The sequence below is a fragment of the Argopecten irradians genome, chromosome 3, assembly GCF_041381155.1.
Source record: "Argopecten irradians isolate NY chromosome 3, Ai_NY, whole genome shotgun sequence".
Taxonomy (NCBI): Eukaryota; Metazoa; Mollusca; class Bivalvia; order Pectinida; family Pectinidae; genus Argopecten; species Argopecten irradians.
In genome coordinates, this window is record NC_091136.1 from 35,659,446 (window position 1) to 35,898,092 (window position 238,647).

General features: G+C 35.6%; 7 protein-coding genes across 12 annotated transcripts; 5 read left to right on the forward strand and 2 right to left on the reverse strand.

The window, feature by feature from the left end:
- Positions 1-2,671: 2,671 nt before the first annotated feature.
- Positions 2,672-4,502, forward strand: LOC138320028 (keratin-associated protein 19-2-like). The gene is made up of 3 exons (XM_069263121.1): positions 2,672-2,828; positions 3,499-3,885; positions 4,369-4,502. Exons 2-3 carry the CDS (start codon positions 3,510-3,512, stop codon positions 4,383-4,385), a joined length of 393 nt encoding a protein of 130 aa, XP_069119222.1. The 5' UTR covers positions 2,672-2,828; positions 3,499-3,509; the 3' UTR covers positions 4,386-4,502.
- Positions 4,503-13,502: 9,000 nt separating this feature from the next.
- On the forward strand, positions 13,503-18,683 carry LOC138318396 (uncharacterized). Its single transcript, XM_069260711.1, has 4 exons — positions 13,503-13,670; positions 15,958-16,090; positions 16,997-17,338; positions 18,155-18,683. The coding sequence occupies exons 1-4, from the start codon at positions 13,617-13,619 to the stop codon at positions 18,163-18,165; spliced, it is 540 nt and encodes a 179-aa protein (XP_069116812.1). The 5' UTR covers positions 13,503-13,616; the 3' UTR covers positions 18,166-18,683.
- Positions 18,684-27,855: 9,172 nt separating this feature from the next.
- Positions 27,856-30,472, forward strand: LOC138318397 (uncharacterized). Its single transcript, XM_069260713.1, has 2 exons — positions 27,856-27,927; positions 28,898-30,472. The coding sequence occupies exons 1-2, from the start codon at positions 27,925-27,927 to the stop codon at positions 29,996-29,998; spliced, it is 1,104 nt and encodes a 367-aa protein (XP_069116814.1). The 5' UTR covers positions 27,856-27,924; the 3' UTR covers positions 29,999-30,472.
- A 17,962-nt stretch (positions 30,473-48,434) lies between these two features.
- Positions 48,435-86,161, forward strand: LOC138318398 (uncharacterized). Of its 5 annotated transcripts, none has more exons than XM_069260716.1 (4): positions 48,435-48,508; positions 63,030-63,524; positions 79,857-79,968; positions 82,472-86,161. In XM_069260716.1, coding segments are annotated over exons 1-4 (621 nt in total). In that variant the 5' UTR covers positions 48,435-48,506; the 3' UTR covers positions 82,484-86,161. The 5 variants fall into 5 exon arrangements, with proteins under 5 accessions (XP_069116817.1, XP_069116819.1, XP_069116815.1 ...); XM_069260718.1 differs by lacking the exon at positions 48,435-48,508 and adding an exon at positions 62,102-62,340; XM_069260714.1 differs by lacking the exon at positions 48,435-48,508 and adding an exon at positions 62,352-62,570.
- A 16,394-nt stretch (positions 86,162-102,555) lies between these two features.
- Positions 102,556-196,554, reverse strand: LOC138318399 (gephyrin-like). 2 transcript variants are annotated; one of them, XM_069260720.1, is made up of 18 exons: positions 196,432-196,551; positions 193,814-193,892; positions 193,349-193,406; positions 192,894-192,986; positions 192,441-192,535; positions 191,789-191,855; positions 191,392-191,514; positions 182,380-182,719; positions 175,343-175,471; positions 158,553-158,645; positions 156,487-156,542; positions 145,751-145,929; positions 145,018-145,171; positions 144,216-144,337; positions 141,667-141,754; positions 139,063-139,136; positions 111,437-111,605; positions 102,556-103,892 (listed from the first exon to the last, which is right to left on the reverse strand). In XM_069260720.1, exons 1-18 carry the CDS (start codon positions 196,493-196,495, stop codon positions 103,662-103,664), a joined length of 2,214 nt encoding a protein of 737 aa, XP_069116821.1. In that variant the 5' UTR covers positions 196,496-196,551; the 3' UTR covers positions 102,556-103,661. The 2 variants fall into 2 exon arrangements, with proteins under 2 accessions (XP_069116821.1, XP_069116820.1); XM_069260719.1 differs by lacking the exons at positions 102,556-103,892; positions 111,437-111,605; positions 139,063-139,136; ... (6 more) ...; positions 175,343-175,471; positions 182,380-182,719 and adding exons at positions 185,932-187,949; positions 188,456-190,034 and having other exon boundaries at positions 196,432-196,554.
- Positions 196,555-196,698: 144 nt separating this feature from the next.
- On the forward strand, positions 196,699-206,374 carry LOC138318400 (TATA-box-binding protein-like). The gene is made up of 7 exons (XM_069260721.1): positions 196,699-197,021; positions 198,560-198,747; positions 199,015-199,194; positions 200,064-200,127; positions 200,431-200,534; positions 202,097-202,191; positions 203,193-206,374. The coding sequence occupies exons 1-7, from the start codon at positions 196,965-196,967 to the stop codon at positions 203,267-203,269; spliced, it is 765 nt and encodes a 254-aa protein (XP_069116822.1). The 5' UTR covers positions 196,699-196,964; the 3' UTR covers positions 203,270-206,374.
- Positions 206,375-208,447: 2,073 nt separating this feature from the next.
- LOC138318402 (UPF0669 protein C6orf120 homolog) lies at positions 208,448-213,065 on the reverse strand. Its single transcript, XM_069260722.1, has 2 exons — positions 212,915-213,065; positions 208,448-211,799 (listed from the first exon to the last, which is right to left on the reverse strand). Exon 2 carries the CDS (start codon positions 211,777-211,779, stop codon positions 211,174-211,176), a length of 606 nt encoding a protein of 201 aa, XP_069116823.1. The 5' UTR covers positions 211,780-211,799; positions 212,915-213,065; the 3' UTR covers positions 208,448-211,173.
- Between the last annotated feature and the right edge of the window lie 25,582 nt (positions 213,066-238,647).

Below are 238,647 nucleotides of genomic sequence, written 5' to 3' on the forward strand. Positions count from 1 at the left end.
ATGCCAGGATGGGGTCTCCGAATCATTTTTTTATTTTATTTTGGGAACATTTCGCTATTGCAAAATAGATTTTGAGTTTTGGTCATTTATCTTTTATAAATGTGTTTTATCATTGAAAAGTATATCAGATAACTATAACAATTACATTTAAATTGAATAAAAATCATTTCAATTTTTGGAGGATATCCATAAATTTACGACTTTAGTTTATCACGTTACATTCCGGAATGTAAAGCTGATGTAACAAATATTTTAATGAACATATTGTTTCATGGAAGAGGCAACGCATGAATAAATCGTCATACACCACCAACCTAAATGCAATCAATCTATAATGTTTAACTATTACAAAAATGTACAAAACCTTTTTATTTTATTATTTTAAGCGTTGATTTTAATTCGCGTGATATTTGCAACCTGCCTCTTATGCGTTAATTATAGACAAAATTCAGATAGCATATGTTCTATATTTGATATTGCTAAATTGTTAAAAAATGTTCGTGTGATTGTTTTATGGATACTTTTGTCTTAACATTCAATAATCAATTTGTATTTGTTTTCATACTAAATTCAATTTTCTGATTGACAAATACTTTTTCTTCCTATACTATGAAGAAAAAAATTCGAGAATGCCGCGAAAACCCGACGTTATCATGGCGTCACAATAGAGACGTCGGTGTTGCGTATTGATTTGGAAAAAAATAATCCATTGGAAAGTCAATGGAATAATATGTTTCAACATGTTTTATGTTATCAAGTAGTCTGAAAAATTAATTATTAGCATTGATGTTACTATTTTTTTAACTTCATCGGGTTAATTGCTACGCGGATTCACACAGTTTGCAAACACAATCTCTTTCATAACCCGATGAAATTGAAAATTAGTGACATAAATGCTTAATACATTAAGCATTTTCTTAATGGATTTCGAGTTGAATGCGCCTCAGTTCACCGAATCAGTATAGAATAATCGAAGATGAAACAGCTTTATACGTGCGGACTTAATACAAATAAAGGATTTAACAATTTTAATTTGTTTGACCCGGTTCATCTCTTATGTAACTGTCATCATGTTTGGACTTTGTCATATTGCTAATCATTTTCGATAAACCTTATAACGTTAGTACTGTTTCTTTCTATTGATAGGGTAATGTTACGTTTGTCAGTGTAGTATGTTGGTACTCTGATCTGACATGTAATTGTGTACTGCCTTAGGCTAGTGTTAACGTACTGTCGTGCACATTGTTACATGAAAAGAGTTATTGTAATAATTATCGAAAGCATCAAATGTAATGACTTGTAAAATGTTTTTTATAAAAGTGCATTTTATTTTCGGATACTACTCTTATGAATGAAATAAAACCGTTCAATTGTCAATCATAATTAACTTGGAGTATTAAGAATAGATTATGATTCCTATTGCATGTTAACGTCGACGGTCTCTTACGTCGGATTTATACTAATCATTGGTATTACAAACTAAATATATTAAGCTTGTATTACATTTTCGCATTGCTTAATAATCATAGATATGTACATGTTTTAAAGATGCATCAACGACCGACGAATGGTATTTTAATCTATCAAAAACAAGAGCAGACGAATTAGTATTTTTCTTCAGTTACAAAAGTTACCTACTTAACACCATTACCACCATTGAACAATTTGAGCTTCTTATATTAATTAAAGAGGAAATATTGAAAATAAATAATTGCGTCCCGAAAAATTGCACGGCACCATACCCTATATTGAATTGTACAAAGCACTGATTATATATACACCAAAAGCAAAATAATTTATATGCATTTTTTGTAATAGTTAGACACATAAACACGATTACAGATCAATTGTTGTTCAAATGATGGGTATTGTTAATACTCTGTCGGCGATGGAGCATCTTTAATAAAACAAGTTCATAAAATAGCAAAAAGTGTGATGGCTTTGGTAATAGAATATTATTTTATTATTCATTGCTATAGAGACTATAACAGATATGTGGTGGCCATGTTGTAATTTACGTTTGCATCATGGACTTTTATCGAACACTGTAACGCTCTTGAAAAACTTACAAATAATATTTGGCCAATCATTTCACTTAGAATTTTAGATATTCTAATACTTGGCAATATTTATAGACACTGAATTATATAATAAATAGGATAAGCTTATTGTACATATCTTTACAGAATTTTACACGAAGAATACCAATGCGTTCAAAACCGGATTTGGAGAACTGGTACACTTTTTGTATAATAAAAAGTGTTGAAAATGGGAGTTAAAGACAATATAAAAACATAATTTTTCGTGTCAAATTTCATTGTTGATTTTGAAAAAAATACCAATAACAAAATAATGAAACATATACATATAATACAGTACGGAGCTAGTTCTAAAGATAATTCTGCATCCCTGTAAAACGATTTACGGATATGTGTTTGGATGTTTCGCCCTTGACCTTTCAAAATTGTTATGCTCCCATGCATTACGCAAACAATACCGAGCCACAATGACATAAGACACAATGAAATGATTGCTTGTTATCAACTTAATGACAAGAAGCGTACGCTCGCCCATCTTTGTCTTACGGTATCTTGACTGTCTATGCAAGGCCATCCCGTTCCATCTGCGTACATCGGTAACATCCCCTCGGGCCTCTTATGTAATACTTGGTACACATACATTATTGCAGAAAGATGTCAGTTTTATTGAAAAATGATTTGCCGTAGTAACAGCGGACCTCTATATAAGGGCAGGTGTGTTCAGCTTTGTCATTCATTTCCGTCTGCGAATCAAGAAAGAGATACCTACCTTTTGCTGCCTTAACCTAGGTAAGTCAAGTGTACTTTTTGATAACTTCTTGGATGCGATACAATGCTTTAAAATTCTATCTATTGGAGACTTTCGTAATTATTTACATTATGGTAATGTTTTTTACTGATACTAGATACGTAATATCATCTTTTTGAAAAGGTATTTTGTTCTGATAAAATGCAGTTGTATTTTTAAAATATATATCATTTCCTTCGCTCATTTAAGGTTATCACCAAATGTTAAGCTTTACCTAAGGGAATATAATGCAATGTGAACTATGTATCAGTTCTTTTACAAGTATGTGTTATATAATCATTCATAGTAAAGTATAACATAATTCATATTAACATTGGGATAATGTTCTCATTTCAATGTGAAATATATGCATTAACCACATACAATATTTTAACGGAGAGCTTACAATTCTGATTAATGAAAAAATACTTTATTCATGTATATCTATACAATATGTGTACTTTTAAATCTCCTTATCTAAGCTGACCTCTTAGTACATTCTTTTATAATACTATTTGTTATTATATAATATCTGAACACTACATATCATCTCTTTTTCTAATTTTGAATTTCGACAAAATAAGCCCAATCGTATTATTAATTTGCACTTTAAATACTATATAGATAAACTCAACAGTGATTATGACGATGTGTTGTTATGTTTTCATCCAGACACCATAATCATGCTGAGATTTGCCGTCCTTGCCGTATGTCTGGCTGTGGCCATGGCCCAGTATTGGGATGACGATTACAATGGTTTCGGAATCGGAATCGGAGGACCCAGTATCGGTATCGGACATGACATTGGATACGGAAGCGGATACGGTGGATCATCATACTACATGGGAAGCCGAGGAGGATACGGAGGTATGATCGGCGGTGGATACGGAGGTATGATTGGCGGTGGATACGGAAAGGGATACGGAAGAAGAGTCATTGTATCCAAGGGATATGGAGGGTATAACGGCGGATACGGAAACGGAGGATACATCATGGGAGGTGGATACGGAAAGGGATACGGTGGACATGGTGGATTCATCATCGGAGGGAAAGGAAAAGGTAGGTCATTTATTTCAACGTGTGGAAAAAGGGTATTTATTTGGCATTGATCATTTTCTTCTAAATTAAAAAAAGTCATTTTTGGCTTTGTACACCAATACATCGAAACATTAAAAGTACAAAGATTTAGATATGTTTTTGTCTACTGCTTTCTAAGTGTTCTCAAGTTCCATGAAATTCTGCTCATATGTTATAAATAATCGAAAAAGAAAATCATTGAGTTGGTTCAAATCGTTGCAAGAAAAAACATTGTTATGGTAAATGAAAGGCAATTGAATAATATTGAACATAAATATCAAGTTGGTTTACTTAATAATTGTAGCTGTAAGAGATTCATTTCAATGTGGCTTATGCCATTGTAGCTCGGTAAAGTGAAATGTAAGGTAGTTTGACATTATATCTAAAAAAAAAAAATACAGAAACTGTTGGCAATTGGTATATTGTTACTAGTTTTAATTTTCACCAATTATTGTCTTTTTACAGGTTTCGGAGGTTACTAAGCCAAAGAAGATCCTTTAATGAACCCGGTACCCACGTCCCTGCACGTCTTTGATTTCCTTTTTATGTTTTATGTTGTTGTCAGTGAGAAATAAATTGTTATGTCTCAATTAAAAAAAGCCGTTGTGATTATTGCAGTTCTTTGATATTGGTTTAATTATTCCAGAAAATGCCCTATCGCAAATTAAATGTCTTCAGGTAAATTCGGGTCCTTTTCTCTGGAAAACAGCAAAAACAATTAAGAGAAATTTGACAGAATGCTGATCTGAGATTGACATGAAAATACTTTTCTGAGTAAATGAGGGTGAAATCCACCTAAAATAATCTAACATTGATCTGAATATCAGATAAAAATCAATCAGCCGAATTCTCCCGGAGATTTAATCATGTCAATGTGACCTTCGCTTGATGAGTTTTCTTTATGTAAACTTTACCTCATGGTTCAGGTTTTCAAGTGAATTTCAGATCAGTCTCTTTTTGATAAAAATTGACCAAAAATCATTTTGTCAATGTATTTTGAGGACGTCGGTTCTTTTGACATAAACCCTGGGGATTTTTGGTCGATGCCTCAAAATTCAAGGGTTATTTTTTTGGTATTTAAATATTTTAGAAATTGTTTAAGTGAATTCAAAATAAATTGAATTTCCGTATAACCATGATTCAGTTATATAAGGATAAAACGACGTCAGTCCGATACAGACACATGCAAAATATGACATGATTACAGAAACGTAAACAGAAAGATTGAACGAGGTATAGCATTTCTTAATACAAATATCTAGGGCATTTCCTTTGGTAAGCGATTTGTTTTCTATGGTTTCCATGGTTTCGAACAATTAAACAACTGAGAAATAAATGAATGCCATGAAAATATTTTGTTAACAGGAAATTGGAAACAAATTCCTTACATGTTTTGCTTGTCCAGTTGGTCTACATTTTGGAGAGATTTTGAGGGCACTACAAGATGATGCGGTTTTTTTATTACGTATGTGACTTTATATCAAATGCATACATGCTTGACCAGATTATATTATATGAAAGTTTTTTATCTATTTATGTATTTTGGTTGATTACACAACAATTCCAATAAAAGTCGAAAAATCCATACAAGAAAACGATGTGGAAAATATAATCAAGGAACTCTATAGTGTCACTACAATTTTTCTATCCCATAACTATGTATGTTTCACATTTGATAAATTCCATAGCATTTGGTTATCAACGGTTATCATTAATGTTTACACATTTCTGTGTGTAAACACCTATAACACCTCTGGTTGGTCAACTTCAAGATATCTTGATTCCGATTCACTCTAAACTTCGGGCTACTTTTCAAAGCGCATTTCCTTTAAAATATCATTGTATTTACTCTGTTTAACAGGTAGTTGCTTATTCAAAGTATTAGACAATAAAATATTGGTTCTGTATTTAGGCACTATATTTCAAGGCGGAAAGATATCACTACATTACTCTCGTTAATTAATTTTCATTTTTTTAAAGACATTCGATAAAACATCGTGCCTTTTCAAAATTTTGAAATAGACTGACTCGAGATTGATAAACATTATAAACAAAAGTCACTTGTTAGGGGACCTCTATATCTTATGTCAATCGGGAAGGAATGACCTTGAAAAGATTAAAACATACGAGTGTATGTACAATATGTATATATATATATGTGCGTGTGTTGATTCTTGAATGTTTAAGTTACAAATCATGTTTTACATCGCAACCATTTAACAATTTATATGCATTAATCATCAATACAAGCGATGCATTTTATATATGATTTGTCTCTTTTAAAAAGTGATGTTTTACGAAAATAGCTATCAAACAAAACAATAAAATCCTAACCAACAAAAGGTATTAGTTATCAGGAGGCTTCACAAAGGACATGAAGAATGTATCGAGATGCCATTAGGGTCATATCCAGTCAAGTCGCAATATTACGTGAAAGTCGGGCAATAACAGTGAAACATAAAAGGATATAGATATATACATATGTAAAGAAAGAAAAAAGAAAAACGACCTCATATTATAAGGAACAAAATAGTTAGGTCAATGTTTGTTCTTGTTTGTTGATCTAATATCATAGAAAGACAAAACGAGTGTATTGAAGCCTTCAAAGATACTAAAATGATAATTAATATCAGAAAGCATATGACGCCAAGAGGGATCCGTCCTGAAATGGCCATAAATATTGATAAGAAAAAACGATACATTAGCCTTCTCCCAAATATCACAAAGAATCACACTCACAGATATGAAAAATAAATGTTAATAAAAATAGATAAATGAACAAACAACGTGAGGCACCATAGTGGCCCCGACATAGAACCTTGATATCATGACAATGCATGTATTTGGTGCCACTTAAATATTGACATTCAACGAGGAAAGAATGAATTAACAGAAAATGTATTAACATATTTTGCAGATTTTGTTATTAAATGTACATAAACGTGTCTACATTGAGATATACCTGATATTACCTACGTGTGTATTTTCTTTGATCTTGCCGATGAAATGTTGTATATTTATGACAACATATCAAAACAGAGACATGTTTATAGTACACGTGTTACTTACAAAACATAAAACATGGCTGTATTAACATCGGCCCCTACTTATCACACAGAATTCTATACCACCTGAACTTGCACAGCAACTGTTCTTGATTGATATCAATTGTATAAGAACTATATGGAATGCATAACAGTTCTAATCACGTCCATATAAAGATATCGACCTACATGTAGTGTAGATTTTACGTACTTTCAAAATATGTTATTATCTCAAAATGTAAAATAAAATGACGCCGTTTATTAAGCCACTATTGATTGGCCAATGAGACATGAGAGAATCGCAGATTATGCTTGTCCATAAACAACATATTTAGGCGGACAGGAAAACGGGCAGACGGAAAGACGAACGGACGAATGCATAGACGGACGAATGCAAAAACGGTGATGGAAGTTGTACAGTCCCCTGCCGATTTCGTCGAATAATACAAATAATGGGGTGCTGTTCTGTGCTTTAGTTTAAAGTCAGGTTGTCTGGATTATGATGTTTTCTGAAATGGCAAAGTATAATACAAATGTAGTATGGGACGTGAAAGCCAGAGAAAAAAATTATATCGAGTTTTGCATTTATTTTCTGTACTGTTCATTACAGATCCTATGATTTTTTAGTTCATCAAAAAATTTGAACGGAAATGGCATTAATTACAATGGCAAATTAGCTATTAACCTTTTTTTATCTAAAACCGGGTAGATGGTCTCAGATTTACTATTAACTCACTATCTAATGCGCACACCCAGGAACATTTGGAAACAACTCGAGGAATTTTTTGTCATTCAAGAAAACTATCACGTCCTTTCCTTTGCTACAGATAGGTTTAATCAAGTATTTTTCTCGTAGTGACTGTCCAAAAAGAGTATCGATACGGTCTATACAACCAATATACCCAAGCCTATTGTGCCTGTGACCAGACCCTATTTCAAGTATTGGTGGTACGCTAAATACAGGGTACTTAATTGGACCTGGGATGTATCGGATCGATCGCCGTCCTCCAAGTAGTTCAACCTGTAGAGCACTCCGGCTAGTGTTCGGAGGGTCCGGATTCGAATCCAAGTCTGGTCGTGCATTTTGTGGTTCCTATGGCGTCAAGATAAATCTTAACAAGTTGTCACAAGCCCTACACCTCTTGGTTGCGAGTACGAATCCTCTGAGGGGCAGTTGTACGGTACTGAACGCTGATTTATTATTTTCTTCAGTTTCTCCGGTTTTCCTTTACCAACATAAGATAGTGCTACTTGCAATTCCGTTCGACATCCTTGTCAACATGGGGTAAATATAGTTTTGCGAAATTGCTTATTGTGAAATACCATTCGCTATATTTTATATTTTGCAAAATGATAAAACCCGATACGAAAAGCCGGGCATTACTTGGCAAATCCATCACGGTTTTATTAAGTCTCGCATGAAAATAAATCTTGAATTTACTAACCAAACCATTTATCCAACGTCGTCGATTTCAGAACCATTCGAAGATAAAGAACAAACCTTACAATATAACTGCAATAGTAACATTTAATTTTAATTACATCATATCATCCCTTCTACAAAATTATAGGATTAAGTTCTCATCACACTTAAGAAAAACATTATCTGGAAATACATGATTCTAAAATTAAGAACATTTACATGTTATTTTGATGCTCCACGGTTAATTACATTTGTTTTGTCAGATAGGTCAAATTACTTAATGAAACCAATATATCAAGATTAGCAGTTATCGGTTTTGCTCCCTGTTGAACCGAACTGTTTTCATTTGACCAAAAATCCACTGAAGGAAGTGACGGTGTGTAAAAATGTTAATGCATGAGTTTCCACAATATACACTTCGACGATGTCACCTTCGGCAAGGGAGAGCACAGCAGTAGTTGTTGACGATATCCAGAATTGTGCGTTGTCACCTGTATACCCCTCTGCAACAGCTCTCCCATTTTTCAAAAGTTGTGATCGTACCCAATGTATGTCAGCTTTGATTGTCCAAGAAAACATATACAGGCCAGGGGTTCCGCAAGTAAATGCACCGGTATAGCTGTTGTAGTCATTGTGCGTATTTGTAACAATATCATTGTATTTGAGCGAGTGTCCACCACCTTCATTCAGATTATTACTTATTCTGGCATAGAATCCACGTCCGCCTGCTGAATGAATAAATAGGATTAAATAGCATGAACATGTTTATGGTTATTTGAGATGCATGCATATCAAATGTATGGTATCTAACGTTGACTTACGAACAATCAATCATTTCATTCGAAACAAGCAAAAAAGGTTGTTTTGATATCGGAAATAAAGTATATTGAATACAAAAAGATAGAGTTGTTGCTGTCACTGTGGCCTGTCCGTGAGTTTATCCAATAGCTGAAATATCGCTCTTTGCAGTTCACAAATGGTGATTCAGTGTAGCTAGGTTTTACAGCTGAACCAAAACTCGTACCAATTTAGAAAAATAATATTTATTTACAACTTCAATGTACTTACACCGTTTTTGTGTGCTCGCTTAGATACATGATGGATAACGTATGCTTTCCTGCGACGTGAAATATTACAAAATTTACAAATAAATAATTAATTTTCATTTTCATACTAAATTCAACTTTCTGATTGGCACATACTTTTTCTCCATATACTATGAAGAAAAAATCCGAAAACACCGACGTTATCATTACGTCACAATAGAGACGTCGATGTTGCGTATTATATTAGAAATTCAATGGAATCATATGTTTAAATGAGTTTAATGTTATCAGGTAGTCTGAAAAATTGATCATAAGCATTGATGTAAAAAAAAAAAAATAACAGTTCGAAGTTATATTGCAAGCTTCAATGGAAACGTTATAATCCACGATTCGAGATGTTACATTGCATGGTTTTATGAACACTTATCCGTTGTTCTAAGATTTGTAGGGAAAAAAATCCGTGAAATTGCGCCTAACAGTGAGTTACGTAATTAAGACCTCACAAACGTTACCGCTCAATTCGCGTAAGCTCAATCGCGGATCAAACACATCATAGACGTTGCTCTCTGCTCTCGAGAGTCTGTTTTATGAAGTAGAGGACGAATATTGGATTAAAAGGCTTCATGTAGGTCTAATAATGTGAAAGAAGGCAATAGGACGTGCAAAGTGGAGATAAATCCTGACGTACGTGAGCTAAACGTAAATCTTCAACCTTTTTCCGTACTGCAACGGTACGTTGTTGAAGATTTTGTTTAGTGATTTTCGTATTCATTAAACAATCAGTATTAGTATAATATTTAACACATTTTAACATTATATCCATTAGATTGCAATATCAATATCGAAAATTTACTTTTTCGTTCAAAAGATAAAATGTTTATACATTTTTGTAGTTTTTGAAGTTCTAAGGTCTATCATTTTCGCTCTTTTTGTCATAGTGAAAACAACTGTTTGTGTTATACACATTTATCTCCGAGGTTTCAACTTTCTTATTTTACCACTTTTTATAAAGTTGCAGCACTGAAAGTATTTAATTATAAAAGTAACAAATCAATTTAACGTGTACACGTAAAAAATAGGCTCGAAAGATGCCGAATCATTCCGAACTCTTCCGACCATCGTAGCGATAATCTCAAAGTAACACGAGAGGTGTGAAACCAAGAGGTAATGTCAACAATTTTTCGTAAACAAAACATGTGGTCGACCTCAGCAGACTTGATCTACAAAGAAAATAATGCTCGTACATTACAATATTTGATGCACAATTACGGCAATGTGTAAATTAGTTGTTTCAAATACTCGCTTTGTGAACATAAACCGGAATTCCTACAAAACCCGAAGGTACTGAATCCCTAAATGTTTAAGCGACATATGGTTACTGTGAAATTAGCATGAAATATAACTTTAAATATGTAGTAAGATAAAATACATATATATTGTAAAAATTAAAAGCAAAAATCGATATTTAAAACAAATATATTTTGACGCCAATGTGGGCTTGACCAAGTCTCAGACCAGTATACATGTAATGTTGTAGGATATGGTTGTCACAGCATTTTAATGAATATCCATTTTCGAAGTCATCTTGTAGCCCTATGGTATTCGTTTCTCCATTGGCGGGAAGCCGGCGTGACAACACAACAAAGGTTGTCGCCCTTTTTTTCGCATTATCACCCTAAATTTGTCGCGCTGGCGGGCGCCAAAATGACATCGAGACAACACGTGTGGAATATGGTTAAAATGTTGCATTGTGGAACAGAATGAATGACCTTCAATGACATTCGTTACGGCGTATATGGTTGGAAAACATATGCGGTGATTTGAAAATGGAGATGTCACATGTTAGAAGCTTAAAATGGTATTTGTTTGCATGCGTTTGTTACGGTAAAGTGGTTCATATGATCCACATACGTAACACAGAGCGTGAACCGCACATTTTATATTTATCACCACAAAAAAAGTGTGCGTAGTCAGAGTTACATTACAGGCTCGTTTGAAAAAGCGTCAGCTAATATTTACTTTGCATAATGTATAGAATGCATGTGACAACAGTCAAACATAAAGACTACTTTCCCAATCATTGACAAATCTTATGCGCCTTACAAAAAAATGCAAATAGAACGCGGAGCCAAAGAGAGTGAACATGTGTTAGTTTTGTCGACAGATAAGGGGGGTTCGTACAAAAAAAAGAAATATTATGAGGATAAACAACAGGCATTTTCTCATGACCTGTTAGGCTTCGAGAACACATATCCTGTTTACGAAACTAGATCCATTATCTCTCGTTTGTACCAAGAATATGGTGAAAAAATAATAATCATAAATACACAAATACTAATATTCAGAAATGACCTTTACCTGTTTATTGTCATGACCATCTTTGTACTATTCAATAATTTTATGAAATGTTTGTAAAAACTGAGGGTCAGTTACGCCAAATCTGATAATAGAATTGTGAATTTCTGTGCTGTCGACTACAAATTGTCACCTTCATCAAAGATACATTGTATTTTTATGTAAAATAATTAGCATTTAAACAATGGTTTAAGCGTATGGCAGGCCATATAACATCCTTGTGGTATCGATGCTAACGTAAATCAGCTGCCAGTTCCGGCTGTAGATCCCCTGCTGACCTATTTCCCTTTTCCATCAACACCTTGCACGACCTTAAATGGTCATTACTATACATAAATAGTAACAAGAACACCGATAACCAAATTTTTCGAGTGGTTTATATTCATGTAATTATATAAAACATCTGACTTAAAGCTGAATGCAGTAGTAAACAAATGCAATAGTCACACAATGTCACATTATACACGTCAATGATAGATATTGTTTATCATAAACAGGTGATGTATATATAGGGGCGCCTGATTTATAGTGATCCACCAGTAGCTATGGTCATATAAGGTCAAACAGCGAATAGACAAGCAGTTGAATGACTATTAGGATGAAACTTTGATATCATATCGTCGTATTTGAACAAGAAATGATAATATATGTTTGCCACTTATAACCCGGTAATTTGGGTTTTTTTTTCTAAAATGAATTTGGGATTGGGCTACATTTATATGCCGAATGTAATCAGAAGACTACATTTGGTCTAGAGGAGCACCAGATCCTATATTTGTTCTGGAAGTCAGACAAAAATCATATTTACATATTTTTTTAAATATGTTTATTTCAGTTAATATATTCTAAGCAACGTTTCTTTATTTCTTGCGTGATCCTATTATAATCAAGATAACATTCCAAAACCGATGTTGCTATGTTTTCAGTTCTTGGGTTGAGCGTTCGCCCCTGTGAGGAAGGCTCTGGGTTCTGTCCCCTGGCCGAGACACACCAGAGTCTATAAAAATGGTAGTTTCTGCTCCTGCTTAGCGCTCAGCATTCAGGGAGTGGGACGACTGGTTCGCCCGTTGTCATAATGTGACCGGGTGGGGTGTGTTGCTTGGTGTCTTCGGCGGCATGCTTCAGTGCTACACCCCTTGACTATCTCATAGTAAAATTGGAGGCAACAGAACAGAACAGGTAATTTAGTCATTTGATGTACATCAAAAGAGCCGTATAACGGTACACTGTGGTTGACTGTGTGGCTCTGATGTTAGACGTCGCTCTCTCTCTGTAGTCTTCAAAGGAAATATTTCGTGGCCTGTGATTGGTCAAACATTTTCCGCTGAGCTGCCTTCAATTTCACTATGATATAGTCCAGGGGTGTAGAGATCGTAAGTTATCGGAACCCCTGGAATATCGAGGATGTAAGGAACTCGGACTAGAAACATCGGAATGTAATGAATTATATTAAACGTTAAATTTGCTATTCATGATATTCATTTTCCCGGTGGCTAAATCTAAAAATAGTATGTTGCGTATGCATGAGATGCAAAACCATACAAGCGTCAATGTACTTCTAAGATAACAATACACAATAAAGAACATATACAGTAATTTGACAGATCCGCTTTTGATGCTATAATACTGATATGAGTGCACAACATTGCTGAGCCACATGATTTATAGCTTCAGTCAATTAGTTAGTACCTTCCATGGGGAAACCGGAGGCTTTGGCAACAAACAGTGTATAAACATGACACTAACGAAAGAATACAAGGCCGCCTACAAGGTCTGAAGGGTGCGAAGGCGGCCAATAAACAGAGACATTAAAATCCGTGGGACGGATGTGAGTGTATATATATAATGTTTGGTTCATACCACGTCCAGTACCGATCCGGATCACTTACTCAGTACCAGGTAAGCTCATTGACTTACTTAGATATTATTCATGCTTATGTTTTCTGTTATCATAATTCTGCAATTTTTTTTGTTTACAGATGATTCTTACTCATAGCAGTGCGAGTCTGATTTGGATTATATAACAGCGGGATTGTGCAAGTTAATATACATGTACCAATTGTGACATTTGGAAAGTGCGCAACCTAAATGCAAAAAAATCCGTGACTGATATTTTGATATTTGCGAAAATACATACATGTATTGGAAAAAGAAAATATTCCCATTTTCAGTGTTTAATTTGAATGTTAGTTTAACCAAGTGTTGGATAAAGTAACTGACACGACTTATAAGTTTTAAAGACATAAAATTTATTTTTGTAAGTACTTTTTTCCGGAAATACATAAATTGTCATTGCACTCTTCATTGAACGCGCGTCTATTGTCTATATTCAACCGCATTTTTTAGTCGAAGTAGATAACAAAATATGATATGGCTCCACTACACGCTTCTTATAGATTAATGTGTGAAAAAATGTAAAGAAACATAGTCATGATGTACCATTTCTTTCAATGAAGGATGATTTGCTTCTTATTGAATGAAATGGAGACATGAACTGCAAAATAAGATAGTACAGGTGCATAATTGGTTGCGGCATACAGAGACAGCAACAAAAGGCTAAACCTAATACGATATTATTTTAGGAGAGTGAAATACTTGCTATTTATTTCCAATGATTGTGCGTGAAAAAACTGAAATTTTGATTTTGTAAAAAATTAAGAAAGTTTTAACCCGTGAGCATTACACAAGTGTTTTGTATCACTTTATTTCCACTTACCGGAAACTTATGTTGTCAATGTATTGTATAATATAATGACAATGTCACTATTGAAGTTACCTTATTGATGAAGCGATGTCAGCAATGTATATCAATCAATTAGATTGACAAAAGATGTATGAAATAATAAGCATCTTTTTTAAAACTTATAGAATACAAAATATGATATTATTTAAAAAATATATACATAAGAAATAAGTAACTATGCGGCAATACACAAAACAAGAAACAGTTTTAAGGTAAATAACTTGTGTAAATAGCGTGATGAGGTCGAAATAGTTTGCATTATGTAAGGTAATCGCAGAAAAAAGACAAATACATCATAGTATCAATGCGTGTGATTAATAAAGGATCACTTATGTGTTGCGTTACATGTATGTCGCGTAATATTTAAGCATTATATCTTAATATTGTTTGTGTTTATAAAATCATAGACAAAAAACGAATGTCCTTTCGCTTTTGACTTTGACGTGATAAACGCAAACGATATTGATAATAATGGTTATAATTTATTTTAAAAAATCGGTGAGGTACTAATTAGGCTGATATTTCCGTGAATTTACGTCCCTGTAGGTAGGTCCCCTGTATAGCATGATCGTAAAAGGTAACTAAATTTATGATCATTTCGCTTCTTCCTAACTGACTTTGTTCTTTCTAACGTCCCCCTTGACATCGCCTCACTTTTGACCTGTTGTTTAGCGCTCGCCCATTTGAGGTAGGCTATGAGTTCTGTCTTTGTTTGATACGCCAAATCTATAAAAACGTTAGTTTTTGCTCTTGCTTAACGTTCAGAATACAGGGAGTAGGATGATTGGTTCGCCCGTTGCCAGTATAATGTGACCGTGTAGGATGCATGTCTTTGGCTGCATGCTTCAGTGATATAGCACTATAAAAAGGGACACAGCTCCACTATACAAGAAGACACAACACAAATATATCGCAGTCTCCAAAAATACGCACGTCGCACTTCAGACATGGTACACGCTGCATAAGGCCGTCCTTACATGACCATGGCTGTTCATAGGACGTTAAATTGTGCGATTACCTTATTTTAATTGTTAAAATAACCTCAAACTTGTAGAAATAACTGTAACAAATCAAATTATATCATATAGTAATATTACTCATGAAATTTAAAACATTTAAATTTAAATTTAATTCATGAGACATAGAGTTCTCTTTCTGCGACAAATTTGGTATTTCCCAACTAAAGGCGACTCTTTGACCTCCACCGTGATAAAGCCAATGCTTATTGTCATAAACCACCAAGGACGGAGATATATATAGATATAAAATCAATTGTAAACAGTGTAATAAAACGGCAGTAAATATATCCGGTGTGTTTTCGTAATATGTCAGAAGCCAGTATGATAAATACGTATAGGCCTGTACACTTGTGATCACTCGGCTGCGTTGTCACTACGGCTAAATCTGACCACTTGATGTATGCTTTATGTCATTATATTGCAGGACAGACGTAACCTAGACGCCATGGCGGTAAGGAGTATATTGGTGTGTATTGTCGTCCTTGTATCGACGTCATCAGCTCTTAGCCAACTGCTCCGTGGTCGCTCATCAGGTTTAGATCTGCAAAGGTTATTATGTGAGTACCATAAACATCAGTTATATCACAGGAAATACTAGGATGGTTTTAATGAGCATAGTTCCCATATTTATGTATGGCGAAAATTTACATTTATTTTTGTTGATTTTAAAATGCATACTTACAACATACACACTGCATATGTACAAATTCCAAATGCGCTGTGTAACAAAGATAGGCTTTGTTGATTTCAAAGAAAATATCTTTATGGTTCTACAAGTATTTTGATAAAATCTAACTCTATTATTACATTTAAAAGATGACAATGACTTAAGTATTACAATATTTGGCTAGAAACATATCCTTTTATCCAGTAATTAAATTATTTCCTACTTTTCAGTACTAAAAATATATCGACGATGAAGTACTTTTAGATACTTTTCAAATATTTCTGTTTCTAAAAAGAAGCTTTACAATGACAGTGATTTACATAAGTTGTATGAGTTGTCTAAATCGATATAAAAATAAATAAAGTTTATATTTTCATAGAAGATCCTTCACAAAATACACGCTCTTGCTGCTCTCTGTTTCTCTGTTTGTATACCATTGTTATACAATGAATGATGTACACGTATTACATTATACACTATTTCATTTTCACGAGATTTGTTTTTGCGCGCTTTCGCGAACGGGAATGCAAATGTTACGCGATTAACTTTATTACGTCTTTTGTATAACATAAAGTGATTTGCAGTATTTTCCATACAACATAACATAACATTGAATGGTAAGAAATTATAAAAAAAATAATGCAGAAAATAGTTCCCCCAACAACAATACTGTAAAAGAATAAATCACACAATTACATATCTCCGTAGCAAACTGTTCATTTAATCATTTGATAATTGGAAGTTATGGAATATATATTAAATACAACTAACAACTTTCTTTTTCTTTACTTTTCAGTGTCAAGTTTAATCGACAGACCGGACAGACCTGATACACCAGACAGAAAAGATTTGAGTGAAGTAAAAGACTCTCCCGAGGTTAAATTTTATACCATCCGTGCCAACAACCCTATAATAATTAACAGGGGATCCTCCGGTCGAATCCTCCCACGTGGTCTGGTACCAAGCAGCATATCTTCCCTAGGTCTGTCGTCACGTGGTCTCCTGTCCAGTGGTCTGTTGTCCAGTGGTCTGATGTCCAGTGGTCTGGTATCCAGTGGTCTTGCATCAAGCGGTCTATCATCACGTAACATTCTGTCCAGTGATATAGGATCGCAATACAGGACACTTAAGTTACTAGGTAGGTAGCATGTGCTTATTTTAAACCTTTTCGTTGGCATAAGTTACCCGTTTATAAATACACGTCTCGTCCCTACAATAAAAGGTTAAGTAATGTTTTACAGTTATCGACGTTATGCTATTATCTATTACCATTCATACACGACAACAGTTCGATATAACGATTAGAATGAAAAAGTCATCCAAAAATATAGTCATTCCGCATTTCATTCATATGATTAACTTTTCTAAGACTATTCCATTGCCAAATGTATAGAAGTAATACATCAATCAGTTTTCCCTTTTGTCGCTGTCCGCGTATTTTTTCTTCGCTTATATAATCTGTCTTTTGAACTTCAAGAAAGTTTAGATTTAATATTCTCAGTTCAGTATCTGTAAATGTTGTTTACATCTGTCATATGATCATTTGATTCGATCCAACATCCAACAACACCAATTGAATCTAATTTATAGATACAAATTTGAAGTTATAATCTAAAATAATACAAAATACATTTTAGATGAGGGATACATCTTCATAGTATATCGAAAGTGTTTATTATTCTTTTTGTTCCAAAAACGAAATAGCGTGAATATCATACAATATTTTATATGGGCACTGTAAACGACTGAAATAAATTTCATAATCTACATGTATATTAGTTATGAGCATACTATTTCAAACATACTAATTTAAAATTAACAAGGCCCCATTAGCGTTCAGTTGATACATTAAAGAACAAGTTGGCGTGCACACATTGTATTACCTTTGCAATAAAGTATTCACCCTCTTGTTTGTAGTAAATTGGTAACTAAATTGTGTGTTGTTCTTTTACAGGATTATTATAGACAGCTGTTATGTATTGGCTGAAAACCTGTGACCAGTTCATCCCGGTTTATCTTCCAGTATCCCCAGGACCACCATCTGCTGCATTGACTTCGAATCGAGTTATTAAATAAAGACGGACATTAAACTTTTAATGTATTATCCAAGATCAAATATCTTTTTGTATGTTTTAAATTCGTTAGTGCAATGCAGTTCACATAATTACAGAACTTCAAGGTATTTAAGTTAAACTTGAAGAACAAATACTCTTTCCCACCTTCACCGTAAGTCTCTGTCTCAAAAAGTCTAAAGAAATGATGAAGAAAAAAGAAATATGTTACCTATTTATCTGATTAATGTATTGAACTTTTTCTGAATGTACTTTTAAGCGACAGGCATTTTCGGTGAACCCATCACTCATATATTTGTGACATGTAGTATATACATGCTTATTTAATATCCCATTGATATATTATTTTATTGTAATTTTATTATTTTTATATAATGTATTTATTTGTATTAATAAAAATGTTGTAATGTTCTTATGTATAGTTTTATCTGGTTATTATAATATATTATGTATTTCGTTTCATAAATAGACTCTCTGCACAGTTGTCACTTTTTTATTACATCTAAAACAACGCAAACATTTGCTTAATACTGACCACCGTCTTAAAATCAGCTTAAAGGTTGGGAACAACTTACATAATATAGTACGTACTTGCAACTCATTGTTTTAGGCCAACATTTAAAAATTCTAAAGATTTTGTTCATCATAAATTTTATTGCTTATAGTTTTTGTGTTATCGATTGATTTCAGAGAGTAATTGTCAGTTTCAAATTGTGTCGATAACAAATGGATTAAAGCTTAATAATTCAATTTTGCTTGTAATAAACATTCTCATTGGCTTAAAAATTTACTTTATCTGCCTTTAAAGCTTCTGATTGACAATTGCGTAATGATTTCATAGAAAAAGAGTCCCACAATGAACCTGTAATTCTATAAATATTATCTTCAGTAAATTAATTCATATGCATTTATGGCCGTGGTGGCAGTGTGATATGAAGGTTAATTTACCCGAAGGTGTAAAATGTCCCGAGAGCTTGCCCGAGAGAAATATTACATCTGAGGGTAAATAAATTGTGTATTATACCGCAAATTCACGATTCGCTACTCTGGGTTAAATATTACTTAAATTTGCCATGAGTAAAACATTTTTTGTATGCTTTGTCTGTCATTGTTGTGCATTCGAAAGGGAAGATGACTCCGTGTGAAAGACGGATGGTCATAATAGGGGCACGCGTCCTAGGGAAACACGATGGTTTTTTTCCTCTGAGGATTATTTTGAATATATTTTATGTTATGGAGATGTAACACAAAAGTCTGAGTGTACTCTCTTCATAAATCGCACAAATCACTTACAGTAGACTCAGATTTTTGTGTAATATCTCCATAACATGAAAATTTACAAATTAATCCTGAAATAAATGAAGCTTATACGTGTGTTTTATTGCTAACCAAATACATATATGTAGGCTTTCTCATATTTTGGAGAGAGAGTATAGACACTGTCTGTTAACAAAGAGATATGAATTTCATAGCAATATTTGTAAGTAGATAACGACACGTGGAACCTGTTTTATTATAACCATTTCACATGGATGATAAGATTGACAAAATCAGTGTTTCCGTCCTTAGATAGGTTCGTGATGATAGAGAAAATTTGTAGTAATGATGCTAAGAGTGAAACGAATCAAGAAACTTTTTTTTCCAATTAAGTTAACCTATTGAATGATTCACTTAGATTTGTATGTTATGGGGATCTGAGTGTATTCTAAATATGAGAGTACAGTCAGATTTTTGTTTTATATATCCATTACATAAATGACCTATTCAAATTAATCCTTATAATTCAATTTACTAAAGATAATATCTTCAATATTCAAAATTCATTTTAGGACTCTTTTGTCATTGAAATCATCACGCCGTCATCTCAGACAATCAGAAGCGACGTTACAAACGGTGATGCCATTTTTCCCGTATGGAATGATAAAGTAATTTTTAAGTCAACGAAAATGCTCAAACAAGCAAAATTAAATTATTAACTCATAATATGCGATTCTAATAAGTGTAAACTAATGGCATATTTCACATGAATTCATCAGTGTTACAATTTAAATACCTTCAGGGGACATAACAAAAGACTACATTTAAGCCAGCGGAATAAAGCAAATTTCGTTTTTATGTCGTTTGTTCTGTGCCAAAACCAAACCCGCGACCTTGAAGTAAAGTAATTAACTACCAATCAGTTTGCATTTTTATCGATTTGAAATAATTAGTTGAAAGAAGGAAATCTTTTAAAATCTTAGATTTGAGTTACATGATCAGTTTATAATAGACATGTTGGCAATACAACGGAAATTTAAAAAAAAAATCATATGCAGAATCCCATCTTTACCTTCTGGAAAGGTTATATATTATCACACTGCTGTCTGGAATTTGGAGCAATGAAAAAGAACAAATTTGAGTTATCTTTCAACTATCACTTACCTTACCGTTCACACTCGCATCTCCCACTGTTACGCTTCAATTACTTCAAATAGTGGAAAACTTCGATATTGAAGAATGCTTTCAACAATTTCAATTTCCTTATTTCTTCCGTCTTTGAATTAAGTGCCTAAAGCTGTATAATATATCATAACACATTATTTTTTAATGTTGCGTTTAAAAGATACAGGTGTCATTTATCAACTATCAATTATCGTTCTTTGATATGAAAATAAGAATGAACGAACATACATAAAACCAGTAGTATGTTGATGTAACTAGAATAAATATATATATATATATATATATATATCATATAATACAATAGACAATTACTTACGTTTAAGTCACCCAAAGGTAGATAGGTGTTGATTTAGCGAATACGAAAGGTCCGAAAATTCAAAATAGAAAGACATCTTCGTCGCAACGGTTTATCGTATTGTGTTGTACAGTGTACAATATTCTCGAAGTTCCTTGGATCACACTGAGGACTGTGAAAGTATCATTAAGAAACGAACTAGGTGCAAACACAGTTACTAAGTAAAGAGATACATACCGTTGATAAGTGGTACAAAATATTCAATGATTAATTTTCCATATATGAGTGACGTATGAATTGACTCCCTCAAATATATGTAAATGGAAAATGATATCTGTCATTTTTCGAAAACCAAACAGAATGATATATAACACACTGTCATTTATGAGCTTAAAATTAAGATAAACCAAATCTATTTTCAGAATAAAACAAATAGCTTTCCAAATATAATCTTAATGATAGCCGACACTTCGCATAACGATTAACATAGCTAAACAACATTATGGGGCAAAACATCTTACCTAAATAATAGCATACAGACAGTGACCATGAATACAAGATGCAATGACACAGCCACATAATCCGACGCGGTTATGTGACATTACGAATAACGTAGTTCTCACGAAAACCGTACTAACACTAAAGTACATAGCGTTCTGCAGAATATTACTGGCATGGATAAAAACATTCAGAGCTAAAAGAGGGGATATAGTATAATTAATAAAGTTCATCATAAAAGTCAATATTTGTACAAAGAAAATTGTCGGTCAATAAACGCATTATTTACGATTTCCCACATGTCGAAAGCGCAATCAATGTGTCAGATGGAAATAACAAAACGGCGACCGTATCGGTTATGGTTACCAATGATCACTACCGTGTCATTTCGTAAATGTTAATTTGGTAAATCAGTCACAAACGGTCTCAACAATAACCGAGATACTTGGATATTTTAAGTTTTTACATTTTACGATACACTAGAAGTCAATGTTGATTATTACGGTGAATTATTGGTTTATCTATAGGGATAAAACAATAAAATAACTAAAATCTATTGTTTGAATGTGTCAATCGGAATTCCTTGTCAGGACGTGTGATGCTCATACTATCTGATAATGTTTAGAACAGTAAAAACTATATGATTGCCCACCTCTGTGTAATAACTACCTACTTATAGTGACCACTATCTTGGGGTCCAAGATAGTCAATTTCGACAAACGTTGACTTGTTAATAAACTACCTAGCTATAAAGATCGTTTTCCTTTGATTGTTTAAATGTTTAATTGTATTCATACATAAACTAATGTAATGATTCATAACATTGATAAACAATTTACATTTCACTTATATCAACATTTAACATACATTTCCCCTTTTCTCAAATCATATATATTGATATTATACTTATCTATTTGACCATCTCACATCACATTTTGGTTATTAAAATAAATGTTTCACTTAATGAGCATTGAATTTCAAAAGGTATTTTTCTCTTTTTAATACTAGTAATACCAAATACTAGTAATAGTAAATCATTGAAATAAGAAGGCTCATTATTTAAGCTGGCATCCTCTACAAGCAAAATAATGTACACGTAAGTTTATTTCTGGACATTTTTCAACACTTAATTCATAATTAACGTCCATATAAACTAATCGATGAGATAGTTTCGATAATTTACCGACCAATTAAACATTTGATTCGCATATTAATCGGGGAAAATAGTTGAAATTTATTGAACATTAGTTGAGGGGAGCTAACTCTAAACAAAATATCACATAACAACAAAAATACGTTTTTATTGCGTTTGTTTATATTGAATGGATGTGGATGTATGGTTTGTAATAAAGAGAGAGATGTAAGCTTGTTTAAATAATAAAACTATGAAAATGGAATTTGTGTGAGAGTCCTTCTACGAAAGGAATATATACATGTATTATTATTTTTGATATTTAAATGCAGTTTTGATTTTTTTTGTGAAAAAATACTGCATATTTATCAAACAAGCTTCACTTTATCTATGACGATTATCGATCTATGTTTTTTAAGCATTTAATTATGTCTTACTTTATTTACAATGCTCAGAAAAAGATGGTTCTTCAAAAGAACATATCTGAATAAATGAGTACAGTGATTAAAATTCAATGCTCATCATTAATTCAACTCTTTATATACGATTAATAACAAACGCTTAATTACATATTAACAAAGGAAGCCGAACGAAGATAAATTGATTTTAAGATTAGAATTCAAGTTAAACCATTTCAGTATATTGAATGGTTTCTTATGCTTACACAAGAATCGTATGGTTACACTTAGAATAGAGTCGCACTATGAATTACTAGAAAAACACCTGTACCTTAGATATTAATGTATTCTGTCATTAGCGAAATATATTGCTCAAAACTGGTGAACCTTATATTACACGTATCATAAAACACTTGTTTTGTCAGATTTATTCGATTGTGAACTATTCTATAATTTGTTCCCGGGACTTAAGACTTAAGTTTTTGCTTAGCCAATCAAAAATGACGTAACGTTTTATAACGTCATTTGTGATTGGCTAAGTCTAAACTTAAGACTGTTTTACTTAAGATTGTTTCATGATCTTGAGGCCTGGTGATATTGTATCAATACTACCACTACCATCGTAAGATTCAATACCATTTGGCAAATAATTGTTTTTATTTCATTTTCAACAAATATTTATTGCTAGACGACTGCATTGAAAATATAACTGATACAGCAGCTCCATAAATTGATATATCCAAATTTCCCGATTTTTTCAGTTATGTGATCTTGGCGTCTCCTTTCAATTACATCTTCTCGCTAATCATTGAAATTATATACCTTGCCCTGTGGCAATCATTTAAGTATTGATGTCACTTTTTTACATCTTGGGGATATGAAACAAATTGTTTACAATCTGTGTGAATTCGTGTAAATAAAACACGTTTAAATTAACGTTTTCATTCATTTTATCGAGGGATAATTTTTTTTGCTATCGTGACATCACGATAATGACAACAATTTTTAAAAAGGTATCAAAAACTTAATCAGATTAAGTATGGAAACAAATAGTAATTGATGATATACTGTGTAACCGGTTATTTTCGCTGGACAACAATTTCGCACTTTTGTCCATAGCAATGCCATATAATCATAAAACGTTTCTCTGGTCATAAATAAATTAATGGCTACATGTACATTGTAGGCTCTAAACATTAGTTTAGATATTAGCAATAAATCAAAACTATCAAATCGATAATCGTAAAGAAATAAATCTGAGGCGCAGAAAAAGATTTCAACATGAACACAATGAAAATATACAAACACCGTGTAGAGTGCGATAAAAGTTTTTTAAGAGATACAAAACAACCTTTTAACATTATAAACCAAGCACAAAAAATCTAATTACCATATACATGCAGTACACAGTCTCAAAGCATATAACGAATTACGATGTATATGTCTATGATATTTATGTTTTCTGTCATTATCGAAATATATTGCGCAAAAAATTACGATTGTTTGATAAGCCGTGCCAAAATACAGATGTCTTGTCAGATTTATTCGATTATGAACTAGGTATGGACCTCTGATTACACGATCTTGGGATTTTTTATTACGATCCTTGGAATCCATGTTACTGGGCCAAACGGTCTATTTTCTATTTCACATTCGTTACGAAATGTGAATAGGTTACATACTGAAATTATCATAGGAAAATAATTTTTATGCGCTAGAGTATTCATCTTGGCATCATAGGGTGTCTATCAGTTGATGTGAATATTATATGTATTACACCTCTCTGATTGTCACACAGGACTCGATTATTAAATTTCCTTTAATATCGGGAGTAAACTCAAGACAAAATGCAATAAACCATCGCTACCGGGTCAGTTGTGTGGTATATTATATTGACGGGCCGTATATTCAGGTATAATATATAAACATAAAAACCTGTAGTCAGTTCAGAAAGGTCAATGTTAACTGTTGTCAAATAGCCACATTTCGTGTGCAACGTCACCGATATGGAGATAATCTGGTGCGTTGTCCACACCGGCAGGAGTCTACAGACTCAATCAACATCCTGACAGCCTTTTGAAATATAAAACTAGTTTGCATTAACGGCGAGAATTCGATGTTGAAACACACTCTATAATAGAAAAATAATTTTCGCCCCCCCCCCCTCCTCAAACTTAAGCTTAGTGTAGACATTTTGTTTATCAATTTGGCCTACTCCCATTATACTGTAGTTACAATTAAGCGTCACTGACGAATAATTGAACGAAGAAATACCTAAATAGAGTGGCTACTAGTTACCGATGATATAAAACATATAGTGAGCAGCTGGTCTGAAGTTTGTTTTTGTACAAGTAAATATGTACATTTTTTGTATTCTGATTTTAAAAATTGATAATGATGGCGAATCCATCAGAAATGGATGGATACATCAATATTTCTTATCCGTAAGATCTAATCGTATCCGATACAACCAATATGTTATGGGAAGTAAGAACCACCGCGGTATCACCCTCCTACAGACTTATTACAATTGTAGTATGCTTATCCCTGTGTTATAATGACATAAAATGTTGATTTCTTCTTTAACGTCCTTGTCAGATATTTTTGTGATTTTTTGATAAAAAAAATAATTAATATGACAAAATCATGAATGCAGAATCCATGAATTAATAAAATTAAAGTTGCATCTTAATAATTGTGTATAGAAGAATTTGAAAAAAAAGTTAAATCTTAAGATTTTATGAAAACACAATCCAATTTCAACTGCATAAAACTCTCACAAACAATATAATATAATTTCAACCTCAAATACGTGATGGTTCTACACACTTACTACACATATGATAATTACTGTGAAGCGATATGTGTCAAAAGTATTTATGTTTTCTATCATTTTCGTGATATACTGCGTGATATCTGATAAACTCAATATAAATGAAAATACTGGAGTGTTAAAGCACCGATGTCTGGTTGGCGCCATTGTTTTAAAATGTATACTAGATTGTTGGCTGTAGTCAATTCTAATGTAAAAACTGATATGTTTTAATTGTACGTGTGCATCATTTTAATATTTAAAAAAAATGCTAGCATTAAAGTTTAAAATAATACATGACTATAATTTATGCTTGTGTTTGATTTAATATTGTGTTAAAGAATAGTTTAAAATTGTAATAAAGGGAATTAGAAATATGTTACGTTATCTTTCAAAACGATATCTTTATGAATCCAAGGTTTACTCTGACCGGAACTTCATTAGGTCAGAAGAACAATACATTAGTGCTATTGTCAATAAATTACTACGCCGGGTCATACATTCCATAGGTAAACCACAGAATGATAGATAGAACAGAACACCAGGTGAGGTCACAGATTTACCGGATTCATGCGGCCCAATAAAAAATCGCTCATAATGCAAAACCTTTGTCGTTTTATAAAGTCGTATTGTCTTGGTTTTATTTCCTGTACAAAAAACTTAACAAGAAATCCAAGGATAGGGACTTTACAGTAGTTTTTATTTGATCTAACACTGATAGTATTCTCATATCTAAAACAGTATGAAACAGTTGTTAATTCATTCTTTTGCATCTTACACCTAAACACCAACATACCAAATGAATGATATAAATTTACCACCGAAACTAAAACTAATATAAAACTAAACACTGATATACATATATTCTCCCTTTGTTCCTTTTAAATGGAAATGATAAACTAAAGATAATTAATTAGAGGACGTCTTCGATGTCTTCATATAGCCATGGCAACGTGGATTGAACAAATATTATAATAATACTTCGATATTTATTTCAGCAACATTTCCTCTCAGAACCCCTTTGGACACAACTTCTTTAAATAATACAGAAAGGAAAACTGTGAAGAGACCTTATTTTATTGTGAGCGGAGGGTACATTGAAACACCTGTCATACAGGTTTCCTGTTCCTTCTAAATGAAGATTCACAGTTTCAAATGTCGTCAGGTTAATGACGCGTTTTAACTTCAAATGAAACTTAATGTATAATTGCTGCGGTTTCACAACCTACTCAAACAAATCAAATGGGAGGAATTATGGACTGAATATGAACAAAATGTTTGGCAAGTATTATCAAATGGTGATAGTGTACGACAGAACATACATTAGCCTACAAAGCACTGTCCAGATTTGTTTTGATATATAATGACTTTATTAAATAGACACCAACATACAATTCTAGTCATAAATCATATTAACACGCAGCTACAAATTCACATCATTTTTGTGTACCCATTTACATTCTTTATTAGAACAACAAAACTAACAATTAATGTTAAACATCTACAGAACTTTGACCACATTATAAATGACAATATGACTATTTTAGCTAAAGAAAGACGAGATGGTAAGAATGTATAAACATACAGTAATGTCAAAAAACAGTATACGGTCGGTCAAGTATCCCAGCATGCTGCCCTATTACCAGACTGGACATTGGCCCACTGTCGTATCGGACATTTTGAGATTTTTCCCATAAGCTCAAAGCTATAATGCGACCTAAACAATACAAATAAGGTAAACATAAATACACAGGTGTGTATTGTACCTATACGGTACACCTGGTACTTACTTCTAGATGCACCGGTAATTAAACTGAGACATTTAACGACAGCTGATCATCGCTTGTATTCTTTATATACAATGCTTTACCGTCTTTACTGATTATTTTATCGCCGAGTCATGTTCGCTCGTGCTTCCGGTAGGGGACATTCTGAGAAGGTGACTAAACATTGATGCACCACTGACCACAGCACAAACTGACCATTACGCATACGTCCATATATAAGGCGGTTTTGCACTTGCTTACAACAGAGATCTATATACCTCCGGATAGGACCTCTCACAAACTATCACTATGGTAAGTGTTAATCGTATATAATTATTGGACAATAAATCTGAACACGAAAACATATTCTAAATAGTATTCTAACTCTAAACAGTAGTTTTAGATTAGCTAAACAAATTACATTTAAATGGAATAATGATTACTATATTTTTTTTAAAAATCTAAAATATTATGCGACAATTGTTTACCGTTAATCACGAAAAAAATAGTATTGGTTAATTTAGTGAGAGTCTTGTGTGTATGAATATAAACAATTTTGTTGATGTTTTGGTTTTCGGATAAAAACTCTGAGTTTACCTAATCACAAAGTCACATATGTAGCTACATAGAATAAAAAGAAGACATTACATGTACATTAATAAGAGTGATATTTAGATGTTAGATTCTATATATTTTGCAAAAATTACAACATTTCTCTTACAACATGTACATAGTAGCTGGTATTTAGTTATTTAGTATTTTTAATTAAATTGTGAAATTACGTAATCATTTATTTATTACCACGACAGAGCCGTGGAAAATTATTGTTATTTCTATGCTTCTTTCTTATAAATTCTTCTTAGTCGAAAGAATAGGTAGACTTTGTCAAACAAGTTACTAAATTATGGTTTACATTACTGACTTATGAGACAATCTATGTATTGAGTGTTAGCATAAGATAATAAATATTTCTTTTTTTAAATCAAAGGCTTACTTCAAACACTAGATATAATTATTACCAACAGTGATGACGATTAAAGAAATAAGTCCAAGCAGTGATACTTTTACTAGCATACAAAAAGAACATACACTGACTCCAAACTAATGTTATGCAATCAGCAGTGCACGGTACAAAAACAGTTAAAACAAAAACATGATTATCTAAAAATGAACTATAAAAACTTTGATGTAGGGACATCATTTTTACTGCACAAACTTACCAGCTCTGATTCCTTTATTTACATGTGTTTCTGTACCTTTATTTTCGTGTTTCTGTTTTTAGGCCCTTCTTTCCCTCTTCGTCACGGCTTGCTCGTTGTCAATGGTGTTCGGTCTTCACATTCTTCCTTGTGAACCAGGCATGTCAGGTCCGTTAGGCTGTGACAGCTTCTTCTCCGGGCAGCAGTCAGAGCCAACTGTGGCTATTGAACCCGAATTCCGAGACAGAGGTTTAGGTGATCTTGGGTTTGGTGAGCGTTTTGGCGGTCTGAACTCTGAACAGTTCTTCGATGGCGGAAGTCAAGATCAGTTCTTCGATGGAGGAGTGCCTGATCAATTTTTCGTCGGTGGACAAGACCAGTTTATTGGCGCTCAAGAACCTTTCATTGGTGGTGGCGGTGTTGGTGGTGTATCTGGTGGGTTTGACAATAGCCTCGGAGTTATTGACAATTCATTCAGTAAGGACCAAGGGTTCATGGTGGACACGACTCTTGGATTAGGAAACTCTAAAGGAGACACAGGGTCCTTTGGAATGAAAAATATGGGAATGTCAAGCAAGTTTGGCAAGGGAAAATCACGCGGTGTTATGTCCTCAAGTATAGGTTATCCTAAAGGAATCAGTATGTCGAAGAAAAGCCGAGGATCATCGTTTCCATCTATCGGGAAGTCAGGAATCAACTCGGGAATGCTGGGCTTTGCAAGACAAAGAGGATATCCTAAATTCCAAGACGGTTTTATTGGAATGAGTAGGGGGATGTCTCGTTCGTCTCTCAGCTACCCTAAAGGAGGATGGAGCAAGGGAGGGATGATAAAAGGAGGGTGGAATAAACGAGGAATGATGAAAGGTGGATATAGTAAAGGAGGTATGATGAAAGGAGGATGGAATAAAGGAGGAATGATGAAAGGAGGATGGAATAAAGGAGGCATGATGAATGGTGGATGGAACAAGGGTGGCTGGAGAAGTAGTGGATCACAAGGATGGAGAGGAAAGGGATACTATAGCCCAATGAGCATGAATAGAGGCTACTTCAAGGGAGGATTTAAGGGATTCGGAAGGGACCGCATGTCGTCTATGGGATCCTGGGGACAAGGCATGTCATATCCGAAGGGAATATCCAGACCATCGTTTACACCAACAAAAAGGCGAAGTTCTGGTGGTTATTAAAATGTTATCAAAATTACTGATTATTTATTAACTTATTTATGTTTTTGTGTTTGATTTGTAAAAATTTGAATATGGTTATGCCGCAACATATCATGTAAATCCTCTTAGATCATACACACTGATACATATCGTTAAGATGTCGTAAGTGTTAAATGTATATTATCTACACATCTATATATTCTTCAAATCCTAAAATAAGAAGAATGGAATTAATCCGATCTTCCTATTGCAAAACAAACACATCCTAAAAAATCAATATGATAATATATTATATGTTGTTAAAACAGAGTATTTATAAAACAAAACAAAAGTAATTTTAAAAATTTAAATATTAAAAAATTTAATTTAAGACAATAGTGAATGTATGCAAAGCATATCGAATGTCATATTTTAGCGTGGAGGGTTTGTAATAATTTTCTTTGTGAATTTATGTAATTTACGTGAAATAAATAGAAATGCACATGATCCCACTTATTCGTCATATTTCCTTGTTATTTGTTGCTTAGGTGGTGCATCCAGGATTCGAAAATAAGAAGTTTTTTTTCAGTACGAAAACTCTTACTGGTTCAGATAAATGCACATTTCAAATACATGCGAAAAAAACAACTTCATTTAACAAATAGAGTCAGTTGCTGCGTCTAGAGATTCTGATTGATCGTTTTACTTTGATGTGTGGCTGAATGACTACAGGTGTTATACCAAAGGAAACCATTTATAAGATATGAACGCTTTATGATGTCGTGTGCAGTATATCTTTGATGATCCTTATAATATCACGCCTATTTGTCTTAGAGGTGATTAACCGCATATTCCATGCTCATAAAACTTACAAATGAATTATGAATTGCAAGATGTGTCGAAAATTTTATTTTCAAATTACACGTAATTTTCCATTGCGTTCCCTTAGAACGTCCCGAACGTCTTTACTTTGACTCCCCCCCCCTCCCCCTCTCTCTCTCTCTCTCTCTCATTTTGGTATGTTTTTAAACATGACGCGATAGAGATATGTTGTTTTATTACAATTATCGCAGTGCAATGTAAGGTTTTACGGTGAACATAAAAGCGATACGTCATTAGTTTGTGCATGTGCGCGAAAATAATGTCATATTTTTTGTGTAGAAATATGACGTTATGCAAGTCAAAATAACTATGAAATACAATGGCGGAATAGCAGTGATATTCTTCTGTGAATGGAAGCGAAAAATTGAAATACAATGTAAATAGAATATACCCTGTTTGTTGAAAAATACCATTTGTAGTTCATCGCGTGAGGTGGAAACTTTGATATTTAATATATACAGTCTATACATTATTAAACAACAAAAGATGTAAAGGATATTCATTGTTTTTTATGAACACCAGTTATATTTCATCTCATGAGGCTTCACACTCGTGAAAAATATCTGAGTTTCCATCTCACGAGATGAAATACTACTGGTATTTATGGAGAAATAAGGTATATTCTATTTATGCATTTTCTTGCATCCACATCACTACTAGGCCTCGTTCCGTCAAAGGCTACTCCGCTATTGTAGTTTACAGAGTTATTTGCCCTTGTGATTATTGCGTCGTATTTTTGTGACCATAACAACATATTTTACACACAAATATTACGTCATTTTTGACAATTTCGAAATTCCTCGTTTGTATCCTTTATTGTAAACCGTAGGTGCCAGTATCGCCTTATTCGTTCATGATTATTTCGACAATGACGCAGTTTAGTACACATCACAATAACTTTTTTGCGATATCTCAATTTTGTTTAAGGTTCCAGATATGACACTTAGCCCCATCCATAAGGAAGAGCACGATGATTAGCTAACATAATTATTAAGATAAATGCTTAAGAGTAACGGACCGGCCTTTTTTTATAAATGATATTAATCACTTGAACAATAATTGGTGTTTAATCGTGTATATATATGTCTAATTAACACAAAAAAATTATATAAAATAATTTATTTTGCCTTTGGTGCATGCGCAATCGGTACTTAATTCCATATAGGATATAGTGGCAGGGAATTTTTTCGGGATGCAATTAATTATTTTTTGTAACTTTAACTTGAAGGGAAATTAGAAGCTCAAACTTTTCAATGGTGGTAATGGTGTAAAGTAAGTAACTTTTGTAACTGAAGAAAAATACTAAATCGTCTGCTCATGTTTTTGATAGTGAAAAAATATCATTAAGATAAATGCTTAAGAGTAACGGACCGGCCTTTTTTTATATGTTCAAAATTACTTATTTAAGTTCATGATGATGATACTTTCTTAAGACACTTGACTGTAAGTCGTCTCATTTGACTATTATTGTATCTTATATATATGCGAGTTATCGTTCTTGGCATAGCTTAAATGAACCTAAGTTACACCTTGAAGGCAACTTCCATGACCGACAAGCGGCGTTTGTCATCAATATTTTGGGTGAGATACCTAGCGATACGATATATTGTTATTTATTCGTCTAATGATTGCGTAGTAAACTAAATAAAAGTGTATGCAATGTTGAGTAAGTACCAAATGCATATTAATCCATGTAACAATCAATATATTCCCTTCATGAGTAAGTAATGCGGGATAGGTTGGTATCACTATACCCAATACCCATCTGTTGTTAACACGATACCACACTTGATGCTTTTGATTTCGGTACTTTTATATTAATTTTAATTAACCATGTGTCTAGTAAATTCATAAATTGTTTTTTTGCTAAAGCAAATATAATTAAATCAATGTTTGATGAATAGAATGCTGAAATCGTCTTAATCGTTATTTTTAGTTATTCCACGACACCTATCTTTACCTGTGGACAAAGTGTATGACTGAATAGAAGTATGTGTCATTACTTAGTTTGGGTGATGGACAGACACGTGTAGGTGACACACCGCTAGTTTTACCTACTCCGAGCGGAATAATTATCTGTCAATCATATGTTACCAATAGGCAGACACATAAACCGAAACTCACGCTAGCGCATCACGGATTGTTATTGTCTGACACTTTACTACTGAAGCATTAGTCATTGGGCGATTTTAATTGTTTTTCACCAAGTGTTTCTTCTGCTAAATACAGTAACATATGTAGTACGTGTCAAGTGTTTGGGTATCAATAACATCCTCAAATACCCACACCGAAGGCTCCGTAAATAATTGTTAGTTTTTTTTTTGTTTTTTGTTGTTGTTTTTTTGGGGTGGTTTTTTTTCATTTATTTATTTACTTTTTTTACTCTGTATATTTCTAAAATATTTAGTTGTGTATAGAGTTAGTTATGCTTCTGATATAAATATCTTGTCTGGAATAAGAATTAAATATAACATCATACATGTACATGTACGCTCGCAAAATTAAAATCCCTTATCACTTATTTTTGTGACAAATATAAATGGTAAGTCCTATTGTAGTTCCTCAATACTGAAATATTATAAATCTTAATGTGAAGAATAATTGTTTTTTCATAAAGCAATCTAACAGGTCATTTGTGTGCATTTCTTAATTTTTAGGTAGAATTAGCTAAGCTGACCAATCGTTCTTTATTATGAATACTTTTAGGTAAAGTATTCTATATATAGAGTTTTAATTAACCAAAACAAAGTACTAATAAGATCGTGTAGTATTTCTCTATACAGACATAGCTCTATACGTGCATAAAAGATGGACCGGAGCGGTCGGCAATGTGAGGAAACTCGGCATCAGTTTTCAATATGGCGACAACCGCTAATTAGCAAAGTGGCTGGATTTTGTAAAACGCTGTCACCATTTACACATCATACACTGAAACACAGGATGTAGAAGCTGACAAATAGCGACAAAACACGCCCACAAATGTTATATTTCACGAAAAGATTTTCTTTATTATGTGATAAACACCTTAACCATTCGACACCAGATATTCACAGTAACGTTCCAAAAATACCAATTCCATCGCCCAATGTCCGCCCAGTATTCCATCCTCTTCAGACGTATAGTATGAGTCAGTTGTTTTTGTTAAGACAGCCATACTAATTAGTAATTACACGATACTTTTTAGGGTTCGATGAATTTAATTCTATTTATATAGATACATCTTTTTATATTTCATTTAAAGATGCTCCAACGCCGATGGACCATAAACGATACTCATTATTTGAACTATAATTGGCGTTTAATCGTGTATATGTATGTCTAATTAACATAAAAAATAATATGAAATATTTTATTTTGATTTTGGTGCATGCGCAATCAGTATTTCATTCCATATAGGATATAGTGCCACAGAATTTTTTCGGGATGAAAAAAAATATTTTTGATATTTTTGTCTTGAAGTGAAATGAGAAGCTCAAACTTTTCAATGGTGGTAATGGTGTAAAGTAGAAGTAACTTTTGTAATCGAAGAAAATTACTTATCGCCTGCTCCTGTATTTAATAGAGAAAAAATGTCGTTTGTCAGCGGTGGAGCATCTTTAAAGAGACAATTCACTCAGGCTAATTCTTTTACATAACCAAGAAGCCAAATATAGCATAAATGTATTGTTCTACATTTCTTATGAAATATATAACGTAAAACATTGACAAATTCCTCGACATTGTTAAGTATTTTAATTAATATCGTTCAAATATCAAATCGTTGATCAATACGATTAAGCAGGTACAATATGGACGCTGTACCCATACCCGAGTCAAAGGCACGCACGTTAAACAAATGAACTACATAACCACTGAGAAGGTGATAAAAGGATTTTTAGGCAAGACAATTCACCTAACAAGGTAAACACACTACCGTCAGAGCGATTTGAGCAGTTCTAGACAAATATTGCATTACTCTACGAGCAAGGGACAGGGTTCGGCATACAAGAAGTTTGACCACAGTGTGTAATGGCGGACAGCGAGCGAGTTTGAACATTTCACACACATGTCACCCCATGGGCATTTCATGCATATCACAGGAAAACCGACTGATCTTATTTCCATTAGAACTAGTTTTTTCCGATATATTTACAAATTTTAATGTTCTCTTAGACTGAATTGTCCCTTTAACATATTTATTGAACAATTATCAATCGATCGACAAATCATGAACACAAAATAATGGAGAGAAATGTTATTGACGCCAAGGCTTTTTGTCATAAGAAAGAAAAAAAATATAATGGATTATATGAGGAAATGTGTGCATGGTTGTGATGCTTGATAGTTCTGTCATTGTATTTTCTCTTGTTTATAAACGACTATGCAATGTTAATATAGTCATTAAATAGAAAAACGTGAAATAAGCAATTCAATAGCTTGATTTCATTGCGGTTATTTATCCTAGCCTATCTTTAGGGATGTTACTATTCTACAGAATTGAGCATTTGTTATCAGATAACTCAACAGAGTTGAGCGGCCTTGGCTTAGGACTGAACATCTTCGTAGCGGCCGCTGTTACCATTTTCCTGCTGCTGACGTTAGGAGTTATATATTGAAGTAGCCCATCTAGCGGCATTGTATTGCCGTCTGGGTTCGACTCACGAGCAGCTTCACTACCGTCATCCTGTGGTCTTCCTGTATCGGGCGCCTGAACGTACTGTTGTCCTGCCTTACTGTTGCACTCCTTCGCGGCTTGTTTCCGTGATCGACAACATGGACGACTGGTTTTAGTAGATGAGTCCATGTTGAGACTTTTAGCGTGTTGAGTGCCACTGTTACAAGTAGACATCGCCCTTTGGTTATTCTTCAAACCCGAATGAACTGGGAAATCCCGGTGATGATTGACAGTTTGTTCATCTTCTTTGAACAAGTCTTGAAGAACAACGACAGCTTTACTCTTAGAAACCGATGTGGATGCACACTTTATATACAATTTCTGTCCTGAAGGAGAATTTTCTAAAGAGAACGGTTTTGGAACAGAAATATATGTGTCTTCGTAGACTTTGCACGTTTTTGTTCTACTGTTTTGACGTGCTTGCTTACTTGCATATGGCATGTAGTCCTCCTGAAGACTGCCATTTTGAACATTTGATAACTGCTGGAGTTCATGAAATTTTGGAGAGCAGTCTTCGCGTGATACATTTTCCTTATTTTTCCACCGCCGAAGACCATTTGAACGTGTTGAGTTGTGCGAACCAGTCGATTTTCTCCTGTCAGTGGTCCTGTCTTCCATGGAGAAAGACGGTGTGAAGCAATTTCCGTTTCTATGCTGTCTCTTGCATATTGAACGAGTCAGACGCAACCTATCAGACGAACTAGATGAACTTTTCACATCCCTTGAAGATTTCGGCGTGCACATCGAAGAACTAGTAGGCCGATAATTGACGGACTTATCAGCTGATCCGGGCATCGATTTACAAGATCGAGTCAACTTCCGGTTTCTTGTTGAAGGAGCCATTTTTCTGTTTTTTTTTGGATTTGGATCAACAGAAGTTTCGATAAAAAATAAAACCTTTCAGAATAAAGAAATCATTCATAACATACCTTACTGTCTTAATATGGATGAAGCCGATTTTACTCACCAACACTTGTATGAATCATGCGGTCGTCGAGCTGTAAGATTACACCGTTCAAAAGGTGATCAGCATATGACGTTATAAATATCATGACGTCACAATATATGTCACATGATTGTTGAAAGTATTACAATGCGTTCCATTTGCAGATTCATACCAGTTGTATCGATACGAATCTGTTGTATCTCAAATGGAACGCGCCGTACTGGCAGAACTGTCCGGTACAAGTGGTTCGTTTTCAGAAGCGTACCACTTGGATCCAAGATGGCGGACCCGAGATTTTTCATTTGTGACCGGAATATTTTCTTTGTTGAAAACAAGACAGAGATTATGTATATCGGACAAAACTACATGGAATATTTATTTCAATGTGTTCCGAAATTATTTATGTTTTAGTTTTATATCAATTTTATTGTTAACACCGAAAATACTTGGCTATGTTCGAAGCGTATCTTTCATATGGGTGCCGCCATTAATAACGCCAAAAGTTTCGTGTAATAACGCGTAATAAGGCATAATTACGAGATTTTTTCTTCTACCAAAATGAGCCCAATCGGCTTTCCGAATAGATCTTCATGAAAAATATGATGGTCAACTTTCTGGGAGATTTGCTGCAATGCTCCAATTTAAAAAATATGGCACAGAACATATAGAAAAAAGGGATCGAATATAAAGTTTCTGTACCTCTTTAAAAAAAATTACGTAAAAGATGCTTGTTTCTCTGCTTTAGGAAGTGGAGGTTGGGTTTATCACGCTGTGCGTCTGATCAGTGAATATTTCATCGGATACCTAAGCTTGATTTCTGTCTTGGCACTCACAGAACAGAAAGATAGCATCCTGTATTTGTGTCTTACACCAGCAACACAGAAAGAAAAAGATACATTACGCTCTGTTGTAACATCCTATTTCCGTGTTATATAGTTCGACACACTGTTTATCTTGATTGTTTCTTTGTTCCGTTTGCCCTGGACACTGAAGGTCGAACGACTTAGAAATGCACCCCTGGGCATGGAATGCCAGGATATGTCACTGCGTCATGCTATTGTGATTGGAAATCTAGGAGGCGAACTTCCGGATCAGACAGGAACATTCTCGTCAGCATTTTATCGTTTATTATTCTAAAACGGAAATATGTGCTGGACCGGGAGTACAGACAATGGCGTCTGATAGTCATGACAAGTAAAGGATTGCAACGATGATTTAGTTTACATAATTTGGGGTGCTTTGTACTAGTATTATTTGCATTTTGAAACTTTAGTATTCATATATATCGTCCTTAGACGCGTTAAAACCTCGTTGTGCCGCATGGTTGTATATACACAACACCTACATGTCGAGGAATAACTTACATCAGTATAGATCCAAATATATACAAACAGCATCTAATTTTCGGGTCCCTGTGTATATCCATCCCAATGTCAACTTCTACAAATATTTACCCAACACCTTCCTTCTGTTGCGTATACTTTTGCTTGAGTGTTTTTGTATCTCTTCTTTTGTAACCCTGTGTCTCAGAAGCATAATATCATAGACACTATGTACTTATACCCAAGATATATTCTAATGAATCATTTTTGATAGTCCCATAATAGTTCATAACTTTACTTTAACAGACCTGTTCGTTAATGAATTCATTAGGTTTAGGTGTTGGGAGAAAAACCTCAATTCCCGGGGAAAAACAGAAACTTTTTGACTCTAAATCACTATATATTTCCATACGCAATATTCAAGGTTCGCAAAACCTATATCAGTATATATACTGCCCTCCAAAAGTTCTGTTACTACTCTCTTAATTCTGTATAAAAGTTATTTTTGACAAAATTATTGGGGATAGAATATTTTTGTCATTTGTTTTAAATGAAGTAAAGGGGGGTAATACTACTTTGGTATTTTAACACAAATAATTGTCCTAATTAAGTCCTAAAACGTGTTTTTATTAATAATTCAATTATTTCATATTTAATACAGACCTATCAAATGCCTAAAAATAGTAAAGCAAACTCACTTATGGACTGTATTTCCATGGAAATTTAATTTAAATGACAAAATTAATCACTGCTCACCATGTGTCATCATTTTTGTTATTCTTAAAGTATGATTTAATTATGAAAAATTTCATGTAACAAAATGCAGCGATTATCTAGAGAAGACCGTTTTCAGTGTGTTTTTTACCATTGTAATGGTGTTCCGGCGGCACAAACTGCAAGGATACTTGGAACTAGCAGGTAAGTGATCATTGTTTTCCTTGGAACTTTTGAGGATTTTGCAATTCATAATTTGGTATGCAGTTTTAAAGTTTGACCATTTCTCTTTTGTTACAGACAGAACGTGTACAGGGCTATTAAAAGATTCCAAGATACGGGTAACTACGAGGATCGGGAACGTTCTGGTCGGCCACGTATTTCTACGGATCGGGATGACAGATTGCTAGTCCGGGCCAGTCTAAGAAATCGTAAGGAGACCGTTCCTGAACTTCGAACCGAATGGATCCAAACTGGTGTTGTGGCATCAAATACAACAGTGAGGAGAAGATTACACAATGCAGGGTTGAAGGGTTGTGTTGCTGCCAAAAAACCACTTTTAACTGTTACCCATCGTCAGAAGAGGTTGGCATTTGCACAGAATCACGCAAATTGGACCTGGGTGGACTGGTCAACAGTTCTATGGACTGATGAGTCAAGACTCACTCTCTTCCAAACAGATGGCAGAACGTACGTGAGAAGAACAGTGAATGAACAATTACATCACGAGTGTGTAGTGCCTACAGTTAAGTTTGGTGGGGGTGGTGTGACGGTTTGGGGTGCTATGTCTTTCCGAGGGACTGGATATCTTACTCCTTTGAAAGGAAATCTCAACGGAATAATGTACATTGACATTTTAGAGAACAGTGCAATACCATCAGCACGTCTGCTAGGCTACGGTAATAACTTTTTCTTCCAGGATGATGGTGCCCCATGCCACAGGGCCCGTATAGTAACTGAATGGAAGGATGAAAATAATATTCAGTCTTTGGAATGGCCCCCACAATCCCCTGACCTGAACCCAATTGAAAACCTGTGGAGAGATCTTGGTATGGAAGTCCGCAAGCACAAGTGCGGTAACCTTGGGGAACTGGAATTAAGCTGCATTGCAGCTAGCATGGGATGAGATACCTGCTAGAAGATGTAGAACATTGATATATCAGAAGTATGCCTGACCGTATACATATACCAAATATTAACAGAATAACAATATTTTTGATTTTTAACAAATATTCCAATTTCATTACAATACATAAACTCGGGGCCATTGCATTATTATGAAAAATTGTAAAAGTATTTGGACAATAAAATATTCACGTGATAACTAAAAGAATCTTGAAATTATTTTGTTAAATCTATTGATAAAAAATGCATATGTAACAGAACTTTTGGAGGGCAGTTTATTTATTAGAATGATACATCCAAATGCAATTATAAGAACCAATATACATAGTACGATGATGAAACTTCCGTTCTGAATTAGCAGTGGCGTGGGAAGATGAAACGTAATTGGGGGGGGGGGGAGGGGGGGCAAAGGTCTTTAATATTTCATAACACTCTCCCCCGTCCTGCGCCCCGCAAACACAGGAAATACTTGATATATTCTTTTTTTTCATATATCGTTACATAAAATCCTTGTAAACATCTATAAACAGTGGCGTCGCTAACAGGATATTAATGAATACGCAAATTGGGGGTCCGGAGTATCCCCTGGAAAAATATTACGATTTAAAATGACTGAGATGAGTTTTACGATGCATTTTGTTTAATTTACGAGCACCAAAGGCGTGAGATTTTGGTGTTTGGGGGGTCCGGGGGTCTTCCCCCGAGAAAAAAATATTACGATTTTGTATCTTGATAATTCTTAAGCGTTCTTAACACGGTAATATTACCTGCATTTAGAAATGATGATTGTGAGTGTCGTCTTATCATTAATATTTATGCAACCCAGCGCGATCTGAACATACCGGATTCACACCATCGGCACATTGTTGTGTAACTCAAAATAATAATGAATTGATTGTCTTACAAAGACATATAAACAAATTAATCTCTTAAGATGCATTTTTTGAAATAGTATAATGCCTTGATAGACATTTTTTCATTATCAAAGCTTTGAACATTACGTGCTTGATCGTTTAAGGAAACGCGCCGCGCAGCGGAAAATTTTCTAAAATAAGGTACAAAACTGTGCAGTAAGACCTTTCCTTTCAAATGTGCATTTTTAGAACATTTCACTCGGCGAAAATGGGGGGAAAAGACATGTTTGCCCCCCCCCCCCGCCCTGGGGAACGGGTGGGCAATTGCCCCACCCCCCTGCCCCCCACCTCCCCCCACTTCGTACGCCCCTGATTAGACTTACATAATTTGTTATAACACATGATTGTATGCCTTACATAGACAGCAGGACGGCCTATGTACTTACAGGCTTGATTAAAAACATAATACGAATGACTTTCGATTTAAATTTGCTTTAATGATGATATTGTACCATATATATTCTGCGCCATGACCGGAAGTTTCCCTCTAGCTTTTCATTTGTTTCATTTTCTGAAGCACGCGACAAGCTTACAATGTCTAATCCATGAAAATTCTCCGCAGTTTCGTATTCATAACACTGATAGGGCCCCTATGGTATCATCACTTTATAAACGAGGCGTACAAAAGACAAGATTAGTTGGTAACAAATCCGGAATAAATAGGCCATATACCTCTCCTAGTCATCATTACTATACCCTTCTATTGGCGGGGGTGGAGGAAGAAATGAAATGTATGTTATACATCAAGAAAGTGAATACATCTTATTGATTAATGTCAAGGACACGATTTATATCACTCCTGTCGATAGCACCAAAACAGAAATGGAAAATGTGTAATGAGATTGGTATATCCGTTATGTTTTAGGAGACAATAATGATTAAATAGTTAAATAATCTGCTGCTCGACATTTACTCACAGTGTGCATCGTGGCGGATTTCACGGCAGTAAAAAATGCAAGAACATAAATAGACAACATCAAAAACACCTGAACAATTATAGAACGACACAAGAAAACAGAAATATCTAAAAACAATAACAGTGAACACAATAAAACAACAATAACAAAAACTCAGCAACATCAACAGTGACAAAAACAACAACATAAAAGCACGTTTCGTAAACGTTATTTTTATAATTGATCTCCTTTGCCACCTCTTCATTCATTACGCAATTCTATAAGCCTAGAGGTTGTTCCCCTTGGCAGTTCTCCTCTGATAGCTGTGTTTTTGTTCTATATTCAATTCGGACAAATACCCAGCATATGTTCCAAGTACAACCCACATTCACAGATACATCTAGGTGCGAAATTAAAACGCTATGGTAATTAGGAAATGAGGTATATATGCGAGGAGGTGGAGTCCACAAAGGCAGCTGCCAGTTCACTGCGATGTGTATTTTTAGTGTAATATATTAACAGTTTAAACCTGTTTTAATTGACAAATTCTCATCAAAGGTATATCACCACATGATATAATAAGTTGGTTAGAAGTACATATGATGAGAATCATCCGGAATTATAAAAGCTAACAGCCATCTAGCCGCTACAATAATAGTCCGTCTAAGATGTGCATTTACAATTTTATCACTTCCGGTAATCAATTGTTTCACACATAAACGTTCATTATGGACTACTTTACTTAACAATAAACCGACATTTGAAATAGGAAAATAGCGAGAAGATAAAGAAGGGGTACATTAGATATAGCATTCCGAGCCCGGGGGGTGGGTCCCAGTTATACTGTTATGTTCTACAGCTGTATCTAGGCTTCGTTTGGCGAATTAGATTAAATGGTTCCCAACGATGTTTTGGATAGTCCATCGGTTTGGCGATGTTTTTTGATTCATGTTTATATGTTGACTATTCAGTTTCACTACAGTTACGAGCGTTTAATTTTTACTTAGATGTTGTAAAGTAAAACATTGAATTTTGCTTTAAATATTTTTGTTTTTAAATCGTTTGGGAAGAATACTATTTTTTATTCTTTAAATAACAGGAAGCTTTAAAGCACGTAAGGTATTACATTGCTTTCAATTATCTAGAATAATTCAGAAACGGATACTAGTTGGAAGGTTATTACAATGTTTGAGTGGTGAACAATACTATTGCAGTTAGGAGAAGCTGGAGAGCTATAATGTTGTAAAAGGGGTTCTCAATAAACATCCGCTAATTTAATATCTAAACAATGTTTTAAGAAGTCTTTGTATTTGCTTGAACAATTGCTTAATCGTAACAGATTTAGACACGTAATGGTATCTTTAACAGTCATAAAGCATGCGTTCATTTGAGATTTAACACGGATTGTAAACGAAATGATTACACTTCACGGATTTACAGATTAATCAAATAAGAGAAGAACACCAAAATCCATAGTTTGACATAGAATGCTTCGTTCAGCAGATCATAATGCAACTTTGCATGTAACGAGCATTTTCATTGGCTTAAGATAGTCTTTATCAGCCCATAAAGGAAAACAATTATTGTTGCCGTTTGCGACACATCTCTTTTAATTGGCTGAAAACAACGGTGATTTTATAGAAGAACAAAACTTCCTCGATAAATTTTGATTGTTTTACATACAAAGGATTGAATTCTTCCATTTGTATATCCTAATCAATAATTTCTATAGATACAAGGATGCAGACGTCGCCTTGGTTACCAGAAATGTCAGCATAAAATCGCCTGCTGTAACAATGATATAAACTTCGCGCTTTCCCCTTAAAATAGGTTTTTCAAAAACACAATGAAATGCGTGCATTTCCAATCAATTTCAAACACTACTAAGAGTTTCTTCATCTCGATTTCCCTTGTAACTGATTTGAAATGTTATTGGTTAGCACTAGTTCATGATGACATATGTCAGTTATAAAATAGCGTCAATGTGGTGTGTGACAGGTTGATTAGGACAGTGTCCAAATCCGTTGATATTATTCGGAAAGTTATACAGAAGACGTTCATGACATTAACAATGCACCATGCAGTTTTTGTCTTCAGCAAATAGGATATGTCAGTGATTCTCATTTTATTCAATATCTTTTGTAAATAAGATATTCCTTTCAGTCGGAAAGGCTACGAAAATTGATTTCAATATCCAAATCCACAGTATGTAATTGTGATCTAAAAGTAATAATTACGACAAGTAGACAAAAACAAACCCACGGAGGCAACCCTCCTATGGGACATATACTTTGGATAAAAAGTAGTTAATTATTCAAGGTAGGTTTTTATGTAGGATTTCTGCCATTGTTATTTAAAAATCGATCAGCAATAGTAATTTTTTATTTTTCCCATTCTGAATGTAATGAAAAACATGACAGACTTTGTGGTTATCTTTAAAGATACAGAATGTTGTAAGAATTTCTGAAAGCTTTACTTTCATGATTATGAATGGTATTAGTTACAATTATAGGACATAAACCTTACAGCAATAGAAATTATAAGGCTTGGTTAATTAAGCAGCAAGGTAAAATCTCTTAAACCATACTATCATCATTCCATTTTGAAAAAGATTTACAAAAAAAACACACAAAAAACACACACAAAAAAAAAAAAAAAAAAAAAAAACACACAAAAAACACACACACAAAAAACCCAAGAAAAACAGCATGTCGCTAACACGTTGTAGCAAAATACTTTAACAGAGATATGCCCAAGAGAGAGAGAGAAAAAAAACATAATCAAATAGCTAAATCCATTATCTCCAGACAATGTGTTTACAAATGCACCGAAAGGTTAGCAGAGCTAGGGTACCGATAATTCAGTATTCAAGATAACGTGAGAATGGCAAAGCTTTTACAGTTTCCAATATAATGAGTGAAGGGTGTCTTGGGGACAAAACCGTTTCCAGATAGCGGCCGCCCCCGCCACACAAGGCGACAGCGACATGGTGCCGAGTACCAGCTTGTCCACAATCACACGACTTGTACGACCTTAATTTAGGCTAGGAGCTCTATGCTGATAGCAGCAAAAGTACAACACTGGGAACATCTTGTTTTAAAAATACTGAAGTATCAGCTAAAATTCTTGATCGCGCTTTAAAACATGTTCATTTAACGGTGATGGTGTTTTTAAAAACTAAAAGCTAGAGTTTTCAGAAGGAAACGTCTTGTAATCATACGTCAGATAATGGCAAACACGACCGACGTACCTTAACGGTCCAACAAAGTAGTGCGCTAGAATAACGCATTATTGTTTATGATTAAGCTTAATTAATCAATTCTGTAATTTCGATATACTAACAAGTACTTTTTGAATAGAGTGTGTTCAATTTGGACTACATGTACACGGTATACAATTAACAAAACGGGGAGGGATTCATTAGAAAAATGCCTGCTGATGTACATGTACCATTGGTTCTACAAAACGTATTGGTATAGGTCATGTGAATTTCTTATCTGGGAACACAACATTTGTTCTGTGATATTCGACAAATTTCGCTAGCAACGTCGAAAGTAATATCACTAGTGCTGTTTTAACTACCAGTATACTTTATCAATGTTTCCTGGTCAATTAATGTGGCGTATAATAGAGATCTCAACATTGTGCTGATTAAAAGAGGTGCATGTTGTCATGTAGATAGTAAAAGTCGTTTACCTGCGACCTAACATAGACATGTGTCTATCTAGGACCAGAGTGATCTCGGTCCAGTATTGGCTTGAATGCATATGCAATGTTTCAAAAGAGAGACAGAATAGGAGAAATCAGGCAATGGCACGCTAGGTCAAATTCAGGTGAAGTGTGTTTGTAAATATAGTAGTCACCGATTGGTGGGCTTAATTGATCTGTGACGCACTTAGGGTAATATACAGACCAAACTATTTTTGTTTTTAACTCAAATATGACCGATTTCTTTGCATTTTCTCGTCTATGAGTGTGAGGCTGGCAATAAAAAAAGCGACACACAAAGTTAGTTTAAAGCAATATATTCTCACTTACATCTCATATAGTCTAGCCAAAGATGATTTATAATTATTGACATTATGTTCATAGTGGGCACTTTTATGAAATGGTACATTAAATGCATGGTTATGCTGTAGTGGTATCACATATTGACTCAACTATCACGTGACATGTCATACGTTAGTTCTGGTCTGACTGGGATATGTTTTTATTTTGGTAATTTACTTTCAAGGATAACCTTTGACCTAGTTGTGACCATGTATAGTCTATTTCATGATAACGTAAACAAACACTTTTACAAACATGCTTACGACGGTAGCAAAACATTCCCATAGGCATCAAAGATATGGTAATGCTCCGAAAAATAAACATACTCCGCATAGACTAGCGTCAGCTCGATCCTTCCAAGAGTTTCTCGTATGTTTGAAATATCAGCGAGAAAATTGACTTCTGTTGTTGTTCCCGCATCCTTTAGCTGAAGAAATAAACTATATGTTTTCCTCTGAGAAAATAAAGATTACAAAAAAACAGTTGCTTCTTTCGGTTATATTTTTCAATATTTTTGCTCATTTTAATTCGCGTGTTCCGTAAATTCTATTGTTTTCTGTTAACGGATAGTGCCGAAGGTTCTTGACTATAGTGCAATGCACGTCGTCTAGTGATGGTTAAGATATACAACATCATTGACAAGGAAATGGTTTAAAATTTTCTATAAAATTATGATGCACGGTCTACGGAAAGACTGAAAATACTGATGAAATTATTACTAGAAATGGGATCTGATTACTGAGTACTAAAACATTCAGTAAAAGCGGAAATATTTCCCTTGCGTTTTCAATAACCAATTTATTTATAATTTAACTGGAATTAATATGGAATTATCAATATTATATGATAAGCATATTATTTATTTAAGTAAATATTATCAGCTTTACTGTATGACATGGATTTATTGGAGAGATCGCCTTCACTTCAATTATGGATTTGTTGAGGCCCTGGATGAATTGTACGGTTCAAATATCACTATGTCCTCGTTGGCATCCCACTGTCAGTTGAATGTTTAGACTGAATAAACGTCACGATCCACCCTGGATTGCTTTTCATGACGAGAGAATGTTGCTATATTCCAATCCTTTATTATCATACTGTGTCCTGAGGCACCTGATGAAAGGGCCGCGGGGAGTTGATGACATTTCGTGTTGATTCTGATGTGTCCCTTGACACCGATCGGTTTTTACGTTCGTTTGTCAATCTTCGCTGCTCCTATTTTATGATATGACACCAGTCCTTTTCTCAATGGAGGCCCTCCTACATCTTTGATTTAAGGTTTCAGGAAGTGATTACTTAAACCAAAACTGGTTTCTTAAACACGAAAATATTGACTAGTTGACAAAATACGCATGTACATTGTAAAAATTTGAGCGGAAATGTATGAGGTGTTGTTGCCAATTCACAATGCGTCAATGATTGACGTAAGTGAAATATAATCTATTCCTTCAGATAATCGGTTTAATTGTAATCTTGACAAAGACTATTCAATCTTGCCATCGACATCGTCTTTATGCTAAGGAACTATTAAAACATGGTTTAACCCATTAATATGACTTCCCCGTCAAAATGGGTAAAAAATATGTTTAGTCAGCAAGAAATATTTAAAATTGTAACGATACATGAATTTGTAAATGAACGAACAGTGAACAGGATACAAATGGGCGTAAACAAATGTTTAGACGAAAACCATTCTGATATATTATAGTTAAGGAATGAAGGGCAGTAACTGATAGAATCAAACCATCACAGTGGACATCTGAGGAAATCAACCCTTTTTTATGGCGCGGAGTCGTTTAAATACTACTTCCAAATAACCGTAAATCATATAGCCATATGGATTAATAATGTGTCAAATGTTCGGAGGGGATCTACCGCCTTATCGAGATGAACTATCACAGAATGTTTACATTAAATTAGATGTAGATAAGCAACGGACAATATCGTAACGATTTTTTTTATCCCTTTGATCTTCCTTACTTAATTTGTTGAAAACCACCTGAATTTTTTCAGTCCCAAAGCCTATTATGTTCTCAGTCTCGTTGTTGTACATACTGGATCTACCACAGTCGTTTACGAAATTATGCATTTGTGTACCTAATAATACGCCCTCATAATAAAGTATTTACGAAATCAAAGTAATTTACAGTATGCGAGTTCCTAGCTTTACCAAAATCATTTTTAATTTTACTGACTAAGCAGTTTTTCAATCAATGAAACAACATTTTTGAGGTAATTTAATGTACATGTTATCATTGCAACGCAAGCCAGAATCTTTGAAATACGGTTATGTATTCATTTAAATAACAATTTCCAACGGAATGCAGATAATTTTACAATTAATGAAAAGATGAACGAAGTTTGCGTTATCATTAATTGATGTTTCTGAAACTATTCAGCCGTATATTAACGCATTCTTATCAAAGCTAACTATACATGTTAGTTACTGATCACAGACGACCAAAAACCTTGTATTGACGATATCAAACGGTGTTGTATTCTTAAAGAGGTGATATCAAACTTCAAAGTCTGTATGTTTTAGGAACACAAGTCTTTTATCCAGTTTTCGCATTTGAAAAATTATGATGTTACTATTTCGTATTCTGTGCGATGTGGCACTACAATCAGTTAAAAAATATTTATGCACCATATTAATGATACCAATGTTCTTATGAATGTTGTTTCTTCTTTTAAATTTCATTAGCAGTATAAAGGTGTTTATTATTAGTAAGAGTGATTTATAACTGAAACAACAATTTGTAATCAAGTTAATTCCAATATAAATCAACGAACCTAATGGTTATTTGTGAGATCAATGCAGCCAGAAGTTTGAGGGCAATGTCTGACATTAACCCGACTGGTGCCGTTTACAGTCAGACCTGTGTTAGAATATATCAAGCCTTATCTAAACTTAATCGTGAGACCTTTTCGCTGATGTTTATCAGACCAATGGCAGACATGTAAGGTCAATTTTTCTTAGACTACCTGGTTAGTACTTAGTATTACATCATTGCATCTAGAGATTGCTGTTAGCTACAGATCGCACAATGTGAGTGAACCATTTTTAGGCTGTCCTTTTGAATAACATACAATGCACCTATACATTTTATTTTGTTCACAAATCCGTAAACGTTATAATTGAATATTATACGGATTTCATGATTAACATATACATTGAGGGGGATGTTGTTTGATGATGAATTGTTCTGCTAAGTTGACCACTTCAAATATCAACAGTAGGAAGATAACAAAAACATGAAGAATGTCCAAAGTGTTGAATGTGTATTATTGATAATGTTCAATTTCTTTAATTTCTTTTTGTTTTCTAGAAAATAATTTTCACATTCTTCGCTGTTAAACCAAGTCGTAATCATTAACGCTCACGTTCCGATGACGTCACACATAAACTATGTAAGGAAATGTTATTGACAAAATGACTTGTCAATGATTACAACAGATGATTATGACATTCATCAATACACGTTAGACTTCTGGTGGTTGTGTCCCTCGTACGAGTCACGTAACCACATGATTTAACGTAAACAATTAAAGTGACCAAGACTGACCATGAATTGGAAAAAAACATTGTAACCAAGGATCCTTTATTATTTATGCTGTCAATTGTCTATTAGTTTATGTATTATTTTGGAATATGTTATTAATCTCAAATAAACCGAGTGTCGATATAATCAAGATAATGACATGACGCCATTAAGTAAAGACAGCGGAACAAAATGGTTTCGTTCTATGCCTTGGCAAATTTAGAATATTTGGAATCGTATGTTACGAAATGATAGTCATAAAATTGAAATAATATCCATTTCTAAAGATGGATCAAATGAAGCTGTATCTAATTAAGACCTGTTTGTTACCAGTGACCCTAATTTCATGTAACGCGAATATTTATTGTCCCCACTCAAACATCTAACATTGAAAAGGCGATCAATCTTTGACGCTGATAATCAACGATGGCTCCAGGGCTGACTAGAGAAAGGTCAACGAGCGTTATCGTCTCAGCGACCAGATAACTATGTTACAAGGCATTTCCTTGTGGCTTTTGCGTCCAAACAATTTAACGAATAGGTTTTGTTTTCTATATTTCATCTATACTGTAATACCGTTGCTTTTTCCGCCATGAAATAGTTCATTGGGAATCGCGAAATTGGAACCAGTTCTTGTGAGATTATCCCCAAAGATAACGTCATTTAGATGTAACGATTGTTTTGCTTTTTGCTCCTTATTCTTTGTTGCCTTATTTTATCTATTTATTTCCATACAATTAGACGTTGACGGTTTCATTAAGCACATATCAAACAAAATAAAACAAGGATTCACACAGTTTGCAAACAAAATATTTTTCATATCCTGATGAAAAAAAATATTGACATCATTGCTTAAAGTTTCATGTTTCGTGTTTTTCATGCTCACGAATCAAGAAGGTCATTTGATATCTTATTTACCATCAAAAGTTACCAACAGTTTGGTAAATACAATACTTGCAACGCATAGGATTCTACCAGTATAAATAAGAGCTAAAAATGATTTTTGGCATTACTGCCAAAAATCATCATTATATTTACATCTACAGCCCCATGAAATGAGTCTAGAATTTCATTATACATTTTTACAGTGCTTTTAGTAATCAGGTACTGACCATAGATCGAAGTGTTTTTCTGGTTCTGTTATACATATATGCAAAGACGGAATGTGTTGTTAGTGATTTTAAGTCATAAATGGATGTTTAAATACTTTCTAACAGTCGCCATTTAATGTTGTGAATGAATCACATGATTACTGTGAGTGGATACATTCTCTAGTGGTCTAGAGCTTTCTGATCAGCCAATGAACCAACGGTAATAGTGATGTATAAAGCATAATTCGTTGTTTAGCATTCGTGCTTCCATAGCAACCCCAAAATCAAAGAAACTTCGACACAACGAAATTTTCATGTTACACAGTATTCACTAAGATAATAGAACACACTTCAAAATAAGGTAACAATAGTACTTCTCTCATAAAAGTGAACGCTTAACATCAATACCACTCCTAAACTGCCAAAACAGATAAACAATGTACGCTAATTTAAAGTACAAGACATTTTGTAATATCTTAAATAAATGTCAATGTCCTCTTTTTTCTTTCACCATATGTTTATAACATATAAAGTATTGAGATTGAAAAATAGCAAAAGCACAGAAAAATGCAAATCAACTATGATTAGCTTTGACATAAAGCATATAGCTATGGATATCTTTTATGATATATTATCAGGTACAAACTACTTTCCATTTCTATATATGTAATATTAAACACGGCGTCATCCTTATCTATTTCCGTAGTCTACTTGTGTGCGAGGCACATGAAGTAGTTCTTTATCGGTTGGTCTTCTCCTAGCAATTCCCTTGGGCGACGTTTGTCCACCACAGTCTGTTGTCAATTCGATTAATGGGTGGCGTGGGTGATTCTAGTTGCGTGTAATGCTTTATTGCTAAATTATAGTACTGTGATACCTCCATCTTTCCCGATCACTACAACATCTCGGGCTAATTTTGACAAGCGAGAGGAGACAGTAATAGGTGCTAAGACATGTCAAATCTGTCAATACGGATAGTGGAATACTTGTGGGAGGTGGAGAAATGAATGGCATGGATTTAAGTATAATGTATGTGGATGGATAATTAAATTTATTGCATTTTTCGTAGTGAAATATAAGTTTTATAGTGAAAATATAAGTGATATTTTCACTGGAGTGAAGATATCACTGAAAATATCACTTTTGAATTTTCACTCGGTTTTGACCAATCGGAAGGCAATATTGATAGTGAAAATATCATTTTGATTCATATGTCATCAGTTTGTGCACAAAAATGACGTCACATTTTTGTGTAAAAAATATGACGTCATATTTTTAAATAGAAATTTGACGTAATAATCGCAATTAACTCTGATAAATACAATAGCGGGATAACCTTTGGTGGAACTAGTAGTGAGGGTCTTCTGTAAATGGAAGCGAGAAAACAAATGTAATAAACAGAATATTCCTTGTTTCTTTATGATACCAGTAATATTTCATCTCGTGAGGTGGTAACATTGATATTTTTCATTAGTGCGAAGCACCTCACTCGATGAAATATAACTGGTATTCATCAAGAAACAAGTTATATCCTTAATTTATCACATATTCCGCCTGATATCCAATGACTTTGCACATATGATATGTTTGCACATATTCTAATGTAATATAACCTGAACCGAATTTCATTAGTTAAAAAATCACTGTGACGTCATGCTTTTCGGAGAAAGCGGGGGATAAAAATCTCTTATGATATGACCACTCCTATAAGATCGCATGCGGTGTTGTCGTGACAACGCCGGAGATGTTCCACAAGTCATAACAAACATGATACGACGTGGTGATTTAAGGCTAACTTCCACCAATAAGTTGTGACACTGACCTTTAAAGGGCTCACGCTCTTTTCTTTCTTAAGTTTGCTTCACATTAGAAGTTAGAGCTTCTGACCAATACATTAATGTTGCATTATCTTTTTGCCTATTCCCAAACCAAGTTTGTCAACTTTTACTAATGGTGTCTATAGTCAGTAGGTAGATACGTAGATGTCGTGTGGGTACCTGCAGCAAGCCAGTTGAAATATAGTACCAGTAAGACTTCTCGATGGAAAATATTAACATAAACTGTAATAGCTTTATCACAACTTTGAATAAACAATAACAAAAAACAAGGATGAATAAATGTTAACAATACATTCATAACGGACATCCAAAATATGAATCTAACTCAAAACTGTCTTAAGATACATTCTAAAATTTAAAATGTAATATAGAAGTAAATGAACAACTGTATGCGTTACTGTTCAATAAACATCATTCTTGTAATGAAATTCGTTAGATTGATTTAATTCGCTCATAATTATATAAAAAACGTTTATCATCGGTAGTCTACGGTGCGTGAGACAAATAATAAACAAATTATTAAAAATATTCTTGTTTCATCATCATTAAATACTAATAAATGACATTTTGATGACTGTATATAATATGCATTCTGGCACCTCCATAAGAAAGATATTAAAGGTGAAAAATGTGTTACCATACGATTCGTCTTGAAATTCGAAGCTAGATATCGATTTCATTCTTCCTGTCATATTTTTACATTATCTGAAATGTATCAATCTGATATTATCTACACGTACTCTTAGTTTTTAAGAATAAGTGATGTATCTATGGGTATTTCGATGTACAGAGCCTTTTGGTTTATATGTTCCTCTTCGATAATATAATTAAATGTCATTATCATGTCATTGAACCTTTAATGGTTTACCTTCTGCGCTTCGAGAAAATTAATATTAACATGTATAATTAAGTTGCAATACACATTTGTTGTTTAGATGCGTTTTAAACATCCATTTCCATATTTGTATTTTGCAATATAAGAATTCTCATAATATAAATTACTTCCATTCTTTCATTCATGCAAACGGTCGTTGTTCATTTTAATAACGAGGTCGAGAATATACCGAATACCTTAAAAGTTTTACATCACTGTTAAAACAGATTTCATTTTTAAAATATCAACAATTTACAATATTGATATAAAAATGTCACCTACGGGATTATGGCATTTTATGAGTAATTAGAAGGTATATGGGAGACATAAACTTCCTTTAACGTGATACTAAACAATCAAAACAAGACGATAGGTAGGTTTATTTGTCTTGAAATTAAATGTCACGTTCACGCTCTTCTAAGGCGATAGGTGTTTTAAAGGGAAGACTAACATATAAAAAATTATGATCATGAGGGATCGGCTCCACCCACCCTTTTAGGTTTGAACGTGGATATAAAAGTTACAAAATGCCAGGTAGGAAATGACTATCAGGAAGTAAGAAGTTGTAGGCGAAGTAGGTAAAAGCATTCAGGTGTTCCTACAGGGTAGGCGTATCCTTTACGATCTGTGGCACCTTTTACCTCAGTATTCATCACACGTCCACCTTTATGTATATAAGATACACCAATCATATAGGACAACCACCACTTGTACGTCACTTCCAATTTTACTTACATGAGACACGTCAAATAATTTGGTCAACTGGTTCAGAATTTCTCCATGCTGGCATGGAACATTCTGGTGCTGGTTATGTTATGGAATCTGGTTTTTCCTTTTCTCAGTCACACGTAAAATATGCTAAGAGTGATTAAAATAACTGATTTCTAAAACGCTTTGCAGTCAAATGATGTTACAAAAAACCCAATGGCAACTGTTAAAATATTGAAATGAACAACAATCGCACAATATGTTAATATGCCCAACAGTTATTGCTTGTTTAAGGTAACTACAAAGTCATCTTTATCTTGATAGCACCATGATAGGAAAGTTCGAGGTTGGTCAATCTGTTTCAGGAAGGTAAATGGTTGTTTTTCTCATACCTTACATGAATTTACTATTATGGCAATACACAAACAAAAGATTAATTATTTACTTATTACCTGTAAACGGTTACTAAAATATAATATAATTTTTCACAACATCATGTAATTGTTGCCATGATGTCATTGTCTCTGGATCACGACTGCCACCAATACGTTTTGTTGACACCGCCTCTGATTAGCGGTTGGTGAGTGCTGTCTCTTTAAAGATCTTTTGTCATGATTTTAATGATATTTTGATGAGATTTAGTAATTTGTAAGTTTAGAAATTCGGGCTAAACTGACACTAACTGCACATGTACAAAATCTTGTAATTGTCATAATCCAGACAGGGATTGTCGTAATCTTACCAAAGTGGTCGACCGGTGTGATCGATATGTTTGCACTTTCTGAACTATTTCATTATGTCGAGTCAGTAATATACAATTATATTTCAACATTGATGCAACTCAATCATCTCATAACAACTTAACATTAAAAGAAATAATAATAGGGACAATTATTATTCTTTCTCAGAATAGTATCGGCGGGTCTCAACTAGCGGGTTGAGATCGTAACGCTGTCAAACAGTTGATCATTTACCCACTGGGTTGTGATTTCACTGTCTCATACTACTGGCACTGATTAGCCCAGCCTCATATGGAACATTCCCACGATATCATTTCATATTGATATGAATTGACGCCAGCAACATCACAGAAAGAATAAAACAATTAGCTTAGAATTGTAACCCAATCACATGTCACTCATATCTTCGCATTAATTATATTAACTAGGATTTCTAAGTAATTCAATGTTATACATGTAAATCGCGACACCTTGGCCTCGTTTTCATGTAACATCAGATTTTATCATTTTTCTTGATTTTTTGTCTCTTCTCATTGATCAAAACCAATCCATGTGATCACCGATAAAAAAGGCTATATCACCCGATTTTCCGGAAATAATTTATAGAGAAAGTATATTGCACATCTATTTTTAGATAACGCTGTCGTCTACGTTACCAAAACGCTGCGTGTTCCTGGCGCTTTGAAACAAACGCTTTGATGGCCTGAGTTTTAAGCATAACCACAAAATGTGACAGACGACGTCGACCGTTTCGATTCATATTAAAGATGATGATGACTTTCAGTTGATGACTACAGCTTAAACTTTATCAATTTTCAACATAAACACGATAGGGCACCAGGAAAAATGGAATAACATTCATTAATTATTTGGAGCAATTGAATAGTGATGGCGTTTGATGTCTATTTCGAAATTCCGCCTAGCCTAGTTACAACATTAGGTTTAGGCTGAGCCTACTGTATATTTATGATTTTTTCACTGAATGAAGTACTAAGCATAATAGAATTATCTTAGTATCAATGTGTTAATATGTTATTGACATAGAAGCGGATTATTTCAACGGAGAAGGAATTACATTTTAACTGTTTCCTGAGCATGGAGCTTTAAGTTTGATGGTGTACATGCTTTTACAAACACACATACACCGAGTGCATATAATAAAAGCGCTAACTGCAGAAATTGATGCTCTTTTCAAATGTTGTTTTTCATGTTAAAAATCCATACGATAATAACTATCATCATGAAGCAGAATGTAAAATGGGATGCTCATTTAGATTCACACTCATTTCAAGATGTGAAAAATCCAGAAAAATAATAAAACAATTATAACATTTATCGCGTCAGCTTTATATCACAGTTTCATTTCGAAATATATTATTCTCGTCAACATTGGCTGCACATTAACCTACATGTAACATCAAAATAAGAGTGCAAAGTGAGTAGGAGGAAAAACTTATCGTCTCCCATAGGGGCAAGATTAGGTACCCTTGGCTGATCCTCTCTTTATGTTTGCCAATATACCTAACATGAGTAGTATAAGAAGTCTTTATAACTTGCTTATGTTCAAGATTGGTATACATATACAGATAGTTTTCTCTATTTATCGCATGCACATGACTTCGCACTTGTGTGTTTAAAAGCATAACATGCCTCAGTGGGTTTACTTAGTTTTTATAATGTATTGGTTAAAATATTTACGGTGTACCTAAACCATAATAGGTTTCACAAGGTCATTTTCTCTAGATACCTGATATCTTAGTAAAACACTGACGTACACATTCTTGACCACCTCTCAGGAAATCAAAACTTGAATTTTCTACGAAAAATACGTCAACTCTCGAAATTATACGTTAACCACACTTATAGATGTTATTATAGGAAGTTTCTTTAATTTGATTACCGTAATCTATTTGACTAAACAAAAATATTTATATTTATCAAATTAATAAATCGTTACTTAATTACTCCGTAAAGATTGCAATCTAGTACTACATTACAAAATACATCTACTTTGTATTTCAAATACTAGGAGCGTATGTAGGTAAGGAGTTTCTTCCTGTGTATTGTCTTTACTAAGTAAACCTACGTATGTAACGACTTCTTCACATAAACGATGAAATATAAATGTACATTATATACATATATATGTCTCATTTTCCTTTCAAAATGAAAACAAAGTTAATAAAATCATATTTGTATTTTACTAACATAATCATTCGATGTTCGCTAATCTCATGACATATTTCTATGTGTGACAATTGACAGACAGATCACACAAATATAGCATATGGCTTACGTCATAAATTTCCTGTTTTCAAGACATTATGGAAAGTTCAGTAATATAAGTCGTGATGTTACCGATGGAACACAAAAAACACAGCCGTTCCTCTATAAGCCATGTCTGGAATAATTTATTTCTACTTTATGACGTTTTAAAGATACTGGCAATATAATTTTATGGCATTTCACTTTAAAGATTCACACAACAACAAATAAGATGAATGAAGTATAAATCATTTGCTATAAACTACCTCATTTTCGCTTTAACAATAATTAGTTTAACCATATTCGCGTAGACAAATAATTTTACTGATGATGACGATTTCCTAAAATGTTTTTATTGATGATGACGATTTCCTACAATGTTTTTACTGATGATGACGATTTCCTAAAATGTTTTTATTGATGATGACGATTTCCTACAATGTTTTTACTGATGATGACGATTTCCTACAAAGTTTTTACCGATGATGACGATTTCCTACAATGTTTTTACTGATGATGACGATTTCCTACAATGTTTTTACTGATGATGACGATTTCCTACAACATTCTCTCACGAAATAACGCGAAAATGTGTATCACCTATATGATAGGTACAGATTTTCTTGGTCAGACGCTTATGATATTGTATATGATAGATGATTTATTCATTGACATTATTTTGATATAATTTGTTGTTATCTTTCAGTATCTTTATAGTGCGCCAGTATTGAATGATATCATAACAAGATTTAATTATTTACTTTTCGAAAAGTGCTGTATGCGTCTCACCCCTATACAATATCAAAATAGGGATGTTCACAGCCCAATTTATTTAAATATCCTATATTCTTACGAAAATGCTATTGATGTCCTCGATTTGTACCTTTTACTACCACTTATGTAGGTCAAACGGCTGTCAATAACATATGATGTTCCATTTAATCGCACCATATCAAAATTTAAGTGGTTCTGATGTTTTCTTGGTATTCATTATTGACACATCAATAAAGCCCGAGAACAGTTTGGTGACATCACGAATGGCTAATTATATCAATGGTATGTCAGTCCGAAGGTGACATTGCGTCTGCCAGTGCGTGGAGACGACTTCTGATTGGCTTGGAAATCAATTGAATATTGAAGAACTCTATTAAATACCATCTAAAGCAGTTAAAATTATATCAGAGTTGAATTTTTAATAGATATTCACGCTTAGTGCAAAACTCTGTAAGTTAGAATAATGAATACTCGCATTCAATGTAATATTGTTATGAGAAATGCGAATACACACCCATGAAGGCCATCAACCTATCTAGGAATGTGTGCAGTAGGCCTACCTGATGTGCTACATGAGTGATGAGAAATAGAAACTCACCGTGTTTTAGAGGCGGTCTATCTGCCAATTATGTAAAGGGATATTTAGGATGCTACTGTTTCTCCTTTTGATGAAATGCCTATATGTACTTTTAAATATGTTTGCATAATTACACACATCGCGATGTGATTAAGGCCAATTTCGTAACATTCTCGTAATTTGTTTTTGAGAAGCATTCATTAATGTTCAAACACAATATTTCAATCTTCCATGTGCCTCATCAGTAATATTTTCCTATTAAGCTACACTCATAATAAGCCATTTCCTTTCTTTGAGAGATGACTTAGTGCAATCTTGAATTGCAAGCTATATTTTAGTCTTGAAGGTATGTGATCCTTTGCCAATATGACTAACAATACTATTCTGTACATAATGTAAGGTATTCTCTTTATTAGAGGATTCCTTAGGACGTGTGATAGCTGTTAGCATTACGGTGACATTTTCTCACTCCAACACAAGGCTTGTTCTTGTCCGACCCGCGACATTACTAGCAACTTTCTAATACGGTAAAAACATCTGTACATAGAGGCAATTGTCGGCTGGTGAAAAGATTGGTAAATCAATTGTTGCGAAATTATATGATCCAAGCCTGTAGCGGTGTCAAGATATTGTAAGATTGTGAGACCCCAGATACAAATTGAGACGTAAATTCCTGAATTTACTGGTACAACAAGGGAAGTAACTCGTACATAAACGAACTAATGAGCCTTCAAATGAAGATGTAAAGGTAACTTATTTTTTTACTGTGTGGTCGGTAATTACAAGTATAGTCCAGTCACAAATACCATTAATTGTCATATTTGCCTGTTTACCTTTCTCGATCTTTGTCGGGTTGATGTTGGTGCTAGTAAATATTACATATATGTTCGCACTAAATCGGTTACGAAATTCTTTCTACTGTAGACTTTTCAATTATGGTGTAAGTGTTTTATAAAATGTCTTGAAGTAACTGTTTGCTCAACATTATAAAACTATAAGATTTTAGTTAAAATAAAAACAAGCCTTAGAACATTTCGATGTGATTCGTATTCATATTAGTTAGTTATTTTTTTGACCTTTGATCATATTATACACCGATCACAACTAGCACACATGACATTTACACATCATATGGAGCTTTTGTCCGCCTTAAACATTTATTTTGCGTTGGCAATAACGCAAATTACGGTACATCAATCACATTAAATCCATATTCAATATAGTAAATATAATCTTTTAGACAATAGTTAAAATAAAAAGAAAATGATTATCTGAAAGACCATGATATTATTTTAGACGGAATAACATATGCCATACCAATATATATATAATTGTATAAATAAATAAGTACAGAATGTCCTTGTGATGGAATTAAAATATTAAACATGATCTCCTCATGAGCAGCAATTGCTGCAAACGCGCTAGAGATTGCAGACTTCTTTTGATTTTTTTTCCAATATATAATTCTATATATAATGTATTGAAACTAAGTATTGTGTCTACATAGTCCTGCAGGTAGGGCTTTAGAATTGTACCTGCTGCCCCTATTGCATGACCGTAAAAAGCGAATACATTTAGAATATTATCTTTTCTTTCTTCCTAACTTACATTTTTCTTCCTAACCTCTCCCTTGACACCACCTCATTTTGGCCTTTGGTTGAGGGCTCGCCGCTGTGAGGAAGGCTCTGGATTCTGTCCCCTAGCCGAGACACACCAATGTCTATAAAAGTGGTAGTTTCTGCTTCTGTTTAGCGCTCAGCATACAGGGATTGGGACGACTGGTTCGCCCATTGTCAGTATAATGTGACCGGGTGGAGTGTGTTGCTTGGTGTCTTAGGCGGCATGCTTCAGTGATATAGCACTATAAAAAGGGCTACAGTTCCACTATACAAGAGGTCACAACACGAATATACCACAGTCTCCCGAAACACACACCTCGCACACATACACGCAACACACGGCAATGTCCTTACATGACCCTGGCTGTTAATATGACGTTAATTAATCAAACAAACAAACGTTGTCTACTATTCCGCAAAGTATCAGTTGTTTTCTGCTTTTTTTTCTTGTATCCTTTAACTGTTCAAAAATATAAAGAAATTAGATGTTAAAACCCTTGTCTTATATACATTGTACCATACGCATCTCTAAAATTGGGAATTCATCATAAGTAACTTCAAAATTTAATTGACCCAAATATTATATATAGCCTCCTATAAGCCATATGGACTATAGGAGTCTGAATGGGACTAAAGGTCAAAGGTTATTGACAAGTGCCCCACACAAAGTTAGGTAACCAAGTGAACTTAATTTCCATTACAAAACGTTAACTGATTATCAGAAAGATCTTAATAATCTCTCTAATTATAAAGTTTCACACCGTGTTATTTTTTTCCCTTGATTATATTCCCAGAAAATAATAAAGGAAAGTCATATCATCGATTTACCTTAATTTTATCAACATTCACTTTTAACAGCGTCACACGAGAGTTTGAAATTCAATCAAATTAAGTCAGATTGCACTGTTTCATATCTTGTTACAACACATACTATCGATTTAATGTGTGTCAATTCGTTGCGTTAAACAGGTACAATAAAATAATGAAAACACATAGCCATTAGATATTGTTATGAAGATGCATTCTGTACTTTACTAAGAATACACATTAGTTATCACTAGGGATCGGCAGTTGACATGACATTCTAAGACCGACGTAGAAATGCGCCATGCATTTTTATATAGATTAAAGTTAATGAAGACGGTTTGTTAAAATATCAATATTGAATAGATTCATTACGGAAGTTAGCTAATTGGATCATTTAGAATTGGTTAGTGAAGGAAGCGAGATGATTTTATATCGTACCAACGTATTAGAGACAAGCCGATTAATGCTTTTATATAGACCACAGTGTTAAATTTTGTATTGTATTATTAAAACAGCTGTATATTAGTTAGCTACTGTGTTCTATTATTAAAGTCTAGGTTCTCACATAACACTGGATAGAAAAATAAAATCGGGTCCTATAGCTCAAACTCCAACCAGGGAAGCCATTTTTAATTAATGTACATTTTACACTGAAAAATCATAAAATTCCAATATTTTTACCAAATCATTATTAAAATTAATAGATAGAGCCTAAATTTCAATCTGGATTTCCAACTTCATATAATTGTAACTTAGGAGTAATTACCTGTCAGAAAACATGGTTAATTTTGAAATTAATAATTAATCAGCTAACCAGTGGCCGGGTCAAAATTCTATCCTGATCTCAATTTTCTAAACACAGTGGCCATTTAGAAGGTCTATTTTTGCATTTAGTCGGTTGAACCCGACTAAGTGATTCGCTGTTTTTCCTTTTTTAGCCAATTAAAACAGAATGAAGCCACTAGTAGATAAATGAACAATGCAATATTATCATTTTATTGTTTGATGAAACGTTAATCTTTTAAGCAACTGGAAAACCACTTTAATAATAAGATAACTGAAGACAGTCTCCTATTCTGTCTTTATGTCCAGATTCCAGGATCAGGAAACAATCTTAAGATTTTTTAAAAGTTTAGACGTAGCAAATCAAACATTTTTTAAGTTATATTAGATTGACAAAGAATAAATTAAAACTTTTTAGAACTTTTTAGACATAAGATCGTTTCATGATCTTTTGAGCTATTATTTATAGACGTAATTTCATATCCTTGAACTATAATTAATATTCAACCCATTTGTTTATTCCATATAATACCCTAAGGAACCAATAGTCGATAATTGCAAAATTATTTCAAGGGCTGATGGTGGTATATGTGACAGAGAAAATGAAAGCAAAATCGACTTTATATCAATGGCAAAAAAAACACACACAAAATACGTTACTGGGAGTTTCAGAATACTTTGTTTAAAATAATTTCGAAAACTACGAGGGGAATAGTAGCTTGCAATGGTTTCAATAATATAACGTCATTTTTACCCTCATCATATGCTGTACAATTCGATCACAAGCTTAAGACACAAGATTTGTTGAATATTGTCATATTTAGCAATTAAAACTTCACCTTTTACATTAACACTGCTAGGGAGTACTAAGCAGTCGATTAGGTGACGGCCTACATGTATATACTTGCGGTTGTAACACTCTTGCCGTCATGGTATTTTGAGTATGAGTACTACGCGCATTCGTTACACACTCGCCATAACATACTGGTATTTCCATCTAGCGTTTTAGACAAAGGAAGTTAAAACTGTGACACTGGGAGCGCGTGGCAACTACATTTTTAAAGCGATCGAAAGGATTGGCAGAAGTTATTGGAACGGAAGTGGGAAATCCGTTTTTATTGTCAATATATAGCGTGAATTACAATTAGAACTAAACAATTACTTTCGTTCATCAATCAGCCATAAACTAGAATGAAAAAGCGATTGATTGGCTATTGTTATGGCAGGGGGAGTGTTCAAGGCATGGACTCACGAGTAGATACGGTGATTGTCGGGGGCCAGGGACTTGTTGGGCAGTCTTTACCCGTAGTGTGTAGTACCAACACCCACTCTTTACGGGGCTTTGTAGGGACAGGATGCAGTCAGGGTACATAAATTCCCTGCATCATGTCTCTCTGGTACATATGTACACCATTACCACCACCAGTGGAGACGAGCGTGCACTTCTGTAGTCGTGATAGACAGTCGGTGTTAATCACACGCAGCGAGGAAAGGTGGGCCGCTCGTCTGTTCAGACCAATGGTAGTTTAGTTAGTATGCCACTTTCGAGTGCGCGCTTTCACTCGCCGGCAGCTGCTTGTAACTTTAACGTCAACCATCTGGTCGACCTTCAAAAATAAGAAGTATTGGAGATGGAATAGTTTCGTCCAAAACATACGTACAAAACTAGTATGTAGTTGGTTATTAATATATACACATTGATATACGAGTTTCGCACAGGATTACAGTATTAGGATGGCCACTTGTATTCGGCATTTCTTACCTTATTAAAATGCCAATAGGTTGATTGTGATATTTTCGATTTTTCAGAAAATATATAATATGATAATAAAATCAATGTGGGATTTAGTGCAATTCAAACATGTGATTTCTAGTGCCAGTATATCCGATTCATGCTAACCGATTGCTGTCGATAAAAAGTTTTTTTTCTGTTTTTTTTTCCATTGTGAAAGGAGTGGACAAAATGTACTTAGTCTTACTATGGGCGACAGACCGACGTCAATGTTGTTCTTCGTAGTGCTGGTGTTTGTCGCAATTGTGCAGTCTCTGCCCCTGTCCGACAAACTCTATGGGAGCCACAATGACCACAATAATCCGACAAACGGGGGGTCGAGCAACAGACAGGATAGATACCCAGCCTCGCATACACATCGTCAATTTGATGAAACGGACACAAAGGGGTACCCCAAAAACGGAGACCAAAACTCGGTAGAAGAGGTTCACCAGCAAGCAAAAGTAAATATTTCATTGGATGGAAATTTACTAAGTGAATATGAAAAATCTAACGATACAACTTTGGGTGATATTTCGGAACTATCCCGCCACAAACGCTCTGGAAATCCATTTCAAAACAGTCACGTGATTCCCTGTAGTTTTTCTGACAGACATTATTGTCTCAACGCTGGGACATGCGTTTTGGTTGCTGCTTTGGACATTAAAACATGCAGGTAAATATACAATATTATTTTTACACTGCAATATACATATATAATAATCATTCTAGTTTATGGCAAATGAGTTTTACACGACAATGGCTTTGTCCATCGTCAAGAATAGAATTTCTAAAAAAAGACTGACCTTAAGTATTGTTGCATTATGAATGAATGAAAATGTATTTAAATAATAGTAGGAATATTGTTCAAGGCATGTACTAATTTGTCAACTAATTTGTAATTAAGCCCCAATCTTCTCAAGTTATAGATTCATTTTACAGACCGTATACCAGAAAAATATGTATTAGGCTATTTAATGCGAATGTAAAACAAGAGTGGCACGGGCCTGACAGTAAGTACCGTTTGTTCCGTAATATACATCTTGTTTCATATTTAAGAGATGTAACATAGGATGTTTACCATCTACAGGAATTGTTCAGGTTCCTCAAAAATTAAGACTCAGCGACATTCTCATTTATACTCACACTGTAGTTTCATTGTTATTTGAAACAGTCCATTAATATGATGAGGTTGCGTGTCTTAACCATCATGGGATTAACAGTTTACACACCAGCGCTAAATGTAACATTTAACAATATGTGTATTGTCATTACAAGTGATTTGATTGTGCAAACTATTGTCAATATCTAAGCAAATGCACAGTGAAGTCTGTCACGGACAATAAATGATGGGTAGTGTAGCTATGACGAAGTGATTATATACCTGTGTAACAATGGTCTAGCATCGATATCATCGGGAATAATGACATTTCATTGTGAATAGTAAACTAGTTCTACCATTGTAATTGTTTTCACAGGTAACAAATTCATTCAAAATGTCAAATCTACATCACATAGGTTGATGATAATTTGAGTTGTGAAAGTCAAATCTACCAACATTGATGCAGCGTCGAATCGCGAAAACCAGAAATCGTTTTGACTTCTAAGACCACGTCGAACAGCATTAATAAAACAATCACTGATTAATGGAGAAAATTGATGATAACATCAAATGCGATTTAAGGGCAAAAGTGACACAATTAACCTTAACTGTTTATGATATTATTCTTGTGAGAAGAGATATATGACATTATCAGACATTTCAGAGTCAGAACTAATTGCATCATACATTTTGGTTAAGGACCTGGTTTTAATATGTTTTCATAGTATTTTTGTACACAGTGGTAACTTATTAACTTTTGGTATCATTTTCGTTGTTGTGACACATACTACCTAAGTCAACTACTAGGAGAACAGAATATCACATGCTCAAGAATCAATATGCTTCGTATTGGTATTTGATATTATATTTGTTCCATCAACATTTATATAACATATGCAATCTGGCCACCTGTAAATTTTATTGTTTTGCGATTGTTTGTTCCCATCAAAGGTTTGAAAAAACGCCTCCTTATTTTAGGCAACCGTTGACCTTTAGGGAAAATTCCTACTTCAGTGTCTTCTAGGATATTATCAGTTTGTGATGACAGTACATCCTTTTGCAATCATTAATTACGCAATTAGGCTAATCAATCGCAAAAAAATAACCAAAATTCTTTTAGTATAATGATGCTATAATCATAAACAAGTATATAATATATCAGGAACAAATGGCGAAGGGAAAAAATGATGGTAAACTTTTTGCAAGTTACGTAAATTTCTCGACGAGTTTGGAGAATTGTTCGTAAAAAACATTTTTTTCCAATTTGCTTATTCAGTGAGTTAGACCGAGTCAATTCAACAAACTAGTCTGTAAAGCAAATATTGGATTGTTTAACATATGAAGGAGGAGTGGCAGGGGTAATTAAGTAGAGTATCAAGAAAGGCTAGTAAAAGAGTGACATACAGGGTCGCCACATGTTATAACGTTCTCTGGTATGTAATTTTTATCAAAAGATATCATTGGAATTACGCCAAAAACTAATTAGCTAATATAAAGAAACAAACGATTCGCCTTGTTACTGAAAAGTATAATGAATCATAGCATGGCTTCTAGCGTAAAAAATATCAACATATCTCATATACTTTACCCCGCTACCTATTTTCTATTTCCATCTAGTAATTGATCTACTGTAGCCAACGAACGATGATGTATGAACACCATTGGTTTATATATAAACGTTCTTTTATACACGAATGCAAGTCAACATTCATCCTAATAACACAATATTTACACATTCTGCCAACTACAGTTTATTGTCTCCCCCAGAACTTTTAAAAGCAAACAGCGAATTTCCAATAAAACTTGATAGCAAATGTTTTCGCTAACTATGGCCACATGTTGGATAAAACGATACTTAACTAAAGGTACTGCTTTAATGTCGGAAAGCTAATTTTAGCCTAAAACTAATTAACGTAGCGACTGTGTAGTTGTGTTATTAAAAACAACGTAGACTATTAAAAAGGAATGGATGATATAAAGAATGACGCCACTTCGCAAAAACGATTTCAATATATTGGTCTAATTAAGTAAAAATTACTGCAAACATACCCATAGTATCAAACATTCTGTGATTGGTTTGGTGTTCACAATGCTTATTGGTTATGATTCAAAATCTGGAGGTGTTATTCTTATTCCACTAACAGTACATTTCAAGCCGATATTTTGTTTCTTGGACGATGACGTTGTAGATCTTGCTGATATCATTGATTCATTTTTGAACCACGTTTACTGAGGGTTTAATCACCCACAAGGGATTCGCCATTATAAACATGTAAATGTTAATTGTTTTCAAACCTGTCAAATCATGTCGCCAGAACCGGAATTGACAGTGTGTGTATGAGTTGGAATAATTTCCGTTATACAGGTATAAAACAGCCATTTTACATACACAGAAAATGCTATTAAGCCTGGAAGAGAACTATCGTTCACCTTCCTAATTGCCAATCAATCTGCTACAGTGGCTGGACAGTAAATTGACGTCGTGTCGCCAGTCCAGGCACCTTGTCGTTCGGATCCTGCTTTGTCGTACTCTGTGTATTCCGTGATATGACTATTGATTGTTAAATCACGTTCACATGTTCACATGCATGTGTAAATGTCGTGGCGAACACAGCCTAGATTTGAATGACAGATGATTGGTTGTCACATGCAAACAATTTCAAAGTTTGTTTTATTGAGATTGAAAGTATGAAAAATAAAATGAGATAGTGTAGGAGTATTACACCGAGATACAAATAGGACGTTTAGCCATATAGTGTCTCTTTGTAGATAATTAAGAAAACGCAGTTTTGTTGAAAACCAAGTCTTAAACTGAAATAGTAATGTCTTTATCAAATACGAATGTATAACCATTATGAAAAAGCCCATCCTAAATATACCTGATAGATTTGAGGAAATCCTGCATATATACATTCATGTAGACTGGCCACCAGACTTTCTCAGCAGAGTTCTTTACTAAAACTTGGGGTCTAGAATCAGGCATGTAGTAAAGACAAATATAATTAAGCCAAATTTTAGTGATTTTTTTTAAAATATGCTAGAGACTGGTGGCCAGTCTAACATTCATGCATAGGAGGAAACATTGTTCAATATTTTAGTCTATAGTTTATGAAAATTATTCAAGGTATATCAGTGCTATTATGACACGTCTTTCACAGTTATATCCACAATGCAATGCTTCATGTCATTGTTGTTATATATTTGTATCGCTATTTAGGCCCCTAGACATGTTTCCAGTAGCTTCCGGGATGAGTAGGGTAAAACAAAAAGCACTCAGTGGTATTTTTGCGTTTTTACCATTTCGTTCATCACACACATTGTCATGACCAGTAGGAATGCGTGGAGTGATTTAGATTGTGTACATACATATCTTTGGTTGTAAGGGAGATGTGAGAGACAGACATCCCAATACAGAGTGAAATATGAACGTTATATGCTAGTCTACACATCTACATAGCTTACGGGTGATTGTGTATTATATATACTATGCTGAAAAGTTTGTTTTGTTTACAAAAGATGGACACTTAAAGTGTGTTATCAACATCACAGGATAAACAAAGCAGATGTTCAGTTGAAGTGACCTTCCGGATGCTTTGTATCCGGCACGACAATCTTCTGTTATAACGTTAGGTCGTTTTTCGTATCAGCTGGTAGAATGACGAGAGTGAAGCATTTCCCGTAATAGCGTTCCATCGGTAGTATTTATGAGAGCATGTAAAGAGGATACACATGTTCGTTACATAGGGCTTCACTGAATGTATAACCCCACATGTGGACTGATGAAACCCTTCACAGGGAGCTCTGTGTGTTTATAAGTGTTTAAAGGGGAAGTATATAGTACATCTAGTCAGCGATATTGATATAGCAAAAACAAAGACAACAATGAATGTTTAGGTAGGCGATACACCATCCATGGGTGGCATTTGACGGCTAGTTAAACATCTGTATGTAAAAAAAGAAAACACTGTTTCAGTTTAAATATCCCAACCAAACGCAAATGAGTAAACCATAGGAGTGGTTGTCAAAACATGTTGATGTCCAGTTAATATACATATCACAGTATTGGTACTGTTATTACCTATACTTTCTTGTGATCATCGTCGGGAAATGTGTTAAACCAATCCATAATCACAATGGTTGTGCATATATCCAGTGTATCTGTTGGGTTTTCTTAATGGAAAGAATTCAGTTTCAATTCTTTGTTTTCATTAAAAGCTATAAATTCCTAAGACCGAAACAACGTTTACACGAGCAATTCATATGAAACATTATACTTTTTAAAGCTAAGAAGATCCTACTTTTAAATGAATAAATGAAATATCCTGTTCCTGTGTTGTAAGGATTGTCAAAATAATTTATCATTTATGCTCTTATATTTACATTCTGGGTGATTCGTCGCTATATGAATCAACCGACTGACGAAAACAAACATTTGCCTTTGAAAACGCTATGAATAGACCATGAATACAACGATTCTCGTGCATCAATCAGCTGATTTCAAACAATACGCCAGTTTCATATCAATAAGAAAATAGACCTTCACAATAATTTTTATGTATAATCTTTAATGCGTTGTTTTCATATAGGATCAACTGAGGTTTACTGTAATAAGTCAATCAAATTTTAACTATATTTCTGTTTATCGTTTGTCATTTGCAAAAAAAAAAAGATCGATCGGAAGGCGGAAGCTTGAAAACGCGACTTTGTGGAACGACTTTGTCAGCAAGCTGTTCGATTAATCTCCTTTCTAGTCGTATATAGGTGTCATAATTTTTAATATAATGTAATAACCTGTCAATAATTTTTATTTTCATAAAAATCATTCTTATGTAAATATAGGAATTTAATGTATTTTTCTAATTTTCATGGCGGCTACGAATAGCAGAAGCTATCTACATATCTTACGAGGAGCGTATATGATGTTAATACCAGAGCTTCATTCATCCCATTTGCTTAATATTTTGTTTATAACATGGACACCGAATCATTGTGGCCGTCCAAACTTCTTTTCTCGTTATTTTCTCATTAGAAAGCAATGCTAGTGACCATACCCGATCGACTTGCCACTCATATTAGGTAACTATGTGGAACGTCATAAAATCACAAAGTTCAAACGTATGTGGGAAGTTGTGTAGATTTCTAACGAATACCATTTCTACTTATTGGTGTTGTGGCTTCTATCACTGTATTGCTATGATGTAAATTTCACACCTTTAAAAGCTGTAAAAACTAGATGTTATAAACCAGATTCGCCTGTCGTTATCATGGATATAAGATGATATAGGTGCGAGTGGTTTTCCCTAGGAATTTGGTTTCTAGTTGGTTTATCGCACATAATTAGGGTGAGTTGTACTTTTGACCATAAGTCGAGTAACGTACACAGAAGTTTTTCACCAGATGGATAGGTTGAAATCTTTATGAAAATCAGTAGTTTAGATGTCTGTTCAAATTATTTTGAAAGTAAAAAATTTAACATTTGACTGACTGGTGCTGTCACGGAAGCTGAAAACGCTAATTCTCCTTGAACACTTGGCTCTACTTAAATGCTGCTAAATATCTTTTATGATAATTCGTTCAAATCAAAAGGTTTCTTTTTATATTTGCCTTGGTTTTCATCGGAATTGAGTTTACTTTACGAATTTGTTATAATATCAGCATTTATGATATGTTTTTGATCTTTGAGTTACATGTGTATGTATATCCATCCTTTTATATTATTGACGGTTCAATTTTTATTCACGATTTTTACATCCATATCCTTCCACAATTAAATGATATGTTAACCTACTGCAATGTAATTATCTGATACCGTTATGTTCTTTATGGAATCTGAGATAATCTCAATCGTTCATTAACACAAACTCATAATCATTAACCTGTGTAATATCATATTCACCTGTGGTGATACCGTATCAAATACACAATGACAGGTGGGAACCAAAACCTCGTCATAATGCTACTGTCAATATTTCCGTTAACTTGATTCTTTAATTGATTTTTGCTATCAAACAACGCAGTGGGATCCTTATTACATATAATTCGTCATCTGGGTCGTATAATTGAGAGAAAAAAACCTTCAAGGTAATCTGGAAAAGATTCAATCATCCTCTATCGGTCGAGATATAGACGACCCTGCTCATAATAAACCATCTATGGGCCATATAAAAGATGGTCTATATAGCCAAGTGGTCTTTATACACAGACCAAAATGGGTTAATATTTTTCATTTGGTACCCTATCTGAAAGTGGGCTTATTACGCAGGTGGTCTTTAACCAGAGGTAGGGAAAAAAAACAGGAGGCGAGATTTGTGTTCTGGAAGGTGGATGGTGTTAACGTATTTTTGATTTGTAAAAAAATCATCTTTATAATTATTGTTTGGTATGTTCATTTAAAGTTATTGTCATTTAAACCAATACCATGCTTTTCTTGTGGAGAAACCAACTGTTGCCGAAGAAACATCAACCATCGATGGTCAATGCTTGAACGCTACTAGTAGCTCGCATCAAATGACCTACAATTGGATTTGCCTATTAGGTTTAACTTCCTTGTACCACTTCGGGTCGTTCATTGGATTGGTAAAAGGCTAACCAGTCGTTCCATTTCTTTTATGCTGAATGTAAAACAGGAAGGAGACTGTGTCAAGGGCGACGTGTGGAAGGACGAGGTCAATTAGGAAGACGATAAACGATAAGATCACAGTTTTAATCACCATTCACGACGATCGATATGTCCTACCTGTAAGACAATATATGTACGCCAATGGACTCAATTTATTGTTCTTGAGATTACTAGTGATATGCACGCTGAAATAGTTTGAGATGATTATCTATTTCATGAAATGCATGATAAGCCAGAGCTGAATGGCCAATTATTTGACATACTTCCTCTGACATATATAACGTGTATTTTGACCCTAGCTCAGCTCGTGTCATTGGCGTCAGTCTTACTCGAAGCGCGCGCGTCAAATGGTTTGTTGAAGCTGTCATCTTAAGTGGCGGGAAGGTGACCTCCTTATGAATGAAGTGTGGTTACACGGTACAATTTCGTGGTCAGAACTAGAATAACTACTGTATTATAATAGTCCACAATAGCATAGTGTTTCTAAAAACAATATTCCTTCATAAATCGACTATGGTCATTTTTTTTTTTTTTTATAAAAATTGTGTTTGGTAAATTTAAAGCCAAACTATGCGTAACTATCAACATAAAGTCAAGTCAGATTCGACCCCGATATTGTTAGTATTTGTAGATGTAGTTGAAATTAAGTTATATCAAAGAATATCTATAATTGATTCTTAATAATTTTAGTACAGCCGTTATTAAAAGTTTAAACTGGTCGCCATAGAGGTTGCCGAATGGAAGTCAGAAAGTTCATGACAGACGTTACGTAGTTACGTTAGTCATATGACGCTTTCGGCATCGACGTTACAATGTCGGCTAACTTAGGTTTTATTGACTAAATGGGACCCACCTAGCGATGTTCAATATCTATTTGATTTTTTATCAAAAGTTTCCGAATAGCTCATCTGCATTATTTACATCAGGATTTTTTTCAATATTTTTCAAATTCACGATAAAAATAATACAGATACGGATATTGGGACTTTAAGTGAAAGTCATGAATGATAATTTAAGTCTGTGTTTCAAATCGATTAAAGTCTTGATCAAGTATAAAGCTGTTACATTTGATGCACATCAGATAGAAATGGGTTATGATAATTTATATAGTGTTTAAATTCTTCGAATAATTATGGTTATTGAAGAGAAGCACAAGAGGTTATACAGTTGGAACTTTCTGAGAAAAACAACCGCGCAAATGCCAGTACATATGTACCTAGCAAATTCCTCATGTGGGTCAAGGCTTTGTTCCAGAATGTCAGGAATCGTAATCATATAGTCAGGTAACCGTCGATAATAAAAAAACTATTGAGTTATTCATCAATGGGGGCTGTTCCGAGATATAAATGATTTGTCTCAATGGGTGTCTGTCGTGTTAAGCTGTTCCGTAATGAAAATGTCACAGAACAAACATTGTCAAGATCACGTGTTATGTCTACAATAATATCAAACAAGGAGATTTATATTGGGGTTTGCTATTATTCTTTCGCGTATGATATTGGCACAAACACTGACCGTTATCGATATCTGACTGTGATTTAAGAGACATTTGATTTGATTTCATAATTGTCATTGTTCTATCAAGGGAATATTTTATTATTTAAAACGTCTAACAAGCGCTTCACAGCATCATGTGTACATCTATTTAGCATTTAGGTCAATTTCATCTCATATGATGCTTTTTTAATTGAGAAGATCAATAACCGAATCAAATTTCTTATATGGTTGTAAAATTGCTAAGGTTTATATGCATTGACGATAGACAACAATTCAATTTCTTTCATGTGTATACATTTGTATTGTTATGATTGCAAATGTTATTGAGATCAATAAGATCACGTAACTATAGAGATGGTGTCAGTTTCCTGGTGCACGTCCATATCAAAACATCCGTGATTGTTGATTCATCATCGTTTCAGTCATAAACGAATCGTAATCTTCAAACGATGTAAACTAGAGGAAACATGCCTAATTTTAGGTTATTTGTTTTGTCCGACCCTCACACATTGTTCTTTTAAATAAAACGCCTCAATGTGTTTAAGACATTTTGAATACCTTCTTGATGACAGATATCGCCAATAACTAATCTTTACGTACAGCTGTTTCTATTTAAAAACCTAATAATTTTACAAAATGCAATCAGAAAATCATAACACAAAATTAACCACAACATCCATATGTCATATTCGTGTTTGGCATCTTTAATGCCAAAAACTAAAAAAAAAAAATTGTTTTGCAATATTTCATGAATATAAGGTAATACGCTTTTTCGTTTCTACATAGATATTTTTAGTGCACGTGACTTGTTATTTTAATTAAATTGTTCATCACCCAATGCATGCAATAGTAGAATTGCAATAATAAGATGTACATTTCCCATTTCATATTATGAAGCATAAACAATGTATGGAAGCGATGTTACCATATAAGGTCACAATACTGTCATCCACTTCATTTTCGCGGGACACTAATTTTCGTGATATCGCGGGAGAGCTCGAACACAAATAAACTGTTTTGTGAATAATCGTATTTACTTCTATTTGATACAACCATTGTCAGAAAAAGTCCTTGATCGCGATTTGATACTTTAGCGAATACGTTCAAAATGACGAGGACGCGGATAAAGACAAATAATAACGCATCGGTTACAGAAGCAAAAAGACAAAAACGTGAAACTAAATGATATATTATAATACATTGTTATGCATAAGGTAACATAGAAAATAAAGCACTAAGTATTGTATGTTATTAATGGATGGTTATGACAAATCATAATCATCAGTAGGTTTAAATTCGATCAAGCTTGCTGTTGTGCTTTGGTTTTTGTCTGATTTTAAGGCGGGTTATTTTCTACTCTGTGTACTTTTGAATTATTTAAAAGCTACTGACGTGCCCTCGTACCGATACCTTTATTTGCGGGCTCAGTATTGATGTTGTCTATTTAAGGACACGGTAAAGGTTATTAAAAGACTCAGCCTTAACCGTACGACCCAAAGGGTACACAACAACAAAATTACCATTTCGTTTACTTTTCATCTCATTGTCGAAAATAACATTCATAATCGCATTGTAGTTTGCTTATGCATAAGTAATTGACAGTATTAGAAAATCAATATGTCATTATAAGAATAAAACAAGCTAATATATACCGAAATAACCCTAGAGATCCCATGAAAGTACGGGTAGATCGCATCGCTGCCTAATATCAAACGAAAAGTGCCGAGATGTAATTACGGTTTTTTCTTTCTCCTTGCAATGTCTGGATGAAACCATCCAACAAGCTCAATGAAACAGAGTAAATTAACCACAGGTAATTACTATGAAGCGACGTCAGAGGGCTTCTTTATCCGGTGAGAACCGCTGGATACCTATCTTGAGAATGCTTTTACGTTGTATTGCATTGTACTAATTACTCCATGTTAACTCCCACATATATGTATCCCAACAACCACCGAGAAATGATTCGAAAAGTGCCTATGTTTTAAACGAGATAAAAAGACGTGCATGATTGGTTTGCCGTTTGCGATACATTATGTACATAGGAGTGTATGCACCCCAGGAGGGTTGCCTTTGACACATTTATTGAAATATCATCCATATTGATGTCGTTATTCCACGGCTACAAATGTCAATATATCAGCAGATTTTAATCAGTTATTTGTTTTTAAGAGTGGAATGTCGTAGTTTTTTTTTCATTAGTAATTTAAATAATTTAGACAGTCAGCCTAAATTCGAATGATTTTACTGTAGTTAAGCGGTCAATTATGTGCCTAGACATGGAACATTCGGATGAATTAACGAATATTCAAGTTAAATTATGACTTATGAAACCATTTAACTGATATGTTCGAGAAAAATTGAACAACTCTTGTAACAACAAAAAAATAAAACCTCAGGCAAAACATTTAACATGGGGCTGGCTTCTCCTTCCTCATTCATTAAAACGAACTGATGTGCATGGATATCGAGGGAGACTTTCATAATAATTGGGACATTGTTATGTAGAAACTCAACTCGTTATATTGTATTTATGTTGGAGGAGAGTAATGTACACAGTGAAGACTTAGTCTATTTTAATATCGTTTTATGAACACACTACGCTTTTCCCCAACATATGTTTCTAGTAGACTGGCCATGAATTTTTGGCATATCTGAAACATCTGTTCTTTAGATGTTTCTGTCTCGGTCCAGTTTAACAAACATGCATTGGCCAATATACTAGTTTAGTAAGGCTACACGATCCAACGACTGATATATGTTAATGTTCAGCACGTCTGTCGGCAAACAGCGTCGGAAAATTATCTACATTTCTTCGTGACCACTTGTAATTTAATGTATATGGGATATAGAAATCTGCTATTGATTGATAGTCGATTCTCCAAAACGAAAACATATTGGAAGACTTTTACAATTTTGTTTTTCTTATTAGACTCTATTTGCGTTCATTTCAATACATCGTGTGTTAAAGAAAGAAACAAGACCATGAAATTCAAGCAATATGAATTAAACAGTAACTAAAGTATAAAATTATTAAGTCAATTGGATCAAAATTAAATAGCACATGTGAAAAGTTTTGAGATTTTATCGTAATTAAATGCCACGAATCGTTACTGACTGTGGCTATTTCATTATTTCTGCCACCGTCCTCTTCTCTCTACCTTAACATTAAATACATATACAATATATAGGGGACGCATGTTACGAACGTTATCATACACGGAAACGCTTTGTAATATTTGACAAATATGGTATATATTCCCGTGCGAAATAGTACAACTGTACATCTATATTACAAATAAGCTTTCATTTGTTATCGTCCTGAGATGTTTGAATAAGCTCTAAAGCATTCGAAAGTTATTAGATACTGCAAGGTTATGAGAAAAAAAGTTTCATTTCTCAACATATCATATAATTCCTTGTGAGTATTTAGACGTTCAATGCGCTGGTCAATCAGAAATGTGGCGAATCCCTGGTATTACTGGATACAGTCGTTATTATCGAACCTGTTTTCAGTACATTGACAAGTCCATAGACTATACGGGTTATTGAATGCAATGCATTATAATAGTAAATATCATGACATACGCTAAAATGAACCGTTTAGTATGCTCTATTAATGAGCAAAAACGTTATAACGAGTAATTTGCCATGCAAAATGTGTCAATTGAACATGATGAACTTCACAATATAAAAGATTAAATAAATCATCATTAATTTCCAAAAGACTGTCGTCCACATTATCAACTTGTATAGCTTGATAGTCAAAGCCCTAGTTCCCTAGTTTCTATGTACACTAAAAGACGCCACATTTAGAAAATCGTTGTAGCTTGCATTCATCATTGTAAAGTAGATTTATTGTAATATTCTTTTCCGTATATGTTTTTACTAGAAACACAAAGTAGTGATTTTCCATTTTTATATATATAAATCACGTCCTTTACTTATCACGGGTTTCGATTGCATTTTGGATTTTTCACCAAAAAGCTATCAATCGGATTCTTATTTTGTAGTTATTGCTCTTTTTCATGCAAATTGTCTTTGAAATATATGATAATGGTGTTGTTATAGTTTATCATAAGTCTAGGATAGCATAAAATCATGGACGACATGTATGCATCTACGCGATAGCCTTAGTGCGATAGACACCCATTAAATACAAACTCTTATCAAGTGCAAATCTCGGGGAAAAACTTAATCACACTTATGCATTAGGCTTTTTGTTAGAAACATTAAAGGGCATATGGAATGCATTATGGGAGCAAAGGGAGATGTAAATAAGCAAAAGACTAATTATATCAACTTATTATCTAATTAACATGCTAAGGGATGTTCTAATTTGGTTGACACAATAAGACAATATGATTCTTCTACTCTTGTTCATCGCAACTAGTGCTTTTAATTAAAGTATAAGTTAGACAGGAACGGAACGATCATAGATGTAAATGTTTATTCAGACATCGTGTCACAACGTAAACTATAGCTGTTTCGGAATGAGCTTCATTTCCATGAGAACCACCCCTTGTATCTGTAGAGCATACTGTTGCATAATCACATAGGCGAACACAGTAAAAAGGAAGAATCTTGCTTTGCGAACTGAGCGTCTTTGATTTCAAAGGGCATGGGTTCTGAGAGTGTGACTCACATGTGCTTACTATTTTATGGTTTAATTTGGTTGTTTTGGCAACAAAGAGTTGCTAAATATATAACACACCTCACTCATCTCCGTGAATAATGTAAGTTACAGTCAAGGAAAAAATATACTCGTAAACTACGGGGAATGATATACATGTGTATGACCACGAACGACGGAAGAGGTTTGGTGCAAGTACATGTTAAGTGTGTCGATCTTCAAAATCACACGTGTTGACCTAGATAAGAAATTGAAGAGGTTGTCACTCCAAATAAAATTTATATAAAGTATGTGCTGTTTTCTCGCCATAGGACTAAAACATGCGAAATCTTCTACCTATTTACAGAGACTAACGCAAACATAATTTTGTTTACATCTTTACGAAAAAACACCCAACTCAAAGTGAATACATAAAAATAAAAGTAGCTGACTGCTATTCTGTCAATTTAACTAACTGGTATTACTTATACTTGTTTCAATAATTACTGAAACCTTTTTTGTCTATTTCTCCCTCTTTTTTCTTCAACCGTCTTCAATTGAAATCATTTCAGAAGATCAGTTTTAATTCCGATGAAATGATATCACAAAAGGATACTAAGTATTGACTGTAAGAACTTGAAGTGGTGCTTAGTTTGGAGAAGTGGACTCTTCGTGTGTAATCACAGCGTTCGCAAATCGTTGACAGGCAAAACGCGAAGCCGTCAACAGATTGCGAGGAAAGATACCAACCTGTCTTTGCTCGTTTTATTGGCAATTAATTTCATCAACTTGAATGAAAGCGGACATATATTTCCCTTAGAAGTTATTTCGTAACCATTAGTTACTGATCACTGAGGTAAACCATGAGTTTATTCATTAAAAAAGGTTTGACTTTACCCCATTAGATCCGAGATGCAACTCACGAAAGGGAATTTATAAATTGGTTCGAGATTTCTATCTTTTTCCACATAAGTTGACTACTGTGATAGAGGTCACGGTGATTTTAATGTTGTCTTGCCTCAGAAAGGTCATAAAAATTCTTTGAAACTTTTTTGAAATTCCGATGGTAATTATTCACCACTCAAAAATCTCCCCAAGACAAAATACTTGAATGACAAATTGAATAGGCATCTAACGTTCACGTTCTGTTCGTGGGACATTTCTATAGTTTTGAGAAATTCCATTCGTTTTATTTGGTTGTAAGCGTAACGATCGATTCGATGCCGCCTGCCATCCGCAAATGTCATATAGACCAAGCTCATCTTGTTCTTATATCAAAAATTGAACGTCATCTTTTTTGCTAAGCATATATAACTTGTAGGTTATATTGATAGTGGAAGACCACAACAATTCTAAAGATATGCGTGTAATTAGAATTTCTAAAATGAAAAAAATATCTCATAATGATTTTATCAAAAAGTTTTACAACCACATGATTAAATCTTTTTTTGTAAAGGGCATTTTCATTGGCTTTCACAATTATGTAAATCATAACGTAACATGACTTCATTGTTTGTAACGCCGTCTCTGATTGGTTGAAACAAGATTTCATAGAATAAAAGAGTCCCTCAATTTAATTAAATTTCATGGGATTAGATTAAATTATAAGGATTGACTTGGATATATATTTTAATGATTTGGTTCTATAACACTATGATTTGAATGAACTTTTAATATATTTAGAATGTACTCTGATTTAGAACATCACAATAGTTCCCGAACTACATACGAAGGGTGGAGAGAGTATTCCTATTTCAAGACTTTATATTTCTTCATTGTAATCAAACATGTTCGTTAGGGTAATGTAACTTTGACCATTCTAATCTTAATTTGTGCTATACATATTGACCTGAATCACGTCCTCAAACTTAATTCATGTATACTGGTACATTAAAATACATTTAGGAATCAATCTCAATACCTATTCCTAGGTGCTGCATATGAAAATGGTTTGGTTGACGTCCAAAAACCACCTTAAAGGTAGTATAGTGGTGGTTCTGATTACATACTGGCAAATGGAAGGGATATTCAATATTAGCAGTCTGTAAAGTATCAATTTTATGATACCAGATACAATATTCTTAACATCAACAACGCCTATTTATAACGCTTTCTGGACAAAATGTGTATAGATTTGATAAGTCTGTAAGTCGTAATGCTGTATTCAAATGCAGCGACATTAGACATCAAATTATAGTTTTGGCAGTACAACCACATCAACTCATTACAGTTCAGATTTAGTGATACCTCCAAGTGCCCCAGACGTTAAAGGTTAATAAATCACTCATTCATTCATTCGTTTTAAATTCAAACAAACCGAATAGATTTTTATATGACCTTGTTGCCGTATCATTAAACCACGTGCTTTGAATTATGCTGTATATTTAATAATGGCAAATGCTTAAAGTCAGATTGCTTCACACCTTGTGTGAAATTAATATCAGCATATCACAGCAGAAGGCCTAATTAAGAGCGGTCTAAGGTATACATAGAAAACAATATTTTGCACTTGTAAATCACATATTAATGTGTTGTGTGGTTTGAATTGCTATTTGCGTTTATTCAGGTAAAATATAAAAACCGATAAAGCTTTTGCAAATACATAAATACCATTGACTACAGGCTAATCTCTAAATATCACTTAATATTTACAAAGCAGAAACAATATATTACGCTCCAATTACCTTCTTGATAAAACGTATATATAACATTGCATTCAATTTATTTTTTCTAATACAATTAAACAAAGGAAACTTTGTAATTTTGGTAGATAAATGTAACTACATTTCAATCGTCACATTGGTATTTATTAGTCTTCAGTGCAACCAATTTTTAAAGCATCAAAATTGTTTTTGAATATGTACCTGAAAAATGCGTTCAACCGAAATTTTAACAGTAGATTCATTAATTGTAACTATACTTTTAATAACTTATTATGTTATAATTTGATAGGTGTAGTTAAACTTTATATTGTTATGTGTTGCCTTTTCTTTCGTTGAAGCTTTCAATTATGAAAGGCTACTATCGACGATTCGGTAGACATCGCTTGCGTCTTTGGATCATTTGAATCTCTTGTCCTACCCTAGTTTCGTCAATTTCTTCTGACTGAAAAGTTTTATACGTTTTTGTTTCTCCATGTTTAATAGAAAAGTAACGTCCTTTTACCTTGATTTAACAGATGTGAGATCCCATATACCGGCATCAGGTGTGAGATGATAGATGTTGACTACCTGATGACGCAAATGAACACACGGATGGGTGATCATCAAAGGAGACATTTCTCATTCGGGGTAAGTAACACGTCACCTATATCTATCCGTTACAAAACATATACAAACTTCAATAAGTAAACAAAACATATTTAAATCATAAAGCTATGTTAAAACTTATTTGGATGAAAGTTTAAGAGAACACTGTGAAATCAATCTATCAAAATCACCAATACATATATTTAGTCTGACTTGTGGCGGGATGTTTTAATGACGGTAGGCGATAGGGTACACAGCAGATTCCAGAAATGACCAAATCTTATCACAAATGGTCATTGCAAAGGCTTCATTGTTATATATATCCACTATATTTGTTTGTTAGTTGTGTGCATCTTAAAAAGAAACAAATCAAAGACAATCAATAAAAAACATAAACTGCAAGAAATTTGAATATAACTAATTATATTTTCGAGATACTAAGACGCTAACTATTTCCTCGCGAACATCTAAAATTCCCTATTCTTCGTATAGATTTTAATGTCAAATAATCTTTTATACCATCTGCACGACTTTTTCATACAATTGCAGTTAATATCATGAACGTGATGCGTTAGAAAAGAGCGACGTATCTCGCAATGCCCTTACTAGAATAGACTATGGGATCATGACTGACCTTTCGTTTATTTGCCCATCTTCAGAGCATATCTAACACTTTACAGCATTCCGTGGATTTAAAGAGAAACTTTTCCAATAAACGAGGCCATATCGTTTTATGTCAGAAACAAATTATGAGTAATTTTGACAATAAACCGTCGGTGATATTGTCTTGTAAAGAAAATAAGGTATAATAATTTGCAACAAGATATCTAATTGCGAATTTAAGAGAAAATGCATGACTTACTATTCACTTAATGACCTCACTATTCTCTTTCTTCTCTCAATACAAATATCTTTGATATTGACATTAAAAGTCTTTTATTTCTCCTCTGGATACTGGATATGGCAAAGTTGATTTCATATACAACTGCAGCAGTGGTTAGCATAAAATTACTACGCAAATTAAATTTTATGCATAAAATCTATCATTTTACAACAAATAATTAAAGTCAGAAATATAGAGCACACGCCTTCCTTTGCAAAACTACATGCAAATGTATAGCAGTGTAACAAATGCTTATTTTTATGTATTGCTCATAATATATGTTTCAAAAATAATTGTGCTCTTTTTGTTGTTCAATGCATTCCATGTGAAATGATTCCCATGGATACTTAATTAACGAACATAATATTTGAATATTTAAAGTCTTTAAGATTCGGTTTATACACCAGCGAGAAACAAATGAATCATTGGTTTTTTCTGAGATTAACATTACGGTAGGGATATCATAATGCTTTAATCGAAATATAATGGTTATTACTGCTTATACTAGAAAAATCGCGTAAAAATTGAAAAGTGGAACAGCCGATCAAGATTTTGCAGGAAAATGTCTTAACCTGCAACACAACACAATGACGTCATATTTAACTCAATATATTTAGACAATGAAATTTTAATTCAATATCGATAAATCGTATTTTGGTATTTAAAATATATTGTCAAAAAACGTTCACATGTATGGTTGTATGTTTTATTTCATAGTGAACATGTTAATGGGATTAATTAGAAATTAAACAAAGAGAAACAGTAAATATTACCGATGCCCTCACTATCTATATTTCTGCTTCATAAACTTATTCCGTCTCTGTATATTACAGACTTAGCTCCCCTGTGGGTAGGTATCGATTGTTACATCATTATTTTTGAGCACAATTCACTTTGTTTTCTCCTAAATGTATGACGTTAAGCTCGCAATTACGTGACGTCACATTCAAGACCTACCCGCAGAAGCAGATAACTCTGTAATATGCCAATACTGATTAAGCGACACTACTCTTATTCGAATACAGATATTTCAATCCTGACATATATATTCAGTTTTCCGTTTATTTTTATGGTATATTTGAGTGTTGTCGCAATAAGTTTCAGATCTTTTTTTCACAGTTCAATTTTCCATTTTTATATAGTTCTAAAGACGAATTCTACACCATCGCGTTTGGGTAGCATAACGTTCGAATTTGCAAACATGTATAAGGAAATTGTGAAATTGCTAAAAACGATTTATATGCCTGTAAGAAGTGACGTTTTACTTAAGGCATATGTTTGCTACAGAATACAGGTTGGTAAGCGCTATCCCTGAAATTATTTTCTTAAACATAATACATATATATATATATAATAAGTCCGTAAAACAACAACTGCTGATAACAGGAAAGACTAATGCAAATCAGGCTATTAGCTATTGTCATACACAAGGATATGTAACAGATTGTTGTTACCCTCAATTGCAATTCTGTGCCTTTTACGTACCTGTTCTTGAGAAGGTTTGCTATTTTGTTTTATTGTTAAAACCACACAAATCGTTGATACTTGAGGTCAGACATGTTGTGTTTGGATGATGTTTTACTCATTATTAATTAGCTTACATCTGTCAGTAAACCTATACTATTACGTCTGTTTACATGAGTTTGTTTGCTTTCTTTTCAGTGGCATGGCTGATAGTAACGGTCCCTGCACTTCTAGCGTACTGATGGTCTTGTCACGTGGCTGGTGGGTGTTTAGTGCTAGTGGTGGTGGTGGCGGTTATGGTGGTGGAAAACAAATCCAGTTAGTGTTAAACAGACGATGTTTCCCTGCAATGCACGAGTATGTAACTATGTGATGGAGTTCGGGCATTTGGTGTCATTAAACCTTTCATTTCATATAAAAGGTATATTATTACCTACGTCAAGTGTGTTCACGTAAATCCCGCTCTGTGAGACGCGGATGAAAATATTGACATCCCATTCCCGCAACATGATTGGAATGAATTGCCATGAATAACGTTAATACTACCGTGTGTATTTGCCAATCGATAACAATAAACTATTATAGGGAACATAGAAAGGGTATCACTGGAGCTACGACAAAGAAACATTTCTTGAACACGGTTACATTATAAAGGAGACGAAGAGGAACCTCCTGGCAAAACCAATGCATCTACTTTCCATCCAAGCTGATCATTGTCCCATGTCTTGCCCTGATACAACCTTGTCGGTACAGTGTGTAGTTGTTATCCCATTCTTCATTCCTATCCCTGTGATACTATAGTACTGAGAGAATTATTTGCCCTTGGCCACACAATCTAACGTTATAAAACAGCATGACCTCCTTCCGCCATCTGCTTATTGTCACCAAACCATCATATAGTGAACATCTATACGACGACTGTGCGGGCGGCACCTTCAGTAACACATACGATTAGAAAAGGTTGTTTAATACTTCTCTTGATCAAACGTTCAGCAGCGCCTCTCTGACAAGGATACAGTGAAAACCAATGGACAGACTGTGTATGTAGACCGTAGTGATGGAGAGATGTTCGGATATATAACGCTTTTAATTTATATACGTTTGAATTCAGTTTTTAATTAAAAATAATCTCAGCCATGAATTTCAAATTATATTAAAGGAATATGTCCCACTTATTAATAGGAGAAATTACACATCAACGTTGTTGTATAATTTCATTTATATTATAAAACAAGTGGTAGGATGTCTCGACCAGGTCTGTGTGACATTTGCTTTGTTCTCAACTCATTACAGTTGATGTTAGATATAATAATAACCTTTCGGTTGCATTCTGTATCTATAGTATTTTCGATAGCAGTATTTATATATCTTAAACGAAACGCACTTTTGTAACGAAGCAGAGGCTGTATGTTGTGGTACATTGAAGCCTTCAAGTTAACGTTAATTGCAATGTATCAAATATAGATTTTAAACCACTAAATTGAAATCCCAATTTGTATTTCCAAAAGTAAAGGTAGAAGAACATATTTAACTAGAAGATGCATTGCAATGATATTATACCATATATCTTATTTCATCTTCATTAATTAAACAGTTTTTACTTCCTGATCTTGATTTACAAAAGTATAATTATCGATATCAGCCACTTCAAGGTCACTTACTGATATTTTCTTTTGATAACCAATTATTCTACTCAAAATTATTTCGATCTATCGATAACAATATATACATTTCGGATTTGAAATGAAAAACCATATGACATGGTTATACGGTATTCACAGTACAGAGGAAGAACAAGTGGTATGAAGAATAATTTTAATTTCCATCACTATGAATATCATTGTGGCTCTTGATTTATAAAGGGTTGTGAATTTCATTATGAACCTTACAAATATATGGTATTTACTTAGTTTTCAATGACAATTGACATGTTTTTTTCAAATAAAACATACATTTATTTCAAATACTTTAACTTATATCATACGCAAGGGTAGCAGTGACCAAGGAATATAGATGTTTTCATGTTACTTAGTTTCAATGTGAAAAAATTCCCATTGAATGGTATGAAGGGAAATAATTGTTATTATTAATATAAAATTCTACTTATACAATGCAAACTAATTACTTTTGAAGTCTCCGTAGGACCAGTGTTCATGTTTTACTATTACCTATCAGGATAACCGTTATTATTATATGAAATTTACACTTATGAAAATGTTTATAAACCATTTGAATTTTTCATGCATTTTATTTTCAGTTGAAAAATGTAAATGCATGCATGGTATTAAAAGAATAAAACTTATAACTATTTCGAAATGATGAAAAAAGGTTTTCCTTTTCAAAACTCTGACATTCAGTTCAGTTCAAAGATTACATTGGTAATAGCCAAGACAGTCTGTGGGCCATTTGGCTTACTCAACGTTATAGTAACCTTCTCAATACCTTATGATCCTTGTTGATATTAAAACATAATCTATGTTAAAACCAAACCGAGACAACAATGACGTCAATTGGTCAACATGTGATTGACAGTGTCTTTTTAGCAACACAGGCCTTCGTAAAACGCTTGAAAGACGTATACATTAAAATCAAACCCTGTAATCGAGATTCAAATGAGATATATTAACTGCACATTTATTTTTATACAACATACTTTATAAAGCTAGATCATAAATACATTAACAGAAAGGGGTATACGTATAGATAAATTAAATCTATTAGAAATATGAGGCAGATAGTGTTCTTATAGAACCGCAATATGCCCATAATAGCCAGATGTTTCCTATATAAAGATGTTGCATCAAGGCATATCACTAGATCAAAACCGTATTCAGGTGAATTTGCCAACATCAAATCTTACAGGTTTTTTTTTAAAAATATCAATCATTGATGTTTTATTGATTTTATTTTGCGCAGTGCTAGAACGTTTGCCTGACACAAAAAGCTTACCTCTTCTTCAGATTTTGGCCAAGCCACCAATGCCGACGATTAGGTATCACTAGAAATTTAAAACAAAATGACATAATTAATAATCGAATTGGTAATACATATTATGAAATTTAAAAAACAGAAGACAACAGCCTCTAAATGATTGTTTGAATGAAAGAGTATGATTACAAGGTGTGTGAGACGGTGAGAGAAATGTGAATGAGACACTGTGAGCGCCTCCCCCTCAGGAGGTAAGTGGCGGGTGTAGATAAATCGTTATATTGGTGTTCCATATCAGGTTATTTAAGAATTCGATGTATATACTAGATAATGTATTTTTGTTACACAATGTAGACGAATTGACTGACTATTCTATTTTTACACGGATTCAGATGTTCGGAGTCTGGTTAGCGCAACTATATTGCAAGAAAAAAGAAAGTTCAATGGTTTTATAATCTGATAAGTAGAGTTACAAAAATGTAAAATATATAAAATATCGTCAAATTTTGGAAATATAAAAATTTTATTCGAATGTTAATATAGTAACTAACCACACTTTAAACATCAAATCCAAATTTATAGATGTTTACTATCTTTTTGGGATCACATACGACAGACGCCTTGTTAAATTCTATCGCCTGTTTCTCAGGGTTTCCTGTGTTCAATGTACATTTCTCCGTATCTGTAAACAGCTGTGTATTTCACAGCATAAAATAACTGTCTTCATTATAATCATCTCTGACGCTAGGGATATGATTATATATACACTGTTTAATGTAAATGATTGTATATACGTAAAACATCTGACACCAAGTTCTAAGAAATGAGCTAGAATGCTGATATAATTAACTAGAGTGTTAAGCAGATGTAATCAAAAGAACAGGACAGTTATATATCTCCGTGATGTATGTATTTTTGTTTTAAAGGTTTAAGGGAGAATAAAAATCAAGAATGTGAAAACGATGGTGTTGAATTGCTTTTATCTATTACGTTGATCTTATATATTATGAGATGAAATTAATGCTCTTCTTTTCTTTTTATCACATAACAGATTCGTTGTGCCATTACATGTGGTCTGAAATATGTGTAATAGCACTATTGGGACGTAACAATAACAATATCCGATGGATGACGCCATAAATAACATTTTAACATGCCAAAAAAGTCAAACATTATGTTCTAAAACGATTTTAGTAAGTGCACCGAAACTGTCATAGTGATACTCATTTCGAAGATACAGACGCGCGGATGATTTGAGTGATAGAGAGATCAATGGGATCTTTAAGGAGAGGCAGGCAATCAGAAAGGGAAAAAGGATGAAGAAATATCACCTATTAACAATGAGGCAACTTTTGATGAAAGTTCTGCTTATTTTCCGTGTTTATTATCACCACGAGAATGCATTATATATGTAATTCGACATTTCTAGACAAACTGTTATCATCAATCGCATTTATCATAACCTGCCATCAAATACTATAACAGCAAGTCTATCAATTATTTAAAATCAATCTTTCTTTGTAGAAAATGTGTGATTCCAAACCAAAGTCGGATTTGTGACAATAAAATAAACATCATCAAACTCATTTCTATATACAAATGCGACTCTGTATTCGGATGTTCATTTTCTCCTCCGCCAAATATTTCACGTGAAGTCACTCATTGATAATGAAGTCATGAAATACCACTATGGCATGTCAAAAAGGAAATTATAAGACATGCATTTTATGTCACTCGTTATTGCATCTATGACGAAACGGAATAACCTAGTTAACACGGCCCTGTCTCCACGATCATGAAACAATCTTAGATTTCAGTTTAGACTTAGAATAAATATGACATAACTTTCTGTAACGTGAATTTTATTTAAAAAGTCTAAACATATCAGTCTGTTTAGATGTAAGACTGTTCTGACTTGGAGCTAGATGTCCCAAAGGTTGATAGATATACAACATGTATCACCAAACGTTTAATTAAAAAAAACCTTTGCGTTTCTCAAAGCCTCATTAAAATCATTATTAAAAATAATCTTTGTTTCTACATCAAACAAGAATCCCGGGGGATCTGTACCTCTCACCTGATATTTTCATTAAGCATAATAACAATTCATTTTATTTACCAACTTTTTTGTTTACAGTCTGCCTCAAAATAACGTCTATTGCACTTTGCATCAAACTAACGAGCTGCTGCTCTGGTAAACAGACAAAATATCAAAGAAGATATCAATACAATCGTGAACCTGTCTATAAATGGCACGCATAGGACAAAGGAAAAATTGGTAATCATACAAAGGTCAAATATGTTAGAATTGATATTGTTGTACCCCATAATAGTCTTATCGTCTTACTAAGTAGGTAATGTTTACACAGATACAATAATTGGTTATAATATGCATAGTAATTATGATCTGCAACCTCACTGATATCCCTTTTCATTTCATGGAGTTTTGGAAACTTTATTTGTATAAAAGGGATATTCGTTTGTTATAGAAAATCAGAAAAAAATAGAAAAGCGCAAGACTCACCATACCTAATAACTAAAACGTAGCGGAACGGCAGCTCCGTCTGTTTCCTGCTAAGAGGGCTAAGGACAAATACTGGTTTGTTGCAAAAGAGCTTATCTACAAAGAATAACATTTTTCAAACGCTTTCATTGCAAATCACTGCAGAACTCCTACACTGCAGTGCTATAAAAACTGAAAATTACTATTATCATTCTATCATTATGTTATTATATATAAAAGGCATCGCTATCAACAATCCAAGAAACTCTGGTTAACCTACGGTTTTCTCTTTCTTTATTATAGTTCCATAGTGTTTATTTCAATGCTTATGTAATTGTAAATACCTATTGCATTCAAAGTTAAAAGAAAACGAAGGAAAAGCTACCAGTCTTTGTGTTCTGTGTTGCTATGGTAAATTGCTGGGGTCATAGCACTAACATATAATAAGATGCTACAAACAGCGGCAATAATACATACCATATGATCTGTGGATCCACATACAAAAAAAACTTTGCTAACGTCACCCTTTAGGTTTTCTAGTTAATTAATGTATTAGAGGTGGTGTAGCCTAGTTAACAGGGGACTTCACAGAATGATGGAGTGTACTGGTGATATGGTTTGTTACTTATTAGGGTATTCTTTATTAGATGCTGGGTTACAAATTCTTAATAACTTACTTCCTAATTCTATCCCTGTCTACACAAAGAAAATCTTTGACACACAAGATCGATCAGGTTTTCTGTGAAATTTCTTCTTGACATGGGCTTTACTGACCTCTTTTTCAAAGTCCAAAATGAATTATTTATTATCAATTTATTAAAAGTCACTATTTCCTCTTGGCTCAATCGCTTAGCACAATATTCCAGTTGAATTTATTTTTTCTCGCATTTTCCTGAACTCGTTAACTTTTGCTAATTTTACACACAACAAAAGAATTAGCAAGGGATTTTGATTGTTAGCGAATTGAAATTATAAGAAAAAAATGTAATTTCCGTGATAACAGCCAGTAATATACTTAATGCGTCTACATAATAACCAGTATTACTTAAACATCGTTAAGTAATGAATGTCACATCAACGCAAACGGAAATGTCACCAAAGTCTGTCAGCTTTAATTAGAGCGGGTATTCATGCTGGGAAAATCAACAAAAATAACGACGTAATACAGAAACATTCTAAATTAAAGTTCAATAAAAACGAGGGCAAATATGAATAGGCAATTTTCTATCAAGCATTTGTTAAGGGAATGCGCCCTTTTGTCTAGATAGCTCTGCCGTCAGCTATATGGCCATTAATAGCAGTGAATATAAAACATGTCTAATTTGGTATTGTAATAGCAAGCAATCTTTCCTAATGTGTATGCATGTATAATGAAACAAAATATATCAATATTTTCAATATGCACTAAATGCTTCATCATGATAAACATGTTCTTCTTTCAATCACACGAGACTTACCAACTAAGATAGTTTATCTACATTTTTGAGTGGTGACAAAATCCGTTAGGATTTGAAAGAAAACTGACATTATCATCAATATTCGAGTGCCAAAATAAAATCAATAAGTAATCTTTACATAAATCACTGATTTAACTATCAAATGTTGAATCTTTTATCAAAACTTCAAGTCTTACAGCATACAAAATATTGAACAGTGATAAAAAAATTTTTAATGCTAAGCTTATCAAAAATAAAGAACGTACGGAAATCATATTTAACTTTATAAGAACTCATCGCGTTACCGTTCTAAAATGGTTAAGTGGTAAGTAGGTTGCTGGAAAAGACTAACTATCAGCGTGGACAGAGATATTAAATCAGGGCACTCGTCCAGACAATGGCACGCTCACCGAAAGATTATCTTCTTATGTATACTACGTCCTGGCCAAACACCCTACTAAATTCCGGGATTTACGTCCCAATCCGGAACAAAATAGCATTCACTTCTTCAATTTCCGGTGCGGACAGTGGGAAGGTCAATCCCAGGACTGTAACGTCAGACTTGAGATTCAGTCTGTGTGATATTGTCTAGTAATGTCTTCATACATCTATAGGTTGATATTGACAAGCCATTATCCAGATTATCATTTCATTTTTATATAAGCACTCTATAAAAATGGTAAATATGGGAAAAGACAAGATGCAAAAGGAAAGCGTCGATTTTGAGGATAAAAACGACGTGGGTGAAGTACAATTTCCCGCCAATTATCTCCACCTTCCAGTGATTGTGACGACGTATTTTGACATGAATATTTGTGACGTAATAGTGACCGGAGTCTGGGACTAATTAAGGAATGATTTTTATTGTTTGTTGTTAACTGGTGTGTAAACGGATTTTTTGTACAGATATTTCAAATGATGCAAGCGCGTTACGTTGACATATCTGTACAAGAAATGCAGTTTACACACCAGTTAACAACAAACCAATAAAAATCATTCCTTATATATACATTTCGACCGACCATTTTAATTAAAAATTAAGTATTCAAATAAAATAAAACTCGGTTTTTTCAATGTTTTACGATAGTTGGAACAGCCGGTCAATTGATGGAATCCCGGAACAGCTGACTTCAATTGGCGGGAAATGTCAAATTTAGAGAGTACACAAAATATAGTTCCACATTAACTTTATCTTGTTTCATCCCATTTATACAATATTTGTTAAATATTTTATTTGCTGATATATAATTAAACATTTGCATTACATTCATACATGCAGTATATTGAAGACTTGTCATACAGATACTATAGGCCTAATCGGATGCGCATTCACACTACTTGCGGAAGTAAGTGTTCCGGTGTGTGTATTCTTGCGCGACAACCGCTGCGTTTGCGCAAGTGTAAACGATTTCGCAGATGGTAAGGTTATATAGCAAAGAGAAAACGGAAATGTAAATATTCGACGGTAAATTGTGCTTAATTCACGTCGTTTTGAGATGTCATATTGTTACTCCATCCATTATATACCTACTGAAAATAAGAGCGTTTTTGAATGACTAAAGTGAGTTGACAAACAAGTTTTGTATAAGATTGAAAATATGTTTCACTATAGCTTGAAATTAACTGTGTTGTTACATGTTAATGCTTTTCAATGTTTTAATTTACATAACTGTTTTATATAGTTCAAAGCAGTATGAGTGAACAATTTTGGCACACATATCGACATGAAAATTTTATATTTAATATGGAAGAGATTTCGAATGATTCATACTGTATCATTATTCGATATTTCATTTTACAAACCAATTAAATCTATTGCATCCATAAATTAAATTCTGCCCGTAGCCACAACAACAACAGAGGAAAGATAAGATGATTTGTATCCTCATATTAATGAGTAACATGGGGAAAATATATTTGCGTAAACGATATACAATCCGAAAATAAGGAAAGTGGGTAGCACATGGTGGCGATGAAGATGGTATTAGCTCACATGTCTCGCCATGACCATTTTCTGTACAGCTCTTCATTGATGAAAGGGTTTAGGTCTCTGTAACAACTCCCTTATACTACATTACCGTCTGTGTGCACGGCAAAAGCGTTCGCTGCTTCAAATTACCTAACATTACATGAAGCAGTCGGTCAGATGGTTTCTACTTGGGTCTGGTATATCACTCAATGTAGTTCTAGTGTTTTGACAAATGCTTCTTGGTTGCTCAATTGAAATCTCGGCACTGATGCTGGTGGGATCTTTTCATCACAAGGCACTGCTGCCAGTTCATCGCCACGGAGGCCGAAAATGAGAAAGTACTTTTTGACATCGACTGTAGAATTGGTAGAAGTCTTGTAACACATTTATAGTTTAAAGGCAAGGTTTACAGAAAACCAATGCTTTATGCATGTAGCAAGGGTTAAATCATTAAACTCGAAACGTAATGATTTGATAATTCTTTTATTTTCTTATATACAAGTCATATTTCTGAATTCATTCAAGGACTTGTTGAAAGTTCAACAATCAATCACCAGAGAAAAAGAAGGTTGCGACGTGGAGAAAAACAAGCTTCGGTAATTTAACTCTTAAAAGCAGCACCACGATAAGGAAATTGCATTATTCCGTCTTTATATATCACAGTTATCTCTCTTGTGGGAAGGGTATCGATTATGACGTTATTGTTTAGTTAGACTTATTCCCATTTCTTAGTTCTCAACTCTCAGCCAGGCTGCGCTCCGCTCACTAGGGACCGGTAGTGGGTAACCATGATGATTTTCTGATTGGGCAATCTTCATATCCGGTTTTTATGGCAACACTTTTTAGACGTGGAAAACCCCTTTACGCATGAAGCGACGGATCGAAAAGTAAATATGGTTTTAAGTTTTGAAATTATATCATGCTAACAGAGTTTAATGTGTTTATAGGAAAGACCTTAATAACGTTATTTTCTTTAAACGGAAGTAACCGTCTCCATGATGACATATCATGCGCAGAAATTATGCACACTCTGGACTCGCTGTCCTCAGTGAAGCGTACGCAACAAGGGAGGTAACTGAGGCAGGAACTAGGTTTATTTTTTTAATTTTTTTTTTTTTTTTTTTGGGGGGGGGGGGGGGCAATTCTCTTATCGTGTTCTCCGAAAAATATGACATGACATCCGGAAACACGTTACGTCACAACCAATACCTACCCACAAGGGGCAGATATCTCTTTAATATTCAGATGTGATCAATTGCAAAATTCTCTCCGCTAACTGACACAGGTTCACAAAAGGCATTTTTGTTGATTGGTCTAAAGCAAAAAAGTAAATCATTTGTGTAGATCACACTCCATGGAGATAAAATGGAATGACTTTGTAAAAGGAGGCGGCGAGACTAGGATAATTAACGTACAGTGCTCCTGTTTTACATCGTCATTCTAATATACCTGTTAATCAATGAAAAACATATTTTTTATTAGTGTAATTTTATCATATTTCCGTGAATAAATAATAAAATTATAATTAGAGAGTGGACAGTGTATGGGACGCAGGACTTACCGACAACGTATGATCAATTTATTGATAAAAACGTCATCAGTCCCCCACTTTATGACGGTAAGGGGAACAAAGGATTATATTCTGATACCAGTCATGTAGGGGATATAGGTGTTAGAAATTGATTAGAAGGATACATCCGAGCCTATCCTTCAGACAGTGTGATTGGTCTGTACAATTTATTGCCTACATTAATAAAGCACAGGTTTGATGACAATGTCTCTGAATCAGAGATGATCTTCCAGCGTACGGTGCCTAATTACACCGCCACGCGCAGTCTAATGTAAATATCAATACCCAGTTTATGGCAAAGACGTCACACTGCGACTGCATGCCTAATCCGTACCTTATATAGTATATAGGGACACTAATCAAATCAAATTAACACTGTCGATATTTAGAAACACATTCAGATTGTTTGCTATACACATATATGTCAAACCGGTGTCTGTCGGAATAGAATCGAGTAATTGTGATCTCATTGGTGTAAGAATATTATCAAATAATCGCATTTCTTTTCCTAAAAACGTCAGAACTGTCTCTTTTTCGCTCCGTTTTATTGCGACACCCATTGGCAATAGTCGGTATATATCACAGTATGCAATATACAACGTCATAAATTTCGATTACCGATTGAGCTATATCTATATAAGGTGGAGGATCTGGTTGACATCGCCAACGCCGATCCCGGAATGAATTCCTTACAGAAATATTTATTGTATATATTGAAAGCGATAAAACAGATGGATTGTAAATTATCTTAAGACGCGACTAACTAAATGAAATTTATACAAACGAACAGCTGGCCGCTTTTGTTATGCCGACATTTTGAAGCAGATTGGACAACAGCAAAGGACAACTGAATATATTTTCCCCAGATGTTAAAGTCACATTTTAATTAAAATTTAAAGGTTGGAATAATTAAGATTAGAATTGTCAATTAATATCAATAAATTAAGGATTGTGTGAAAGTCTTAAAACTCAACACTGGTATTCCGACTTTCAGCCACCAAGTCTTAAACTAATAAAACCAAACCATACCTAACTAATAAAACCAAACCATACCTGAAAACTCGCCAATCTTAACTTTATTGAACTTGATTGTGCGACTCGGCCGCTTCGCCCGACTCAGATAAAACATTGATGCTAAAAGAAAATCAAAGTGCCAAGGCCACTCATAGATGCTGTGAATGAAGGACTCAAACAAAGGAATAAAGAAATTGGTTTTTCATTTAAATATTGAATTTAGTATACTAATTGTGCAGTGTTGAATTTCGGAGTTAAACAAAATATATTTACGGTATACCGTATTCATTTCATGATATTTAAAGTTGATTCAAGAACAATAAATTGAATTACTCATTTTCTTGAAATAAATTTATGATTGGATTATTTCTGAAATAACGATTTCAACACCAATAAAACCGGTCAGAATCTGAGTTTCATTTTTATAATTCTTTATTAATTACTAAAATTATCAATTTCATCAGTGTCTCTTCAAAGACAAAAAAAAATCATAACTTAACATAGCCGTATCTTCATATCCACTTAACATTTAAGATTATTTTCGGAAAAATATAACATTAGAAATATTACGATTTCCGCATATGTTTTGGTTTCCTTTTCAGAAAACTAACATATAATATATGTTGCTTTGACGTCTTTTGACTCATTAATCATGGCCAGATACTTTTTCCAAATAAAAGGTACATTATTTCGTTACGTATAAAACTCAGATTTTTTTTTTAAATTCACAAGAACGCTAGTCGGTAACATTAAAAAAAAATTCAGGTAAAGCATCGGACTTTAGCAAGTCTTCGTAAAGCTTGACAGTTAGTTACTGTAGTGGTTGGCGACATATTATCGTGAAGAACACATCATCGTGATTTTTGCTTTGCCGACTTTTGAATAATAATAAATCATGATCAGATATTTTTGCCAAAAAAAGTACATTATTTGGATACCTATAACAAATGTATATACCTAGATTTCCGAAAGGCATTTGACACCGTACCCCATCACCGTCTGATGAAAAAACTGGAAGCGTATGGAATCAATATAGAAACCCTCACATGGTTGGAAGACTTCCTAGTAAACAGACAACAACGTGTTATTATCAACGGCGAAACATCCAAGTGGGGCAGAGTGACATCGGGAATACCTCAGGGTTCGGTTTTGGGGCCGCTGCTGTTTGTCATCTATATAAATGATCTGCCTGAGATGATTAAGTCAACTGTTTACTTATTTGCGGACGACACAAAACTATTCCAGATAATTAACTCACAAGAAAGCAAAAAGTCAATACAAGAAGATTTGCTGCAACTCACACATTGGAGTGAGACTTGGCTACTCAAATTCAACGAGGACAAGTGCAAGTCATTACACGTCGGGAAACACACTGGAGGGAACACTGGATATGTGCTTAATAATACAACATTAGAAGAAGTGGAAGAAGAAAAGGACCTTGGGGTCATATTTGATAAAGAGCTTACATTTGACAAACACATAAGCGAAAAAGTACAAAAAGCAACTTCAATTTTCGGTATGATCAGAAGAACATTTAAGTTCCTAGATTCTAAACTATTTATTCCACTTTACAAATTTTTGGTAAGAACCCATCTGGAATATGCAAGTGTTGTCTGGAGACCATATAAAATGAAACACATTGAACAGTTGGAAGGAGTACAAAGAAAGGCGACTAAACAACTACCGGGAATGGATAACCTATCTTATCCTGAGAGGCTTAAGAAGTTAAAACTCCCAACCCTGAGTTACAGACGTGTAAGAGGTGACATGATAGAAACGTACAAGGCAGTTACAGGGAGATACGACAAAGGAGCAACCCAGTTCATAAGGATGTGGTCCGACACATCAGAGAGATCTAGCACTAGGACAAACTCGCTGAAAATATTCCCCCAGCATACTAAAACATCGATCAGGAAGAACTCATTCTCCGTTAGGATTGCTTCAATATGGAATAACCTACCAGACCATGTCGTTACATCTAAGACATTGGACACCTTCAAAAACAGATTGGACAATCACTGGAACGAACAGGAGATCAAATACAATAACTATAAAGAGAATATCAGCTAGGAAGTGACTATAATCATAATATGTAACTAAATAATACTATGAGTCCAGCAAAGAGGATCTATAAGGAGCCTGTGCTGGAAAACATCATTAAGAAAGAATCATTAAGAATAACACTCAAATTTCTTTTGAATTTATAAGAACGATAATGTAAAGAGCATCGGACTTTAGCAAGTCTTCGTACGGCTACCGTATATTACACGCCAATATAAGTTCAATTATCACTCTTAGTAGCTCGTATATATATATATCTATATTATCATATAGAACAAAAATAAGGAGGAAACTCATAACTATTAACTTTTACTGCGCAATAATATCATCAGATAGTCCGTCAATGCAACCGAAACAAAAACCTCTATAACCGATATAAGAACTTTCTTTTGCAATTATCTTCCTAAAATTTCATTACATTAATCGATCAGTAGCATGAATTACGTAAAATTGAAAAAAAAACCATACACAATCCAAAATCCACCGAAAGTCTGCCGCGGAGGAAGACATCGAAGAAGGCGTTGTTCGTGATTTTTGGGACCATACATGACGCGTAGGTATACATAAATCATTGAGTCCCTACTGAACACTTAAAACAAACCGTCTATGGTGTATATGTATGTACAAATTCACTGTTGGTGTTTTTGAATACTTAGGTTCGATTTATTCATACTATCAAGTAATATGTAAAATGAAGAAAACAACATTACATTTTCATCGTGGAGTGGTTTTATTACTTAGATGTGTACAGGCTCTGCGAGCGTACCTAAGAACGCTGTTTCACAGCATCAAACATAATACGGACACTGAAAGGAAACTATAAATAGGAAGAAGATCAAATGGTTTGAAAACAATCATAATGAATATTATGAAAATTGATAACAATATAATTATTACTTATCATTAAATAAGTCTATTATTGTCATTTTGCACTACGTGCTTGTGTACATTCTGAAATGTGTCACTATATTAATTTGAAAAGTTGTGTGCAGTAAGCACAGTCAACAATTATTATTCCAACATTAACCTCGGAGACCTAACATTGGGCCTGTAGCAAGCTGGAATGATGAGAGATCATGTTTGTGCAATTGAATGAATTTGACTTTACTCGGAGTTCACTGGGTTCAAATCAATGGAGTAACGTAGGTTATACAACTCGTTTGCGATCCATTTGGCACTTTCATGGCACTCTTTCGATTGCTGCAGATAGCACATTATCGTGACAGCAAGACAAACATGGCTGTTAGACGCACCAGACACCCCCACTGCATAATCAGTTGTGTTTCGAAATAATAAATAGAAGAAATACATATTGTCTTCACGACAGTGACCTTTACGACAACCATTAATACACATTTTTTTTAATAATCGAATCATAAAATGTAAAATTAATTTTGATTTCACTGTAAATTTAACATGAAACTGCTTTCTGCTGTAGACCGATACTAAATTATCACCAATTCAGCGACAGCTGATGTAATATTTCCTCAGCTGATACATACCGTTTCCTTAAGGTCCATGTTTAGATTGGAATTTGTGAAACATCTGTTTTTACGAAACAGGAAATAATATATGGCTCAAAATGTAGTCAATTATACAAGCAATGTAGAAACAGAAATATGTTTGTTTATTCATATAGGAGAAAAATGTTGAATTTATACACATTTTTTGTACATAAAGTGCAACTACTCTTTACTACAGTGACCATACATAAATAACATATATCTACATACTGTTAGCTGTAGTAGAGGAATCATTCACATTCGATGTCATCGGCTCACCTTATGCTGGGGATCGTGATACTCTTTCGTGGATTGTGATGCTAATTTATCGCTATCAGAATGCCGAGTATGTTAAAACAGCTGATGTAGAGAACTTTGATTACAACAGAAATATGTTCATTGGAAACATTAGATACAAAAACAACCATGCAACATAGGTCTATTATACATTTACCATTCACTCCATTCGGAAAAGTCACGATTGCCATTAGGAGGACTTTTTTTGTTCTTGATCGGCAACTTGTTCTTTTTACTGAAATAATTGCGTGTAGATTCATTAACATTGTAGTGACTACTGTGCCACAAAATCATTACATGATACAGTATAGAACATTTTAAAACATATTGACGCATGACTCTTGCTCAATCGTTCTTACTAAATCTTCTACAGTACTTCGTGGGCAGAGTGGACAGTGCATGGATAGGGTGTGTGGATAAAGTGCGTGGATAGTGTGTAGATGTACTGCGTGGATAGAGTGCGTGGATAGAGTATATAGAGAAGAGTATGTAGATAGAGTGTGTGGTCATAGTGTGTGGACATAGTGTGGATAGAGTGCGTGAATAGTGTGTAGACAGAATGCGTGGATATAATGTGTAGACAGAATGCATGGATAGAGTGTGTGGATATAGTGTTTGGATAGAGTACGTTGACATAGTGTGGATAAAGCGCGTGGATAGTGTGTGGTCAGAATGCGTGGATAGAATGTGTGGATAGAGTATGTGGATAGAGAGTATGGATAGAGTATGTGGCTAACGTGTGTAGATAGCTATATATAGAGTGGGTTAATAGAGAATGTGGATAGAGTGTGTAGATATAGTATGTGGATAGAGTATAAGAATATAGTGTAAGGATAGAGTGTGTAGATAGAGTGTGTGGATAATGTGTGGATAGAGTGTTTGGTGGACAGAATATGTGGATATTGTGTGTAGATAGAATGTGTTGAAAGTGTGTGTGGATAGGGTGTGTAGAGTAGTGTATACAATGTAATATTCATGTGTGCAGTTAGTCTCTGGTTAACTAATATTGAAGTGTGTGGATAATGTTTTGATAGAGTGTGTAGGTAGAGTGTAAGGATATAGTGAGTGCATAGAGTGCGTGGATAGAGTGTGTGGACAGAGTGTGTGGACAGAGCACGTGGATAGAGTTTGTGGACATAATACGTTTATAGAGTTTGTTGACAGTGTGTGTGGATAGTGTGTGTGGATAGAGTGTGTAAATAAAGTTTATGGACAGAGTGTGTGGATAGTGTGTGTTGAAAGAGTGCGTGGATAGAATGTGTGGACAGAGTACGTGGATAAAGTGTGTGGATAGAGTATGTGGATAGAGAGTATGGATAGAGTATATGGCTAACGTGCGGAGATAGCTATATATAGAGTGGGTTAATAGAGAATGTGGATAGAGTGTGTAGATATAGTATGTGGATAAAGTATAAGAATACAGTGTAAGGATAGAGTGTGTAGATAGAGTGTGTGGATAATGTGTGGATAGAGTGTTTGGTGGACAGAATATGTGAATATTGTATGTAGATAGAATGTGTTGAAAGTGTGTGTGGACAGAGTGTGTGGACAGAGCACGTGGATAGAGTTTGTGGACATAATACGTTTATAGAGTTTGTTGACATTGTGTGTGGATAGTGTGTGTGGATAGAGTGTGTAAATAAAGTGTGTGGACAGAGTGTGTGGATAGTGTGTGTTGAAAGAGTGCGTGGATAGATTGTGTGGACAGAGTGTGTGGATAGTGTGTGTGGATAGAGTGCGTGGATAGTGTGTGTGGACAGATTGCATGGATATAGTTTGTGGACAGAGTGTGCGTATATAGTGTGTGGATAGTGTGTGTGGACAGATCTTCTAGAGTACGGAAATAGAGTGTGTGGATAAAGCGCGTGGATAGAGTGTGTAGATAGAGTGTGTTGATAGAGTGTTTAGATAGAAGATAGTTTTTTTTAGATGATGTGTATGTATAGAGTGTGTACATAGTGTGTGGATAGAGATTGTGTATAGTGCGTGGATAGAGTGTGTGGCCAAACTATGTGGATAGGATAGAGTGCGTAGACAGAGTGCATGGACTGGGTGTGTGGTTAGAGTGTGTAGATAGTGTGTGAATAGAGTGTGCAGATAAAGTGTTTGGATAAAGTGCGTGGATAGAGTGTGTGGATGGAGTGTATGGACAGAGTGTGTGGATAGAGTGTGTGGATAGAGTGTGTAGATAGAGTGTGTGAACAGTTTGTGCAGACAGAGTGCATGGACAGAGTGTGTGGACAGAGTGGATATAGTGCGTGGATAGAGTGTTTTGGATATAGTGGATTTATTTTAACTACGCCCTCGGAAATATGACATGCCTTGGGTAAACAAAGCGTCATGTCTCCCTACCGCCAGGGCAATAAGGGTATAATATTCACGTGTGCAGTCTCTGGTATACTAATATCATAATCAGAGTTCAAGAGGTCACGAAAACACTGGGTTTAGTCAGTGTTAGAATTCACAGACAAAAATATTAAAATATTTGAATAGATTTAAAAATGTTAAAACAATTGAATAGATTTTAAATGTTATGGAGATATATCACAAAAAACTAGTGTACTCTCATCATAAACCGCTTCGCGGTTTATTTAGAGTACACTCAGATTTTTGTGTTACATCTCCATAACATAAAAATCTATTCAAGTTAATCCTTAAATATCTAATTTATCGACATGATTATTCATCGACCGCTATTGTTAAGCCGGTTGTCCATAACACCCAATGTAAGTTACACATCAATGCATGTCAAAACTAATGCTTAATTATTAAACCAATAATGTAAATGATAATTCTTTTATAAAAGATATTAGAATTCATTCATCAGATCAAGGCTTTTATGTACGTAACCTTAGTTTAACAATACACTTCAATCTTTGCTTTGTAAATCCTCTTAGTAAATGTGTGTTTTAAGGTGTATATATAGACCAGTTACGCGAGGAAGGCATTACAGGCAAATTATCAGTTAATAATCCAGATCGCCACGTTTGCAAAGAATGATATTCTGATGGCATGTCTTTAAATTATCACACAACTCATATTTCATAAAACATGCAAAAATATCATGCAACATATATTTTACACACTCATTATTCGTTTATGTTTAAAAAGGAACACATTCATTGATGCAATAAAATTACCATTATTACTGTAGGCAGTCGCCAATTCATATCTATTGACGATATGCTACTTGTCTATGAATTCTAAGACTTCCGAATCTGTTGGATGAGAGGGATTCCTGTGGGTTTTATATCATTCTAAATTTGTTATAGACAGTCATGAATCCACAAGCATGCATAATACTCTGTCGAATGAACAACATTATGTACCCAACACACATTTACCTCCCCGTCATGTCTAGACCAAAATGAGCGATGGCTAATTTTAAATTCTAAACCAGATGAGAATAATGTTTGTAATTATTTTAACATTTTCCTAATAATTAAAAGTAAATATGGTTTTAATTTTTGATATTCCTTGTGATATGGTCTGCTGGATCAAATGTACTGCTTTTCATGATAAATGTCGCGTTGCGAACAGAGACACAGCAGAAGATGTAGATGTTAATGACAAAGGGATGAACAAAATTGATACGGATCATGGTTTAGACGACTACGGAAAGCCGGAGTCCCCAGCAAAAGACATCGACCAGTGTCTTGGGCCTGGCCAATTAACCCACAGGTAGCGGACATTTGCCACTGAAGGGGGACCCCTCCCCCCCTTTTCGCCATTGATATTTCAGAGAGAAGGAAGAGAGTAATAAGTAACCTTGATCTTAACGTTCCATTTCATGACATAACACAGTTGTGTAAACGTAATCAAGCATTCCATAGTATATTTTCCGGAAACATACTCAAACACATACGGCAGCAAACCGGAAGTTCTTTCAGACTTTCAGCAGGTATCTCAAATCCATCAGGCAAACGTGGTGCAATTATTTATCTGTTTTAGAAGGCCATAGGAATTTCTTGACATACCAGACCCTCTGCGTTGGCTTCCATTTCAGCATATATTTACACAATATATACGAGCATTCAAAACAGGCATACGATTTTCAAACCATGCATATTGTACATGTATTATCGCTAGAATTGAACGTTAAACAAATCACTTGCTCTTGCCAAACGTTTAGATTGTGTCTAAAATAATCTTGTTACCGATTCCGTATTCCCATTCATATTGCACGTCACCTTGTAAAAGTATTTATTTCCTGTGACGGAATCAGAAAATGAAACAGATTAATCTAACCGATTGCAAGCGATTTATCGGCTGTAGCGACATGAATACCATCCGAACATCGGTGTGTTCTAATTATAAGTTCTGTGTCTGCGTGGCGTGTGTATCTGTGAGAGCGGCGATTGTAGCATTGATCTTCTAACGTGCCAGATCTGTACCGTGATATCGACACCAGATAATGTTAGTGATATAGACCTATCGAATAAAAATAAAAGATTCTTATAAAATAGGAAAAAAATACCGATTTTTTTGCTCTTAAATGTACATATTTTAGTGAAATTAATATTCTACCGTTATATATGCGTTAGCAATTTTCGAATTTTTTGCTGAAAAAGGATTTCACTAATCACATTTTCATTTCATCGTTAATGCTGTTACAGCCAGCGCGCGAATTAATCATTAAGGCTAACTTGTTCAAAATCGGTTTTGCGCTAACTTAATGAGCGAAAGTTGATAAGTTGAAAATAATTCAATGCGTTTTAAAGGTCCACTACCTTTCCGAAACGATTTTATTTTTGTTTTTTTTAAAATGGAAGGTAAAATGGTTAATTTTCATAACGCGGATCGTATTATGTTGCCGCCATCGTCGTAAATACGCGAGGTAGTTGACTATCACTACGCCAGACGGCAAATTTGCTTGGAGTTATAACGTCATCTTAGGACATAGCTAGATAGTTTCTTGTGTTGTTATGGTTTTTAAGATTTTTTAAATTTTTTGTATCAGAAAGGTAGTTGGCCTTTAGGATAATAAAACAACAATAAGCAATGCATTTTTTCATAATTTTATTTATAAATCATTGCTGTAAAATAAAATTACTGAATTAATGCTGCATGTTGCAACACATTTACCACGTCCTTGTTCGTTATTGCGTCTGTTTCTGATTACATAAAGGATAATTGTGTCATACCTGAACCCATAATATATCAATTTAAAGACCGCATTTGAATCTAAAATCCATAATGGGTTATAATCTTCTTAATTATAAAGTTCAACGTGGTGTCTTAACATTAAAAACATATCAAATTCCACTATAAATGAAATTAACAAATTAACGTAAAATCAAATGATGATTACAGTTATAACGTTTTTCTAATGCCCGACGGTACCAATCAGAACATCTCATGTCATAATCTAATGTGCAAATTCCTGATATCTTATAACACATTGACCTTAACAAAAGAGAGAACTGGTTTTGCTGCCATAGTCTATCAAAATGCAAATTATAAACTCAATACCTAGAACATCGAGTCACTGTAGAGTTAAGCATCTAAACACGAAAGACAATTTTAACGATCATCCTAGATTTCAGATAAAACATAACGTTGTGGCCCTTAATAAGTTTTATACAGTAATTTGTGGGAATCTGGCGTGATTTTTCTGTTTAAGAGTAATTCAGTTAAAATGGGGATTTTTTATTTAATGAGTAGTTCTTCATCATATAGAACTGGCTTTAAATTCTTGAGTATATTGTAACATCACTATTAAGGCCTGCATATCGATCTTATATTTAGGAAATGGACCAAAACGCCAATATTTCAGAAAGAAAAATAGAAATATCTGTAAGTCATGTTATGCCTGATAACATATGAATTGAGTATTTAACGGCTCTGACGTCACGTGACGGACATTGGTACAAATCATTTGCCCCTCGATTGCATGGCGGGACATTAACACTTGGGATGGGGATTGGGGACATAGACACTTATATGTAAGTGTGGGGAACTTTAATTATCACAATTATTACCATATTTCATTTATCTTATATCTGGCCATGTTTCTCCTAATTTGGATTCATTGGATTAACATTAGACATATATTTTATTTCTTAATTATCCTTTGTGATAGAACAATCTAAAAACTTTGATAAAACATCAAAGTCGGCCGATGATCATCGCGTCCACTGTTTCATCCTTAAGGACGACTGTTTTCTCGTCTGTACGCGGTGGAAGCATTAACAGGCCATTGGCGGTGGACATACTCAATAGTCTACTGCTCATCTGGTTGCCGGTACTGCATGCATATGGCAGGTCTTCTCCGAGGTTCCATCTAAGGACAACACGATGATACTCCGGTCGAGGATCAAGATAGATATCCTTCTCTACCTACAACAGTATGTACAGTCAAACGCAGTTATCACACACAATTAAAATTTAACTTTCATGTCTTTTCCCTTTCGAAATTGAAACATCCTCCAAATTTCTCATTTGAAACTCCTTACTGAAACTCCTTACTAATATCTACGAAGAAATAACTAAACAACATGTTTCAAGAATCCATGCCAACTCATGTTTCATGGATGATAAAAAGTATGATCGAAGTTTTCAATTTTCATATTTGATTATCATGGTGTCCTTATTTGCCAAAAAGCCTGATACCTCGTGGCAAATGAAGTATATTTATCAATTACAAGATTAAAGATTGAATCAAAGTACTGCAAATACAACGCAACTGAAACAGAAAATAGAATAAAATCAAATGAATTTTAAAATCAAAATATATAAACCATATTATAAATACTTGAATATCAATTATTTCAAGAACATTCAACTGATCACAAAAAAATGCTTTGTTTAACATTTTTCATGATTAAAGTTCCTACATAAAATTACAAAGAAAACAAAAGTCTTCATTAAAATGAGTTTTTATCCAATACTCCTTTTTCTTATGTTGCACATACACTTATATTGGTAAAACCATGCACACATGAGGGCAGACTTATAACCTATTTTGCCTTAACCTTAGATCTGTTTTTTGGTACACAGAAAGAACATGTGATTAGTTTACTTCATATAACTCTTAGGAATATAAGCCTTAGATAGTAAGTCCAATATGAATTATCATTAACAGAGATTATGTAAGTTGGACAGAGGAGTCACCAGCAGGCAATAGTTGGGGAGTACTGGCATAAGGTACAGTTGATGACCTAAATGGGCTGTGTAATATATAACACTCTGTGTATTCTATACACACTCTGTGTGTTCTACCAGTCAGAAGACAGTCTTCCCATGACTACTAATTGGTCCAAAGTAATATTATTCAATGAATAGGGAATTTATGAATGGAATTTATGAATGAAATGGTTCAAGAGGTCACCAGTAGATGTCATGGTAGGGCAAGTCCTACTCAGTCTTACACATCAATAGTAAACCTAATAGCAATAATACAAACGCTAGTCGCGTTGTATTAATAAAAAAACCTAATTGCTGAATTGAAAACATAAACTTATTTTACGATTTCAATAAATAGGAAACATTTGTCTTTTGACTGACCGATAATGTTCAATAGGTAATATATAACATTAGTCCATAGGGACGCATTAAAATACAACAGCATGATCATAACCTCTGTCATACATTTTGACATTTGTTTTCTTACGTAATAATGATGAGAAAAGTTTTAACACAAATATATTTCAAAGGAAACTCAGGAATCATAATTCGTGAACAGGAATACAATATGAGGTTGGGAGAACAAAATCAACTGGTACGGAAAGACATAAGAAATATAGAAAGCAGCATCGTAAACTCTTGGATAAGTAATTAGGGAGTATTGAAACGCAAATAATGCTAGGTTTACACTATGTTCCCGGCGACCACGGTAGCCCCGTTTTCCCGAAACGTGGTGCGCCGTGGAGTTTTGGCTATTTGTGTCCCTGTATTAAAGTTGAGCTAGGTCTTGTGAAGTTTTGCCACGGTCTTTTACGGATTACGTGGTGGATCGTGGATACAGGGGAAAGTGGTGTTCCCGGAGGTTAAAGGTACACTACGGCTTTAGCACGGTCTATGAAGGATAACACTACGTTATCTCTAGGCCTGTTACGATCTGATGAGGTCTGCTACGTTAAAACACGTTTTGACCAAGCTCCGATACGTTTTTCACGGTCCGCCAAGGCTTATTAAGGCTGAAAGCCTGATTACGGGCTTTTTTTGGAGCAAATGAAACAATATTTATTGACGAAAATGTCATTTCAAATACGTTTAGTTACAAAATGTGTTAAAAGAAATATATAATTACAAGCTAACCGATATTTACATAATATTTAATTCATTTTTCGCAATTTGCAATTATTTTACATGATGAATAATTTGCGTGCCCCTGTGCTTTGGCTGAGGTGACCAATATTACATTTCACGGTCCCGGAATAGCAGTTGAGAAGGGTTGTTTTTATCTTGTACACACGTTAACGTTCCTTCCACATATTTATAATTCTAAATATAACTGACGAAGACAGATAAATCTGGATCAAATTATCGATGAAAAGTTACATAATACATATGTATTAGACCACGATTGAGTGCATTGTGGTATAGCGATAGGCCTAGGGCGTCTCCTTGCAGGCGGTATATGGAATTTTCAAATTATTATGTGCCTAGATGAAATAAATGATTTGTTTTAATGTCCAGGAGACAGGAGTCATCTCGTCTTTTCGTGTCGAAACCAAAATAAAACTAACAGGCCTATCCAAGGATACGTCCTTGGCCTACTGTAAGATACTGACCGTGTATCCGATGTAAATCCTCAGTTATATAATTATGTATTTTTTAGTAATAGCTACATGTACATGTAGCCCTCACAAGATTTTGTGAATAGTTTGAATAGGCATGTTTGCATGTTATATTAAAAAAATTGCCGCCGGTGGTGAGAATCGAAAGATCAGAAGATCTGTACGTTAACACTATGCCAGATTTCTGTTTTTTATAGACAGTTATTTTTTTATAAGAAGCAGATAACACTGTTATTTTAATCAACTATCTTTAATAGCAAATATTTGATGATGCATAATTTAGTATTTCCTAATAGGAAAAACGCTTTTGTAAATGTAATGTGCTTGTAACTGTTTAAAAAATGATAATAACACATTGGCCACAAATCATAAAGTTTTTTGTTGTTCTTTAATATACCTGGTATACGATCATCTTTGTTTGTTTGTTATTTTATTGATTTTTTCCGAAATGCTCGAACGTCGGTGAAGACACCCCTGAGAAGAATGAGTTAGATTTCGCCGAGACGAAGCACAGGCTCGTGTTACGTTGATACGGAGAAAACGACAGTTTTTATTTTATAACGTTACCATGGAATATCAAAGTTATGTGCAGTGAGAAATTGCTCGCAACCAAGTACCGCGGTTTCATCGGTTTTCGACGGCGAAAGACCAAAATAGATTTTTTACACACAATGTCAAACATATTTAATTCAAATCATTAATTATACGTTTCAGAAGCATGTTAATGATGTTTTTGTGCAATATTTCATGAATTTCATCTACTAAACGAAGCATTGTATCCACAAACGCTGAAAGATTTAAATTGTAGCATGGGCCTACTGTTTCTTTTTCTTTTTGTCAAAGTAAATAATGAAATGTTTCAAGATAAACTTACACTATTGTTTTTAAACTATGTTATGCTGTGTATGAGTGCAAATTGCCACCATAATACTACAAATGAATGCTTATTCCTTCAAAACGCCAGCTTGCAAGGTCGAATCAACCGGGCTCATAGAGGACTAAAAAGTGACGTCATTGGAATGTTCGGGATCAAATCGTCAAATTTAGAAATGGTAATCAGAATAAAGAAATTAAACGTTTATTTACTCACATCGCAATATTTTCCTATCGCAACTGTTACAGGAAATTCTTATTACCTGGTATCGAGTTCTATGCCTGATTAATCTCGATATAAGTGCTGAAAATATCTGGTTTATTGATATTGTTCCGCTACTTTTGTTGAGTTTGAATTCGCAAATTCGAAGGGCGTCAGAACGCTTGTTTTCAACCGGAATCAACACTGTAGTGATAAAGACCTTCAAAGTGTTTTTTTGCATCGGGGGAACAGGGACATAAAAAGTTGATTTTCTCAGAAAGTAAAAAAAATAAAATACATTAATTTTGCTGGAACACTAAAAAAATAATTCTGATTTCCGAACAGCTGGAATTATGAAGATAACTCTAACAGTATTTTTATTATTATTAGTATATATTATGTAAGTTAATAAGTTAATTATAGCCTAGTGTTTCTACGCAATTTTTTTTCTGTAATGGATATCATTTAATCTGCCTTTTATAATACTAGGTTTCGTATAATTTGAGGGTTTAAATGTGTTTGATAATGACTATTTCTATCTATTAAAACAAATAATTTCAAAAGGTAGAAAAATGCACCAAGCAAGGCAATGATACTCTATCATATATTACTTGCAACGTAAGACCGTAATAGGACGTAACACGCCGTATTACGTCGGGCTTTCAACCGCTACAAGCCGTGATGTGCCTTGACCGAACGCATTCAAAACCTTGACAAACCTTGACAAACCGGCACAAAACGCGCAGTCAATCTGCATCAACATTGGCGAAAAGTGGAAAAAACGCAACAGAACGTCACAAAACTTCAAATCACCGTGAGATTCCCGGGAACGTGCTTGCTGCCCATTCCACCACGGACCGTTTGGAAGTTTTGTTACGGCCTCGTACGCACTGTTACGTTTTGTTACGTCAATGCCGTTTTATTACGTCCTTAGGCGTTCACCATCTGTACTGTGACTGCCGTGGCAAATTTTTTGACAGTTTAAAAATCTGGCACGGCATCCACGGTAATCACGACCGCTAACGTTTGTCTATCACGTCCTTCTGCGTTGTCTCACGTTGTCCCGCGGTCACCACGTTTTGTCCACGGTGGTTTGAAACGGGGCTGCCGTGGCCGCCGGGAACATAGCGTAAACCTAGCATAAAGAATATATTGGGAATGTAAGAGTACAATACAACTAAATGGTGGATATTTAAACTAGTGCTAGGGGATATTATATAAAGGTAGAAAAATAAGAGGGATCTTGGCGCCCACCAAAGAATGATCTATGTCTGACAATGGATAGAGGGATCTTTTCTCTGCTTTTCAAACATATTACTTCATATAAAATTTGAGGCAGAACGCTTTAGTACTTTCTGGGAAATAGCGGTAACAAATTTTAACTGTCGAATGACAAGATGGTGGCCTGTCGGCCACCTTCCTAACCGATCGGTACCAAAATGCAATATACACAGCTAGGGCCGTAAGGAATCTGGATATGAAATTGGAGACAGATCTCTTCAGTACTTTCTGAGAAATAGCGGTAACAAACTTTAACTATCAAAATCCAAGATTGCTACTTTGCGGCCATCTTGATGACCGATCGGTCCAAAATTGCAATATACTTAACTAGGGCCCTTGGTTGACCTACATATGAAATTTGAGCACGATTCATTCAGTACTTTCTGAATTATAACGATAACAAACTTTAACTATCAAAATCCAATATGGCTGTCTGGCGGCCATCTTGTTGACCGACTGGTCCCAAAACGCAATATCCACAACTAGGACCCAAGGGAAACCTATATATGAAATTTGAGAATGATCCCTTCTGTACTTTCTGATAAATAGCGATAACAAGAATTGTTCACGGACGGACGGACCACGAACCAGTAGCCTACAAGGGCGAAAAGTGATTTGAATATTAGCCGACTATCTGATGATGGTGGACTAAAAATGTAAACAGAAACAAAAAAGTCGAATTTCAAAATAAACATATAAAATTTTACGGCGTCACTTATATCAAATATATGGAATCACAACCTCTATTTCTAAATATACTGAAATAGAATTAATTCTAAGACAGAACAACTACAAAATAACATCTATATGTTAAATTAGATAAGTGAAAACGTTAAGCATGACACATAGTTACAATGGTTAATACGATGTTTCAGACACTATTATCAGATTATCCAAATTAAATTAACAATATGACATCTGTTTTTGGGACATCTGGTGTAAGGATTGTTAAAATTGTCTTGTCTAAAATAGAGAGGGATTGTTGTTGCTATGTGCCGTTTTCGATAACTTGTGGTGTGCCACACATGCCTTTTTAATTTGGAATACATTATCTGCATAACTCGCATACAAAATAATTTCAAAACTTCCCAAGTGCGTTGGCAGTTTAAGCGTAAATTTATTCTTCCCGATTTTAAGGGGTCGCTGTAGTGCTTTTTTCACATATGTTCAATTAGCAGATTCAAGTGAATGTGCATGTCAAAATCTTGCTGTACATCTTCAAGAAAACATATCACAAATATTTTATCAACCCAATGTGTGAAAGTTAGATATGTGTCTGGTTAGGATAAATACCAAAACTAATGTTGTAATTGGGCTATGTACAAGGTCATTCCACATATGTATGTAGAATCTGATCACTATAACGCGATGGCTTGGTAAATATTCAACTTCTATGCAGCAAACACAAGTCTAACTTGTCAGATTGAAAAAAAATGACACGTGTAGACAAACTGTGTTACTTTTGAAAAATGAAGAACGATGTTGATTTTTACACATCTCAGTGTTGGTACACAACAAAGACTTGTCATAATTAAGGTGCACTCTTTAACGGCGCTGTAAAATGTTTGACAAATCTTCGCGCTAATCTGCCGAAAGGTCAAGTATTTTTTCGGCAAATATGTTCTCTGTTGTATTCCTAATCATGCCAAGATATCACTCTAACGCTCACCCACCTGCAGACAATTAGGACTTGCTTGTTTTCGAGGTTTTTCTTATCTTAGACAAAGACATGAAGTAAGAAAATTGCAAGAATCAGAAAGTCTGCTTATTTGAAGACAATGATAAACTTTTTATGAAAATTAACAATGACGGCATTAACATATGGACGCGTTTTGCATCATATGAACCCTAATAAAAACTATAACATCTGACAGTAGTCTGGTATAACTTTCCTGAAGGTCATCCCATGACCACTTATCCCATTAGGAGCGTGCTGATGTAAACCTTTGTGAATAGCAAACGAGGCGGGGAGAAACTCTCTATCTCCATTTCGACAAGTCATCAATCATCTTGAAGTAAGACTTAAAGTGCAGAATTCAAAAGTGTTCCATAATGTTCATATGCCATGGCAGAATATATACTTTACATTTCATTATTTGAAAATCTACAAAAATGAGATAATCGTATGTCTTACAAGTATTAACAAAGCGCGCTTGATATTTGTACTTTTAAATAGAATTAGATATGGTAGTGCCAGGGTAAAAAAAACAGGGAATGATACAATTGGTTCGTCCTCCTAAGACTGATGGCATGGACTTGAAATATTGACGGCAAGAAACTTTAAAAAACCTATTTGTAAGACAATTTCTAGATTCTGAACACTAAATTTATGTCCTCAAGAAATTAATGCCTGGAGAGGGTCTGATCCTTTGCATTAATACAATGTGTTTAAACTTCATTTTAAACTCGTGTGTTAGGGTAATCTCAAAGGATTTCATTATTACGACTAGAAAGATAAATATGTGTGCACTGAACCATGTTCCTATTTTAATTTTCTTTTACACAGACGGGGAGTTTTACTTCTTGTCATCACACATTTGCATTGCTTATTAAAAAAACGGAAAGAAGCAACTACATTTCTCTAAAATAAACATTTCTTTAAATAATTATCAGTTTTCTAAGAAATTTCTCCAGAAACAGTCATCTTGTTATGTACTTGTTCATGTCATCAGTTACTTTTCTACAAGATTAAGACAAAGTGTCTCAGTAGAGTTACCAATGATTCATTCCATGACTTTATGTAAACACAATGCAACAAAATGACATTAACAAAAACATTCGCCCACCTTTGCTTTTATCACTGTTCTCCGAGGAGTTGCATTACCGAGCATCTTGTTAAGTGCCGGTATGACATACAGATTACAAGTCACAATGGCAGAGACTGGATTTCCTGGGAGTCCAAAAAACAGGTGCCTGCCTTTTTTATCATCTACTGTTGCGAAGGTTGTCGGTTTGCTACAAAAGAAAAGTAAATTTATCCAACTAATCAATATAAATGTATGTTGGTGAGAAATGTAAGTTAAGGTTACCAACAAATTTAAAATCCGCTGACGAAAACCTCAACGACACAATATATATTCTATCCCTAGTCGATTGATCATTAAGATTTTCCATCCACTACAGTTTCTGTTTTAACAAAACAAATTGGGTTTGCATATGTCGTTTCAAAATGTTTTCTTTGTTTGACGTAATCAGATGCTCTTAGAAGTTCAACATCCTCCACCATGATAACTATTTACTGCAAAAACAACTTTTAATGATTCTAAGAGTTAAAGGCGTGATAAACTCGCCTTCATGTTGATCGTATCAATATGAGCAAGACACATATCATTTATACTTGGATTAAGATGGGTCCGTACTTTTGGAAACCGCGCCAGCTCATCAATTCATATGACAATAAACCGGAAAATACTATTTGTCCCTTCTCTCTTATAATATAATAGTATCATATTATACAGTGTATTTGAAAATTCAAAATTAAGATAATAACAAGTAAATTCCTAGTATGAATGAAGTGTGTCGAATGGATCCCTTCCTGTGAGAGGGCACAGTTGTGTACGTCTTGTTTTGGTTTCTGGAACAATATTTTTTTTTCCAAATAAATACAACAACAACAACAACAAAAATAAAAATCAAATAACAATAATAAATAAATAAATAAATAAATAAATAAACCGAAAAATGCGGAGGTTGTTTTGAATTCCAGAATGATTTCCGATACGCTACGACATTCCACTTGTATATTTTTTCAAAAGGTGAAAATTGTCTACATATAACATTGAATGTTTAAAATCATTAAAAAAAAATAAAATAAGAGCAATGAGCATTAGATGATATGTCTGAGGTTTTTGCTGTCCTTGATGTAAATGAGAATTGATTTTGAAACAACGGAAGTAACGTTGTCGCAATAAATGATAAGAAGGCATCCGTCCGGACCGAAATTCCGGAATTTAAAAAAAATGCATACGGATTTCCTTAAACCACATAAGATGCCCATGGGCCTTATCTGTCATCTGATATTTGATACAAATTAGTCATGTAATTTACAAGTCAATTGATGTCTTTTGTTCACGAAATAGGAACATACATCTACATAATTATGTAGTTGGTCTTCATACAACGTTTCATTAAGCTTGGTGCATATTTACTTACACTACCGTGTTCACAAGGTCATAATTATTATTGCAAAGGGCAATAACTCTGTAAATAAGTTAGAGTCGAATCAAGCTTATTTCCAAACTTGTTGAAGATATTTCCAATGTTAGCTATATACATGTAGTCTATATGCAAGGTTACATTAAGCTCGGATCATATTTACTCAAGTTATTATGTTCCCAAGGTTCAATAATTATAATTGGGCAATGACTCCGTAAGTTACAATTGGATCAAGCTGATTTTTAAACTGTTCCGAGATCTTTCCAATGTCAGTAAGTTCCATTAAGCTCAGTGTATATTTACTCAATTTATTATGTTCACAAGATTCAATAATTATAATTGCAAAGGGAAATAACTCCGTAAGCTGCGATCTAATCAGGTCGATTTTCGGACTTGTCCGAGATCATTCCAATTTTAGTCTAAATGCAAAGTTTCATGAAGCTGAGTGCATATCTATTCAAGTTATCGTATTCACAAGGTCCAATAATAATTATTAGTGCAAAGGGCAATAACTCCGTATATTATCGTCAGATCAAGCTGATTTTCGAAGTCGTTCGAGATCTTTCCAATGTTAGTCGTCATACCAAATTGCATTAAGCTCAGTTCATATTTAAAAGTTATCGTGTTCACAAGGTTCAACAGTTATTATTGCAAAGGGCAATTACTCAGTAAGTTACGATCGACTCAAGTTGATTTTCGAACTTGTCCAAGATTTATCCAATGTTAATTTATATACAACGTTTCATTAAGCTCGGCTTATTTTTACTCAATTTATCGCGTTCACAAGGTCAAACAGCAATTATTAGTGCAAAGGGCAATAACTCTGTAAATTACTGTCGAATCGAGTTGATTTTCGTACTCTTCCGAGATCTTTCCAATGTTATTCTACATACAACTCTTCATTAAGCTCGGTTTATATTATAAGACTCTTTCATAAGTGGATATGAAGGATAGGGATATTCTACCCGAGGGTCATAAAATGTAGTAAAACCCGAGGCTTGCCGAGGGTTTTGCAATATTTTGTGATCCCGAGGGTAGAATATCCCTATCCTTCATATCCACTTATGAAAGAGTATTTTTCTTTCATACCTCGACGTTTTATTGCAATTTTACAACTATGATATCCCGCCATTTTGAAATAAATTCGAAGAAATCCACGACTGCATGAAGTTATGAAGTCAATTTCCATACATGAAAAATTACATGATATTTTTCAACACAAATTCCGTTGCATGCATCTTTTATAATAAAACCAGTCAATTTTGTGAAAAAAAATGTTAAAATTTTACCGAGGAAATAGAGATTTTGTTGACGCCGTGACGTTACGAGGCTTTATTGCATGGGTAGCCATGCAATACAGCCTCAGGCGACATGAGTATATTGCCCTAACCCAGCCAGTATTACACGTGTAGGTATGAAAGAAATGCTCATATGGCCAGGTGACTTGAAAATCATAAAAATAAAGACATAAACCAGATATGATTTTACAAAAACATATTAACTGATATGGAATGTTGTTTTGTGACATGATTTTCATAAATTAGGCAAATATGGCACTGGATGAAATGTGGGAAGGTTATGAGTTACAAACTTAAAGCTTACAAAATTGTGAAAATTTGATCGAGGACCCTATGTTTTTTAAATGATGTTTGAAAAATATATTACCTTGGGCATATCATATACAAATTTTGTATTTTTAGGGGCGAAAATATGGGAAAACATGATAAATACGCATTGAAACGGTCCTGGGAAATTTAGAAATATAGGAAAAATATCAATAGGATTGAGACTAAATTATACCTAATATTACAGAAAACATAATTGTATGATATTTTTTCGTTTTCTTTACAGATTTGAAATCTGCATGAAAATGCAAGAAACTAAGATCTGTTAGAACAAAATGACATGGGTTTTCCCAATCAGCAAATAATTTTATTTCAATAAGATATACATATTAGCATATTGATACATGTATATCAAAAAAAAAAGAAAAAGTACATTTCCATTAATTTATTTGCTTTTGTCATAATTTGTACTTCCATTCAATGCCACTCGCCTGGTCACATTCGGAGTAAGGATTGATGGGAACTGGCGTGGGTAATTACACAACTGCGATTTTTCAAAATGAAACTTTTTCAAAACTTGTTCCATATCGTTAATAGAGTCTTTTACGAAACACATAACGGGAAAGTGAACGATACGCATTATATTAGTATCCGGAGAGCTAAAAATAATGTATTTGATTTTTTTCTTTAGCCTCCTACATGATTCTTCATACATAAAAATATACGTCATTCTACCTCGCGACCTAAACATATTTATAACGAAAACACCCGATGTAGGTCCTGCTACAGTTGCGCCACATTGCCTAAAAGTAAACCACAATTACCACCGACCAGTGTTCGCGCTCATTGAAGGGACCAATTACTCAGTGGTGGAGCCTTTGATCTGAAACGACAGATAGCAGGCAAAAGATCGGCGAGGTCGGCCATAGCTGTAATATACTAGAAGCACATCTTGTAAGACATAGTCGGGACCAATTTACTTCTTCGTTAAATACGCATCTGACGGTCGAAAAGAAGTGTACTAATTTCTTTTAAGATCAAAGACTCTTTCTCACCTATTGACGAAGCCTTTCTAAACTTCTATTTGTACAAAAACATGGATAAATACATCAATACTAGCAAAAATAGCCTGTAACATACGTTGACGCAAAGGAGCTGCATTCAACACGTGTTCGCCATGCAGACTGATCTACAACTATATAGAGGCACTGATGTATAGGACAGACATGCTATTCAGAGCGCCACACAACGTCATTACAGGGTTTACAGATACCTGAGCACTACCTGGTAAAATTATTTACATATAAACAAAAGAGTGGTAGACACGATATGTCAGATACTGCAATATAAAAAAGGCAATAACGTATTAATGAAGGAATAAATCCTTTTCCGCCTTCAAACGTTTTATACACATTTCTTCAACAAATCGACACCCGACACATCGAGAAATGAAAGGGCAAGTTCTGAGAAACATTTTCGTGACCACGGACGAAAGGTGATTTGATGATGTTGGTCTTAAATACAGCTTCTTTTTTCAAAAAGGAAATGGCTGACCCTTGCCTTTGTACACTGATATGAGATGATTTTGATGTTTTCTTTCTCGGTTTTATAACCCATTTATATTATAATGAAAAAGCAAATAAAACAATGCGACCAACGATGTTGAACATATAGAGGGATGAAATGCTTAATAAATATACAGCAAATCAATATCGAATAATGCTAGCCCAGACCACTTGTTTATGTGTGTTTCAGATTATCTCGTATTAACCTTATGACCATGCAGCAGGACGCTAACATAATTTTGAAAATTTTCCGACAAAGTTTGAGGAATAATTAGCGCCCATCTGGCGGGGAGGGTATCTGCACATTTATACCACCCGCACGACAACACTACAAACAAGGAACCATAACCCTGGCAATCGTTTGGCCATTCAATTAGGAACACCTACGAACTCAAACAGTTGTTTAAGATTTATGATGAACGTTAAGAAGGAGAAGCGTAAGAGATAGGTGAACCCAGCCATTTCATGAGGGATGCCCAACTTTCCATCATCACGGTATTGCCAATAAAACTTAACAATCAATGTATGTGGTCTTAGGTTATGTTAAGTTAGATACGATTTGTCGAACTGAAGGCAATGTTGCTCTCTTTAACGAAACCTTGAAATATTTACCAATACCAAGATAATTGATTTTGTACATATATTCGAATGTGCATCGTTTCATCTTATTATTTGCAACTATTGAATAACATTTGATTTATTTTAGATTTACCTCAATGACCTCAGGCCCAGCTAAGTAGTATACCTTCCACAGTTAGATAGTTCAGTTTTCAAAGCCTGGAATTTTGACAACTTGGGGTTTTGTATAACCAATATGCTGGCGAGGACAACCAAAGCGAACTCCCTTCAGGTGTGAAATAAGGACTGAGAAAGCGCGTATTTTTAAAATGACGGTCAAAGGTCAAACTAAAGGTCTCAGTGGTATAGATCCATCTTTAAGAATACATGGCAAACGTACGAAGCTGTAGCATGTCATAGTTCAAAATAGTCATGGAAACTTATGTACCAATATAAAAGAATAGTTTACAACGACCCCATCATGTGCATAACCAACAGACTTCCTAAATTATTCCGTTAATGCTATAAAATTTTGCGGACAAGAAGCAATTGAAGACAGTATTCAAATAATACAAAAACAATAAAACTTGCTTGAGAGTATCATTTGATTAAATCTTTATAGGATTGAGAACTTCAAAATAAATATGGGTGATTCTAATTACAAACTTAACAAGAGGCCCATGGGCCTTAACGGTCATCTGACTATTAGTACAATACAACACAGTCGGTTTTAGCCTATTTGACCCCTGTGACCTTGATTGAAGATCAAGGTTATTCATCTGAGTGAACTTGATAGCCCTTCATTCAAGAATTTCACAGGCTCAATATCAGGTCTCTAGGCCTCGTAATTATTCACAAGAAGTTATTTAAAGATTTTAGCCATTTTGACCCCATTACCTTGAATGAAGTGTAAAGTCCTTCATTTGAACAAACTTGGTAGCAAGCTTCAGGCCCAATATGAGTATCTTGGGCCTTTTGGTTCTTGAGAAGAAGTCGTTTAAAGATTTTTGCCTATTTGACCCACGTGGCCTTGAATGAAGATCAAGGTCATTCATTTGAACAAACTTGATAGCCCTTCATCCAAGCATGTCACGGGTCTAATATCAGGTCTCTAGGCCTCTTAGTTATTGGCAAGAAGTCGTTTAAAGGATTTTAAAGGATTTTAGCCTATTTGACCCCTGTGACCTTGAACGAAGGTCAAGGTCATTCATTTGAACAAACTAGGTAGCCAATCATCCCAGCATGCTACAGGCCCAATATCAGTACCTTGTGCCTTCTGGGTATTGAGAAGAAGTCGTTTAAATATTTTAGCCTTTTTGAACCCTGTGACCTTGAATGAAGATCATGGTCATTTATTTGAAAAAAACTTGGTAGCCCTTCATCCCAGCATGCTACAGGCCAAATATCATTACCCTTGGCCTTTCGGTTATTGAGAAGAAGTCGTTTGATGACAAGAGGCCCACGGGCCTTAACGGTCATCTGACTATTTGCACATTACAACGTAGTCGTTTAAAGATTTTAGCATATTTGACCTCTGTGACTTTGAATGAAGATAAAAGTAATTCATTTGAACAAACTTGGTAGCCCTTCATCCCAGCATGTCACAGGCCCAATATCAGGTCTCTAGGCCTCCAAGTTATTCTCACGAAGTCATTTCAAGATTTTAACCAACCAGCATCCTCAGTACCCTGGGCCTTCTGGGGCTTGAGAAGAAGTCGTTTAAAGATTTTAGGCTTTTTGACCTCTGTGACCTTGAATGAAGATCAAGGTCATTCATTTGAACAAACTTGGTAGCCCTTCATCCCAGCATGCTTCTAGCTTAATATGAGTATCCCAGGCCTTTTGGTTCTTGAGAAGAAGTCATTTAAAGATTTAAGCCTATTTGACCCCTGTGACCTTGAATAAAGGTCAATGTCATTTATTTGAACAAACTTGGTAGCACTTCATCCAAGAATGCAATAGGCTCAATATGAATATCCTGGGCCTTTTGGTTTTGAGAAGAAGTCATTTAAAGACTTAAGCCTATTTGACCCCTGTGACGTTGAATGAAGATCAATGTCATTTATTTGAACAAACTTGGAAGCCCTTCATCCCAGCATGCTGCAGGCCAAATATGAGTATCCTAGGCTTTTTGGTTCTTGAGAAGAAGTCGTTTAAAGATTTTTGCCTATTTGACCCACGTGGCCTTGAATGAAGATCAAGGTCATTCATTTGAACAAATTTGATAGCCCTTCATCCAAGCATGTCACGGGTCTAATATCAGGTCTCTAGGCCTCTTAGTTATTGACAAGAAGTCGTTTAAAGGATTTTAGCCTATTTGACCCCTGTGACCTTGAATGAAGGTCAAGGTCATTCATTTGAACAAACTAGGTAGCCATTCATCCCAGCATGCTACAGGCCAAACATCAGTGCCTTCTGGGTCTTGAGAAGAAGTCGTTTAAATATTTTAGCCTTTTTGACCCCTGTGACCTTGAATGAAGATTAATGTCATTTATTTGAACAAACTTGGTAGCCCTTCATCCCAGCATGCTACAGGCCAAATATCATTACCCTTGGCCTTTCGGCTATTGAGAAGAAGTCGTTTGATGACAAGAGGCCCATGGGCCTTAACGGTCATCTGACTAATTGCACAATACAAGGTAGTCGTTTAAAGATTTTAGCATATTTGACCTCTGTGACCTTGAATGAAGGTCAAGGTCATTCATTTGAAGAAACTTAGTAGCCCTTCATCCCAGCTGCTACAGGCGAAATATCAGTACCCTGGGCCTTCTGGGTCTTGAGGAGAAGTCGTATAAAGATTTTAGACTTTTTGACCTCTGTGACCTTGAATGAAGGTCAAGGTCATTCATTTGAACAAACTTGGTAGCCCTTCATCCCAGCATGCTTCAAGCCTAATATGAGTATCCTGGGTCTTTTGGTTCTTGAAAAGAAGTCGTTTAAAGATTTTAGCCTTTTTGACCCCTGTGACCTTGAATGAAGATCAAGGTCATTCATTTGAACATACTTGATAACCCTTCATCCAAGCATGTTACGGGCCCAATATCAGGCCTCTAGGTATTTCGGTTATTGAAAAGAAGTTGTTTGAATGAAAAGTTTACGCACGGCGCACGGCAGACGGCGCACGCCGGACGGCGGACGGTGCATGATGACATTAGGTCATCCTGACTCTTTGGGTCAGATGACCTAAAAAGTTTATGCATGGCACACGGCACACGGCGCACGGCGCACGACGACGGACGGTGCCTGATGACAATAGGTCATCCTGACCCTTCGGGTCTGATGACCTAAAAATTAATTAATATAAAATTAACTCTGGTCTAACCATTTGCTTTTAATTGCATATAAATGACTCATTTCTGAAATCGTTTTCGAAAGTTCCTTATAATGAAGCAATAAGTACTGTCCTAATGTGGCTATAGTTCATGAATTAACCGGACATTGGTTATATTGCCGAGCGTTATTCTTAGCTAAACTTTACTAAAAAATTTACGCTACTATATTGGATATTTGAACAAGAATAACAAAAATACCACCACCAAATTTCCATTATGATGAAGCATCAAACGTGAGCGTAACACTGGCCCACTGACCTAGTAATGCACTAACAATATAGTGAAGTGGATATAAGAAGGCTAGTTACATATTTATTTCAACTTATACGTAGTCCTTTGTGTGATTTATAACCGATACTTCAATATCATCATAAGCACTTAATTCAAACACATAATCTCGTTGTTATCACCAATTGAATCACTGGCTTTGTGGTGACATTCACTTGTTATTACACTAGAACTGGAAAAGCTGATGCTTCGTTAGTGCCTTGACTCTCGTTTTTGTGGTCAGCATGTCTTTTGTTCGATGTACTCATTGATATGGAATAAGTTTTTTCCAAGTCCAAACACATTCTAATGATAAAAGTCTCTCTTGATGAGATAGGACATACTGAGTCACTCTTATGTAAAAAAAGAAATTGACCAAAGAATATGTTTTGACATGCAAATAAACATCGAATTCAAGGAGAGAAAATTAGAAAATGTCATTCCGAAACTACTGCATCACGAAATATTTTACAAAACGCTTAAAGTCACACCAGTTATTCCATCGAAGGCAATGGGAATATCATTGTACCGTACGATGAAAAATGATGCGGCGAGAGTGTTACAAATGCCATGGCTTTTACGGATATTTGTATAAATCACCAATGACAATACAAGGACGCTTTTAGGTCTATCAATATTTTACCATCTTCTTTTGTCATTCGATTTACTTTCTGAATGCATACTTCCAACAAAGCGGTAGGTTATACGATCGGGCAAGTTTACTGTCAAGGTGATTTGAATAATTGATTCATCACTCCTACAACTTCTTTTCATACCAAACTTCTGTAATACCTCACACGCTAATTTTAGAAAGCGTCCCTTACCGGCGTTAAAATGGTAATTGCATTCTAAGAGTTCAGCCATATATCTGTGTTTAGATATGGACAATTATTCTAACGCTGTCCGCCTACACCTGTTTGTTAGAACTAACTATTGTAGATTTCCTTTAAATCTAAAGTGACAACTCCCGTGTTCGTGTAAAATGGTTTGAAAACGGTTTAAAGGCAATGCAGCAATTGAGATAATCTTCCCTGATACTGACGATAGTAAATTCGGGTGATTGAAATGCAAACAATGAAATAGACATCAGTTAAAATTGAGATAGACTTCCCTGGTACGTGAGTAAATTCAGGTAATTGAACCTTGGGATTAAACCGTAATTGAAAGTATCAAAATGTGAGGGATAACATAATCTGGAAATAAAAACAATTAAAATAATCAAATGGAATGTAATTGTATATTGACGATGAACAAGATAGCGTAAATACCACAACAGCCTCATTTATCTATTTACAGAAAAGGAAAGGCGGTATAATGCCGTTACAATAACCTGATAGTATTGACATAACCAACCTGTAACAACTTATGCGTGAATTTACTGTTTGGGAAAGCATCTCTGATTTAATAGTTTTCATTTCTGAACAATTCTAGAATATAAATCCAATATTTATACAAGACAAACATCAATATCATGTACAAACTCCGTAGCACGGAACGTAATTCAGCTGTGTAAATACCATACTGCACAAACAACAAGCAATCAACAAGTTAATTTTGTATATTGGAGATAACTTTGAGAAAACATCCCACGCAATAATTTGTTAAAAGTGTCTAATATGCATTTTGCCAGCATACATAGTTATCCAAAGTCATACAAGAAATGCTGGAAAATCATGCACTTTTCTATGTCAACGGAACAAATTGCCTACTTAGCTTAGTTTAGTTTCGAATAACGAGGGTGTCGGCGGCGTGGCTATAAAATCGTAAAGCTCTTCAAGAAACCATGCTAACAATATCCCAGTATATTTAGTAATAACAGTTATGGTGTACATCTAATTACAGATGTGCCCGTTACTTATATAACAACGATATGAACATGTGACAGAATAATTGCCGAAGTATTTTTCATCTTAATTTACTGCAGATAAAAATAATAAATCTTAACTGAATAATATGATGGTGTAATAAGTAAATGACGTAGTAGGCGATCTGCATATTTAACCTAAGGTAGTAAAAGAGGCGTTCGATCTCATTCATGAAATACCATAGATAATATCAATTAAGGCATTATTGTTTTTCACAATGACAACAACAAAGCCTATGTCATTATTATCAGTAGAACAGGAACTTTACCGGGATATTATCATAACATGATGTCTAATTAACCTCATTATCACACAACCGGAGATCCCTAATTACCAAGGACAATGTAAACATGGGTGGGTGCATGACACAGTTGATAATAAACACAGGAGTGAGATTCCTTTCTTTATCATAAAAAGATTTATTGAAATGCAGTAAACCTGCATTAACGACCACCTTTGTATAAAGACCACGTGCTTCAGAGGATTATTTTCCCATGGCCCAAAATGACTAATTTCAACAAAATTTAACCTCTGTATAAAAACCACCTGCCTACATAGACAATATTTCCTGTATCCCTTGGGTGATCTTTAAAGATATGTTTGACGTTATGGGTAATCTTATAGAAGATCCATGTATTTAATCGATGACAGCTACATCATGTACAATACCAAATAATATCAATGCATTTTGTTTCATTGTCCTTTTGCTTATGTCATATCCACTATGTGAATTTATATGAAGTACGAGCTGAAAATATTGCTATTTCCATTTATTTTTAATGATAAGATTAGTAATTTTTTTATCTCCACCCATTGAAAACCTGGTAGAAACGACAAAATAGTTAAGTAGACAAGTCATCTTCGATTCGTTATAGATAATGCAAATGATTACTGACGACACTCAAACGATTTAGTAGTATTTTGAAATGAGCGGTGACCTTGGTCAAAAGGTTACGGGGGATTTAGTCAAACACAGAATTTCATTCAGATCATTTAGGCTATTGTGTGGACGAATAGTGCACATATTATCATTAGTCATCCATCATTTGAAACGCATGTGATGCAGTTGTCATATAACAACACTATATAGGAGACTTTTAGATTGATACTGCAAGTTTCCTCTACCAGTCTTCCGACACCTGAGACGGTTCAAATGACACTGGCTGTTAAAACCAAGATGTACAGCAATGAATGGTAACCAACAAAAATCGTACGAATTGCATTAAAATAAAATTGTCTTAAATGCAAATAACTAACCCACTGACATATGACCAAAACCATTCTGGTCTTGCAATCAAGAGATAGGTGGCTAGCAATTGATTGCCATCTCAACTAATCATTCACCTTGGTCCTTGATTGGATCGGTGTGAAGTCTAAATCTGCAGTACGTCATAATAAGCAAACGTAAAGTTACCACGTGTTTAAGCACGAGGTCCCCAGCTGATGTACCGGAAGAATGCAGCATTACCTTATCCACCTTATCTATAGATATGCAATAGTAACAGTCTTACGGAAGAGATATAATACACCAGCACTTACAGAGCCACTATATTTATCGGTCAGCTATGCTCATTGAAGGGCGTTTACGTTCATTGAGAAATAATTTTCTGCGATCGCCATATTAGTTTATCCTGTCTGCCCTGTTTTAATTGGTGACAATAATTGGTTTCAAATCTGATGACATTCAACATAGATAACCTCTACATACTTAGTGCTGGGATACTAACGGATGTTTAACCCCGATCGTGTGAAGGGGATTTTTACATAACTTATATAGAATATAAACCATGTCCCTAATGAGTACTTCATTGCATGAAGAGCCAATGACCTTGGCAAATTAAAGGCAGAAAACCGGAAATGCAAAACAGTTCAATCGATAACATGCATGCAGATTTGATCTAATTTGATAACGTACTAAGAATATATGTCAATGATTAACGAGGGAAAGGCGGTTGCTGTATGTCTCATTGGCAGATCAAGAAACAAATGAAACAGAAATGGAGGGGGAAATTTCTATGGAAATGGAAATATCGCTTGCAACTAAAAATACAATGTTTAAATAAATTCACAATAAGATTAATATTCTGTTTTTAGCAACAATGACTTTGAAAATTGTCTTTTGAAAATGGTCATTATTGTGTTAAAGTATCCATGCAAACAATCGAAAGTCAATATTCTACATGTGATTCTGCCATACTTAATATTGCAACATTAATATGAACTAGTGTTTGGACATATCCTTATCAACGTCAAAGTTACAAACTTATTCATTGCTGTTATCATTAAATGAAGGCAGTAGTAATAAAATTATTTCATACAAATTTAATCAAATATTCGAATTTACGAAATTTGAATCTGTTCTGTTATACTGTCATCGCTAATTGACAAATCCGAATACTAAAGAAACAATGTAAGGAGTAACTTGCATGACAGCTAATGCTAATCCTGAAACCTAGTCCGTGCATTCCATTTGTAGGGTCGTACCAGTATACCGATACGAGGAACGCGTTGTGCCAGACGAACTCAGCCGGTACAAGTGGTTCGTTTCTTGAAGCGTACCACTTAATCGAAGATGGCGGACCGGATACAATTCATTTGTCGTCGAATTATCCTTTTAATTGAAAACAAGACGTAATGCATTGATATTTTATGCTCTTAAGATAGAACATATTTAATTGTTGAATTCGAAGCGTATCTTTTATCTGAATGCCGCAATATTAGAAAAATCCAAATACGTTCCATTAGACGGTGCCGTACCAATTCCGAAAGAAACGCGCCAAGTGATTCCGGGTAACTCCTGCAGATGTTGGTTTTCAAAGAATGGCATGCTAACGAATAACGCATTACGAAGGTATGCTTATTCAATATTCTAAATACAATAACAAAAAATAATCAAATACTGTTAATTTAATTCCAATTTTAAAGTATATGTAAATATCAACCAAAGCACATGTACATAAGCCGATACTTTCAATAACACGGTTTGTTAGTGACCTTATACGGAAAAATATTGGACGAGGCGAAGATGGCGAAAAATTTTGGGGCGAGGCGAAGTTGTCACCATTCAAACATTTTTTCACAAACTCTTTGAGTGCCGTCATCACGAAGCGTTACTTGACCGCCTCTTGTCGGTAATGACGTTAGGGGCAAATACCGATAACTCTATCGTCCAAACCTGATGCGATTTCAACTATTCTGATACGACTATATCTTGGATATAAAGTGATGTCATTTGAACCAATAGGAATACAAGATTTTTGTCTGAGGCGGGATAATATTGGGACCTACATATTATTGCCCTCCACCTCTGGGACCGAGTTCGAATCCCATGTGGGGAAGGTAGTGTTTTTTGTATCCACCAACAAATGGCACGTCCTTAAATGACCCTGGCTGTTAATAGGACGTTAAACTAATCAAACCAAGTATAAAACGATTATAAACGAAATGATTAATTATACTGGATATGCCAGATGATGGTAGTTCTATGTTTACAATAAACGGTCAAATCGTTATCAAAAAAACTAGCTCTCTAAAACATTCGTGAACTGGTGGTAATGATTGTATAAGTATGACCTGGGATTGTGGTGGACAAACTAGCCTCTAGGACATTAACCTGGCTACACTACAATTTCATTTCGGTAGGCTAAATGATTTACGAAAATCGCGCCGATGGATGAGAGAAAGCAAATACCATATTGGTTGATCACTAAGCATTCGAAATGAATCAATATTTCTACGTTTGTGCGAGATGGACGGTATTATTTGTAAAGTAAAGCGTAAAAGTAACTATTAAAGAGAACTCTTTGTCTTTGAAATCCGAAACCTCTCATAACAAGCGTTTATTTTACATGGTTCAACTTTGTCTTTAGTTCATTATCACTACATATGCATTCATAGAACATTAGTAACATTGAGTACCATTCTGTACAGTTCAGCAAGTAGAACTATCTGTTGCATGTGGCGCTAAGCGTTCAGAAACTTAAAATTAATACCATTAAATGACATGCTACGCTAGCCGTTTATATCAAAATATACATAATCAAGAACATGTCAACTTTATCTAATGAAGTAATGGTTATAGCGAACGTTATTTCCAGAAAGAAGCGTGATATCATAACACCTATATGTGCTTTAGATCGGAAGCATTAGGTAATGTTACCCTGTGATAAATTGATTTTATTATCATTACGACATTTTACAAATCTCTCAATAACTTCATTGAGCTACGATGCTAATATAGGATATCTAGAAGATGTACTTGTTTGTCATTAATTCAGATGAGTATTAAAACAGATTTTTAATGCATCGCATAAGAAATTTATTGACAAGCAAACAAACGAATGAACCCTTTGTACGTCATTAGGTATTAGATATGCACTGGTTGAAGCTTTGTTTTACCAAAAAACACATGATACAAGATAACTTTGAAAAGCATCCACAGCGAAAAAAATCATTAATCCTTCCAATTTTTGTACGCACCTCACATTCTTATCATGGCCTTGCTTAAATATTAAACGTTACATCTGCTGTGTTGTTTGCGTCATCAATCAAGAAATGAAAAACAAAGTGACCCATGGTGTATCGACCGAAAACAGTTCTACATGTGAAATAAACAATACTACACACTCTTTTCAGGATCTAATTAGTATGCAGACATACTTCATCAACATTATTTTATCCGGTGTTGAGATGATAAGTGTTTGCATCACATATGACGTCATTCACTTAGCTATATCGTATTACTACGTTTCAGGTAATAAAACTTTTATGGGATAACAAATATCATATTAATGTTTGACATCCCTGAATTTTGCTTTATAAACAATAGTCTCATCTCTTTTTCACTCCGGTAATTTCTTAGTTCCAACTTTAGAACTACACTAAATGTGTATTTAGGGGGAATGAGTACAGAAACTAATTTCTTAGTTCCAGCTTTAGAACTACACTAAATGTATATTTAAGGGGATTGAGTATAAAAACTACGTTTAAAACTTTCAAGATTTTTGGAATATGTTAGAGTTAAAGATGAATGAAGATAACCAATATACATGCAATTTTTTTTTAAAGTTTGATTTTGGTGGCGATAGAAAGCCAGAGTTCGACTACAAATGTTTCCCCATTAGACATACGATTATATGGCCTATATGTGCAGTTTTATAGAGTTTTTAATATTGTAAATGCATGCATGTACATGCTACACGCAACATATTTTCATGATAACCTTATGCAAATATGAAAATATATAAATCCGACCGATATCATTTTAAAGTGTTTGTTGATTTGAAGGACATTTGCAAAATGATTCAGCATGTAGTTTAACAAATATGAAACCGAACGGTAGAAAACGCGGCCTAAAAATGTGCGCACTTCTTAATGTAAACAGGAGCTGAGCTAAGGAAAGCCAAGCAGCTGTGATTGACAGCATGTGAGTCGGTCATACAACAACTTAATAAGTAGCAGTCTTCCTTATCCACTTAAAAAGGTTGTATCAAGTGTATCATGCATTTAATGTGAACAACATGGAAATATCAAATATCAGTTGGGTTTTTATAGGAAAAAACAAGATTCTTACGATGTTATGAGATTTCTATTTGAAAGACCGACAGAAGCAACTTCCGTGTGTAAAGTTTACATGGCCCATTTATTTCATTACAACTAGATATCCCGATAGCGGTAAAGGAAATATGTGAATGTAGCTAATTAATCTTCATAGAGCTTTACTTATATGCACTGATCTGCGTATGGAAAGGAATGTTCATAGATAGACATCGCAGGTGTCGAGGACTAGAATGTCAACAAACAAGCATTTAATACCGCCGAGCAAATGCTTTTAAAAGGTTGATTCAATGAACGGAATGCAATTGGTTTGCAAGTGGTTATCACGTCTGAAACTTGTACAGCTAAATGTTCATCGATTGACTCATTTCTTAAAATCTCTGTATGAAAAATTCTACAAACAATAGAAGTCGAATTTCTTTTCAAAAATTGCAAACGGCACCTTGCTACAGATATTGATGGAAAATCATAAAACTTGTTTGATCTATTTCGAAGCGTCACTTCAACGAGATTTAAACCTCAGAAATTCATAAATGATTATCGGACATTTCATCACCATATGCCTATGTATCAGACAACCGGGGTATCCATGATGGATATCTCGACCAGTACCATGTTTGTTTTAAGCTGAACAACGAACGCAATATTTCTAGGAAAACATTATATCAACATACGATTAAAGGGACAATTCAGTCTAAGAGAACATAAAAATGTGTACATATATCGGAAAAACCCCATTTCTAATGGAAATTAGATCAGTCGGTTTTATTGTGATATGCCAGAAGAGCCCATGGTGGTGAAATGCGTGTGAAATATTAAAACTCGCTCGCTGTCCGCCATTACACATTGTGGTCGAACATCTTTTATGCCGAACCCTGTCCCTTGCTCGTAGAGTAATGCAACTTTTGTCTAGAACTGCCCAAATCGCTCTGACAGTAGTGTGTTTACCTTATTGGGTGAATTATCTTGCCTAAAATAATTTTATCACCTCCTCAGTGGTTATGTAGTCCATTTGATTAACGTGCGTGACTTTGGCTCGGGTATGGATACAGCGTACATATTATACCTACTTAATCAAATTGATCAACGATTTGTAATTACAACGGTATCAATCAAAATACTAAACAATGATGTGGACTTTGTCAATATTCTATGTTATATGTTCCATAAGAAATGTAGAACAATACATTTATGCCATATTTTGTTTCTTGGTTATGTAAAGGAATTAGTCTGAGCGAATTGTCTCTTTAAGTACTATGAAAAACATGTTTGATATCCTTTATTCATTATCGTACGAAATGTTTTACGACTATGTGACTTCAGTAAAACACATTTAGCAGCGTACTGCCACCACTCCTGTCCTTCTATGGTTAAAGAAAATGATACGACTATCTTATCAAATAGTTAAATAATTTTTTATTGAATAGAAAACTAAGTGAGTATGAATCAGGGGGTACATGATGACAATCTATGACGACTACATATAATTAGTGGATACTGAGAAATACACAGATTGCAGCTGATTACGAAATGTGTGGTTGGCGGACACTGCCATATAGTCACTGTTTTAGTTTGAGATAACCATACTCTTAGATGGCACCTTGAGCTAAACGAGATACACATTAATTATGAGTAAACAGCTGTTTGATACATATATAGTACAAAGGTAATATTAGGAGTCGATGGTGATATAGTAGAATATAGAGAGTATATTGTTTATGTAAACTTTGTGATATATGGTATGGTATCCAATAGCGACTGAACTGTGGACGGATTGGTGGGTGGGTTACGTTAATGTCCAATCAACAGCCAGGGCAATTTAAGGACGGCATTTCATATGTGTGTTTGGTGTTTCAAGTGCATGCATGTTTTGGGAATCTGCAGTATATTTTTGTTGTGACTCTTTGTCCTTCTTATTATGCTATCTCACTATATGATACTGTCAGAGACACATCGCAACCCATCACATTATAATGGCGACGAAAAACCAGTCGTCCCACTCTTCAGTTGATGAGTACAACATGGTATACAAAATGGCTATCAATAAAGACCGTGTTGGTGGCGGGAAATTCGATATAACACTTTAGAATAGTTATGCTAAATAGCGAGTATTGATATAGTCACTAATGGCATTGCTGTAAGTAGGAACTAAGAGATATTTACTCATAATGACGTGTATCGATAACGACGTAAGTTGGGCGGGAACATCCAATGAATGTTCCTTGTACTCTCTCTCTGAGGAAAACATTGCTAACTTGGAAAATTTGCACCTGGTACACCAACAAAGGAGGAAGCTCTCCATTTATTAATAAAACACACCCATCACTGTCCAAAATTGTTTCGGATGTTGACTCATTAATTATAGGAGGGAACTATACCTCGCATTAGTGTGCCGTCATTCCATTATAACATATCGCCGCGGGAAACGCAAGAGAGATATAACACAGATTAGGATGAACCGCAACACAAAAGATTTACACTATATATATACTTCCCCCTGGATATAAACTGAACTACCGAAACATTTGTAAACACTACCGCAAACATGTTACCATATCATTTAAGCCTACATGATAATGAATTGCAAGGTATCTCTCGGCAAAAATATTTATTATGAATTATGTTTTCATCTCGATTGAAAATGTCTGTTGTTATGCTTCTATACTGTAGCTGGGGTGGTTGATAATTACCCAGACTGCACTACAGGAAATTGCTAATACAGAGTTGACTATAATTGTATTGAAGTAGGCCTAATGCTTTCATCGTGAACTGGTTAATGAGTTTCAATATTATGGTTAGATCAACAAGATATTTATTCAATCATGTTAAGACGAGATGCAAGCTAGCCCATTAATGAAAGTAGTTCTAGTTTTTTGGCTTGTTTTATCTAATTCAGCGAAACGTTAAATGTTTACAGATTGAGTATATGTACATACCGGTATATTGAAATTAATGTTCTTCTTGTTAGTTGATATAGATAGTTTTCATTTGAATACCTAGTACAGAAAGTATTACTTTCGTATAAAGTTTCACGAAATGAATGCTATGGATATCGATCAAACTTTGACGCATGACATTTGCAACTATCAATGAATTTTGAAAGTCGTGATTTTTAAATCAGGGCAAAGCGTGGATAACTATAAAAAGAACACGTGTATATGATAATATTAAAAACATTAATGTCACGACTTACGATAGCCCCAAGACTGGGTTTCGATCTTCCAAGCTTTCATATTTCCGGTGTTTTTCATTTTGGAATCTTCAAATAAACACTTCACGCAAAAAAGGTATTTTTTCATATTTAGCCTGAAACGCTTTTCGTATCAACATATATATCTTAAAAATTCAAATAAAGTAAAAATAGAAAATTACAAAATTTGTTCATGACAAAAATGTCTTTACGACAAAACATTTCACGTCTTAAGCTTATAGTTTTATGTTGGAAAAATAAGAAAACTATTATGAAAAATTGTTCCGTCTCAATTTTTCAAAACTGAGACGGGACGGAACTGGACAGGATGGGACGGGACACACACAGGAAACACACGGGACACACACGGGACACACCACGGGACACACAGGGAAACACAAGGGACACACATGGGACATACAGGGACACACAGGGACACACCGCACACCACAGGACACACACGGGACACGGGACACGGGACACGGACACACACGGGACACACACGGGACACACACGGACGAGACACACACACGGGACACCACACGGGACACACGGGACACAACACACACGGACACACCACGGGCACACACGGGACACACACGGGACACACACACGGGACACCACACGGGACACACACGGGACACACACGGGACACACACCACGGGACACCATACGGGAACACACCACGGGACACACGGGACACACCACGGGACACCACACGGGACACACGGGACACACCACGGGACACCACACGGGACACACGGGACACCACACGGGACAGTGATGGGTAACATGATAACCCAATACACGAAAAACTATCGAAAAATAAGGTAAGCAGAAACGATACCGCATCTTTTAATATTGTAAATTATGTAAATGCTTTCAGATTTTGAAAACCTCCCAGACCCTAGAGTTCAGCCAAGAGATATGAACATGTGAGAATAATTTGGCAGCATGTACCAAACCTGTAGCTCTAAAAAAGTATAATTACACCAGATCGTTCTCCAAACTGGCAAAATGTGGAACGACTGTCTTTTAAACTTTAGATATTGAAAAGCAGTATTGATAAATCAAATATAAATGAACAGAATTATCATATCATATCATCTTATCCAAGCTGGACCTTATGATGAAAATGCTTAATATTTCCGATTGTATAAGTCCCTCACCTTCGGCATACCGGTTCGCAAGAAATAGCTGCAGAGTAGTTTGTGATTTTCTCCGGAATACCTGATTTTTTTCTTCAAAGCCAACAATCTTAAGAGACTTGCATATTTGGCAGTTGCTAGTGAATATATTCTCATTCAGATAAATCTATATACCTTTTTATATTGATAGATACGACTTAAATTATGTGAATAAACACAATAAGATTTTCCACTAGATCAAAGAGACGCAACACGAACATACCAGTCTCCCTGAATATACGTACATACACATACAACACATTGCATACAGGGTAGACTGACTTTACAAAACTGTTAATAGGATGACCAACTTACCGACATCATATCAGAGAAGTGTGCATTTACCTACTATTACCCTTCGTAGAAGTGACTATTTATAATATTATACAGAAATGCAATCATCAAAGCTTTGACATTTGATTGCAGCAGTAGATTTCTCTTTGACATATTATTGCAGTAGTAGATTATGTTAAATCTTTCTTCATGAATGGAAATAAGTACATCCGACGTTCACTTTGGTGTTTTATAAATAAATCATGTTAAACAAAACAAAAAATCTTCACGCGATCATTACTTAGAGGGTTCCTTCTTTTCTTTGATAAAGTTGTTTATATCTACTATCGACATATTGAAACAATCATATCCAAATGAAACATGGTTAACCAGCCAGAATCGTAATGCACGAGAAAACATCCACCCTTCAAATTGATTTGACGCAAATAAACACTTCATTATGTAGATTTCCCGCTAACAAGTTTGTTTTCGACGATCACCATGAAGGTAATAGCTTTAAATCGTTCCCCGGTGCTCAATGTTCTATCCTTTGTAATCATTTGCTTACAAACTTAACAGGTTAACTTAAAATTGATACTTTAAAATTAATGCGTCATCCGAGATGTAATTAAAAACTGAGAAAAAAGTTTAATGTTTTACATTTTATGCGTCTAGATAAGCACGATTTTGTTAAAATCTGCCAATGAATTAACTTACAGATTTCAACACGTGAGTACAATCCAACGTGAATCTGTTATAATTCATGCCGTATATTTTCTTATGGTTATGCTCATTAACACAAATGTTGATGTTGTAAAACATATTCTGACAGTGTAAACCAATTTAGTCCTTATAACAGCTGAAGATTATGTCGATGAAGAAGTCAATGGCAGTCCTTAAAACACATGAAATAAGTAATATTTCGAAAGCTTTAGCAATCATTCTCTTCTTCTTTCTTATTCTATCCTTTAAAGATGCTCCACTGCTGACAAATGGTATTTTTTCACTATCACAAACAGGAGTAGACGATTTGTATTTTTCTCAGTTACAAAAGTTACTTACTTTATACCATTAAAACGTTAAAAAGTTTGAGCTTCTAATTTTAATTCAAGTTAAAAATATGAAAAATAATTAATTGCATCCCGAAAAAATTCCGTAGCACTATATCCTATATGGGATGAACTACTGATTGCGCATGCACCAAAGGCGAAATAAAATATTTTATATTATTTTTTGTTTTAATTAGGCATAATATACACGATTAAACACCAATTTTTGTTCAAATGAAGAATATCATTTATGCTCTGTCGGCGGTGGAGCATCTTTAAAATGGAATCGTGACTCTAAATTTTAATACGATAATACGCATGATCTACGAACAGCCAATCTATACGTAGTGCTTATTAAAACAACAGTATATTTCCCTATATTCCTTTCACAATCCCCCTCAGTGCCTTAAAACTAAACCAGACTACTATAGTCAAAACATGTACAATAGAAGGCAACATAAATGCCATTTTGACACAAACAATGAGACAATTGAGACAAGTTTCACACCAACGGACACAAACCTTGTTGAAAACCAAACACATCCAAATAGTCATTCGTACAATAATGGAAGGCATTTGTAGATGATAAGTATGCTAATAGTAGAATATACGTTCAGGAAGGTGACCCAGGAGAATTGTTTGTGTCAAATGAAAGGAATGATATGCTGTCGGGTGTTCGGTACTCTTCTATATATACCGGGATTAGGTATACAAGGAGTTTAGTATAAAGTGAATACGCCTACATTCTTAATAAGACTTTTTTTTTTAAATTAAGCGTTGGTGTCACTATTCCATCAACGCTAATAATTAATGTTTCACACTGCGTTTAAACGTACGATTCTATTTATTTGTTAATGGATTATTTTTTCCAAATCAATACGCTACGACTCTATAGTGTCTCCAGACAAATACTTATTGAACTATGCAAACTCACAATTATACTTAATCGAAAGATATAATACTAGTAACCATTTTAATATACTGTGAATCATGTAAACATTAAATCAGAGGAGAAATCGTACACTGCAATACAGTATTACTTCCAGAAATACTCGTATCGTCATGTGATAAGCTAAGAAGTAGGCAATTCTACTTCAGTTTTGGTCAGTGTACATTGTTTCATTTCATATTAATATCGCAGATATTTGAGTAATAACCAGGGTTTTGTAATGAATATAAAATAGTGGAATACCCCAAGGGAAAAACCCCAAGCTGAGACAGGTTTCTAACCAATATCAATGTACGTATTCGGAAATAAATGGCGAGTTACAGAATGACAGGTACAATGTAGGGTGACCACTAGGCCTGTCATACGACATGGCTATAGCAGAATGCTAAGGATAACTATGTCCCTAAGCCTGTAATATGACATGGCTAGCAGAATGCTAAGGATAACTATGTACCTAGGCCTGTAATATGACATGGCTAGCAGAATTCTAAGGATAACTATGTACCTAGGCCTGTAATATGACATGGCTATATCAGAATGCTAAGAATAACTATGTACCTAGGCCTCTAATACGACATGGCTATAGCAGAATGATAAGGATAACTATGTACCTAGACCTGTAATATTACATGGCTATAGCAGAATGATAAGGATAACTATGTACCTAGGTCTGTAATATTACATCGCTATATCAGAATGCTAAGGATAACTATGTACCTAGACCTGTAATATTACATCGCTATATCAGAATGCTAAGGATAACTATGTACCTAGACCTGTAATATTACATGACTATATCAGAATGCTAAGGATAACTATGTACCTAGGCCTGTAATATTACATGGCTATAGCAGAATGCTAAGGATAACTATGTATCTAGGTCTGTTATACGACATGGCTATAGCAGAATGCTAAGGATAACTATGTACCTAGGTCTGTAATATTACATCGCTATATCAGAATGCTAATGATAGCTATGTACCTAGGCCTGTAATATTACATGGCTATAGCAGAATGATAAGGATAACTATGTACCTAGGTCTGTAATATTACATGACTATATCAGAATGCTAAGGATAACTATGTACCTAGGTCTGTAATATTACATGGCTATAGCAGAATGATAAGGATAACTATGTACCTAGGTCTGTAATATTACATGACTATATCAGAATGCTAAGGATAACTATGTACCTAGGTCTGTAATATTACATGGCTATTGCAGAATGATAAGGATAACTATGTACCTAGGTCTGTAATATTACATGACTATATCAGAATGCTAAGGATAACTATGTACCTAGGTCTGTAATATTACATGGCTATAGCAGAATGCTAAGGATAACTATGTACCTAGGTCTGTAATATTACATGACTATATCAGAATGCTAAGGATAACTATGTACCTAGGTCTGTAATATTACATGACTATATCAGAATGCTAAGGATAACTATGTACCTAAACCTGTAATATTACATGGCTATAGCAGAATGATAAGAATAACTATGTACCTAGGTCTGTAATATTACATGACTATATCAGAATGCTAAGGATAACTATGTACCTACATATGTAGGTCTGTAATATTACATGGCTATATCAGAATGCTAAGGATAACTATGTCCCTAGGACTGTAATATGACATGGCTAGCAGAATGCTAAGGATAGCTATGTACCTAGGCCTGTAATATGACATGGCTAGCAGAATGCTAAGGATAACTATGTACCTAGGCCTGTAATATGACATGGCTATATCAGAATGCTAAGGATAACTATGTACCTAGGCCTGTAATACGACATGGCTATAGCAGAATGCTAAGGATAACTATGTACCTAGGCCTGTAATATGACATGGCTATATCAGAATGCTAAGGATAACTATGTACCTAGGTCTGTAATATTACATGGCTATAGCAGAATGCTAAGGATAACTATGTACCTAGGCCTGTAATATTACATGGCTATATCAGAATGCTAAGGATAACTATGTACCTAGACCTGTAATATTACATGGCTATAGCAGAATGATAAGGATAACTATGTACCTAAGTCTGTAATATTACATCGCTATATCAGAATGCTAAGGATAACTATGTACCTAGACCTGTAATATTACATCGCTATATCAGAATGCTAAGGATAACTATGTACCTAGGCCTGTAATATTACATGGCTATAGCAGAATGCTAAGGATAACTATGTACCTAGGCCTGTAATATTACATGGCTATAGCAGAATGCTAAGGATAACTATGTACCTAGGCCTGTAATATTACATGGCTATAGCAGAATGCTAAGGATAACTATGTATCTAGGTCTGTCATACGACATGGCTATAGCAGAATGCTAAGGATAACTATGTACCTAGGCCTGTAATATGACATGGTTATTAGAATGGTAAGGATGTACCTAGGTCTGTAATACGACATGGCTATAGCAGAATGGTAAGGATAACTATGTAACTAGGTCTGTAATACGACATGGCTATAGCAGAATGCTAAGGATAACTATGTACCTTAAGATAGGTATGCTAACATTTTATATATTTAATATATAGTCCTATTGTAAATGGTTAAAACCTATATCAAAAAACATTGAATTTGTTTCAGACAAAAAGAGGCCTATGGGCCTTAACGGCCACCTGAGTTCAGGTACAGAATAAAACGAATACATATTACACTATATATTGGCCCATCAGGCGCCTTAAGACTTTTCAGTCTATGAAGTATATTTGGTTTCATCATATCAGCGAATTTCAATTTCCAAATATTTTAGTGACAAAAGATGATAGGTGTCAATAGGATTAGATATCAGGCTATCTTAGTTTTCTCCTGAGATTGGTGGTACAAACAAACAATTATATAAAACATGTATACATCGTGGTGTTTATGAAAATAGAGGGAGGCAAGTCCTTAAATTAAAGAATATTTGACGCACGGTGCACGACGGACGACGCACGACGGCCGACGGCCGACGGCGGACAAAGGGCGGTTAGAATAGGTCACCTGAACTTCGTTTCAATTGACCTAATCAAAGACCGACCTTTAAAATAACGTATTTATTTTTATGTTCATGACTTCCTTTCAAAATCAATACGCCATTCAGTGACAGTAACAGAAACATTGAAGAATTTATAAATAAAAAAATAAATAAAATTCAAAACGTTAAAAACAAAATATCCAACATACTATGGCATATTAGACCTGATAAAATGTCATTTATTTCATGTCAAAGGAAATGGAAATTAACCACAAACAATAATAAACAGGTAAAAGGATTAGCTTCACACTATAACTATCACCAAAACTAATAAGACGTCAGGAACTGGGTGAAAAATTGTCTACGAAAGAGGAAGGATGTGGTTTTAGACTGAAAGTATACATTTCACTAGGATCAAACAAGTGGGAGTGATTTCTTGTGCAGGCGGTAAATAGATGGGTAGTTTACTTGAGAGTTTACAAACAGTGAGGGACGTTGCCTCTTCATCAGTCATCATCGCTGTTTCCTTCTAAACTGGCCTAGATACAATTGGACCACCTCCAGCACCTCTCAGATTACAATAAAATACACGAGGCCGTAAGTACCTGTAGACAGCTGATTACTACAATACCCCCATACCGATTGCCTGTACAACTGTATTTGAATTTCAATGATCATCGCCAGAAATAACCTCTCTTTCACGGCTACAATATTTCGCGATTTCCGTTTCAAACAATTCCGCGGAGATAGCGTTTCGCGGATTTGAAGTTGAATGAAAATACCCTTGAATTTAATTGTACAAGAATTGTAGAAGACATTAATTTGCGGAGATTGCCGGAAAAAGGAGTTGGTTTTACAGAAACAAGTTTAGGAACAGGTTTGGTAATACACTGGAATGAATATAAACTACAATTAAGGCGCAAGTTTCAGGTAATCGTGCTAAATATATTTCTGAATCAGGTGTTTTCGTGAAGAGTTAATCGTAAAATTTCTGTACATTTCCAAGTAATGGCTATTTCCGGGTAACTAAAAATATAATACCAAATCTTGATTTTTTTGATGATTGATGATTTGTGCACCATATCAAATAGGCGGATATTATACTTTATGTTATACATCTACATCACTCTGACTAAAAGACACGACTGAAGCTAAGTTTTTGGGTATATTATATAAATTACAAAAGAGAATGGAAATGTCCAGTTAATGTCATTTTTATTAAATGACGAGTAATAACATGGCAGACATGGTAACAACAATATCAGCCATGCTGCATAAACATATATACTTTATATTCCTTCAAGTACAGACAGTACCAGCTTTTTGGAAAATTGTACTGTGGAAGATGGTATGATATTGCTAGACTGTCGTTTAAGACGATACCAGCACTCTAGCTTTATTTTGATGAAAATCAAACAACTTCAATTTGATCAACAAAGAATTGGCAGGATAATGTGTTCTATTGAAACAAATGCTAGTTTCTAAGAGTCTGCTTATCATAGCAAAGATGTTTGTGGGGTTACCAGTATCATTATCAAATTTCACAATAAGATTCAAATAACCTATTTTATTACATGCGTCAATATATAACACTTGTGGATTATTTTTAGCAGACCGAATGTATAAAAAAGAAGTAAGTAAAGCTCCGTGAGCGTAGATTGGCACAGAACCGAATGCATGTACCAACCCGGGCACCTGCAATAACCAATTTAAAGACACATGTATTTTCTTTCTCTACAAACACGGGTTGTTCACACAGGCTGGTGAGCTTTATTGTACTGATTTATGACCTCACACATTGATTTGGGCATCAATGTCACATCACAAATGAACACATGGAAAAACACATGGAATAGAAATACGCTTCTGTGTTGTAATAACATTAAACCAATTTGAGGAGACATTCGCTCTATCATACCTACCCTGGCTTCATAAACACTCTTCCGAAGTGTATCTTCGCTTTCAAGTCTGTCTCCAATACGTGACGTAGGAGGTCCTGCGAAAGACAAATTCAAAGAATTGATTTTTTACTCTACGACATGAACAAGAGGCCATGAGGGCCTGTATCGCTCATCAGGTTTGTAATGCCAAGTAATTATTTCTTAAGGAGTTTAAAGATCCAACTCTAATTTCTCTGTTGGGCCCCATTCTTTTTAACCCATGGGGTCAGAGCCAAAAATTATACAAAATCTGTTCCCCCTCCTCCCAGGATATTTGTGACCAACAATCCATGCAAAACTCTATGACTAGTAGCGATTTAAAAAATTTACCTCTATTCCCCTATTAGGGCCCGCTCCTCTTGCCCCCGGGGGGTCTAAGCCAAAATTTATAAAAACTCTCTTTTCCTTCCTCGAAGGATTTTTCTGACCAAATTTGGTTACAATCCATGCAAAACACTTAGAGAAGTAGCAATATAAAATATTTAACCCTATTTCCCCTATTGGGCCCCGCCCCTCCTGCCCCCGGATAGTCAGAGCTAAACTTTATACAAACTCTATTCCCCTTCCCTAAAGGATGTTTCTGGCCAAATTTGGTTACAACCCATGTAGAACTATATGACAAGTAGCGATTAAAAGGATTTACCTCTATATCCCCTATTGTGTCCCAACCCTCCTGCCCCCCCCGGGGGGGGGGGGGGGTCAGAGCCAAAATTTATACAGACTCTTTTCTCCTACCCCCAAGGATGTTTGTGGTCAAATTTGGTTATAATCCATGCAAAACTCTTAGAAAAGTGGCAATTTAAAGGATTTACTTCTATTTCCCCAATTCGACCCCGTCCCTCTTACCCCAAGGGGGTCAAAGCCAAACTTTATACAAACTCTATTCCTCTTCCCCAAAGGATGTTTCTGGCCAAAGTTGGTTACAATCCATGTAGAACACTATGACTAGTAGCGATTTAAAGGATTTACCTTTATTTCCCCTATTGGGCTCCGCCCCTCTTGTCCCGAAGCGGTCAGGGCCAAAATTTATACAGACTCTCTTCTCCTACCCCCAAGGATGTTTGTGGCCAAATTTGGTTATAATCTATGCAAAACTCTTTTAAAAGTGGCAATTAGGATTTACTTCCATTTCCCCTATTGGGCCCCGTCCCACTATCCCCAAGGGGGTCAGAGCCAAACTCTATACAAACTCTATTCCCCTTCTACAAAGGATGTTTCTGGCCAAATTTGCTTACAATCCATGTAGAACTCTATGACTAGTAGCGATTTAAAGGATTTACCTTTATTTCCCCTATTGGGCCCCGCCCCTCCTGCCCCTCCTGCCCCCAGGCGGTCAGGGTCAAAATTTATACAAACTCTATTCCCCTTCCCCCAAGGATGTTCCCGGCCAAAGTTGGTTACAATCCATGCAGAATTCTATGACTTGAAGCGATTTAAAGGATTTAACTCTATTTCCCCTATTTGGCCCCACCTCTCCTGCCCCTGGGGGGTCAGAGCCAAAATTTATACAAACTTTATTCCCTTTCCCCTAAGGATGCTTCTGGCCAAATTTGGTTACAATATATGCAAAACTTCGGGCCAGGTGAGCTAAAGATGAAGAAATTTTTATTTTCACCAGATTAAAGTTTCGGCTTGATTGTGCAATTAAGTGTAATAATTTTTTTTATCGAATGATTCCAAACATTTAGTACAGTTCAGTTATTTTGTTATGGATTATATACATTTCATTTTATTGTAAACCTAATTTTACAGAATTTCCTAGATGATTAGACGCCATCACATATGTATCATATCGCCTACTTCACGGCACAAGTTACCGACTAGAGGTTCATGAAAGTCAAGTGTCAGGTATCATTAAAATTGAACAGCAATGTAGTAGCCAATTTATTATATGTCGCACTGTAGGAGTTGTCAGATTTAATAATAATACAGCACACCTATCCTGAAATCTGATTATGCTCAATCAGCAGCAGGTGAAAGGTGATTGGAATCAAATACACCGGAAGCATACCGGATATTGCGCATGCGGAGAAGATATGAATCGAAAAGATACGTTTTTAATTAGATAGTATGCGAGATCGCATTTCCACGTTCTCTTCATTTTTTTCTAAAATAACGAACAATGTTTCGTACCGCGAAGGCCAATAAAATGTTCATTGAGTGGCGTGTCATGACACGAGGACTCCTATGATAATATGGATACTATACGTTGTTAACACTTTTGCAAGTACCCAATACCACTGCATATTAACATTCCGGCACATGTTGATAAGATAAGTTAAATATAAAAAACGTTCGAATACGAATTTGAATGCGTTATATAGTGCTAAACGTATGTCTTTCGAGACATAATTTAATAATGAAAAATAAACAGGACAGTCTCTTTGCCGCCAAGTGGTTGATATGTTATGCTATAACACATCGAAAACTTATGAAGAAACTCGATGATATTTTATTCGTGTTAACGAACTGGACATGGGCCTTGATTATTTCATATCAACAGCAGGTATTTTAATTAGTTCTAATATCTTAATGAATATGTTTTCGGAATGCTTATCTTATCCTTAAACTGACACAACAATTTACCTTCTCTCCCATAGATACACCACCCGAGGTCACGATCACATCGACTTTCTCCAGTGATGATTTGATCAACTTCAGAAGGCTATCGGGGCTAAAACGACATAAAAGGATATCAATATAACACTTATCATAAACGCACATATCACCTTATAAAATCTTCACGCAATCGCTTAACGCTTCCTGACCGAATTGTGGTCATACAGCTGTCAACAGATGTCGTCTGCAAGGCTGTTTAATATTCCCCAACAGTGTGCCTGAAGGGCGCGTAAGTGTGTTTGGTTGAAGTGGCCATGTAGAAGTTGTCAAAGTGTCTACAGTTCTAAGTGGAATGGTCTCACCCTTCCCAAGAGTTGTCTCTGTGTGAATGAGTGTCCTATACCCTCAAAGCTACTTGCTGATGAGAGAGGTCTTCGATAGGTACTGTGAAAACCTGACGGTTTTGTAACAAAATCTGATACGCATACCGTTATTAAGGAAAGTATCAACAGTGCACTTTATATCTATAAATACATATTTACATAACATTTTATCTATTTTTTTAATTTAGTTTACATTTGTTACAGATATTATGCGGAGTTTATTCCAGGATGAAAATAAACAGACGTTCCTACTATGTTATATGATATATTTATATGGTCAATGTTCACCAAGGCATTTTCTTCTTACATTGAGGTGCTGATTTCATTACCGAGTGGTGTTAACTACGACTTCGGATTTGGTTTTACATTAGAGCGAAATAAAATAAGCGTATTTATTTTGTTAGTTTGAAACAGGATTATCTCTATCAAAATGATAATTGAACATTTAAACTTTGTCACTGGTGGCTGCAATGGTCTGTCAGAAGTTTCAATGGCAGTTTGGTCCTTCACTACCCCAGCGAGGGTGATTCTGTAAAATTGACTGACCGATGGCAGAATGACGTCCTTGGTGGTTCGTTCTTAGCTGTCTATACCGATGTCCACCTTCTCGTGGTATAACACCCCTAATGTGTAGTACCTAGCAGGATCTATGTCAACTAGGCGGTTCTTGATTCTATGTCACCATGCAAGGTGGTGTTTGGTACGTCGATACCGGAGGAAATCCCGTCTTACTTTAACAAATAGGGCGATGCACTGTCAGAGGTGTGGAGTATGTGCGGCATCTGATCAAGTGTTAAAATCGCCTATGTCTCACGTGATCGATTGCTCTGGAGAAAAAAAAATGATTTCACCATTTTTGTTTGTATTGTGGCTAGTCTCCCTTATATAGTATAATTGAACAATCTATGATAACTCTCTTTTAGTGTTTAAGACATATACCTGCTCTTATCATCCGGGATCCCGCTGCCATATATGTTCACGATAAAACACGTAATACGATCGAAAGACATTTATAATCACCCGTTTATGTCAGATGACTGGACGGCTTAACGCTACCAATAATGTTTTTTTTATTGTTATCACTATATTTATATGACTGAGTATGAACATGAGAACACCGAGTTAATTTAAACTAGTAAGTAACAATGTTCGTTTGGTGGACGATTGGTGGTATTTTGCCTTAGCCATTTATGTATCAATTGATTCTATAGCACAGTGCATTAGTGAGTTTTCTGTTCAAATTATGTTTTCCATAAATCGAACACTAAAATCCAAGCACTTCAGATAAGATAATGTCGTCGTTTTCATATACTTTATAGTGAAACATTAATATATGGTATATCACTTCAAATTTGTATTAGAAAATCCTCATTAAAAAGAAAGATAACGTCTTAACTAAATGGTTTTAGTGCAATTCATGTGTGAGCAGTATGACTATCTCTTATGTACAGCTTGATAAAATCATTTGATGCGCTTGTTTTTTGTTGTGTGTGGCCGTTTATAAAAAAATAGGTTGTACATATTGTAAATGATATTTTATGTATTTGAATATATTCTCACACAGACAGCAAAACCCCAGGAAATGTTAATGTGGGTAACAATAATCAAACCATCAGGACATGTGTTCAAATATTTTTTCACAATTTGTGAAAAACAAACATAATAGAAACCCCGACATTAGTTAAGGATGTCAATAACAAGCAGCTGGTATAGAAAAAGACATAACTCAAAGGTGACCTATAGAGAACGATATATTAACACAGTAAAGGTGATATTAGAAAACTAGCCAATTTACGTCAGAAATTATTAGCGCAAAAGATGTGTTGTTATCAGGATTTTTTTTCCGCAACGCCTGATTACATTTTTGTATGGGAAGTGAATTTGTGTCTAGTCCAGAGAGCGATTTTATATGCCCTACCTCCCAAGATATTTACGTACAGTATTTCGGGAATGGAAGCAATAGTTATCAAATGCAACAATACGTTCGCCATATATATTGACTTTATGTATAACAAACAAAACAAGCAGGATGTGACTTCACCACGGTATCAAACCTCTTTTAATTCTAAATAAATTGATTCGCTGCTGCCATAAATCAATTTATACTAGCTTGATTTTCAATTCGTATCGATGATATTATCGACAATATCCCCACAACTGCTATATTTTCAGGCCTAATGACCATCAAAGTACCTGTCTTTCGCCACACCAAGGTCAAGGACCGGGAAGTTATGCTCCTGTAGTTGGGCTATCAGGGTGGTCCTATTGCTGTCTCGAATTTTGCCTTCCTTTAACGCCTCGCCCGGTTCCAGCAGCTGCCAAATACATGTGACGTAAACGGAAATTAAAACTACTTGTAAATTTAGACTACATAATTGGACATAAAAAGACACAGCAAAACCTTTTTATCAAAATTAGTAAGTTACATTACACTAATTACGTGAACTGACCAAATCAATACCCGTGATATCATCATAACTTATAACCCGGACTACAACTATTTTATGTTTTATTTAATATTCGTCAACCTACTTTTTGCATTAAGCTATCCTCATTTATTTGCACTTTTAATGACCACGTAAGTGTTTGTTTCAAACCATTTGTCCTAGCGTTCGACCCCTTTGCAAGTTAATGCAACCTTGAGTTCTTTCCCAACGTACATGGTGTTGACAAGTGCTTTATTGCCAAGTAGATTCCTTACCTGGGTTCCAGCAGCAACCCCTAACGAGTGATTGGCTGAAACAATGGATTTGCTTAGGTTCCCAAAAAGTACTCACAACGACAAGTTGTAATTTCAAACACTTCAAGTTTGTGTACGTACATCATTCCTAGTAGTTGGTTGGGGCGCTTCATTTGTGTACTTACCTCATTTCCAGTAGACATTACCCTAATGAGTGATTGGTTGAATGGCTTAACGTTTGTGTACTTACCTCATTCTAAGTACACATCATCCTGATGAGTAGTTGGTTGGAGCACTTGATAATTGTATATTTACCTCATTTCCAGTAGACATAACCCCGACGAGTGGTTGTTTGAAACATTTTACGTGGGTAACACCTACAGTTGCCAGCAGTCCTAATTCCGACGGACTTAACTTCTGTCCCCTACATAGAACCTTTTCTCCCTCAGCAATGTCGGAACCAACGGGTCTGTAAAATTAGCCTTATGCTATATCATACATCTTAACAGCCCTGATATAAAAATCGATTTCAGAATTCAATTTAACGAACACAAATATAATCATTCATTTATGTTTGCTTCGCACTTTTCGTGGGTAGTTTTTAAACATAAAGGGACCAAAGACATGAGGAATTCGAAAATAATTATAACCTATATTATCCTTGCACTTATTCACATATCCACATATACTCAGGTTAACATGTACACTTATCAAGAGATATGGATCAATGTTTTGAGTTTTTAGCTTGGTTTTTTCATATATGATACAGAGATTATCAATTATCAGGATTTAAGGATTGGTCGAAAATCATTTTGAGAGATCTTGATTACAGCAATTAGTACCTTCTTAAGGATGGTGAAGCACAAACCCTATCATTAGTAAAGAACATGATCCCCTAATATATTCATAATAAGAATAAGTAGCAACACTTAGTAGGTATTAATCTCTATTCTTTGTCAAATTATCCGAATATCAGTGTGCTTAAACAGATACATATCACTACCTGAAACACAGCAACAATCCGTTGAATGACATCCAGACAACCTACCTAATGTCTTGACCCACTTTAGGAGCTCTCATAATTTTGATTTCTAGCTCTGTTCTCCCTTCGTCTGCATGACGTTCTAACAGAGTATCTTCAACCTGAACGACAGCATCAGCCCCCGGGGGTAAGGGGGCACCTGTGTTGATCCGTACACAGTAACCAGGCTTAACAATACCATCAGGCTGAAAAAGACAAGGCCACTCGTTCGCTAAATTCACACAAATTGTTCAAAGGCCGATTGATGAAAAGTACATCTCACATGAAGCATTTTGCTAAAATAAGTATTGAAATTAAGACTGCTGCAAATTCCATTCTAAATGTCGGGATAACACGCATGGAGTTGTAATTGATTGATGTGTCGACAGAAATTGCAATCAGATTCATCCATTTCGGTCTACATTCCTTAATATAAATAGAAAATATAATTGATATTATTTAACGTAATGTGAGGATATGATGAATTTAATTAAGGGATACCAAAATAACGAATAAACACCAATAGCCCGTGGCGATATAAGTATATACCAAGTCAGCAATATGGGTGTAACTTTTATTTAATCGATATTTTTTTAACCTTTGACATTGAAAATATTTTGACAGGTAACCCGATTGATTTCCATATTCATAAAGTACTTATAAAATATAATTAAAGACGTTAAAGGTTTGCTTATTTCCATGATATTTATGACAACACTATTCAATGTAACATGAACTTATTGATGTTGAACATCATGTTAGCACTGACTGACCGACATGACAGAAGCTCAGATCTCACTGAATTCAATAAAGACCACGACAATGAAAATCAACAAGAAAGCATGCGAATCATTGCTACCTACGCATGTCTCTATTCTGGAAATAATTAATTTGAAAGCACAAATAAATGTATCCAAAACCATATCATGCTATACAGTTATGAAGTCATTATTTTAATGGGAATAAACTTGACATTATAGTGGAATAGAATAGATATTCAACGCCTATCATATCTATTAAAGTCTTCATGAAACATGTTTACATGTGAGGGTTGGTTCAATTGATTGAAAAAGTAGATATCAATGAATTAAAAATGTTCGCGTAAAACACTTTAACTTCAAAAAGCATCTCCAAAATTCAAAACGTCGACGGTCAATTGGTCTTTAATTTACCTTTCATTCACTATTTTTTTTAATTTTGGGAAAAGTTTAACATTTATTAGAAACTACATCGACTAACGATAAGTTTCATGATCTCTTCGAAATCACAGTGCAATAGATGGCTAATGGGTTAGCGATGAAATACCTGACACCTAAACTCGACTAACGCCTGTGCTATAGTAGGACAGTCTACGTTAGTCAATTAAGAACAAAGTGTAACTAAAGACCACAATCCATATGTATTGAAAGCCTATTTGTACAATACTTCTCTGCTTTATTGCCAACAGACATTTTTGTTATTTTGTATACCCTTAAATATGTTTTATGTATCACGTTAGGTTAGCTCAGCTAAAATCAATGTTGTAATTCTACAGTAAATTCTGTGTGGGCACCTGTCTTACACGTGTAGTTAAACATTTCAAAAGTATCAACAAACCAGGTCCGTAGTAATAACAAGTTATTTATGTCGGAACTACATAACCACAGAGAATTTTGCCACAACGTAACGTCATAATAAATGCTTCCACGGTCTTGTTGCCGTTTCTGGAAACACTTTTGCTATTTAGACTACACTCTGCGAACTGGAGTCAAAACAGTGAAACATCTAACGGCTATCGTTTTAGAGATAGTATCAACTATCCTTGTTCCTAGCGTATCGAAGCAAACCTAGGTGTACTGATTCGATAGTTCTTTCTTCAATTCTTCTAAATAACCAATGGTAAATTGTCACTACATGAATTTGTATGTTTTTTCTCCAAATAATACCCTTTGGCGTGAAATTCATCAAACCATTTTTTTTAAATCTTTGCGGCGAAGAAATTGTTTATTCAAGTAAATTTCAAAGGTAATGGACTTTGAAATATCCTTCAAATAAATGTCTATTTGAGGTCGAAAATTTTTTGAATGGCTTATTTCGTTGTCCCGGTGGAATATGTCCCAAACCTTTGAATCGAAACGGGCACAATATTTCGACAGGTGACATTAACAGAAAATGATTTTCCTCTATGTTTGATCGATGTCATTAAAGGACGATCAAAGTAAAGTATTTTTGAAATGTTCTAGAGCACGGCATTATTTAATTCTTAATCAAACTCACTATTTAACGGTATGGCCATTTAAAAAAAATCAAATAAAAATAAAAAATAAATCGAACAGTCCCAAAGATTCATATGCACGTGTAGCGGAATATAGTCGCTATACTCATAGTAAGTTTTTTTTCACAAATATAAACCATTGAATAATAAGTAGATGACATTTATGCAAATATGCATGCGTCACGCTTCAAATATTATTGTTCAGATACGTTTAGAAATCAAACGACTCATACAAGAGGACACTGAATCGTGACAAGAATTTTTTTCATTTCCTAAATGCTACATGACATTAATTATCAAAATCGATTGGAAACATTACTTTAAAATTGACAATTCAGAAGGCTTAAGGCAGACAGCAGGATGTCAATAAGGCAAAAAGGGTTTGAACACGATAAACGTCCCATATCACGCGGGAAAAACATTATGTCATCCATAGTGTTTAACAACACGTATATCATCATACATTTTGAAAAAGTCTAATTACCATGGAATTCAATCATATCCGAAATAGTCACGACAACGTTATAAATCATTCATACATCGAATATCAAACTCGTTCTGCACAATAAACGTTAGACAATAGTTTTGATCTCTTTAATCGTTCCTAATATACATGATATTTAGATAATTGAATTAAATGCAAATGAGTTAATCTACAAACTTAACCGGAAATGATTCGATTACTAAACGTCAAAGATCGAAATACCATTTGTTTATTAGAGATGACTAATCTAAATGGAGTGTATATAATTACATATTTTCCAAACACCAACGCATACAACATCTTATTAAACGACTCTAAGCCATCCATCCTTCAAGTTATTCTCCTGTTAATTGCTTGTTCTACATATTTCCCGATAATTTATGATTATTTCCTTACATTTTTTATCATTATTTTTGCGAGCTACAAAATGTATTGAAGAATTTAGTGAATATTGCCATTTTGTCACATTGTCCTACAATCCTTACGTCATGTCATTGTTTACTGGCGTACAGTCATAGCGTCACAATGAATGTCCACGCAATGAAATACGCCCTAGGTTGTATTCACCTAGTGACATGTATATATATTAAAAGTCACTGACTTTCAGGCGGACAATGTGATAAATACATGTCGTTATCAGTTTTAAAATTCGGAAAAGAATTATTTTATATAAATAAATACTTCAAATGATAAGGACGTATTGTCTCATTCTAGATACTGTCTTTATAATGTAGTCTTCGTCAGTTTTCTGTTAATGCTGTCGCTATTCAATATAGTATGCGAAGAATAAAAATTATACACTCAAATACTTCAAAAGGGGGTTATATATTGGTTTGGTTCATTGAAAACGAACCCGTCTGATTTGCATTACATTTCATATATATTTATACCCACGTGGAAATAGAAATCGATAAACAGACGACGACAGCAATACCAAAACTCAATAAGGAATGACGAGGACAAATACTATTTGAAACAAGAGGCCCAAGAGGCCTTGACGGTCACCTGAGTGCTGCTACAGAAAGGGCATTCCAAAATTGGTTCAAATCTATAAAAAATATTTACGAATTAAAATAAACTTTAAAGTTGAACTTTCGTAATAGAATTTTTATTTTTTGTTTTTCATTTGGATAGTTAGTGTATTATGCTGCTTAACCAATTTGCAACACAAACCTTATGCTTAAAATTTCCAATTTGCTTTGCTCAAAAATTCAGCAGAAGTTTTTGAAATTTTAGCCATTTGACCCAGTTTTGCCCCGCCCCTCTGGTCCCTGGGGGTCAGCCAGGACTAATATGGATATGGTGTTAAAATGCTATTTCAGGCTAATAAGTCTACCCCAGTTTGACTCATTTCCTATTAAAACTAAGCAAATAATGTTCATAAATGTGTTTTTCCTATATAGACTTAAGTAAATTTGACCCCCTCCCCAGGGAAAAATCTGAGATCCCAGGGCCATGAAATTCACGATTTTTGTAAAGGGCCTTAAGACCTTCCAATCTATGAAGAGTATTTAGTTCCATCAAGTCTGTGAATTCAGAAGAAGATTTTTGAAGTTTTAGCCTATTTGACCCTTTTTGGCCCCGCCCCTAAGGCCCCGAGGGGTCGACCTATCTCAGGCTAATAATTCTAACTCAATTAAAATAAGCAAATGTTATTCATAAATGTGTTTTTCCTATATAAACTATAGTAAACTTGCCCCCCTCCCCACGGGAAACATGAGACCCCAGGGTCATATAATTCACATTTTTTTGTAAAGGACCTTAAGACCTTTCCATCTATGAAGAGTATTTGATTCTACCAGTTCCAGAATTTCAGAAGAAGATTTTTGAAGTTTTAGCTTATTTGACCCCTTTTGGCCCCACCCCTAAGGCCCCTGGGAGTCAGTCATGGAAAATTTGTTTATATGATTCAATGGCCATTTCATAGGGATAATTCTGACAACATTTGACTCATTTCCTTTTACAAATGACCCAATAATGCTCAAAAATGTGTTTTCCCTATATAAACTATAGTAAACTTAACCCCCTCCCCAAGGGGAAACCTGATACCCCAGGGTCATATAATTCACAATATTTGTAAAGGACCTTTAGACCTTTCTATCTATGAAGAGTATTTGATTCCATCACATCTGTGAGTGGAGAAGAAAATTTTTGAAATTATAGTCAATTTTACCCCTTTTGGCCCCTCCCACAGCCCCCAGGGGTGGGGACCATATAATTCACAATTTTGATTGGCCTTATGCCTATGAAGGTTTGTGCAAAATTTCATTGAATTTGCTTCAGCGGTTTTTGAGAAGAAAGCGAAAATGTAAATTGTTTACGGACATACGACGCACGACGCACGACGACGGATAAAAGGCGATTAGAATAGGTCGTCTCAGGTGACCTAAAAATCGTGTTAGACCAGGTGTTCCATCGAGGACGCATGCGCAGATGTCTCATATTTAGGTCAAACGAGCGTAAATCATCGATATTATCTATCTAGGACAACCCAGCGTCAATAATCATTATTACATATCTAGGTCAAACCAGCGTAAATCATCGATATTATCTATCTAGGACAAACCAGCGTCAATAATCAATATTACATATCTAGGTCAAACCATCGAAAATCGCCGATATTACATTGTAAATGTCTAGGTAAAACCAGCGTCAAACTTCGTCTCAGGTGACCTAAAATCGTGTTAGACCAGGTGTTCCATCGAGGACGCATGCGCAGATGTTACATATTTAAGTCAAACGAGCGTAAATCGCCAATATTACATACCTAGATCAAACCAGCGTAAATCACTGATATTACACATCTAGGTCAATCCAGCGTCAATCATCAATATTACATATCTAGATCAAACCAGTGTAAATCACCTATATTACATATCTAGGTCAAAGCAGCGTATATATAAATCACCGATATTTCATATCTAGGTCAAACTAGCGTAAATAACCGATATTACACATTTAGGTCAACCCAGCGTAAATCACCGATATTTCATATCTAGGTCAAACCAGCGTAAATCATCGATATTACACATCTAGGTAAGCCCAGCGTAAATCGTAGATATTAATACATATCAAACCAGCATAAATCACCGATATTACATATCAAGGTCAAACCAGCGTAAAGCACCGATACTACATATCTAGGTCAAACCAGCGTCAATTACCAGGTGGCAAAAAGGTTAACATGGTAATAATTGTTAGGCTTATAACGAATCAACTTTATATTGCATGGGAAAAAAATCAAACAACATTTATCATGGGTTATCTCACAAATATACATGCATTCCATACGTTGTTTTATACCGGAAACAATACGTTACGAGGTTAATATTTCTTTGCTACCATATAAATAGCATACACAGCTTTCATATGAATTCGTTTAACTACAAATACATGTAGGTAACGAAAAGGTGTGTTGACGGGAAAGCAACTGCCAAAACAAAATTACTCTTAACTACACTGGTAACGTTCCCTTAGTAAAGAAATAAACAGGATGGTGTGTTTTATTAAAGTAATAACGATTGACGGCAAGCCATGGTTTTTACCCGAACAAAAAAAGTAATGAAACTAACACTTTATAAATCGGTAGAAAAAAAAAAGAATATACGTCTTCTGCCGCTACGGACAAGGGAACTGCTGCAAACGCTCCGTATTTATCAAAGTGTCACACAACCTTTGATCCAGTGTTTGGAGGCTTTTCTTTCAACGCTGTCAAAGAACATCAATGAGGATATTTGCAGAGCATAAACAAAATGTGATTTAAAAGCTTGTGTCCGTCTTTACATGGATTTCTCGTAAACCATTCCATAAGATGACAGCGCAGATCCATTGATGAAACATGTATTCATGTAGTGACATATCAACTGACATTATGTCCCTCTCAAAACGAATGACCTTATCATATTTACATATTAAGGTGGTTTGGATCTACTCTAATATCGTTTTGGTTATGATGTTGCGCAGTTACGATTGCGGTCATAACCTACTTATACGTCCGATGTCGATCAGAACGCCAAGGTTAAATTCTGTATTACTTTCAACAAGTAGCTTCATTACGTTTCCGTATGTCATGGGTTAATAGCTTTCATTTTGCATTATGATGCTGTTTCAAATATGCATTCATTATTTTTTCAAGCTTCTTGCGAAATATCAAAACTATATCATACTAGAGTAGATATCTTCTATCTCAACTAATAAAACATCTAAATGCTTCCCATGTAATTGGCGATGGTGTATCAATGCTATGATCCACCTTGAAGTTATAATGTCATATATTCATATCTTTATGCAATCAGAGTTAACAAGAGTATCTTTATTCTTTGGTATGAACATCTTGCTAAGCGTTTTAGAAACATATACAACCTCTACTACGTATTATTACATTAACAATCATAGTTAACGTTTAGACTTTATCTATCAATGTTTAAAAGTAATCGAAATACATTGAATTGAATGTATGTAGTACCTTATAAGTAAAACAAAATCCTGCATATTGTGTATAACAGAGTTGACTCCTTTGCAGATAGGCACTGATTGTGACGTCATGTGTTTACGAACAAAACGTTATATTTTTAAAGAAATGGGCAGATAACTCTGATGGAGATGGAATAGAAAATTAACGATTAAGCTAGCATACAACTTTATCAAATGGGCCTAAAGTATAGGATGAATAAGTGAAGAATATATTTTGTCTTCATGTTGAACAAGGAAATAAAGGGACATAACTCAGCGGTTATCCAATTGGTGGAATTACAGAAATTATGCATTCAGGAAATAGTGTAGACAACTTGTACCACTCAACTCAGCATAAATCAATTGTCTACAGAAATGTTGGCTTCCTTGTCTAATTTTCAACGATCGTGAGACCGCACCGGGAACCACCGGAACGCCGTGTTCGTGTGATCGTCATTATTTGTGAAATGTACTTAAAACTACCGGTGTCAGAAGGGAAAAGTAGCATAACTAGTCCACCTAGAGATGTCTTAATTACATCAAGTTCTAATTATGCTGCCGATTTGTAACATCCACCGATTAACGCCGAAGTCAGAAGATTTGTTGCTCCAGTTGAGGAAGCCGTAGGTTCTGACAATGTAATAAATAAGTGGTGTATAACGCTCTACCTTCAATGGCGTCATTATGTAACGGTTTTGTGTGCTGGAGAACAAAGACTTCATCATATCACTGTCCAACTAAAACAACCATGCTAAAATATCTCAGTAACTACTAACATTTTAATAGTAAATTATTTTTTTGGAAAATAGAAGCAAACAGGTGTTCTTTAAGACAAGACGCTATGATATAATTATTGTAGGCACGTTGGTTGTCTTAACAGTCCTATTAAAGAAAGAATAAAATACTAAGACGCCTTAGCAATATATGAGTATCATCATAGTCTGGGACCATGAGACCAATATTGTGGATTAGAGACAAACTATATATAACAACAACGTGACAGGGTAGAGGGTAGGGGCTCCACTACATAGCTATATTTTATACAGAACCGTGTAAATCATGCACGTGTTTAGTATGTTTTCTTCATGTGCTAACACAGAAGTGCCCTTTGATCGAGCGTTCTTAAAACACACCGAATAACGTCTCTTAGTTGTATCCTCCCTCCCCCCTAAACCCCCCCCCCCCCCCCAACATCCATTCCATGTTTAAGTCACATAGTATTAGATTTAATTACTGTTAACACTACTATATTGCAATAAGGTTCTATAAAATAAAAGTAGTATCATGATAATGCGAGCAATAGTTTTGTGAGAAATATTTTGCCATTCTTCTAGAAAACAATTTTTTAACCAGAAAATATAACGTCAAAAGCATTATTCCTAACACCTCATCAGTAACCTGTATCTTTAATTTGTACACACACAGGACAGTACTAATTGGACAATGGCAAGTAACAGACTATAGGATTTGAACTTTCCCAATATTTTCCATACAAGCTGTTTTTAAAGGGCTTTTCCCAGTCAAATCAATATGCAAAACCCATTACTTGATATTACATCAAAACAGTATAAGGAATTACGTTCACACTCGGACAGATGTTTATTTTACATCAGATGGGAATTTATCATGATAATAGTAAATTGATGTCCAAGGTATATCACACCGCGCAACATCGTGTAAAGTCATTTCTGAAATAACCATTACAACAAAACGCATTTCGGCTGTTTGGAAAATTTGATCCGAACAGTGTCGCGCTGTAAAGACCAGACACAAATAAAAATAATGAGCTTAACAGACACTGTCAGATAGATGGCAGTTATTACAGACTTCGCGTACAAAACATGAACATTTTATACATGTTAAGTTCGTTACACGTGTAACTAACCATTCAACCGACATAGGCCTGACTCATTGATCAACATTTGATTTCATTACATATCACACATGCCAATTTACTTGAACAATGCATAGTAACCGTAATGCATTCAGACTGCATCCGATCAGCCACAGAATAGCGATATAAGTCTCATGATTATTTTCTTTTGACATCTTTGTCACAAGAATACAACACAAAAAGCTTCATGAAAATTTCTAATATTACCCGCTATTTCAAATTTACTACTGACTTTCGCGTTATCATACTAAACAACTTTTTCATAATAATTCCATTTTGCGGTTTTCAGTTTTAAACGTTCTACTGTATCTGCAACTTAAACTGCTATGTGGTGATGTATTTTGTGGATTATTGACATGCTCGCGAAATACCAGAAATAAGATGATTTACAGTATCGTCTATGGTTAAGCACTGAACATCAAAACACATCTGGTAAGACTATCTACGTAAAAAGCGGAATAAAATTAAAAGTACTCGCACGTCATCTTGAAGTGCACCCCATGAATTGGGGTAGATATTGTAACAGGGTCTGTATGGACACTAGCTTAATCCTAAATAGATAAACACGAGTGCCTAGAGAAGAGAAACTATTACCAATGTTGTTAATTCGTTAGACATGAAACTGAGATGACTCAGGTATTTAAAATAAATCTACACGGTGTAGTACTCGACGACAAGGCGTACAGTAACACAATGACTGGCAGTGTTGATAGACCAGAAAATATCAGAAACTGCAGCAATGGGAGTAACATATCTGAATTGTTGGTGGGTAGGTTTGGTTTAACAGCTAGAGTCATTTATGAAAGAACTTCCCTGTATACAAGACGTTGCATATATTAATGTCTTACTAATTTTGGAGGCTGCAGTATATTCATGTTGTCATAGTGGAATAGAGGACAGATCCCAGCGTCTTCCTCACAGGACCGAGTGTCAAGGAAGAAGAGACAAGACCCAACATTTAGTCGGCTTTTTACTATCATGGAATGGAGACAACAGGCAAAATTATAACACTCTACCTGCAAAGCAAAACGTCTGGGACACTGTGATATGTATTCGTGCTGCTTAATAGCAGGACACTCTCTATAATTTCATAGTGCTATATCACTGAACAATACTGTCGGAGACATATGTCAGCAGATCCGGTCCAGTCACACACTGACAACGGGTCATCTCTTTACATTGAGTAGAAACTACACGTTGGTATTAGCGATGACGCTACAAAAGCCGTTCGTTCATTAAGTGATACATTAAATGATAAACAAAGCAAAACACATATAAACCCACCAACCCAAAGTCGTTTTCATCCAAAGGAGTTACACAGCCACAATCTAACTAATCGTGTTTTAAATTATGCCTCGACGAATGAAAAACAACCTTGTTGTTTTTCTTACAAACCAATAATTAAGTATATGGTTTCCAAACACTCCGACCACAACTATACCGAACATCTATAAAATGCACGTGCTAGAAATTCCAGCAAATCGTAGTAAAGCGAAGTAGGGACTGTGTTCTTTGAAGTGATATTACTGTAAGCAGCAGAGCTAAAGGCATGATGTGTATGATGTCATGCCGGGGCGCGTTTGATTGGCCACATGGCAGGAACTCCGGACAAATGACTTTGACTTCATTATTTTCAGTTAAAAGACAAATTCTTGCAAGGTGCTAACTATTGGCCTTACCATAGCCCCGGCAGTAGAATCCCCAGAAACTAGTCTATTTCCTTCTCCGTCAGATGCTGAAATTTAGATAAATCATAGTGTTATTTGAATGAGGGTAATACATTTAAATAGTAAAGTTTCATTAAAGCGATCGGTTGACGCTGTCTGTCCCAATAAAGCTGAGCTGTTATAGCAGACCGCTGCTGAGCATTGTGGTAGACAAAACGGTAATATAGCCAGACTCTAAGTATCAAAGACATCACGGCCTAATTAAAGTGGATAGCTAGAAATAAAATGTGAAATAAAGTGAATGGTCGTGTATAGCGAAAACAGACTGCTGTATGTTTTACGTCGTACCAGAGTACACATCAAAGTGGGACGCCGACAGATGTTGGTATCACAACAGTGCCAAATAGTGTTCCGTGCCTTACAGCCACCCGCACTCTTTGATGTTACTTCAGGAGCAAGCCATAATCTTATGGCAACCAAATATGCCTCCATATCAAATTCCTATTGGTAATTTTAAAATTTCTATTGGTAATTTTAAAATTATTACAGAAAAAAAGTACATTAAAATCATGGGAACGTCATTAAAGTATACATCTGATTAATTACGATTGATGATTATGTTGAAAATCATAAGATGATAATTAATAACTGCTGGCTTGACTCGCATCGGCCAATCGCCTTCACACAGTATTCGACGGCAGTAAATTGATATAACTTAAAACTGTTTTCCTGTCGTAGTGATGACCGTCCCAAAACAAAGAAAGATAATAATGACAACCTCATATTATATATATATATATATATATATATATATATATATATATATAATTACGTATTTATAATTAATGTTAAAGTAAGCATATATATAACTTGTTAAATATGAAACATTGTCATGAAAATCAATTCAAATTTAAACGCAAAATGTTCAAAAGCGACAAAATATCATTATGATGTATCAGAGAAACTTCTCTTCGTTTTACTACGTCAGTACTCAGATGGAAAGGTAATATATGGACGAAATAAATATACCTTTGGAGACTCTTAAATAGTCCAGTCAAGCTAGGGTTTTACTTCAAAGTAATTGCAATAGAATTTATCTTTGATTTTCTATAAAGATTAGAGTATGTATTGATAGAGGAAAAAGTATTAAGGAATCAAAAAGTGGTGAAAGTGGTTATTTCAGTCACGAAAATATCACGAAAATTAAAAAAAGCTTAATGGACCAAGTTTAAACTTCAATAACTATCCTCTCTGTAAGATTAGATAAAAGAAGTCATTGATATTTCGTGATCATGTTATGTACAATAAATAGGACAAAAGAGGAGTGCCAAGTGATCCAGAAGGGCAAGCGTCCACTGCTTCATCGAAAACATAGCCCTTATTAATCACTTAACGACAATGAAAGAAACATATACCGGCTTAACTTTTATAACAAGAAGAGCTATCATAAGGGATTCCTATTTGTAATGTAAATACTACATAACATTACAACATAAATTACATATCACTGCTATGTACATGTGTTGCCGCCCGACAAACGCCATACTAACGACCGGATCCTAAGACTATTTTTATCTAAGCGGCGCTTTGTTTACTATTGTCGGGTGTTTGAGTCAAAAAGATCTGCAAACTTTACAGAAGAGCACAGATAATGATAATCAAAACAAATATTATTACCAGTCAAGATGTTTGTACCTGGTTATATACAAATCAACTTGTCATTATGCTACAACTGAAAAGGTGGAAGAATGCATTGATGTGTGGTGGGTCTCAAACGCCGACAACTGTGGTAAAACAAGTGTTGGACTGTAAGTAGAAAACTTGCGCCTGTCTCTGCTCCTAATCCTCTGTCTGATGACAGACCGCTTGAGATGAACTTGCGTATTTTATCACTTTTGTGAACCTACTGTTCAGCAATATGACAAAGGTCGGTAGCTGAAGCTTTAAGAAGAACACTTTACAATTATGTCGCAAATGTCCCCATTATCATGAACATTAATCGTGCGTGCAGACTACAATAGCGCTGTGTGTATTTTTGGGGTCGTGTACAAGGTAACGTGCACTTGTCAATGTCTTACCGATAACAGCGTAGCCATCTTTAACAGAAGCTGGAAATGGTGGCAAGGCATCTTTGGCAAAAACGTCTTCTGCTAGGAACCGTCCCATGCATGCTGCAACATACAAACAGATTCTAAATGAATGTGGGTTTTTATCAAATGTTATAAACGCATTTTGGGCTGAACTTTTAATGACATAAAATACACAATCGTGTTATCAGGTATAAAACGATCATATATTGTATTTAAACAATTTTGATTACCAAACCACTCCTTGTCGACATAATCACACAACTGATACCACATGTTCCTTTTCTAAAAGTTAATATTTGAAAAAACATTTGTTTAGCTTGTATCTCCCATATATTTATTTACAATGCGGAGACAAAGTGGTTAAAATGTCCGGATAATCTTCGTTGTACCTGTTCATGACCCAAATATGGCAGATAGTTATTAGTGATTATTAGACGCTTAGAGTGTTGCATGAATTTGGCTACTCGTCACCAACTAAACCTATTATTTACCGAGAACAATATATTACACATATTAGAACATCATCTATCATACATCGTTTAACTCCCCATCATCAACTAAACCTGTTCTTACTTTAACTAACTACTGTAACAGTTGCAGGGCACAAACACATCTGACGTCCAATTTTAATCAAAATGCATTCATGCCCATTAATAAAATTGCTGGAAAATGTGATCGTCTGCTTAATTCGAGTACAAATATCTGAGACGTATCATTTCTCCTATCATAAAACTCTGTTAAGGTTCTAATATTCCATTCTATTTCTTTTGACAACGTGATTGTGAGATTCGTTGTCAGAACATTGAAGCATTCAGAATGTATAATATTTCTCCGCATAACGTTAAATTAACAAAAACTATCAGAACTCAAAATTTATTTCTTGTGGCATTTTGCTATAACAATCTTTCCGCATGATACATAAAAGCTTCGACATGCTCATGCAACTTCCAATAAAATCCTTTTAAAAGTAATTAAAAGTCCAACATTTGTAAACCTGATCATGCATGTATTCGTTAAAAAAACCTCAAAGCAAGCAAATATTCCAACGAAATGAAAAGTTCTCAAAGCAAAGTGAAAAATATCATATTAATTGATATTTCAAATGCATAAAAGTCTTGTAATTATTTTTGAATAATTTCAAATAATAATTTGATTTTGAAAATCAGTAATTTTGATTACACCACTAGAGCTAGCAAATGAACACGACCTTCACTTTCAACAAATTTCTATAAATAGACATCTGGTAAAATTAACACAATCTATGCATCATGAGTAAAACAATAAATAACTCCTTAAATAAAAGTACGAAATACTATCACTACAATGCTTTCAGACACGCTACCTATTCACCACTTGTAGTAACATATTACTTAACCACGTCATTTGACTAGCACAGTGTAAAACCACTTAATCCAGGTATGCAGCTCAGTAGACTTTTTTATATTATAATTTCATTATCGAATTACACAAACTAAATGAATTCTGTGCCAAATATGTTTTATTATCAACCCATCTGTAACAGGTTTATCACGGAATAATTTACGGATATTCTTCTATAAAATCACTTGTTTAAAAACATTATGATGAAAGGCTAATTAAACTCAAGATAAAGCAAGAGTAGACCAGTCATCAAATTTACAGAAAGAAAACGAAGTTATCATCTTTAAAAATATCTTCATTATTGAAAATGAAGTTTGCAAAACTAAAGAATGAGTGCACCTTGTTAAAACAAACAAAACATTCGTTGTGTTTATGTTACTTGTAAACGTTTGAATTCATCCAATGTTAATATATATATTACATAATAATGTAGATGACGTATTGACGAAAATTTACAAAATTAAGAAGGTTATATCCTTGCTTAATAAAACAGTCGCTATGCTTTAAAAGTTTCAAGAAACGACATCCATTCGGAACCCCCAGTTCCACCTTCACTGATAATCAGTATAATAACATCTTAAGGGCCCAGTGTGTGTTACAAAATCCAGTTATATGAACCTTAACATAATGTCAATATCATTTCAAAACCCATTCTCAATACGAAATGAACACTTTATAAATATCAAGCACGTATCATTTAAAACAAATCCTTCCCAAATTTAAGCCTAATTGACAGCAGGTTTGCATTCGTTTTCTGTTCCTGCCTAATTTGATTAGTTTGCGAGTGAAGAAATCTCAAGAAGATGTAACGAGATACATTGTATGTGAAGAGACATGGGGAAATTAGCAAATTTACGGAACATAAAAAATGTAAATTTTAATAAAATAAAAAAGCCAAACAAAAACAAAACAAGCAAAAATAAAAAACAAAAAACAAAAAAAAACCTTATGATAAAAGAGTTACCAACAAACTTTTTCACACAGGACCATTTTCTAACAATGTATAATGTATTGGAATCTTCTCAGGGAGCTTACGGTAAAATAGTATTCGTTCTCATCGTGAAACAAAAAAAGCATTTGTAAGAGTTAGAAAGCTTTAGGAGGGAATGGTAAAAAATATGTCCTTAAGCTATTATATAACACAAAATATATTCTTTAAATACATTTATCATTCATTTATTCATTTTCTCCAAAAAATGTCAATGAAGAACACAATGGGGAAAATGTTGAGATAATAGGGATATAAATAGAAAAGGAAATGTAATGTGTAATAATACAAATATCGGAGTTTTGTGTAACTAGATCAGTCGATAACGATTTTCCATTAGGTAGTGTCGTATGTGTTGTGCATGGGTGCACGAGGCGCACGTGCTAGACGTGGGGTACTTTGTGACACTGTCATTCAGCTGCAGATGATCTGACAGTTCACTTTTTGATTTGTCACTCAAGTGTTAACAAATTATACAGAAGGGTCCAATTGGAAAATCATTTTATGTAATATTTCATATCCCAAAGAATTTATTTTTATGGCATAGGTCGCCATATGAAGAAATCAAGAAATCATATAGTAAAGTTGTTTTCAGGGGAGTGAATATAATGCAAGATATGTTTATTTTTGCAGCTGTCTGCAACATTACACTTTGATGACAACTAATAATATTATCGGTAAATACAATATATATTGCGACAGAAGAGCATGAACTGATAAAATGAAAGAAAGATGGATGATTTGCAGTTTGTTAAGTTCGTTAAAACAAGCAAGCTAATCATGAATCAATTTGAATAAAAAGGCGATACATAACTTGTATGTTTATTTCATTTTTTTAATGTTTTCCTGACGTGTAAGTCATAACCGTAAACATATAAAGAGAACCATTATAGACTATGTATAATAGGATTTCTTTCCTACCTATATATTTAGCTACATTTGTATATCCATATAGTTTTCATTGTCGTAAAAGGCTAACTGTATAGCACATACGTTGTCCAGTACACATAGGTTAGGTATAGTACGTATAATTGACCTAATGTGCTCCTTCATCTTGATTTCTGGGGTAACTATCCATTTCGCACGTCTCATGAGAATAATACATTTTGAGGGTTTGAAAACTTTACTCAAGAAATTCTGCAATTTGTGCCGAATATCCCGTAAGTAATGCACATTACAGCGGTGTATATGCAGGTGTTCGAATGCAGGGATTACACTCAAACGGAATTCCTCTAAAACATCTTTTAATTACTTAAATTCTTCATACATACCAGGTAAAAGTAAGCACTTACTGTCTTAAATGAATTATGCAATAACGACATAGTTTAGAAGATGCTGTTAAATCTATTTCAAGAGAGACCAAAAACTAACATGGATATTTGCAGATCATTTTACGGCCTTTATGATGTTTTACAAAGCAACTGTTCATTTTTATGAAAACCTTTGCACTAATTTGCTTAGTAAACATCACACACATAGGGTAGATTCACTTAGCGAGAACACATCTTATTTTCCTTGACAGCAGTTTGAAGTGTAGGGCAATGGACACTTTGTAGATAACTAGCATAATGATTATGATGCCATTATATGATTTATCAGTGGCACCCTCTAGTCAAGGGAAGCGTGATTACGACCTTGGAGTGATTGACTCTCTCTGTTCCATATTGCGGCCATTAACACTACCATAGCCTTGACATTGCAGACATAGCTTACTTGTGTTAAAACGTACCGGCTGGTATGGAGTGCGTTAAAAATATTCGCCCTACACTGCTATTATTATTAACACTGAATGTTTTTATAAAAATCGCTGAGAGGTCATCGTAAAGACCAGAAAACCTGTTGAAGAGAATCAGCTATGCGCCTAAAGTTCAAAGAGTTCGTTACATTAGTTTACCATGAATACATGAATCAAACGCAACGACCAATGTGAAAAAACAATTTCGTGGATACTTGAGTACGAGAGACAAAAAGTATGCCAATAAACTATTAAGGACAAAACGCACATTTTAACACAATATGAAATCAAAATTAGAGTTGTTTTCATGATACAAATGTATCAGGACAGAAAGTTTCGCTATCAGGATAAGATTATATTATTACTTATACATCGCCCCTTCATTAAGACAGAATGTTTCGTATACTTCAGAAGAAAGACAATATGGAGCGTCGGACAATTATGTTTAATCTCACAAAACACCTCAACAATTAGCAGTATTTCCCACAGCACATCCCGTAAATGCGTCCACTAAGTGGAGATAAACCGGAGTGTGATAATCAGACGCGGAACATTTGTCGCGTTAGTGTGACTGTGACAATGCCTGTGTGCAATGCAGTGATGACAGAGCTATCGGGACAGCAGTGTTCACATTCCTCATACATTCCTCGCTAATCTAATTAGTCCTCGCCTGTCGTTACGAGGTCTACATAGAGACATAGGACACGGCCTGTCTCAAGGGCACCTACTGATATAGATGTCACCATCATATACCCCTACACCACGGCACCAAAGGATACCATTCGGTGTCGCCAATGACTTATTGCATATGTAAAGTATTTCACTGTTAAGCTAATTATTTACACGCGTAGATTACACTTAATGGACGTGTATTCTACCATAAACTATCAAATAAAGGTTGTGAAGTAAAGAAATGTGGATATTTTATGAGGATTATAGGTGCAACATGTTCTAGCGCAAAAACTAATTTAATATTTGACAATACTAATTACCATAAAATCATGCAGATCATACAAATTCAGACAATGAGAAACAAATTTCTCTTTGTGCGAAAAATGAGAACCCCATTTAATAGGAATTTTGAATATTTGATATGGGCAAAGATACACATATTTGTTATCCAAGTAAAAAATCAAACCTTTGTAGAAAAAGACAACATGCAGTATTCTGTAAAATGTGTTTATGATTGATAACATCATACTTAGGTAGACAACATGGTGGGGATATATTCTATGTCAATACCCAGCATTACTGAACGACTGCATCGTCAAATTAACGAAAAGGAAAACCACATGTTTGGAACAAAATAAATGTGCCTACCTGTCTTAATTATGGGCCTTTATGAAATTGAAAACAGATTTTAAAAGTACAGCTGATCATGACACTGCGTCACAGTTTCACCTATCGTCCGTGAACTCTGATGAAGCCATAAAATTATACACAGCATATCATAGAACAAGTCATTCACTCAGACAACTCAACATAAATCGTTTATTTCTACATTTCTACAAAGAGTTTTAGGCAATTCAACCTGTATTTTTTATAATTGACTCATCATCAACTAAAATTACTTTTTTAACTGTATCCCACCTAAATGCTGGTGTGTCCAGCTGATCACGAAGCTTGCGGAGTACTAGTGACTAGTCGAACTCTTACAACCAATCGATTATTAATCTATATCTCGCAATACAACCAATATGCTACAGGAAATGTTAGTCGAAATTGATGACGTAATCAGTTTCCACTACACGTGAAATATAGCGTTAGGATCTTTGTGTGCAGCGTCACAGAGCATGACAGCTTTCCATCTCTACCAAAAACAAGAACGAGTTTTCAAGGAACAACATGCTATACATAATTACGTTTAAGAAATAAATGTCCTGAGATATTTACTGTGCTGGTTTTGTTAACCATTCCTTCGGTTACAGAACAATAAAACCCACTTATACTTCAACTGTTTGCTTTAATAAATATCTATTTCTAACAATTCCCGTAAAATAATCCGGCACCACTATTTTTGACGTGTTGCGTGGTTTTTGGTAACCATTCATTCGGCTTACTGAACACTAAAACTCACTTATACATAAACTGTTTGCTTTGATAAATGTCTATTTCTAACACAATTCCCATGAATAATCCGGTACTACAGATTTCCTTTCTTTTCCCACCGTAACGTGTTGCGTAACAAACGAATTTGGTTATCGATATTGTCTTATTAGCAAGAGAATAACTCCCAAAGCCGAAATTTGAAAAAAATATATAAGAAAATACATTCCAACACCAAATATACAACGTGACATGTTACGCCATGGGATGTAAGTAGTTTTTCTTTAAAATAAATTCTTCATGGCGTATTGTTGGAAATTAACACAGTAAAGAAAGTCCTGGACATTTTATTAAAATCACACACGAAGTGATAGAAGTGGAAGAAACTGCGCTGTAAAAATGCTATAGTACTAACAAAGTTTCAGAAGTACTTGCTATTTATTGGGTTTTAATAACATGTACGAAGTACATTTGAGATGGATGTGCAATTTCGTAGAATTCGTATTATCAATTTGACACTTACTGAGAATCACGTAATTTTAACATATCGAAATTAACCAAAGTAAAATTATATGGTTTTAGTTGATTCTTATCATATTTTAACATTCTTAATTATGCTATGGAAATCGCTAACTGTTATTGGTGTGATGTGATATCATTTCTACCATTTTTTAGTTTTTTTTTATTGAACTTGACAAAAAGGGAACATACAAATTAATTCATTATACAACAACACCAAATAGGGCTTTATTCAATTAAAATAATTGAAAAACAAAAGCATTGTTTAGGAATCGATAATAACATAAAGACATATACATAAGGTATTGCTAAGTGTTTGTGTAGTCTTCTTGGAAAGTCGTGTTGATAATTGTTACATAATAACGAGCAGTTGTAGAACTATTCGTTAAAGTGTTTGTATCGCTGTCAACAGTAAAGCCAATGATGTAGGAATTAGTTTGGTTTGGCTTAATAGTCTGAGCATCTTATATTTTTACAACTAAGGTGATTAAAGAACCACCTCCGGTGTATGCAATGTGTTGCGTGTGTGGAGGTATGTATGTTTCAGAGGCTGTGGTATGTTTATGTTGTGTTTCCTGGAATTGTAATAATGGATATCTTGTCGTTTGATAGAGCTATCCTGAAGCAAGACAGCGAACAGCACACACAACCCAGTCAAATCCTATTAATTAAAACGTGTTCATGTGATTGGCTATGGTCTAGCTTATAATTATATACGATGACTTCGAGGTAATGGTAGGAAAAATTGGCGATCATACAAGGAAACGACGATGCAGTCTGTAATACCAACCAAAACCGACTCCGAGACACAACTAAACCTCAAGGTTATCGTTTACATCTACCGAATCAAATGACCTCAATATTGGTGAAAGTTTATTGGGTATAACTCATCAGTTAATTGAAGACTTTCGTCATAACGTTGTTCTTTATAGAACTTATTTTAGAACAACGTCATAAGTAGATTGTCCTCCTGAGTAACCCACAAGTACTGCATCTCCTGCCAAGACGACTCATCAAGAAAAAATATTCAGTACTGTTTCTCCCTCAGTCTCGTTCCCATAAAGTTTGTATGGGACTGTTGGGCTTTGGTGAGTCGAGAGTTGGATCCAGTGACGTAGTATTCCAAGTGTGTCAATCTGTAATTATCTGTAGCGCGGCTATTCCTGTTCAATTGTAAACCACATGAGCGTCCTCAGTTATTGTGATTGGTATTTCCAGCTTTGCGTCATGTGGACTATTTTACGCTCGCGCGCAGTGATCAGAGGATGCACCAAGTGGGAAGGATCATAAAAAGGTACTAGCGTAGGGATAGGAATGCCTATATCGTATAGTTCACAAGGGTCACTGCCAAAACTACAATCGTGTATACTTACTTGCCAATTTCGTACTAAGAGGCGGCGAAAAGGTAACAAAACCATTCATCACGTGGGTCAATATGTTAACTCTAAAATGAGTTATTAGGAAGTGATAGAAGAATTTGTTTCATTTTATCAGACAGTTTCATGAATTACTTTTTCGAGACTACAATTCAGATTGTATAATCATGATTGTGTTTCTAAATATATTTTTTTACATCTTTCGGTTGATAAAGCTTGTTTATTCTACATCGTACTCTTATAATAGTATTTTTCTGTAATTAAATGTATATTCAAAGGTATGATATGTCTTTCATTTCGATCAAATAGTGACACAATTTAAAATATAACAACAACGATACTTTTTGGATCATAAAACAGTATTCATTACAAAGTATGCTTGTAAAACAAAATACAGATTTTTTTTTTAAACTTTCTTACTTGCCTTTCGTTTGGTATGTTTCAAGTTATGTAGTTGGTAGCTCTCAATAACCACTACTGGTCCTTGGGGTCACTGATACGTCTAACAAGGACGATGAACAGCTGCAACTTCCAGCACGTGTAAACATATCGAGATTCCTTTGCTATTCCTCTGATTAAATATCATGACATAATAAAGCGGACATAGCCTTACAATAGAAAAAAATATGGAGTCATTATTAGGAGCTGGCTCTGATGGGCGCGGTCGGGAAAGAAGGAAGACATTAGTTAAACATGGGACATGTAACACTTAGTGGAAAGGAAAATACCACCAACATACAGATGTACTATATCATTGGACAAGGTGGCCGCATACCACGTGCACTTTAAACAAGACATGTACATGTAACGTGCTACCTACATCGCTAAAAATCATTGATCTGCCACAACGTTTGGTTATATCAAACCTGGTCAAAAGGAAATGGGGTTTGCTTACCTATATATCAATATCGCTCTACAGACTAGTTAAAAATCATTTAAGCGCCGTTTGTGAAGCAAGAAATAAATTCCGCATATACTTATATGTAGGTATAATGTGTAACAATCAGCAGTATGTAACAGACAAATACTTCACACCAGAGTAGTCCGTGAAAACACATTTACTCTCTCAAATTATGCAATTCACTTATTTTCAACTACATTGTATATAATATCAAAAGATATTTTAGATAACCCCATTCTGTGACTGTTTAAAATACTAAGTATCTATGGAGGTTACTAAAGACTCGATACCTTAGTGAAAGCCATATAAAATTGAGATAAATGAATAAACTCTTCATTAGTGTGATAAATCTCAAATAAAACACCCTATTGATGTCATGCTTTCACGGGTTTCCTAATGATTTGAACAGAAATTCCGTCTCAAGATTTTAGCTGATCCGGTCATCAGTGTTATTTATACAACGACAAATCTGTACAGCCATTCTTCTCCAACATTCATTTTAATACCGTGGCATATTCAATAAATTTGCTAAACTTTTTCGCTATGGTAAATGCAATAAATGTTTTAGAGAGGAAATAACGTTTCCAGGAACGTGTTAGCCTAACGTTATATGACGATTTTACTATCTTATTTTCGGTGCAGAAATGAACTTTAACGGGGCAGTCGTAAGAAACCCTGCTCTTTTAACCACCTGCTCGGGTCAATATTTTGAAAACATTTACCTTCTGTCAACGTGTGATCATTTTGAATCTAATTTCGAAGCTGAAATCAATAAATCGGTTACCAATACTTTAGCCAGTAATTCGGTAAAGTCTCAATATTTTGATGAAATTCCACTGCAGGTTGTTAAAAGTGTATGTAAATGTTTACCACGTGGTAAAACAGCAAGATACGATAAGATTGTGTACGAACATTTGATGTTTGCCAACGATAACTTGTACAACTGTCTTCATACTCTTTTTAATGCTTTCGTTAGAGTAGAATATGCCCCTCCTGTACTTACAAAGGGGCTGATTTGTATACTGTATAAAGGTCACAACAAGCCAAAAACTGACCCTAATAGTTATCATGCCATATCTCTTTTACCAGTAATTTTGAAAGTTTTTTTTTTTAATTTGCTTGGTACACTTGAAGAAACAAATTTGTTTATTCCAAATCCTCTACAGAATGGCTTTCAAAAGCACGCCAGTAGTACTATGACGTCATTTCTGGTTAATGAATTTATTACAGTTGCAAAAGAAAATAACAGCAAACTTTTTACATGTTTTCTTGATGCTGCTAAAGCGTTTGATTGTGTTTGGCACAAAGGTCTTTTTTACAAACTTAAAAACTTAGATTTTAACTAAAAGTATATTAATATCATTGTTTCTCTATATTCGAACATGTATAGTGCTGTATTTCACCAAGGTTTGGTATCAAATTGGTTCAAGATACACCAAGGTACACGCCAGGGAAGTATTATTTCTCCATTGCTGTACACAGTTTTTATTATTGACCTACTAATGAATCAGTACTCTCTTATCACACAAGATATAAATTTAACTTGCCCAACGCAAGCTGATGATATTACCCTTCTTTTATTGTAAACGTGGTTTGGACTGTCTCATGGATATATGTTACAATTACAGTTCTAAATGGAAATTTAGTTACAATGCATCTAAGTCTACTGTGATTGTCTTTAACGAAAGCAAAAGTTCATTTTCGAAAGCAAAACGTCTGTGGAAACTCGGCAATGATACTGTCTCAGAATCTATAAATATCAAGCATGTCGGTATATTTCTAAACAAATTTAAACCAGGTTGTCCAGACGTCAATGAGACTGTTAACAAGCTTCGTAGTCAATGTTTTGCTTTGTTAAACTGTAATTTATTTGGTATTGGAATTAATACATTGACCGCTGCTAAGTTGTACAAGACAGTAGTTATGCCAGGTAGCCTTTTTGGATGTGAACTCTGGATCTCACTCTCTGAAACTGAATGGGACCGCCTTGAAACAGTTCACCATTTGTATGCTAAGCTTATTCAAAGTTTTCCAAGGCGCACCAGATCAGATATTGCCCTAAGTATGTTTGGGTTAACATCCATACGGTTAAATGTTGAACTTTCGAAACTTAAGTTCTTTTCTGCATTATGCAGAGCAGATATACTCTTTACTGCAAAGAGACTATTAATACTGCGTCTTTTTCATGTATATTTTGGTACCTACTGTAGTGAAAATGGTTTTGCTGTCGATATTTGGAACATTTTTCACAAATATGAATTACAAGACTTCTTGTACCAATTCTTGCAAGATGGGATTTTCCCAGTGAAGCATTATTGGAAACATCTCATTAAGGCTGTCCATCTTGGCGAGTACACCTCACAGTGGAGTGAACGTCTCACTGTCTGTGAAGAGTTTAAGAGGTTTAAAAACCTCCAGTGTGATATGCGTCCTTCGCCGATATGGTTCTTATCTAAATGTTACCCCTATCTTGATAGAACGTTTAAAAATGTTGCTAAGCTATGGTTCATTTAACCTAATTGCGAACTCTCTTGTGTCCAGTCATGATTATGTATACGATGCAGTGGCACATTCTTTGCTAGACTGTCGTAGTCGTGCATTGCTATCTCTCCGTGACGTTGTTTTCACGAAGATAGTCAATGACTAACCAGTACAAGTTTACACCTTTTTAACCAACTCCTCAAGGGAAGTTCAGATCTCAATGCTACTCGGCAGTCCACCAGCCACATTGAAAGATATTTTATTGATGAGGACCAATGCTTTGCGTCATTTGTTAATGAATGCTGTATTTATGTTTAACTGGTAAGAGTATGCCTCAATGTATCCTACACTGTGTTTTTTTTTCTTTTCCTTTTTTTGTGTGTTTTTTGTCCTTTTTTATAGTTATCACATATCATTTTGATTGTTTTGCACTGTACCAATGTTCTCCTTAATTACCTAAAGTTTCTTTAGTTTTCTTGTTCAACATAATATAATACATGTACTTTCATTTTAATTGTAAATGTTCAAATTCTGGAGGAATAAAGACATGAATGAATGAAATGAATGTCCATACAGTACCTTATACTTATATTTTCTTTATTCTGATAAAATGCATGCTTATCAACTTCATACATGCTCTGGAAAAATATGTGAGGTTAATTCGAAAATTACGAGTCACGACTTGTATCAGGAAGCATGTTTATTTTTATCAGCGACAAGCACGTTCATTGTCACGTGCACGGTGTTTACATCAGCTAGTAATGGACACGTGCATAATGAATTGCAACGTGTGTACATCACCAACGACACGAGAAATACGTGTATTAAAATCCACGTGTGTTGACATGCAAGTTCGCGACACGTCAGAACCCAACAATACAGCGTGACATCTTTCTATAGAACAGATGTCCCATATGCATAAGATAATATATGTATGTATTATATGCACATAACGACCAGCATTGTAAACGTTTCTTATCTGCAAAAACACAAGCAATCAGCGATGTAGCACAACCACATGGTTAGCTAACAATTATGGCGCCTTATTAACCACTAAATGCTTCCCGCCGGATCTGTGTCGCGAGCGAACACCTGACAACAACATGGAAGTATAAATACCACTCCTGTTACGAGATACAGTACATCTGTATTGTCCACGATTAATGAAAAACAATGCACATATTACTACAAATCCACAATTAAACGCGACAGTGGCATTTCAGACTTTAAAAAACACGTATTTCTAATGTCAAACCTGTTTCAAACTTGAAACGCCAATAAAAACATTTAAGCTGCAGATGAAGCAGTAGAAAAAATTATGCAACCTAAATAATTTTTATCAAAATATTGAAAACGGCTGGTGAAATATTATTTAGCTTTTCTTAGAATGTTGATGTGGATAATTTTGAAGTGCATCGGTTAGGTTGTGTGAAGCTGACTGAACATTGCGGAATGCATATGCCCCATGTTGTATATAAAATGTGAATTCGGCTATTCTAGAATGGGATTATAGAACTGGAACATCAAACCAAGCATATCGACTGAGATGAAAGACCTAAAGTCAACAATATGTAATCCATAACTCATTACTTTAAACAATAGGATAAAAAATCGCTAATAACTTAAAACCACACTATATCAGTAATGTAAAACACAGGGTTCTGTCGGTGGTCCTTCAGGGAAGAACAGGGTGGTTAACGCGAATTTAATGAAATAATTCGCACCATACTACTTGTCACCACAGCCGCGGGCGGTAGAGCACGTCGGTACACATACCCACTTTTTATGGTATCTCTGTTCCGCTTGATTGCACATCTCTTACTTTTCTGGAATCAAGGTTCACTGGCAGTAATATCTTACACAACGAGACCAAACCTGAGATTCAGTTTTTGTTGATAAATGCATTCCATGCCCATAACATGGGTTTTTCAGATTAGCGTTTCTCGTTTTACAAAATTTCCCTAATTTACTTAGGATATCTCCAAATTACGATTGTTTTCATAACTTGACTTTTTTAATAAATATAAGCGGCAAAATATACAATACTAACGAAATCACAACATACATAAGTTAACAACCCCCTCCGCAGTATTTCGAAGCATACAATAAGATAATCAAGCTCAATGACCTATCGTTGATTATTGGTACGAACCATTTATCAATTTACGCAAATCATATCAGTATAACATCCCTTCTTTGCATAAACTCAACATACATCTGACATGTTTTTATAATTTACATTCAATGGCTAGGCTAGGTATTTTTTTTATTTTTACAATTTGTAAATACGCGTTATTCAAGTATTCGCAATACGCTTGAGTTCTTGTTTGGCTATATTGCGAAATTACGTGAACAATTGTGCCTCGGGAAAATGTAGCAGTTTACTGTATTTACCATTCTATAAGATAAAACACACACATATGGCAATATCTCGGTAAATATGATTTGGCTGCATCACACATTAAATTCCTTATCACCATAACGGTGCTAATGAAATTATACGGAAGTCGGATGTAAATCCGATACCGCTAGGGATAATAAAGAATACACACTACACGGAATCTGGATCTAATAATAGTTTAAACCACATTATGGCCTCAAGGATTTCAGCAAAAAAATATGTCTAGACATTGCGAAGGGTGGGAACAAAAGGTCTAAAGGGCCTTAATGGTCAAAGGAGAAAATGCACATAAAGTATGATATAATCGAAATATCTAGCGTAAATTATCAAGTTAACACTAACATTTACTTTTGTGATACATGACCTCTTCACATGTGCAGTTGCAGTTTTCAATTGACAATGTCCACGTGTTTTTTATATGGGTTCTTTTCGCCTTAGCAAGATATATTTTACAGAAGATTTTTACAGACACACGTTAACTGTCAACAGTATTTGGAAACTCTTCTTCCCTTTGTTTGAAGTCTAAACCTGCGTATTAAAGTCATATTTCTACTGTAGTATTCTTCTTGTTTAAAATAATAAAACGTTCTTGATCTTCAGGCCACATTTTACTGAGCGCCTCAGATGTCCACATTTCTCTGGGTAGATATTTCAACATCTAATATGTAACGTAGCTATATATAATTGATAACATCATGGGACCTATCGCGAAAATGTTTGCTGTTACTGATACATTTCGACTCTTATACCAAATTTCTTTAGAGTCTTGCTAGTATGTTCTGGCTATTTCAGTACAGTTTATTTCTAAATGAGCAAATATCTTGCTCGCCTAACTTTTAAACCAATCACACAATCGCAAGCTGCACGAATATCTGTTTTGTTTCATGTCAACATCGTTAAACAAAGAAGCATATTATTCATACTATGCTTCATTTGTATATGCTAAAACTTTCATTAATAGTTCGTACACTGACTATTATTCATAATCTGTCTTTTGAAGTTGGATTGGAAGCAAAAATAACGGTAAATGTGGTATTGAGAAATGTCAGTCTCCTGCGGACCGTACAACATTGGGCGACATTATGTCTACCTGTGTATGGGTCAAAAGAGTTAGTTTGTTTTAATAGACTTCCCATTTCCTGACACCTTATATCCTGGTCCTTCGCCAGCTTCACCCCGCTGGTGGAGTTGTGCCCATCTAGCTTCTGCTCCTGGTTAACAAGTGCAGCGCATAGCATTTGTTTTGCAATTAATGATACTGAAAACCCCTGACTATATACGTTTAACACATTCCTAAGTCTGTACTTGGTCTTTGATATGAACTCCATTCATATGCTTCAGTTTTACACATGTTAACGCGCACTAACAAAGGGTATTATGAGTCTTAAGGACGGAATTTGTCTGTACAGTGCATTATGACACACATAAGTTACCTGTCCGTCACTTTGATTATTGATCCAAGGCCGATAACTTAATCACTAACATGCTAATAAACAATAGCAGAACTGAAAATTGGAGCTGGCTAATAGGGAACGCACCCCATGGTCGGAAGTCCTGTACGTTGGAAAGGTCAGGATAACTGAAGAGGTGAAGGTGACCAGATGTAACTTTGAGGAAGTGGGTTCGGGAAAAAAATGCAATGATGATCTGTTGTGAAGTCAAACTGTCTATAATAAGATAAGGTGGGGCGAGCAAACGTGATGTAACGGAGACCTAAAAGTACAGCTAGGTGGCCAACTTAATATCGGTGATTCAAGTTTAAAATCAGACAGTAAGGTGCCGTGACATGTATGAATATTTTTGGATATTTATGCCGTAATAGATACTATAAAGTATGAGAAAACGTTTAACGTTAACTCTGAAACGTCGGTCAAAACATAAATGTGGTTTTCACTTATATGCATTATATAACATCAATATTGGCACAAGTGCGATATAAAGTATTACGATTTTGTGGTACAAAGAGGACATGTCTGATATTTGGGCAGAATGAAGACAGTTAGAAAGCATTTCCTGGCTTTATTATGATGAGATTTCGTTTTCCTGGAAAAGGGCTAAAAAGCAGTGATCAACGGAGAGAGAAAACCAAGTGATACCTGAAAGAGATTAATGTCCCGTCTCCATATCAAATCTGAACGTGACACGACAGGACTGGACGGAATGCCACGTCCTTCCGCCGATATCATGGCGGTGGTATTAAAAACTTTGCGCGAAACCCTTTTTAATTGAACTTCAGAACTCTTTTCTTCTTTTGTCTGTCCCCCTGTATTTTTCACCTCTAGCAATTGAAACAATATGTATGATAAATGAAGCTTCAATGAAATGGTGCAGTAGTTAGTGCAAATGATCATAATATAGACGGCAATGCAATCTCAAATAAAATACATTACGAGTGAATTTGAAAAGTTAGTACCGGTAGTAAACGTCAGAAAAAAACATATTGGGACTTAAATCTTACAATGCATTGTAAGTTGAATTAAAAACGCTAACATGATCACCGTATTATTGTTTGTATGGTATATACCAATTTGTAGAAAATAACATGATACGATATGGGATTAATAGAATATTTCGCCCCCTTTGGGTGAGACAGGAGAATCTCAACCCGACGGGTAGGATTCTTAAGTTGTCAAACACGAGGCTGTGCAGGATGAATTCAAACGGTCAATGGTAAGAGATATCAATAATACAATATGTACAGTATACCTTGGCATGTTGTGCATTAAATGTCAGTATGATGAAATTGAACAGTCGGTAGTAGTATTTCAAGTAATTGTAATATATAATTGTTAAGTGAATCCAAATTCGTTTCATTCTTCCTATCATATTTCTTTCCTTTCGTATCAACGAAGAAACGAAGGGACGTAAATATGATGAATGGAACGAAGGGAATTCTAATATACACGAATATATAGCCTGTTACATTGTGGAACAATGAAGATGGATCATACCTTTGAAGTGAACGGCCTCGATGGCAAGCTGTGGTGTTTTATCCAACACGGTCTGGACGGCTTCATCAACACGGACGAGAGGGTAGGGTGACTCTCGTGGACGATAGGCTACCTTTATGTCAACTTTACCTGAAATATAGACATGACAACAGTCATACATTTTCTAATAATGAAATAAGTTTTTCTTATATAATGTTTTTGATGATGAATGCTGAAAAAGATATGGCATTTATTTTATCTTCTTCTCTCCATACAATACAATTATTTTGATGATCACTAGTTTGTTTCTAAGACTTGTATGAGAGGCTAACCAAATGCTAACTACATCTGAAAATATTTTAAATATCTTCACACTTTCATACATATTCCATGAAATACATATACATGCACAGTTTGATGAAAGGTAGTTTCAAATCAATATAAATGGTTTAAAAGTACGTGTACGTGCTAGTGTTATGTTATTAAAATAAAAAGTATCCTCCATAAATCTCCAGACCTGAAAAAACAAGGTAAGGATGACAGCAGTTATTTATCTCTTTATCAAAAAACTTTCAATTGCTCATCAGCGTCTTCTGTGATTTTAGTAAAACAATTCAAAAATTGTTTTTATTTAATAAAATGACAATTATGTGATGAACATACATATCAAATGTTGCATTCGATCTTTAAAGTGTTATTTATCAGCAATTAAACTTTTTTAACTCAATCATATGATGTTTATCATTGGAAAAACAATCATTATGCAAATGGCGTATCGATCTGTAATCGATTGACTGTTATAGGGATCAACCAACTAAATAAAAAAAGACCTTCGAAATGGCCCCTGTGTATACAAGATTGAGCCCAGGATAGAATTTTAACCCGGCCGCTGATTGGCTGGCTAATTATGAATTTCAAAAGTAAAAATGTTTTCTGACAGGTAATTATTCCTAGATAACCATGATATGAATTTGGAAATTCATATTGAGATTTAGGTTCAAAATATCAACTTTGATAATGAATAGGTAAAAACATTAGAATTTCAGGATTTTTTAGTGCAAAATGCGCCTGATTTCAATAAAGCTACCCTGGTTGGAGTTTGAGCAGAAGGACCCAAACTTTTTTTTTCTATTTAGTGTTATATGAGAACCTAAACTTTAATTATAGAACACAATAGCTAACTAATATTCCTTTGTTTTAATAATACAGTACAAAACTTGAACAAAGTTTAACACTGTGGTCTATGTAAAATTATTTAGTTGGTTGCTCTCTTATAAGAGCGTTAATCGTGCACGTGCAAGTAGACAACCACATGAACGCAACGTTAATCCTGTGACGTCAGTACCAATAAATCTGATTGTTAAAATCTGAAATGGCGTGGTATTTACGTAATATCGAGGAACGCATCTTTGTAATTAGTATCGTAGCATTTATACTGCTGGCTAGTGAAAAGTGGTTTGATTATCCAGTGACATCTCCTAAAGGAGTTCACGTACGGCGTGCTACTCCCCCGCACAGGAGGCTCCGACGGGTTATCGCTCGACAGACAAATATAGTATATCCTTATACTGAAACAGCAGGATTGGGTCAAAAACATCAATACTGTGACCCAAACAATGGGTTTCTTTTGTTTACACCAACAGATGATTTTAAATATTAGAGATGTAGATTTAGATACACTTTATACGAAAAAATTGCTGATGATTCTTCTTAATGATAATGTATGCTAGGTAATGTGTGATTTATATTACAAAGCTTGTCTCAAAACACAGTCGTTACGAACAGGTGGGTAAAATCAGGTTTTTTTAATATGAACATGCGAACTAAAATGATTCCCTGCTGTTTATGGGCATGATAAAGTATTGACGTTACGGGTTTTATGGATTATATTGAACGGAATTCCAGTAGGGAGAAAACGTCACAGTAAAGGTTAGTAATCACGACACGCAGCCCAGTGTGGTTTCAGATCTTGAGACATTCAGGAGTAGTGACAATGTGTTTGTAAATATCAGACATAATATCGTTATCTAATTGGCCATCAGACTCATACTTACCACCTAAACCCTATCATAATCCTCAAAAATGTTGATAAATATTGGTGCTTCGTCACATATCAAAACGTCTTGATTTGTCAGTATGAAAATCATGGCATATATATATAATATAAAGCCTACACTTACGTAGATGATAAATTTTCAAAAATAAAATACATGCATTGGCTTAAACAATGTGATAACATGTTTCAACAAATCATTAATTCTACTTTTTTGTACTTGAATAGATTTATAATTCAAATACAGTATTGCAATGATTTATCAAGCTTATACTTTAAGCGTTTTGTTTGTAATTGCTATATCTTTCATTGGCTTATTGTAGCTCTAATTTCCCTTGTCTATGGCCTCCAATGTTACATAATTGAATTGGTCTGTAAATGAAGTCTGGATGATACCCCCGAGCTGTCGGATAATGGCACGACAATTTACACCAGACTTAAATATCAACACGGTCACCAAGACGAAGTGTGCACAAGATATCAACCCTAGGAGCCAGTGTCATCTTATGGAATGCAATTTCAAATCTAGACCCAGGCTTAAACACAGACTATCGAAAATGCTGTGAGCAGGCAGAATGCTTTGTTGAAAGACTGCTTTATTATCTTGCCTAATGTTTCGGTAAAACAAAGATACTGTTTTGTGACTTTATATTGGTAGCAGAATGGTGACAACCCACTACTCACATAACGCGCGCGAGATACAATTCTAATGAGATAGATCGCAATCAAGACGCTTGAAGCTAGCATATAGGATCAGACTAGAAGATAGGCTATATAAAGGTGTCGATTATATCACTTTTAATTTCAATGTATTTTTTTCCATTTCTTGAAGATTGAATGACACTTTTATGGCAATAATAATGTCCGGATCCATCGTGCACACTCGTAATATAAATCATTACAATGTAAGAACAATCCTTTCTAATTTGAACATTTTCTAAAAGCAACAACTAAAATGAAATTATCAACAAACTTTGTCCCAAAAGGTGTTAACCGTAAAACAAGTCCATATCCATTAGGGACCTACCATTGCCTACTATCTACTATGGCAAACATATCTAGGCAAAACACCAAAGCAAGTGTTCACAAACAACTACCTGGATTAGTTGAAAACACTAGTTATAAATTTCATGAAACATAATCTTCAGTTTACATGTTGGATTAAATTTTCCCCAGTATCTGTTAAAGAAATAAAGTTTTGGGATGCGATTTCAATAACTTCGTTAGAAAACTATCATGGTTGATATTTCGGGGTTACCTTAGGAGAACATATTCACGGAGGTTAACTTTAATGGTTCACTAATTTCTTTAATTCTTTTAGCTATTGTTCTTAGGTATGTCAATGAATTTCTGGTGCTTAGATTTCTTGAATTTAACAACAACGGTAACAAGTAAGATATTTAAACAAAGTAGATATTAAACAGTTTATCATAGGACAAACAAAATGTCAACAGGGCATACCCCATCAAATATTAAAGTGATGACATAGCAAACCTGACATGAGGATGAAAGCATTATGGCCATTCGTTTGGTCCTCATTTCAAGTATCATTATATTTTAAACAAACATCCAAATACAAAACCAACGTTGCGTGAAATTGATATTGACTAAATACTTTTACGAAGACCATCTCATTATCACTAAATCGTCCCTAAAACGTCAGCTTTTATTTCATGTCCACGTATAATCAAAAGGCTATCGAGGCACTTTTTCATTGATTATCCGGACGAGAAATGTCTGGTAATTACACGCGAAGATCGCTTGCCTCAGGGAGAAAAAAGTAAGAACATAAAAGGATTAGTGTACAAAATAAGGTAAAAAGTTGTGGTAGAAATTGCATTTACAAATATATAATAACTGATATTATGTATTTAAAAAAAAAACAATTCTAATTACAGTGTGTGATGATTAACATTACGTGGGTGACACTGGGTGTTGTTTTATTGTATGGATATGTTGACCTTAATGAATGACGGATCTGCATTAACGGAATAAATCTAAAACTCCTCGTTGTTGTCTAGATAATAACAGAATCCAATGAATGCTAATCCCTGTTAGTGTTTAATGACATCAACAACAATTATTGCTGTAGACATTCGATTTTGTGAATTTGATGTGTCTGCATCAAAGTATGAAGACTTCCGTGATAGGTTTTTTTTGTTATATAATGACAATATCTTCCTAATGAGATGTTATCTGCTGACTCGGATGCACATTGGAATATTCTGCATTGTAAACAATCGTATTTTGTCACAATTTCCTATTATTCTGAAATGTTGATTGGTTGGTATATTTCTTAAAGGACTTCACGTAATATTAACAGCTAACGTCGTTTAGGGCTGGCCTACTACGTATGCAATGGCTTGTGAGGGTGCGTGTGTGAATGTTTGTATGTTTTGGGAGCGTGCGGTATATTCGTGTTGTGTCTTTTAGTAATACTTGAACTGCCCTTTTTATTCTTACTAAAAACACCGAATACAAATGTAGTACATTCCACTAAATTCAATAATCAAATGTTTAGCAGGGAATAATTAATTAAAAAAGTTTTGAGATTTAAATCAACGCTTGATGTGTCTGCTGGTTCAAGTAACCTTCATATTGTATGAAGTAAAACAGTGAATGGCTATGTATTTCGAGTCGTTTGTACTTGTATAGGTTCGTTACTATACGTTTTCCTATTTACTTTTGTTGTGTACTTTGGTTATCATGATAATTGGATAATGTATCAGATATTTGCGTTTAACAGGATCCTGATAGGGTCATTATCTAAGGTCGGGGATGAAATATGGACTAGCATGAAGGTGGTAGGTAGCTCCACTTATTAGAACATTACATCTGTAATAGTGTCTGAATAGTTAAAATGTTGCTCATTGGGGCACCGTTCGGAATGGAATTATAACCTTCAATATGTAGGCATTGCATAGATCAAACACCATGTCCTAAAGAAGGTCATTATAGAAACTTACTGCATTTGTTAATTTGGCAAACAAATGTATATGATATGAAGTTATCACTGGGATACTGTTTAGTTGTTAATACTGGCGGTGGTCTTAATTCCGATTAAGTCACGGATTCACCCAAATTCGCGCAATCATTCTGAAACCATGGTTTCATATACAATGTACAATCACGCCTTGTCACATGAAAATGACGTTTTCGAGGAACTAAGTCCCCGCTATCAAGTTCCAGATAGTCAATCGATAAATGTTACATTTGCGAAATTTAAAAACCAAATTACCAAAACTGTATTTGAACTTTTGGCTATCAGTTCAAGGTCGTACTAACCAAATAAACATGGTGATACAGCTTTACTATGCTACTGTAACACTATACTTTCATACCCGTTTGATCCATCGTGAACAAACATTAATATATATATATATAAATATATATATAGTGTTCTTTCAATGAAAGGGTCACAAGGGTCACAAACGAATATTTTTCACTTCAAATAAAACTAAACGTCACTTTTTAATCATTTGTTATTTATTCAAACCACCGTTTCGAAGACAGTCTCATTTAATATGATGCATTTACATCTAATTCCCTTAACATTACCAGAACGACAAGTCAATTAACACCCTCGGGGAAAAGGTTGCATTTGATATTTACATTTTTGGGGAACTTGACTGATGGAACATCATTGACCACTACATTTACATGACAGAATACCCACTTGGGTCACATAATCTATTATATCGAATTATAGTCAGTTAATAATAATCCCCTTGACTAATTAAACTTTAAAATATTTATACATTCTAAAATAAATGTTAATGCATAGACTATCACATTTCATGGATTCTCTATGGGAATTTGTGACATTGACTTTGAATTCTGAATATGTTAGGCAAACTTTCTTCTGTAACAGTGTGTTTAACTTGGTATCCATGTTCACTGTATACCATATATAAAAGCATTGGGCGCATTACAAGAACAAACACGAACAAATGTTCATGGAATAAATATGTACATTGAAGTGCCAGGTAGACGATGCTTTTGTTAGTTTAGTTATTTCCATCGACAACATTACAAATAACTGAGACATTGACCAATTCATCGTGGATTCAACATTCAGATTTGTCAAACATGTGTCGATATTATGAAATAAATATGTCACCTCAGCAAGCAGCGTACTCTTAAAGTACACTTTCCTTCCATACGTTACCTTGACCACAAGTTACCAAATAAGGTCAACAAAAGCCACGTGGGGATGTTTGACATAACCTCAGTTTCGTATTTTACAGTTGGATCCTCATTTAGTTAACACGTTGATCACGATTTCCGTGACAGGTGTGAAAAGTTTAAAGTTAAAACTGTAAATGAGCTATGTACAATTTTCGGCAGAATTGTACTAAGGTAAAATTGGCAGCTAAATTGTATAAGTGAAATTAGCTTCATAACTGATTTCAGATGGAACTAGCTGCAAAATTGTTTTTAGCTAGAATAGGACAACTTTACTCAAATTTATATTTGTAAATATATATTATTCAGAGTGTCTATGAAAATTCTATATTTCTTCCATTCAATTCAAAATATATTTCCCTCAGCCTTTATGGTTCTTACACGTTCTCTTATCCTATAATCTAACATTGACATCATAACGTAAACTTGATCCAATCAACCTATCTCGAATAGCAAGAATTTAAACAAAGAATCAGAATTCTTCAATCTAACGAAATCTTTCAAGATAACGGATATCTCCATTTTTACTTCAACGTTTTGATTAAACAAGAGACTGTTGCTAGATGGGGAATATAGTAGATATGAAGAAAATCCGGGTGGAAGTTAAGTAGAATGGCGGATTATGTTTGCTAGATAGACTTCACTCCAGTAAAATCAGAACATATTCATACGCTTTATCAGATGGGCGTTCATAACCTAATGAACTCCCATCTAGTATAACAAAAATCGAACAGAAAACTAAAAAAAATATCAATATTAACTGTAATATGTCACTGTTTCATTACGTCTGCTATAATAAATCAATTGATTGATAACTTACTGCTGTCATGATGTCCATGTCCATGACCATGGTGATGACTATGGCTGTGGTGGTGATGTCCAGGCTTTTCTTTATCGCTATGATGGTGATGACCTCCCCGGTGATGTTCTTCGCCATGGTGGTGACCTTCTCCATGGTGATGACCTCCACGGCGATGTCCTTCGCCATGGTGATGAACTTCTCCATGGTGATGAACTTCTCCATGGTGATGACCTCCATGGTGGTGTCCTTCGCCATGGTGATGATCTCCATGGTGATGACCTTCGCCATGGTGATGACCTCCACGATAATGCCCATGGTGTTTTTCTCTATGGTGATTTTCACTCTCTTCGTGGTGTCCCTGAGGATATAAATTCAACCAAATCACAATACAAATGTAACATATCGACGTCGTCTTCTTTTCGTGCCAGGTTTTTATAGTGAAAAAAAAAAAAAATTGTCAACTACATAACTGAAAATTTTTATTTATAATTTGAATCTTCAGCATTTAACCCTTTGTACTTACTGGTTGTTTTAAATACAACATAGTCGATCCCCCAAACCTTTGATCAAAGGTAGAGCATTTCATGTAGTTCATCTGGTGTTGCTCTCTAAGCCCAAGCAAATGGTATCATTTTAGGTTTTGAGGATAGAACAGAGATCACGTTTAAGAGCCTAAGTCGCTTCTGCATACACTCACTACTATGAACGATGTTGTTTTACACAATTGGTACAGTTTTGGAGCATTTGATGAAGAGACCATCTTGGTTTGCTTGAAGCGCTTGAATGACTTGTCCTATTGAACACATGAAAGTGTTTCTCTAGATTAGACAAGTAGCTGCCCTTGAAAGCAGATATATTCATACAACAATGTTATATTTCGGTTTTTTGGGTTTTTTTCTTTCGATAACCAATAAGATTACCAAGTATTTACAATGGACACGTTTGGCGACAGAGATGTCTAGAATTTGCAGTGAGCGATGACCGCCTTTAACGTTTGGTGTTTTCATCACTTACGGACAAACTGACACTTCGCCAAACACATATTCAACATACTTCTTTTAAATTTTAAATCGGTAAAATGTTTTTGTTGGTTTTTTTTGTGTTGGTTTTTTTTTTTTTTTTTTTTTTTTTGATAGAAGTTTACACAAATGGCGATAAGCAAATTCCGTTTACTATGGATAATGGTATTTAATTAAAATGTGGTGGACCGTGACCTTCTTGTCGCTACAGGTACCTGGCTTTTTTTTTTAGTGACATGTCCTAGCACATTATAATAAAAACGAGCCAGGTACCTGTGATTCGACGGACTCATGTGTCAGTTGTTGGAGTATCACTAAATATTTAAAATTTGAAATGAATTGACGCATCTGAACAAAAGAATAGTTGGTAGGGTGTGGCTATTGTTCTGATAATACATGGGCATTTCAAATATCTTCTGGCCAATAGTATCTTGTTTTAACAACAATATACTTTTCTGTTGGGCGTCTCAGCGCCAAAGAAATATCGAGTGCCGTACGAATATCGGACACATCGCGTTACATCGCGACGTGCCTAATGTACCGAGTTCATCAGACGACGTTCGAGATGCATAGTAGTCCAGTGTGATCTACAAAGGTTCGGAATCTACTGCGATAGTTTTATTTTAGGTGATAAGTCCTATGTTGCTCTGCAACTTACCTGAAGGCAATATCAATACTAAGTACATACATTTGCATACACAATGATATATTGGGATCGGATCTTAATACAAGCTACCCTACCCTTAATGTTCAACGAAACCTCGTGTACTTGTGCAGAAGGAACTCGCCTGGGCCCATAACAGTCTCAGAGACCTTGATTAGCCACGCGGTTTTAGGGCATTATAGGACTAGTTACATACTAGGGCCGTTTTTGATTGTGTGGTTTGACTGGTTGGACCTAATAGTTCGTTTATGAATTAAAGACGGACCTGGTTATTTTATATTGTTTTCAGCCGAACTTTGACAAGCCCTCACAGGCCTGTATCATAAACTGCAGGTCCGTCAGGATTTATACTTGAAGTAATGATTTTTACAAACGGTCGAACCGGTTGTTCCAAATAAACGAAAATGACCTCTAACACAAGCTCCTTTTCAGATATGGATAAATACCCCTCAATAAACGCCATGATGAGTTTAACGTTAAAAAGGGTAAGAGTAGTGACTGAAGACAGGGGCTATCACACACGCACTGATTTAACTCGGGAAACGGTGTAGGGTAGCATTGCTTAACGCTTCTCACGTGCAAGCGAACGCCATTTTTGATAGGACAATACATATCATCAAAATTATATGATACATGGAAGAAATAATAGATAGGCATAATTAAAAAACAGCCATCGATGAACCTTCAAAAATAAAAGACATTGAAAATCATCTTGCGTTTCTTTTTTCTGTCGGTATATACCAGTCTTTTTTTCTATTTTGCTACTTCAGAAGAGTGTAGTTGACAGCCGATATTCTACTACCAAAGACCTCCATACCGTGGTATATGGAACAGTTGTCATGTATTGACTGTAAGACGTCTTCTTTTAGCTCAAAGTAATCCAGCTTTTCTCAAAGTTTCTGTTGTAGCGGAAATGGTATTACACTTCCGACGACTTCGTCAGAGAAGCTACGCCACCCCCAAATCTGGAATGATCTTGAATCTTTTAAAATGCTCATAGTTGTTCCACGCAGGAGGATTGTAAACACAAGCAAACTGACCCACTTATTACATCCCAACATATTCAAAACGTCTCACGTCTTTGTTTTGTCGTCCGTCCATAAACAATTATTATCACTATATATTTCTCAATATGTAAAGGGTCTTTCTCAAATTTCACCCCTAGGATCCTGATGTGCTTTAGCTTTGACTATTGTTTTGCGTTTTATGTGACATAAAACAACATGGCAGACAGTCATACTCGTAGTTTTCCCTTAGTGTCTAGTTCAGCCAATTGCACTATTCCTGAAAATAACATGGACGAAAGGTAGCTATCTAGGATTTATCTTGGATTAAAATTAGTCATTGCTTTTTCTAAGAAAGTACTAAAGGAATCATTCTGAAATTCCATATGACGTCTCCCTTTGAATCCTAGTTGTACCTATTGTATAGTGAAACTGAACACTAACAAATCTGACAATGGTCCATATTGGATTTTGACATTTTTAGTTTTTTATAATTGAGAGCAATTTCTAAGAATGTACAAAGAGGGATATTTTGCATGGTACCATATGTAAGTACATGTATATATAAATATAAACCATATATAAATGTTTCAACAGAAGGAATGAGAAAGCAAAATATGTTATCTTTCATGAATTCGAATTCATATCTTCTGGGATATCTTATGTTACTCTGTATTCCAGTCCATTTTTGATAGTGAAACATTATAAAACAAGTGCGGAAAAAGTAAGCACTACAAATCAATATCAACTACATAGCTGAACATTTTATATGTGTATATATAACTAGGTTGTTCAAACATAAATCATTTTAATCCAAATTTGTCTTCTTTTCTATTCTTACCCTATACTTTGTAAAACATCAACGCAATTCTCCAAGAGCAAATAAATTGCAATAACAGTTTTATTTTAACAACACAAAAACAAGTATCCAAAAACAATGAACAGATAGTCATAGTTCTCAGTAGTAGTACATACCAGGACTATATACATGTATATACCTGTTGAAGCAAACACAAAAACAAGAAGAAAAAATCTAGGCACTAACAGGCAATTATCAACAAGGCACTTAATTTTCCTTTCACTTTTCTATGACATATGTACTTAATCACGATTTTTATCTCATAACATTAATACCTGCTACAATGTAGCCAGTGTATCAAAATATGAATGAAGAAAGACAACTGCTGAAGCTAATTAAGTTATAGGCTGAAAAAAAAATTAAGTAACCAGCAATACAAGCAGAACATGAAAAAAGAGAGGCAACTCTTTCTTACTTTTCTTTTTGCACATACATCTATCAAAACTTCAAATCCGTCATTTAGATTTGATAAAATACTGTTGTTCAGAACATTTTGTGCGTGCCAGCTGGTGTATTGTTGATATAGATTTTGAATCTTGATTTTTACAGAGATAATTTACATCATATGGTGGTTATCTGTGACTTTCTACTGGATACATATATCCAACATAACAATTAAGCAATATATCACTTGACAAATGACTAATAATAGCCCAGCCCTGGACTGGCACCTGGCAAAAATATACAATTTTAGTCCCGTTAAGAAGGCTGCTAAATGTTCATTAGACCATATAAAAAGGTATTCCTAAGAAGTTTTATCACTTCCATAGCAACTACATGTAGTAGTATTTCTTTATATTTTGATATGTTTGACCTGGGGCCAGAGCACATAGTCTTCTAGTGTAGAGAACATGTTGGATCTCAACTTTACAATCTACTACAAATTCATTAGATAAGGATATATATACTTAAATGCAGATCTGCTACAGCTAATTAACAAATTGATCATAATAAAATAACTTAACAACTCATTATATTTTGTCAGTTAAGCATTTTCCCTCTCATTCATTGAAGGTAGTATTATCATCAAGTAGTTTTATATCTATGCAGATCTGGAGATCAAATCATGTCTATTGTCTATGACTTTGTCAGCATCATGACTCATCATGATAATTGTACAGTGGGTCGAGGGGCGATAAACACAGGAACAGAATCACAGATAGCTTGAGATGGCTGTGTAACCAAATCTGGGGACTGCTGTCTGTTACTGGTCACTACAACACTTGGGATTATGTTAGAAGCTAGTCCTGTCATGAACTGTCCAGTTTGACTAGAGTCCGTGACGACGGCTAATGAAGGCAAGTTCTGCTGACCTACTGGATGGGTTAGAGGTTTAGCACCATGCACTACTGACCTGGACGGCATACTTGGAATGTTTGGCACTTTGTCGATCACTTGGTATAGAGTAAAAATATTCTGACCACTGAGGTTCTGCTGCTGACCACTGAGGTTCTGCTGCTGACCACTAAGGTTCTGCTGCTGACCACTGAGGTTGTGATGCTGACTACTGAGGTTGTGATGCTGACCACTGAGGTTGTGATGCTGACCACTGAGGTTCTGCTGCTGACCACTGAGGTTGTGATGCTGACCAGTGTTTGGACATATCTGTACAGAAGGTAATAATGTCCTTCCAGAAAGACCACTGAAATCTGACGCAAGATCCACCTGAAGAGGCACACAAGAAATAGAACTTCCTTTGTCTTTAAATGCATGACGTTTTTTCATCCCCGATACAAATCGGTTTATCCTTCGTTTGACCTTGGACGATTTTGGCAGTAGTTTTTTCTCGGCGAGGACATCCTGAATGTCTGTAGAAGACGTACTGACAGGTATGTTAGATTTCAGTATGATTTCATCCCGGATGACCTCTCCTAGTCTCTCTCTTTCTCGTGAGGGAGGCTGCCAAGATATCAGAGATTCTGGAGGAAGATGGTTTCCTGTGATGTTCACACGCCATTTTGTCAGATCACTAAGAAACAGTTTCATATTTACCATTAAAGAGCAGTTATGTCTGTCCTGTTTGTGGGTCATTCCTCCACACCCTGAAATAGTACAAGATGGATTTAAATGAATTCTAAAGTAAAAACAATGGTGAAACAAAAACCTCAATTTTCTTTAAATGTCCTTTACTATGTTATCCATGACGAAAATGGAAAGAATTTTACTGTGAGAGGAAAATGAGAACAGATATCTGTTACAGCAAAAAAAACAATAAATCGAGAAATGAATTTCAACAACAATAGATAAACATTATATACAAGACTCTAACAAACACATGTGATAAGTACTGACAAAGGGTCAATAAAACGTCTACCTTTCAAAATCCTAAATTTTATTCCACCACTAAATTTCAACATATTCTTATAAATAATCATGATCATAGCTATAACTTATAGTATAAGTTGACCTTAGTTAGCATCCATGTGATATGTACTTGAATTGTTATATACTCAGTAACCAAGACGCAACTCTCTGGCTACCATGGTATTTGTCAGTCGGACAGTGATACACCTACAACTGTTACTGGGATAGTTTGGCGAAGACTTACCGATTATACATTCACCGTTTCCTCCACACTTCCTCTGACAATTCCCACGCCCTGGACACCACATGTACCAATTCACTGCAAATTCATCCCGGACTTTCTTTGCATCTACCAGTTCCTTTTTCTTCCTCCCTTCTTCTGTCAGTTCAAAGAAATCATCCAGGCGATTCCTCTCGTGGATGTTGTTACCTCTATGCCAGCTACTCTTGTCAACAGCATTGTCTTGCCTCCGTAATTCAACCAGTTCCTTTTTGATGTGCCGTTTCCCCTTGTTGAGATATATTCCTTGGATCATCTGATGATTGTCTAGGAATTCTCTTAGTTTTTCACCCACTTCAACACAATAAATATTACCTTTTTTAGACTTTTTATGAATTTTAGCAGGAATAAATGAACATCCATCTTTGTTAGTTCCCTTTGAATGACGTTTTCTCTTTGGTTGAAGAACGTTTGATGGAAATTCATTGTTGATGTCAAACACACTGAAAATATCAGTTGTAGTTACAGAGGTTTTTGTTCTGCAGGATTCTGATTCTGTTCTCTCCAACACTGAATTTACCAAACATGCTTCCATAGAATGAGGTGAATTATCGATGTCGGGAGCATCAAACGTGTCATAAGGACCACCATCTCCATCAGACGTTGGAGTAAATAAAGTCTGCCTGTCCTCCAGAACTTGAAGCACATGTCTGGTGACCTCAGCACCACCAGAGTTCAACTGCTCCATTGGTGACCCTATATTTTCATGTGTAACATTTCGTCCTCTATTAAGCTGTTCTATTGATGTTCCTATACTCCCTTGTGCAACATTTAGGTCCTTATTTAGCTGTTCTAATGGTGCTCCTGTACTCCTTTGTGTGACATTTGGTTCCTTATTTAGCTGTTCTAGTGGTGTTCCTTTACTCCCTTGTATAACATTTGGTTCCTTATTCAGCTGTTCTATTGGTGTTCCAGTACTCCTATGTATAAGATTTGAGTTTTTTACTGGCCCTTGGTTCTCTACCTCTTCCTTTCCTGCAGTCTGTCCATAACAAGGAGATACCACACCAACAGACATCTGACAACATCTGCTCTCTGATAAATCTCCACTGGCTGGGGTGTCACTTTCCTCACCTAAAGAACCGAGCTCTAGCAAACTGTGTACTACGTCATGTTCTGTCTCACATTCACTGCCACTAAACTCAAAAGATTTTTCCATCTCTGGGAAAATCTTGTTTGAAGAAAGTGAGTTTTTATTTGATTCACTCTCATCATTCTCGTCTTCACTTTGTGAATTGTCTTTATTTATATCAGACAGTTCTACTTCTTCTCTTTCTTGCAGTCTGTTTAAATGATTTTCTATTACATGTTGTTCAAGTCTGCTATCACAAGAAGCCAATATAGACTTACTCAAATTTTCAACAACAGTGCAATTTGATTCGCTGGAAAAATTATCTCCCATTCTGGCTCCTAACCTGGTGACTCTCCGCACACCAGTCAGACGTCGTTTGGCCTGGACAACGGTTTTTCTAACCCGACCTCTCTTGGTATTGTTGACAAGGACTTCAGATGCACAGCTCTGTATAATCTTCTCCTTGAAAGCCTGGGTAAAGCAGAAACACTGTTATATATGGAGCTGTTTGTCAAGTTCATGATCGGAGCATGCATTCTAATCATGATTAACTATTACTGAAGTTTGCTTCTTTAAGCCATTTACCCTTGTAACATATCAGAGTGTGGTCAATCAAGTCTTAGGATCGGAAGAATTCAAAAGTGTTCAAAGGGTAACACTCCTTACAAAGGTGTTAAACTACCAATGGTTGTATGAAATCACTAGCTCGCTGTACTGTAAAGGGTACAATTTATTTTCTGATGTTATCAGTAGGGAGAAATAAAAGACAAACATAATCTTTTGCAGGGAATTGCTTTATTCTGATTACTTCTTTGACTATTTACATCAATAACTTTCATGCAAAATTAAATATGGTACAATCAGAAATAAAAGTTTATCTAAAAAGCAATACTAGCTGAATCAAGAAAACTGTGACTGTGACATACCCATATTACTGATGTCAATAGTCGTTGGAACCTACAAATATCATTGCTGTGTCTGTCCCAATTATACAGACCATTCCAACCCCTGCATATCTCCCTAAACAGTTAATAAGAATCAGCTCTGTATGTCATGTTTTAAATTCAGTCTATTGTTCTGAAGTTTATATGACAAAATCTATAATTATTCACAGAATAACACATTAAATTTACAAGGTGCAATTCCAAAAAATTATTTGTGACTAAAATAACATTTTTATTGAACAAGTGAAGTTGTGTAGATGTATTAACACCACTGGATAGGAAATTACCTAAAAGTCAAAATGTTTGAGCTGTTCTCAAGCAGTTCTTTGAAAACTCTTTCATTTTAAGGACACAGACTATTTAGATACTAGAATACATGTACATGTACTTTAATGCTACTATACACACTAATAGATACCATAACGATAAATAGTAATGATAAAAAAATTTATTTAATTTATCTTAAGTCTGAGAAAGCTAGAGGACTAGAAATTCAGAAAACCAACTGAAAATGGAATCTAGAGGAATGTATGACCACGTGATCAATGTGTACTGTACCAGTCAGTAACAAACAAAAGCTCCTGTAAGTACAGTATGCTAGATTTCACTTCGCATATCATACCTTTATCATAACTTACAACCTTTTATATGTATTCCCATCAGAACTGTTTCTGCAATGTCATACAGGGTTCTTTTTAATGATCACCTTTTTTTTATTAGGTATTACCATTGGAAACAGGAAATATCCTGAGCAATAAATGGGAACCTCAAAGTTTCAAACCCAAGTTTTACAATGAATGTTCAAAAGCCTTAACTGGAATACATACTTAGATAACTCTGAGGTAATGATCATTAGATTGGATCAATATAAGTATGCTACAAACCTTGGATGGCTCGACTACTCCCTCAGCCTGTAACTTAGCATGAGTTTCTTTCACTGACTTGTCAATGCCTCTAAGGAGGTCAACAGCATGGGGGATGCCAGGCAAGGCAAACCGGAAACATTCCTGAGGGCAGATAAAAATGAGTCATAACATTATCTTCCATGTAATTCTCATTTATCTGCACTGAAAGTAAAATACCGTCTTACATTTCTAATATGACCAATGTATAAATGCATGCACTAATAAAAATATATTTGGATAGATCTAAGCTATGAATCATTATCAGCTGATTGTAATTATTGTTTTAACTTCTTTTAGGCATATAAATATTGGGCTTTATATGGACAGTTGTTTAATTATTTTTCACACTACAACCTGACAATCATAATGTGTTTACCTCTGAACCCTTGGTACTCCCAGGCAGGTTAATCACCAATGTGTTTCCCCTCGTACCACAAGTCAATCTAGAGAAAAATTGTGCACAATTGTGCAAAAGATTTACAAATATGTGTGGCTTTAATTAGTATAGAGACTTCACTAATAACAATCAGTTATAATCAATACTAGTTGCTTTTGTATTTACTTAAGACTACTTAAAAACTTGCAAGCTTATTTTTTTATAGTTTCCTTCAAAGTCCAACCTTACTTTCTTTCACAGAGCCTATTAATGATATCTTTCTCAAATATACAAAATATGTGAACTTAACACTGTATCATTTACGGTTAACAGTAAACAATAAAATGTGGAGATTTTTGGTGAGAACGGACAAAACATTTACTATCTATAGCCAGATTATCCATTAAGTAGACAAACTAGTTTATTTTTAAAAGATCCCACAGTGTAACATGTACAATATAGATACATCCAAACCTGCATTATTGACCACTTCTGTATAAAGACCACCTGCTTAATCGGACCATGCTCCTAGGAACCCAAAATGGTCAATTTCGACACAATTTGACCAGTGCATTACATGGCTATAAAGATTACTCTTTGTACTTTTGATGCTCTCTAAAGTTAGGTTTGACTGTAAACATGATTTACTGACCTTGACAACATGGCAAGATCAGTGACCTCTAGTGACTTCTTCAGCATGGCAATAGTCATTCCTGGAGCTTCCTTCTCCAATACTGATTTAGTTGCCTGTAAGTCACATTTTACACAAAATGTAGTCTCATATTTATGATAAATATTTATGTGATGAAGTGTTTCAAGTTATCAAATGAAATTAAACAACCTTTTATATTTATGCATATAAATTGTTTAATTTGTATATATAAATGTGTTTGGTTTATAAAGAAATGCAATATTTAAATACTGATTATCATATCTGAAAGGAAAAGGTTACAATATTCTGGGGGAGATACATATAATCTAAATGTGAAAATAAATCCTGAAAAAGAAGGACAAAGTTTACAGTTTGATTAAATGTAAAAAAACATTTACATTGACTAGGTTCTGCCCTTTTTAATATTTTATTATTTAGAACAGATAGAATTACCTCTGGAGTTACATCCCTTGGAGCAAACCCTGTGCCACCCGTGGTAAGTACCAGATCCAACTTCTTCTTATCACACCAATCTTTCAAAGTTTTCTGAAGGTAACAAACCATATCAGTAAGGTACACTATAAGATCCATAGTACAAAGCAAATGATGAAATTCAAACTGCAATCTATTAAATCAGACCTACTTGTCTATTACATAATATGATCTTTGTTTAAAGAAGTAATCTATATCTATTTCATTATTTATGGAATGAACTACTTGAATATGACATCAAATTTATGTTAAATCAGCAATTTACTCACCTATAATATGAAAATATATAGGTATACCAAGATTTTACTTTTGTACATATGATTATATCTAACTACATCGTAAATGACTTTGATCAATAAAATTTGTTTGCAACATTTGTGGATGTAATTGACATTCAAGAAGATCTTGTCACCAACCTTAATTGTATCAATGTCATCTGGTACAACATCTTTTACAGAAACATGTCCACAGAGTCTGCAATAAACCATTCAAAACAAATTAGTGCATCAAAAAAACAAACAATACGGCAAGACCAGAGAAAACTCAATGATAGCAATCTGACTGAGAAAAATATGTAAAGAATTTAGCAATAGTTGTCATAAAATTACGGAAGCCGAATAGGACCACCATAAAAAAAGTAAAATTGCTTGTAAATGAGAAAAAAAGTATTTTTCATTCTCGTTATTACAAGATTTTTTTCTCTTTATAAAAAGATTTGGCTTCTGTATAAAATAGACAGGCCAAAGATCAAAAAAATCAAATTGAAATGACTATGATCACTGCAAAATTAGTTTTATGAGGATCTAGTATAATAGTGTTTAAAATATGCATGTGAAATGAAATATAGATATACATGTAGATCAAATGTTCAAAAGTCTTACAATTGATCTTGGTCTATAAGACGACACAAATTTGATCCACTTCTATCCTCTGCATTTCCTTTAAAGCAGGAGTCGCTAACTGAAAATAAAACAAAATAATATAGCTTTTATAAAAGAAGAATGCCATTGTTACTTACATATTTCTTACAAGTATATAAAAGTACACATTCCTATCATAATTAAGTGTCAGTCTATCACTCAGCTGATGGACCATGCTTCTTTGGCTCCTGATCAGTTGATAAAGTTAATGGTTTACATATAATCACAACTAAGATTTAGGTTGAATTTCTTTCGACAGGAATGTCTATTTTATCTTTTTCCGTACAATATTTTTACAGTACAGTAAATATCATATACAATATGATATACTAATTAATATTGAGAGTAATACTTTTACCATAGATTTGGATAAACCATATATATATTAGGGATGTCACGGTTCATGTTTTTTCAGCTCGGTTCGGTTTCAACTTTTTTTTTATCGGTTTTCGTTTTTTCGGTTCGGTTCAGACAAATCTTACTTGAACACTTTTTAAGTCTATTTTCTATCAAAAACAAGTTTTGCTTTAGATTTAAAGATGGTATATCACTTCAACAAATGGTGTTTTTTTATATCAAAATTTTACTTCTAATTAAAAACATACAATTAATTGTGTCCTGAAAAATAATCCACAGCACTATATCCTATATAGATTGAAGTTCTAAAAGTGCATGCAGCAAAGAAATTAATTAATCATTTTATATCATTTTGAGTCTTAATTAGACATATAACACGATTAAATACCAATTTCTGTTCAAATATTGAGTATCATTTATGATCTATCAGCAGTGGAACATCTTTAAAAAACATAATTGAACATTTACTTATCTTTTTAACTCTTTTAGTACTATTGACACAATAATCAGTCACAGAGAGATATATGTCCTCGTATCCTTTATGATACATTATTTTGTCACTAAAACTTTTCCTGTATCCTTCATGATGCATTATTATGTGATGATTGACATGTGAAAATCATTTTACCGCAAATCAATACATCGGTATTATCTCAGAATAAGTGTTTAAAAAGTATTATGCATTGGAATTATAATAAAGATAAACATTATTACGTACCAGGTGCATGTTTAATCGTAAAATGGTTTAATTCACGGAATATTGGCCGGCGGAAACGGGATTGTTTACAATCAGGAATATTGGCCGACGGAAACGGGATTGTTTACAATCGGTAACACAATGGCGGCTTGATTTATAATTAGCTGCCGACAACTCTGCGGGATTGTTATCAAAAAAAATGTAGTAAAAAATAAGTGATATATATCATTGAAATATTATGTATGTGCAAAAAAACGTCCGCAGACAGCAAAAAACGATCTTCTGAATGACTGAACTTGCACACGTGTTACACATACAGTATATGTCGGTCAACAGGTGTATTTCTCGGGATTCTGACAAACAATTTCGCCGTATTTTCAATGAAATAATCTGCAATACAGTTTATACACATAAATTACAGGTATTATAGGACAGTTATTTTTTTTAATGAACCGAACCGAAACTAAGAATTATCGTACCGAACCGAACCGTACGGTTGAATTTTTCGGTTAACCGTATTTTCGGTTAACCGTGATACTCCTAATATATATTCTTTAGCACAGTTCTATAAATAAATTCTGAAAGTGAAGCTGTGTGGGAATGTCAACATGGATATAGCCAGCTGTGAGTACGTTTTAAGATTCCTATAATATATATTAATATCTTTGCATGCAGAGCGATTTTGATGGGAAATTTTATTTTTCTATTTCATAAGAAATTGTACTGGATGTATCAAACCATTTTACCGACTTTAGCTTTCCTTTGCCCAACTTTTCACTTTAAGAAACATTCAAATTAAATTATAATAGAAATATGCAATGGTGTGTTTATCTTACAATGTTGGCTGCTCATAAGGACATTCGTTTCCAATAAATTATATTTACTACTGTATAGTATATTATAATATTTGTTAGGCCAAAATAAAAAAAAATCATGTCTGTTTAAGGGTTACATTGGCAAAAAAATAGGGTCAGTAGGATTTTTTTTTTTTTTTTTTTAGTGTCTTTCATTCAAAAATAATGGTCGAAATAATGGCCGGAACCAAAGTCTGGGTTCAAAATCCCGACTTTTAATATTTTTTATCATTGAAAAGTGGAAAAAAATTAGGGTCGGGGATAAAAAAATTAGGGTAGGTCGGGTAACCCTAAACAGACAAAATTATTTTTTTTGGACTTTAGCTTCACACACTTATTTATGATTGAGTTATCCCCCTTCAACTGCTCCATAACTTGAAACAAAACAATGCCAGAAAATACTACTCACAAACAAAAAAGAAACAGTCCTTTGTAAACTATTATTCATTAAGATAAATGTGTTACTGGGCTATTAACTGTCATAAAAAATACTATATTCAGTTACATGATAGTAAAAACATAGCACAAATCGAAAGCTGTTGAATACGTTGTAAATTAAGATTTTCGAAAAAAAATAATGCTAAACAAGATAACAGAAGCCTAAGAGTTTGTTGAGTAAAATATGTCACCGGTTGTCATTCGAGAACTTAATGTCTATCTAAAGTGAGCACCTGTTAGAACTCCGACTTGGATTCGTCTGTCCACCTTTTCCGCCATATTGGACACCTTCGCCATTCGGGTGCGTTCGATAGAGGCACGCGTACTATAGTATTTTTTCTCAAGATATCTTCAATGAATCGTTTTGACTGACGACTCACCTTAAAATATTTTTAATGTATGGAACATTTTTTGCAGTCAATCAACGTAAATTCTGTAAATAATTTTATTTTTAATGATATAAGCACAAAAATATTTGGCCGGATATAAGCGACATATGACCCATTTCCGGTGAAGAGATGAAGCGCAATCTGCAGTTTCTCGAGCAACAAACGATACTTATTTAGGTGTTAAGTTTTAGATCCATATGTTCTATGTTCTACAAGTATGCCTTAATTTAAAGATTGACGTGTCGTTTAATTGTATATTGCACATTAACATTTAATTTCTCATGACAGTATTTTCCTAAAAACTCTTGCAATCCATTGATTCTGTCCTGTCGGTGTTGATTTCATTTTGGAAATTTGATTCAAGAAGCGCGATCATAATGGAGAGCAATATGTACCAGTCATATGGCACTGGGTTGACTCCACAACACCAGCAGGTGAGAACCAACGTTAATTTTAAACTCTATTGTTGATAATTCGTGCAGCTGCTGTACACTACAAATGTACATACATTTTCACAACACACAGGGGCAATGTAATCCATGATGCAATGTCAGCAACCAGTTAGAAACACGTTTCATTTTTTTCACATCGAGTGTTTTTAGAGCATTTGTGCATATAGTTCAAGTATTTGATAATGTAAATGTGTAACTAAACCAACAGGATTTGATGTTAAGTCTGCCTTTCTTGCAATTGAAGCAAACTCACTAGCAAAACAAATCTTACCAGTCCATGCATCTAGTATCGTACTCTAGCTAAACAGATTGAGATAAAGTCAGAAGACTCTCTAATAGCTAGCCAATAGGAATGTGTGGATATAATAATCACTCAAGGTTACATACCCCCTCCCCGACTTCCCCATTCTATGAATCTGATCTTGACTCAAGTTTCCAGAGATGAACTGCTGGAACTACAGCAATGTAACAGAACACAAGATTAACATATATAAGGTTGAGGAACTATTAGGGGCTATTCAGTGATTAATTTGCATTTAGTCATTATACAGTACATATGTATATGATGTAAAAGAAATTATAAATACTCTATGGTTTTTACTGATATGGCGTAAGTTTAAGGAATTATGATAATGCATGCAAACTCTAACATAAGATGTGCTTTCAGTTGGCCAAGCTTATTATATCACGTCCCATGAGAGGTAATATTCAAAGGGATTACATGTTTTTAAACAAAAGTGTCAAGTGACATATAAAATATACACCTATACATGTACACATTGAAAATGTAACAAATTCAAATCTTGTAAATCAGTGATTGAAATTTAAATGTCATATATATTGTCATCAAGACCATTATTTTTTTTATAAATATGGTTGTTTGATTTGCCACTTCAGCTCAAGTACACCTGCAGTAGCCCTTGTCTTCATCAAGGCATACATAGCTTATTACATATGAAGTGATCATAGTTTTTGTAACAATATAAAATTAATGAAATCACATTTTGCAAAAACTCATACATATATATGAAAAAGGAAATGTGTCAACAAGTTTTGTTAATCATCATATATAATTCACACAATATATATATAGCTCTACATCAGGAAAAATGTCAGGAACTGGTCTATTATTTATTAGCATCAGTTCTGTCTAGGTATGAGCATATTTAGCCAAAGAACCAGTTTTGCCAATGCTCCCAGGTAAATCCAGCAACAATTAGCATATTCATTAGAAAATGTTTGGTAACATTTGTGATTACAGAACCTATAAGTAATTAGAATAAATGCCTATATATATCCTTTGTACAGATATTTTTTTTTATAAATTATTGATATTACAATCAAATTGGGCAGGTTACAATACTTAAATTCTTCTGAAGAGAAGAATTTTAACCACCAATCTGCCAGCAATATTTTAATTGTCAGATCAGATAGTCAGAACCTTGTGAATTGTTTTGATATGAATGAGGATCAAAGAAAGGATATTGATATATAAATTATGTTTTTGTTTCATACTACAGAGTCCAATGATGTCACCAGCTTTAGCAGGGTTTGGGCTGACCCCTAACCCAGTAATGCCTCCATCCAATGCTCCCAGTTTGTATCCCCCTACCCCTGGGGGACCAATGACAGCACCAATGACCCCAATATCACCTGCTACACCAGCCTCAGAAGCTGCTAGTCTTATGCCACTGAGACCACAATTGCAGTAAGTTGTTTTTTCTTTTTCTATTTTTTTTTCATTGGTGAGAAAAAAAAGAGTCCTTTTTACTTTGACTTACATAAACCATTCTATGGTGGGTGCCAGGATCTGTGTTGAGATCCTTTTTCATTCATATTGATTTTTTGACAATTAATATTTGAAATCATTAATATCATGTACATAATCTGTAAACTAACTTCATGTTTTAAGTTTTTTTCAGATTAAAATTACAGTGTATTTTTAAAAACAATTTTACACCTTCATCCTTTGCAGAAATATTGTGTGCACTGTAAACTTGGGATGCAAGTTAGATCTTAAGAAAATTGCACTACATGCAAGAAATGCAGAGTACAATCCAAAACGTTTTGCTGCTGTTATCATGAGAATTCGAGATCCTCGAACCACAGCTCTAATCTTCAGTTCTGGAAAAATGGTGTGCACAGGGGCTAAAAGGTAATACCTGATTTACCGCCACAGGTCACAGCTGACATTTGAACTAATGGTTATGCTGATGGCACTGATTTAGAGAAATTGGAAATTTGAATAATAATTATTCAATGCTTCAAACCCAATTCAACCTCCTACACAACACAAAAGGTTAAATATTATGAAAAATTGGCAAACCCTTACATAAATCACAAGACCAAACTTTTCTCTTGACAAGGTTATCCCACAGTTGCTAGGGAAAAGATAACTCTGTCTTTTACCAGGGTAGAGAAAAGACAGCTCACATGCGCTAGACAGTGACGTCATCAATACATGTGGCGACAGTGACGTACATGTTAACTGAATTTTCACCATTTCTCTTTAAAGTATGGGAGAAAAAGAATCTTACATTGGCCAGTTAGGTAGACAGGGATATCTCGACTCTCGTGAAAGATTTTGGCCATCAACCCTCAGCATGCCTCTGGTTGATTAGCCAAAATCTTTCATAATGGTTGAGATATCCCTGTCCACTAGTACTTGACAGACCCATGTAAGATTCTGTTAATCTACTATGTCTAAAAAACATATATCTATTAATGGAACCTTTTTTTTATGCCTCTAAAATATTTGCACTAACATGTACTCTTGTCTTAAACCTATATTTGGTAGTCTTACAAACCTTTGATCATGAACAAAAATTTAAAGTAAAAAAGTAAATCTGCATTTTCTTCTTTGATAAGGTACTGTCCATCACATAATTTTCACTGTTAATATGTTTGCATAATTTAATGTATGTGCATGTAACAGGCGTAATTTGTATATATATAATTATACACTACACTGTAATTTTGTTGATTTGGAAGCCATATCCAAATGTATTCATTCTGTGATTGCAGTGAAGAACAGGCAAAGTTAGCTGCTAGAAAATATGCAAGAATTGTACAAAAGCTTGGTTTTCCGGTAAGTTTGTAATTCTTTTTCAACCTCAGGGTATTCTAAGTTCAAGTGCATGTTCTAAAACTGCATATTAAATACATGTTCATAATGTCCAAGATAATCATAATGTTAATTTTTGATACTATTACTTGTTTTTTGATCAGTTGCAAAGAAAGAGAAATACAGATAAAAGTCTTACAATTATATTGTATTAGATAGGATATGTTTATCATGATTTTATGCATTGAATAGAAATTATGTTATAGCAGGATCATGACTATGAAAAAAGGCAAACATCGGTTATTAAACTTTTTCTCATCTTTTCAGGCAAAATTTCTCGATTTCAAAATTCAAAATATGGTGGGAAGCTGTGATGTGAAATTTCCAATCCGATTAGAGGGTTTAGTGCTCAGTCATGGCCAGTTCTGCACGTAAGTTTTACCAGCATTAAAGACTCTTCATATAAACCTTGGCTTAGAATGAATAATTGTACCCTGTCTTCGCTCCCTTCCTGATGACAAGCTATCAGATATCTTTTGTCCATCGTCCAGAGCTACATGATGGCAACTAACCTTGTCCTTGCCAGGAGCAATCTGTGTTATAAATTCAGATATTCACCCTATAAAATCACTGATAAACACCTAGAACGAATAATCATACCCTGCCTCCACTCCATTCCCCATCTGTCAGAAATCTTCTATCTGTTGTTTAGACCTACGTCATCGCAGCTAATAAACACCTGGATATTACATTCTGGTAATTTCTTTTCAAGAGTACTCAAAATCTGATTTCCCGTTCAATCACCCTAAAATGTTCCCAATATCCAGCATAAGAATGTAGACATCCCACCAAGCTAGCATAAATGATATTGGCTCCATTATGTACCTAAATCTGTGTGTGAAAAAATTATCTAACCATGTGTATATACACATAATTTAATATCAGTTTTATTAGCCAACCATCATCAGATGGTGGGCTATTCAAATCGCTTTTTGTCCGTCCGTCCGTCCGTAAACAATTCTTGTTATCGCTATTTCTCAGAAAGTACTGAAGGGATCTGTCTCAAAATTCATATGAAGGTTTCCCTAGGGCCTCAGTTTTGCATATTGCATTTTGGGAGGGATCAGTCAACATGATGGCCGCCAGGCAATCATCTTGGATTTTGATAGTTAAAGATTGTTATAGCTATTTCTCAGAAAGTACTGAAGGGATCTGTCTCAAATTTCATATGAAGGTTTCCCTAGGGACCTAGTTATGCATATTGCGTTTTGGAACCGATCGGTGAACAAGATGGCCGCCAGGCAGCCATCTTGGATTTTTATAGCTAAAGTTTGTTATCGCTATTTCTCAGAAAGTATTGAAAGGATCTGCTTCAAATTTCATATGTAGGTTTCCCTAGCAACCTGGTTGTGCATATTGCGTTTTAGGACCGATCAGTCAACAAGATGGCCGCCAGGCAGCCATCTTGGATTTTGATATTTAAATTTTGTTATCGCTATTTCTCAGAAAGTACTGAAGGGATCTGTCTCAAATTTCATATGTAGGCTCCCCTAGGGACCTAGTTGTGCATATTGCCTTTTTGGGCCAACCGGTCAACAAGATGGCCGCCAGGCAGCCATCTTGGATTTTGATATTTAAAGTTTGTTATCGCTATTTCTCAGAAAGTATTGAATGGATCATTCTCAAATTTCACATTTAGGTTCCCCTTGGGCCCTAGATGTGCATATTGCGATTTGGGACTGATCATCAACAAGATGACTGCCAAGGAACCATCTTGGATTTTGATAGTTGAAGTTTGTTACTGCTATTTCTCAGAAAGTACTGAAGCGATCTGTCTCAAATGTTATGTGTAGTATATGTTTAAAAAAAAATTTAAAAAGTAGAGAAAAGATCCATCTTTCCATTGTCAGACATAGATCATTCTTTGTTGGGCGCCAAGATCCCTCTGGGATCTCTTGTTCATTATATTTTCATTGTTTTGTTATCATTTCAGCTATGAACCTGAGCTGTTTCCAGGTTTAATTTACAGAATGGTAAAGCCTAGAATTGTGTTGCTGATTTTTGTCTCTGGAAAAGTAGTATTAACAGGTAAGTTACAAAAGGCCTGACTTTATTTGGTAACATAAATACACCGAATAAATCAAGACCATTATATGCCGGGGTATATATATCAGTTATCAAAAACATGATGGTGAGTCATTTTATAAATGATAATATAATATCTCAAGTTTAGTTTAGAAAACTCACATACAATATATGAAAAATGTAATCAAAATAGTCTCCCATATTCCACTCTGGATCATGTTTAGTCCGCTAAACCTGCCTATATCATTAGGCTTTTTTAATTTTTTTTTTTTTTTTTGCCTAATATATAGTCAGCTCGCGGTACCTCTTAAAAATGTGAAATCGTAGGACAGATTTGGCCTACGCTACGTCAGCGGTATATTTCTAATATATCGTCCATGCAATGCCAGGAAAACGTACACATACCTATTCATTGGGATCTTATGTACTCCACTGCCCCCATGTTACATCCCATTTATGAAATTAAACAACTCTGCACAATGAAATACTTCCGAGACCCTTCTATTTCACACATTTGTAATGGCCACCGTTTACACATTTAGTAGATTAAATGGTAGCCAATCAACGTCGCTTCCGGTTTTATTTTTAAAAAATACGTGTAGTTGAGAGATAAACAAAATGCTAGCCAGTAAGAGTTTTTATAGTGAAATTATGGTAGACATACATGACAAGTTGTCAAACATTCAAATTGAACACGACTATTGCTGGTACCGCATCACTTTCGCGATATTCACGCTGCATATACATGTATACGTAGCATATACATGGTAGCATTTTGTTTATCTTTCAACTACACATGGTTGATATTAGAATGATAATATATAACTGACATTTTAAGCCAAAGAGATCAATGTCTACTAAACATGAAGAGCCGACACACTTCTACAATAACATAGTAGATGTAAAAATATGGTTTAATGATAATCATGCTACATTAATTATTTGATGAAATGAAACATGTTGATTTACTCACTGTATGATACCTGGTATTTTGTTTTTTTCAGGTGCCAAAGTCAGAGAAGAAATCTATGAAGCCTTTGATAACATATATCCAATTCTGAAGGGATTTAAGAAGCAATAGTACTACACAACAATCCAAGTGATTAGTGTACATATCAATGGACGTTCATTTCGCCATTTGTGTCATTGAAAACAATTCTTTATGACCAGATTATCTTTAAACTACGTGTCATCATCACTGACCGTTGTAGGTGTCGGTGTCATTCACTTTCTCGTTAAAAGTACAATTATTTTTTTTTATACTTACCGGTATTAAAACACAAAGTCAGTGTCATATTGATTTTAAAAAGTGCAGGTAGCTGTTTCAAGTTTAAAGGGAGTACAGTTACAAAACAATACATAATTGTATTCAAAGTGAATTTGTATTATAAAAATGATGTTTTATTTATGTTTATATGTTACTTTTCCATGTTATTAAATAGGTAAATGTGGAATGAGTGATAGATTTGAATGATCATAATGCTTTTTGTAATTGCATGTACGCAAGACAAACTCATCTTTTCTGAAATAGATGAGAATGTTGAGAAAACTTCCTGTGTTCTGAGTGAAATGTTTATTATGCAACAAATTGTGTGTTTTACTTTTTGTGTTACTATGTACATATAATTACTAAAGTTTAGACTATCTTCAATATGTGAATCAACTTTGTATGTTTGATATATAAAGTTACCAAAATATGTTCTCTTTCAGATATATTACAGTAAGACCTTATATTACATGAGTGGCTATGTAATATGAAAATTATTAAAGTACATAGTTAATTAATTGGATACTTAGTATGCCATGAGCCATTAGTCAATTTCATATTACATAGCCACGATGCCATTTATCATCCCGTAAAGTGCAAGGATATGTAGACAGAACTTTCAATTTCATTTCTGTATAAAACATACAAAATTTGGTTTGGAGTAGGATGTGATATTTTAGTCTACTGACACAACATGTCATGCTTACCTATGACATCACATTAGTGATATTACACATGTGTCTTGCAAATATTTATGATGTGGCAGAATGGAACAGTGATGTGATAAATTGATACTAAAATGTACAACCTGTTTTCTACAAAATACTCCATTTTGGCATATAGTCTTTAACCTTATCTTTTATTGTCCTTTGTTTACTGCACATTTTCATCATTTTTCCATTTGTCACAGAAATTTGCCAAAAAGATAGTTCTCTCATTATTTCTAATATATATTTTATAGGGTTTATGCTCAGGTTTCTGTTTTCATTCTGATCTATTAAGAGTTGTAAATTATCTCACTCCATTAGAGACAAAGAGCGATTTAATTTCTAGCTCTGCTTGATTAGAATGCAGTATTTTTGTACTGATATGATAATAGGTTTATCATTTACAATCCTGGCAGTTAGCTTGAGATGTTTTGTAAGTGTTGAATATTAAGCCCAATCCAAATATAAACTTATTAAATATTAACTACACAAATGTAGCTCAACTATGTCAGTGAATTTACTAATTACTATGGTGGCTGGTTAGGGACACCTCGCAATCTTGAGATTGTGAGGTCGCAAAACAAGGATGCAAGGTGAGATCGCGAGGTTGCAAGCCTCGTGGCCCCGATTTTCGATCTCGCAAACTCGTGTAAGGAGGCAGTAATTTGTATATAGGTATTGACAAATAAGCGTTTAATTGATAGAATTATAACTGATATTTGATGTTTTCTCTATTTAGACTTCTATTTAATTATAGTTCTGAGAGTTCATACATGTTATGGTTTCAAACATATTATTGTTCGTATTGTATTGCATGGTGAATTACATACAAATTAAAACTAGTTTTAATGTCATTTATGAAGACATTAACCTTTATATAGGCTTTATTTATTTCATCGGGAGGAAAGACTATAATAGTTTAATATATAACTTTATCAATTAGACGCTTATTTGTCAATATGTATTTACAAATTACTCTTTGCATGAGGTTGCGAGGCTAGCAATCTCACCTCGCAACCTTGTGACCTTGCCTCGCAACCTTGTGACCTTGCCTCACAACCTCGCAACCTTGTGACCTTGCCTCACAACCTCGCAACCTTGTGACCTTGCCTCACAACCTCGCAATCTTGACATGGAAGTTGAGGTTGTGAGTTTGCAAGGTGGCCCTAACCAACCACCATAAATTACTGATCCTGAACAAACTTTTATTAAGAACGGTTAAGATTTCTGTTCAAGGACCAATAAGTCTTTTGACATGTAATTGAAAAGCGTTGTTCACAATACTTAAAGACACACACTTTGACACATTTGTCACATCTGATATAATGCTAAATTAAAAGATCAAATTAGCTCAATTGGTGTGATTGACAATTGTTTTTCTTTAGTCAGATGTAAATGTGAATCTCATTTTCTTCTTTTTTCATCTGAATCATGACTGTGGTGTTTAAAAGAGGACTGATGCATGTTCTGTTTGTATTTTCGTGTGAATTTTGTCCCAAATTATGTTTCAGTTTAAAACGTATATATTGACAGAATGGAGTTAAGTTTTTTAAGTTTGAATGATATAGAATCTTGAAGCTTATATCATTTGAGAACATGGTCAGTAAAAAATGAAAAATACGATTTTGTTGAAATTTAGTCCTTGACAAGCAGTTACATTAAATTTTCACATTAGTTTCTAATTTAAATTTTCTGTTTAGCTGCAATGGGTTCTGAATGACATATATCCAAAGAGGAATAATGCTAGATATAGTGTCATTTTAGTGTTATCAACATTAAAACATTTTTATGAAGATTTTTTTTAAAGGGGCATATACAGTAATTATAACATGTTAGTTAAAATGATGTGAGGAATTCATAAAAATTTTTGGATGATCTTCTTTCATAAATTTCATCTGTGAATCATGAACAAAGTATGGGCAAATTCTGGTTCCTCAGATAAAAACAGGGTTTCTCATCCTTTGTATTAAATCATGTATTCTAAATAGGAATATACGTGGTCATGTGTGTTAGCTACTAGAGTTGTATGTGTGAAAGCAATTTTAGACAACAGTAATTACACTTTCCTTTGGTTAGGTCCATTTGAAGGAAGCAAATAACAGTAAGGTATTTTGAAGTCTTTTTGTAATGCAAGTAAATGTAAGATAAATTGAGTGCTGAATAAGAAATGTACCCAGGTATTGGATACTGAATAAATGATAATAATATGTGAGTTACTTGTATGACTTTTTGTTTGCCTACATGTATATATAATAAGCTTATCTAATCCATGAGCTAATTATGCTGTCACTCCGGCATTTATGTCTGTGTTTGATTTGTTCCTCTTTGTTTTGAGGGTATAGTACTAGAGGCCTATGTCTTTTTTTTCCAAAATATACCATGTTTTTGGACTTTATTAATAAACAAGAGGCCCAAGGGCCATAAGAGTCATCTGACTACCTGGTATTAGCCATATAGTAAAATTAATTAGATCAAGGGTCATTCATTGAAATTAGGTCAAGGTCATTCATTTCCACAACTTTGGTCATCCTTTATCCCAGTATGCTGGTATGCTGGGATAAAGGGTTACCAAAGTTGTGAAAATGAATGACCTTGACTTACTTTCAAGGTCACAGGGGGTCAAATAGGCTAAAATCTTTTAACAACTTCTTCTAACTAACCGAAAAGTCCAGGGTACTCATATTTGGCCTGTGGTATGCTGGGATAAAGGGAGACCAAAGTTGTGATAATTAATGACTTTGACCTACTTTCAAGGTCACAGGGGTCAACTAGGCTGAAGGATTCTCATATTTGGCCTGCGGTATGCTGGGAAAGTTCTAAAAATGAATGACCTTGCCTACTTTCAAGGTCACAGGGGGTCAAATTAATAGGCTTAATTTTTTGGGCCAAACATGAGTACCCTGGACCTTTCAGTTAGTTAGAAGAAGTCGTTCAAAGATTTTAGACTATTTTACCCCTGTAATCTTGAAAGTAGGTCAAGGTAATTAATTTTCACAACTTTTGTAGCCCTTTGTCCTAGCATGTTAACAGCCAAATATGAGTACCATGGACCTTTCCGTTAGTTAGAAGTCATTCAAAGATTTTAGCCTATTTTATCCCTGTGACCTTGAAAGTAGGTCAAGGTCATAAATTTTCACAACTTTGGTAGCCCTTCATCCCAGCATACTTCAGGCTAAATGTGAGGTCTTTGTTCCTTATGGTTAGGCAGAAGAAGTCGTTTGAATGAAAAGTTTATGCACGGAGGACGACGACGACGGAAAGTGCATGATGACTCAAGGTCGTCCTGACCCTTCGGGTCAAATGACCTGAAAACTGACCTAAGTCAAAATTTAAGTTATATCAGGAGAAAAACTTAAGTTTTGACTTAAGTCTACACTTTTGTTTCGAGAAGTCAGAGCCTGACCATTAGCAGACCTGAAAAATATCTTCATCTTCATGCTCATTGTAATATTCTTTATTCCCTTGAATCTTTATACAATGTATTTCTATACCATGCTGTAATGAGGGGCTTATTACCAACTTGTTCAAATTACTGCAATTTCCCAAGATTACAATGACTAAAATTCAGCATAAACAGCCATTAGATCTTAAATTAGTTTAAAACTTTGTAGTCTGCAAAGTGCAAAAAGAAATGGCCACCAATGTGGTCCAAATTAATGACCATTATGACTTCAGTAAACTTTGTTCACTCATGGATACGAGAGGTCAACTCTACCTTCGTGCAGCTATATCAACTGAAAAAAACAATTTGTACCAGCATGGATATGTATATACATACTATTATGTATCTTGAGCTCTTTGGGTGAATCAACTACATGCCACTAAATGATTTTGACAGCTCTTGCAAACTTCTTTGTTTCACTCGTAGTAATTTGATTGGTAAATTGTATTATATCTCTGTATTTCAATCAGATTGAGTCTGATGACAGAATAGTTATATGGACTACTTTTGCTCCAAGATATATATCTGATTGTCGGGTGGGTTCTTCTAAAGAATTTAATATCATTTAGATATTTAAAACAAACCGTACAACTTTTTATACTACCGAGTGTGGCTTCTGGATCGCTCGATCTGTCTACTATATGTTGTAGTTATTATTAATCCATGATGAAATTATATTTCATAAAATCAAGATAGTCAAAACTGATCAACAGCATACAAAGGAAGTCAAAATTCAAGGTCAAAATTGGAAACTGCTTTGTAATGACATATCTTCCAATTATGCTGTCAGAATAACAATCAATGTGTTTAAATATGAAAAGAAAAAAACTCAGAATCAACCAGTTTAAAAAACTATAATTTATTCTTTGTTGTAATCATATGATAATTACTTTAAGCAATGTTACAACAAAATGTTGTTATCATCATCAAACTCTCTAGTACTGTTAGTTGATAACTTAGTAGTGCAATGTAATTCATTTACACCAAATACCATAGGCCATGATGTAAGTGATATGTAGGGTTGACAAAGAACTCAACCTTTTTGAAATTACACCTTGCATACGAAAAGTACAATAATTACACTAATATACTTCATTGTATACAGTTATCATTTGTAGCTCACATACTCTATCTTTGCTTATTACAAAGTTATCTAACTTGCTGGTAGGTATCGATTGCGTTACTAGTATTATGTTTTTAGCAAAATGTATGTCGTTTTCTATGCCATATTTTGTGAAAAATATGACAATAAATTCATATAAATATACAGAAAATCAGTAACTATCCACAAGGGGAAACAAATCTGTAATGTGCAAAATCTCCAAATACAGAATATGTATTAGCTTTTGACAATGATGAACTGATAACTGATTCCTAAGGATACAGTTACATACGTTTTAGCACTATAATTATACATAATTCAGAATTCTTTTCACAAACATTCAGTGTTAAATGATGTGGAAGTTCTTTTTCCTTAATTTTAGGGACTTAACATTCCTGCATTTTTTAAAAATACATTGCATGATTACAGGTAACAACATGTTTGCTTTGAGATGCAGAAATAAATTTCATTTGATATGATTATATAACTTGACGAACTTCCCTGTGTTCACATGTAAAAGAAGATGGTGATAGATTAACTTGGATAAGAACAAGGAATATATCAGGATCGTGACCCAAGCCATTTACGGTTAATTATGGAAATAATGTCAGTACCATATATCTCCACTTCTGGTGGTTTGAATTAACAAAACAACCAGGAAAAGAACCAGTCATTAAGTGATACTGAAAACTCTTCTAGTAAACTTCACATAAACATATAGCTTTATATTTGCTGCATAAAACATACCATAAATATCTATTTCAAAAGCTATACCAGTATGTACATACAAAAATGATACATTGAAATCAAAAGCTATACCAATATGTACATACAAAAATGATACATTGAAATCAATATCTATAGTGTCATTTTGCAAGGCAAAAACAGAAGTTATCCTAGAAAATCAATAAATGAATAAAATACTAGGGTAACATAAATTACATATACAGTAATTATTACTAGTAAAGTTTCATATCTGATAAGCTTTGGTTAAAGTGAATAATTATTACACATTCTGACATATACATGTACATCTGTACACAATTAGTACCGCTAGTGCTGCTATATCATATATACAAGCACACGCACTTGATTTACACACATACCAAATATAATATCAATTGGTAAGGCACATGATTGCAAACACAAAACAAGTCAATAATTATTATAATTAGGGTTCATGTCTTGTAGTAAAGGGACTTGTCTGTCAATGTATTGAATATATTATGCGACATGTAATATATCATATACTATGTGCAATATACCATATGCATGAATAGCCAATACCTTGAGATGATTAATAAAGAAGAAAATTAAAGGTTTTAAATGGTGTATATAGAGGATATTCCTTGTTTCTTGAAGAATACCAGTTACATTTCATCGAGTGAGGTGGAAAGTATACTGGAAACTTTGCCATGAGTGCAAAGCGTCATTGCATTGTACAGAGTAATTACTTGCCCTTGCCATTATTACGTCATATTTTAGTGAGCATAACGTCATGTTTCTCCACAAAAATATGACGTCATTTTGTCTCTCCACAAAAATATGACGCCATTTTTGTGCACAAACTAATGACGTAGCAATAAAAATAATAAATCTCACTGTCACTGCTGTAAAATATCAAAATTGATATTTTCACTGGAGTGAAGTAAATCGCTTTTATGTTCACCGTAAAACCTTATATTTCACTGCAAAAAATATCATAAATAAACTTCTTTGATTTTTTGTGATTACAAACTATAATCAAGATTAGTGTATATGTTCATGCATATGTACGTCATATGACTAAAAACTACTTTTGAATTGACCACATCTCTGCCTTTTAAAATTTGAAAATATCTGAAATGTTATCGATTCAAATTGAATTGATGCATCAATTTTCATTGTATGAAAATCTAGAAAAACCATAGCATTAATTAGGTTACGTCAGTAAAGAAAAAGTGTAAAGATATATCATCACCTCTCTGACAATAGGTTTGTGTTTATACAAAACCTTTATTTCACAATTCATTATATACTTATCTAATTCCCCAAAATCTTCATGATTATCACATCAGATTGTCAAAGATACCAGGTAATTAGAACATTGCAGAATTTTTGAAAGAATGATGTGAACATGGGCTAAGTTACAGCATAATTGATTTTGACTATCAACATTCAAACATAAACACTCCTTTAGCTGCTTATTATATTATATAAGATAAAGTAGATGTAGTTATTAGGTAGCTCCTAAATATATTTTACATGAGTTTAGATTACAAATGAAAACAAATTACCAAAGAGAATTTTAAAATGATAATAAAGGGTAATTAAACCTTAATGGTAGACTAGGCCTACTAGGTTTATGTCTTAATTACACTGGACTAACATATAAAATATTTTAAGTTGGAAAAGCTGAGGTAATGGCATATATTATATACCCGATAGTTGGAAGTTGATAATCATATGATCGTTGGAATTGGTTAAATTACAATAAAACTTCAAAAACAACCTTTAAAATAGTAAGGAGAATTGTCCAAATATGATCTGAAATGGTTTCCTCGTCCTCTGCTTGTGGAAAACTCTGCTGACTTCTCTGATTGCCTGGACTTGATCTGGTATCACTTGTACCTTCTGTATCTGACAAATGGTATTTAGAATCAAGAATTGCATAGTCAGCATCATCATATTTGTCTACAAAATAGACCGAAAGACTGTAAACTGATTCATTAGCTTTAACAGGGTAACCATACACAGCTACTCCGATAGGTCTTTCTAAATAGGCAGGAATTTCAATAATGTCTACACCACAAGTTGTACTTTTGAGTTCATAGTCGTTGAATGTTGGTGACAAAGTGATATGAGACACATATAGGTCCACATCACCTTTAATAGAAACAAGTTCAAGCCGAAGTCGTCCTACTCCCGTTACTTTGTAGTATGTGTAGTTTTCAGCACCAATAGAATCATTTATTGTCTGTATAAGACTTTCAGGAGCTATGCTTTCAAGAAGACAGAGAAAAACTACTACAAATAGACACATTTCCCTTGGAATATTTCTGTTATGATGTTTCATCACAAAATGGATGGCCATGTCAGTCACCTGCACACAATCTGAAATAAGAATAGAAACAATGGCATAATTAATCGTTTTAAATTGCCGACAACACAAATGTATTCCTATATCCATTGCCCTTGAACCTCTTTGTTGGATATATATGTTTAATAAATTACCATAAGTCTCCCACCTTTTTATACAACAGATAATACATGATCTTCACAGAATATGTCAGATAGGGGCTGTTCATCGATACTCCAGGAGTTATTATCACTGTCACCATATCCACCTTTGGAATATTACATAGCCAAGCTAAAGATCACCAGGAGAATAAGCATACATACCAAACAGGCCTGCTACAATGGGGACCAGACCTGCCTCAAGGTATGATTATTTGGTCAATCAATTCAACCGTCGGACCGTTATTCAGTTCTTAAGATGTTCACCGATGGACCAAACTACTTATCATCTGTGGTCACAAAAAGGCCTTCGGTTTGCTATGAAAGGGTGGATATAACTTTACCACTAAAACGCTAAATTAAATATCCAAACACTCTAGATCTGTAGAGCACAAAAAATATATAAAACAGTCCTTGTATACGTACATGTCAGAAACATTTATTCATATGTATATATGTTTCTGGTACATGTACAATAAGTAATGAAAGTACAGAGGAAGGCCTAAGCTACTTTAAACTAGCTTTCCTGTGCACTGTACATACAGTCACAGTTGTAATGAACTAGTGCCTCCTCAATAAATTAAAATTCTTAAATACTACGTTTTCAAGAGCGGTGGTCAAGTGCATTCTGTATGGGATTATTTCTTTCCTGGTGCATCATTTTCACGAACGCATCCCGACTGTAATTTGGGCCAAAAATCATAAGCTGATCATTGCTGAAGCAAAACGACTGTATATTTAATTCGACTAGTGATTAAATAGTCGGACTAATAAAATTGTGGGGTTTACTAGTCTAAATGTCTAGGCCTAGCAGCAAAAAAAAAAATAAGTTAAACGTCACAGACTGTAGTGTAAGCTTACATACAAAAATGTATACTGTGTGCAGTGGGTCTGTCAGAGCCACTAATGCGACATGATTTAACACATGATATGACCATAGATACACTAGTTTTAGTTGACAAAAATAAACTTAAAGTATTTTCAAAACTTACCGTCTTCAGTCGTTTGAGGTCCTACCCTGCATGAACATTGAAGATTTTTTCTCCTTCGAAACCGAGTAGGATTAACGCTTGATATTATAGGTAAATTTCAAGCGTCAAGTTAACCATGTAGGTGATAGTTACAACACAAACCAATATTACCAAACACAATCCGGATGAACGTGATCGATCTCTATCCAAAGTTGTCGTTCTTACATTACATTTTGTCCCTTTTCGAACGGTTTGACTGGTTGGACCTAGTTGTCGTTTGTTAATTAAAGACGGACCTGATGATTTTATATTGTTTTCAGACGAGCCTTGACAAAGCCCTCACAGGCCTGTGTCAAAAACTGCAGGGCCATTTTCGATACTCACAGGGGGCCAACTCAATGAAAATGGATGTTGTCATACATTTTTTGTATTTGGTGGATGGACTGATGAGTACATATGGCAGTCATGTGATTTTTTTTCGAAAAATACGGGATATTTACTATAGGAAATATCCCGATTTTTTAATAATTTTTCAAATCTCGTATTTAAAAAAAAAATCACATGACTGTCGTATGTACTCGATCATCAGTCCATCCACCAAATACAAAAAACATGTATGACAACATCCGTTTTCATTGAGTTGGCCCCCTGTGGTTTGACTGGCCCCCATGGTTGGACCGTGGCCTAACTTGTTAGTTGTTCGTTTATTAATTAAAGACAGACCAGGTGATTTTATATTGTTTTCAGACGAGCTTTGAGAAAGCCCTCACAGGCCTGTATCAAAAAATGCAGGTCCGTCAGGATTTATACTTGAAATAATTACTTAAATACCGAATAAACGAAAACGGCCTTTGTATATCAAAACGAAAAGCTCTTAAAGGGACAATTCAGTCTAAGAGTACATTAAAATTTGTACATATATCGGAAAAAATCCAGTTCCAATGGAAATTAGATCAGTCGGTTCTACTGTGATATATGCCAGAACAGCCCATGGTGGTGAAATGCGTGTGAAATGTTCAAACTCGCTCGCTGTCCGCCATTACACATTGTGGTCGAACATCTTGTATGCCGAACCCTGTCCCTTGCTCGTAGAGTAATGCAACTTTCGTCTAGAACTGCTCAAATCGCTCTGACAGTAATGTGTTTACCTTATTAGACGAATTATCTTGCCTCAAAATCATTTTATCACCTCCTCAGTGGTTATGTAGTTCATTTGTTTAACGTGCGTGACTTTGGCTCGGGTATGAGTACATCGTACATTTGTACCTGCTAAATCGTATTGATCAATGATTTGTATTTACGACGGTATCAATTAAAATACTAAGCATTGACGTGGAATTTGTCAATATTTTATGTCATATGTTTCATAAGAAATGTAGAACAATACATTTATGCCATAGTTTGCTTCTTGATTATGTAAAAGAATTAACTTGAGCGAATTCTCTCTTTAAGGACCTGTTACAGAAAGCTACCATTGAATTTTGACAACGAACCAATTTAACAAAACCCAGGTGCATTCCTTTATCAAAAATCAAAAGGCCCCAGGGGCCTGTACTAGGGTTGATTTAATATTGCCCTCCCGAGGGGTATACCAGGGTTCCATTTTTGGTCTAAAACTATATCAAATTAATGTTCAATTTCTTAAAACGATATCATATTTTCAAAAGTATATATTTCAGCAAATTTTGACTGAATATCTGTGACTTAATTTTTTTCAGAGGGTCTTGAAACCAAAAAATGGCCTAATTTGGAGGCCTATTTTTGGCAAAATCAAATTTTCAACGAATTAGTACACCAACGGCTCTTGTACGCCAAAAATATTTTGTAATTATTTGGACTAAAGTGTCAATAAAAGGTGTTACACATTTCAGAAAAATCTGAAACAGGTAAAGCTGTCATCTAAGGATAAAACTGTCCATTTTTAGAAACTTCAAGCAAATACTACAACTTTACTCGCAAGTTACAGTTAATTAGGAAAACCATATTATTTATTTTCAAACATATTCAAGACTACATCACTGGAGGTTCTTCTAATGTTCAAAACAATTTGTATTAATAGATATAGTGAAATAGCAGTCTATGGGAGCCTCAATCAGAAAATGTAAGAGAATTCTACGGTTTTTTTTTTTTTTTTTTTTTACTTTTTCGAATTTTTATTCCAATTACTTCCCCACCTATAAATTTGTTCGTGGGTAAAATTCAATAAAGCTGTAACAGGTCTTTTATATATTTCTTATTTTCTACTGTATTTCTGAAATTTGCTACCTCAGGACAATCTTAAATTTTGAACATGTTTTTCGGTTTGATTAAATAAATTCATTGTTTCTACTGCAAGGACGCAGTTCACTATAGATTTTAAAACCAAATTTCAGCAAAGTTTCTGTTTTGGAGCGCCGCACCTATGCCCCCAGGTGTCGGACCTAACTGGTTTATATAAATTATTATTGTCCTTCCCCAATGATGTTTCACACCAAATATGGTTGTAATACACTCAAGTGTTAATTAAGGAGGAGTAGGATTTTTTAAAACAAAATTTCAGCAAAGTTCCCCATTTGGAGCCCCGCCCCATTGTCCTTAGGGATTGAACCTGGCTCATTTATATTAAATATGATCGTTTTCTCCAAATGATGTTTCACACCTATTGTGGTTGTAAACCACTTAAGAGTTAAGGAGGAGTAGGATTTTAAAGCCAAATTTCAGCAAAGTTCCCCCATCTGAGCCCCGCCCCTCTGTCCCCAGGGGTCGGACCTAAGCCATTTATTTTAAATATGATTTTCCTTCCCCAATGATGTCTCACATACAATATGGTTGTAATTCACTTGAAGGTTAAGGAGAAGTAGGCTTTGTATGAAATAGTCTTACGCACGACGCACGGCGGACGACGACGGGCGAAACACATAAAATATTTTGATTAATTTATTTCTCTATAAGCCATGCGTATATATACGTATGTATTCACTTTGTTGTATTTTGGGAGAGGGTCTTTGTTAAGTTGTAATGACTTGTACCCAATCCCTTGCCATATGTTTTTGACAATAAATACGTTTAATGTGACTAAACAAAACACGATGACGATAGGTCATTTAACCTGAAAGACAATCCGTAAAAACTGCCTTTTTGTAAGTCTTAACGTGGGTAACGAGTTCTGGTACAGAACCAGGGGCGGATTCAGGTTTTGAGGTTAGAGGGGGCGTGTGACCAAGCAAATCAGGCGAGGGGTCTGGGGGCCGCCCCCCCCCCCCGAAGCTCTAGAATAAATGGTGCAAAATCCTGCATTCTGAGGATTTCATGAACACATTTCCAAAATAATTGAAGCCATTTCACGATGTTTATTTATGGTTTTCGTGTCAAGTGTCATATTTTTTATTTGAAGTTTTGATTTAATTTTTTACTTACAGAATTGCAATATCAAAATCTTAATATTTATATGGACATAAAGCGAAGAAGGGTGGGGGTCTGGGGGCCGCCTAGGCCCCCAGAAGCGGCCGCCTAGGCCCCCAGAAGCCCTCGAATAAATGCTAATAAATCCTGCTTTCTGAGGACTTCATGTACAATTTTTCCAAAAAATAATTGAAGCCACGTAAAAATGTTCGTTTATTATTTTTGACGTCTAATGTCACATTTTGAATATAAAGTTACAGAATTGCACTGCCTAAAATCTAAATATTAATAGAGGCAAGAAGCAAAGAAAGGGATAGGGGGATGGGTGCCGCCTAGAACGAATATACGTACCCGGCCTACTATGCATTTACATATTATTTTTGTCCAAAACAAACATAAATACCATGCTTACTATCTACCGTACCGCTCACACAACGTCTAAATCACATTTTGTGAACTTGCCGTATAAATTCCCTTCTGAAAGACCTTCATATGTATACATGTAATGTAAATAAATAATGCCTCGATGAGAATTTGATATTTTATGTGGTTCGTTTTTATTGCCTAGTAGGTAAGCTATATCAAACAAGTACGATAAAATGTAAAACAAACGTTTTATAATTGTTTACATAATTATCACTTTGCTCCATTTGCAGTAATAAGGAACAATTGTAGCTCTAAAGAAGACACCATTTTCAGTCTAAAATACTTTTGAGCTACAATATTGCAGCTAGGGGTCGCCTATTGAAGGTTTTTATAGGACTAATAAAAATGTATGTGAACTTTTTTAACGATATAAGCTTTTACTTTTATACATTATCTGTCAGATTAGATAATTTATTTTCACTAACATACACAATCTTCATAATTCGTGTATTGGACAATGACAGAAAAGTAGGCTAGTGGTCTGTCTATGGCCAGACGCTGCCTGGAATTATTACTATCATCCTGTTTTCTAATAGGGAGCCTTTTGTCATGTGCATTAATTTTTTAACATCGTTTGTCCCACCTTATAACAATATCGGTAAGATATGTTTTTGTTGAAACAAAAAAGGACGGCATCTGGCCATGGTGTGCACCCAGACCCCTAGAAGCTCTCATTTTCTGTCGCATTTGGTTCTCCATTTGGTTTGATTTTCCACTTTTTTCTTTACACACATTTTCTTAGGACAAATAAAAAGCTTCTAGAAGCATTCGACGTCAGTAGTAATCTTGTAACTGGCGTTTTGAAAGTACGCACACATTTGTGAATTGATAGTCGGATTTAATACAGGACTTTAATGCTGAATCAAAAATGTGTAATATGTCATTTACAACCTGGAGAACGAATGGCATGGCATATAGTCAACCAGCGAAGACTCATGGCAAGCTACAATTCCTTATACCCACCCCCTCCCCCTTTTCTTTTATTTGCTAAGGATATCGAGATATAACCCGTCAATATTGAATATTAATGACAATAAATTATCTAATATATTGGGATTTTATCGTTTTTTTTAGGAAAAAGTAAATACTTTACATTGTACCTTTTAAGCGATGGAGATAAAATCTTATGTCCATGCATGTATGTACTACAAAGTCGAATACATTTAGATTTTAAAATGATAACATCAAACGGTAAAGGTAGGAAATGGAGCTTTCTGTCTAATTCTCACTCTTTATCTAATTCCTTATTTTCCTCATTTTCCTTTCTCCCTCTATTTTTTCTTTCTTCCTTCTTTTCCTTCCCTTCCCTCTTTCTTTTTCCCTTTTCTTTTTTTCTCTCTCCTATTTTAGGGGGGGGGGGGGGCGTACGCCGGGTCCGCCCCCCTTGGATCCGCGCCTGAGAACATCATAAAGATATTTCAACATTATTTTGGCTTCGTGTATTCACCAACCTCTTGATGACACACAGCTAGTCACCACTAATGCATGCAAACATATACTGATATTGCATTGTATTTACTAAAATTACACGTACTTGGAAATTATTTGGTACATATACAGATGTATCAAAGTCATTTTAGAAAAAAAGAAAAACAGGACAAATATTTCTCCATTCCATGTATGTAATGATGCAGTAAAATGTTACGAGTCTCAGAAAGACCGGATTCATAGATACAATTAAGTAGTCAAAAAGTACTCATAAACACAGATTTTCAAAATCCACCAAAATTCTTCTGTGTACCCCAAAAGAACCAGTCGAGTAAAATTTCCCTCAGTCTTTATCTAGTGTTCTTATAGAACCAAAGAATACCATCACCAAGTTCAGGTTGACATTGATCGATAATTACTTAGTAACATAAATCCACTAAAATACAGATTTTTCAAATTTTACCCCCCAAAATACCAGAATCGGTTCTCACGATTTATTCTTAATATGTTTCCATGTATTCTGAATGATGTAAAGTATGACAAGCCAAGTTACTTTTTATTCCGAATTTCCGATATAATTCTTATTCGGATATGGCGAATTCTATTTCCCGATATCGGAATTTCTATATAGTTAGTTGCAGTCTAATTAACACTCTGATATGCCGCGAGGTTAACCGTACACTGTCTATGGAATATTATGATTATATACAAACTCCAGACTTTTTAAATAACCTTAATGTTTTAAAGTTTTGCTGTAGGAAACTACTTTTTATTGAACTTCCCTGTAAATTTGCACTTCAATACATGCCCTCTGTTCGTGTAGATTGTTGGGTCGTTTTCGTTTATTCGGAACAACCGGTTCGACCATTGTTTTAAAGTCATTATTTCAAGTATAAATTTTGACGGACCTGCAGTTTTTGATACAGGCCTGTGAGGGCTTTGCTTAGGCTCGTCTGAAAACAATGTATAAGCCCCAGGTCCGTCTTTAATTAATAAACGAACACTTAGGTCCAACCAGTCAAACCGTATAATCGAAAACGGCCTAGGTCTTTTTGTTGGCAAACGGTGGATTTCTAGATCGAATCCCACGTTGATTAGTTACCAGGTACTGGCCATAAGTTAGTCGTTTGCTTCGGGTACTCTGGTTTCCCTGGCACATTTGTCAATAAAACTGCGCGTGATTTTGCATGTTGTATTGTGTATGCTTCGGTGTTTACTCCGACATTGAATAGAAACACGTGCGTTTTCGAGCACGAGGCTATTTTACACCTGGCGACCGTTACCATGGATGTAAATCCATTTGATTTAAATTACAAAGATGATCATCTAGAAATACTTTCTCAAATGTCGTAATAACGACTTTATTTCTCGTAATAACGATTTTTTTCTCGTAATAACGACTTTTTTTCTCGTAATATCGACTTTAAAACTTGTAATAACGACTTTGTTCTGGTAATAACGACTTTTAAAACTCTTAAAAACGACTTTTTTTCGTAATAACGACTTTTTTCTCGTAATAACGAAAAATTAAAAACATTTTTAACGTAAATTTTAATTAGATGATTTCTAAGATGTTTGTCACAGGGTGACTTTGAAAGGGAAATTAAAGCTCTTTCCAACGGTAGTACCGTTGTTATGACGATGTACTAGAAATGTGTTTTTATAGCCGCTAAAGGTAGGCGGATTAGATATTTTGAGTCTGTGAGTTTCCATCCTTCTCGTATATAGTACTATGTAGAGTATGATTTTTACCGTTTTTAGCTCACCTGGCCCGAAGGGCCAGTGAGCTTATGTCATGGCGCAGCGTCCGTCGTCCGTCGTCGTTCGTCCGTCGTCCGTCCGTCAACATTTCCTTTAAATCGCTACTAGTCATAGAGTTCTGCATGGATTGTAACCAAATTTGGCCACAAACATCCTTGGGGGAAGGGGGAAAGAACTTGTATAAATTTTGGCTCTGACCCCCCGGGGGCAGGAAGGGCGGGGCCCAATAGGGAATATAAAGGTAAATCCTATAAAACGCTACTTGTCCTAGAGTTCTGCATGGATTGTAACCAAATTTGGCCACAAACATCCTTGAGGGAAGGGGAACAGAACTTGTATAAATTTTGGCTCTGACCCCCCGGGGGCAGGAGGGGCGGGGCCCAATAGGGGAAATAGAGGTAAATCCTATAAATCGCTACTTGTCCTAGAGTTCTGCATGGATTGTAACCAAATTTGGCCACAAACATCCTTGGGGGAAGGGGAACAGAACTTGTATAAATTTTGGCTCTGACTCCCTGGGGGCAGGAGGGGCGGGGCCCAATAGGGGAAATAGAGGTAAATCCTATAAATCGCTACTTGTCCTAGAGTTCTGCATGGATTGTAACCAAATTTGGCCACAAACATCCTTGAGGGAAGGGGAACAGAACTTGTATAAATTTTGGCTCTGACCCCCGGGGGCAGGAGGGGCGGGGCTCAATAGGGGAAATAGAGGTAAATCCTATAAATCGCTACTTGTCCTAGAGTTCTGCATGGATTGTAACCAAATTTGGCCACAAACATCCTTGGGGGAAGGGGAACAGAACTTGTATAAATTTTGGCTCTGACCCCCGGGGGCAGGAGGGGCGGGGCCCAATAGGGGAAATAGAGGTAAATCCTATAAATCGCTACTTGTCCTAGAGTTCTGCATGGATTGTAACCAAATTTGGCCACAAACATCCTTGGGGGAAGGGGAAAGAACTTGTATAAATTTTGGCTCTGACCCCCCCCCCCCCCCCCCCGGGGGCAGGAGGGGCGGGGGCCCAATAGGGGAAATAGAGGTAAATCCTATAAATCGCTACTTGTCCTAGAGTTCTGCATGGATTGTAACCAAATTTGGCCACAAACATCCTTGGGGGAAGGGAGAAAGAACTTGTATAAATTTTGGCTCTGACCCCCCGGGGGCAGGAGGGGCGGGGTCCAATAGGGGAAATAAAGGTAAATCCTATAAATCGCTACTTGTCCTAGAGTTCTGCATGGATTGTAACCAAATTTGGCCACAAACATCCTTGGGGGAAGGGGGAAAGAACTTGTATAAATTTTGGCTCTGACCCCCCCCCCCCCCCCCCCCGGGGGCAGGAGGGGCGGGGCCCAATAGGGGAAATAGAGGTAAATCCTATAAATCGCTACTTGTCCTAGAGTTCTGCATGGATTGTAACCAAATTTTGGCCACAAACATCCTTGGGGAAGGGGGAAAGAACTTGTATAAATTTTGGCTCTGACCCCCGGGGGCAGGAGGGGCGGGGCCCAATAGGGAATATAAAGGTAAATCCTATAAAACGCTACTTGTCCTAGAGTTCTGCATGGATTGTAACCAAATTTGGCCACAAACATCCTTGGGGGAAGGGGAACAGAACTTGTATAAATTTTGGCTCTGACCCCCCGGGGGCAGGAGGGGCGGGGCCCAATAGGGGAAATAGAGGTAAATCCTATAAATCGCTACTTGTCCTAGAGTTCTGCATGGATTGTAACCAAAATTGGCCACAAACATCCTTGGGGGAAGGGGAACAGAACTTGTATAAATTTTGGCTCTGACCCCCTGGGGGCAGGAGGGGCGGGGCCCAATAGGGAAAATAAAGGTAAATCCTATAAATCGCTACTTGTCCTAGAGTTCTGCATGGATTGTAACCAAATTTGGCCACAAACATCCTTGGGGGAAGGGGAACAGAACTTGTATAAATTTTGGCTCTGACCCCCCGGGGGCAGGAGGGGCGGGGCCCAATAGGGGAAATAGAGGTAAATCATATAAATCGCTACTTGTCCTAGAGTTCTGCATGGATTGTAACCAAATTTGGCCACAAACATCCTTGGGGGAAGGGGAACAGAACTTGTATAAATTTTGGCTCTGACCCCCCGGGGGCAGGAGGGGCGGGGGGGCCCAATAGGGGAAATAGAGGTAAATCCTATAAATCGCTACTTGTCCTAGAGTTCTGCATGGATTGTAACCAAATTTGGCCACAAACATCCTTGGGGGAAGGGGAACAGAACTTGTATAAATTTTGGCTCTGACCCCCTGGGGGCAGGAGGGGCGGGGCCCAATAGGGGAAATAGAGGTAAATCCTATAAATCGCTACTTGTCCTAGAGTTCTGCATGGATTGTAACCAAATTTGGCCACAAACATCCTTGGGGGAAGGGGAACAGAACTTGTATAAATTTTGGCTCTGACCCCCCAGGGGGCAGGAGGGGGGCGGGGCCCAATAGGGGAAATAGAGGTAAATCCTATAAATCGCTACTTGTCCTAGAGTTCTGCATGGATTGTAACCAAATTTGGCCACAAACATCCTTGGGGGAAGGGGAACAGAACTTGTATAAATTTTGGCTCTGACCCCCCCGGGGGCAGGAGGGGCGGGGCCCAATAGGGGAAATAGAGGTAAATCCTATAAATCGCTACTTGTCCTAGAGTTCTGCATGGATTGTAACCAAATTTGGCCACAAACATCCTTGGGGGAAGGGGAACAGAACTTGTATAAATTTTTGGCTCTGACCCCCCGGGGGCAGGAGGGGCGGGGCCCAATAGGGGAAATAGAGGTAAATCCTATAAATCGCTACTTGTCCTAGAGTTCTGCATGGATTGTAACCAAATTTGGCCACAAACATCCTTGGGGGAAGGGGAACAGAACTTGTATAAATTTTGGCTCTGACCCCCTGGGGGCAGGAGGGGCGGGGCCCAATAGGGGAAATAGAGGTAAATCCTATAAATCGCTACTTGTCCTAGAGTTCTGCATGGATTGTAACAAATTTGGCCACAAACATCCTTGGGGGAAGGGGAACAGAACTTGTATAAATTTTGGCTCTGACCCCCCTGGGGGCAGGAGGGGCGGGGCCCAATAGGGGAAATAGAGGTAATTCCTATAAAACGCTACTTGTCCTAGAGTTCTGCATGGATTGTAACCAAATTTTGGCCACAAACATCCTTGGGGAAGGGGAAAAGAACTGTATAAATTTTGGTTCTGACCCCCCGGGGGCAGGAGGGGCGGGGGGCCCAATAGGGGAAATAGAGGTAAATCCTATAAATCGCTACTTGTCCTAGAGTTCTGCATGGATTGTAACCAAATTTGGCCACAAACATCCTTGGGGGAAGGGGAACAGAACTTGTATAAATTTTGGCTCTGACCCCCCCGGGGGCAGGAGGGGCGGGGCCCAATAGGGGAAATAGAGGTAAAATCCTATAAATCGCTACTTGTCCTAGAGTTCTGCATGGATTGTAACCAAATTTGGCCACAAACATCCTTGGGGGAAGGGGAACAGAACTTGTATAAATTTTGGCTCTGACCCCCCCCCCCCCCCCCCCGGGGGCAGGAGGGGGCGGGGCCCAATAGGGGAAATAGAGGTAAATCCTATAAATCGCTACTTGTCCTAGAGTTCTGCATGGATTGTAACCAAATTTGGCCACAAACATCCTTGGGGAAGGGGGAAAGAACTGTATAAATTTTGGTTCTGACCCCCCGGGGGCAGGAGGGGCGGGGCCCAATAGGGGAAATAGAGGTAAATCCTATAAATCGCTACTTGTCCTAGAGTTCTGCATGGATTGTAACCAAATTTGGCCACAAACATCCTTGGGGGAAGGGGAACAGAACTTGTATAAATTTTGGCTCTGACCCCCGGGGGCAGGAGGGGCGGGGCCCAATAGGGGGAAATAGAGGTAAATCCTATAAATCGCTACTTGTCCTAGAGTTCTGCATGGATTGTAACCAAATTTGGCCACAAACATCCTTGGGGGAAGGGGAACAGAACTTGTATAAATTTTGGCTCTGACCCCCCCGGGGGCAGGAGGGGGGGGGGCCCAATAGGGGAAATAGAGGTAAATCCTATAAATCGCTACTTGTCCTAGAGTTCTGCATGGATTGTAACCAAATTTGGCCACAAACATCCTTGGGGGAAGGGGAACAGAACTTGTATAAATTTTGGCTCTGATCCCCCGGGGGCAGGAGGGGCGGGGCCCAATAGGGGAAATAGAGGTAAATCCTTTAAATCGCTACTTGTCCTAGAGTTCTGCATGGATTGTAACCAAATTTGGCCACAAACATCCTTGGGGGAAGGGGAACAGAACTTGTATAAATTTTGGCTCTGACCCCCCGGGGGCAGGAGGGGCGGGGCCCAATAGGGGAAATAGAGGTAAATCCTTTAAATCGCTACTTGTCCTAGAGTTCTGCATGGATTGTAACCAAATTTGGCCACAAACATCCTTGAGGGAAGAGGAAAGAACTTGTATAAATTTTGGCTCTGACCCCCGGGGGCAGGAGGGGCGGGGGCCCAATAGGGGAAATAGAGGTAAATCCTATAAATCGCTACTTGTCCTAGAGTTCTGCATGGATTGTAACCAAATTTGGCCACAAACATCCTTGAGGGAAGGGGGAACAGAACTTGTATAAATTTTGGCTCTGACCCCCTGGGGGCAGGAGGGGCGGGGCTCAATAGGGGAAATAGAGGTAAATCCTATAAATCGCTACTTGTCCTAAACTTCTGCATGGATTGTAACCAAATTTGGCCACAAACATCCTTGAGGGAAGGGGAACAGAACTTGTATAAATTTTGGCTCTGACCCCCTGGGGGGCAGGAGGGGCGGGGCCCAATAGGGGAAATAGAGGTAAATCCTATAAATCGCTACTTGTCCTAGAGTTCTGCATGGATTGTAACCAAATTTGGCCACAAACATCCTTGGGGGAAGGGGAACAGAACTTGTATAAATTTTGGCTCTGACCCCCCGGGGGCAGGAGGGGCGGGGCCCAATAGGGGAAATAGAGGTAAATCCTATAAATCGCTACTTGTCCTAGAGTTCTGCATGGATTGTAACCAAATTTGGCCACAAACATCCTTGGGGGAAGGGGAACAGAACTTGTATAAATTTTGGCTCTGACCCCTGGGGGCAGGAGGGGCGGGGCCCAATAGGGGAAATAGAGGTAAATCCTATAAATCGCTACTTGTCCTAGAGTTCTGCATGGATTGTAACCAAATTTGGCCACAAACATCCTTGGGGGAAAGGGAACAGAACTTGTATAAATTTTGGCTCTGACCCCCCGGGGGCAGGAGGGGCGGGGCCCAATAGGGGAAATAGAGGTAAATCCTATAAATCGCTACTTGTCCTAGAGTTCTGCATGGATTGTAACCAAATTTGGCCACAAACATCTTTGGGGAAGGGGAACAGAACTTGTATAAATTTTGGCTCTGACCCCCGGGGGGCAGGAGGGGCGGGGCCCAATAGGGGAAATAGAGGTAAATCCTATAAATCGCTACTTGTCCTAGAGTTCTGCATGGATTGTAACCAAATTTGGCCACAAACATCCTTGGGGGAAGGGGAACAGAACTTGTATAAATTTTGGCTCTGACCCCCCGGGGGCAGGAGGGGCGGGGCCCAATAGGGGAAATAGAGGTAAATCCTATAAATCGCTACTTGTCCTAGAGTTCTGCATGGATTGTAACCAAATTTGGCCACAAACATCCTTGGGGGAAGGGGAACAGAACTTGTATAAATTTTGGCTCTGACCCCCCGGGGGCAGGAGGGGCGGGGCCCAATAGGGGAAATAGAGGTAAATCCTATAAATCGCTACTTGTCCTAGAGTTCTGCATGGATTGTAACCAAATTTGGCCACAAACATCCTTGGGGGAAGGGGAACAGAACTTGTATAAATTTTGGCTCTGACCCCCCGGGGGCAGGAGGGGCGGGGCCCAATAGGGGAAATAGAGAGGTAAATCCTTTAAATCGCTACTTGTCCTAGAGTTCTGCATGGATTGTAACCAAATTTGGCCACAAACATCCTTGGGGGAAGGGGAACAGAACTTGTATAAATTTTGGCTCTGACCCCCCGGGGGCAGGAGGGGCGGGGGCCCAATAGGGGAAATAGAGGTAAATCCTATAAATCGCTACTTGTCCTAGAGTTCTGCATGGATTGTAACCAAATTTGGCCACAAACATCCTTTGGGGGAAGGGGAACAGAACTTGTATAAATTTTGGCTCTGACCCCCTGGGGGCAGGAGGGGCGGGGCCCAATAGGGGAAATAGAGGTAAATCCTATAAATCGCTACTTGTCCTAGAGTTCTGCATGGATTGTAACCAAATTTGGCCACAAACATCCTTTGGGGGAAGGGGAACAGAACTTGTATAAATTTTGGCTCTGACCCCCCGGGGGCAGGAGGGGCGGGGCCCAATAGGGGAAATAGAGGTAAATCCTATAAATCGCTACTTGTCCTAGAGTTCTGCATGGATTGTAACCAAATTTGGCCACAAACATCCTTGGGGGAAGGGGAACAGAACTTGTATAAATTTTGGCTCTGACCCCCGGGGGCAGGAGGGGCGGGGCCCAATAGGGGAAATAGAGGTAAATCCTATAAATCGCTACTTGTCCTAGAGTTCTGCATGGAATGTGACCAAATTTGGCCAGAAACATCCTTGGGGGAATGGGAACAGAACTTATTTAAATTTTGGCTCTGACCCCCCCGGGGGCAGAGGGGGCGGGGCCCAATAGGGGAAATAGAGGTAAATCCTATAAATCGCTACTTGTCCTAGAGTTCTGCATGGATTGTAACCAAATTTGGCCACAAACATCCTTGGGGGAAGGGGAAAAGAACTTGTATAAATTTTGGCTCTGACCCCCCGGGGGCAGGAGGGGCGGGGCCCAATAGGGGAAATAGAGGTAAATCCTATAAATCGCTACTTGTCCTAGAGTTCTGCATGGATTGTAACCAAATTTGGCCACAAACATCCTTGGGGGAAGGGGAACAGAACTTGTATAAATTTTGGCTCTGACCCTTGGGGGGCAGGAGGGGCGGGGCCCAATAGGGGAAATAGAGGTAAATCCTATAAATCGCTACTTGTCCTAGAGTTCTGCATGGATTGTAACCAAATTTGGCCACAAACATCCTTGGGGGAAGGGGAACAGAACTTGTATAAATTTTGGCTCTGACCCCTGGGGGGCAGGAGGGGCGGGGCCCAATAGGGGAAATAGAGGTAAATCCTATAAATCGCTACTTGTCCTAGAGTTCTGCATGGATTGTAACCAAATTTGGCCACAAACATCCTTGGGGGAAGGGGAACAGAACTTGTATAAATTTTGGCTCTGACCCCCCTGGGGGCAGGAGGGGCGGGGCCCAATAGGGGAAATAGAGGTAAATCCTATAAATCGCTACTTGTCCTAGAGTTCTGCATGGATTGTAACCAAATTTGGCCACAAACATCCTTGGGGAAGGGGGAACAGAACTTGTATAAATTTTGGCTCTGACCCCCCGGGGGCAGGAGGGGCGGGGCCCAATAGGGGAAATAGAGGTAAATCCTATAAATCGCTACTTGTCCTAGAGTTCTGCATGGATTGTAACCAAATTTGGCCACAAACATCCTTGGGGGAAGGGGAACAGAACTTGTATAAATTTTGGCTCTGACCCCCCGGGGGCAGGAGGGGCGGGGCCCAATAGGGGAAATAGAGGTAAATCCTATAAATCGCTACTTGTCCTAGAGTTCTGCATGGATTGTAACCAAATTTGGCCACAAACATCCTTTGGGGAAGGGGGAACAGAACTTGTATAAATTTTGGCTCTGACCCCCTGGGGGCAGGAGGGGCGGGGCCCAATAGGGGAAATAGAGGTAAATCCTATAAATCGCTACTTGTCCTAGAGTTCTGCATGGATTGTAACCAAATTTGGCCACAAACATCCTTGGGGGAAGGGGAACAGAACTTGTATAAATTTTGGCTCTGACTCCCCCGGGGGCAGGAGGGGCGGGGCCCAATAGGGGAAATAGAGGTAAATCCTATAAATCGCTACTTGTCCTAGAGTTCTGCATGGATTGTAACCAAATTTGGCCACAAACATCCTTGGGGGAAGGGGAACAGAACTTGTATAAATTTTGGCTCTGACCCCCCGGGGGCAGGAGGGGCGGGGCCCAATAGGGGAAATAGAGGTAAATCCTATAAATCGCTACTTGTCCTAGAGTTCTGCATGGATTGTAACCAAATTTGGCCACAAACATCCTTGGGGGAAGGGGAACAGAACTTGTATAAATTTTGGCTCTGACCCCCCCGGGGGCAGGGAGGGGCGGGGCCCAATAGGGGAAATAGAGGTAAATCCTATAAATCGCTACTTGTCCTAGAGTTCTGCATGGATTGTAACCAAAATTTGGCCACAAACATCCTTTGGGGAAGGGGGAACAGAACTTGTATAAATTTTGGCTCTGACCCCCCTGGGGGCAGGAGGGGCGGGGCCCAATAGGGGAAATAGAGGTAAATCCTATAAATCGCTACTTGTCATATAGTTCTGCATGGATTGTAACCAAATTTGGCCCAGAAACATCCTTGGGGGAAGGGGAACAGAACTTGTATAAATTTTGGCTCTGACCCCCCCGGGGGCAGGAGGGGCGGGGCCCAATAGGGGAAATAGAGGTAAATCCTATAAATCGCTACTTGTCCTAGAGTTCTGCATGGATTGTAACCAAATTTGGCCACAAACATCCTTGGGGGAAGGGGAACAGAACTTGTATAAATTTTGGCTCTGACCCCCCGGGGGCAGGAGGGGCGGGGCCCAATAGGGGAAATAGAGGTAAATCCTATAAATCGCTACTTGTCCTAGAGTTCTGCATGGATTGTAACCAAATTTGGCCACAAACATCCTTTGGGGAAGGGGAACAGAACTTGTATAAATTTTGGCTCTGACCCCCCGGGGGCAGGAGGGGCGGGGCCCAATAGGGGAAATAGAGGTAAATCCTATAAATCGCTACTTGTCCTAGAGTTCTGCATGGATTGTAACCAAATTTGGCCACAAACATCCTTGGGGGAAGGGGAACAGAACTTGTATAAATTTTGGCTCTGACCCCCGGGGGCAGGAGGGGCGGGGCCCAATAGGGGAAATAGAGGTAAATCCTATAAATCGCTACTTGTCCTAGAGTTCTGCATGGATTGTAACCAAATTTGGCCACAAACATCCTTGGGGGAAGGGGAACAGAACTTGTATAAATTTTGGCTCTGACCCCCCGGGGGCAGGAGGGGCGGGCCCAATAGGGAAAATAGAGGTAAATCCTATAAATCGCTACTTGTCCTAGAGTTCTGCATGGATTGTAACCAAATTTGGCCACAAACATCCTTGGGGGAAGGGGAACAGAACTTGTATAAATTTTGGCTCTGACCCCCCCCTGGGGGCAGGAGGGGCGGGGCCCAATAGGGGAAATAGAGGTAAATCCTATAAATCGCTACTTGTCCTAGAGTTCTGCATGGATTGTAACCAATTTTGGCCACAAACATCCTTGGGGGAGGGGGAACAGAACTGTATAAATTTTGGCTCTGACCCCCCGGGGGCAGGAGGGGCGGGGCCCAATAGGGGAAATAGAGGTAAATCCTATAAATCGCTACTTGTCCTAGAGTTCTGCATGGATTGTAACCAAATTTGGCCACAAACATCCTTGGGGGAAGGGGAACAGAACTTGTATAAATTTTGGCTCTGACCCCCCGGGGGCAGGAGGGGCGGGGCCCAATAGGGGAAATAGAGGTAAATCCTATAAATCGCTACTTGTCCTAGAGTTCTGCATGGATTGTAACCAAATTTGGCCACAAACATCCTTGGGGGAAGGGGGAACAGAACTTGTATAAATTTTGGCTCTGACCCCCTGGGGGCAGGAGGGGCGGGGCCCAATAGGGGAAATAGAGGTAAATCCTATAAATCGCTACTTGTCCTAGAGTTCTGCATGGATTGTAACCAAATTTGGCCACAAAACATCTTGGGGGAAGGGGAACAGAACTTGTATAAAATTTTGGCTCTGACCCCCCCGGGGGCAGGAGGGGCGGGGCCCAATAGGGGGAAATAGAGGTAAATCCTATAAATCGCTACTTGTCCTAGAGTTCTGCATGGATTGTAACCAAAATTTGGCCACAAACATCCTTGGGGGAAGGGGAACAGAACTTGTATAAATTTTGGCTCTGACCCCCCTGGGGCAGGAGGGGCGGGGCCCAATAGGGGAAATAGAGGTAAATCCTATAAATCGCTACTTGTCCTAGAGTTCTGCATGGATTGTAACCAAATTTGGCCACAAACATCCTTGGGGGAAGGGGAACAGAACTTGTATAAATTTTGGCTCTGACCCCCCGGGGGCAGGAGAGGCGGGGCCCAATAGGGGAAATAGAGGTAAATCCTATAAATCGCTACTTGTCCTAGAGTTCTGCATGGATTGTAACCAAATTTGGCCACAAACATCCTTGGGGGAAGGGGAACAGAACTTGTATAAATTTTGGCTCTGACCCCTGGGGGCAGGAGGGGCGGGGCCCAATAGGGGAAATAGAGGTAAATCCTATAAATCGCTACTTGTCCTAGAGTTCTGCATGGATTGTAACCAAATTTGGCCACAAACATCCTTGGGGGAAGGGGAAAAGAACTTGTATAAATTTTGGCTCTGACCCCCGGGGGCAGGAGGGGCGGGGCCCAATAGGGGAAATAGAGGTAAATCCTATAAATCGCTACTTGTCCTAGAGTTCTGCATGGATTGTAACCAAATTTGGCCACAAACATCCTTGAGGGAAGGGGAACAGAACTTGTATAAATTTTGGCTCTGACCCCCCGGGGGCAGGAGGGGCGGGGCCCAATAGGGGAAATAGAGGTAAATCCTATAAATCGCTACTTGTCCTAGAGTTCTGCATGGATTGTAACCAAATTTGGCCACAAACATCCTTGGGGGAAGGGGGGAAAGAACTTGTATAAATTTTGACTCTGACCCCCCGGGGGCAGGAGGGGCGGGGCCCAATAGGGGAAATAGAGGTAAATCCTATAAATCGCTACTTGTCCTAGAGTTCTGCATGGATTGTAACCAAATTTGGCCACAAACATCCTTGAGGGAAGGGGAACAGAACTTGTATAAATTTTGGCTCTGACCCCCCGGGGGCAGGAGGGGCGGGGCCCAATAGGGGAAATAGAGGTAAATCCTATAAATCGCTACTTGTCCTAGAGTTCTGCATGGATTGTAACCAAATTTGGCCACAAACATCCTTGGGGGAAGGGGAACAGAACTTGTATAAATTTTGGCTCTGACCCCCCCCGGGGGCAGGAGGGGCGGGGCCCAATAGGGGAAATAGAGGTAAATCCTATAAATCGCTACTTGTCCTAGAGTTCTGCATGGATTGTAACCAAATTTGGCCACAAACATCCTTGGGGGAAGGGGAACAGAACTTGTATAAATTTTGGCTCTGACCCCCCCGGGGGCAGGAGGGGCGGGGCCCAATAGGGGAAATAGAGGTAAATCCTATAAATCGCTACTTGTCCTAGAGTTCTGCATGGATTGTAACCAAATTTGGCCACAAACATCCTTTGGGGGAAGGGGAACAGAACTTGTATAAATTTTGGCTCTGACCCCCCTGGGGGCAGGAGGGGCGGGGCCCAATAGGGGAAATAGAGGTAAATCCTATAAATCGCTACTTGTCCTAGAGTTCTGCATGGATTGTAACCAAATTTGGCCACAAACATCTTTGGGGAAGGGGGAACAGAACTTGTATAAATTTTGGCTCTGATCCCCCGGGGGCAGGAGGGGCGGGGCCCAATAGGGGAAATAGAGGTAAATCCTATAAATCGCTACTTGTCCTAGAGTTCTGCATGGATTGTAACCAAATTTGGCCACAAACATCCTTTGGGGAGGGGGAACAGAACTTGTATAAATTTTGGCTCTGACCCCCCGGGGGCAGGAGGGGCGGGGCCCAATAGGGGAAATAGAGGTAAATCCTATAAATCGCTACTTGTCCTAGAGTTCTGCATGGATTGTAACCAAATTTGGCCACAAACATCCTTGGGGGAAGGGGAAAAGAACTTGTATAAATTTTGGCTCTGACCCCCGGGGGCAGGAGGGGCGGGGCCCAATAGGGGAAATAGAGGTAAATCCTATAAATCGCTACTTGTCCTAGAGTTCTGCATGGATTGTAACCAAATTTGGCCACAAACATCCTTGGGGGAAGGGGAACAGAACTTGTATAAATTTTGGCTCTGACCCCCCGGGGGCAGGAGGGGGGGGGCCCAATAGGGGAAATAGAGGTAAATCCTATAAATCGCTACTTGTCCTAGAGTTCTGCATGGATTGTAACCAAATTTGGCCACAAACATCCTTGGGGGAAGGGGAACAGGAACTTGTATAAATTTTGGCTCTGACCGCTGGGGGCAGGAGGGGCGGGGCTCAATAGGGGAAATAGAGGTAAATCCTATAAATCGCTACTTGTCCTAGAGTTCTGCATGGATTGTAACCAAATTTGGCCACAAACATCCTTGGGGGAAGGGAGATAAGAACTTGTATAAATTTTTGGACTCTGGACCCCCCCGCCCCCCCCCCCCCGGGGGGCAGGAGGGGGCGAGGCCCAATAAGGGAAATAGAGGTAAATCCTATAAATCGCTACTTGTCCTAGAGTTCTGCATGGATTGTAACCAAATTTGGCCACAAACATCCTTGGGGGAAGGGGAACAGAACTTGTATAAATTTTGGCTCTGATCCCCCTGGGGGCAGGAGGGGCGGGGCCCAATAGGGGAAATAGAGGTAAATCCTATAAATCGCTACTTGTCCTAGAGTTCTGCATGGATTGTAACCAAATTTGGCCACAAACATCCTTGGGGGAAGGGGAACAGAACTTGTATAAATTTTGGCTCTGACCCCCCGGGGGCAGGAGGGGCGGGGCCCAATAGGGGAAATAGAGGTAAATCCTATAAATCGCTACTTGTCCGTAAAGTTCTGCATGGATTGTAACCAAATTTGGCCACAAACATCCTTGGGGGAAGGGGAACAGAACTTGTATAAATTTTGGCTCTGATCCCCCCGGGGGCAGGAGGGGCGGGGCCCAATAGGGGAAATAGAGGTAAATCCTATAAATCACTACTTGTCCTAGAGTTCTGCATGGATTGTAACCAAATTTGGCCACAAACATCCTTGGGGGAAGGGAGAAAGAACTTGTATAAATTTTTGGCTCTGACCCCCCCCCCCCCGGGGGCAGGAGGGGCGAGGGCCCAATAAGGAAATAGAGGTAAAATCCTATAAATCGCTACTTGTCCTAGAGTTCTGCATGGATTGTAACCAAATTTTGGCCACAAACATCCTTTCGGGGAAGGGGGAGAAGAACTGTATATAAATTTTGGTTCTGACCCCCCGGGGGCAGGAGGGGCGGGGCCCAATAGGGGAAATAGAGGTAAATCCTATAAATCGCTACTTGTCCTAGAGTTCTGCATGGATTGTAACCAAATTTGGCCACAAACATCCTTGAGGGAAGAGGAACAGAACTTGTATACATTTTGGCTCTGACCCCCCCGGGGGCAGTAGGGGAGGGGCTCAATAGGGGAAATAGAGGTAAATCCTATAAATCGCTACTTGTCCTAAACTTCTGCATGGATTGTAACCAAATTTGGCCACAAACATCCTTGGGGGAAGGGGAACAGAACTTGTATAAATTTTGGCTCTGACCCCCCTTGGGGCAGGAGGGGCGGGGCCCAATAGGGGAAATAGAGGTAAATCCTATAAATCGCTACTTGTCCTAGAGTTCTGCATGGATTGTAACCAAATTTGGCCACAAACATCCTTGGGGGAAGGGGAACAGAACTTGTATAAATTTTGGCTCTGACCCACCGGGGGCAGGAGGGGCGGGGCCCAATAGGGGAAATAGAGGCAAATCCTATAAAACGCTACTTGTCCTAGAGTTCTGCATGGATTGTAAACCAAATTTGGCCACAAACATCCTTTGAGGGAAGGGGAACAGAACTTGTATAAATTTTGGCTCTGACCCTTGGGGGCAGGAGGGGCGGGGCCCAATAGGGGAAATAGAGGTAAATCCTATAAATCGCTACTTGTCCTAGAGTTCTGCATGGATTGTAACCAAATTTGGCCACAAACATCCTTGGGGGAAGGGGAACAGAACTTGTATAAATTTTGGCTCTGACCCCCCGGGGGCAGGAGGGGCGGGGCCCAATAGGGGAAATAGAGGTAAATCCTATAAATCGCTACTTGTCCTAGAGTTCTGCATGGATTGTAACCAAATTTGGCCACAAACATCCTTGGGGGAAGGGGAACAGAACTTGTATAAATTTTGGCTCTGACCCCCCGGGGGCAGGAGGGGCGGGGCCCAATAGGGAAATAGAGGTAAATCCTATAAATCGCTACTTGTCCTAGAGTTCTGCATGGATTGTAACCAAATTTGGCCACAAACATCCTTGGGGGAAGGGGAACAGAACTTGTATAAATTTTGGCTCTGACCCCCGGGGGCAGGAGGGGCGGGGGCCCAATAGGGGAAATAGAGGTAAATCCTATAAATCGCTACTTGTCCTAGAGTTCTGCATGGATTGTAACCAAATTTGGCCACAAACATCCTTTGGGGAAGGGAAACAGAACTTGTATAAATTTTGGCTCTGACCCCCCCGGGGGCAGGAGGGGCGGGGCCCAATAGGGAAATAGAGGTAAATCCTATAAATCGCTACTTGTCCTAGAGTTCTGCATGGATTGTAACCAAATTTTGGCCACAAACATCCTTGGGAAGGGGGAAAGAACTGTATAAATTTTGGTTCTGACCCCCCGGGGGCAGGAGGGGCGGGGCCCAATAGGGGAAAATAGAGGTAAATCCTATAAATCGCTACTTTTCCTAGAGTTCTGCATGGATTGTAACCAAATTTGGCCACAAACATCCTTGAGGGGAAGGAGGAAACAGAACTTGTATACATTTTGGCTCTGACCCCAGGGGGCAGGAGGGGGAGGGGCTCAATAGGGGAAATAGAGGTAAATCCTATAAATCGCTACTTGTCCTAAACTTCTGCATGGATTGTAACCAAATTTGGCCACAAACATCCTTGAGGGAAGGGGAACAGAACTTGTATAAATTTTGGCTCTGACCGCTGGGGGCAGGAGGGGCGGGGCTCAATAGGGGAAATAGAGGTAAATCCTATAAATCGCTACTTGTCCTAGAGTTCTGCATGGATTGTAACCAAATTTGGCCACAAACATCCTTGGGGGAAGGGGAGAAAGAACTTGTATAAATTTTGGCTCTGACCCCCCCCCCCCCCGGGGGCAGGAGGGGCGAGGCCAATAAGGGAAATAGAGGTAAATCCTATAAATCGCTACTTGTCCTAGAGTTCTGCATGGATTGTAACCAAATTTTGGCCACAAAACATCCTTTGGGGAAGGGGAAAGAACTGTATAAATTTTGGTTCTGACCCCCTGGGGGCAGGAGGAGGGTCGGGGCCCAATAGGGGAAATAGAGGTAATAAAATCCTATAAATCGCTACTTTTCCTAGAGTTCTGCATGGATTGTAACCAAATTTGGCCACAAACATCCTTGGGGGAAGGGGAACAGAACTTGTATAAATTTTGGCTCTGACCCACCGGGGCAGGAGGGGCGGGGCCCAATAGGGGAAATAGAGGTAAATCCTATAAATCGCTACTTGTCCTAGAGTTCTGCATGGATTGTAACCAAATTTGGCCACAAACATCCTTTGGGAAGGGGAACAGAACTTGTATAAATTTTGGCTCTGGACCGCTGGGGGCAGGAGGGCGGGGCTCAATAGGGGAAATAGAGGTAAATCCTATAAATCGCTACTTGTCCTAGAGTTCTGCATGGATTGTAACCAAATTTTGGCCACAAACATCCTTGAGGGAAGAGGAACAGAACTTGTATAAATTTTGGGCTCTGACCCCGGGGCAGGATGGGGAGGGGCTCAATAGGGGAAATAGAGGCAAATCCTATAAAACGCTACTTGTCCTAAAACTTACTCCAAGCCTTCTGCATGGATTGTAACCAAATTTTGGCCACAAACATCCTTGGGGGAAGGGGGGGAAGAACTTGTATAAATTTTGGCTCTAGACACCCTGGTAGCAGGAGGGGCGGGGCCCAATAGGGGAAATAGAGTGAAAATCATATAAAACGCTACTTGTCCTAGAGTTCTGCATGGATTTGTAACCAAATTTGGCCGCAAACATCCTTTGGGGGAATGGGAACAAAAACTTGAATAAATTTTGTCTCTGACCTCCCCGGGGCAGGAGGGGCGGGCCCAATAGGGGAAATAGAGGTAAATCCTATAAATCGCTACTTGTCCTAGAGTTCTGCATGGATTGTAACCAAATTTGGCCACAAACATCCTTGGGGGAAGGGGGAAAGAACTTGTATAGATTTTGTCTCTGACCCCCCCCGGGGGCAGGAGGGGCGGGACCAATAGGGGAAATAGAGATAAATCCTATAAATCGCTACTTGTCCTAAAGTTCTGCATGGATTGTAATCAAATTTGGCCACAAATATCCTTTGGGGAAGGGGAAACAGAACTTGTATAAATTTTGGCTCTGACCCCCCGGGGGCAGGAGGGCCAGGGCCCAATAGGGAAATAAGAGGTAAATATACACTACCTTCAGTAAATGAAACATGTGAAGCCGTGTCTTCAAACAGTGATTATGGACATTACCCCACAACCAGGTCGAGACGAATACAGGCCCTCTGGGCTCCCTTGTAGTATTTTGTATGGATCTTCTAAAATGGTCCTAAAAAACGTCTAGGGCTCACTCTGGTGGGTCGCTGAATAATGATAATTCTCGTAACTAAATACTCAAGATCCCTTTGGTTTGGACTATATATTTATGCTGTATATACTAGTGTCCAGTATTAATCATAGCACTATATATGAGACAGGAAAAAGTCGATAGAGTTCAATCAAAGTTACTGCAAAGTACTAAATGGACTCGGTCTCAGATTGAGGAGGAATATAATATTTCTAAGGTGCAATACTTACTGTGAGCTTTTGTACAATAAGAAATATAAATTTGGTCTGTGTGTTTCCTTCCAGTTTTGGACTTTTGATGATTCCTTGGACACCAAAGTGTACAATCACGTGGACACATACTAAAATCTTGGAAGCCCATTCTAATATTTCCTATGATGTTATATGTCAAATGATTTTATAACACCTTTTAGCATTTTCCTTGTTAATTTGATGTTAATGAAAATATCCATTCTTAATGACTATTGTCATCAAGTTTCCTAGGGACCACAGTATCAGTTAACATGTATTGTTTTGCAGCAGAGAAAAGACAAGGGGCATACTTTTCTATGCCAAAATGTCTTAAATATAGAATTATGTCTGTCCTCTAGAAGAACTTATCAATATCACCATGTGATTTTTGAAATAATTGGTCAATTGGTATACTTTTAACAAAGTTTGTAATTATTCTTTTGCAGAAACAGCAAGTTGATTGATATACATTGTATCCGAACTTCATTCAAACCGGATAACATTGGTTAGCTCACCATAGACCATGAAATTGTTTTTGTACACCTGTATTCTTAACTTCGAGGATCGTTTTTAAAATACAACAATTATAACAATTGGCGCAATTTTTTCCTACAAACAATTTTTTATTTTTTCAAATCCCCATACCTCTGATTGAAGAATAAAATAAAACGGTCTCATACAAGTGCGAATCAAAATACATTTTTCGAGAGTTTTACAGGATTGACTAGGAAGGAAGATACATTGCCTTTTAGTTTCCATTAGTAGAACAGTTCAAACACCGATTTTAATTGTTTGTTGCAGCGACAGGTATTTTTCCCCTTTCTTTAAAAAACGCTACCACTAAACAACATTATTGTCTGTACCTAGAGATATGTAAACAATTCTATACAATCTAATTTTGTATTCCATAACATACAAGTTTGTCCAAAATTTTGTTAGAGTTGTCTTTCTGATATTTCCATTGTGGATTTACACGTACATGTGGCATAACGCAGTCGTGATAAACAAATCTCCATATCGTCCTGAAATATATTTGCTCCCGAACTAATGTGATTCAAATTGTAAAAATCATTATTGTAACAATTTTAATGTTTGAGGTGAAATATAGATTTCATTTTTTCCGTTGCGGGATAATTGTCACTAGTAGGGACTAAACGCGTGGGGCGAAGCGAAGCATTTTCGGGACGAAACGTCTTCATGTATTGAAAACAACATTTTCAGGACGAAAAGTCTAGATACATTGTACACAATTCAAGTGAAAATTTTCCAATCTAAGATCATTTGGACGATGTATAATGGTAAGGATATGAAAGCAGTTATCTACTATTCCTATTTCAACATTACAGATACGCTTATTTCAGTAACTTTCATACTCAAAATTTGCTATTTAAAATTCCCGGTAAAATCAAAGTTGTTGAATACACTGCCGCTAGGAGCGCTAGTATCTGCGAGCAAGTTCTTAGCCAATCATATTGAGGAAATTGACTGTGAGAGAATTTTGCAACCACGATCACAATGGCGAGGTAACCCTCGCCAAAAACCTGTGGTGAAACCATGCAGTAGCCCTATTCCGTTATACTGACTTTATATATATATATATATAGACACATGTGTACATGTATATGATCTGCAAGCGCCTGTGATTACAATTAGATCTTCTACGTCGCTCCCCATAGACCGTCTGGATGATTGATGTGTGGATGTCTGCCATATACAGTAGGTTATTCGTGCATACGCATTCATCTCCTTGTACCGCAGAGCGAAAACGAATGATTTTTAATTAGGTCATCTGACCCGAAGGTCAGGA

Bases quoted from the DNA above. Each gene is read 5' to 3' on its own strand.
- LOC138318396 (XM_069260711.1), top strand. From the start codon at position 13,617: ATGTTTGGTTCATACCACGTCCAGTACCGATCCGGATCACTTACTCAG. The intron at 13,671-15,957 runs GTAAGCTCATTG...ATTATATTGCAG, and splicing joins GATCACTTACTCAGTACCAG to GACAGACGTAACCTAGACGC. The intron at 16,091-16,996 runs GTGAGTACCATA...TTTACTTTTCAG, and splicing joins AGATCTGCAAAGGTTATTAT to TGTCAAGTTTAATCGACAGA.
- LOC138318399 (XM_069260719.1), bottom strand. From the start codon at position 196,495: ATGGCGAAGGTGTCCAATATGGCGGAAAAGGTGGACAGACGAATCCAA. The intron at 193,407-193,813 runs GTAAGACTTTTG...GGTTTATTGCAG, and splicing joins CTTATAGACCAAGATCAATT to ACTCTGTGGACATGTTTCTG. The intron at 190,035-191,391 runs GTTTGTAGCATA...TGCTTTACCCAG, and splicing joins GAGTAGTCGAGCCATCCAAG to GCTTTCAAGGAGAAGATTAT.
- LOC138318402 (XM_069260722.1), bottom strand. From the start codon at position 211,779: ATGGCCATCCATTTTGTGATGAAACATCATAACAGAAATATTCCAAGG.
- LOC138318398 (XM_069260714.1), top strand. From the start codon at position 62,464: ATGTCTCTCTGGTACATATGTACACCATTACCACCACCAGTGGAGACG. The intron at 62,571-63,029 runs GTGGGCCGCTCG...CCATTGTGAAAG, and splicing joins ATCACACGCAGCGAGGAAAG to GAGTGGACAAAATGTACTTA. The intron at 63,525-79,856 runs GTAAATATACAA...TTGATTTAACAG, and splicing joins TTGGACATTAAAACATGCAG to ATGTGAGATCCCATATACCG.
- LOC138318400 (XM_069260721.1), top strand. From the start codon at position 196,965: ATGGAGAGCAATATGTACCAGTCATATGGCACTGGGTTGACTCCACAA. The intron at 197,022-198,559 runs GTGAGAACCAAC...TTCATACTACAG, and splicing joins TGACTCCACAACACCAGCAG to AGTCCAATGATGTCACCAGC. The intron at 198,748-199,014 runs GTAAGTTGTTTT...CATCCTTTGCAG, and splicing joins CCACTGAGACCACAATTGCA to AAATATTGTGTGCACTGTAA.
- LOC138320028 (XM_069263121.1), top strand. From the start codon at position 3,510: ATGCTGAGATTTGCCGTCCTTGCCGTATGTCTGGCTGTGGCCATGGCC.